Source organism: Haliotis rufescens, unplaced genomic scaffold (assembly GCF_023055435.1).
Source record: "Haliotis rufescens isolate VD_foot unplaced genomic scaffold, xgHalRufe1.0.p SCAF_14, whole genome shotgun sequence".
Lineage (NCBI taxonomy): Eukaryota > Metazoa > Mollusca > Gastropoda > Lepetellida > Haliotidae > Haliotis > Haliotis rufescens.
This window is the reverse complement of record NW_025963824.1, coordinates 21,410,329-21,697,381: the sequence shown is the minus strand read 5'-3', so window position 1 is coordinate 21,697,381 and position 287,053 is coordinate 21,410,329. Positions and strand designations below refer to the sequence as shown.

Here is a 287,053-nt window from a genome sequence, read left to right as displayed (position 1 = left end):
TTCTCTGAGGTGAACATAATAGTCACAGATTAAGACAGAGTGCTGGACCAAGTTTACATGCAGGATATGTTCGTAGTGATAACTCGTAGTGTTACGATGTTTCTTGTCTGAGATTACAGATAGATATTTTTTCAGGTTCTAAACAGTTTTGAACACTCTCAACAACAACTCTCAAGTATTGCTCAAGGTGCTATTTCAGGAGGGAAAATACATATTTAAATACCTGAAGGAAAGCTACTTTATCACCAGCTGATGAGATAGCCACACAAGACCAAATCCGCATGAAAACAACAAATATCGAATATGTGACACATAATTAGTATGTCCAGAATTATCATAATATAAAAGCATATTGTAAACCTTTTTCAGTATCCTACCACCATGCATCCTTATTATTTTCAGCCAATACTTAACAGATCTACATAGAGCGCTTCTGGTGGTCGGGTAGCCTGGTAGTTAAAGCGTTCGCCCGTCACGCCAAAGACCTGGGTTCGATTCCCGACATGGATACAATGTGTGAAGCCCATTTCTGGTGTCCCCCGCCGTGATATTTCTGGAATATTCCCAAAAGCGGCGTAAAACCATACTCCCTCACTCATCACACAGAGCGTTTACATTCAAAGGGTAACGTCCGCATTCATCATAGTCAATAACATTTGGTGTCTGGAGTCCAACATTTAGAAATTTCTTGCATGTTATTAAAGGTACATATTCTATCTTGTTATATCGTTGTAGACCCCCAACTCGTATAAGAACCGTATAGCATGTGTATCGACAAGGTCACGTCTGCTTAAATAGACAGTTACTGTCATTAGAGCTCATTTTCCTCTTGCAGCTAAGTCTTCAATGTATTTATTCTTTTTTAGAGTAATAGAGAAAATAATTTCTAAAGATGTTACAGATAACATTTGCTTCTTTTAATAAAACCACACTTATTTTGCCGATAAGCAACCACCTCTTCTAAATACAACAATTGTTGTCTTTTATAAATCGACTGCTAGACCCCACACGTCTGCTTTGATTCAAGAATGTGAAGTTGCTTCTGTAGTCCTGGTACTGCCAGAATGACGTCATCAGCAAACATAAACAAATGTCCGGAAACAACTGCACTCCATATTTGCCTTTTCTTAAAATTTCGTTTGATAATTCGACATGATAAATGAAAATAACAATGGACTTAGTTTGCTGCCTTGCCTTTGTCCAATTGGACATTGATCTGTACAATCATTATTACATCTTACACGTTTTTACTGATTTACTATGACGTTTGTCCTTTTAAACCAGCCGAATACAAGCACTGCCAAAGCTATGTGAATTAAACGAGATTTATTTCATAAAAATACAATGAAAGCAATATAAAGTTTCTGCATTCGTGCCCAGGTCGGGAATTAGAATACTGTTTTATAAGAGGGAAATACATCAGACTCAAATAACTTCGACTTTACAAGAAAAGGCATAGTAGTATTTACATATTGCTTTGACATACGAGTCAATCATCATATTATCCTTTCCATACGTTTTGCCGAGTGATACAATGCTAAATTAATTTCTGCTTCTGTTATACGTGATTCAAATATACACAGATAAACATAATCAAATAGCAAATGATCATGGACAATATCATCATTAATATTTACTTCACATGAGTATCACCGTTGGTAAATATATTCAGGAATCATTGTCGATATTCGACTGATTATCAGATCGTCTCGGTTCTTTCCAAAATCTACAGGAGTCTTTAACTGATAGATGAATCTTTGTTCTTTTCCTTCTCCGTTTAGCTTGTCTGCTAACAATTTATATACATTTCTTGTATGGCAGTAGATACGTTTATGTTCACCTCATCTATCAATCTGATTGGTCTCAGACAGTTTCTTGCTTCTTCCCTAACATGTTTACAATAAACCCACAGACACCGACTGTTCCTCGGGGTGCTTGCTGAGTAGGTGCCTGTGGCTTGTTCATGTGTCACGTGAGTTACACATGCGTTCAAGTTGCCGCAAATTACGACGTCAAAGTCCCTTTTTTCCTTTAAAACATTGTAATCTCTTGTGTCTAGATAGTTCAGGTTTGGTTTAACATGACAACTTATGTATGTAGCCATATTAATAATACCACAAGAACTTTTAAAAGTGAGAATTATATATTTCAATTTTCGTTTTAATGTAGGATTCATATTTTGTATATTTGTATCGCATGTTAAATGTTAAAGGTGTTATCCATAAATTGTGTCTACTTTGTCATCCGTCAACTTCTAAGTTACGCCTATCAAACAATTGTTGTGTTTGAACTAGCTGCAACATAAAACGTCGAACCATTGGGTAAGACATGCACACAAAACATAAATACTTGCTTATTCTGATACCGACATGAGGAATGTTTGAGGTGTTTAGTTAATTAATTCTCTACAAACAAGAACACACCACCAGATAATCTCCCTCCTTCAGCAAGCTAATGTGTATTAGCAATATCAACATCATAAGCTGAAAGCTGGGAATGGATGACGCTTGATCAAGAAAAGTTTCGACAAGGCATATAATTTCAATATTCCCACGTAAAACATGTTAAAATGACAAGGAGAGGTGGGTATCCCTGTAACTGCTACATGCTCTCGGTAAGGATCACGGGCCAGGCCGTATCCCTATTGCTCTCCATGTGGGTACCGGTAGTGGGGAAGTTGATGTTTCTGACGCAGGTGTGGGAGGAGACACATGATCGCTTCGATCAGCACTTGATCCGAGAACGTTGGATGCTTGATACAGTCATGGCACGGGCAAATTTATCTTTAGTCTTACGCCTATCTAACCACCAACATTATTTCCAGGCTTTGTTATTTTATTAACTGTCAATTTTTATTTAAGGCTATGCAACCTTTTGTCCTGAGGTCAGTTATCGTGTCTCTTTTCCGTTTAGTCAAATCGTTTGCAAAACCATTGTTACTGTTTCACAGTAATATTTTCGTCAGTAAAGGCAAACTTGGCAATTAATGGGCTAGGCTTATCCCATTCACATCCTTGCCGTCGATCCAATGCGCAAGGAAAATGTCATTATTTTACCAAAACTTTCTTTTGACATGATTATTGAGAATGTTGATTACTTACTGTTTCAGGCATACCATTAAACTCAACGTAGTCACAACTAAACGCTTCTAGTCTATGGATCTCTCTGCCTTGCTTGGATAACTCACTTATCACATCTTCAGGTTTCTGGGTGAGTACATCGATATCACTGTATATCGTCATTTGTTCATGACTAATTCTCACAACATCTGTACTCATACCAGAAACTTTTGTTTCTACCGATGAATATTTAGAAATACATTATTTTTCAATATAGCCTCCTTGCAGATCAATACACTTGTTCCATCTCTTCTCCAGGTCAGTGATCCCTGTTTGTAGAAGGTCAAATCCTGGTCTGTCAGCCAGCAATGCACAGCAGCAACCAATTCTTGATGGCAGTCACTGGAGGGCAGATCTGGTGAATAAATTGGATGGGGATGAGGCTCGTAGCCACATCCCAGTGCAGCAGCCATTGTAATAAAACCGGTGTCAAGTGGAACAGTGTCCTGATGGGGGAGAACGCCATGTAGACGTCTGCCTGGTGTCAAGTGGACCAGTGTCCTGATGGAGGCGAACACCATGTAGACGTCTGCCTGGTGTCAAGTGGATCAGTGTCCTGATGGAAGAGAACACCATGTAGACGTCTGCATTGTGTCAAGTGGAGTAGTGTCCTGATGGAAGAGAACACCATGTAGACGTCTGCCCGGTGTCAAGTGGATCAGTGTCCTGATAGAGGAGAACACCATGTAGACGTCTGCATTGTGTCAAGTGGAGTAGTGTCCTGATGGAAGAGAACACCATGTAGACGTCTGCCCGGTGTCAAGTGGATCAGTGTCCTGATGGAGGAGAACGCCATGTAGACGTCTGCCCGGTGTCAAGTGGTACAATGTCCTGATAGAGGAGAACACCATGTAGACGTCTGCCTGGTGTCAAGTGGAGTAGTGTCCTGATGGAGGAGAACGCCATGTAGACGTCTGCCTGGTGTCAAGTGGATCAGTGTCCTGATGGAGGAGAACGCCATGAAGACGTCTGCCTGGTGTCAAGTGGATCAGTGTCCTGATGGAGGAGAACACCATGTAGACGTCTGCCTGGTGTCAAGTGGATCAGTGTCCTGATGGAGGAGAACACCATGTAGACGTCTGTCTGGTGTCAGGTGGATCAGTGTCCTGATGGAGGAGAACACCATGTAGACATCTGCCTGGTGTCAAGTGGATCAGTGTCCTGATGGAAGAGAACACCATGTAGACGTCTGCCCGGTGTCAAGTGGATCAGTGTCCTGATGGAGGAGAACGCCATGTAGACGTCTGCCTGGTGTCAAGTGGTACAGTGTCCTGATAGAGGAGAACACCATGTAGACGTCTGCATTGTGTCAAGTGGAGTAGTGTCCTGATGGAGGAGAACGCCATGTAGACGTCTGCCTGGTGTCAAGTGGTACAGTGTCCTGATGGAGGAGAACGCCATGAAGACGTCTGCCTGGTGTCAAGTGGATCAGTGTCCTGATGGAGGAGAACACCATGTAGACGTCTGCCTGGTGTCAAGTGGATCAGTGTCCTGATGGAGGAGAACACCATGTAGACGTCTGTCTGGTGTCAGGTGGATCAGTGTCCTGATGGAGGAGAACACCATGAAGACGTCTGCCTGGTGTCAAGTGGATCAGTGTCCTGATGGAGGGAACGCCATGTAGACGTCTGCCTGGTGTCAAGTGGATCAGTGTCCTGATGGAGGAGAACACCATGTAGACGTCTGCATTGTGTCAAGTAGATCAGTGTCCTGATGGAGGAGAACGCCATGTAGACGTCTGCCTGGTGTCAAGTGGATCAGTGTCCTGATGGAGGAGAACACCATGTAGACGTCTGCATTGTGTCAAGTGGAGTAGTGTCCTGATGGAGGAGAACGCCATGTAGACGTCTGCCTGGTGTCAAGTGGATCAGTGTCCTGATGGAGGAGAACGCCATGTAGACGTCTGCCCGGTGTCAAGTGGATCAGTGTCCTGATGGAGGAGAACACCATGTAGACGTCTGCCCGGTGTCAAGTGGAGCAGTATCCTGATGAAGGAGAACTCCATGTAGACGTCTGCCCGGTGTCAAGTGGATCAGTGTCCTGATGGAGGAGAACACCATGTAGACGTCTGCCCGGTGTCAAGTGGAGCAGTGTCCTGATGGAGGAGAACACCATGTAGACGTCTGCCTGGTGTCAAGTGGATCAGTGTCCTGATGGAGGAGAACACCATGTAGACGTCTGCCTGGTGTCAAGTGGAGTAGTGTCCTGATGGAGGAGAACGCCATGTAGACGTCTGCCTGGTGTCAAGTGGTACAGTTCCCTGATGGAGGAGAACGCCATGTAGACGTCTGCCTGGTGTCAAGTGGTACAGTTCCCTGATGGAGGAGAACACCATGTAGACGTCTGCCTGGTGTCAAGTGGAGCAGTGTCCTGATGGAGGAGAACGCCATGTAGACGTCTGCCCGGTGTCAAGTGGAGTAGTGACCTGATGGAGGAGAACGCCATGTAGACGTCTGCCTGGTGTCAAGTGGAGCAGTGTCCTGATGGAGGAGAACACCATGTAGACGTCTGCCTGGTGTCAAGTGGTACAGTGTCCTGATGGAGGAGAACACCATGTAGACGTCTGTCTGGTGTCAAGTGGTACAGTTCCCTGATGGAGGAGAACGCCATGTAGACGTCTGCCTGGTGTCAAGTGGTACAGTTCCCTGATGGAGGAAAACGTCATGTAGACGTCTGCCTGGTGTCAAGTGGAGCAGTGTCCTGATGGAGGAGAACACCATGTAGACGTCTGCCTGGTGTCAAGTGGTACAGTGTCCTGATGGAGGAGAACACCATGTAGATGTCTGCCTGGTGTCAAGTGGAGCAGTGTCCTGATGGAGGAGAACGCCATGTATATGTCTGCCCGGATCTGGGGTTGCTTTGAACTTATTGGTTTGGGGAGATGATGGATCCAGGCCCTATCATGTTACTAGCCTAAGCTCCTGGCTTGATCGCACATATGGTTAGCAGTGCATCAGCCCTGGTGACCCACGTAGCCTTCTGTTCATTCGATAGCATTCTAGGAACCCTCCTTCAACAAAATAATTACGGAGAGGTTCATGAAGTATGTTCTACTGACCCCTACGAGAAGCCAGGTATTTTTCAGATATTTTATTATGTGTTTCACACTTAATTGAACAAAATGCACCCCCCAAATTTTAACATTTTTGGGGAAGGTATCTGGAAGGTATCCGGGCCGGATCCAAAGTGGGAAGGTATCCGGAAGGTTTCCGGAAATCGGAAACCTACACTTTTTTTGCTGCGCCTGTGGTCGCCGCTAACTCATGGAGTACAATTCGCCAATTGTTCAGTGCCAGGTTCGACGTCATCAATGTCTTTTTTTGGTGATGGCGATGGATCGACCAGAGCGATGGTCCTGTTCGTAACTTTCTCTACTATGCTGAAATTCCTTACCCAAATGTTTAATTGTGGCATGTAATTGGTGAACCTCCCCATAAACATTTCATCTTTCGTGCTTGGTATTTGACCTTCTTGGGTAAAAAAGTTGATGACTACTCAAACTCTGGTTTGTCGATTTAAATGCTCTAGAGTAGGGTACCTCAGACTTGAGGTCACAGGACCTGATCAAGTCACTGGACTTAAGCTCGCCACATCGTGGATGATGAATCAACAAACACAGATTAATAAACTAAGCGGCAAAAGAAAGTATAGGTTGGCAATTTGTAATTTTCCTAAAAACAGCGATAACTGGTGGAAAGTGGGTATTGGGAGTATGACTGCCCAGGAACAGGTACCAAAAAACACCTCACCCGAACGCGCCACCTTTGACGGCGCTCGTGCGGTGACAAAAAAAATGGTGAAAAAGGTTTCCCGCCTATGGCATAAACTGCACGTGCATGTTAGCTGTATAAATGCGTTTGTCTGAAGGGTATAACCACACGTGATGAAAACACACAAAAGAAATGCTACGACTGTCACAGGAGCAGAGAGAGAGCGCCATCGGTATTGGCGAAATGGGGGCAACACAGGTCCAAATTGCCAGAAGGTTTGGTTGTACACCATTGACAGTAGCCAGGCTGATTCAACGGTGCAGGCAGACAGGGAGGACATAGGACAGGCCTAGAACCGGACGACCCCGAGTGACAACACCACTGGAAGACGGTCAGGTACGGCTCATTCACCTGCGAAACAGATTCGTAACGGCGACGGCGACGGCGACGGCGACGGCGACGGCAGCAACGGCGTTGGGACATCCCATTAGCCAACAGTGCTACGACAACTTCGTGCTGCTGGAATCTGAGCGTATCGTCCTTTCCGAGGAATGGTACTGACTGCTCAACATCGACGCCTGAGACTGCGATGGGCGAGGCAGGTTCGACGCTGGCAGGTGAGAAATTGGCGTCGAGTGCTGTTTACTGATGAAAGTTGGTTTAACTTGTTTCGAAATGACGGCAGAGAGCGAGTTTATCGACGCAGAGGGGAACGTTTGGCTCCGGCGTGTATTCGAGAGGTCCATCCATTCGGCGGGGGAAGTGTCATGGTGTGGGGCGGTGTTTGTGGAGATCAGAAGACTGATTTGATGATTATACAGGGAAACCTGAACGCTGTGCAGTACAGAGACCAAGTGTTGCAGCCAGTTGTGCTTCCGTTCTTACAAAACCAACAGCAGAAGACATTGTTTCAACACGACAATGCCAGGCCCCATACTGCAAGACTGACTCGGAATTTGTAAACCAGCAGGACGTTGACGTTTTGCCCTGGTCTGCCCACTCACCCAATATGAATCCTATTGAACATCTGTTGACAGACAGATTAGAGCACGCCATCAGCCTCCCGTCAACAGACAAGTCAGTGAGTGAGTGAGTGAGTTTGGTTCAACGCCGCTTTTAACAGTATTCCAGTTATATCACGGCGTGTCATCTTAATGCGGGAGGAAAGCCCGAAGTGATGCACTTCGGTGAAACCCACGAGCACGCATAATCGGGGCGAACCGGGATTCGAACCCACAATCATAGGTTTCTGGCGTGCCCAAGGGACGCAACTCCGCACAGCGAATTGCGGCGCCTTAGACGACTGGGTCACCCGTGCGCCCAGCCCACCCCCCCCCCCCCCCCCCCCCCCCCCCAACAGACAAGAATTGCAGCAGGCCCTGAGAGACGAGTGGCAACGGATTCCAGTCCACGTCATCAGAAGACTGACGTCATCGAAGAGGCGGCGTATCACAGCATGCATTGAGGGAGGCAGCTGGAGGTCATACATTCTATAGAAATCAACTGTGTCGACAATGAAGTGTGTCTGACATTTTTTTGGTGACATTTCAGACAACTTTTGAAAATGAAATTTCTTACCCCACCATTGTTTACCTTGAGCTTACATTACCTGTGATTGCACAATTTCATTCAAACTGTGGTTGATCAGTCATTTGTTACCCCTCCCTAGATTATATTATAATTCACAACAAAACCTCTTCTTGTTATTTTTGTATCGATCATGGAACTCGACCTATACTTTCTGTTGCCGCCCAGTTTACTGTGTCACACGTCAGCCCACAACAGAATCGACACGGTCGCATTCAACCGTTTACTTATCCAGCACATTTATAAGGTAGGGTAGGACATGCGTATTCACTTCACGACTATCTGCGTCATCGCTGATTTTCAGTAATCTGTTTCTATAATTGTCAGGGCTATTTTGCCTTTTACGCCTAATGGAATCCGTGCCGGCAGATACTTGGAACTGGTGATCCTCTGTTCATTACCAACACGACCTTAAAGAGAAAAACTTGCACATGTGGTATTTAAAGCGGTATATGTCCTCGTTCGAGACGCACACACTGCTAAGTATCACCGCTCACAGTCACCAACACTTACCCGGATTGTAACCACGTGATCAAAACTCAATGATGTTTATCGATTGAAAAATGGAGATGTCTTGAAAAGCGCACTTACCAATTTTGTCATTACTGTAAGTAATAATCCTTACCACTGGCATGGCTTGTTTCCATTTTCTAAGTATAAGAACACATGCTTGGTGAGGACATAAAAGTCTCATCGGAATACTGAAATCAGCTTTCATTGTGATACATTTGTTATGTATCCCACTAAATGATTAATGGAAAGAAGTCAAGAACAGTAACATTCCGAAACGATAGTCAAATGAGATAGGTACACGTTTTTTCAACTTCACATGCCTATGGCACTTACCTAAGTTCTTCAGTGCGTGGTGTCAGTGTGCTCGCCAGGTTCAGGGAATCATCAAATGAAACAAATTCACACTTGTGCCTGACATACCTGATACATATCACCATGGTAACTGTGACACTGATTTCCCGAGCCAAACATTCACATGACTCACAGCAGTACAATGTGCAAATTGTCGACTGTTAACTAACTTATTGGTATCCTGAAGTAAGTCAGCATCTTAATCGGGTTATATGTGTGTGGGGGGGAGCAGGAGGAGGAGGAGGGGAGGGGAGGGGGTATGTGTGTGTGTCTCTCTCTTTCTCTCTTTCTCTCTCTCTCTCTCTCTCTCTCTCTCTCTCTCTCTCTCTCTCTCTCTCTCTCTCTCTCTCTCTCTCTCTCTCTTCTCTCTCTCTCTCTCTCTCTTCTCTCTCTGTATGTTTTAACTGTGACCAGAGAGGTGTGTCTGTATGTTTTAACTGTGACCAGCAGGGTATGGCTGTATGTTTTAACTGTTACCAGCTAGGTATGGTTGTATGTTTTAACTGTGACCAACAGGATATGGCTGTATGTTTTAACTGTGACCAGCTAGGTATGGTTGTATGTTTTAACTGTTACCAGCAAGGTATGGCTGTATGTTTTAACTGTTACCAGCTAGGTATGGTTGTATGTTTTAACTGTGACCAACAGGATATGGCTGTATGTTTTAACTGTGACCAGCAGGGTATGGCTGTATGTTTTAACTGTGACCAGCTAGGTATGGTTGTATGTTTTAACTGTTACCAGCAGGGTATGGCTGTATGTTTTAACTGTTACCAGCTAGGTATGGTTGTATGTTTTAACTGTGACCAACAGGATATGGCTGTATGTTTTAACTGTGACCAGCAGGGTATGGCTGTATGTTTTAACTGTGACCAGTAAGATATGGCTGTATGTTTTAACTGTTACCAGCAAGATATGGCTGTATGTTTTAACTGTTACCAGCAGGGTATGGCTGTATGTTTTAACTGTGACCAGCTAGGTATGGTTGTATGTTTTAACTGTGACCAACAGGATATGGCTGTATGTTTTAACTGTGACCAGCAGGGTATGGCTGTATGTTTTAACTGTGACCAACAGGATATGGCTGTATGTTTTAACTGTTACCAGCTAGGTATGGCTGTATGTTTTAACTGTTACCAGTACGGTATGGCTGCATGTTTTAACTGTTACCAGCAAGATATGGCTGTATGTTTTAACTGTTACCAGCAAGATATGGCTGTATGTTTTAACTGTTACCAGCTAGGTATGGCTGTATGTTTTAACTGTTACCAGCTAGGTATGGCTGTATGTTTTAACTGTTACCAGTACGGTATGGCTGCATGTTTTAACTGTTACCAGCAAGATATGGCTGTATGTTTTAACTGTGACCAGCAAGGTATGGCTGTATGTTTTAACTGTTACCAGCAAGATATGGCTGTATGTTTTAACTGTTACCAGCTAGGTATGGCTGTATGTTTTAACTGTTACCAGTACGGTATGGCTGCATGTTTTAACTGTTACCAGCAAGATATGGCTGTATGTTTTAACTGTTACCAGCAAGATATGGCTGTATGTTTTAACTGTTACCAGCTAGGTATGGCTGTATGTTTTAACTGTTACCAGCAGGATATGGCTGTGTGTTTTAACTGTGACCAGTAAGGTATGGCTGTATGTTTTAACTGTGACCAGCAAGGTATGGCTGTATGTTTTAACTGTTACCAGTACGGTATGGCTGTATGTTTTAACTGTTACCAGCAGGATATGGCTGTGTGTTTTAACTGTGACCAGTAAGGTATGGCTGCATGTTTTAACTGTGACCAGCAAGGTATGGCTGTATGTTTTAACTGTGACCAGTAAGATATGGCTGTATGTTTTAACTGTTACCAGTACGGTATGGCTGCATGTTTTAACTGTTACCAGCAAGATATGGCTGTATGTTTTAACTGTTACCAGCAAGATATGGCTGTATGTTTTAACTGTTACCAGCTAGGTATGGCTGTATGTTTTAACTGTGACCAGTAAGGTATGGTTGCATGTTTTAACTGTTACCAGCAGGGTATGGCTGTATGTTTTAACTGTGACCAGCAGGATATGGCTGTGTGTTTTAACTGTGACCAGCAGGGTATGTCTGTATGTTTTAACTGTGACCAGTAAGGTATGGCTGCATGTTTTAACTGTTACCAGTACGGTATGGCTGTATGTTTTAACTGTTACCAGTACGGTATGGCTGTATGTTTTAACTGTTACCAGTACGGTATGGCTGCATGTTTTAACTGTTACCAGTACGGTATGGCTGTATGTTTTAACTGTTACCAGTACGGTATGGCTGTATGTTTTAACTGTTACCAGTACGGTATGGCTGCATGTTTTAACTGTTACCAGCAAGGTATGGCTGTATGTTTTAAAGGGGCACTGATCTAACGCAATTCCCCGGACTGGTTGTTGCCTTTGTTATTGTTTTTTTCCCCGTGAGTACCCGGATGATACGCAACGCAACTGAGCGTGACCAGAGACTGGGATACCGTCTGCAAGGACAGTTAAATAAACTTGGAGGCTGGAGGCAATATTTGTTTTACGCATTTTTGCATAAACACTGATTGGTTAACTGTGATCTATAAAGATTTTGACAAAGGGCGCATGTTAATTAATTTCTTCAGCCTAAACAAACAGACAAAAAGAACGGCGGAGCTCATCGGATGTCGTCATTTGGAAATACCCCTGATGGTTATAGTTTAATACTAAAAAAAGTATCCATGAAGTGAAAGCATTTTCGTATTTCGGATTGCGTCGATAATACGATTACTATTCCCTTGTTGTCATCCACGTTTTCTCGTATAACCCTACACTTGTGTATTTGTCGTCATTCACTTGATGCTCAGTTAATGAATTTATTACAGGTACAATTAGTGGTAGCACCACTTAGATTACCTGACAAAGGTTCCCATTTGGCAATTATTGTGTCTGGTGTAATTATTCAATCTAAATCCAGGTTTGAAGTGAGGTGAAATGTGTGTTATGTAATATGCACGTGGCAGCCCAGCAAGAGATGAATGATCAGTTGATTTACTTTTTTTTGTAAATCAACGGATCGTTCCTTGTCATCAAAGGATTAACAGAAAATACGTTGATTGATTAATCACTGTTATCTTGCACAGTGGATATGTCAAAAGTGAGTGTTTACATGTCTAGGTTTACTAAAACTGAAAGGAATACACTCATGTCATGGCGTGAAGTGCCGATGTAAAAACAACATACTTTGTTCAAAGGGTTAACTGATAATACGTTGATTGATTGATCATTGTTATCTATCACTCAATGGATTTTTTAGGAACCGTGGACGTTATGAAAATAGTTGTCACGTGGGCTTTCTCAGCCGACCCTTGAGACTTGACACCTATGTGAAACACCTGAAACAATCCAAGTGATCAGTTGAGAAACGAACACGGGTTATAATATCCCGAAACGATATATATCTTTTAAAATATTTGATTGTTACAGAGACACGTGACATCGAATAAGTTTCTTTGTACAGCTGCAGACGAGTGGGATATTGTTCCTTTGTGTGGATATTCACGGATACATTCCTCGAACAAGGAAGCTGCCTAAAATTTATACACATAAATTTGGTAGGTTGTAATTATGGTATTTGCATTTTGTTTTCCTTCATTTGAACCGATAATTCGCTCTTGTTTCTCTACGTCTTGGTTGGGAAATTCTTCAATGCGCGACAGGTCTTTTCCTTTGTAAGCGTGTATATATTACCGTCAATTTGTAAAATGTGATTCTCTCAGGCAATTTATAAAATGTGTAAATATTTCAGTCATTTTGACTAAAAAATCTGCCCAGATTGATTAAGACTATCAAAAGGGCCTACAAACATCACAACAGATTATTATGTAGGATTAGAAGCCAAACAACATAGAAATGTACTTTTCAACGTAACATTTTCAGTCTCTTGGTGATGACATTAAACATCAAAATGTTTGGAATTCGTTATCATAATAATAGAGATGGAAATATTTTTCAGTCAATTTGTAAAATAACTGAATATTTAGACGTTTAATAAATATGTTACACATTTTGACAGTAAAATAATATGCACACTATAAAAAAGCAATGCTCAGGTGAAATATTTACTTTGTGTTGCAAGTCAAAATAGTGTAAACGAAAATCGCAAAATTACCAAGAAAGTGACTTATCAAAACTTCGTCACCATTACCGATGCTACCCACAAAGATACCTACATTTCCTTATTATCTCGAAAACTGTATTTCATTTTGTTGATCAATGTGACCATACGCCCTTATTACTACCGGTATCCATAAAAGTGACTAATGCGCTTACGAATGGCGCAGCAGAGGTCCCGAACTAGTCTAGATTTCTGCTATACATCCGGGTACTCACTGGGAAAAAACAATAACAAAGGCAACAACCAGTCCCGGGGAATTGCGTTAGATCAGTGCCCCTTTAACTGTTACCAGCAAGATATGGCTGTATGTTTTAACTGTGACCAGCTAGGTATGGCTGTATGTTTTAACTGTGACCAGTACGGTATGGCTGCATGTTTTAACTGTGACCAGCCAGGTATGGCTGTATGTTTTAACTGTGACCAGTACGGTATGGCTGCATGTTTTAACTGTGACCAGCTAGGTATGGCTGTATGTTTTAACTGTGACCAGCTAGGTATGGCTGTATGTTTTAACTGTTACCAGCAGGGTATGGCTGCATGTTTTAACTGTGACCAGTAAGGTATGGCTGCATGTTTTAACTGTTACCAACAAAGTATGGCTGTATGTTTTAACTGTTACCAGTACGGTATGGCTGTATGTTTTAACTGTTACCAACAAAGTATGGCTGTATGTTTTAACTGTTACCAGTAAGGTATGGCTGTATGTTTTAACTGTTACCAGCAAGGTATGGCTGTATGTTTTAACTGTTACCAACAAAGTATGGCTGTATGTTTTAACTGTTACCAGCAAGGTATGGCTGTATGTTTTAACTGTTACCAACAAAGTATGGCTGTATGTTTTAACTGTTACCAACAAAGTATGGCTGTATGTTTTAACTGTTACCAGTAAGGTATGGCTGTATGTTTTAACTGTTACCAACAAAGTATGGCTGTATGTTTTAACTGTTACCAGCAGGGTATGGCTGTATGTTTTAACTGTTACCAACAAAGTATGGCTGTATGTTTTAACTGTTACCAGTAAGGTATGGCTGCATGTTTTAACTGTTACCAACAAAGTATGGCTGTATGTTTTAACTGTTACCAGTAAGGTATGGCTGTATGTTTTAACTGTTACCAACAAAGTATGGCTGTATGTTTTAACTGTTACCAGCAGGGTATGGCTGTATGTTTTAACTGTTACCAACAAAGTATGGCTGTATGTTTTAACTGTTACCAGTAAGGTATGGCTGCATGTTTTAACTGTTACCAACAAAGTATGGCTGTATGTTTTAACTGTTACCAGTAAGGTATGGCTGTATGTTTTAACTGTTACCAACAAAGTATGGCTGTATGTTTTAACTGTGACCAGTACGGTATGGCTGTATGTTTTAACTGTTACCAACAAAGTATGGCTGCATGTTTTAACTGTGACCAGTACGGTATGGCTGTATGTTTTAACTGTGACCAGTACGGTATGGCTGTATGTTTTAACTGTTACCAACAAAGTATGGCTGCATGTTTTAACTGTGACCAGCAAGGTATGGCTGTATGTTTTAACTGTTACCAACAAAGTATGGCTGTATGTTTTAACTGTTACCAGTAAGGTATGGCTGCATGTTTTAACTGTTACCAACAAAGTATGGCTGTATGTTTTAACTGTTACCAGTAAGGTATGGCTGTATGTTTTAACTGTTACCAACAAAGTATGGCTGTATGTTTTAACTGTTACCAGCAGGGTATGGCTGTATGTTTTAACTGTTACCAACAAAGTATGGCTGTATGTTTTAACTGTGACCAGTACGGTATGGCTGTATGTTTTAACTGTTACCAACAAAGTATGGCTGCATGTTTTAACTGTGACCAGTACGGTATGGCTGTATGTTTTAACTGTGACCAGTACGGTATGGCTGTATGTTTTAACTGTTACCAACAAAGTATGGCTGCATGTTTTAACTGTGACCAGTACGGTATGGCTGTATGTTTTAACTGTGACCAGTAAGGTATGGCTGTATGTTTTAACTGTGACCAGCAAGGTATGGCTGTATGTTTTAACTGTGACCAGCTAGGTATGGCTGTATGTTTTAACTGTGACCAGTAAGGTATGGTTGCATGTTTTAACTGTTACCAGCAGGGTATGGCTGTATGTTTTAACTGTGACCAGCAAGGTATGGCTGCATGTTTTAACTGTTACCAACAAAGTATGGCTGTATGTTTTAACTGTGACCAGTACGGTATGGCTGTATGTTTTAACTGTTACCAACAAAGTATGGCTGCATGTTTTAACTGTGACCAGTACGGTATGGCTGTATGTTTTAACTGTGACCAGTACGGTATGGCTGTATGTTTTAACTGTTACCAACAAAGTATGGCTGCATGTTTTAACTGTGACCAGTACGGTATGGCTGTATGTTTTAACTGTGACCAGTAAGGTATGGCTGTATGTTTTAACTGTGACCAGCAGGGTATTGCTGTATGTTTTAACTGTTACCAGCAAGGTATGGCTGTATGTTTTAACTGTTACCAACAAAGTATGGCTGCATGTTTTAACTGTGACCAGTACGGTATGGCTGTATGTTTTAACTGTTACCAGCAAGGTATGGCTGTATGTTTTAACTGTGACCAGTACGGTATGGCTGTATGTTTTAACTGTTACCAACAAAGTATGGCTGTATGTTTTAACTGTGACCAGTAAGGTATGGCTGTATGTTTTAACTGTTACCAACAAAGTATGGCTGTATGTTTTAACTGTGACCAGTACGGTATGGCTGTATGTTTTAACTGTTACCAACAAAGTATGGCTGTATGTTTTAACTGTGACCAGCAGGGTATGGCTGTATGTTTTAACTGTTACCAACAAAGTATGGCTGTATGTTTTAACTGTGACCAGTACGGTATGGCTGTATGTTTTAACTGTTACCAACAAAGTATGGCTGTATGTTTTAACTGTTACCAACAAAGTATGGCTGTATGTTTTAACTGTTACCAACAAAGTATGGCTGTATGTTTTAACTGTTACCAACAAAGTATGGCTGTATGTTTTAACTGTGACCAGTAAGGTATGGCTGTATGTTTTAACTGTTACCAACAAAGTATGGCTGTATGTTTTAACTGTGACCAGTACGGTATGGCTGTATGTTTTAACTGTTACCAACAAAGTATGGCTGTATGTTTTAACTGTGACCAGCAGGGTATGGCTGTATGTTTTAACTGTTACCAACAAAGTATGGCTGTATGTTTTAACTGTGACCAGTACGGTATGGCTGTATGTTTTAACTGTTACCAACAAAGTATGGCTGTATGTTTTAACTGTTACCAACAAAGTATGGCTGTATGTTTTAACTGTTACCAACAAAGTATGGCTGTATGTTTTAACTGTGACCAGTACGGTATGGCTGTATGTTTTAACTGCTACCAACAAAGTATGGCTGTATGTTTTAACTGTGACCAGCAGGGTATGGCTGTATGTTTTAACTGTTACCAACAAAGTATGGCTGTATGTTTTAACTGTGACCAGCAGGGTATGGCTGTATGTTTTAACTGTGACCAGTACGGTATGGCTGTATGTTTTAACTGTTACCAACAAGATATGGCTGTATGTTTTAACTGTTACCAGCAAGATATGGCTGTATGTTTTAACTGTTACCAACAAAGTATGGCTGTATGTTTTAACTGTGACCAGTACGGTATGGCTGTATGTTTTAACTGTTACCAACAAAGTATGGCTGTATGTTTTAACTGTGACCAGTAAGGTATGGCTGTATGTTTTAACTGTGACCAGTAAGGTATGGCTGTATGTTTTAACTGTTACCAACAAGATATGGCTGTATGTTTTAACTGTTACCAACAAAGTATGGCTGTATGTTTTAACTGTGACCAGTACGGTATGGCTGTATGTTTTAACTGTTACCAACAAAGTATGGCTGCATGTTTTAACTGTGACCAGTACGGTATGGCTGTATGTTTTAACTGTGACCAGTAAGGTATGGCTGTATGTTTTAACTGTGACCAGCAGGGTATTGCTGTATGTTTTAACTGTTACCAGCAAGGTATGGCTGTATGTTTTAACTGTTACCAACAAAGTATGGCTGCATGTTTTAACTGTGACCAGTACGGTATGGCTGTATGTTTTAACTGTTACCAGCAAGGTATGGCTGTATGTTTTAACTGTGACCAGTACGGTATGGCTGTATGTTTTAACTGTTACCAACAAAGTATGGCTGTATGTTTTAACTGTGACCAGTAAGGTATGGCTGTATGTTTTAACTGTTACCAACAAAGTATGGCTGTATGTTTTAACTGTGACCAGTACGGTATGGCTGTATGTTTTAACTGTTACCAACAAAGTATGGCTGTATGTTTTAACTGTGACCAGCAGGGTATGGCTGTATGTTTTAACTGTTACCAACAAAGTATGGCTGTATGTTTTAACTGTGACCAGTACGGTATGGCTGTATGTTTTAACTGTTACCAACAAAGTATGGCTGTATGTTTTAACTGTTACCAACAAAGTATGGCTGTATGTTTTAACTGTTACCAACAAAGTATGGCTGTATGTTTTAACTGTTACCAACAAAGTATGGCTGTATGTTTTAACTGTGACCAGTAAGGTATGGCTGTATGTTTTAACTGTTACCAACAAAGTATGGCTGTATGTTTTAACTGTGACCAGTACGGTATGGCTGTATGTTTTAACTGTTACCAACAAAGTATGGCTGTATGTTTTAACTGTGACCAGCAGGGTATGGCTGTATGTTTTAACTGTTACCAACAAAGTATGGCTGTATGTTTTAACTGTGACCAGTACGGTATGGCTGTATGTTTTAACTGTTACCAACAAAGTATGGCTGTATGTTTTAACTGTTACCAACAAAGTATGGCTGTATGTTTTAACTGTTACCAACAAAGTATGGCTGTATGTTTTAACTGTGACCAGCAGGGTATGGCTGTATGTTTTAACTGTGACCAGTACGGTATGGCTGTATGTTTTAACTGTTACCAACAAGATATGGCTGTATGTTTTAACTGTTACCAGCAAGATATGGCTGTATGTTTTAACTGTTACCAACAAAGTATGGCTGTATGTTTTAACTGTGACCAGCAGGGTATGGCTGTATGTTTTAACTGTTACCAACAAAGTATGGCTGTATGTTTTAACTGTGACCAGTACGGTATGGCTGTATGTTTTAACTGTTACCAACAAAGTATGGCTGTATGTTTTAACTGTGACCAGTACGGTATGGCTGTATGTTTTAACTGTTACCAACAAAGTATGGCTGTATGTTTTAACTGTTACCAACAAAGTATGGCTGTATGTTTTAACTGTTACCAACAAAGTATGGCTGTATGTTTTAACTGTTACCAACAAAGTATGGCTGTATGTTTTAACTGTGACCAGTAAGGTATGGCTGTATGTTTTAACTGTTACCAACAAAGTATGGCTGTATGTTTTAACTGTGACCAGTACGGTATGGCTGTATGTTTTAACTGTTACCAACAAAGTATGGCTGTATGTTTTAACTGTGACCAGCAGGGTATGGCTGTATGTTTTAACTGTTACCAACAAAGTATGGCTGTATGTTTTAACTGTGACCAGTACGGTATGGCTGTATGTTTTAACTGTTACCAACAAAGTATGGCTGTATGTTTTAACTGTTACCAACAAAGTATGGCTGTATGTTTTAACTGTTACCAACAAAGTATGGCTGTATGTTTTAACTGTGACCAGTACGGTATGGCTGTATGTTTTAACTGTTACCAACAAAGTATGGCTGTATGTTTTAACTGTGACCAGCAGGGTATGGCTGTATGTTTTAACTGTTACCAACAAAGTATGGCTGTATGTTTTAACTGTGACCAGCAGGGTATGGCTGTATGTTTTAACTGTGACCAGTACGGTATGGCTGTATGTTTTAACTGTTACCAACAACATATGGCTGTATGTTTTAACTGTTACCAGCAAGATATGGCTGTATGTTTTAACTGTTACCAACAAAGTATGGCTGTATGTTTTAACTGTGACCAGTACGGTATGGCTGTATGTTTTAACTGTTACCAACAAAGTATGGCTGTATGTTTTAACTGTGACCAGTAAGGTATGGCTGTATGTTTTAACTGTGACCAGTAAGGTATGGCTGTATGTTTTAACCGTCTTATGTTTTCCTGTTACCATTTGTTTTGGTTTGCGTATTGGTTGTTTAATACCGCACTCAGCAATATTCCACCTGTATGAAGGTTGTTTGTAAATAATCGAATCTCGACCAGACAATCCAGTGATTAACATTATGAGCATCGATCTACGCAATTGGGATACGATGACAAGCGTCAACCAAGTCAGAGAGCCTCACCATCCTATCCAGTGCATACGACAAGCATAGTCGCCTTTTACGGCAAGTATGGGTTGCTGAAGAATTCTAGCCCGAATCCTAGCCCGGACTCTTCACGGGACACCTGTTAGCAACAGAGGTTTAGTAGTATGATGTAGATGTTCCCAATGGAGATATGATGGTATCAGCTGAATGTTTTCAGATTTGACGGCGCGGTGATACACACTACATATGTCGTGCGCCGCTGTTCTCCCGGACATATTTGTTCCGGCTCGTTATATTCCGACTGTTGCAGTTCTCCTCGCCTCTTGCCTTGCTTGACAGGTCCTGTGAACTTTGTTTTGATCCTACTCCCCGTTCGTTGATTGGCTACTGACTTTGTGGGCGTGTCAAGCTATGTGCATAAATTAAACAATCATCTGATTAATGTCACGCTACATTATGTATTCCTACACCTGGAATGTTTATCACTCTCGTCATTTTTGTCTGCTTTGATGTATGCATCTGTTTTGGGTAAAACTATTGTAGATAAAACATGTTTCGTCATTGAAATTCATTATAAGCATTGACTGTGGTTTTTTTCGGTTCATTGAGGTATGAATCGAAAAACCGATGTTCAAACTTTTGTAAGAATACTCGGATTCATACAGTTTGCACATTGCGTTTTCCATTCATACCTCAATGAACCAAAAATAAATACACAGTCAATCCTCAAGTAAAATAAAACTAATATTTATTCGTTTATATTGGTTACCAAGGTTACGTTAGCAATTGTCCGTCTGTTAGCGCCTCCGTGAGGCAGCTGCAGGTCTAAGGGAGAGGGAGGGCCAGTCACACCTGCTATCTACGTGGTGAGTGAGTCATGCCTGATGCCCTGAACCCACTGACGTGTGTTTCAAATTGTTCATACGTACACTGCAGATTGTGTGAGAAACAGAGTGGCGAACACTGCAATACAACTACCTATGACGAAAATAGACACGTTAAGGCACTACGTGGCATTTACGAAAATCCAGAATAACAACTCGTCACATCAGTACATCGATCAACACAATTGGGATATGATGACATGATTCAAATATGTAAGTAACAAGTAGAATATACAAGACAGAGGTGTACTGTGGTGTAAGTAATAAAACGTAGAATATACAAGACAGAGGTGTACTCTTGTGTGAGTACTTGGGGTAGAATATACAAGACAGCGGTGTACTGTGATGTAAGTAATAAGACGTAGAATATACAAGACAGAGGTGTACTCTGGTGTGAGTAACTGGGGTAAAATATACCAGACAGCGGTGTACTGTGGTGTAAGTAATTGGGGTAGAATATACAAGACAGAGGTGTACTGCTGTGTAAGTAATAAGACGTAGAATATACAAGACAGAGGTGTACTCTGGTGTAAGTAATAAGACGTAGAATATACAAGACAGAGGTGTACTGTGGTGTAAGTAATTGGGGTAGAATATACAAGACAGAGGTGTACTCTAGTGTAAGTAATAAGACGTAGAATATACAAGACAGAGGTGTACTGTGGTGTAAGTAATAAGACGTAGAATATACAAGACAGAGGTGTACTGTGGTGTAAGTAATAAGACGTAGAATATACAAGACAGAGGTGTACTGTGGTGTAAGTAATTGGGGTAGAATAAACAAGACAGAGGTGTACTCTAGTGTAAGTAATAAGACGTAGAATATACAAGACAGAGGTGAACTGTGGTGTAAGTAATAAGACGTAGTATATACAAGACAGAGGTGTACTCTGGTGTTAGTAATGAGACGTAGAATATACAAGACAGCGGTGTACTGTGGTGTAAGTAATTGGGGTAGAATATACAAGACAGAGGTGTACTGTGGTGTAAGTAATAAGACGAAGAATATACAAGACAGAGGTGTACTCTGATGTAAGTAATGACACGTAGAATATACAATACAGAGGTGTACTGTGATGTAAGTAATGAGACGTAGAATATACAAAACAGAGGTGTACTGTGGTGTAAGTAATGAGACGTAGAATATACAAAACAGAGGTGTACTGTGATATAAGTAATGAGACGTAGAATCTACAAGACAAAGGTGTACTGTAATGTAAGTAATGAGACGTGGAATATACAAGACAGAGGTGTACTGTGGTGTAAGTAATAAGACGTAGTATATACAAGACAGAGGTGGACTGTGGTGTAAGTAATAAGACGAAGAATATACAAGACAGAGGTGTACTGTGATGTAAGTAATGAGACGTAGAATATACAAGACAGAGGTGTACTGTTGTGTAAGTAATAAGACGTAGTATATACAACACAGAGGTGGACTCTGGTGTAAGTAATAAGACGAAGAATATACAAGACAGAAGTGTACTGTGATGTAAGTAATGAGACGTAGAATATACAAGACAAAGGTGTACTGTGATGTAAGTAATAAGTAGAATATACAAGACAGAGGTGTTCTCTGATGTAAGTAATGAGACGTAGAATATACAAGACAAAGGTGTACTATGATGTAAGTAATAAGTAGAATATACAAGACACAGGTGTTCTGTGATGTAAGTAATCAGTAGAATATACAAGACAGAGGTGTACTGTGATATAAGTAATGAGACGTAGAATATACAAGACAAAGGTATACTGTGATGTAAGTAATGAGACGTAGAATATACAAGACAGAGGTGTACTGTCATGTAAGTAATGAGACGTAGAATAAACAAGACAGAGGTGTACTGTGGTGTAAGTAATAAGTAGAATATACAAGACAGAGGTGTACTGTGGTGTAAGTAATAAGACCTATTATATACAAGACAGAGGTGGACTGTGGTCTAAGTAATAAGACGTAGAATATACAAGACAGAGGTGTTCTGTGATGTAAGTAATAAGACGTAGTATATACAAGACAGAGGTGTATTCTGGTGTAAGTAATAAGACGTAGAATATACAAGACAGCGGTGTACTGTAGTGTAAGTATTTGCGGTAAAATATACAAGATAGAGGTGTACTGTGATGATAGTAATGAGACGTAGAATATACAAGACAGAGGTGTACTCTGGTGTAAGTAATAAGACGTAGTATATACAATACAGAGGTGTACTGTGATGTAAGTAATGAGACGTAGACTATACAAGACAGAGGTGTACTGTGGTGTAAGTAATAAGACGTAGAATATACAAGACAGAGGTGTACTGTGATGTAAGTAATTGGGGTAGAATATACAACACAGAGGTGTACTGTGGTTTAAGTAATAAGACGTAGAATATATACGACAGAGGTGTACTTTGGTGTGAGTAATAACACGAAAAATATACAAGACAGAGGTGTACCGTGGTGTAAGTAATAAGACGAAGAATATACAAGACAGAGGTGTACTGTGGTGTAAGCAATAAGACGTAGAATATACAAGATAGAGGTGTACTGTGATGTAAGTAATGAGACGTAGAATATACAAAACAGAGGTGTACTGTGGTGTAAGTAATAAGACGTAGAATATACAAGACAGAGGTGTACTGTGGTGTAAGTAATAAGACGAAGACTATACAAGACAGAGGTGTACTGTGGTGTAAGTAATAAGACGTAGAATATACAAGACAGAGGTGTACTCTGGTGTAAGTAATAACACGTAGAATATACAAGACAGAGGTGTTCTCCGGTGTAAGTGATTGGGGTAGAATATACAAGACAGAGGTGTACTGTGGTTTAAGTAATAAGACGAAGAATATACACAACAGAGGTGTACTTTGGTGTGAGTAATAACACGAAGAATATACAAGACAGAGGTGTACTGTGGTGTAAGTAATACGACGAAGAATATACAAGACAGAGGTGTACTCTGGTGTAAGCAATAAGACGTAGAATATACAAGACAGAGGTGTACTGTGGTGTAAGTAATACGACGAAGAATATACAAGACAGAGGTGTACTGTGGTGTAAGTAATAAGACGAAGACTATACAAGACAGAGGTGTACTGTGGTGTTAGTAATAAGACGTAGAATATACAAGACAGAGGTGTACTGTGGTGTAAGTAATAAGACGAAGAATATACAAGACAGAGGTGTTCTGTGGTGTAACTAATAAGACGAAGAATATACAAGACAGAGGTGTACTCTGGTGTAAGTAATGAGTACAATATGCAGGACATAGGTGTACTGTGGTGTAAGTAATAAGACGTAGAATATACAAGACAGAGGTGTACTGTGGTGTTAGTAATAAGACGTAGAATATACAAGACAGAGGTGTACTGTGGTGTAAGTAATAAGACGAAGAATATACAAGACAGAGGTGTTCTGTGGTGTAACTAATAAGACGAAGAATATACAAGACAGAGGTGTACTGTGGTGTAAGTAATAACACGAAGAATATACAAGACAGAGGTGTACTGTCGTGTAAGTAATTGCGGTAGAATAAAAAAGACAGAGGTGTACTGTGGTGTTAGAAATAAGACGTAGAATATACAAGACAGTGGTGTACTGTGGTGTTAGTAATAAGACGTAGAATATACAAGACAGAGGTGTACTGTGGTGTTAGTAATAAGACGAAGAATATACAAGACAGAGGGGTTCTATGGTGTAAGTAATTGGGGTAGAATATACAAGACAGCGATGTACTGTGGTGTAAGTAATTGGGGTAGAATATACAAGACAGAGGTGTACTGTGGTGTAAGTATTAAGACGTAGAATATACAAGACAGAGGTGTACTCTGGTGTAAGTAATAAGACGAATAATATACAAGACAGAGGTGTTCTCTGGTGTAAGTAATAAGTAGAATATGCAGGACATAGGTGTACTGTGGTGTAAGTAATAAGACGTAGAATATACAAGACAGAGGTGTACTCTACTGTAAGTAATAAGACGTAGAATATACAAGACAGAGGTGTACTGTGGTGTAAGTAATTGGACGTAGAATATACAAGACAGAGGTGTACTGTGGTGTAAGTAATAAGACAAAGAATATACAAGACAGAGGTGTTCTGTGGTGTAAGTAATTGGGGTAGAATATACAAGACAGAGGTGTACTGTGCTGTAATTATTTGGGGTAGAATATACCAGACAGAGGTGTACTGTGGTGTAAGTATTAAGACGTAGAATATACAAGACAGAGGTGTACTGTGGTGTAAGTAATAAGACGAATAATATACAAGACAGAGGTGTACTCTGGTGTAAGTAATAAGACATAGAATACACAAGACAGAGATGAACTGTGGTGTAAGTAATAAGACGTAGAATATACATGACAGAGGTGTACTCTGGTGTTAGTAATAAGACGAAGAATATACAAGACAGAGGTGTACTCTGGTGTAAGTAATAAGACGTAGAATATACAAGACAGAGGTGTACTGTGGTGTTAGTAATAAGACGAAGAATATACATGACAGAGGTGTACTGTGGTGTTAGTAATAAGACGTAGAATATACAAGACAGAGGTGTACTGTGGTGTAAGTAATAAGACGAAGAATATACAAGACAGAGGTGTTCTGTGATGTAAGTAATAAGACGAAGAATATACAAGACAGAGGTGTACTCTGGTGTAAGTAATAACACGAAGAATATACAAGACAGAGGTGTACTGTGGTGTTAGTAATTTGGGTACAATATACAAGACAGAGGTGTTCTGTGGTGTAAGTAATTGGGGTAGAATATACACGACAGCGGTGTACTGTGATGTAAGTAATAAGACGTAGAATATACAAGACAAAGGTGTACTGTGGTGTAAGTAATAAGACGAATAATATACAAGACAGAGGTGTACTGTGGTGTAAGTAATGAGTACAATATGCAGGACATAGGTGTACTGTGGTGTAAGTAATAAGACGTAGAATATACAAGACAGAGGTGTACTGTGGTGTTAGTAATAAGACGTAGAATATACAAGACAGAGGTGTACTGTGGTGTTAGTAATAAGACGAAGAATATACAAGACAGAGGTGTACTGTGGTGTAAGTAATAACACGAAGAATATACAAGACAGAGGTGTACTGTGGTGTTAGTAATTGGGGTAGAATAAACAAGACAGAGGTGTACTGTGGTGTTAGAAATAAGACGTAGAATATATAAGACAGAGGTGTACTGTGGTGTAAGTAATAAGACGAAGAATATACAAGACAGAGGTGTAATCTGGTGTTAGTAATAAGACGTAGAATATACAAGACAGAGGTGTACTGTGGTGTTAGTAATAAGACGAAGAATATACAAGACAGAGGGGTTCTGTGGTGTAAGTAATTGGGGTAGAATATACAAGACAGCGATGTACTGTGGTGTAAGTAATTGGGGTAGAATATACAAGACAGAGGTGTACTGTGGTGTAAGTATTAAGACGTAGAATATACAAGACATAGGTGTACTGTGGTGTAAGTAATAAGACGAATAATATACAAGACAGAGGTGTTCTCTGGTGTAAGTAATAAGTAGAATATGCAGGACATAGGTGTACTGTGGTGTAAGTAATAAGACGTAGAATATACAAGACAGAGGTGTACTCTAGTGTAAGTAATAAGACGTAGAATATACAAGACAGACGTTTTCTGTGGTGTAAGTAATTGGGGTAGAATATACAAGACAGCGGTGTACTGTGCTGTAAGTATTTGGGGTAGAATATACCAGACAGAGGTGTACTGTGGTGTAAGTATTAAGACGTAGAATATACAAGACAGAGGTGTACTCTGGTGTAAGTAATAAGACATAGAATACACAAGACAGAGATGAACTGTGGTGTAAGTAATAAGACGTAGAATATACATGACAGAGGTGTACTCTGGTGTTAGTAATAAGACGAAGAATATACAAGACAGAGGTGTACTGTGGTGTAAGTAATAAGACGTAGAATATACAAGACAGAGGTGTACTCTGGTGTTAGTAATAAGACTAAGAATATACAAGACAGAGGTGTACTGTGGTGTAAGTAATAAGACGTAGAATATACAAGACAGAGGTGTACTGTGGTGTAAGTAATAAGACGAAGATTATACAAGACAAAGGTGTTCTGTGGTGAAAGTAATAACACGTAGAATATACAAGACAGAGGTGTACTCTGGTGTAAGTAATAAGACGTAGAATATACAAGACAGAGGTGTAATCTGGTGTAAGTAATTGGGGTAGAATATACAAGACAGAGGTGTTCTGTGGTGTAAGTAATAAGACGAAGAATATACAAGACAGAGGTTACTCTGGTGTAAGTAATAAGACGAAGAATGTACAAGACAGAGGTGTACTGTGGTGTAAGCAATAAGACGAAGAATATACAATACAGAGGTGTACTGTGGTGTAAGTAATAAGTAGAATATACAAGACAGAGGTGTACTCTGGTGTAAGTAATAAGACGAAGAATATACAAGACAGAGGTGTACTGTGGTGTAAGTAATAAGACGAAGAATATACAAGACAGCGGTGTACTGTGGTGTAAGTTATTGGGGTAGAATATACAAGACAGAGGTGTACTGTGGTGTAAGTTATAAGACGTAGAATATACAAGACAGAGGTGTACTGTGGTGTAAGTAATAAGACGTCGAATATACAAGACAGAGGTGTTCTGTGTTCTAAGTAATAAGACGTAGAATATACAAGACAGAGGTGTACTCTGGTGTAAGTAATAAGACATAGAATATACAAGACAGATATCTACTGTGGTGTAAGTAATAAGACATAGAATACACAAGACAGAGGTGTACTGTGGTGTAGGTAATAAGACATAGAATACACAAGACAGAGATGAATTGTGGTGTAAGTAATAAGACGTAGAATATACAAGACAGAGGTGTACTCTGTTGTTAGTAATAAGACGAAGAATATACAAGACAGAGGTGTACTGTGGTGTAAGTAATAAGACGTAGAATATACAAGACAGAGGTGTACTCTGGTGTTAGTAATAAGACTAAGAATATACAAGACAGAGGTGTAATCTGGTGTAAGTAATAAGACGTAGAATATACAAGACAGAGGTGTAATCTGGTGTAAGTAATTGGGGTAGAATATACAAGACAGAGGTGTAATCTGGTGTAAGTAATTGGGGTAGAATATACAAGAGAGAGGTGTTCTGTGGTGTAAGTAATAAGACGAAGAATATACAAGACATAGGTGTACTGTGGTGTAAGTAATAAGACGAAGAATGTACAAGACAGAGGTGTTCTGTAGTGAAAGTAATAACACGTAGAATATACAAGACAGAGGTGTACTGTGGTGTAAGTTATTGGGGTAGAATATACAAGACAGAGATGTACTGTGGTGTAAGTAATAAGACATAGAATATACAAGACAGAGGTGTACTGTGGTTTAAGTAATAAGACGTAGAATATACAAGACAGAGGTGTTCTGTGGTGTAAGTAATAAGACGAAGAATATACAAGACAGAGGTGTACTGTGGTGTAAGTAATAAGACGAAGAATGTACAAGACAGAGGTGTACTGTGGTGTAAGTAATAAGACGTAGAATATACAAGACAGAGGTGTACTGTGGTGTAAGTAATAAGACGTAGAATGTACAAGCCAGAGGGGTTCTTTGGTGTAAGTAATAAGACTAAGAGTGTACAAGACAGAGGTGTTCTGTAGTGTAAGTAATTGGGGTAGAATATACAAGACAGAGGTGTTCTGTGGTGTAAGTAATAAGACGTAGAATATACAACACAGAGGTGTTCTCTGGTGTAAGTAATAAGACGAAGAATATACAAGAAAGCGGTGTACTGTAGCGTAAGTAATTGGGGTAGAATATACAAGACAGAGGTGTACTGAGGTGTAAGTAATTGAGGTAGAATATACAAGACAGAGGTGTACTCTGGTGTAAGCAATAAGACGTAGAATATACAAGACAGAGGTGTACTCTGGTGTAACTAATAAGACGAAGAATATACAAGACAGAGGGGTTCTGTGGTGTAAGTAATAAGACGAAGAATATACAAGACAGAGGTGTACTGTGGTGTAAGTAATAACACGTAGAATATAAAAGACACAGGTGTTCTGTTGTGTAAGTAATAAGACGAAGAATATACAAGACACAGGTGTACTCTGGTGTAAGTAATAACACGAAGAATATACAAGACAGAGGTGTACTGTGGTGTTAGTAATTTGGGTACAATATACAAGACAGAGGTGTACTGTGGTGTTAGTCATAAGACGAAGAATATACAAGACAGAAGTGTTCTGTGGTGTAAGTAATTGGGGTAGAATATACAAGACAGCGATGTACTGTGGTGTAAGTAATTGGGGTAGAATATACAAGACAGAGGTGTACTGTGGTGTAAGTATTAAGACGTAGAATATAGAAGACAGAGGTGTACTCTGGTGTAAGTAATAAGACGTAGAATATACAAGACAGAGGTGTTCTCTGGTGTAAGTAATAAGTAGAATATGCAGGACATAGGTGTACTGTGGTGTAAGTAATAAGACGTAGAATATACAAAACAGAGGTGTACTCTAGTGTAAGTAATAAGACGTAGAATATACAAGACAGAGGTTTTCTGTGGTGTAAGTAATTGGACGTAGAATATACAAGACAGAGGTGTACTGTGGTGTAAGTAATAAGACAAAGAATATACAAGACAGAGGTGTTCTGTGGTGTAAGTAATTGGGGTAGAATATACAAGACAGAGGTGTACTGTGCTGTAAGTATTTGGGGTAGAATATACCAGACAAAGGTGTACTGTGGTGTAAGTATTAAGACGTAGAATATACAAGACAGAGGTGTACTGTGGTGTAAGTAATAATACGAATAATATACAAGACAGAGGTGTACTCTGGTGTAAGTAATAAGACATAGAATACACAAGACAGAGGTGTTCTGTGGTGTAAGTAATTGGGGTAGAATATACAAGACAGAGGTGTACTGTGCTGTAAGTAATTGGGGTAGAATATACACGACAGCGGTGTACTGTGATGTAAGTAATAAGACGTAGAATATACAAGACAGAGGTGTACTCTGGTGTAAGTGATGAGTACAATATGCAGGACATAGGTGTACTGTGGTGTAAGTAATAAGACGTAGAATATACAAGACAGAGGTGTACTGTAGTGTTAGTAATAAGACGTAGAATATACAAGACAGAGGTGTACTGTGGTGTAAGTAATAAGACGAAGAATATACCAGACAGAGGTGTACTGTGGTGTAAGTAATAACACGAAGAATATACAAGACAGAGGTGTACTGTGGTGTTAGTAATTGGGGTAGAATAAACAAGACAGAGGTGTACTGTGGTGTTAGAAATAAAACGTAGAATATACAAGACAGAGGTGTACTGTGGTGTTAGTAATAAGACGTAGAATATACAAGACAGAGGTGTACTGTGGTGTTAGTAATAAGACTAAGAATATACAAGACAGAGGGGTTCTGTGGTGTAAGTAATTGGGGTAGAATATACAAGACAGCGATGTACTGTGGTGTAAGTAATTGGGGTAGAATATACAAGACAGAGGTGTACTGTGGTGTAAGTATTAAGACGTAGAATATACAAGACAGAGGTGTACTGTGGTGTAAGTAATAAGACGAATAATATACAACACAGAGGTGTTCTGTTGTGTAAGTAATAAGTAGAATATGCAGGACATAGGTGTACTGTGGTGTAAGTAATAACACGTAGAATATACAAGACAGAGGTGTACTCTAGTGTAAGTAATAAGACGTAGAATATACAAGACAGAGGTTTTCTGTGGTGTAAGTAATTGACGTAGAATATACAAGACAGAGGTGTACTGTGGTGTAAGTAATAAGACGAAGAATATACAAGACAGAGGTGTTCTGTGGTGTAAGTAATTGGGGTAGAATATACAAGACAGCGGTGTACTGTGCTGTAAGTATTTGGGGTAGAATATACAAGACAGAGGTGTACTGTGGTGTAAGTATTAAGACATAGAATACACAAGACAGAGATGAACTGTGGTGTAAGTAATAAGACGTAGAATATACATGACAGAGGTGTACTCTGGTGTTAGTAATAGGACGAAGAATATACAAGACAGAGGTGTACTGTGGTGTAAGTAATAAGACGTAGAATATACAAGACAGAGGTGTACTGTGGTGTAAGTAATAAGACGTAGAATATACAAGACAGAGGTGTTCTGTGGTGTAAGTAATAAGACGAAGAATATACAAGACAGAGGTGTACTGTGGTGTAAGTAATAAGACGAAGAATATACAAGACAGAGGTGTACTGTGGTGTAAGTAATAAGACGTAGAATATACAAGACAGAGGTGTACTGTGGTGTAAGTAATAAGACGTAGAATATACAAGACAGAGGTGTACTGTGGTGTAAGTAATAAGACGTAGAATATACAAGCCAGAGGGGTTCTGTGGTGTAAGTAATAAGACTAAGAGTGTACAAGACAGAGGTGTTCTGTAGTGTAAGTAATTGGGGTAGAATATACAAGACAGAGGTGTTCTGTGGTGTAAGTAATAAGACGTAGAATATAAAACACAGAGGTGTTCTCTGTTGTAAGTAATAAGACGAAGAATATACAAGACAGCGGTGTACTGTGGCGTAAGTAATTGGGGTAGAATATACAAGACAGAGGTGTACTGAGGTGTAAGTAATTGGGGTAGAATATACAAGACAGCGGTGTACTCTGGTGTAAGCAATACGACGTAGAATATACAAGACAGAGGTGTTCTGTGGTGTAAGTAATAAGACGAAGAATATACAAGACAGAGGTGTACTGTGGTGTTAGTAATAAGACGTAGAATATACAAGACAGAGGTGTACTGTGGTGTAAGTAATAAGACGAAGAATATACAAGACAGAGGTGTTCTGTGATGTAAGTAATAAGACGAAGAATATGCAAAACAGAGGTGTTCTGTAGTGTAAGTAATAAGACGAAGAATATACAAGACAGAGGTGTACTGTGGTGTTAGTAATAAGACGTAGAATATACAAGACAGAGGTGTACTGTGGTGTAAGTAATAAGACGAAGAATATACAAGACAGAGGTGTTCTGTGATGTAAGTAATAAGACGAAGAATATACAAGACAGAGGTGTACTCTGGTGTAAGTAATAACACGAAGAATATACAAGACAGAGGTGTACTGTGGTGTTAGTAATTTGGGTACAATATACAAGACAGAGGTGTTCTGTGGTGTAAGTAATTGGGGTAGAATATACAAGACAGCGGTGTACTGTGATGTAAGTAATAAGACGTAGAATATACAAGACAAAGGTGTACTGTGGTGTAAGTAATAAGACGTAGAATATACAAGACAGAGGTGTACTCTGGTGTAAGTAATGAGTACAATATTCAGGACATAGGTGTACTGTGGTGTAAGTAATAAGACGTAGAATATACAAGACAGAGGTGTACTGTGGTGTTAGTAATAAGATGTAGAATATACAAGACAGAGGTGTACTGTGGTGTAAGTAATAAGACGAAGAATATACAAGACAGAGGTGTACTGTGGTGTAAGTAATAACACGAAGAATATACAAGACAGAGGTGAACTGTGGTGTTAGTAATTGGGGTAGAATAAACAAGACAGAGGTGTACTGTGGTGTTAGAAATAAGACGTAGAATATACAAGACAGAGGTGTACTGTGGTGTAAGTATTAAGACGTAGAATATACAAGACAGAGGTGTACTGTGGTGTAAGTAATAAGACGAATAATATACAAGACAGAGGTGTTCTCTGGTGTAAGTAATGAGTAGAATATGCAGGACATAGGTGTACTGTGGTGTAAGTAATAAGACGTAAAATATACAAGACAGAGGTGTACTCTAGTGTAAGTAATAAGACGTAGAATATACAAGACAGAGGTTTTCTGTGGTGTAAGTAATTGACGTAGAATATACAAGACAGAGGTGTAATCTGGTGTAAGTAATAAGACAAAGAATATACAAGACAGAGGTGTTCTGTGGTGTAAGTAATTGGGGTAGAATATACAAGACAGCGGTGTACTGTGCTGTCATTATTTGGGGTAGAATATACCAGACAGAGGTGTACTGTGGTGTAAGTATTAAGACGTAGAATATACAAGACAGAGGTGTACTGTGGTGTAAGTAATAAGACGAATAATATACAAGACAGAGGTGTTCTCTGGTGTAAGTAATAAGTAGAATATGCAGGACATAGGTGTACTGTGGTGTAAGTAATAAGACGTAAAATATACAAGACAGAGGTGTATTCTAGTGTAAGTAATAAGACGTAGAATATACAAGACAGAGGTTTTCTGTGGTGTAAGTAATTGACGTAGAATATACAAGACAGAGGTGTACTGTGGTGTAAGTAATAAGACAAAGAATATACAAGACAGAGGTGTTCTGTGGTGTAAGTAATTGGGGTAGAATATACAAGACAGCGGTGTACTGTGCTGTAAGTATTTAGGGTAGAATATACCAGACAGAGGTGTACTGTGGTGTAAGTATTAAGACGTAGAATATACAAGACAGAGGTGTACTCTGGTGTAAGTAATAAGACATAGAATACACAAGACAGAGATGAACTGTGGTGTAAGTAATAAGACGTAGAATATACATGATAGAGGTGTACTCTGGTGTTAGTAATAAGACGAAGAATATACAAGACAGAGGTGTACTGTGGTGTAAGTAATAAGACGTAGAATATACAAGACAGAGGTGTACTCTTGTGTTAGTAATAAGACTAAGAATATACAAGACAGAGGTGTACTGTGGTGTAAGTAATAAGACGTAGAATATACAAGACAGAGGTGTACTGTGGTGTAAGTAATAAGACGAAGATTATACAAGACAGAGGTGTTCTGTGGTGAAAGTAATAACACGTAGAATATACAAGACAGAGGTGTACTCTGGTGTAAGTAATAAGACGTAGAATATACAAGACAGAGGTGTAATCTGGTGTAAGTAATTGGGGTAGAATATACAAGACAGAGGTTTTCTGTGGTGTAAGTAATAAGACGAAGAATATACAAGACAGAGGTTACTGTGGTGTAAGTAATAAGACGAAGAATATACAAGACAGAGGTGTACTGTGGTGTAAGCAATAAGACGAAGAATATACAATACAGAGGTGTACTGTGGTGTAAGTAATCAGTAGAATATACAAGACAGAGGTGTACTCTGGTGTAAGTAATGAGACGAAGAATATACAAGACAGCGGTGTACTGTGGTGTAAGTTATTGGGGTAGAATATACAAGACAGAGGTGTACTGTGGTGTAAGTTATAAGACGAAGAATATACAAGACAGAGGTGTTCTGTGTTCTAAGTAATAAGACGTAGAATATACAAGACAGAGGTGTACTCTGGTGTAAGTAGTAAGACATAGAATACACAAGACAGAGATGTCCTGTGGTGTAAGTAATAAGACATAGAATACACAAGACAGAGGTGTACTGTGGTGTAAGTAATAAGACGTAGAATATACAAGACAGAGGTGTACTGTGGTGTAAGTAATAAGACATAGAATACACAAGACAGAGATGAACTGTAGTGTAAGTAATAAGACGTAGAATATACAAGACAGAGGTGTACTGTGCTGTAAGTATTTAGGGTAGAATATACCAGACAGAGGTGTACTGTGGTGTAAGTATTAAGACGTAGAATATACAAGACAGAGGTGTACTCTGGTGTAAGTAATAAGACATAGAATACACAAGACAGAGATGAACTGTGGTGTAATTAATAAGACGTAGAATATACATGACAGAGGTGTACTCTGGTGTTAGTAATAAGACGAAGAATATACAAGACAGAGGTGTACTGTGGTGTAAGTAATAAGACGTAGAATATACAAGACAGAGGTGTACTCTTGTGTTAGTAATAAGACTAAGAATATACAAGACAGAGGTGTACTGTGGTGTAAGTAATAAGACGTAGAATATAGAAGACAGAGGTGTACTGTGGTGTAAGTAATAAGACGAAGATTATACAAGATAGAGGTGTTCTGTGGTGAAAGTAATAACACGTAGAATATACAAGACAGAGGTGTACTCTGGTGTAAGTAATAAGACGTAGAATATACAAGACAGAGGTGTAATCTGGTGTAAGTAATTGGGGTAGAATATACAAGACAGAGGTGTTCTGTGGTGTAAGTAATAAGACGAAGAATATACAAGACAGAGGTTACTGTGGTGTAAGTAATAAGACGAAGAATATACAAGACAGAGGTGTACTGTGGTGTAAGCAATAAGACGAAGAATATACAATACAGAGGTGTACTGTGGTGTAAGTAATCAGTAGAATATACAAGACAGAGGTGTACTCTGGTGTAAGTAATGAGACGAAGAATATACAAGACAGCGGTGTACTGTGGTGTAAGTTATTGGGGTAGAATATACAAGACAGAGGTGTACTGTGGTGTAAGTTATAAGACGTAGAATATACAAGACAGAGGTGTTCTGTGTTCTAAGTAATAAGACGTAGAATATACAAGACAGAGGTGTACTCTGGTGTAAGTAATAAGACATAGAATACACAAGACAGAGATGTCCTGTGGTGTAAGTAATAAGACATAGAATACACAAGACAGAGGTGTACTGTGGTGTAAGTAATAAGACGTAGAATATACAAGACAGAGGTGTACTGTGGTGTAAGTAATAAGACATAGAATACACAAGACAGAGATGAACTGTAGTGTAAGTAATAAGACGTAGAATATACAAGACAGAGGTGTACTCTGGTGTTAGTAATAAGACGAAGAATATACATGACAGAGGTGTACTGTGGTGTAAGTTATTGGGGTAGAATATACAAGACAGAGGTGTACTGTGGTGTAAGTTATAAGACGTAGAATATACAAGACAGAGGTGTACTGTGGTGTAAGTAATAAGACGTAGAATATACAAGACAGAGGTGTTCTGTGTTTTAAGTAATAAGAAGAAGAATATACAATACAGAGGTGTACTGTGGTGTAAGTAATAAGTAGAATATACAAGACAGAGGTGTAATCTGGTGTAAGTAATGAGACGAAGAATATACAAGACAGCGGTGTACTGTGGTGTAAGTTATTGGGGTAGAATATACAAGACAGAGGTGTACTGTGGTGTAAGTTATAAGACGTAGAATATACAAGACAGAGGTGTACTGTGGTGTAAGTAATAAGACGTAGAATGTACAAGACAGAGGTGTACTGTGGTGTAAGCAATAAGACGAAGAATATACAAGACAGAGGTGTACTGTGGTAAGACAGAGGTTTACTGTGGTGTAAATAATTGGGGTAGAATATACAAGACAGAGGTGTACTGTGGTGTAAGTAAGAAGACGAAGAATATACAAGACAGAGGTGTACTGTGTTGTATGTAATTGGGGTAGAATATACAAGACAGAGGTGTACTGTGATGTAAGTAATAAGACGAAGAATATACAAGTCAGAGGTGTTCTGTGGTGTAAGTAATAAGACGAAGAATAAACAAGACAGAGGTGTACTCTGGTGTAAGTAATTGGGGTAGAATATACACAATAGAGGTGTACTTTGGTGTGAGTAATAACAGGAAGAATATACAAGACAGAGGTGTACTGTGGTGTACGTAATAAGACGAAGAATATACAAGACAGAGGTGTACTCTGGTGTAAGCAATAAGACGTAGAATATACAAGACAGAGGTGTTCTGTGGTGTAAGTAATTGGGGTATAATATACAAGACAGAGGTGTTCTGAGGTGTAAGTAATAAGACGAAGAATATATAAGACAGAGGTGTACTGTGGTGTAAGTAATAAGACGTAGAATATACAAGACAGCGGTGTACTGTGATGTAAGTAATTGGGGTAGAATATACAAGACAGCGGTGTACTGTGGTGTAAGTAATTGTGGTAGAATATACAAGACAGAGGTGTTCTGTGGTGTACTGACTGACTGACTGAGTATGGTTTTACGCCGCTTTAAGCAATATTCCAGCAATATTACGGCGGGGAACGCCAGAGATGGGCTTCACACATTGTACCCATGTCGGGAATTGAACCCGGGTCTTCGGCGTGACGAGCGAACGCTTTAACCACTGGGCTACCCGACCGCCCCGTTCTGTGGTGTAAGTAATAAGACGAAGAATGTACAAGACAGAGGTGTTCTGTGATGGAAGTAATAAGACGTAGAATATACAAGACAGAGCTGTACTGTGGTATAAGTAATAAGACGTAGAATATACAAGACAGAGGTGTACTGTGGTGTAAGTAATAAGACGTAGAGTATACAAGACAGAGGTGTACTCTGGTGTAAGTAATGAGACGTAGAATATACAAGACAGGGGTGTACTGTGGTGTAAGTAATAAGACGTAGAATATACAAGACAGCGGTGTACTGTGGTGTAAGTTATTGGGGTACAATATACAAGACAGAGGTGTACTGTGGTGTAAGTAATAAGACGTAGAATATACAAGACAGAGGTGTACTGTGGTGTAAGTAATAAGACGTAGAATATACAAGACAGAGGTGTTCTGTGTTCTAAGTAATAAGACGTAGAATATACAAGACAGAGGTGTACTCTGGTGTAAGTAATAAGACATAGAATACACAAGACAGAGATGTACTGTGGTGTAAGTAATAAGACATAGAATACACAAGACAGAGGTGTACTGTGGTGTAAGTAATAAGACATAGAATATACAAGACAGAGATGAACTGTGGTGTAAGTAATAAGACGTAGAATATACAAGACAGAGGTGTACTCTGGTGTTAGGAAAAAGACGAAGAATATACAAGACAGAGGTGTACTGTGGTGTAAGTAATAAGACGTAGAATATACAAGACATAAGTGTACTCTGGTGTTAGTAATAAGACTAAGAATATACAAGACAGAGGTGTACTGTGGTGTAAGTAATAAGACGTAGAATATACAAGACAGAGGTGTACTGTGGTGTAGGTAATAAGACGAAGATTATACAAGACAGAGGTGTTCTGAGGTGAAAGTAATCAGACGTAGAATATACAAGACAGAGGTGTACTGTGGTGTAAGTAATAAGACGAAGAATATACAAGACAGCGGTGTACTGTGGTGTAAGTTATTGGGGTAGAATATACAAGACAGAGGTGTACTGTGGTGTAAGTTATAAGACGTAGAATATACAAGACAGAGGTGTACTGTGGTGTAAGTAATAAGACAAAGAATATACAAGACAGAGGTGTTCTGTGTTTTAAGTAATAAGACGAAGAATATACAATACAGAGGTGTACTGTGGTGTAAGTAATAAGTAGAATATACAAGACAGAGGTGTAATCTGGTGTAAGTAATGAGACGAAGAATATACAAGACAGCGGTGTACTGTGGTGTAAGTTATTGGGGTAGAATATACAAGACAGAGGTGTACTGTGGTGTAAGTTATAAGACGTAGAATATACAAGACAGAGGTGTACTGTGGTGTAAGTAATAAGACGTAGAATGTACAAGACAGAGGTGTACTGTGGTGTAAGCAATAAGACGAAGAATATACAAGACAGAGGTGTACTCTGGTGTTAGTAATAAGACGAAGAATATACATGACAGAGGTGTACTGTGGTGTAAGTAATAAGACGTAGAATATACAAGACAGAGGTGTACTGTGGTGTAAGTAATAAGACGAAGAATATACAAGACAGCGGTGTACTGTGGTGTAAGTAATTGGGGTACAATATACAAGACAGAGGTGTACTGTGGTGTAAGTTATAAGACGTAGAATATACAAGACAGAGGTGTACTGTGGTGTAAGTAATGAGACGTAGAAGATACAAGACAGAGGTGTTCTGTGTTCTAAGTAATAAGACGTAGAATATACAAGACAGAGGTGTACTGTGGTGTAAGTAATAAGACATAGAATACACAAGACAGAGATGTACTGTGGTGTAAGTAATAAGACTTAGAATACACAAGACAGAGGTGTACTGTGGTGTAAGTAATAAGACATAGAATACACAAGACAGAGATCAACTGTGGTGTAAGTAATAAGACGTAGAATATACAAGACAGAGGTGTACTGTGGTGTTAGTAATAAGACGAAGAATATACAAGAAAGAGGTGCACTGTGGTGTAAGTAATAAGACGTAGAATATACAAGACAGAGGTGTACTCTGATGTTAGTAATAAGACTAAGAATATACAAGACAGAGATGTAATCTGGTGCAAGTAATAAGACGTAGAATATACAAGACAGAGGTGTAATCTGGTGTAAGTAATTGGGGTAGAATATACAAGACAGAGGTGTACTGTGGTGTAAGTAATAAGACGAAGAATGTACAAGACAGAGGTGTTCTGTAGTGAAAGTAATAACACGTAGAATATACAAGACAGAGGTGTACTGTGGTGTAAGTTATTGGGGTAGAATATACAAGACAGAGGTGTACTGTGGTGTAAGTAATAAGACGTAGAATATACAAGACAGAGGTGTACTGTGGTGTAAGTAATAAAACGTAGAATATACAAGACAGAGGTGTTCTGTGGTGTAAGTAATAACACGAAGAATATACAAGACAGAGGTGTACTGTGGTAAGACAGAGGTTTACTGTGGTGTAAATAATTGGGGTAGAATATACAAGACAGAGGTGTACTGTGGTGTAAGTAAGAAGACGAAGAATATACAAGACAGAGGTGTACTGTGGTGTATGTAATTGGGGTAGAATATACAAGACAGAGGTGTACTGTGATGTAAGTAATAAGACGAAGAATATACAAGACAGAGGTGTTCTGTGGTGTAAGTAATAAGACGAAGAATAAACAAGACAGAGGTGTACTCTGGTGTAAGTAATTGGGGTAGAATATACACAATAGAGGTGTACTTTGGTGTGAGTAATAACAGGAAGAATATACAAGACAGAGGTGTACTGTGGTGTACGTAATAAGACGAAGAATATACAAGACAGAGGTGTACTCTGGTGTAAGCAATAAGACGTAGAATATACAAGACAGAGGTGTTCTGTGGTGTAAGTAATTGGGGTATAATATACAAGACAGAGGTGTTCTGAGGTGTAAGTAATAAGACGAAGAATATATAAGACAGAGGTGTACTGTGGTGTAAGTAATAAGACGTAGAATATACAAGACAGCGGTGTACTGTGATGTAAGTAATTGGGGTAGAATATACAAGACAGCGGTGTACTGTGGTGTAAGTAATTGTGGTAGAATATACAAGTCAGAGGTGTTCTGTGGTGTACTGACTGACTGACTGAGTATGGTTTTAAGCCGCTTTGAGCAATATTCCAGCAATATTACGGCGGGGAACGCCAGAGATGGGCTTCACACATTGTACCCATGTCGGGAATTGAACCCGGGTCTTCGGCGTGACGAGCAAACGCTTTAACCACTGGGCTACCCGACCGCCCCGTTCTGTGGTGTAAGTAATAAGACGAAGAATGTACAAGACAGAGGTGTTCTGTGATGGAAGTAATAAGACGTAGAATATACAAGACAGAGCTGTACTGTGGTATAAGTAATAAGACGTAGAATATACAAGACAGAGGTGTACTGTGGTGTAAGTAATAAGACGTAGAGTATACAAGACAGATGTGTACTCTGGTGTAAGTAATGAGACGTAGAATATACAAGACAGGGGTGTACTGTGGTGTAAGTAATAAGACGTAGAATATACAAGACAGCGGTGTACTGTGGTGTAAGTTATTGGGGTACAATATACAAGACAGAGGTGTACTGTGGTGTAAGTAATAAGACGTAGAATATACAAGACAGAGGTGTACTGTGGTGTAAGTAATAAGACGTAGAATATACAAGACAGAGGTGTTCTGTGTTCTAAGTAATAAGACGTAGAATATACAAGACAGAGGTGTACTCTGGTGTAAGTAATAAGACATAGAATACACAAGACAGAGATGTACTGTGGTGTAAGTAATAAGACATAGAATACACAAGACAGAGGTGTACTGTGGTGTAAGTAATAAGACATAGAATATACAAGACAGAGATGAACTGTGGTGTAAGTAATAAGACGTAGAATAAACAAGACAGAGGTGTACTCTGGTGTTAGGAAAAAGACGAAGAATATACAAGACAGAGGTGTACTGTGGTGTAAGTAATAAGACGTAGAATATACAAGACATAAGTGTACTCTGGTGTTAGTAATAAGACTAAGAATATACAAGACAGAGGTGTACTGTGGTGTAAGTAATAAGACGTAGAATATACAAGACAGAGGTGTACTGTGGTGTAGGTAATAAGACGAAGATTATACAAGACAGAGGTGTTCTGAGGTGAAAGTAATCAGACGTAGAATATACAAGACAGAGGTGTACTGTGGTGTAAGTAATAAGACGTAGAATATACAAGACAGAGGTGTTCTGTGGTGTTAGTAATAAGACGAAGAATATACAAGACAGAGGTGTACTGTGGTGTAAGTAATTGGGGTAGAATATACAAGACAGAGGTGTACTCTGCTGTAAGTAATGAGACGTAGAATATACAAGACAGAGGTGTACTGTGGTGTAAGTAATAAGACGAAGAATGTACAAGACAGAGGTGTTCTGTGGTGAAAGTAATAAGACGTAGAATATACAAGACAGAGGTATACTGTGGTGTAAGTTATTGGGGTAGAATATACAAGACAGAGGTGTACTGTGATGTAAGTAATAAGACGTAGAATATACAAGACAGAGGTGTTCTGTGGTGTAAGTAATAAGACGAAGAATATACAAGACAGAGGTGTACTGTGGTGTAAGTAATAAGACGAAGAATGTACAAGACAGAGGTGTACTGTGTTGTAAGTAATAAGACGTAGAATATACAAGACAGAGGTGTAATCTGGTGTAAGTAATAGGACGTAGAATATACAAGCCAGAGGTGTTCTGTGGTGTAAGTAATAAGACTAAGAGTGTACAAGACAGAGGTGTTCTGTAGTGTAAGTAATTGGGGTAGAATATACGAGACAGAGGTGTTCTGTGGTGTAAGTAATAAGACGTAGAATATACAACACAGAGATGTTCTCTGGTGTAAGTAATAAGACGAAGAATATACAAGACAGCGGTGTACTGTGGCGTAAGTAATTGGGGTAGAATATACAAGACAGAGGTGTACTGAGGTGTAAGTAATTGGGGTAGAATATACAAGACAGAGGTGTACTCTGGTGTAAGCAATAAGACGTAGAATATACAAGACAGAGGTGTACTCTGGTGTAACTAATAAGACGTAGAATATACAAGACAGAGGTGTTCTGTGGTGTAAGTAATAAGACGAAGAATATACAAGACAGAGGTGTACTGTGGTGTAAGTAATAACACGTAGAATATAAAAGACACGGGTGTTCTGTTGTGTAAGTAATAAGACGAAGAATATACAAGACAGAGGTGTACTGTGGTGTAAGTATTAAGACGAAGAATATACAAGACAGAGGTGTACTCTGATGTAAGTAATGAGACGTAAAATATACAAGACAGAGGTGTACTGTGGTGTAAATAATTGGGGTAGAATATACAAGACAGAGGTGTACTGTTGTGTAAGTAATAAGACGAAGAATATACAAGACAGAGGTGTACTGTGGTGTATGTAATTGGGGTAGAATATACAAGACAGATGTGTACTGTGATGTAAGTAATAAGACGTAGAATATACAAGACAGAGGTGTACTGTGGTGTACGTAATAAGACGAAGATTATACAAGACAGAGGTGTTCTGTGGTGAAAGTAATAAGACGTAGAATATACAAGACAGAGGTGTTCTGTGGTTTAAGTAATTGGGGTATAATATACAAGACAGAGGTGTTCTGAGGTGTAAGTAATAAGACGAAGAATATATAAGACAGAGGTGTACTGTGGTGTAAGTAATAAGACGTAGAATATACAAGACAGAGGTGTACTGTGATGTAAGTAATTGGGGTAGAATATACAAGACAGAGGTGTTCTGTGGTGTACTGACTGACTGACTGAGTATGGTTTTACGCCGTTTTGAGCAATATTCCAGCAATATTACGGCAGGGAACGCCAGAAATGGGCTTCACACATTGTACCCATGTCGGGAATTGAACCCGGGTCTTCGGCGTGACGAGCGAACGCTTTAACCACTGGGCTACCCGACCGCCCCGTTCTGTGGTGTAAGTAATAAGACGAAGAATGTACAAGACAGAGGTGTTCTGTGATGGAAGTAATAAGACGTAGAATATACAAGACAGAGGTGTTCTGTGGTGTAAGTAATAAGGCGTAGAATATACAAGACAGAGGTGTACTATGGTGTAAGTAATAAGACGTAGAATATACAAGACAGAGGTGTTCTGTGGTGTAAGTAATAAGACGTAGAATATACAAGACAGAGGTGTACTGTGGTGTAAGTAATAAGACGAAGAATATACAAGACAGCGGTGTACTGTGGTGTAAGTTATTGGGGTACAATATACAAGACAGAGGTGTACTGTTGTGTAAGTAATAAGACGTAGAATATACAAGACAGAGGTGTTCTGTGTTCTAAGTAATAAGACGTAGAATATACAAGACAGAGGTGTACTCTGGTGTAAGTAATAACACATAGAATACACAAGACAGAGATGTACTGTGGTGTAAGTAATAAGACATAGAATACACAAGACAGAGGTGTACTGTGGTGTAAGTAATAAGACATAGAATATACAAGACAGAGATGAACTGTGGTGTAAGTAATAAGACGTAGAATATACAAGACAGAGGTGTACTCTGGTGTTAGTAATAAGACGAAGAATATACAAGACAGAGGTGTACTGTGGTGTAAGTAATAAGACGTAGAATATACAAGACAGAGGTGTACTCTGGTGTTAGTAATAAGACTAAGAATATACAAGACAGAGGTGTACTGTGGTGTAAGTAATAAGACGTAGAATATACAAGACAGAGGTGTACTGTGGTGTAAGTAATAAGACGAAGATTATACAAGACAGAGGTGTTCTGTGGTGAAAGTAATAAGACGTAGAATATACAAGACAGAGGTGTTCTGTGGTGTAAGTAATAAGACGTAGAATATACAAGACAGAGGTGTTCTGTGGTGTTAGTAATAAGACTAAAAATATACAAGACAGAGGTGTACTGTGGTGAAAGTAATACGACGTAGAATATACAAGACAGAGGTGTTCTGTGGTGAAAGTAATAAGACGTAGAATATACAAGACAGAGGTGTACTGTGGTGTAAGTAATAAGACGAAGAATATACAAGACAGAGGTGTAATCTGGTGTAAGTAATTGGGGTAGAATATACAAGACAGAGGTGTTCTGTGGTTTAAGTAATAAGACGAAGAATATACAAGACAGAGGTGTTCTGTGGTGTAAGTAATAAGACGAAGAATATACAAGACAGAGGTGTACTGTGGTGTAAGTAATAAGACGAAGAATATACAAGACAGCGGTGTACTGTGGTGTAAGTAATTGTGGTAGAATATACAAGACAGAGGTGTTCTGAGGTGTAAGTAATAAGACGAAGAATATACAAGACAGAGGTGTACTGTGGTGTAAGTAATAAGACGAAGAATATACAAGACAGCGGTGTACTGTGGTGTAAGTAATTGGGGTAGAATATACAAGACAGAGGTGTTCTCTGGTGTACTGACTGACTGACTGAGTATGGTTTTACGCCGCTTTTAGCAATATTCCAGCAATATCACGGCGGGGGACGCCAGAAATGGGCTTCACACATTGTACCCATGTCGGGAATCGAACCCGCGTCTTCGGCGTGACGAGCGAACGCTTTAACCACTGGGCTACCCGACCGCCCCGTTCTGTGGTGTAAGTAATAAGACGAAGAATGTACAAGACAGAGGTGTTCTGTGATGTTAGTAATAAGACGTAGAATATACAAGACAGAGGTTTACTGTGGTGTAAGTAATTGGGGTAGAATATACAAGACAGAGGTGTTCTGTGGTGTAAGTAATAAGACGTAGAATATACAAGACAGAGGTGTACTGTGGTGTAAGTAATAAGACGTAGAATATACAAGACAGAGGTGTACTGTGGTGTAAGTAATAAGACGTAGAATATACAAGACAGAGGTGTACTGTGGTGTAAGTAATAAGACGTAGAATATACAAGACAGAGGTGTTCTGTGGTGTAAGTAATAAGACGTAGAATATACAAGACAGAGGTGTACTGTGGTGTAAGTAATGATACGTAGAATATACAAGACGGAGGTGTACTGTTGTGTAAGTAATAAGTAGAATATACAAGACAGAGGTGTACTCTGGTGTAAGTAATGAGACGTAGAATATACAAGACAGAGGTGTACTGTGGTGTAAGTAATAAGACGTGGATTATACAAGACAGAGGTGTACTGTGATGTAAGTAATTGGGGTAGGATATACAAGACAGCGGTGTACTGTGGTGTAAGCAATTGTGGTAGAATATACAAGACAGACGTGTTCTGTGGTGTACTGACTGACTGACTGAGTATGGTTTTACGCCGTTTTGAGCAATATTCCAGCAATATTACGGCAGGGAACGCCAGAAATGGGCTTCACACATTGTACCCATGTCGGCAATTGAACCCGGGTCTTCGGCGTGACGAGCGAACGCTTTAACCACTGGGCTACCCGACCGCCCCGTTCTGTGGTGTAAGTAATAAGACGAAGAATGTACAAGACAGAGGTGTTCTGTGATGGAAGTAATAAGACGTAGAATATACAAGACAGAGGTTTACTGTGGTGTAAGTAATTGGGGTAGAATATACAAGACAGAGGTGTTCTGTGGTGTAAGTAATAAGGCGTAGAATATACAAGACAGAGGTGTACTATGGTGTAAGTAATAAGACGTAGAATATACAAGACAGAGGTGTTCTGTGGTGTAAGTAATAAGACGTAGAATATACAAGACAGAGGTGTACTGTGGTGTAAGTAATCAGACGAAGAATATACAAGACAGCGGTGTACTGTGGTGTATGTTATTGGGGTACAATATACAAGACAGAGGTGTACTGTGGTGTAAGTAATAAGACGTAGAATATACAAGACAGAGGTGTACTGTGGTGTAAGTAATAAGACGTAGAATATACAAGACAGAGGTGTTCTGTGTTCTAAGTAATAAGACGTAGAATATACAAGACAGAGGTGTACTGTGGTGTAAGTAATAAGACATAGAATACACAAGACAGAGATGTACTGTGGTGTAAGTAATAAGACATAGAATACACAAGACAGAGGTGTACTGTGGTGTAAGTAATAAGACATAGAATATACAAGACAGAGATGAACTGTGGTGTAAGTAATAAGACGTAGAATATACAAGACAGAGGTGTACTCTGGTGTTAGTAATAAGACGAAGAATATACAAGACAGAGGTGTACTGTGGTGTAAGTAATAAGACGTAGAATATACAAGACAGAGGTGTACTCTGGTGTTAGTAATAAGACTAAGAATATACAAGACAGAGGTGTACTGTGGTGTAAGTAATAAGACGTAGAATATACAAGACAGAGGTGTACTGTGGTGTAAGTAATAAGACGAAGATTATACAAGACAGAGGTGTTCTGTGGTGAAAGTAATAAGACGTAGAATATACAAGACAGAGGTGTACTGTGGTGAAAGTAATAAGACGTAGAATATACAAGACAGAGGTGTACTCTGGTGTAAGTAATAAGACGAAGAATATACAAGACAGAGCTGTAATCTTGTGTAAGTAATTGGGGTAGAATATACAAGACAGAGGTGTTTGTGGTTTAAGTAATAAGACGAAGAATATACAAGACAGAGGTGTACTGTGGTGTAAGTAATAAGACGAAGATTATACAAGACAGAGGTGTTCTGTGGTGAAAGTAATAAGACGAAGATTATACAAGACAGAGGTGTACTGTGGTGAAAGTAATAAGACGAAGAATATACAAGACAGAGGTGTACTGTGGTGTAAGTAATAAGACGAAGATTATACAAGACAGAGGTGTACTGTGGTGTAAGTTATTGGGGTAGAATATACAAGACAGAGGTGTACTCTGGTGTAAGTAATAAGACGTAGAATATACAAGACAGAGGTGTACTGTGGTGTAAGTAATAAGACGTAGAATATACAAGACAGAGGTGTTCTGTGGTGTAAGTAATAAGACGAAGAATATACAAGACAGAGGTGTACTCTGGTGTAAGTAATGAGACGTAGAATATACAAGACAGAGGTGTTCTGTGGTGTAAGTAATAAGACGTAGAATATACAAGACAGAGGTGTACTGTGGTGTAAGTAATTGGGGTAGAATATACATGACAGAGGTGTACTGTGGTGTAAGTAATAGGACGTAGAATATACAAGACAGAGGTGTTCTGTGGTGTAAGTAATAAGACGTAGAATATACAAGACAGAGGTGTACTGTGGTGTAAGTAATGAGACGTAGAATATACAAGACAGAGGTGTACTGTGGTGTAAGTAATAAGTAGAATATACAAGACAGAGGTGTACTGTGGTGTAAGTAATAAGACGAAGAATATACAAGACAGCGGTGTACTGTGGTGTAAGTAATTGTGGTAGAATATACAAGACAGAGGTGTTCTGTGGTGTAAGTAATAAGACGAAGAATATACAAGACAGAGGTGTAATGTGGTGTAAGTAATAAGACGAAGAATATACAAGACAGCGGTGTACTGTGGTGTAAGTTATTGGGGTAGAATATACAAGACAGAGGTGTTCTCTGGTGTACTGACTGACTGACTGAGTATGGTTTTACGCCGCTTTTAGCAATATTCCAGCAATATCACGGCGGGGGACGCCAGAAATGGGCTTCACACATTGTACCCATGTCGGGAATCGAACCCGCGTCTTCGGCGTGACGAGCGAACGCTTTAACCACTGGGCTACCCGACCGCCCCGTTCTGTGGTGTAAGTAATAAGACGAAGAATGTACAAGACAGAGGTGTTCTGTGATGTTAGTAATAAGACGTAGAATATACAAGACAGAGGTTTACTGTGGTGTAAGTAATTGGGGTAGAATATACAAGACAGAGGTGTTCTGTGGTGTAAGTAATAAGACGTAGAATATACAAGACAGAGGTGTACTGTGGTGTAAGTAATAAGACGTAGAATATACAAGACAGAGGTGTTCTGTGGTGTAAGTAATAAGACGTAGAATATACAAGACAGAGGTGTACTGTGGTGTAAGTAATAAGACGTAGAATATACAAGACAGAGGTGTACTGTGGTGTAAGTAATAAGACGTAGAATATACAAGACAGAGGTGTACTCTGGTGTAAGTAATGAGACGTAGAATATACAAGACAGAGGTGTTCTGTGGTGTAAGTAATAAGACGTAGAATATACAAGACAGAGGTGTACTGTGGTGTAAGTAATAAGACGTAGAATATACATGACAGAGGTGTACTGTGGTGTAAGTAATAGGACGTAGAATATACAAGACAGAGGTGTTCTGTGGTGTAAGTAATAAGACGTAGAATATACAAGACAGAGGTGTACTGTGGTGTAAGTAATGAGACGTAGAATATACAAGACAGAGGTGTACTGTGGTGTAAGTAATAAGTAGAATATACAAGACAGAGGTGTACTCTGGTGTAAGTAATGAGACGTAGAATATACAAGACAGAGGAGTTCTGTGGTGTAAGTAATAAGACGTAGAATATACAAGACAGAGGTGTACTGTGGTGTAAGTAATAAGACGTAGAATATACAAGACAGATGTGTACTGTGGTGTAAGTAATTGGGGTAGAATATACATGACAGAGGTTTACTGTGGTGTAAGTAATAGGACGTAGAATATACAAGAGAGAGGTGTACTGTGGTGTAAGTAATAAGACGTAGAATATACAAGACAGAGGTGTACTGTGGTGTTAGTAATAAGACGAAGAATATACAAGACAGAGGTGTACTCAGGTGTAAGTAATAAGACGAAGATTATACAAGACAGAGGTGTACTCTGGTGTAAGTAATAAGACGTAGAATATACAAGACAGAGGTGTACTCTGGTGTAAGTAATGAGACGTAGAATATACAAGACAGAGGTGTACTGTGGTGTAAGTAATAAGACGAAGAATATACAAGACAGAGGTGTACTCTGGTGTAAGTAATGAGACGTAGAGTATACAAGACAGAGGTGTTCTGTTGTGTAAGTAATTTGGGTAGAATATACAAGACAGAGGTGTACTGTGGTGTAAGTAATAAGACGTAGAATATACAAAACAGAGGTGTTCTGTTGTGTAAGTAATTAGGGTAGAATATACAAGACAGAGGTGTACTGTGGTGTAAGTAATTGTGGTAGAATATACAAGACAGAGGTGTTCTGTGTTGTAAGTAATAAGACGTAGAATATACAAGACAGAGGTGTACTCTGGTGTAAGTAATAAGACGTAGAATATACAAGACAGAGGTGTACTGTGGTGTAAGTAATAAGACGTAGAATATACAAGACAGAGGTGTACTGTGGTGTAAGTAATTGGGGTAGAATATACAAGACAGAGGTGTTCTGTGGTGTACTGACTGACTGACTGAGTATGGTTTTACGCCGCTTTTAGCAATATTCCAGCAATATCACGGCGGGGGACGCCAGAAATGGGCTTCACACATTGTACCCATGTCGGGAATCGAACCCGGGTCTTCGGCGTGACGAGCGAACGCTTTAACCACTGGGCTACCCGACCGCCCCGTTCTGTGGTGTAAGTAATAAGACGAAGAATGTACAAGACAGAGGTGTTCTGTGATGTAAGTAATAAGACGTAGAATATACAAGACAGAGGTTTACTGTGGTGTAAGTAATTGGGGTAGAATATACAAGACAGAGGTGTTCTGTGGTGTAAGTAATAAGACGTAGAATATACAAGACAGAGGTGTACTCTGGTGTAAGTAATAAGACGTAGAATATACAAGACAGAGGTGTTCTGTGGTGTAAGTAATAAGACGTAGAATATACAAGACAGAGGTGTACTGTGGTGTAAGTAATAAGACGTAGAATATACAAGACAGAGGTGTACTGTGGTGTAAGTAATAAGACGTAGAATATACAAGACAGAGGTGTACTCAGGTGTAAGTAATGAGACGTAGAATATACAAGACTGAGGTTTACTGTGGTGTAAGTAATTGGGGTAGAATATACAAGACAGAGGTGTACTGTGGTGTAAGTAATAAGTAGAATATACAAGACAGAGGTGTACTCTGGTGTAAGTAATGAGACGTAGAATATACAAGACAGAGGTGTTCTGTGGTGTAAGTAATAAGACGTAGAATATACAAGACAGAGGTGTACTGTGGTGTAAGTAATAAGACGTAGAATATACAAGACAGAGGTGTACTGTGGTGTAAGTAATTGGGGTAGAATATACAAGACAGGGGTGTACTGTGGTGTAAGTAATAAGACGTAGAATATACAAGACAGAGGTGTTCTGTGGTGTAAGTAATAAGACGTAGAATATACAAGACAGAGGTGTACTGTGGTGTAAGTAATAAGACGAAGAATATACAAGACAGAGGTGTACTCTGGTGTAAGTAATAAGTAGAATATACAAACAGAGGTGTACTGTGGTGTAAGTAATGAGACGTAGAATATACAAGACAGAGGTGTACTGTGGTGTAAGTAATTTGGGTAGAATATACAAGACAGAGGTGTACTGTGGTGTAAGTTATAAGACGTAGAATGTACAAGACAGAGGTGTACTCTGGTGTGAGTAATTAGACGTAGAATATACAAGACAGAGGTGTACTGTTGTGTAAGTAATTTGGGTAGAATATACAAGACAGAGGTGTACTGTGGTGTAAGTTATTAGACGTAGAATATACAAGACAGAGGTGTACTCTGGTGTGAGTAATAAGACGAAGAATATACAAGACAGAGGTGTACTCTGGTGTTAGTAATAAGACGAAGAATATACAAGACAGAGGTGTACTGTGGTGTAGGTAATAAGACGTAGAATATACAAGACAGAGGTGTACTGTGGTGTAAGTAATAAGACGAAGAATATACAAGACAGAGGTGTACTGTGGTGTAAGTAATAAGACGTAAAATATACAAGACAGAGGTGTACTGTCGTGTAAGTAATTGGAGTAGAATATACAAGACAGAGGTGTACTGTGATGTAAGTAATAAGCCGTAGAATATACAAGACAGAGGTGTACTGTGGTGTAAGTAATGAGACGTAGAATATACAAGACAGAGGTGTACTGTGGTGTAAGTAATAAGTAGAATATACAAGACAGAGGTGTACTCTGGTGTAAGTAATGAGACGTAGAATATACAAGACAGAGGTGTTCTGTGGTGTAAGTAATAAGACGTAGAATATACAAGACAGAGGTGTACTGTGGTGTCAGTAATAAGACGAAGAATATACAAGACAGAGGTGTACTCTGCTGTAAGTAATAAGACGTAGAATATACAAGACAGAGGTGTACTGTGGTGTAAGTAATAAGACGTAGAATATACAAGACAGAGGTGTTCTGTGGTGTAAGTTATAAGACGTAGAATATACAAGACAGAGGTGTACTGTGGTGTAAGTAATGAGACGTAGAATATACAAGACAGAGGTGTACTGTGGTGTAAGTAATAAGTAGAATATACAAGACAGAGGTGTACTCTGGTGTAAGTAATGAGACGTAGAATATACAAGACAGAGGTGTTCTGTGGTGTAAGTAATAAGACGTAGAATATACAAGACAGAGGTGTACTGTGGTGTCAGTAATAAGACGAAGAATATACAAGACAGAGGTGTACTCTGCTGTAAGTAATAAGACGTAGAATATACAAGACAGAGGTGTACTGTGGTGTAAGTAATAAGACGTAGAATATACAAGACAGAGGTGTTCTGTGGTGTAAGTTATAAGACGTAGAATATACAAGACAGAGGTGTACTGTAGTGTAAGTAATAAGACATAGAATATACGGTAAGACTTCTGCCCATATCCTCTCTCAAAAATATGTATAATTAAAAGGTTTGGGCGTCAATGCATACATATATAACTATTGGAGATGGAATTCGGGTGGAAGTCTTTCCTTTGTTTAAATGTCTTCCCTTGCAATCTGGCTTACATTCATTGTTAACCCTCCTATGAGGAGATACTCATACTTCTATACTTCTAAATTGATATTTGGTGTTTCAAACGCCTAATGTTCTAAGACCGAATACAAGAAATGAAAGTTTTTATTATGGATGACAGAAATCGAACCTGTAACTATGGAATACTACAAGGAACATTGTCGCGTTGTCGCATTGTCGCGCTGGTATAGATTACTGCATATTTTAATATTTTAACAAAGCGCGACAACGCAACAATGCGACAAACGGCAAAATGTCGCGTTGTCGCAATGTCGCGCTTTGGTTAATTTTGAGACTTTTCGCTTGTCCAATTTTACATGCCATGAATCCAGGTGGTCCACGCTGCACGCTTTGATCGAATTCCTTTTAAACCACGACACTTTTTTGTATTGTTTGACTATTATGTCGCGGATTCTTGCCGACATTATAATCAAGTGGACTGAGGCCGTGAAGATGGTTTAAAACGGTTTATTCTCTGTAAAAGATATAAATGGAATCAATATCAATTGATGTTCAGTCGAGGGAGCAAGAAGATCTTCCCTCGGCAGTGGTGTGACAAAAAGTGGCATTTGAAAGTGTCCAAGTCACACCCCAGGTATCTGCGCGAGATACTGCTGGTAAGACAGCCAGCAAGAAGTGTGAGAGATGAAGCCAAAGTAATTTTAAGGAAACAGGGATAACTCGTGTAATATTAAAATAACTTTAATAAGGCGCCATTAGGTATCTGTATGATTTCTTATCATTTATGTGGTGAGTCGCTTTACAAGTTAGACAAACCACTTCTCGGGATTACTCGAGATTGTACGGCACCCTCGATACGTTCCCTCCAGTCAGGGTTTACAATCTCGAGTAATCCCTGGGAGATTGGGAGAAGTGGTTTCTCCTTTATATAAACTGTCTGCCTGTTATACAAGCTCCAGCCGCACCCCCTTCAAGGGTTTCATTATTTCGAGCAAGAGCATCATCACACCCTTTTTGAAGTAGATATAAAGGGACATAAATACCACTAGCGGTGCTGTTGCCATGCTTATCGTGGAGCCACCGGGCTGTAACATATATACTGTAAGGCAAAGAGTAGCGTGGCCATGTCAGTGTTTGAAATAGACAACAGCCCGTAGGCCCGAGGCCGACAGATTTGTTTTCGGGCTTTTATATTCAGTATGTCCTTATTGCAGTTTATTGTAAGCTATAAACATGGTAAGTAAATCCTAGCACTGAGATTACTTCGTGAAACTTGGTGAAACAAAATAACCTGGGACACCTGCTTCGACAACGGGTCCATATGGGACATGTCAAAGAACAAAATAAAGACGTTTCAAGCAAATTGCAAATTAATTGAATAAAGTCATAAATAAAATCAACAAACATATTTCTAAAAATTATCAAACTTACATCTAAGGTAAATACTAGTTCCATCTTTTCGTGCGACCGTGTAATGTAAGTCGAACTGACATCTCGGCATTTGTCGCCTAAAGTGCTAGGCTCGGACACGATGCTTAATACCAAAATATATGCATGAATTTTTTTTTGTGACATGTCGTAAACTAGCACGATGTCCACAAAGTTCCATATTTTAAATAAAGGTCGCGATTTCCTGCTTAAAACGTTCACAATAACACAATTCAACCAAAGACTTTCGTCTTAATCTGCAATATTTCATACGGTCTCCATTGATGTAATTTTATTGGCTGCCTTAAGTCATGTGCCTGATTTTGAATATTCTTATATTAGATTATGGCAATAGCATCATTAGAATTTTCTATCCAATAAAATCGCATGTTACAACTGCGAAAATACTATTGGCGATGTTACTGTAATATTAGTGTTGACCAGAGATTTCTAACTATACCAAACATCGAACGAATCTTTGCACGTGTAATTTATGCAAAGTTTCCAACACGGAGTTTTTTCTCGGTATTTTCTCATGTCACCGAACGGAAAACCACCATTATCCGGAAATATGTGATGATAGACCGTACTTAAAATTCTTTTTATAATCATTTTCCGATTACTTTAACGATGGATATTAAACAGAACAAGCTGGTGGATAGCTCTATTATGGAATCTTGATATTGCCGAAAATCGCCCTAATTTTCACGGCCTTGGTGATTAATCTGGACGTTATGAATGTGTTAGCTTAAATTTTTATCAAAAGGGAACTTAATTATTATACTTAGTTATTAATGCTTTATTTAAATAATGTGATTAACACAACTTTCATATTTATAAACAGTAGGATTAGACCTTTCAAATGGTGTATGACATGTAGTAGAAAATATGTTTTACCAGCTGATAATTTCCTTGATAAATGTAGGCTTCATCTATCACCACATAGGGGGCACGGGTGGCCCAGTCGTCTAAGGCGCCGCTTTTCCCTGTGCAGAGTTGCGTCCCTTGGGCACGCCAGAAACCTATGATTGTTGGTTCTAATCCCGGTTCGCCCCGATTATTTTTCTAGATAAGTCAGCATCATACCCGTCCTCGTGGGTTTCACCGAACTGGTAAACGTCTGAGACCTGCATCACTTCGGGCTTTCCTCCCGCATTAAGCTGATGCCATGATATAATTGTAATGCTGTTAAAAGCGGCGTTAAACCCAACTCACTCACTATCACCACATAGTTTCTGGGAACTCGGTCTGATAGCAGTAAAAGCTTCTGGTTGACTGGTTGTGTTTCGTAATTAATAATGCAAGAGTGTGTCTCCTTGCTTCAGCTAAATGTTTGTGTCTACAGTTTTTCCATTGGGCCTACAGTTCTTTTTTAAATATGCTGGCCATTAAGGCTCTCAGTTTACTCTGCTAACTTACCAACACTGCATGTTATTGTGTGCCATGTCGTGCTATTTCAGAAACTCAAACCTTCTTTCCACGTGAAAAGAAGTAACGTGTGCTCCAACTGGTAGGACTGATGATGAAGATGGAGTGCTGGACTGGCGAACGTTATAAAATAATTACCATCTCGGCAAATACATTTCACAGTCAGTTTCTGCCTGGCAGTTTGTGTTCCCTCTAGTTCAGGTTAAATGTGTGGATGTTTTTGTTTACATGAGAGATATAAAGCTGTTTGAAAGGGAAGAACAATTTGAGGTGTGATTTCTTTTAAACATTAAAACCAGTCACCCTGATTTGTTGTCATGATATGTCTGCTGTGCACACAGTTGGAGGATTGATGTATCTGTAATCTGGTCCATTATTCAAACTCAGTTTCAGGTGCAGTTTTAAATACACGTATAAGGTCGCAGTAGACGTTCAGTACATATGGGAAGCCACAGTCCAGACGGAAGCCACAGGTAGCCGGTCATTTAGGGCGGGTATCCCACGTGCTGCTTTGTTGACACAGTGACGTGTGTTTATCCAACCACTGCCCCTGCCTAGCTGTGACGCCGTCTACCCGCTGATAAGCAACCACCGCGGCCCTACCTACCCGAGTCCCATATCTCGCCACCCGACCACCCGAAGCTGACAGCGTCTCTCTCCACTCCTTTCTCCGGACAAGCATCATGACGACGGTGACCTCGGTCGTGGCTGCTGTATTGGTACTGATGACCATCGCCCATGGGACACCTGTCCTGTCGAGGGGTATGTACACTGTGTGAAGGGTCTGACCACCGGTCAAAACATGTGTAATGATATTGAGAAACATCTGCCTAGGGGGGCAATAGGGTCGGAGACGTTGGTATTGTGTGTTAACGGAGTTGTTGTTGTACTATCTATTGCCTCAGCTGTGAAATACAGATTGTCCTCGCGATCAGTCAAGTGGGTTCAACTCTGCTATTGTGTATCTAACCGTTGTACCCATGTGAACGCTCCCCGCCGACGTGCAGTCCTCGACTGTGATATGGGATACCCGGGCTGTGCTACCACCAAAACCCAGCTAGCAACTGGTTATTATTGGGTTATGGATGCGCCTGCTTCTAGTTCTGAAAATGAAGGAAGATTGGAAATGAATATAACCTGTTTCTGCTGACCTTCTTCACACTTGTGGCTCGATACGGTGACGTTTGTCTCACTCTCTACAGATTAATGGTAGGACAAAGATGAACAGGGTGTTGGAGGGTTTGGGGTAAAAACTAAAGACATAAATATACTACCAACAAAAAATAAGGGAACTATTGATTTGAATTTCGCCATCGTTGAGGTGAGCATTTACTATACCACAGCGTTGCATCTAAACGCAACATCAAATCAACAATGAAATTTAACATCATGCATGAACGTGCACACAGAAGCCCAAGTCAGTGCGCCAAGAGGGGAACTCACAATCCGTAATTAAACTGAGCTGAGCACACGCTTAAAGAGTCTCGGAGATAGTTTGTTTATTTGTTGTTTAACGCCGCACTATTCCAGCTATATGACAGCGGTCTGTAAATAATCGAGTCTGGACCAGACAATCCAGTGATTGATGTCATGTGCATCGACCAAGTCAGCGAACCTGACCACCCGATCCCGTTAGTCGTCTCTTACGACAAGTATAGTCGCTCAGAGAAAGCATCTCAATGAACAGATAAAATGGTTAATTGTGGGTTCGATAAAGAGGGGGCGCTACGAGGACGTCAATATTCCCTGTTGCCCGAAAGTTGGCAAATCAAGAAGTGTAATTTCTCGACTGTGGGACAAGTACCGTCAAACGGTAGGGGTTGCAATAAGACAAGGACGTGGTAGGCTTAAAAACGACACCCAGACAGGATCGTCTCATTACATTACAATGCAAAAGATTCTAATCTGCCGCTGTTATCAATAGAGAATTCCGTACGATAACAGGAAGGCGAATTACAATGTTTACCGCTGAAAACCGGCTCTGTGCAGCCGGCCTGAAAGCAAGGCGTCCTGTGATGGGTGTGACTCTAACAGCTTACCATAGGCGGTAAAGATTGGGCTGGGCTGGGCAACACCAGGGACAGACTGTGCGCCAAGGGCGTTTCACACCATATTTACAGACGATTCAAGGTTTTGCCTCCGATTCACAGATGGCAGAACACGTTGTTGGCGACGTAGCGGCGAGCGGCATGCCCGGGCAACAATTCTTGACCATAATCGGTTTTGGGGCCGTAGTGCCATGGTGTAGGGCGGTATCAGACACACAGGCATCGGTAAACATGGTCTTGTCGTTGCTCAATTCGCTAAAATTATCGGCAGAAATTTTGAACTGCAAAATGGCAATGCCAGACCAATAGAGCATGTCCCCAATAAAGCATCTGTGGGATGTCCTCGGGCGAAGAGTGCAAGCAAGAGACCCAGCACCTGCCAACGTGGGTCAGCTTTGGGTAGGTCTTCAGGCGGAACATACCAAGGGCAACCATACGCAATTTAATCAACAGGAAATAGTAATAGAAAGTTAATTTGGTCTTACGGCTGATGAGTCGAGTGCTACCTAGTAACCGAGTAAAAAGGTAAACTAAACTTGGAAACATGTAAAATATACCAGGGTCCCAGGTACGGAATCGTCAGCATTTTACTTGGTGTCGTTATACCCGGTGTCGATACTAATCAACCGGACAGACGGAATATCTCCGCCTATGTGGCAGCGGTTGTGTATTCAGGTCTACAGCACCATCGGACGATAGTGTGGAACTTCATCCACACCGACCGTTTCCACTGTACTCGAAATCCGATCCTGGCACGATGCTGTACCGACTGATCACCCAGTGCACTGTACTCACTGATCACCCAATCCACTGTACCCACTCATCACCCAATCCACTGTACCGACTGATCACCCAGTCCACTGTACCCACTGATCAACCAGTCCACTGTACTCACTGATCACCCAATCCACTGTACCCACTGATCATCCAGTCCACTGTACCGACTGATCACCCAGTCCACTGTACCCACTGATCATCCAGTCCACTGTACCCACTGATCACCCAGTCCACTGTACCGACTGATCACCCAGTCCACTGTACCCACTGATCACCCAGTCCACTGTACACACTGATCACCCAGTCCACTGTACCGACTGATCAACGAGTCCACTGTACCCACTGATCACCCAGTCCACTGTACCCACTGATCACCCAGTCCACTGTACCCACTGATCATCCAGTCCACTGTACCGACTGATCATCCAGTCCACTGTAGCCACTGATCACCCAGTGCATTGTACCGACTGATCACCCAGTCCACTGTACCGACTGATCATCCAGTCCACTGTACCCACTGATCACCCAGTGCACTGTACCCACTCATCACCCAGTCCACTGTACCGACTGATCACCCAGTCCACTGTTCCGACTGATCAACAAGTCCACTGTACCAACTGATCACCCAGTCCACTGTACCCACTGATCAACCAGTCCACTGTACCCACTGATCAACCAGTCCACTGTACCCACTGATCACCCAGTCCACTGTACCCACTGATCATCCAGTCCACTGTACGCACTGATCACCCAATCCACTGTACCCACTGATCATCCAGTCCACTGTACCGACTGATCACCCAGTCCACTGTACCCACTGATCATCCAGTCCACTGTACCCACTGATCACCCAGTCCACTGTACCGACTGATCACCCAGTCCACTGTACCCACTGATCACCCAGTCCACTGTACACACTGATCACCCAGTCCACTGTACCGACTGATCAACGAGTCCACTGTACCCACTGATCACCCAGTCCACTGTACCCACTGATCACCCAGTCCACTGTACCCACTGATCATCCAGTCCACTGTACCGACTGATCATCCAGTCCACTGTAGCCACTGATCACCCAGTGCATTGTACCGACTGATCACCCAGTCCACTGTACCGACTGATCATCCAGTCCACTGTACCCACTGATCACCCAGTGCACTGTACCCACTCATCACCCAGTCCACTGTACCGACTGATCACCCAGTCCACTGTTCCGACTGATCAACAAGTCCACTGTACCAACTGATCACCCAGTCCACTGTACCCACTGATCAACCAGTCCACTGTACCCACTGATCAACCAGTCCACTGTACCCACTGATCACCCAGTCCACTGTACCCACTGATCATCCAGTCCACTGTACGCACTGATCACCCAGTCCACTGTACCCACTGATCATCCAGTCCACTGTACCGACTGATCAACCAGTCCACTGTACCGACTGATCACCCAGTCCACTGTACCGACTGATCACCCAGTCCACTGTACCGACTGATCAACCAGTCCACTGTACCCACTGATCATCCAGTCCACTGTACCGACTGATCATCCAGTCCACTGTACCCACTGATCATCCAGTCCAGTGTACCCACTGATCACCCAGTCCACTGTATCCACTGATCACCCAGTCCACTGTACCGACTGATCATCCAGTTCACTGTAGCCACTGATCACCCAGTGCACTGTACCGACTGATCACCCATTCCACTGTACCCACTGATCATCCAGTCCACTGTAGCCACTGATCACCCAGTGCACTGTCCCGACTGATCAACCAGTCAACTGTACCGCATGATCAACCAGTCCACTGTACCCATTGATCACCCAGTGCACTGTACCCACTGATCACCCAGTCCACTGTACCGACTGATCACTCAGTCCACTGTACACACTGATCATCCAGTCCACTGTAGCCACTGATCATCCAGTCCATTGTACCCACTGATCACCCAGTCCACGGTACCCACTGATCACCCAGTCCACTGTACCCACTGATCATCCAGTCCACTGTACCCACTGATCACCCAGTGCACTGTACCCACTGATCACCCAGTCCACTGTACCGACTGATCATCCAGTCCACTGTACCCACTGATCACCCAGTGCACTGTACCCACTGATCACCCAGCCCACTGTACCGACTGATCAACCAGTCCACTGTACCCACTGATCACCCAGTCCACTGTACCCACTGATCACCCAGTCCACTATACCCACTGATCACCCAGTCCACTGTACCCACTCATCACTCAGTCCACTGTACCGACTGATCATCCAGTCCACTGTACCGACTGATCATCCAGTCCACTGTACCCACTGATCACCCAGTCCAATGTACCCACTGATCATCCAGTCCACTGTATGCACTGATCACCCAGTCCACTGTACCGACTGATCAACCAGTCCACTGTACGCACTGATCACCCAGTCCACTGTACCGACTGATCACCCAGTCCACTGTACCCACTGATCAACCAGTCCACTGTACCCACTGATCACCCAGTCCACTGTACCCACTGATCATCCAGTCCACTGTACGCACTGATCACCCAGTCCACTGTACCCACTGATCATCCAGTCCACTGTACCGACTGATCAACCAGTCCACTGTACCGACTGATCACCCAGTCCACTGTACCGACTGATCACCCAGTCCACTGTACCGACTGATCAACCAGTCCACTGTACACACTGATCATCCAGTCCACTGTACCGACTGATCATCCAGTCCACTGTACCCACTGATCATCCAGTCCAGTGTACCCACTGATCACCCAGTCCACTGTATCCACTGATCACCCAGTCCACTGTACCCACTGATCATCCAGTCCACTGTACCCACTGATCACCCAGTGCACTGTACCCACTGATCACCCAGCCCACTGTACCGACTGATCAACCAGTCCACTGTACCCACTGATCACCCAGTCCACTGTACCCACTGATCACCCAGTCCACTATACCCACTGATCACCCAGTCCACTGTACCCACTCATCACTCAGTCCACTGTACCGACTGATCATCCAGTCCACTGTACCGACTGATCATCCAGTCCACTGTACCCACTGATCACCCAGTCCAATGTACCCACTGATCATCCAGTCCACTGTACGCACTGATCACCCAGTCCACTGTACCGACTGATCAACCAGTCCACTGTACGCACTGATCACCCAGTCCACTGTACCGACTGATCACCCAGTCCACTGTACCCACTGATCAACCAGTCCACTGTACCCACTGATCACCCAGTCCACTGTACCCACTGATCATCCAGTCCACTGTACGCACTGATCACCCAGTCCACTGTACCCACTGATCATCCAGTCCACTGTACCGACTGATCAACCAGTCCACTGTACCGACTGATCACCCAGTCCACTGTACCGACTGATCACCCAGTCCACTGTACCGACTGATCAACCAGTCCACTGTACACACTGATCATCCAGTCCACTGTACCGACTGATCATCCAGTCCACTGTACCCACTGATCATCCAGTCCAGTGTACCCACTGATCACCCAGTCCACTGTATCCACTGATCACCCAGTCCACTGTACCGACTGATCATCCAGTTCACTGTAGCCACTGATCACCCAGTGCACTGTACCGACTGATCACCCATTCCACTGTACCCACTGATCATCCAGTCCACTGTAGCCACTGATCACCCAGTGCACTGTCCCGACTGATCAACCAGTCAACTGTACCCACTGATCAACCAGTCCACTGTACCCATTGATCACCCAGTCCACTGTACCCACTGATCACCCAGTCCACTGTACCGACTGATCACTCAGTCCACTGTACACACTGATCATCCAGTCCACTGTAGCCACTGATCACCCAGTCCATTGTACCCACTGATCACCCAGTCCACTGTACCGACTGATCATCCAGTCCACTGTACCCACTGATCACCCAGTGCACTGTACCCACTGATCACCCAGTCCACTGTACCGACTGATCATCCAGTCCACTGTACCCACTGATCACCCAGTGCACTGTACCCACCGATCACCCAGCCCACTGTACCGACTGATCAACCAGTCCACTGTACCCACTGATCACCCAGTCCACTGTACCCACTGATCATCCAGTCCACTATACCCACTGATCACCCAGTCCACTGTACCCACTCATCACTCAGTCCACTGTACCGACTGATCATCCAGTCCACTGTACCGACTGATCATCCAGTCCACTGTACCCACTGATCACCCAGTCCACTGTACCCACTGATCATCCAGTCCACTGTACGCACTGATCATCCAGTGCACTGTACCGACTGATCACCCAGTCCACTGTACCGACTGATCAACCAGTCCACTGTACCCACTGATCATCCAGTCCACTGTACGCACTGATCACCCAGTCCACTGTACCCACTGATCACCCAGTCCACTGTATCCACTGATCACCCAGTCCACTGTACCGACTGATCACTCAGTCCACTGTACCCACTGATCATCCAGTCCACTGTACCCACTGATCACCCAGTCCACTGTACCCACTGATCACCCAGTCCACTGTATCCACTGATCACCCAGTCCACTGTACCGACTGATCACCCAGTCCACTGTACCGACTGATCATCCAGTTCACTGTAGCCACTGATCACCCAGTCCACTGTACCGATTGATCACTCAGTCCACTGTACCGACTGATCACCCAGTCCACTGCACCCACTGATCATCCAGTCCACTGTACCCACTGATTACCCAGTCCACTCTACCCACTGATCATCCAGTCCACTCTACGCACTGATCACCCAGTCCACTGTACCGACTGATCAACCAGTCCACTGTACCGACTGATCACCCAGTCCACTGTACCGACTGATCACCCAGTCCACTGTACCGACTGATCAACCAGTCCACTGTACCCACTGATCATCCAGTCCACTGTAGCCACTGATCGCCCAGTCCACTGTACCCACTGATCATCCAGTCCACTGTACCGACTGATCACTCAGTCCACTGTACACACTGATCATCCAGTCCACTGTAGCCACTGATCACCCAGTCCACTGTACCCACTGATCATCCAGTCCACTGTACCGACTGATCAACCAGTCCACTGTACCCACTGATCATCCAGTCCACTGTAGCCACTGATCACCCAGTGCACTGTACCGACTGATCACCCAGTCCACTGTACCGACTGATCAACCAGTCCACTGTACCCACTGATCATCCAGTCCACTGTAGCCACTGATCACCCAGTGCACTGTACCGACTGATCACCCAGCCCACTGTACCGACTGATCACCCAGTCCACTGTACCCACTGATCACCCAGCCCACTGTACCGACTGATCACCCAGTCCACTGTACCGACTGATCAACCAGTCCACTGTACCCACTGATCATCCAGTCCACTGTACGCACTGATCACCCAGTCCACTGTACCCACTGATCAACCAGTCCACTGTACCCATTGATCACCCAGTCCACTGTACCCACTGATCACCCAGTCCACTGTACCGACTGATCACTCAGTCCACTGTACACACTGATCATCCAGTCCACTGTAGCCACTGATCACCCAGTCCATTGTACCCACTGATCACCCAGTCCACTGTACCGACTGATCATCCAGTCCACTGTACCCACTGATCACCCAGTGCACTGTACCCACTGATCACCCAGTCCACTGTACCGACTGATCATCCAGTCCACTGTACCCACTGATCACCCAGTGCACTGTACCCACCGATCACCCAGCCCACTGTACCGACTGATCAACCAGTCCACTGTACCCACTGATCACCCAGTCCACTGTACCCACTGATCATCCAGTCCACTATACCCACTGATCACCCAGTCCACTGTACCCACTCATCACTCAGTCCACTGTACCGACTGATCATCCAGTCCACTGTACCGACTGATCATCCAGTCCACTGTACCCACTGATCACCCAGTCCACTGTACCCACTGATCATCCAGTCCACTGTACGCACTGATCATCCAGTGCACTGTACCGACTGATCACCCAGTCCACTGTACCGACTGATCAACCAGTCCACTGTACCCACTGATCATCCAGTCCACTGTACGCACTGATCACCCAGTCCACTGTACCCACTGATCACCCAGTCCACTGTATCCACTGATCACCCAGTCCACTGTACCGACTGATCACTCAGTCCACTGTACCCACTGATCATCCAGTCCACTGTACCCACTGATCACCCAGTCCACTGTACCCACTGATCACCCAGTCCACTGTATCCACTGATCACCCAGTCCACTGTACCGACTGATCACCCAGTCCACTGTACCGACTGATCATCCAGTTCACTGTAGCCACTGATCACCCAGTCCACTGTACCGATTGATCACTCAGTCCACTGTACCGACTGATCACCCAGTCCACTGCACCCACTGATCATCCAGTCCACTGTACCCACTGATTACCCAGTCCACTCTACCCACTGATCATCCAGTCCACTCTACGCACTGATCACCCAGTCCACTGTACCGACTGATCAACCAGTCCACTGTACCGACTGATCACCCAGTCCACTGTACCGACTGATCACCCAGTCCACTGTACCGACTGATCAACCAGTCCACTGTACCCACTGATCATCCAGTCCACTGTAGCCACTGATCGCCCAGTCCACTGTACCCACTGATCATCCAGTCCACTGTACCGACTGATCACTCAGTCCACTGTACACACTGATCATCCAGTCCACTGTAGCCACTGATCACCCAGTCCACTGTACCCACTGATCATCCAGTCCACTGTACCGACTGATCAACCAGTCCACTGTACCCACTGATCATCCAGTCCACTGTAGCCACTGATCACCCAGTGCACTGTACCGACTGATCACCCAGTCCACTGTACCGACTGATCAACCAGTCCACTGTACCCACTGATCATCCAGTCCACTGTAGCCACTGATCACCCAGTGCACTGTACCGACTGATCACCCAGCCCACTGTACCGACTGATCACTCAGTCCACTGTACCCACTGATCATCCAGTCCACTGTAGCCATTGATCAACCAGTCCACTGTATCCACTGATCACCCAGTCCACTGTACCGACTGATCACCCAGTGCACTGTACCGACTGATCACCCAGTCCACTGTACCCACTGATCACCCAGTCCACTGTACCCACTGATCACCCAGTCCACTGTACCTACTGATCACACAGTCCACTGTACCGACTGATCCACCAGTCCACTGTACCCACTGATCACCCAGTCCACTGTACCCACTGCTCATCCAGTCCACTGTACCCACTGATCACCCAGTGCACTGTACCGACTGATCACACAGTCCACTGTACCGACTGATCCACCAGTCCACTGTACCCACTGATCACCCAGTCCACTGTACCCACTGCTCATCCAGTCCACTGTACCCACTGATCACCCAGTGAACTGTACCGACTGATCACCCAATCCACTGTACCCACTGACCACCCAGTCCACTGTACCCACTGATCACCCAGTCCACTGTACCCACTGCTCACCCACTCACAACCAGACAGGTGACTTTACCCACTGATCACCCAGTCCCATCCAAAGTCGGGCAAAATGTGGTTATTTGGGGCAACAGAGCCAGTATTATGAACACCCTCGTTGACCCCGTCCCTGCCCTCAGACAATTACTGCCCCTGACTGTTATATGGGGAGACTTCCGCTAGATTCTACTAACGTGACAGACTGATAAATGGCTGAATCTACAAACCTTCACCTACAAAACGTGGTAGCGCACAGGCGAGGCGTAATCTGTTTAGGTGTGGGTGCGTTGTGTGAAGGTGTACTCCAGGCAGGTAGAGGTGCGTTGTGTGAAGGTGTGCTCTAGGCAGGTAGAGGTGCGTTGTGTGAAGGTGTGCTCTAGGCAGGTAGAGGTGCGTTGTGTGAAGGTGTGCTCTAGGCAAGTTAAGGGGTGCGTTGTGTGAAGGTGTGCTCCAAGCAGGTAGAGGTGCGGTGTGTGAAGGTGTGCTCCAAGCAGGTTGAAGGGTGCGGTGTGTGAAGGTGTGCTCAAGGCAGGTTGAGGGGTGCGTTGTGTGAAGGTGTGCTCTAGGCAGGTTGAGGGGTGCGTTGTGTGAAGGTGTGCTCTAGGCAGGTTGAGGGGTGCGTTGTGTGAAGGTGTGCTCTAGGCAGGTTGAGGGGTGCGTTGTGTAAAGGTGTGCTCTAGGCAGGTTGAGGTGCGGTGTGTGAAGGTGTGCTCTAGGCAGGTCCGGTTGCGTTATGTGAAGGTGTGCTCTAGGCAGGTCCGAGTGCGTTGCGTGAAGGTGTGCTCTAGGCAGGTCCGGGTGCGTTGTGTGAAGGTGTGCTCTAGGCAGGTTGAAGGGTGCGGTGTGTGAAGGTGTGCTCTAGGCAGGTCGGGGTGCGTTGTGTGTAGGTGTGCTCTAGGCAGGTCCGGTTGCGTTATGTGAAGGTGTGCTCTAGGCAGGTCCGAGTGCGTTGTGTGAAGGTGTGCTCTAGGCAGGTCCGGGTGCGTTGTGTGAAGGTGTGCTCTAGGCAGGTCCGGGTGCGTTATGTGAAGGTGTGCTCTAGGCAGGTCCGGGTGCGTTATGTGAAGGTGTGGTCTAGGCAGGTCCGGTGCGGTGTGTGAAGGTGTGCTCTGGGCAGGTCCGGGTGCGTTGTGTGAAGGTGTGCTCTAGGCAGGTCCGGGTGCGTTATGTGAAGGTGTGCTCTAGGCAGGTTGAGGGGTGCGTTATGTGAAGGTGTGCTCTAGGCAGGTCCGGGTGCGTTATGTGAAGGTGTGTTCTAGGCAGGCCCGGGTGCTTTATGAGAAGGTGTGCTCTAGGCAGGTTGAGGGGTGTGAGGGGTGCAGGAGTATTTTATAGGCAGGTAGAGGGGTGTGAGGTGTGCAGGTGTACTCCAAGCAGGTGATGAACAACAGTGCCTAAATTGCGACATCACAGCTAATTCTCCTGTTCCCGTATACTATTTCGTCATTCAAAGATATATCGGATATGACGATGTTTGGTCACACGGTCTACAAGCATCAAGTTCACTCAACTATTAAATATGCTCTGTTCGTGATAAGAATACGATTATACACACAAACATGCGTACACGTTGTATGTAGGGCATGCTCCACCCCGGAGAACAAACGTAAATCACTGTGCCACGCCCTCCTTTTGTGATCTCCGGCAGTCCATACACGGAGGTCACATCTCTTAAATGCTTCAGCACAGGTTACACGCTATATTTTACACATTCTTGTGTAATAGTTGTTTACTTCATGTTTGTATTTCCATAAGCATGTCGTTAATCCGATCCCCTTCCACGGTGAGCTCTCATCCCGTGAGACTTATTAACACGCCCAAGATTCTCTCACACTACTTACCTCCCTTTGTGAGCGTGACATTCAGCAAGAGATCTGTATCAACTGATGGCTGTTTACCTAACTCCCAGCTAAGTTGTGTTGTGGCTTCCTGAATGTATCGGCACTTCCACACACAGATTAAACACGGTTAACATCGTCATCACAGATACTTCATGCCATGCATCACAAACTCGGAGCACACGCATCACGATAGAGTCTCAGCAGCTCTTTAATATACTTGTATTGTCGGTCTCCTTGACTGAGCTTGGACTGGCAGTGACTGCCGACAGAGGTGAGGCACTACTTGGATAAGTTGGGTGAGGTGAAATGGGGCTTAACGTCGCGTTGGAGATATTTTTATTGGACTTGTATTGCGATATATAGGAGTGTGAGTGCGCGTGCGTGTGTTTGTGTCCACTAGACCACGCAGGTGGTCCCACGACTTGGTTAGCGACATGAATCATGTTATTATGCCTCAAAGTGAGATTGACCAATCAGAGAGCAGACCGTATACCGTCAGTAACAGCCATCTTTTGGATTTTCAAACGCACTCCTCACATATTTCACATGATAATTCTGGTACAAAAATTCGTTGAAATTCGTTCAACACTGTTTTGTGTATTTACTAGAATATCATTAATAGTGATGTGCATGACAGTAATTTAAAAATAATCACGTTCGTGGCTTTATTGATAAAGATTATAGTTAAAACTTTCCACAAGGTTTGGCCTCTAAACCGTAAATACGATGTCAAGTTAGGTTAGCAGAAAAAATGCTCTGAGGCGATCGGAACTCCAATACTTTAACAAAGACCAAAGACAGTCGTAGCGCTGAGATGATCGTAACTCCCATACTTTAAAATACGCCAAAGACAGTCGTAGCGCTGAGACGATCGTAACTCCGTGAAGGAGAATGTCCGAAAACTCGCCATTAGTTTCGCACGTGAAGCAGGTTGGAGGCCGTCCGAGTTTTCGGACATTCTCCTACTTAAAACAAACTTTAACATAGAGCTAAGACAGTCGTAGCGCTGAGACGATGGTAACTCCCATACTTTAACATAGAGCTAAGACAGTCGTAGCGCTGAGACGATCGTAACTCCCATACTTTAACACAGAGCTAAGACAGTCGTAGCGCTGAGACAATCATAACTCCCATACTTAACATAGAGCTAAGACAGTCGTAGCGCTGAGACGATGGTAACTCCCATGCTTTAACATAGAGCTAAGCCAGTCGTAGCGCTCATACGATCCTAACTCCCATACTTTAACATAGAGCTAAGACAGTCGTAGCGCTGAGACGATGGTAACTTTCATACTTTAACATAGAGCTAAGACAGTCGTAGCGCTGAGACGATGGTAACTCCCATACTTTAACATAGAGCTAAGACAGTCGTAGCGCTGAGACGATCGTAACTCCCATACTTTAACATAGACCTAAGACAGTCGTAGCGCTGAGACAATCATAACTCCCATACTTAACATAGAGCTAAGACAGTCGTAGCGCTGAGACGATGGTAACTCCCATACTTTAACATAGAGCTAAGCCAGTCGTAGCGCTCATACGATCCTAACTCCCATACTTTAACATAGAGCTAAGACAGTCGTAGCGCTGAGACGATGGTAACTCTCATACTTTAACATAGAGCTAAGACAGTCGTAGCGCTGAGACGATGGTAACTCCCATACTTTAACATAGAGCTAAGACAGTCGTAGCGCTGAGACGATCGTAACTCTCACACTTTAACATAGAGCTAAGACTGTCGTAGCGCTGAGACAATCATAACTCCCATACTTTAACATAGAGCTAAGACAGTCGTAGCGCTGAGACAATCATAACTCCCATACTTAACATAGAGCTAAGACAGTCGTAGCGCTGAGACGATGGTAACTCCCATGCTTTAACATAGAGCTAAGCCAGTCGTAGCGCTCATACGATCCTAACTCCCATACTTTAACATAGAGCTAAGACAGTCGTAGCGCTGAGACGATCGTAACTCTCATACTTTAACATAGAGCTAAGACAGTCGTAGCGCTGAGACGATGGTAACTCCCATACTTTAACATAGAGCTAAGACAGTCGTAGCGCTCATACGATCCTAACTCCCATACTTTAACATAGAGCTAAGCCAGTCGTAGCGCTGAGACGATGGTAACTCTCATACTTTAACATAGAGCTAAGACAGTCGTAGCGCTGAGACGATGGTAACTCCCATACTTTAACATAGAGCTAAGACAGTCGTAGCGCTGAGACGATGGTAACTCCCATACTTTAACATAGAGCTAAGACAGTCGTAGCGCTCATACGATCCTAACTCCCATACTTTAACATAGAGCTAAGACAGTCGTAGCGCTGAGACGATGGTAACTCCCATACTTTAACATAGAGCTAAGACAGTCGTAGCGCTCATACGATCCTAACTCCCATACTTTAACATAGAGCTAAGCCAGTCGTAGCGCTGAGACGATGGTAACTCTCATACTTTAACATAGAGCTAAGCCAGTCGTAGCGCTGAGACGATGGTAACTCCCATACTTTAACATAGAGCTAAGACAGTCGTAGCGCTGAGACGATGGTAACTCCCATACTTTAACATAGAGCTAAGACAGTCGTAGCGCTCATACGATCCTAACTCCCATACTTTAACATAGAGCTAAGACAGTCGTAGCGCTGAGACGATGGTAACTCCCATACTTTAACATAGAGCTAAGACAGTCGTAGCGCTGAGACGATCATAACTCCCATACTTAACATAGAGCTAAGACAGTCGTAGCGCTGAGACGATCGTAACTCTCATACTTTAACATAGAGCTAAGACAGTCGTAGCGCTGAGACGATCGTAACTCTCATACTTTAACATAGAGCTAAGACAGTCGTAGCGCTGAGACGATCGTAACTCTCATACTTTAACATAGAGCTAAGACAGTCGTAGCGCTGAGACGATGGTAACTCCCATACTTTAACATAGAGCTAAGACAGTCGTAGCGCTCATACGATCCTAACTCCCATACTTTAACATAGAGCTAAGCCAGTCGTAGCGCTGAGACGATGGTAACTCCCATACTTTAACATAGAGCTAAGACAGTCGTAGCGCTGAGACGATGGTAACTCCCATACTTTAACATAGAGCTAAGACAGTCGTAGCGCTGAGACGATGGTAACTCCCATACTTTAACATAGAGCTAAGACAGTCGTAGCGCTCATACGATCCTAACTCCCATACTTTAACATAGAGCTAAGACAGTCGTAGCGCTGAGACGATGGTAACTCCCATACTTTAACATAGAGCTAAGACAGTCGTAGCGCTCATACGATCCTAACTCCCATACTTTAACATAGAGCTAAGCCAGTCGTAGCGCTGAGACGATGGTAACTCTCATACTTTAACATAGAGCTAAGCCAGTCGTAGCGCTGAGACGATGGTAACTCCCATACTTTAACATAGAGCTAAGACAGTCGTAGCGCTGAGACGATCGTAACTCCCATACTTTAACATAGAGCTAAGACAGTCGTAGCGCTCATACGATCCTAACTCCCATACTTTAACATAGAGCTAAGACAGTCGTAGCGCTGAGACGATGGTAACTCCCATACTTTAACATAGAGCTAAGACAGTCGTAGCGCTGAGACGATCATAACTCCCATACTTAACATAGAGCTAAGACAGTCGTAGCGCTGAGACGATGGTAACTCCCATACTTAACATAGAGCTAAGACAGTCGTAGCGCTGAGACGATCGTAACTCTCATACTTTAACATAGAGCTAAGACAGTCGTAGCGCTGAGACGATCGTAACTCTCATACTTTAACATAGAGCTAAGACAGTCGTAGCGCTGAGACGATGGTAACTCCCATACTTTAACATAGAGCTAAGACAGTCGTAGCGCTGAGACGATGGTAACTCCCATACTTTAACATAGAGCTAAGACAGTCGTAGCGCTGAGACGATCGTAACTCCCATACTTTAACATAGAGCTAAGACAGTCGTAGCGCTCATACGATCCTAACTCCCATACTTTAACATAGAGCTAAGACAGTCGTAGCGCTGAGACGATGGTAACTCCCATACTTTAACATAGAGCTAAGCCAGTCGTAGCGCTGAGACGATGGTAACTCTCATACTTTAACATAGAGCTAAGACAGTCGTAGCGCTGAGACGATGGTAACTCCCATACTTTAACATAGAGCTAAGACAGTCGTAGCGCTGAGACGATGGTAACTCCCATACTTTAACATAGAGCTAAGACAGTCGTAGCGCTCATACGATCCTAACTCCCATACTTTAACATAGAGCTAAGACAGTCGTAGCGCTGAGACGATGGTAACTCCCATACTTTAACATAGAGCTAAGACAGTCGTAGCGCTCATACGATCCTAACTCCCATACTTTAACATAGAGCTAAGCCAGTCGTAGCGCTGAGACGATGGTAACTCTCATACTTTAACATAGAGCTAAGCCAGTCGTAGCGCTGAGACGATGGTAACTCCCATACTTTAACATAGAGCTAAGACAGTCGTAGCGCTGAGACGATCGTAACTCCCATACTTTAACATAGAGCTAAGACAGTCGTAGCGCTCATACGATCCTAACTCCCATACTTTAACATAGAGCTAAGACAGTCGTAGCGCTGAGACGATGGTAACTCCCATACTTTAACATAGAGCTAAGACAGTCGTAGCGCTGAGACGATCATAACTCCCATACTTAACATAGAGCTAAGACAGTCGTAGCGCTGAGACGATGGTAACTCCCATACTTAACATAGAGCTAAGACAGTCGTAGCGCTGAGACGATCGTAACTCTCATACTTTAACATAGAGCTAAGACAGTCGTAGCGCTGAGACGATCGTAACTCTCATACTTTAACATAGAGCTAAGACAGTCGTAGCGCTGAGACGATGGTAACTCCCATACTTTAACATAGAGCTAAGACAGTCGTAGCGCTGAGACGATGGTAACTCCCATACTTTAACATAGAGCTAAGACAGTCGTAGCGCTGAGACGATCGTAACTCCCATACTTTAACATAGAGCTAAGACAGTCGTAGCGCTCATACGATCCTAACTCCCATACTTTAACATAGAGCTAAGACAGTCGTAGCGCTGAGACGATGGTAACTCCCATACTTTAACATAGAGCTAAGACAGTCGTAGCGCTGAGACGATCGTAACTCTCATACTTTAACATAGAGCTAAGACAGTCGTAGCGCTGAGACGATCGTAACTCTCATACTTTAACATAGAGCTAAGACAGTCGTAGCGCTGAGACGATGGTAACTCCCATACTTTAACATAGAGCTAAGACAGTCGTAGCGCTGAGACGATGGTAACTCTCATACTTTAACATAGAGCTAAGCCAGTCGTAGCGCTGAGACGATCATAACTCTCATACTTTAACATAGAGATAAGGCAGTCGTAGCGCTGAGACGATCATAACTCTCATACTTAACATAGAGCTAAGACAGTCGTAGCGCTGAGACGATGGTAACTCTCATACTTAACATAGAGCTAAGACAGTCGTAGCGCTGAGACGATGGTAACTCTCATACTTTAACATAGACCTAAGACAGTCGTAGCGCTGAGACGATCGTAACTCTCATACTTAACATAGAGCTAAGACAGTCGTAGCGCTGAGACGATGGTAACTCTCATACTTTAACGTAGAGCTAAGCCAGTCGTAGCGCTGAGACGATGGTAACTCTCATACTTTAACATAGACCTAAGACAGTCGTAGCGCTGAGACGATCATAACTCTCATACTTTAACATAGAGCTAAGACAGTCGTAGCGCTGAGACGATGGTAACTCTCATACTTTAACATAGAGCTAAGCCAGTCGTAGCGCTGAGACGATCATAACTCTCATACTTTAACATAGAGCTAAGACAGTCGTAGCGCTGAGACGATGGTAACTCTCATACTTTAACATAGACCTAAGACAGTCGTAGCGCTGAGACGATCATAACTCCCATACTTTAACATAGACCTAAGACAGTCGTAGCGCTGAGACGATGGTAACTCTCATACTTTAACATAGACCTAAGACAGTCGTAGCGCTGAGACGATGGTAACTCTCATACTTTAACATAGAGCTAAGACAGTCGTAGCGCTGAGACGATGGTAACTCTCATACTTAACATAGAGCTAAGCCAGTCGTAGCGCTGAGACGATGGTAACTCTCATACTTTAACATAGAGCTAAGACAGTCGTAGCGCTGAGACGATGGTAACTCTCATACTTTAACATAGAGCTAAGACAGTCGTAGCGCTGAGACGATGGTAACTCTCATACTTTAACATAGAGCTAAGACAGTCGTAGCGCTGAGACGATGGTAACTCTCATACTTTAACATAGAGCTAAGACAGTCGTAGCGCTGAGACGATGGTAACTCTCATACTTTAACATAGAGCTAAGACAGTCGTAGCGCTGAGACGATGGTAACTCTCATACTTTAACATAGAGCTAAGACAGTCGTAGCGCTGAGACCCTTGTAGTTGTGTGTGAAATATTGTACCTATATGTGTAAGATAATCCTGATCTCCTGGATTGATACACGCTGACAGCGGCACGTGGCCGACTCAGTCAAACACTCTAGGGTCCATCAGGCTGTTTATGTTTGTTTGGGGTTCGAGGCTAGTTCCCAACAAATTGGCAAACATTTAAAAAATATAAGCATTGGCTAAATGTACGCATATATAAGTGTTTTAACTAAGAATTGTACATGAATAGACTATAAGGTTTCGTCGAGATTCACTACTGTTATCAATGTGAACTTAAGCGTCCGACAACGATGTTCATATTTTGTAAATGTGTTTTATATTTCTCCACACACACACTTGTCTCACCCAGGCAACGTAATATATGCTCATGTTAAATTTAGCATTACATGAATTATTTAAAGGAATATTTAGCTTAGATCTAGCCCGTTTTAGCATTGTTTACGTCAATATAACCACCTGTGTCTGTCACACATTTCATAACGGTTATCACTGTTTTTTCCGTAGTGAGGAGATATCGATTTTACTCTCCATAATTATCTTGCAAGTTTCAAGTTGGTGTTTATATTAGTTGGGTGAGTTCTCAACAACATGCTAGTGTGTGGGAATTAGTCATCGCTTGATTAGAGACATGAGATGCTTCTAGTCCACACACCCTGTGCGACTGGGGCCACATTCTCCCCACACAGAGCGACACGGCGTGCATCTGGCATGGCGGGGGCACACATCAATCCTGTAATCCGTAGAACGATCTATATACTTCTGTCACATATTGCAGCTGAAACTAGGTATCAGTCAGACCAACCCACCAGTGAAGCAATCTGACATGACTGGTGTTTGGGGGATGAAGCATAACAACCTCACATGACTGGTGTTTGGGGGATGAATCATGACAACCTCACATGACTGGTGTTTGGGGGATGAAGCATAACAACCTCACATGACTGGTGTTTGGGGGATGAAGCATAACAACCTCACATGACAGGTGTTTGGGGGATGAAGCATAACAACCTCACATGACTGGTGTTTGGGGGATGAATCATGACAACCTCACATGACTGGTGTTTGGGGGATGAATCATGACAACCTCACATGACTGGTGTTTGGGGGGATGAATCATGACAACGTCACATGACTGGTGTTTGGGGGATGAATCATGACAACGTCACATGACTGGTGTTTGGGGGCATGAATCATAACAACGTCACATGACTGGTGTTTGGGGGCATGAATCATGACAACGTCACATGACTGGTGTTTGGGGGCATGAATCATGACAACCTCACATGACTGGTGTTTAGGGGGGTTCAATCATGACAACCTCACATGACTGGTGTTTGGGGGATGAAGCATGATAACGTCACATGACTGGTGTTTGGGGGATGAATCATGACAACCTCACATGACTGGTGTTTGGGGGATGAAGCATGATAACCTCACATGACTGGTGTTTGGGGGATGAAGCATGATAACCTCACATGACTGGTGTTTGGGGGATGAATCATAACAACCTCACATGACTGGTGTTTGGGGGATGAATCATGACAACCTCACATGACTGGTGTTTGGGGGATGAAGCATGACAACTTTAAGCATTTTTTTCAGATTAAGTTTGGTCGATGGATCACGAATCTGAGCTTGTTTCATAATGAAAAAAGAAGCGCCGTAAAATATTCCATTTCCGCCAGTGAAACAAGACATTAATGCATCACAATTACTCCATGAATCCATAAAAAATATGTGTACTTGACCAGTATGGTACCCCCAGTACTTGACCAGCATATTACCCCATTACTTGACCAGTATGTTACTCCCAGAACTTGACCAGTATGCTACTCCCAGTACTTTACCAGTATATTACCCCAGTACTTGACCAGTATGTTACTCCCAGTACTTGACCAGTATGCTACTCCCAGTACTTGACCAGTATATTACCACAGTACTTGACCAGTATGTTACTCCCAGTACTTGACCAGTATGCTACTCCCAGTACTTGACCAGTATGTTACCCCCAGTACTTGAACAGTATGTTACCCCCAGTACTTGAACAGTATGTTACTCTCAGTACTTGAACAGTATGCTACTCCCAGTACTTGACCAGTATGCTACTCCCAGTACTTGACCAGTATATTGCCCCAGTACTTGACCAGTATGTTACTCCCAGTACTTGACCAGTATGCTACTCCTAGTACTTGACCAGTATATAACCCCAGTACTTGACCAGCATGTTACTCCCAGTACTTGACCAGTATGCTACTCCCAGTACTTGACCAGTATGTTACCCCCAGTACTTGAACAGTATGTTACCCCCAGTACTTGAACAGTATGTTACCTCCAGTACTTGAACAGTATGCTACTCCCAGTACTTGACCAGTATGCTACTCCCAGTACTTGACAAGTATGTTACCCCCAGTACTTGAACAGTATGTTACTCTCAGTACTTGAACAGTATGTTACCCCCAGTACTTGACCAGTATGTTACCCCCAGTACTTGAACAGTATGTTTTCCCCAGCACATGACCAGTATATTACCCCATTACATGACCAGTATGATACCCCTAGATCATGACCATTATGTTACCCCCAAGACATGACCAGTATGTTACCCCTAGGTCATGACCATTATGTTACCCCATTACATGACCAGTATGTTACCCCCAGGACATGACCAGTATATTACCCCTAGGTCATGACCAGTATGTTACCCCCAGTACTTGAACAGTATGTTACCCCCAGTACTTGAACAGTATGTTACTCTCAGTACTTGAACAGTATATTACTCCCAATACTTGACAAGTATGTTACTCTCAGTACTTGAACAGTATGTTACTCTCAGTACTTGAACAGTATGTTACCCCCAGTACTTGACCAGTATGTTACCCCCAGTACTTGAACAGTATGTTTTCCCCAGCACATGACCAGTATATTACCCCATTACATGACCAGTATGTTACCCCTAGGTCATGACCATTATGTTACCCCCAAGACATGACCAGTATGTTACCCCTAGGTCATGACCAGTATGTTACCCCATTACATGACCAGTATGTTACCCCCAGGACATGACCAGTATATTACCCCTAGGTCATGACCAGTATGTTACCCCCAGGACATGACCAGTATGTTACCCCTAGGTCATGACCAGTATGTTACCCCCAGGACATGACCAGTATGTTACCCCCAGGACATGACCAGTATGTTACCCCTTGGTCATGACCAGTATGTTTCCCCCAGGACATGACCAGTATGTTACCCCTAGGTCATGACCAGTATGTTACCCCCAGGAAATGACCAGTATGTTACCCCTAGGACATGACCAGTATGTTACCCCCAGGAAATGACCAGTATGTTATCCCCAGGACATGACCATTATATTACCCCCAGTACTTGAACATTATATTACCCCCAGGACATGACCAGTATGTTACCCCTAGGTCATGACCATTATGTTACCCCGAGGACATGACCAGTATGTTACCTCTAGGTCATGACAAGTATGTTACCCCCAGGACATGACCAGTATGTTACCCCCAGGACATGACCATTATATAACCCCCAGTACTTGAACATTATATTACCCCCAGGACATGACCAGTATATTACCCCCAGGACATGACAAGTATGTTACCCCCAGGACTTGACCATTATATTACCCCCAGTACTTGACCATTATATTACCCCAGTACTTGACCAGTATATTACCCCCAGTACTTGACCAATATATTACCCCCAGTACTTGACCCAAATATTACCCCCAGTACTTGACCATTATATTACCCCCAGTACTTGACCAGTATATTACCCCAAGGACATGACAAGTATATTACCCCCAGGACATGACCAGTATATTACCCCCAGCACATGGCCAGTATGGTACCCCCCAGTATTTGACAAGTATGTACCCCCAGGCCAGTACCCCCAGGACATCTCCAGTATATTATCCCCAATAATTGACCGATATATTTACCCCAGTACTTGACCGATATATTACCCCCAATACTTGACCATTATATTACCCCCAGTACTTGACCATTATATTACCCCCAGTATTTTGACCGGTATTTCTCTTTCAATTTCAGCAAAGCGAGTTGATACAGATGCAGGGAAGGTATGTGACAACAGTTTATTATCATAGACATGTAGTGCACTGTGACATTCATGTCATATTATCTGGATAATGTCTCGATGATTAAACAGACGATTTGTAATAACACATTACGTGTATACACTGAGAGTTGTTATAACACATTACATCTACACACTGAGAGTTGTAATAACACATTACGTGTACACACTGAGAGTTGTAATAACACATTACGTGTATATACTGAGAGTTGTAATAACACATTACGTGTATACACTGAGAGTTGTAATAACACATTACATCTACACACTGGGAGTTGTAATAACACATTACGTGTATATACTGAGAGTTGTAATAACACATTACGTGTATACACTGAGAGTTGTAATAACACATTACGTGTATATACTGAGAGTTGTAATAACACATTACATCTACACACTGAGAGGTGTAATAACACATTACGTGTATATACTGAGAGTTGTAATAACACATTACGTGTACACACTGAGAGTTGTAATAACACATTACGTGTACACACTGAGAGTTGTAATAACACATTACGTGTATATACTGAGAGTTGTAATAACACATTACGTGTATACACTGAGAGTTGTAATAACACATTACGTGTACACACTGAGAGTTGTAATAACACATTACATCTACACACTGAGAGTTGTAATAACACATTACATCTACACACTGAGAGTTGTAATAACACATTACATCTACACACTGAGAGTTGTAATAACACATTACGTGTACGCACTGAGAGTTATAATAACACATTACGTTTATATACTGAGAGTTGTAATAACACATTACATCTACACACTGAGAGTTGTAATAACACATTACATCTACACACTGAGAGTTGTAATAACACATTACATCTACACACTGAGAGTTGTTATAACACATTACATCTACACACTGAGAGTTGTAATAACACATTACATCTACACACTGAGAGTTGTAATAACGAATTACGTGTATACACTGAGAGTTGTAATAACACATTACATCTACACACTGAGAGTTGTAATAACACATTACGTGTACACACTGAGAGTTGTAATAACACATTACGTGTACACACTGAGAGTTGTAATAACACATTACGTGTATATACTGAGAGTTGTAATAACACATTACGTGTACACACTGAGAGTTGTAATAACACATTACGTGTATATACTGAGAGTTGTAATAACACATTACGTGTACACACTGAGAGTTGTAATAACACATTACATCTACACACTGAGAGTTGTAATAACACATTACATCTACACACTGAGAGTTGTAATAACACATTACGTGTACACACTGAGAGTTGTAATAACACATTACGTGTATACACTGAGAGTTGTAATAACACATTACGTGTACACACTGAGAGTTGTAATAACACATTACGTGTATACACTGAGAGTTGTAATAACACATTACGTGTATATACTGAGAGTTGTAATAACACATTGCATCTACACACTGAGAGTTGTAATAACACATTACGTGTATATACTGAGAGTTGTAATAACACATTACGTGTACACACTGAGAGTTGTAATAACACATTACGTGTATACACTGAGAGTTGTTATAACACATTGCATCTACACACTGAGAGTTGTTATAACACATTGCATCTACACACTGGGAGTTGTTATAACACATTACATCTACACACTGAGAGTTATAACACATTACATCTACACACTGAGAGTTGTAATAACACATTACATCTACACACTGTGAGTTGTAATAAGACATTACATGTACACACTGAGAGTAGTAATGATGATGATGATGATGATGATGATGATGATGTGACTCTTTTACTTGTTTCAGGTGAAAGAATTGAGACAAAAGGTACTTAACAGTGTTTTAATTGAAAATTTATAACATAAATTACACTTCTTTCTATCAGATGTATCAAATAATTGAAAATTTGATAATCTACCTATAAGAGATCAAAGCACTGTCTTAATTCCGAATTTACTTACTAAGCTTATTATCACCTTTATTTCAGTTGTTGCAGTTGCAAGAAATGGTAAGTGAGAGAATGAGAGAATGGTGTTTTATGCCGTATTTAATATATAAAAAAGTCACGACTTTCATTCAACAAATCAGGCAAACCAGTCCTTCACAGCGTCAGCAACGATCCACATTCGGGGCCCTTGGGCATAAACTCAGCCCGGTGCCCATCTTCTCCCCCTACGCAAGAGGGGACAGGAAGTGGCAAGAATGGGCAGGCGGTGTCAGGAAGGGGCAGGCAGGGACAGGAGGGCGCAGGAGGGGGCAGGAAGGAGCAGGAAGGGACAGGAGGGCACAGGAGGGGGCAGGAAGGAGCAGGCAGGGACAGGAGGGGGCAGGAAGGAGCAGGCAGGGACAGGAGGGCGCAGGAGGGGGCAGGAAGGGGCAGGAGGGCGCAGGAGGGGGCAGGAAGGGACAGGAGGGGACAGGAGGGCGCAGGAGGGGGCAGGACGGGACAGGAGGGGGCAGGAGGGGACAGGAAGGAGCAGGAGGGGGCAGGAAGGGACAGGAGGGGGCAGGAGGGGGCAGGAAGGAGCAGGAAGGGACAGGAGGGCGCAGGAAGGGACAGGAGGGCGCAGGAGGGGGCAGGAAGGAGCAGGAAGGGACAGGAGGGCACAGGAGGGGGCAGGAAAGGACAGGAGGGCGCAGGAAGGGGCAGGAAGGAGCAGGAAGGGACAGGAGGGCGCAGGAAGGGACAGGAGGGCGCAGGAGGGGGCAGGAAGGAGCAGGAAGGGACAGGAGGGCACAGGAGGGGGCAGGAAAGGACAGGAGGGCGCAGGAAGGGGCAGGAAGGGACAGGAGGGCGCAGGAAGGAGCAGGCAGGGACAGGAGGGCGCAGGAGGGGGCAGGAAGGGGCAGGAGGGGGCAGGAAGGGACAAGAGGGCGCAGGAAGGGGCAGGAAGCGACAGGAGGGGGCAGGAAGGAGCAGGCAGGGACAGGAGGGCGCACGAGGGCGCAGGAAGGGTCAGGAAGGGACAGGAGGGGGCAGGAAGGAGCAGGAAGGGACAGGAGGGGGCAGGAAGGGACAGGAGGGGGCAGGAAGGGGCAGGAAGGGACAGGAGGGCGCAGGAGGGCGCAGGAAGGGTCAGGAAGGGACAGGCGGGCGCAGGAGGGGGCAGGAAGGAGCAGGAAGGGGCAGGAGGGGGCAGGAGGGGACAGGAGGGGGCAGGAAGGGACAGGAGGGGGCAGGAAGGAGCAGGAAGGGACAGGAGGGGGCAGGAAGGGACAGGAGGGGGCAGGAAGGGGCAGGAAGGGACAGGAGGGCGCAGGAGGGGACAGGAAGGGACAGGAGGGCGCAGGAGGGGGCAGGAAGGAGCAGGAAGGGGCAGGAGGGCGCAGGAGGGGGCAGGAAGGAGCAGGAGGGCGCAGGAGGGGGCAGGAAGGGACAGGAGGGGGCAGGGGGGGACAGGAGGGGGCAGGAGGGCGCAGGAAGGAGCAGGAGGGCGCAGGAGGGGGCAAGAATGTGCAGGAAGGGGCAGGAAGGGACAGGAGGGGGCAGGAGGGCGCAGGAAGGAGCAGGAAGGGCAGGAAGGGACAGGAAGGGACAGGAGGGCGCAGGAGGGGGCAGGAGGGCGCAGGAGGGGGCAGGAAGGAGCAGGAAGGGGCAGGAAGGGACAGGAAGGAGCAGGAGGGCGCAGGAAGGGGCAGGAAGGGACAGGAAGGAGCAGGAAGGAGCAGGAGGGGGCAGTAAGGGACAGGAGGGGGCAGGAAGGAGCAGGAAGGGGCAGGAAGGAGCAGGAGGGGGCAGGAAGGAGCAGGAAGGGGCAGGAAGGGACAGGAAGGAGCAGGAAGGAGCAGGAGGGGCAGGAAGGAGCAGGAAGGGACAGGAAGGAGCAGGAGGGGGCAGGAGGGCACAGGAAGGGGCAGGAAGGGACAGGAAGGGACAGGAAGGGACAGGAAGGAGCAGCAGGGGACAGGAGGGGACAGGAGGGGGCAGGAGGGGGCAGGAAGGAGCAGGAAGGGGCAGGAAGGGACAGGAAGGAGCAGGAAGGAGCAGGCAGGGACAGGAGGGCGCAGGAGGGGGCAGGAAGGAGCAGTAAGGGGCAGGCGGTGAAAGGAAGGAGCGGGATGGGGCATGAGGTGCCAGGAAGGGGCAGGACGGACCAGGCGGGAGCAGGAGGGGCCAGGTTGGGGTTGGGGTGTCCAGGAAGGGGCAGGCGGGACCAGGAAGGGTCAGGAGGGGTCAGGAAGTGGCACCTGACTCTTTTACATGCAATCCGACTTGCGCTTACACTTTGTTGTATCATATCGATGTAAAAGGGTTGGCGTACATGTTGGTTGTTGCTGATTGTAGTTAGAAGATATCAACAACAGCAAAGAAAAGGACGACGGTGACAATACTTTAAAAACATCATCGCCTGTGGCAATTGGCTCAAAGATCGAGAGAAACAGTCGTGAACCAATGAGAAGCGAGTATGACGACGAGGCTCCAACCAGACAAGACAAAGTGAAGTTGCTTGCCACCAGATTGGTGGACGGGGACAGGAAAACACTGAAGGTGATTCATTTTTCTTTCAAATTATTCAAACATGATACATTGGAGGGGTACAATGGTACGTCAGACAAGAAGGGGGTGTTATACGGGTACAATGTTACGTCAGACAGGAAGGGGGTGTTACACAGGTACACTGTTACGTAAGACAGGAAGCGGTTGTTACACGGGTACAATGTTACGTCAGACAGGAAGGGGTCTTATTCGGGTACAATGATACGTCAGACAGGAAGAGGGTGTTACACGGGTACAATGTTACGTCAGACAAGAAGGGGGTGTTAAACGGGTACAATGTTACGTCAGACAGGAAGGGGGTGTTATACGGGTACAATGATACGTCAGACAGGAAGGGGGTGTTATACGGGTACAATGTTAAGTCAGACAGGAAGGGGTTGTTACATAGGTACAATGTTACGTCAGACAAGAAGCGGTTGTTACACGGGTACACTGTTACGTCAGACAGGAAGCGGTTGTTATACGGGTACAATGATACGTCAGACAGGAAGGGGGTTTATTCGGGTAAAATGATACGTCAGACAGGAAGAGGGTGTTACACGGGTACAATGATACGTCAGACAGGATCGAGATTATCAGACGGAGATAGGAAGTGTGTGTTGCACGGGGTAGAGATCATCAGACGGAGATAGGGCAGGTGTGTTACACGGGTACGTATCATCAGACAGAGACAGGAAGGGTGTGTTAAACGGGTATGTATCATCAGACAGAGACCGGAAGGGGTGTGTGACACGGGTAGAGGTCATCAGACGGAGACCGGAAGGGTGTGTTAAACGGGTACGTATCATCAGACAGGGACAGGAAGGGTGTGTTAAACGGGTACGTATCATCAGACAGAGACAGGAAGGAGTGTGTGACACGGGTAGAGGTCATCAGACGGAGACCGGAAGGGTGTGTTAAACGGGTACGTATCATCAGACAGGGACAGGAAGGGTGTGTTAAACGGGTACGTATCATCAGACAGAGACAGGAAGGGTGTGTTAAACGGGTACGTATTATCAGACAGAGACCGGAAGGGTGAGTTAAACGGGTACGTATCATCAGACAGAGACAGGAAGGGTGTGTTAAACGGGTACGTATCATCAGACAGAGACAGGAAGGGTGTGTTAAACCGGTACGTATCATCAGACAGAGACCGGAAGGGTGTGTTAAACGGGTACGTATCATCAGACAGAGACAGGAAGGGTGTGTTACACGGGTACATATCATCAGACAGAGACCGGAAGGGTGAGTTAAACGGGTACGTATCATCAGACAGAGACAGGAAGGGTGTGTTAAACGGGTACGTATCATCAGACAGAGACAGGAAGGGTGTGTTAAACGGGTACGTATCATCAGACAGAGACAGGAAGGGTGTGTTAAACGGGTACGTATCATCAGACAGAGACAGGAAGGGTGTGTTAAACGGGTACGTATCATCAGACAGAGACAGGAAGGGTGTGTTACACGGGTACATATCATCCGACAGAGACCGGAAGGGGGGTGTGACACGGGTAGAGGTCATCAGACGGAGAGAGGGAAGGTGTGTTACACGGGTACATAAAACGTTATCAGAGACATTTATTCATGTTTACTTTACCTTTGGTGTTGCTTGATTGTGTCCCAGATGCTGGAGAACACTTTGGCACACGTCCGATCTCAGGAGGAGGCGGGGGCACTGCAGGACGAGGACATTGCAGCAGGAGGTAGGACACCCGATATGAAGGGACTGGCCAGTTGCGGGGGGGGACCTATGTACGATTTCAGTTTTGGCTTAAGCCAATTGGCAAATTTGCAGTATTTATTTAGGAAATCAATATATTTGACACCACACACGCACACATTTTGCCTGATTCTTTTCACGTAATTCTTTAAAAGATGAGTTAGGGTTCCACGAGGAGGTAGTAGCCGACAACGTGGACACACGTCAAGGGGAAAGCGACACGGAAGCTGACACGGATGTTGAAAGTGACATCATGACTTTGTTAAGGCGGTACAAACAACGTGCATCACAAGACAGTAAGTGGTAACTTCCAAAACTGGCGTAAGTATCGTCGTTACTATCATTATGACGGTAGATGGATGCGGGTGGTAGAAAAGTTGGGGGAGAGGGGTACGTGTGGAAGGAAATGATGAATGTACAAGAGAGGTTAGGAAGGCGAGTGTTGCTGGTAGAATGTTGTGATCGGTAGGAGAGTCGGAAGGGGGGGGGGGGGGGGGGGGGGGGTGTGGAGGAGAGATGGTAGAGACCCGTGAAGATAAGATCCGGGTAAGCATAGATCATCATCATCCCATGCTTGTTGTAAAAGGCGACTATTCTTGTCGTTAGAGACGATAAACGGGATAAGGTGGTCAGACTCGCCTGTAACATATTCATGACACGTGGTGTGACACATGTAACAGTTTCATGACACATGGTGTGACACCTGTAACAGATTCATGACACATGGTGTGACATCTGTAACAGATTCATGACAATTGGTGTGACATCTGTAACAGATTCATGACACATGGTGTGACACCTGTAACATATTCATGACACATGGTGTGACATCTGTAACAGATTCATGACACATGGTGTGACACCTGTAACAGATTCATGACACATGGTGTGACACCTGCAACCGATTCATGACACATGGTGTGACACCTGTAACAGATTCATGACACATGGTGTGACACCTGTAACAGATTCATGACACATGGCGTGACACCTGTAACAGGATTTATAACACGTGTTGTGACACCTGTAACAGATTCATGACACATGGTGTGACACCTGTAACATATTCATGACACATGTTGTGACACCTGTAACAGATTCATGACACATGGTGTGACACCTGTAACATATTCATGACACATGGTGTGACACCTGTAACAGATTCATGACACGTAATTCCTGAAACGCGTTCTGTATTGCAGTATTGCCGAGGTCTCGCTCCCAGCAGGTGATCGAGGAGGGCCATTTTGGGGATTTCCGGCATGAAGGTAAAATGACTGACTGTGTTGCTTCGTACAGATATAGTGAATCGTTGATTAATACATCAAGTAATATTTCGTCTGGTCCAGACAATATTATATGTCGCCGTAGGATACATTGCCTTGATATTGTAACAGCTGATTTGTGAATTCGTTCACACAAACAAATTGGCTTAACTGTTTTCCCTGTTTGGGGCTGACCCTTACACATGTATTTTTTCTCACTTTGTCCAGTGAACAATTATTGTTTGTGTTAAACTTTCTCCGGTATCTTCTCAAACAAATTATTTTAATTTAAATGGTCGGTCCGTTACACACTGTGATAATTCAGAGCTCTGCACATTGCGATAATCAAGCATACTGCGATAATCAAGCATACTGCAATAATCAAGCATACTGCGATAATCAAGCATACTGCGATAATCAAGCATACTGCGATAATCAAGCATACTGCGATAATCAAGCATACTGCGATAGTCAAGCATACTGCGATAATCAAGCATACTGCAATAATCAAGCATACTGCGATAATCAAGCATACTGCGATAATCAAGCATACTGCGATAGTCAAGCATACTGGGATAATCAAGCATACTGCGATAGTCAAGCATACTGCGATAATCAAGCATACTGCAATAATCAACCATACTGCAATAATCAAGCATACTGCGATAATCAAGCATACTGCGATAATCAAGCATACTGCGATAGTCAAGCATACTGCGATAATCAAGCATACTGCGATAATCAAGCATACTGCAATAATCAAGCATACTGCGATAATCAAGCATACTGCGATAATCAAGCATACTGCAATAATCAAGCATACTGCAATAATCAAGCATACTGCGATAGTCAAGCATACTGCGATAGTCAAGCATACTGCGATAATCAAGCATACTGCAATAATCAAGCATACTGCAATAATCAAGCATACTGCGATAATCAAGCATACTGCGATAGTCAAGCATACTGCGATAATCAAGCATACTGCGATAGTCAAGCATACTGCGATAATTAAGCATACTGCGATAATCAAGCATACTGCGATAACCAAGCATACTGCAATAATCAAGCACACTTATTGGTACGTTTATGTACACAGATGTTTCTGACACACTGCTGAGTGCAGCATAAAACATCTGTCACTCAGTCGCTCCTCACTGTCGTATGGCTAAGTCTGTGTCGCAGTCCCTGAACCATATTATGTTCCCTTCCGCCCAGCCCTTTCCTCAATGCAAAAGCCCTCAATGAAGCAAGTCCAGACTAAGCATGAGTCTATGGCATGGCCTCTAATGTTCCAGTGCTACATGCGGTAGAGGACCGACTGTTGAAGGACATCCAGATGGCGCTGCACAGCGGCTTCACGGTCAAGGACATCATACAAGATCTGGAATCCCCAGGTTGGTACATGTGTTCCAGACTCTTCATACACCCAAGTCTTACCACATGCATCCAAGACCTTGTTCTTACATCCAAGTCGTGTAACACCAAGCAGACACATTGTTCATACACACAAGTCTTACCACATGTATCCAAGACCTTGTTCTTACATCCAAGTCGTGTAACACCAAGCAGACACATTGTTCATACACACAAGTCTTACCACATGCATCCAAGACCTTGTTCTTACATCCAAGTCGTGTAACACAAAGCAGACACATTGTTCATATACCCAAATCCTACAACACGCAACAGACATTTTGTTTTACACACAAGTCTTATAACACTCAGCGAACACATTGTATATACACACAAGTCTTGTGACACCAGTCGGGCACATTGTTCTTACACACAAGTCTTATAACACTCAGCGAACACATTGTATATACACACAAGTCTTGTGACACCAGTCGGGCACATTGTTCTTACACACAAGTCTTATAACACTCAGCGAACACATTGTATATACACACAAGTCTTGTGACACCAGTCGGGCACATTGTTCTTACACACAAGTCTTATAACACACAGCGAACACATTGTTTTACACACACGTCTTGTGACACTAGTCGGGCACATTGTTCTTACACACAAGTCTTATAACACTCAGCGAACACATTGTATATACACACAAGTCTTGTGACACCAGTCGGGCACATTGTTCTTACACACAAGTCTTATAACACTCAGCGAACACATTGTATATACACACAAGTCTTGTGACACTAGTCGGGCACATTGTTCTTACACACAAGTCTTATAACACTCAGCGAACACATTGTATATACACACAAGTCTTGTGACACCAGTCGGGCACATTGTTCTTACACACAAGTCTTATAACACTCAGCGAACACATTGTATATACACACAAGTCTTGTGACACCAGTCGGGCACATTGTTCTTACACACAAGTCTTATAACACACAGCGAACACATTGTTTTACACACACGTCTTGAACCACGCAGCAGACACATTGTTCTTACGCCCAAGTCTTTTAACACCAAGCAGACACATAGTTCCTACACACAAGTGTTATAGCACACAGCGAACACATTGTTCTTACACACAAGTCTTATAACACACAACGAACACATTGTTTTTACACACACGTCTTGAACCAAACACACAGCGAACACATTGCTTTTACACACACGTCTTGAACCACGCAACAGATACATTGTTCTTACGCCCAAGTCTTGTAAAACCAAGCAGACACATTGTTCTTACACACAAGTCTTATAACCCACAGCGAACATTTTGTTTTTACACACACGTCTTGAACCACGCATTGTATTGATCTTACGCCCAGGTCGTTTAACACCAAGCAGACACAAGTCTTATAACACGCAGAGAACACATTGTTCCTACACACAAGTTTTATAACAGGCAGCGAACACATTGTTCCTACACACAAGTCTTGTAACACCAGCCGGGCACATTGTTTCTTACACACAAGTCTTGTAACACCAGTTGGGTACATTGTTCTTACACACAAGTCTTGTAACACCAGTCGGGCACATTGTTCTTACATAAAAATCTTGTAACGCCAGTCGGGCACATTGTTCTTACACACAAGTATTATAACACTCAGCGAACATATTGTTCCTACACACAAGTCTTTAAACACCAGTCGGGCACATTGTTCTTACATACAAATCTTGTTACACGCAGAGAACACATTGTTACTACACACAAGTCTTGTAACACTCAGCGAACACATTGTATATACACACAAGTCTTGTAACACCAGTCGGGCACATTGTTCTTACACACAAGTATTATAACACTCAGCGAACACATTGTAAATACACACAAGTCTTTAAACACCAGTGGGGCACATTGTTCTTACATACAAGTCTTGTAACACGCAGAGAACACATTGTTACTACACACAAGTCTTTAAACACCAGTCGGGCACATTGTTCTTACATACAAGTCTTGCAACACGCAGAGAACACATTGTTACTACACACGAGTCTTTAAACACCAGTCGGGCACATTGTTCTTACATACAAGTCTTGTAACACGCAGAGAACACATTGTTACTACACACAAGTCTTTAAACACCAGTCGGGCACATTGTTCTTACATACAAGTCTTGTAACACGCAGAGAACACATTGTTACTACACACAAGTCTTTAAACACAGGTCGGGCACATTGTTCTTACATACAAGTCTCTTAACACGTAGAGAACACATTGTTCTTACACACAAGTCTTGTAACAACGGTCGAGCACATTGTTCTTACACACAAGTCTTACAACACGCAGCAGACACATTGTGAGTCTTTGTTTCTTCTTGAAATTATTTTGTTTTAATTCTTATTTTTTCAGATGAAGAGTGGGGCGACACCAAAAAACGTGAGATTGAACGAGAGTTGGACACGCTGAAGAGTTTGAGACGAACTGACTAAAGATACATCGATGAGATCAGAACTATGCATTTACTGTGCATCGCCACTCAACTAGCTCGCCTGTTACTTGTACTCGCCTGTTACTTGTACTCGCCTGTTACTTGTACTCGCCAGATACTTGTACTCGACTGTTACTTGTACTCGCCAGATACTTGTACTCGCCTGTTACTTGTACTCGCCTGTTACTTGTACTCGCCAGATACTTGTACTCGCCTGTTACTTGTACTCGCCAGATACTTGTACTCGACTGTTACTTGTACTCGCCTGTTACTTGTACTCGCCTGTTACTTGTACTCGCCAGATACTTGTACTCGCCTGTTACTTGTACTCGCCAAAAGCTTGTACTCGTCAGTTACTTGTACTCGTCAGTTACTTGTACTCGCCTGTTACTTGTACGCCATACTCTGCCTGATGACCTATCATTGCTCAGTTAAACTCGAATCAATCGTCGTGATTGTCATTCTTTTAGATACGAATTATTGTATCATTAGATCTCCGCTTAAATTTCTAGAAAATAGAAATATAATTATTGTTAATGGACCAAATATATTTACACATACTAACTGCGCTTAGTCTATTGAACAGGAGTATGTTACTGTCAAATACAATTGGTTATATGTGTATCAGTATTGACCATAAGAGGTACGCATCTGTTATTTGACTAGTAATACGGTGATACTTGGCCCAGCAATCATTCCTAAGTGGTTGATGAATATCTGTGTGTAAGACCAGTGTCCTCCAATGATGTTTCACTTCGGATGTACATAACAAAAACGTTCAGTTTTAGTTGAGACATGATATGCACATTCATCAAATAGGTGTCGTCATGGAAACATTCACGATAATGTTGCTAATTATTATCATCTTTTTTGTTTTTCATAGTTTCACTAAATTATCAATATTTATACGAACTCATAGAATGTGTATTTTGTTCATGCAAATTACGTTTGTTGTCGATTGCATTTGATTAAAACCAACTTTGTTTATACGTGTCTTCGATCTTCCTTGTATGTGTATGAAATAGAATCAGACTGCTTGATAGATTGAGTGTATTTTTATGACGCATAAGCCAGCAATGACACTTACGTAATTTGCGTAACTCACCACCGATCTTGACGTCATAGGGAGTCTTATTATGCCTCAAAGTGAGATTGACCAATCAGAGAGCAGATCTACTGACCCCCCTGATGTTGTGTGACAGATCTAGTGTGTACTGCATTACTGAGTTGTGTGACAGATCTAGTGTATACTGCATCATTGAATGTTGTGTGACTGATCAAGTGTGTACTGCATCACTGAATGTTGTGTGACAGATCTACTGCATACTGCATCATTAAATGTTGTGACAGATCTAGTGTGTACTGCATCACTGAATGTTGTGTGACAGATCTAGTGTATACTGCATCATTAAATGTTGTGTGACAGATCTAGTGTATACTGCATCACTGAATGTTGTGTGACAGATCTAGTGTATACTGCATCATTAAATGTTGTGTGACAGATCTAGTGTATACTGCATCACTGAATGTTGTGTGACAGATCTAGTTTATACTGCATCATTAAATGTTGTGTGACAGATCTAGTGTATACTGCATCACTGAATATTGTGTGACAGATCTAGTGTGTACTGCATCATTGAATGTTGTGTGACAGATCTAGTGTGTACTGCATCACTGAATGTTGTGTGACAGATCTAGTGTATACTGCATCATTAAATGTTGTGTGACAGATCTAGTGTATACTGCATCATTAAATGTTGTGTGACAGATCTAGTGTGTACTGCATCACAGAATGCTGTGTGACAGATCTAGTTTATACTGCATCATTAAATGTTGTGTGACAGATCTAGTGTATAGTGCATCATTAAATGTTGTGTGACAGATCTAGTGTGTACTGCATCATTAAATGTTGTGACAGATCTAGTGTGTACTGCATCACTGAATGTTGTGTGACAGATCTAGTGTATACTGCATCATTAAATGTTGTGTGACAGATCTAGTGTATACTGCATCATTAAATGTTGTGTGACAGATCTAGTGTGTACTGCATCATTAAATGTTGTGTGACAGATCTAGTTTATACTGCATCATTAAATGTTGTGTGACAGATCTAGTGTATAGTGCATCATTAAATGTTGTGTGACAGATCTAGTGTATACTGCATCACTGAATATTGTGTGACAGATCTAGTGTATACTGCATCATTGAATGTTGTGTGACAGATCTATTGTGTACTGCATCATTGAATGTTGTGTTGCAGATCTAGTGTAGACTGCATCATTGAATGTTGTGTGACAGATCTACTGTAGACTGCATCATTGAATGTTGTGTGACAGATCTACTGTAGACTGCATCATTGAATGTTGTGTGACAGATCTAGTGTAGACTGCATCATTGAATGTTGTGTGACAGATCTACTGTAGACTGCATCATTGAATGTTGTGTGTCAGATCTAGTGTAGACTGCATCATTGAATGTTGTGTGACAGATCTAGTGTAGACTGCATCATTGAATGTTGTGTGACAGATCTACTGTAGACTGCATCATTGAATGTTGTGTGACAGATCTACTGTAGACTGCATCATTGAATGTTGTGTGACAGATCTAGTGTAGACTGCATCATTGAATGTTGTGTGACAGATCTACTGTAGACTGCATCATTGAATGTTGTGTGTCAGATCTAGTGTATACTGCATCATTGAATGTTGTGTGGCAGATCTAGTGTAGACTGCATCATTGAATGTTGTGTGTCAGCACATGATGAAACAACGTCACGCACGTTTCCTACAACATTGCGAAACATTGTTCACGCAACACTCATGGACGTATTTTCTCAAATACACATTCTAACACATTTTAACACTGAAGCGTAAACGCATCCCTCGGCTTAGCATTCTCTTGTTTCGAATACACACGGATCTAAATGCATTGTATAGAAAAATCCTTTTTCCTCGCATACTTTTAGTTAAATGTCTTCGTTGGACCTATATTCCACAGCATGTTTCCTTGTCTTAGACACTAAGCGCCTTGCACACACGTTCTGTGCCCGGTGGTGGGAGGTCCACGTCTCCCTGTGTAAGTCCCTGTCTACTGGGGAGTGAGTTGTCGCCTTGGTGGGGGGTCCACGTCTCCCTGTGTCAGTCGCTGTCTACTTGGGAGTGAGGTGTCGCCTTGCACACAGGTTCAGTGCCCGGTGGTGGGAGGTCCACGTCTCCCTGTGTCAGTCGCTGTCTACTGGGGAGTGAGGTGTCGCCTTGCACACAGGTTCAGTGCCCGGTGGTGGGGGGTCCACGTCTCCCTGTGTCAGTCGCTGTCTACTGGGGAGTGAGCTGTCACCTTGTACACAGGTTCAGTGCCCGGTGGTGGGGGGTCCACGTCTCCCTGTGTCAGTCGCTGTCTACTGGGGAGTGAGCTGTCACCTTGCACACACGTTCTGGGCCCGGTGGTGGGGGGTCCGCGTCTCCCTGTGTCAGTCGCTGTCTACTGGGGAGTGAGTTGTCGCCTTGGTGGGGGGTCCACGTCTCCCTGTGTCAGTCGCTGTCTACTTGGGAGTGAGGTGTCGCCTTGGTGGGGGGTCCACGTCTCCCTGTGTCAGTCGCTGTCTACTGGGGAGTGAGTTGTCGCCTTGCACACACGTTCTGTGACCGGTGGTGGGGGGTCCGCGTCTCCCCGTGTCAGTCGCTGTCTACTTGGGAGTGAGGTGTCGCCTTGGTGGGGGGTCCACGTCTCCCTGTGTCAGTCGCTGTCTACTGGGGAGTGAGTTGTCGCCTTGGTGGGGGGTCCACGTCTCCCTGTGTCAGTCGCTGTCTACTTGGGAGTGAGGTGTCGCCTTGTACACAGGTTCTGTGCCCGGTGGTGGGAGGTCCACGTCTCCCTGTGTCAGTCGCTGTCTACTTGGGAGTGAGTTGTCGCCTTGCACACACGTTCTGTGCCCGGTGGTGGGGGGTCCACGTCTCCCTGTGTCAGTCGCTGTCTACTGGGGAGTGAGCTGTCACCTTGTACACAGGTTCTGTGCCCGGTGGTGGGGGGTCCACGTCTCCCTGTGCCAGTCGCTGTCTACTGTGGAGTGAGTTGTCACCTTGTACACAGGTTCTGTGCCCGGTGGTGGGAGGCCCACGTCTCCCTGTGTCAGTTGCCGTCTACTGGGGAGTGAGTTGTCACCTTGTACACAGGTTCTGTGCCCGGTGGTGGGAGGCCCACGTCTCCCTGTGTCAATCTGAGGCCTTCGCTAATGGCTTCCGGGAATATATGATATACCAAATCGCCTTATCAAACCTTCATTTAATCTGTTACATATAAACATTTACATGCCGAATGAACACTGATTTACAATTATATTGATAACGATGTGTGCTTCTACGAAAGCCTAATGGTGCCTAATTTGGTAGCATATTTTTTTTCAAATCGAAATTTGTTTTTATTTGAATTTTTCGTTTATGTTTTTCAAATATCGATTTTTTTCTCGTTACTTCCAGTTTTTTTCTCGTAATGTCGATTATTTTCTCGAATATTTTAGTTTTTTTCTCGTTGTCTTAGTTCTTTCTCGAAAGAACTCGAGTTTCGAGAAAATAATTGAAATAACGAGAATTTTTTATTTAAAAACAATAACATTATACTACCAAAGTGGCGCCAGGAGGCTTTCATGTGATTGTGGGCGAGGTGTCGCTCTCCTTTTACTTTCTCGACGCTTAAAGCAAGGATTGTACGTACGCATCCTTGTATTTGCATCGGGTGCAGCACTGAGACCTTATTGAGTGAGTTTAGAGGATTAGGACTTTCATATGACTTTGCAACCGCTACTTTAAGTCTGTTCCTTACCTCGCATATGTCTTTATTTATGTATATGTATTGTTTGATGGTAAAAATGGCATACACAATGTCAGTATTTCAAATCCGAACTTTGGATTGTAGTGATTCAACATTGTGATCAATATGTTCCATCTATACTGAACAAAAAAAAGTTAATGATCAAAAAATATTTTTGTAGTGAAGACTTTACAAAGTTTACACACGGCTTGATACACACATCCTCAAATTTCCATGATCCCTAACTTTTTTTGTTCAGTATACATGTACAGCTGCATCCCAAAAATTTGTTCACTTCACTTTCTTAAAGTTAAGTACTGTGTTTTGATACCTTGGATTATTTTATTTTCCAATCTATTGGTTTTTTTAGATATGCATACTAACCTTATATGCAAATGTGCCAAACTTAACCGAAATTTGCCAACTTTACATGTATATTAAGTTTTGTATCCACTTTCCCATGTGTCACCTATCAGACGTCAGAAGTACGGAGAAGACTGTTTGCAGCATCAAAGGGTAAGTTAACATCTATTCTATTCAGTAATCTTTGTAGCTAACCTTAGGCCTCTAATAATGTGTCTGACAAAATGATTTTGAGAAAAATGTTAACTGTAAATGCAGCTGAATTCGTTTTTCGATACAATCAAAATAATATCTGCCAAAATCAATGTTCTAGAGATAAGACTCTGCAAATCATTTCAACTTCTAGTTAATTATGTTATAATTTATTTGATTTAATTTGTAATGCAGGATGGCAGCGAGAAAGAGACGTAACCTGACTTTAGATGAGAGGAGGCAAATTGTAACCATGAGAGTTTTCGGGTTTCCATGGAAGACTGTGAAAAGAAGAATGAGAAGAGAATACGAATTTGGGTGTCAATTAGAGGAATGATAAAACTCTATCAAAAGTACAAGACAACAGGCAGCGTTAACGACCGTGTAAGATCTGGCAGACCGAAATGTACTTCTGTACGAGAAGACAGAATAATCCGCAAAGCATGTCTAAGAGATAGGTATGCAACGCTCGACATTCTTCATGGAAAATTAAAGCAATCACTGGGTAGAACAATCAGTAGGATGACAATCTCAAGACGACTTATGCTCTTTGGTCTAAAATGTTATGTGCCTTGCCGTAAACCCCTCTTGAATAAACGTCAACGTAAAAACAGATTTGTATGGGCAAAACAGGTTCGACGTTTTGGTCTGCCACGTTGGAAGAAGGTGTTATTTTCAGATGAATCCATCTTCAGGTGTTTCAGTAATCGCAGACGTATGAAGGTTCGAAGATTTATTCATGAAAGATTCAGTAAACAATGTGTTCAGTCCACCGTCAAACACCCACCCCAGGTTCATGTTTGGGGGGTTATTTCACAAAATGGTCCAGGAATCCTCAAGAAAGTCCCCGGGACATTGAATAGTGAACGTTATCAAAACTACATTATCAATGATATTGTAGAACATGGCAACTGCCTCATGTTTCCAGACAAGGGCTTCATATTTCAAAATGACAACGCTCCAGCACACAATTCAAGATCTACCCAACATTTCCTGGCAAGAAAGGGAGTACAAGTATTACCATGACCTGGGAACTCTCCAGACATGAATCCTATTGAAAATATCTGGGACTTGATCGGAAAACGTGTTGCCGAGGACATGCCAACATCGAGTGAGGAGCTCTGGAAGTCCGTCCAAAAACATTAGTTTTCTTTGCCAAAAGAGGGGTTCCAACGGTTATACTGATCCATGACCCAGAGAGTGAATGCAGTCGTCACTGCTAAAGGTGGACACACTCATTATTGAACGTACTTTCAGAATGAAATGATCAAATGATAAAAATGTTTGTTGTTTTCTCTGTATTTCACTCCAAAGTTGGTTGATTACAATGTCTTACTGAGGTGAACAAACTTTTGGGATGCAGCTGTATATCCCCGAGGCTCCTAATCGAGTGAGAGACTACAGTCTGGCCACAGCCAAACAACCCCCGGGTGGAGGACTGGCAGGCGTGGTTCACGTGGTTGTCCTGGATACCACAAGCAGGTGCTCATTCATCAGTGACCTCCGTATGTGCTGAGAGCTGTTTTAGGGTTTCGCATTTTCGCATAGATTACCGTGGACATGAAAGAATGACAAAACATAACACAGATTTCGCAGGAATTTTACATGTCGATCTTTTTAAAATATAAATATGGAAAAGACCGCGTGCAGCACAGAAACAGAGGGGGTGCATGGCCGGCCATTCCTGCGGTAAGTGAATGAGCGTTGGTATAGCAGTTTTGACCAGAGTGAATGAGTGAGTATGGTTTTATGCCGCTTTTAGCAATATTCCAGCAGTATCTCGTGGGGGACACCAGAAATGGGCTTCACACATTGTGCCCATGTCGGGAATCGAACCCGGGCCTTCGGCGTGACGAGCGAAAGCTTTAACCACTAGGCTACCCGACCGCCCCCAGTCTTGACCCGATAAACCAGTGGTTGATATCATGAACATCGTCCCACAATTAGCCAAGTCAGGGCACCTGAACACCCGATGGGGACCTATTCTGACCGGGTGTTTTCCATATCAAAATAATTGTACCGAATGTACTGTGAAAGAAGAGTAGGTCACATTAATGCAACATTTAGCAGGTTAGCTATTACCACAGTATAGTAGGTCACGTCATTGCAACAGTTGGCAAGTTAGCTATTACCCACAGTCAAGTATTTCACATCAATGCAACAGTTAGCAGGTTAGCTATTACCCACAGTTAAGTAGGTCATATCAATGCAACAGTTAGCAGGTTAGCTATTACCCACAGTTAAGTAGGTCATATCAATGCAACAGTTAGCAGGTTAGCTATTACCCACAGTTAAGTAGGTCATATCAATGCAGCCGTTAGCAGGTTAGCTATTACCCACAGTTAAGTAGGTCATATCAATGCAACAGTTAGCAGGTTAGCTATTACCCACAGTTAAGTAGGTCATATCAATGTAACAGTTAGCAGGTTAGCTATTACCCACATGATTTGAAACCTATAATTACCATCCATACTCCGAAGCTTGAAGACTGCGTGCTGTAAACCCTGCTGCATGATGCGGTGAGATGGACTGTGGACTGACCATCTATCTGACCAGGCTCCTTGGCTTAATGACCATGTCCAGCCAGCATCTGGACAGTATAATTAATGCCCTCTGTGAGATGTTGTAGCTATTGATCCGGGTGCCAGGCCATTGTTGTATTGAGCTGCTAGTACACTTGAGTTGGCACAGACCGACAGTGTTGTGTGAATGACGTCATTCCGACCTACTGGAACTGCGGTTTGGCGGACACAATGCATCATAACATGGAGGACACTGGGAAATCGAGACATTTTGACTATGGCTTGGCTCCATTGTATTGCATGACAACAAAATTAATTCGTCGTGAAAAAGAATACGATATTGATCTTGTTTGGTGTAATCATGCTACCAAATCTGTCCCAGACGACCCGTGAAGATTCGGGGTCTTCAGCAACTCATGCTTGCCGTAAAAGGAGACTATGCTTGTCGTAAAAGGCGACTAACGGGATCGGGTGGTCAGGCTCGCTGACTTGGTTGATGCATGTCATCGTATCCCAGTTGCGCGGATCGATGCTCAAAAGGCCAATCACTGGATTGCCTGGTCCAGGCTCGATTATTTACAGACGAAAATAATTTTCGTTCGAAACTCAGGTTTCGTTTGTAAGTGATTGTAGGGCACTTTTGATCTAGTACTGACTTACTCTGGTTGTATAAAGCTAAATGTAGTAACTAGGGATTCTAATATTCAGTTTTTTCTAGTAATCCGTGGATAACCAACTCTCCCATGATTGTCTAGCTTTTGGGGAATTTTAGAATTTCCTTGCTCAGTCTAAGTGGCTGAAGCATTAGTCTATGAGACCAGTTTCATTTTCAGACGTTCTCGTCTGTTTCATTGTCCAAGTGACATATTTTTGGAATAGGCCCCCTGTGTTTATTTCCCGAGGTTATTCACTCATAAGTTAAGTTAATTAACTCATGTGTTAATTGGTCGGAACCGACTTAATTGGCTGTCTAAGCATCTTGACTATATCTTGTCAAAAAGCTGTTTAAGCTACTCTCATTTTATTACTGTCTTACAGTTTATTACAGTTGCTTGTGTATTTGCTCTTGTGTGATTAATCAGTGGTCTTTGTCAGCGCAGATTGGGCTTATTTGATCCTTTTATTGTCATCTATTGGTACAGTTAGTTGTAAGTAATAAACCTGTGAACCTATAACCACGTTTTCATTATTACTTTTTTTCTTATTTAATGACACCCCTGATCCTTGGAGCACAGATCCATGACATCAAAACGTGGAAAGCTGTGCATAAATAATGTTTATTTGCACTTTTGCCCGTCTATCAATTTCAAAAGCTGAAACGTAAATAAAGTGGAGGCGGGGCTTTTCTATACAGAGGCTCCATATATGATCATCTTGGAAATTACCTCGAAAATAACACGCTTGATCGAACAACAAGCCTGCCCCTCCGTTCGCACTCTATAGCAGGCAAGCCTCCCTTCAAGGCCATGGACGTATACACATTCTCGCCAAAGCTAGCTTTTTATTCCCCATCCTTAACCCTTAGACATCCCCTAACCACAATTAATAATGAGCCATTTGTAAACTGTACTTTCCTGCGTATAAGTGGGATTAAAGGATTTAAATATAATCCACTTTCTTTCAACAATGGAAAAGTGACAAAGACAATTTACATCACAAATTGAGTTCACTATTCCTGGTGAAAACTATGTGAGAAACATGCTATTTCTTCATTTGCGTTTATTGTTCCGTTTCGGTACTCTCATTAATTTTGTTGTGAGACTTTTCTGTGTTTAAAATATTCGCTGATCTGTGTATAAAATTCTGAAGCGTTGATCGCACTTACATCGCTCCTTTTGCGACATCCTGGCCATAACCTGGTGATATGTCCAATACTTTCCGAGTTATCATGGAACGTGGATGTTTCTAGGAAGATAAATAAATTATTGGTGATTTCGGTCCAAGTCAACCCCTACAGGTGACCGACAATGGTGACGAAAATAATTAGGATGATCCCCGTCGAGGACGCATGGATTACAAGTGATTGCAAAACACATATTGGTTCGTTTGATTAGTTTAATTTCTCCAAATCACCATATCCTGCTGTAGTCTTGAAATAGCACTACAGCGATGAAGCAACATGTCATAGACTCTGTGAGTCGGTGTCACTTTCACATTAAGTGAAGGTTACTTCAGACACCCGTCCAGACATACTCGTGACTTACATGGAATCAATATGGGTATTATACATACAACTAATGAAACGATCGGGTATATCCTGTTCCCAGCTGGTGGTAATACCCAGGCAGCTTGCCAATAAAGCCACGCCTCCTCAGATTCGTTTGGGTTGTTACAGATGCGGACATCAAAATACATACTTTTAATTAAGCGTAACAGCGCTAATCATACGTTTTCACACTGATCTCATTCTACATCATACTGGCTACCTAATGATGTAAGATAAATATAGTACTATATTTCATGATACTTGCACTTTAAGTGGGAAGCATGAAACTTGGCACAGTTGCAGGTAATGACATTCCAAATATTTTCAGATATGGAGCAACCCAAAACAATCCAATTTGGCCGCCATAGAGGAATGCAATTCTAGTATATCTCATTGTGAACATCACCCACAACCTATTTGTATTATGAAAAATGAACATTTTGGAATTCATTTACCTAACACTACATCTGTAAAGCCAATTTTGTTTTATCACAGTAGACTATTTATGTTGATTTAGGTAATCTAAAGTGTGAAAAATTTCTTACTTTTTCGGCATATCTTTAAGTCATAGTTCATGAAGGCAAATTAAATATACCAATATTGTATACTCATATATATGGTGAATTCAATATGAAAACCCCAGAATATTTAAAGAACAAAGTTTGTTTTTATTAAAATATGCTGTAAATGGCTAATGGTTTTGGTTGGTAAGGGGCAATTAAGTGTAATCACAGCTGCCACCACATTTGCCAAGTGGCGTCCCAATTAAATGTGCCACATCACAGTCCCACCCTGCTCCGCAGCACCTCTCAGACTTACAGCTACATCAGCTACAAACTTCGCATGTTAATTAATTTCTTCAACCTAAACGGACAAAAAGAAGTTCATCGGATGCCGTTATTTGGAACTATCCCTGTTGGTTATTGTTTGATTAAAGTATAGACTCCCCGCAGTGAAAGCGTGTGATTGTGATTCTGATTGTGTGATGATAAGATGACTGGGAAAGATTTGGATCCCATTTCACTGTTTCATAGCTTAATGTGTATAATCATGCCATGTAGCAATGTCACGTCAATAGACCTATCATAGCAAAAATAAACACTGGATTAATTTGAGGCTGTAAGTGAACCCCCGTTTTGTCATTGCATGTTTTTGTATACCCTTGACTATCGGATCTATACTGACACTATGACAGATCAGCAAACTGCACAATGAAACCCTCATTTGAACCTAAGTCCATCTTGCTAACGTTTTCCTGTCTCTGAGGTTGTCTGGGATGTATGTAGCAATCAGTCCCCATTTGGCATTTCTTGCGTCTGGGGTAATTATTCAATCTAAGGTAGGGTTATAAATATAGTAATATGCACGTGGCAGAGCAGCAAGAGAGGAATGATCAGCAAAAAATATCGATCAAAGGATTAACCGATAATACGTTGATTGATTAATCACTGTTATCTTGAACGATGGATTTGTCAAAAGCAGTGGTTCCTATATGTAGGTTTACTAAAGCAGACGGAATGCACATAAATCTGAGCGTGAACTGCCTATGTAAAAACAACATACTTTATCAAAGGATAAGCCGGTAATTGAATAATTGATTGCCAAGTAAGTGGTTCATCTAAACGTCGTCGCCATTAATGGTGCGACCCCCGAAAATACCTATACATTTCCTTATTATTTCCAACACAAAACTTTATTTCATTTTTGTTGGTCAATGAGACGATACGCCCTTATACTATCAATAAAAGCGACAAATGCGCTTTCTGGTCGAGCATTATAGGTCGCCAACTAGACGAGAAAATCAGGCATATCATACAGGTATCCACGGGGAAAAAATCATAACAAAGGCAATATCCCGTCCCGGGGAATTACTCATGGATCAGAGCCCATTGAGCGTTAACGTTTTATACAGTTTAGTCTTTTGTCCTTGTATTTCAGATACTTGACCAAGAGGTCTCTGACGCTATCGGTACAAGTAAAATGTCCATGCATTGAATACTCTTATCCGACAGATGTATTCGCGGGCTGATAGTTTTAAATTTCAGCAGTTTATTTTAAGCTGTAAACTGGTAAATGAATCCTAACACTGACGTTGCAAGAGTATGTCTCCGTGCTTCAGCTAAAATGTTTTGGCCTACAGTTTTTTTCACTTGGCCTACAGTTTTTGAAACGTGCTGACCCTAAAGGCTCTCAGTTTACTCTGCTGAATTTCAGCAGATACCATATACCGATATATGCGTGGTCTCTGGTTTCAAACACTGATTGCGATACTTCAAAATGTCCTTAAATATGAAATATGACATTTCCTGCGGGCCAAAACGCGAGCAGGGACAGAACGTGATGCACGAACAGATACCCTGTACATACACTTAACGCTGTGACGTCAACCGCGCGATCACTGAAACAATGCCACAAGTTAAGGGTATGTCAGTAACTCTCCACAGCGTCGTTCGTGTGCTCTGGTTGAAGGTCGGCATTAATTGGTCACTCCTTGTATGGTTGCTAAATATACATATTGCCTAATATAAGCATGTAAACCCGAGGTGGACCAAGTCACCAGCACGTGCCACATTTTTTTGTTTGTCGTTAGAGGCGGCTAAATCTCTCTGGTTATGATCTGTTTGTTTGTTTGTTTATTGTATAACGTCGCACTCAGCAATATTCCAGCTATATGACGGCGGTCTGTAAATAATCGAATCTGGACCAGACGATCCAGTGATTGACATCCACGCAATTTGGATACGATGACATGCATCAACCAAGTCCGCGAGCTTGACGTAAATATTGGTATATTTGCGATACAGTGTGGATTGAGAGATGTGGTCAAATATATCAACACTTATGTTTTGTTGTGTTTTGATGTTAATACAACTGAAACAGTAATTTAATTGATGCACACACAATAAAAACGCATGTCATCTCCAATATCTTTTAAAGTTATAAAATATCCCGGTCAAAGAAATACATATGTTCTCTCCCTTTCTTACAAATACTTAAATTTCAGAATTGTGTATATTGTTTACAAATAAACAAGTAAAACTCATAAACAAGTTGGTCTTTGATGAAATATTGTTTCTGCGGTCACAGGTGACCCTGAGCTAAACCATTCATAACACGTACACTCTGGACCGTTCGAGTTGGTCAATCCATGCTTGTCATTTTGAGGCGACTAACGGGACAGGGTGGTCAAGCTCGCTGACGTGGTTGATGCATGTCATCGTATCCAATTTGCGTAAATCGATGCGGCCATCGGTGCTCATAATAATGTCAATCACTTGACTGCGTGGTCCAGACTTTGATTATTCACTAAACGCAGTCATTTAGCTGGTATATTGCTGATTGCTGATTGTGGCACAATAAACAATAAACACGCTTACCTAGCCCAAACCCCATTCTAAAGGCAAGTTTTTTAAAAACTAACAAAGCTCTGCTTCTGTTTCATCTAGGTACATGCAATAAGCAATATGCATTATGAATGCTTTTGTTTCTGGAACAATATTTCAATATGCGTAACCGTCCCCTCTCGGTAACAGCTTGTCAGGGATCGAGAGATCCCGTTGCTAGTAGGCCTAGATGCTCACGCCGAGTGCAGCGCTCAGTTGTGCGGCTAACAGTACAGGAGGTCACTTCCGGGTTTTGATTTGTTGTGTTCTGGGGAGAGTGTTGCATGTGGCATTTGACACCCCTTCATGCACCACACAACTGACAGATAGTCGCTTTTACTCGGAGTGCATAACATCAGAATGTAACTGCACATTTCACTGCCAACTGTACCATGAAACGTGTTGTTCAAACTACCAGGAACGTCTTTGTCTGAAGGGTCTCTAGGCTTACTTGTTTATCTACATTTCCGAGGAACTAATAGCAGGATATGCTGTCACTGTTGACGTGGGGATAGCCTAGTGGATTTTATCACAGAGATCTCAAAGAGACTGGCGTTATCGTACGGTAAGACATCAACACTCGTTAGTTCACTGTGAGTTGTATGTTGAACGTGTGGGGACATTTCATTGTTTAGTTCGCAATACCCACTACACAGCACATGAAAGGCTGTGAAAATCAATTGTTGAAGCCATTATAGACTATTCCACTAAAGCTGGTGATGGCAGCGTGTGGCCGCCTGCCGTCGTTGTTGGACGTAGCTTCAACACGGATGGAAACGCTTGTGTTGCATTTAGACCACAGCTACATTACGAGTGCATTTGTAAATGACTGATGGTTTATTTATGTCACTATAACGCCTTGATATTCCCAGGCAAAGTTCACACTTCTTTTGTACTGCCTTCAGATGGTACACGCTAGCATACAGCAACTACTGCCAAGGGAAAACAATGAAGCTTTATCTTTCTCTTCCTTTCTATCATTATATTCTTTTCACTAACAGTGGAGTTCTACAGAATTTAGTTTTAACTGGATATGTCAAAATCATGATAATGACTATTTAGATGCAATATTAAACTGATACATTTTGACAGAAAGGTGGAAACTAGTAGATGATAATAAAACGTAGGCTTTCAGACCTGTCAGATGAAACAGTAACAATACTAGTGTACTGATATATGCTTAAAGTTGTCTTTCTGGCTCTGTGTAATTCCGTATGCTGGTTGTTTTATAAAACATCATGCATTACATCCAGATTACATGAATATATTCCGGTGGTTTCACTACCCTGATTGTTTGTATAGCATCATCTATATTTGTGCCTTACAATTTTGCGGATATTGCTACATAAACAAGTACTTTAGGTCTTTAACATAGACATGCTAGGCACTGTTCCTAATATTGGTAATGTTTAGGTTTACTATTATCATGATTATAGGAACCTTGGCATATTCTACTGCTAAAACACTAACTAGTGAGTGAGTGAGTTAGGTTTAAGGCTGCTTTGAACAGTATTTCCGTTATATCACAGCGTGTCAGCTTGATGTGGGAGGAAAGCCCAAAATGATGGTGGTCTTCGTTGTTTACCACTTACTGGTGAAACCCATGAGAATGGGTATGGTGCTGAACTGAACAGGCTGACATTGAATGTCACTCAGCTGTAGGTGAACTCGTAGCCATGGAAAATTCATCATGATTCATAGACAACTTCCAACATGTAGACACAATTCAAGATGGAGTCGTAGACAAAACAAATAAATGGGACTTCAATTTGATTTATTGCGTATGTACACATTGAATTTGTTTTGTGGCAAATGTATCTCAAATCTTTAAAAAAATAAATGACAATAAACATGTGATGCATTATCAAGACAAGAGTTCGATAACCCCCAACTGCGCTCACCACTTACTGAAGGATCGTCTTGTCATTCTCAGCTGGGATATACTCCCAGGATTGTTAATTTCTCTAAGAGTACTTACAGAGGATCCTGCAAAATAAATACTACTACTTACCATATTTTGTATTTTAAGGGCAAGTAATGTGAAAAAAAATGTTTGCAATTTTGTTGTGAATATAAATGTTCCTGTATACCATGGTATACATTTAGTCATTTATTTAAATGTCCAAGTGAAAGTGCTTCGTAATCGGCTATCAAAACAAACCTATTTGGGGGTGTGGCCTAAAGCTACCAGCACAGCAGTAACAACTGTTTTCACTGGCTGATAGGTTTTCTGCATTTATCTATCTTGTGATTCTCAGCCGTTATTATGGCATTATACATACACTGTGTCTGCTATTTCTGTTAATCCTACAAAAATAACAGCATTGTAGACATCGTTCAATGTGTGAAACATTTGATCTTGACATAATTAAAATAACAATTAGCAATCTGCAATCTCATTAAAATCAGATCTTAGTTCTCGTTATCGCTAAACAAAGATCTGAGGACATCCCATTACGGGTCAAGTCAGAACGGGTCCCGTCAGAACACTGTTTGGGTAATAAGACGTCAGCTGCCCCGGGGTAAACATCTGTATTCAGTGTTGATACTAAGGTGACATCAGTTCTGGATATGGTAATCAAATGGATGAGCAGACAGAATAAGACATGTTTTAATAAATCTGAGGCAGAAGCAGGCAGACTGGGTAATCGACCCAAACTTCATGATCGTCCAAACTGCAGTGGGACAAACACTGGGACCCCGTCTTAACCTCCACTAAGTGGAATCCCCTCCTTGGTGGAATATTATATTTTGCCTGTCGTTTTTCATCATCTAATTTACTGCTATTTCCATTTTTCAAATATGATTATTATCATTCAATTTCAATATAGAAAAATGTGTCTACAATTTCACTCACTGTTTTTCTATGAATTCACTGTAAATTGTGTCTACGATTTGATGGTTTCCTACAAATTCACCTAATCTCATTGTCAAGTGCTGACAAAAACTGCTGTCCTTGGAAAAAGCCCTATGATAAACAACCTGGTAACTGAAGGCACTAAGGGATACGAAACTACATGGATACAAAATTTCTGGAATACGCAACTACTAGAATACGAAACTACTAGGATACAAAACTACTAGGATACAAAACTACTAGGATACAAAACTACTTAGATACAAAACTACTTGGATACGAAACAACTAGGATGCAAAACTACTAGGATACAAAACTACTAGGATACAAAACTTCTGGAACACGCAACTGCAAGAATACAAAACTACATGGATACAAAACTACTAGGATACAAAACTATTAGGATACGAAACTACTTGTATACAAAACTACTAGGATACAAAACTACTAGGATACAAAACTACTTGGATACGAAACTACTAGGATACAAAACTTCTGGAATACGCAACTACTAGAATACGAAACTACTTGGATACGAAACTACTTGGATACGAAACAACTAGGATACAAAACTTCTGGAATACGCAACTACTAGAATACGAAACTACTAGGATATGAAACTACTAGGATACAAAACTACTAGGATACGAAACTACTAGGATACAAAACTACTAGGATACGAAACTACTTGGATGCAAAACTACTAGGATGCAAAACTACTTGGATGCAAAACTACTGAAAACAAAACTACGAGGATACGAAACTACTAGGATATGAAACTACTTGGATGCAAAACTACTAGGATACAAAACTACTTGGATACAAAACTTCTGGAATACGCAACTACTAGGATACGAAACTACTAGGATACAAACGTACTAGGATATGAAACTACTTGGATGCAAAATTACTAGGATACAAAACTACTTGGATACAAAACTACTTGGATATGAAACTACTTGATACCTAACTACGTGGATACGAAACTACTAGGATACGAAACTACTAGGATATGAAACTACCAGGATACAAAACTACTAGGATACGAAACGACTAGGATACAAAACTACTTGGATACGAAACTATTTGGATACAAAACTACTTGGATGCAAAACTACTAGGATACAAAACTACTTGGATGCAAAACTACTAGGATACAAAACTTCTGTAATACGCAACTACTAGGATACGAAACTACTAGGATACAAAGCTACTAGGATATGAAACTTCTAGGATACAAAACTACTTGGATACGAAACTACTAGGATACGAAACTACTAGGATACGAAACTACTAGGATACAAAACTACTTGGATACAAAACTACTAGGATACGAAACTACTAGGATACGAAACTACTAGGATACAAAACTACTTGGATACAAAACTACTAGGATACAAAACTACTAGGATACGAAACTACTAGGATACGAAACTACTAGGATACGAAAATTACTTGGATCCGAAACTACTTGGATCCGAAACTACTTGGATGCTAAACTACTTGGATACGAAACTACTTGGATACCAAACTACTAGGATACGAAACTACATGGATACAAAACTACTAGGATACAAAACTATTAGGATACGAAACTACTTGTATACAAAACTACTAGGATACAAAACTACTAGGATACAAAACTACTTGGATACGAAACTACTAGGATACAAAACTTCTGGAATACGCAACTACTAGAATACGAAACTACTTGGATACGAAACTACTTGGATACGAAACTACTTGGATACGAAACTACTAGGATACGAAACTACTTGGATGCAAAACTACTTGGATACCAAACTACTTGGATACCAAACTACTTGGATACCAAACTACTAGGATATGAAACTACTAGGATATGAAAACATTGACCTGTTACCATCTTTGTGAACACCATCTGTTTCAATCTGTGAGATTACTTGCCTTAACTTGACTCTAAGCATCAGTTTCAGAATTTACATATGCCATTTATGTCTTGCATATAGTATTATATTTACTATTTTAGATGAGCTTACTAGACCAAGCAGATTTATAGTGAATAGTGGCTAAAGTGGCCGTTTGGCGTTTTGTTGATGTCTGTTTGCCAAAGGTTTCCCAGTAATATGTGATGTGCTACTGAATGAAGTGGTCCTGATGGTAGTCGGTAACATTAACCTTCCGACAGCATACACTCCAGCATGTTTTACCTTTGTGCAGTGGTAAGTGCACAACATGCATGAGGCCACACTGTGGACAAAGCCTTTATTTGGGGAAAATATTTGCATAATAGCTCTAACTAAAAAAAACCCTTCGCCATGTTTACTATATTAATGGTGTTATGAAAATGATCAAGAAGGTATCCACATGTCCCTCAGCTCAGCTATTATGATTTCATGATCTGGGGGAATCAAATCAACTTCAGCAACCCTGGGGATGCAAGCCAAACTGAACATTTATTAGCCTGAATAGTTGCATTCATATTAGACCATCCTTTGAATACAATAGTGCTGTCATATAGGAACACCTTGTGTATAGTGCCGTCATATAGGAACACCCTGTGTATAGTGCTGACATATAGGAACACCTTGTGTATAGTGCTGACATATAGGAACACCTTGTGTATAGTGCTGTCATATAGGAACACCTTGTGTATAGTGCCGTCATATAGGAACACCCTGTGTATAGTGCTGACATATAGGAACACCTTGTGTATAGTGCTGACATATAGGAACACCTTGTGTATAGTGCTGTCATGTAGGAACACCTTGTGTATAGTGCTGTCATATAGGAACACCCTGTGTATAGTGCTGCCATATAGGAACACCCTGTGTATAGTGCTGACATATAGGAACACCTTGTGTATAGTGCTGACATATAGGAACACCTTGTGTATAGTGCTGTCATGTAGGAACACCTTGTGTATAGTGCTGACATATAGGAACACCTTGTGTATAGTGCTGTCATATAGGAACACCTTGTGTATAGTGCCGTCATATAGGAACACCCTGTGTATAGTGCTGCCATATAGGAACACCTTGTGTATAGTGCTGTCATATAGGAACACCCTGTGTATAGTGCTGACATATAGGAACACCTTGTGTATAGTGCTGCCATATAGGAACACCTTGTGTATAGTGCTGTCATATAGAAACACCTTGTGTATAGTGGTGTCATATAAGAACACCCTTTGCATAGTGCTGTCATATAGGAACACCTTGTGTATAGTGGTGTCATATAAGAACACCCTGTGTATAGTGGTGTCATATAAGAACACCATGTGTATAGTGCTGTCATATAGGAACACCCTGTGTATAGTGCTGTCATATAGGAACACCTTGTGTATAGTGCTGTCATGTAGGAACACCTTGTGTATAGTGCTGTCATGTAGGAACACCTTGTGTATAGTGCTGTCATATAGGAACACCTTGTGTATAGTGCCGTCATATAGGAACACCCTGTGTATAGTGCTGCCATATAGGAACACCTTGTGTATAGTGCTGTCATATAGGAACACCCTGTGTATAGTGCTGACATATAGGAACACCTTGTGTATAGTGCTGCCATATAGGAACACCTTGTGTATAGTGCTGTCATATAGAAACACCTTGTGTATAGTGGTGTCATATAAGAACACCCTTTGCATAGTGCTGTCATATAGGAACACCTTGTGTATAGTGGTGTCATATAAGAACACCCTGTGTATAGTGGTGTCATATAAGAACACCATGTGTATAGTGCTGTCATATAGGAACACCCTGTGTATAGTGCTGTCATATAGGAACACCTTGTGTATAGTGCTGTCATGTAGGAACACCTTGTGTATAGTGCTGCCATATAGGAACACCTTGTGTATAGGGCTGTCATATAGGAACACCTTGTGTATAGTGGTGTCATATAGGAACACCCTGTGTATAGTGCTGTCATATAGGAACACCTTGTGTATAGTGCTGTCATATAGGAACACCTTGTGTATAGTGCTGTCATGTAGGAACACCCTGTGTATAGTGCTGACATATAGGAACACCTTGTGTATAGTGTCAACATATAGGAACACCCTGTGTATAGTGGTGTGATGTAGGAACACCTTGTGTATAGTGCTGTCATGTAGGAACACCCTGTGTATAGTGGTGTGATGTAGGAACACCTTGTGTATAGTGCTGTCATGTAGGAACACCCTGTGTATAGTGCTGTCATGTAGGAACACCTTGTGTATAGTGCTGTCATATAGGAACACCTTGTGTATAGTGCTGTCATGTAGGAACACCCTGTGTATAGTGCTGTCATGTAGGAACACCTTGTGTATAGTGTCAACATATAGGAACACCCTGTGTATAGTGCTGTCATGTAGGAACACCCTGTGTATAGTGCTGTCATATAGGAACACCTTGTGTATAGTGGTGTCATATAGGAACACCCTGTGTATAGTGGTGTGATGTAGGAACACCTTGTGTATAGTGCTGTCATATAGGAACACCCTGTGTATAGTGCTGTCATATAGGAACACCTTGTGTATAGTGCTGTCATGTAGGAACACCTTGTGTATAGTGCTGTCATATAGGAACACCCTGTGTATAGTGCTGTCATATAGGAACACCTTGTGTATAGTGCTGTCATGTAGGAACACCTTGTGTATAGTGCTGTCATATAGGAACACCCTGTGTATAGTGCTGTCATATAGGAACACCTTGTGTATAGTGCTGTCATATAGGAACACCTTGTGTATAGTGTCAACATATAGGAACACCCTGTGAATAGTGCTGTCATGTAGGAGCACCCTGTGCATAGTGCTGTCATATAGGAACACCTTGTGTATAGTGGTGTCATATAGGAACACCCTGTGTATAGTGCTGTCATGTAGGAACACCTTGTGTATAGTGCTGTTATATAGGAACACCTTGTGTATAGTGCTGTCATGTAGGAACACCCTGTGTATAGTGCTGTCATGTAGGAACACCCTGTGTATAGTACTGTCATATAGGAACACCATGTGTATAGTGCTGTCATGTAGGAACACCCTGTGTATAGATAGTGGTGTCATGTAGGAACACCCTGTGTATAGTGTCAACATATAGGAACACCCTGTGTATAGTGCTGTCATGTAGGAACACCCTGTGTATAGTGCTGTCATATAGGAACACCCTGTGTATAGTGCTGTCATATAGGAACACCTTGTGTATAGTGGTGTCATATAGGAACACCTTGTGTATAGTGCTGACATATAGGAACACCTTGTGTATAGTGGTGTCATATAGGAACACCCTGTGTATAGTGCTGTCATATAGGAACACCTTGTGTATAGTGGTGTCATATAGGAACACCCTGTGTATAGTGCTGTCATATAGGAACACCTTGTGTATAGTGCCGTCATATAGGAACACCTTGTGTATAGTGGTGTCATATAGGAACACCCTGTGTATAGTGCTGTCATATAAGAACACCATGTGTATAGTGCTGTCATATAGGAACACCCTGTGTATAGTGCTGTCATATAGAAACACCTTGTGTATAGTGCTGTCATATAGGAACACCCTGTGTATAGTGCTGTCATATAGGTACACCCTTTGCATAGTGCTTGTCATGTAGGAACACCTTGTGTATAGTGGTGTCATGTAGGAACACCCTGTGTATAGTGCTGTCATATAGGAACACCTTGTGTATAGTGGTGTCATGTAGGAACACCCTGTGTATAGTGCTGTCATATAGGAACACCCTGTGTTTAGTGTCAACATATAGGAACACCCTGTGTATAGTGCTGTCACGTAGGAACACCCTGTGTATAGTGCTGTCATGTAGGAACACCTTGTGTATAGTGCTGTCATAAAGGAACACCCTGTGTATAGTGCTGTCATGTAGGAACACCTTGTGTATAGTGCTGTCATATAGGAACACCCTGTGTATAGTGCTGTTATATCAGAACACCTTGTGTATAGTGCTGTCATATAGGAACACCTTGTGTATAGTGTCAACGTATAGGAACACTTTGTGTATAGTGCTGTCATGTAGGAACACCTTGTGTATAGTGCTGTCATATAGGAACACCCTGTGTATAGTGCTGTCATATAGGAACACCTTGTGTATAGTGCTGTCATATAGGAACACCTTGTGTATAGTGCTGTCATGTAGGAACACCTTGTGTATAGTGCTGTCATATAGGAACACCTTGTGTATAGTGTCAACATATAGGAACACCCTGTGTATAGTGCTGTCATATAAGAACACCCTGTGTATACCGCTGTCATATGGGAACACCTTGTGTATAGTGGTGTCATGTAGGACCACCCTGTGTATAGTGCTGTCATATAGGAACACTCTGTGTATAGTGCTGTCATATAGGAACACCCTGTGTATAGTGCTGTCATATATAGGAACACCCTGTGCATAGTGCTGTCATATAGGAACACCCTGTGTATAGTGCTGTCATATAGGAACACCCTGTGTATAGTGCTGACATATAGGAACACCCGTGAAGAGAATAGGTCTTCAGCAACGCATGCTCGTCATAAAAGGCGACTATGCTTGATTGGTCAAAAGTTGATTTTTTGCAGACCGCCGTCATATAGCTGGAATATTGCTGAATGCGGCGTTAAACAACAAACCAAACCAAAACCTCTGAATACTGCAGTCATATAAGAACACCCTCTGAAAACAATAGTGCTGACATATAAGACCACCCTTTGAATTACTAAGTGCTGACATATAAGACCACCCTCTAAATACAATAGTGCTGTCATATAAGACCATCCTCTGAATAGTGCTGACATATATAAGACCACCCTCTGAATACAATAGTGCTGTCATATAAGACCATCCTCTGAATAGTGCTGACATATAAGACCACCCTCTTAATACAATAGTGCTGTCATATAAGACCACCTTCTGAATAGTGCTGTCATATATAAGACCCCCCTCTGAATACAATAGTGCAGACATATAAGACCATCCTCTGAATAGTGCTGACATATAAGACCACCCTCTAAATACAATAGTGCTGTCATATAAGACCACCTTCTGAATAGTGCTGACATATAAGACCCCCCTCTAAACACACTAGTGCTGTCATATAAGACCATCCCCTGAATAGTGCTGACATATAAGACCACCCTCTAAATACAATAGTGCTGTCATATAAGACTACCTTCTGAATAGTGCTGACATATAAGACCACCCTCTTAATACAATAGTGCTGACATATAAGACCACCCTCTTAATACAATAGTGCTGTCATATAAGACCACCTTCTGAATAGTGCTGACATATAAGACCACCCTCTTAATACAATAGTGCTGACATATAAGTCCACCATCTGAATAGTGCTGACATATATAAGACCACCCTCTGAATACAATAGTGCTGACATATAAGACCACCTTCTGAATAGTGCTGACATATAAGACCACCCTCTTAATACAATAGTGCTGACATATAAGTCCACCATCTGAATAGTGCTGTCATATATAAGACCACCCTCTGAATACAATAGTGCTGTCATATAAGACCACCTTCTGAATAGTGCTGACATATAAGACCACCCTCTGAATACAATAGTGCTGACATATAAGTCCACCATCTGAATAGTGCTGTCATATATAAGACCACCCTCTGAATACAATAGTGCTGACATATAAGACCACCCCCTGAATAGTGCTGACATATAAGACCACCCTCTGAATACACTAGTGCTGACATATAAGACCACCCTCTGAATACACTAGTGCTGACATATAAGACTACCCACTGAATAGTGCTGACATATAAGACCACCCCCTGAATAGTGCTGACATAAAAGACCACCCTCTGAATACAATAGTGCTGACATATAAGACCACCCTCTGAATAGTCCTGACATATAAGACCACCCTCTGAATAGTGCCGACAGAAAAGAACATCCCCTGAATTGACTTTGAAACCATTGCTTCTATCATGTCAACTGGAATTAAGAAGATGCCTTACAAAAGGTAAACTGTCACATGGGTCTGTTTCTAGCCATCAACACAGTTTGTCCTGGTGTGTGCTTCCATACTTATTGGCATGATACATAATCATAGTTATCATGATAATTAAGGGGAGGCGAGGTGAAATGGGGTTTAACGTCGCATCCAAGATTATTGCCGTTATTAAAGTGATGTGCTTGCACCTTGTGTGGCTGCTTGTTCTAGTTGGGACTAATGGCATTTTATTGTGGTAGCCAACTGAGATACCATGCTGCAGTTTAACATGAATATCCGACTCAAACACAGTATACTGACTCTGAGCTGATCAGCTTGTTTTAGCCCCTTGATGCCGAGCGCCAGGCAAGGTAACAACAAGTACCTTCTTTTAAGATATTTCATTTTGGTATGGCATGGACAGGGTTCGAACCCTGGACCTTCCGCTCACTGGATGGACACTCTACCACTAGACTACTGAGGTGGTCCTGATAATTTACAACTATAGTGGACATTTGCATTTGCAAATATACTTGCTGGGTTTTTCCTAAAGAATTACCACGATACATGAAATATTCCTTAACATGCTTAAGTGTTGGTCTGTGTTAGTACAGTCTACAGTTCATAATCTATTGCCCTCAAAACTGACATTCACTGGTACATTTTTAGCTGATAACTTGATGCACTGTTCTAAGCATCATTTTGGGGAATCATAGCATATATACTTTTTATTATATATTATCTGTATTTAAATCATTTTAAAGTTGATGCATTGCGTGCTGGCAGAAAACATCAAGTAACTAACACTGACAAACAACTGACACATTTAATTGTTCATATGCAGAAGTAAACAACAACTTTCTATATATAGACTCGTATAGCGGCCATAAAATTTCCAAGTCCCGTGATGGGATTCGAACCACGGACCTTCTCATCAGAGGTCGGACGCCTTGTCCTCATGACCAAAGAGGTTACCACACGATCAAAGAGGTTAACCCCGTCAGCAAGCTGACAAGGTAAGGATGTCATCTGTGGGATGACTCCACGCCCTGCTACACTCGCATAGTGATTAGTCAACATGACACCACTGAGATTAAATGCAGTTTGACAGGCACATGAAGTGTTAGCTATCACTTCCCGACAGTATACTATACATATTGTGTTTCCGGCAATCCAGTGATAATCAATGTGTCATGTTTCAATGATCATTTGTGAAAGGTTCAATATATCCACAAAGTGGAAGGGTAATATAGGAATGGGTGCCGTCCGTCCTTCCATCCTTCCATCTGTCCGTCCATCCGTCATATTTCGTTTCTGGAGCAGAACACAAAAACCATGAGAGATATCTTAACCAAACTTGGCACATAGATAGGTCTAGTGGTGAACTGTTGCCTTTTGATACTTTGGGATTTAAAAAAAAATTATATTTTGAGTTTCCCTGGCAACGACTTTGACTTAGACTGAAAATGGCGGTAGTGCTTGTTTCCGGAGCAAGTGAATGTCACTTGAATGTTCGATCCCTCAGTGTTCATTTCAAAAATGTGAAGAAGGATAAGTTTGTTGGTGTACTTGATGTTTTGTGTTTCACAGAAACACACATCTATGATTACAGTGAAAGAGACCTGCCAGGATATCAAGTCTATCCAGGAGACACAACACATGGTGTTGCTGTGTATGTTTCAACAAGTTTCAAGAACAGTCTCCAGCTATGTGATGTATTGTCATCTCGCAGTATTGAATACATTTCCTTTCTTGTTGGCAAGTTCTGCATTGCTTGTGTGTATGTTCATCCAAAAGTGTCATGGACACGGTTGTCACATTCACTAACTTCATGCAGAAACTTCAGGATCTCTCCAAGCAGCATGAATGTGAACATGTCCTAGTTACTGGGGATTTCAACTGTGATCTGAGTGAAAACTGACTCAACTCATTCACTCTCCAACTCACTGTCTTTGAGCTACACTGGACTTACTGATCCTGCCAGTGCTCTAGCATTCAGACTCCAGTCTACTACTCAGATCATCAGATGATTGGTGCTGTACTTCTCAGTACACCTCATGGTGACCCCTGTTCTCATTGATCTCTCAGTAAAGTAGGAACTCCCTTACTTCTCTGATTATTGTTTAAGTAATAACACAACTCATTACAAATACAATAGTGTAACTGATCGTAAACCTACTCAACTGTTTAAAACACTGCTTCCTATCCTGTATATATTCTTGTCAACCATAGTCTGTACTTCAATTGCTTGATAATGGTGTTAGAACCTACACCGAAACGTTGCTCCTAATTGTAATAAAGAAGTTGTTCGTCCATATGTCTCATCCTTACTCATTACAAATACAGTTACCTATTCTATCATAAACTGCGCATGGCAAAACAACACCAGTAATAAGTTTTTTAGCGCTACAATTAGGCCATTTACAAAAAGGTCCAGTGAACGTAGTTCACAGGAGGTAATGCATTGCACAAAACATGGCATATTGGGGGGATAAGAGTATTTCATGCTTGTTCTTCGAAGGATCGTATAGACAGGCGAGACCAGTGAAGCGTCAAACAGGGCTTTGTGAGATGTTTAGCTCTATGGCAAGTCATTGTTAGTGCTATAGGCATGGTTGTGACACAGGAATTCATAATTATTGCTAGGTACTTTTATTTGTGTATAATTACGAATTCATGTGGACTGTCCAAGTTCTGGCCAGTAAACCAGGGTACTGCTGTCTTGACTTTCTCTTTTATTTCACATGATGCTCTAGAATTGGTTATACCTTTTAGCAGATCATTAATCGTTTTGATCTTCCTGATCGATCAGTTGACCGATTATTGGATCAATCACTCCAGCACTATATTTTAGGCGTTTGTAGAGCAATCAATGCATTTGGCGTTCAGTCATTGTGAGTCAGTGAATGTACTGTATGATGCCATGTATTAGGCAAGTTTTTCTTACCTAGAATTAGGGGGGTTTCAAAGGGGTTTCGTCCTATACACAGGGTGGAAGAGTTCATACTGAAATACACAAATAAGTCATGTAATTACACTGTCTGGTTATAGAAAATGTTCATTGTACATCTGGACTTATGTTTGTAACCTATTTTATTCAAAAGTTAATTCATTATTGTTTACATTAATTTCAACGAAATCGTGTGTCAAGTGATTGGGAGGTTGCGCAACTCACCGTTATTTACAGCAACCTTGGTAAAATTACCGCTATTGACACCTTGAAACTTACTTTAGTTGACAGAGAATGAATACATATATCATAAAGGCCATACCTTGACTTGTTAAAAGTTATATTTGTTGTAGTTTGACTGTTATCATGGTTATATGTCAACATAAAGTTTACGCGATTGAGAGCCTCGACAGTTATGGTCAAATTGTTTTCATAAATAAAAAATATCCGGCAATAGCAATCAGCTCTACCAAAGTGCTACGCTTATGGTTTATAATTATTTCAAATATATGTAGTAAAGCTGCAACTAAAATAACACGATATTGGAAAATGATATTCCTGATAACATAATCCTGTAATAGCTGATTGCTGTTTCAGGCTTATGTTACAAGAAAATATAGTAATCTTAATCTCTGCATAAAACAATGCCTAGCAGAGCAGGAAATACAATTTACCTGTTCCATCATTCGTTATCACCTGTTAGTTTACCTGATTTGGCTGAAGAGATATGATGTCATTTGTTTCTGCATATAATACTTGTTGAATTCGTATAAAAACACAACGGAAGACAAACACATTTTTATTGCAAATATAGGTATTGTGTATGCTATGGTGTTGTGCTTCATTCTGGATTACTTTATAGACCGGGTATATAAATTAGCATAGAGTTTGAAGTCTTTTACAGGGGGTCGTCTTATGGGCGGGCTGCTTTCTAGACAGCGACATACAGTATTGTGTTTAGGCATTCAACATGTTTGATGTTTTGTGTTTGTCCAAGTACAGTTTGGCGCAATGTCTCATTCAGATTGTTGTGATACATTCCAGACCTGCAATCTCTTCTGTAGTTTTTGTAAGACCCGAAATCTACATGATCTACAGTACTTGTGTCTGTTCACAGATCTGCACACTTGTGTCTGTTCACAGATCTGCACACTTGTGTCTGTTCGCAGATCTGCACACTTGTGTCTGTTCGCAGATCTGCACACTTGTGTCTGTTGGCAGATCTGCACACTTGTGTCTGTTCACAGATCTGCACACTTGTGTCTGTTCACAGATCTGCACACTTGTGTCTGTTCACGGATCTGCACACTTGTGTCTGTTCACGGATCTGCACACTTGTGTCTGTTCACGGATCTGCACACTTGTGTCTGTTCACAGATCTGCACACTTGTGTCTGTTCGCGGATCTGCACACTTTTGTCTGTTCGCAGATCTGCACACTTGTGTCTGTTCGCAGATCTGCACACTTGTGTCTGTTCGCAGATCTGCACACTTGTGTCTGTTCGCAGATCTGCACATTTGTGTCTGTTCGCAGATCTGCACATTTGTGTCTGTTCGCAGATCTGCACACTTGTGTCTGTTTGCAGATCTGCACACTTGTGTCGGTTCGCAGATATGCACACTTGTGTCTGTTCGCAGATATGCACACTTGTGTCTGTTCTCAGATCTGCATACTTATTCCTAGTCACAGATCTGCATACTTATTCCTAGTCACAGATCTGCATACTTGTTCCTAGTCAGAGATCTGCATACTTGTTCCTAGTCAGAAATCTGCATACTTGTTTCTAACCAGAGACCTGCATATTTGTTTCAAGCCAGAGATCTGCATACTTGTCCCTTATAAGTCAGAGATTTGCATACTTGTTCCTAGTCAGAGATCTGCATACTTGTGTCTGTTCGCAGATCTGCACACTTGTGTCTGTTCGCAGATATGCACACTTGTGTCTGTTCGCAGATATGCACACTTGTGTCTGTTCACAGATCTGCACACTTGTGTCTGTTCGCGGATCTGCACACTTTTGTCTGTTCGCAGATCTGCACACTTGTGTCTGTTCGCAGATCTGCACACTTGTGTCTGTTCGCAGATCTGCACACTTGTGTCTGTTCGCAGATCTGCACACTTGTGTCTGTTCGCAGATATGCACACTTGTGTCTGTTCGCAGATATGCACACTTGTGTCTGTTCACGGATCTGCATACTTATTCCTAGTCACAGATCTGCATACTTATTCCTAGTCACAGATCTGCATACTTGTTCCTAGTGAGAGATCTGCATACTTGTTCCTAGTCAGAAATCTGCATACTTGTTTCTAACCAGAGACCTGCATATTTGTTTCAAGCCAGAGATCTGCATACTTGTCCCTTATAAGTCAGAGATTTGCATACTTGTTCCTAGTCAGAGATCTGCATACTTGTGTCTGATCCGAGATCTGCATACGTGTGTCTGATCCGAGATCTGCATACTTGTTCCTAGTCAGAGATCTGCATACAAGTGTCTGATCCGAGATCTGCATACTTGTGTCTGATCCGAGATCTGCATACTTGTGTCTGATCAGAGATCTGCATACTGGTGTCTGATCAGAGATCTGCATACTGGTGTCTGATCAGAGATCTGCATACTGGTGTCTGATCAGAGATCTGCATACTGGTGTCTGATCAGAGATCTGCATACTTGTGTCTGATCCAAGATCTGCATACTTGTTTCTAGTCAGAGATCTGCATACTGGTGTCTGATCCGAGATCTGCATACTTGTTTCTAGTCAGAGATCTGCATACTTGTTTCCAGTCAGAGATCTGCATACTTGTTTCTAGTCAAAGATCACCAGTATACTGGTATAACAGATCCCCCGCAACCTCTATTGAATGTACAGACAAGCCATGGGTTGGCCTCTTGTTGGTTATCTTGTACTAATGTATAGGTGTAATGAAGGATGAAAACCACACAGCAGGCTGATAGCGGACATGAAATTAATGAGATGACCATGAGAGGAATGTGAGCAATGATACAACACTAATTACCAGTAGAGCAGTGTCCATTGCAGATGCCTGGAAATACAGTGCAGTCTGAGCCAGGCGATACCCATGTCACACTTGCTATCTCCCAGGACCAGAATACACACAGACACACTGTTCCTCCTGATGCTGGGATGGCCGGAGTGTCAGCTAATGAGGGGACACAGCGTACTTATCTCCTGCACACGTGTCACTGTCTGGGGCCGTGTGATAATGTGCTCCTGCACACTGGACGGAGGTGCCTGCTGCACCACGATGTGTTCACACCTGACTACATGCGCAATACACCCAGTACAGCTTGTGTCATCTTACCAGGCAGTCCTACTGGGCTGAACATCTATATATACTATCATGGGCATTAAATATGTACATAAGTTTTGTAATGATGCTATATACAAAAAAACAACTGTTAGAAAACCTTTAATGGCAGTTATTCATAAAATATACTTTAAAGGGGCACTGATCTAAAGCAATTTGCCGGGACTGGTTCTTGCCTTTGTAATTGTTTTTTCCCCGCCAGTACCCGGATGATATGCAATGCAACTGAGCGTAACAAGAGACTGGGCTACCATCTGCAAGGACGGCTAAAAAAACAGCAATATTTGTTTGACGCATTTTTGAACACTGATTGGTAAACCGTGATCTATAAAGATTTCAACAAAGGGCGCAGGTTAATAAATTTCTTCAGCCTAAACAGACAAAAAGAACAATGGAAGCTCATCGGATGTCGTCATTTGGAAATACCCCTGATGGTTATATTTTAACAATTAAAAAAAAATATCCATGCAGTGAAAGAATTTTCGGATTTCGGATGGCGTCGATAATACGATTACCTCTCCCTTGTGATCCACGTTTTCTGGTATAACCCTACACTTGTGTATTTGTCGTCATTCACTTGATGCTCAGATAATGAATTTATTACAGGTATAATTAGTGGTAGCACCACTCAGATTACCTGCCAAGGTTCCAATTTGGCATTTATTGTGTCTGGGGTAATTATTCAATCTAAATCCAGGTTTGAAGTGAGGTGAAATGTGTGTTATGTAATATGCACGTGGCAGCCCAGCAAGAGATGAATGATCAGTTGATTTACTTTTTTTGTAAATTAGCGGATCATTCCTAGCCATCAAAGGATCAACAGAAAATACGTTGATTGATTAATCACTGTTATCTTGCACAGTGGATATGTCAAAAGAAAGTGTTTACAGGTCTAGGTTTACTAAAACAAAGGGAATACGCTTATATCATGGCGTGAAGTGCCGATGTAAAAACAACATACTTTGTTCAAAGGGTTTACCGATAATACGTTGATTGATTGCTCATTGTTATCAAACTCAATGGATTTTTTTAGGAACCATGGACGTTATGAAAATAGTTGTCACGTGGGCTTTCTCAGCCGACCTTTGAGACTTGACACCTATGTGAAACACCTGAAACAATCTAAGTGATCAGTTGAGAAACGAACACGGGTTATAATATCCCAAAACGATATATATATTATAAAATATTTGATTGTTACAGAGAAACGTGACATGGAATAAGTACAGCTGCAGACGGGTGGGATATTGTTCCTTTGAGTGGATATTCACTGATACATTCCTCGAACAAGGAAGCTGCCTAAAATTATACACATAAATTTGGTAGGTTGTAATTATGATATTTGCACTTTGTTTTTATTCATTTGCTGTACAATGAACAGATTCATTTTTGTTCCTCTACGCATTGGTTGGGAAATTCTTTGATACGTGATAGACGTTGTTTTCACAAGTCTTTTCCTTTGTAAGCGTGTAAATATTACAGTCAATTTGAAAAATGTGTAAATATTTCAGTCATTATGACCGAAAAATCTGTTCATTTATTTAACAGATTGACTAAAAATGATTAAGACGATCAAAAGGGCCTAAAAACATCACAATACATTATTATGTAGGATTAGAAGCCAAACAATATAGAAATGTACTTTTCATCGTAACATTTTCAGTCTCTTGGTGAGGATATTAAACATAAAAATGTTTGGAATTCGTTGGACATATGGATACAGATGGACATATGTTTCACTCAATTTGTAAAATAACTGAATATTCAGGGGTTTAATAACTTTCCTCAGTGAAAATTTTGCACATTTTGACTGTAAAAATATAAACACGCTAAAGAAGCAATACTCTGGTGAAATATTTACTTTGTCTTGCAAGTCAAAATAGTGTAAACGAAAATCGCACAATTACCAAGCAAGTGACTTATCAAAACTTCGTCACCATTACCGATGCTACCCAAAAAGATACCTATACATTTCCTTATTATTTCCAAAACTGTATTTCATTTTGTTGATCAATGTGACCATACACCCTTATACTATCAATAAAAGTGACAAATGCGCTTACGAATTGCGCAGCACAGGTCGCGAACTAGTCTAGATTTCTGCTATATCATCCGGGTACTAACGGGGAAAAAACAATAACAAAGGCAACAACCAGTCCCGGGGAATTGCTTTAGATCAGTGCCCCTTTAATACATAAAATATCAAAATATAATATCATTGCAATGTTCTAAATCACCTAAATATTAAACCATAAATACTCTGTCACGTAAACCAAAACATTCAATAATTATCTCCATTGAAATAATGTTAATCTTAATGCCATGTTAGCTATGACTTAATTTGGGTGTCTAAGTAATCAATGTAAACAAATCTTAATCCCCATTATCCAACTAAATAAACATAACCCAAAAATAACATTGTCTCTACCACTTAATTACCTCTGTATTAAAGAAAAAGTATTTAAACCATGTGCATTTTATGAAAGGCATTTTTTCTTATATGGCCTGTCACGATGTGAAAGGTTTTTGGAAATATTTTAAAGATAAACCAGGCCCTAGCTCCAAGAATGTCTCATTTGATGAACTTTATAATTACTTTAAAGACATTAATAGTGCTACAGATGAAAGTGACTGTTTTGTAACACAGCCAAACGACATTGATAATGATCTCAACAAAAGCTTTGACACTAAAGAAATATAAGAAGCAATTAACATGATTAATAAACATAAAAATAAGAAAGCATCAGGTATAGACATGATTGAAAATGAATATATTATTTCAACCAAATCTATTCTTTTAAAATTGTATTGCGAACTATTTAATCTAATTTTACAGACAGGACATTTGCCTGAACCCTGGTTAATGGGAATGATCAAACAAATTTATAAGAAAACGGGGGATGTTTCCAAACCAGAAAACTATAGACCAATAACCATTTTATCCTGCCTAGGGAAATTGTTTACAAGTGTAATTAATCTGCGTTTAACACGTTATGTTGAAAGTAATGAAATACTATCTGAAGCTCAAGCCGGATTCCGTAAAGGATACTCTACTGTTGATAATGTCTACGTTTTGAATAGTATCATGGAACTATTGAAATATTCAGGTAAAAAATTATTTTGTGTTTTTGTCGATTTTCAAAAAGCCTTTGATAATGTGTGGAGGAACAGACTGTGGCTTAAACTTGTAAGCTATTGTATTTTAGGAAAATTATTTACTCTTATAAGGAATATGTACAATGATATTAAGTCATGTATTTGTCTAAATGGTCAAATATCTGTTTTTTTCAACTGTGATAATGGTGTCCGTCAAGGAGAAAATCTGTCGCCTTTGTTATTTGCTATTTTTTTTAACGACATAGAAACCTATTTGCAATCCCATAATTGTGATGGTATCAACATTGGTACACTTAAACTTTTCCTTCTTTTATACGCTGATGATATGGTGCTCTTTGCTGATGTCTACAGCACTGTTTAGATAATTTCGAGAAATACCGCACTGAATGGAAACTCAAGATAAGTATGTGAAAAACAAAGGTTATTATCTTTGGCACTTCTGCAATTATTCTGCGTAAGAAAAAGTATGTTTTAAAAATTCATAATGTTGAACAAGATAATTGCGATTGTTACACTTATCTAGGTATAAAGTTTCACATGAACCGAAAATTTAACCAAGCCATAATATCTCTTAAGGAACAAGGACTTAAAGCTATGTATTATTTGTTATCCAAAGCTAGAAACTTAAATCTACCATTAGATTGTCTATTTATTGCGTTCGACCACATGGTTGTACCAATTCTTCTATACTGTTGTAAAGTCTGGGGTATTACAGACTTTTCTATCATTGAAAATGTCCACAAGTTATTTTTAAAATTATGTTTAAGATTACGTAAGAGCACACCCACTTATATGCTATATGGCAAGACAGGTCGCCTACCACTTGATATTATTGTTAAAAAAACGAGTATTGGCATTTTGGTGCAACCTGATATTGTCACAAAATGTAAATAAGCTCTCTGTTGTCATGAATAAGACTTTATATCAAAAACACTGTTATAACATTTTTCATTCACCTTGGTTGTTATATGTCAAAAACATTCTGGATAGCTGTGGATTAAGTTATGTTTGGCACAATCAGACAGTAAACAGTAAAGAGTTATTATTAAATCTAGTGGAACACAGATTAAAGGACCATTTTCTTCAAAATTGGCACAGTGCCCAAACGGTATCATCAAAAGGTTTATTTTATAGTTGTATAAAACCCAACTTTAGTCTAGAACAATATTTATCTTATAGTGTAAATATCTCCATTCCCTTGCTAATATTTCGAACAACTAATCACTTTCTACCTGTAGAAACAGGGAGGTGGAAAAATATACCATTTGGAAAACGACTATGTCATTTATGCAATTCCTCTGTGGGAGATGAATACCACTACCTGCTCTAATGTCCATATTTTAATAATGAATGAGAACAATATCTTCAAGAATATTACTATACTTATCCAAACTACTATCAGCTTCAACAATTAATGACTTGCCCAAAGATTTCAACTGTAAGAAAATTAAGTAAATTTATCCATTGTATATTTAATGCTGAAAACATATATCAACAGCCTCTGTAAAATATTTGCTACATATTGTAACTGTACACCATGTACCGCTGTGAGCGGTCTTATTGGAATACAAGAGGATGATGAGATGATGATGAATAAGTCCAGACAGCACCCTAATTACCTGGAGCTAATCATCTAAAACAATAGATGTCACCTGCCAACTAGTTAGTGTCGAAGGATACACATCTTAATACTGAATACTCCGACACTCTTTATAAACCGGCATCTCAGTACTCTGCCTTTCTCTATAAACCAGTACCTAAGTACTCCGACACTCTCAATAAACCGGCACTTCAGTTTTCCGACACTCTTTATAAACCAGCATCTGAATACTCCGACACTCTCTATAAACTGGCACCTCAGTATTCCGACTCTTTCTGTATACCGACATCTCAGTACTCCGACACTCTCAATAAACCGGCATCTGAGTAATCCGACACTCTCAATAAACCGGCATCAGAGTACTCCGACACTCTCTTATAATAAACCGGCATCTAAGTACTCCGACACTCTCTATGAACCGGCATCTGAGTACTCCATTCTCTCTATAAACCGGCATCTGATTACTTTGACACTCTCTATAAACCAGTACCTCAGTACTGTGACGCTCTCTATAAACCGGTATCTCAGTACTGCGACACTCACTATAAACTGGCACCTCAGTACTCCGACACTCTCTATAACCCGGCATCTGAGTACTGTGACACTCTCTATAAACCAGTACCTCAGTACCGTGACGCTCTCTATAAACCGGTATCTCAGTACTGCGACACTCACTATAAACTGGCACCTCAGTACTCCGACACTCTCTATAAACCGGCATCTCAGTACTGTGACACTCTCTATAAACCGGTATCTCAGTACTGTGACACTCTTTATCAACCGGCATCTCAGTACTATGACACTCTCTATAAACTGGCATCTCAGTACTGTGACACTCTCTATAAACCGGTATCTCAGTACTGTGACACTCTCTATAAACCGGTATCTCAGTACTGTGACACTCTCTATAAACCGGCATCTCAGTACTATGACACTCTCTATAAACCGGCATCTGAGTACTGTGACACTCTCTATAAACCGGCATCTGAGTACTGTGACACTCTCTATAAACCGGCATCTCAGTACTGTGACACTCTCTATAAACCGGCATCTGAGTAGTCCGACTCTCCAAGAACCAGCACCTCAATACTCCGACGCTCTCTATAAACCCGCATCTCAGTACTGCGACACTCACTTTAAACTGGCATCTCAGTACTCTGACACTCTTTATAAACCGGCATTTGAATACTCCGACACTCTATAAACCGGCACCTCAGTACTCCGACGCTCTCTATAAACCAGTACCTCAGTACTCCGACACTCTCTTATAATAAACCGGCATCTCAGTACTCCGACACTCTCTATAAACCGGCATCTGAGTACTCCATTCTCTCTATAAACCGGCATCTGATTACTTTGACACTCTCTATAAACCAGTACCTCAGTACTGTGACGCTCTCTATAAACCGGTATCTCAGTACTGCGACACTCACTATAAACTGGCACCTCAGTACTCCGACACTCTCTATAAACCGGCATCTGAGTACTGTGACACTCTCTATAACCCGGCATCTGAGTACTGTGACACTCTCTATAAACCAGTACCTCAGTACCGTGACGCTCTCTATAAACCGGTATCTCAGTACTGCGACACTCACTATAAACTGGCACCTCAGTACTCCGACACTCTCTATAAACCGGCATCTCAGTACTGTGACACTCTCTATAAACCGGTATCTCAGTACTGTGACACTCTTTATCAACCGGCATCTCAGTACTATGACACTCTCTATAAACTGGCATCTCAGTACTGTGACACTCTCTATAAACCGGTATCTCAGTACTGTGACACTCTCTATAAACCGGCATCTCAGTACTGTGACACTCTCTATAAACCGGCATCTCAGTACTGTGACACTCTCTATAAACCGGCATCTGAGTACTGTGACACTCTCTATAAACCGGCATCTGAGTACTGTGACACTCTCTATAAACCGGCATCTCAGTACTGTGACACTCTCTATAAACCAGTACCTCAGTACTGTGACACTCTCTATAAACCGGCATCTGAGTAGTCCGACTCTCCAAGAACCAGCACCTCAATACTCCGACGCTCTCTATAAACCTGCATCTCAGTACTGTGACACTCACATTAAACTGGCATCTCAGTACTCTGACACTCTTTATAAACCGGCATTTGAATACTGTGACACTCTCTATAAACCGGTATCTCAGTACTGTGACACTCTCTATAAACCGGTATCTCAGTACTGTGACACTCTCTATAAACCGGTATCTCAGTACTGCGACACTCACATTAAACTGGCATCTCAGTACTCTGACACTCTTTATAAACCGGCATTTGAATACTCCGACATTCTATAAACCGGCACCTCAGTACTCCGACGCTCTCTATAAACCAGTACCTCAGTACTCCGACACTCTCTATAAACCGGCATCTGAGTACTCTGTTCTCTCTATAAACCGGCATCTGAGTACTCCATTCTCTCTATAAACCGGCATCTGATTACTTTGACACTCTCTATAAACCAGTACCTCAGTACTGTGACGCTCTCTATAAACCGGTATCTCAGTACTGCGACACTCACTATAAACTGGCACCTCAGTACTCCGACACTCTCTATAAACCGGCATCTGAGTACTGTGACACTCTCTATAACCCGGCATCTGAGTACTGTGACACTCTCTATAAACCAGTACCTCAGTACCGTGACGCTCTCTATAAACCGGTATCTCAGTACTGCGACACTCACTATAAACTGGCACCTCAGTACTCCGACACTCTCTATAAACCGGCATCTCAGTACTGTGACACTCTCTATAAACCGGTATCTCAGTACTGTGACACTCTTTATCAACCGGCATCTCAGTACTATGACACTCTCTATAAACTGGCATCTCAGTACTGTGACACTCTCTATAAACCGGTATCTCAGTACTGTGACACTCTCTATAAACCGGCATCTCAGTACTGTGACACTCTCTATAAACCGGCATCTCAGTACTGTGACACTCTCTATAAACCGGCATCTGAGTACTGTGACACTCTCTATAAACCGGCATCTGAGTACTGTGACACTCTCTATAAACCGGCATCTCAGTACTGTGACACTCTCTATAAACCAGTACCTCAGTACTGTGACACTCTCTATAAACCGGCATCTGAGTAGTCCGACTCTCCAAGAACCAGCACCTCAATACTCCGACGCTCTCTATAAACCTGCATCTCAGTACTGTGACACTCACATTAAACTGGCATCTCAGTACTCTGACACTCTTTATAAACCGGCATTTGAATACTGTGACACTCTCTATAAACCGGTATCTCAGTACTGTCACACTCTCTATAAACCGGTATCTCAGTACTGTGACACTCTCTATAAACCGGTATCTCAGTACTGCGACACTCACATTAAACTGGCATCTCAGTACTCTGACACTCTTTATAAACCGGCATTTGAATACTCCGACATTCTATAAACCGGCACCTCAGTACTCCGACGCTCTCTATAAACCAGTACCTCAGTACTCCGACACTCTCTATAAACCGGCATCTGAGTACTCTGTTCTCTCTATAAACCGGTATCTCAGTACTGTGACACTCTCTATAAACCTGCATCTCAGTACTGTGACACTCTCTATAAACCTGCATCTCACTACTGCGACACTCACTTTAAACTGGCATCTCAGTACTCTGACACTCTTTATAATCCGGCATTTGAATACTCCGACACTCTATAAACCGGCACCTCAGTACTCCGACGCTCTCTATAAACCAGTACCTCAGTACTCCGACACTCTCTATAAACCGGCATCTGAGTACTCCGTTCTCTCTATAAACCGGTATCTCAGTACTGTGACACTCTCTATAAACTGGCATCTCAGTACTGTGACACTCTCTATAAACCGGCATCTGAGTAGTCCGACTCTCCAAGAACCAGCACCTCAATACTCTGACGCTCTCTATAAACCCGCATCTTAGTACTGCGATACTCACTTTAAACTGGCATCTCAGTACTCTGACACTCTTTATAAACCGGCATCTGAGTACTGTGACACTCTCTATAAACCGGTATCTCAGTACTGTGACACTCTCTATAAACCGGTATCTCAGTACTGTGACACTCTCTATAAACTGGCATCTCAGTACTGTGACACTCTCTATAAACCGGCATCTCAGTACTGTGACACTCTCTATAAACCGGCATCTGAGTAGTCCGACTCTCCAAGAACCAGCACCTCAATACTCCGACGCTCTCTATAAACCTGCATCTCAGTACTGCGACACTCACTTTAATCTGGCATCTCAGTACTCTGACGCTCTTTATAAACCAGCATCTGAGTACTGTGACACTCTCTATAAACCGGTATCTCAGTACTGTGACACTCTCTATAAACCGGTATCTCAGTACTGTGACACTCTCTATAAACTGGCATCTCAGTACTGTGACACTCTCTATAAACCGGCATCTCAGTACTGTGACACTCTCTATAAACCGGCATCTGAGTAGTCCGACTCTCCAAGAACCAGCACCTCAATACTCCGACGCTCTCTATAAACCTGCATCTCAGTACTGCGACACTCACTTTAAACTGGCATCTCAGTACTCTGACACTCTTTATAAACCGGCATCTGAGTACTGTGACACTCTCTATAAACCGGTATCTCAGTACTGTGACACTCTCTATAAACCGGTATCTCAGTACTGTGACACTCTCTATAAACTGGCATCTCAGTACTGTAACACTCTCTATAAACTGGCATCTCAGTACTGTGACACTCTCTATAAACCGGCATCTGAGTAGCCCGACTCTCCAAGAACCAGCACCTCAATACTCCGACGCTCTCTATACACCTGCATCTCAGTACTGCGACACTCACTTTAAACTGGCATCTCAGTACTCTGACGCTCTTTATAAACCGGCATCTGAGTACTGTGACACTCTCTATAAACCGGTATCTCAGTACTGTGACACTCTCTATAAACCGGTATCTCAGTACTGTGACACTCTCTATAAACCGGTATCTCAGTACTGTGACACTCTCTATAAACTGGCATCTCAGTACTGTGACACTCTCTATAAACCGGCATCTCAGTACTGTGACACTCTCTATAAACCGGCATCTGAGTAGTCCGACTCTCCAAGAACCAGCACCTCAATACTCCGACGCTCTCTATAAACCTGCATCTCAGTACTGCGACACTCACTTTAAACTGGCATCTCAGTACTCTGACGCTCTTTATAAACCGGTATCTGAATACTCCGACACTCTATAAACCAGTACCTCAGTACTGTGACACTCTCTATAAACCGGCATCTGCATACTCCAACACTCTCTATAAACCAGCATCTAAGGTCTCTGGCAGTCTCTATTAATAAGCATCTGATGTAAGTTCTACCAAATGCATTTGTATTGACTGTTAGATATTGAAACATCACTCTAAACTTAATCTTTATTATCATGATTATAGTTCTATAACACACATGTATGGTAGTTCAAAGAAATAAAATCTATTCTTGAGGCCAATAGGAATACCTGCATTCTTCTATCACATATCTTGTCTACGCTTTGTCTGTCTAAGTACGGATCGAATCGAGCCAGTTGTTGGTGTTAAGAAGCGATCAAGTAAGGTATTGATTTTTAAATGATAGAACCTGAGCTGAGATTGTGTTCTCACAGGCAAGTACTCCTGACCATCCATGCTGTGTCCACAAGAATACCATGAACCCTACGTTGTGATTGACTAGGTATTCCACGTGACTGCTCTCACAACACAGGGCGTATATATGTCGTTCTGGTCCGACCGATTACCTTCTTGCAAGACTTTTTTACTTTTTCCGTAACATGAGAAACAGAACTTTCATGAAGGCTATTGGGTTTTGCCTTCCGCTGTCATGCCCATTGATGATTGAGCTTATTTTGGAGTACAGATTTTTAAGTTTGACAAACTTTGATGGAACTGACAGACCAGCTGATGTTAGGTGTTTTAGTACAAGGCTAGAGTATGTCCTGGCAGAGGCTGTAGTCAGCAGCAGATTATTACACTGTTTTTCAGGCATCAAAAATAATATTTCAACATATTGAACTTACACTGGTATTTTTTATTTTATTTTTATTTTATTTTTTTATTATTTTTTTTTTTGGGGGGGAATATGTCGTCTGTTACTGAGCATACATGTTTTTGGTTATATATTTGGTTTCCATTGGTTAGTCTTCTATAATGAGCATAGTTTGGATACTGCATGGTATCAAACACTAATATCAAGCCTCCATTCATGTCACTGGAAATCCTCACCTTTTACTAAATGTCCATTCTTCATGACCCTCCCAAACGACACCATAGAACTCCCCACTGGAATAAGTTTGACGGATAAAGACCTTTACAGCCAAAAGGGTTTCTGTTAAGGTGTCACAGTTTGATGGGCGTAATGACACAATAACTCTAGTTGTGTATCAGAGCCAAACCACCGTTAACCCACTGCTGCTTCAGTTGTGCTTTAATCACTGTGTTAAAGTTGTGTGTCAAACAGCATGTGAAAGTTGCTGTGTGTCAAAGAGCATGTTGAAGTTGTGTGTCAAACAGCATGTGAAAGTTGTGTGTCAAACAGCATGTGAAAGAATTGTGTCAAACAGCATGTGAAATTTGTTGTGTGTCAAGCAGCATGTGAAAGTTGTGTGTCAAACAGCATGTGAAAGTTGTGTGTCAAACAGCATGTGAAAGTATTGTGTCAAACATCATGTGAAAGTTGTGTGTCAAACAGCATGTGAAAGTATTGTGTCAAGCAGCATGTGGAAGTTGTGTGTCAAGCAGAAAATGAAAGTTGTGTGTCAAACAGCATGTGAAGGTTGTGTGTTAAGCAGAAAATGAAAGTTGTGTGTCAAACAGAATGTGAAAGCTGTGTGTCAAGCAGCATGTGAAAGTTGTGTGTCAAACAGCATGTGAAAGTTTTGTGTCAAACAGCATGTGATGGTTGTGTGTCAAGCAGCATGTGAAAGTTGTGTGTCAAACAGCATGTGAAAGTTTTGTGTCAAACAGCATGTGATGGTTGTGTGTCAAGCAGCATGTGAAAGTTGTGTGTCAAACAGCATGTGAAGGTTGTGTGTCAAGCAGCATGTGAAAGTTGTGTGTCAAACAGCATGTGAAAGTTGTGTGTCAAACAGCATGTGAAAGTTGTGTGTTAAGCAGAAAATGAAAGTTGTGTGTCAAACAGAATGTGAAAGCTGTGTGTCAAGCAGCATGTGATGGTTGTGTGTCAAGCAGCATGTGAAAGTTTTGTGTCAAACAGCATGTGAAGGTTGTGTGTCAAACAGCATGTGAAAGTTGTGTGTCAAGCAGCATGTGAAAGTTGTGTGTCAAACAGCATGTGAAAGTTGTGTCAAAGCAGAAAATGAAAGTTGTGTGTCAAACAGGATGTGAAGGTTGTGTGTCAAGCAGTATGTGAAAGTTGTGTGTCAAGCAGCATGTGAAACTTGTGTGTCAAACAGCATGTGGAGGCTGTGTATCAAGCAGTATGTGAAAGTTGTGTTTCAAACAGCATGTGGAGGCTGTGTGTCAAGCAGTATGTGAAAGTTGTGTGTCAAACAGCATGTGGAGGCTGTGTGTCAAGCAGTATGTGAAAGTTGTGTGTCAAACAGCATGTGGAGGCTGTGTGTCAAGCAGTATGTGAAAGTTGTGTGTCAAACAGCATGTGGAGGCTGTGTGTCAAGCAGTATGTGAAAGTTGTGTGTCAAACAGCATGTGGAGGCTGTGTGTCAAGCAGTATGTGAAAGTTGTGTGTCAAACAGCATGTGGAGGCTGTGTGTCAAGCAGTATGTGAAAGTTGTGTGTCAAACAGCATGTGGAGGCTGTGTGTCAAGCAGTATGTGAAAGTTGTGTGTCAAACAGCATGTGGAGGCTGTGTGTCAAGCAGTATGTGAAAGTTGTGTGTCAAAACAGCATGTGGAGGCTGTGTGTCATTGTCTCAATGTTGTTTGTCTGGTCTGTGAATGAAACTCAGGCGTTTGCCTCATCAAATCTTGTCAGTAACTGATATACACAGCTATATTAAAAATTGTTATTGGCAAGATGATAGAATTGAGTTTTGTGTGAGGTTTAATTTGAGATGGGAAGATGAGCCAGGGCAGAAACATGGTGGTCCTGTGTGTTGTGAGACTGGACTCGGTAGGCTGTGCAAGTGTACACTGTGCCTCTGTCCACAAGTTTGGCCCTGAATGGGATCGATTTCAAATCATGAACGCGTCTGCAATACATCTTGTGCTGTGCTGGGGAAATCCGATTATACTACCTTCCTTTCTACTGATGTTGTTTACTGAGATGCTAGCGTCTCTCTCGCCACCTACTCACACACAAACAAAAAATCACAAATAATTGAGGCAATTTTGCCATTTCAACCTAAAGCTCCTCATGAATCAGCTGAATTTGAAAGTAAGTCTCGGGAGATTCAGAAGTCGTATTGTTTAGGGGGTTAGTAGCCACTCATGTCAATATGACTGAATCATTGCATCATAGATCAGGTCTGGCCCAGGCAGGTTTTACTGTGCAATCAGGGAATCGGGGGACCCTATAAATAATATTCTCTTCAGACTTTATGTCAGACAAGTTTTAATGAAGGAAAAATGCTGTAATTGAATATAACATATTCCTGCTGTGTCATTTAATCAAGTTTTAGTTGCATTGAGTAGGGCTGTTACGATTCACTCGCGTATTCGATGAATTGTACAGTATACCTTCTTGAATTGAATTATTTATTCGTGGTCACTGGAATCGAATACGTACGATTTTTTGGTAAAGAGTGTTTTTTAACTCGTCAGTTATTTATCAAAGCGAGATATGCAAAATGGAATATAAACAAGCCAGCAGTAACATAACTTGTGTCAGTTTGTCAAGGCCCCTAATGGTGCTGTCAACCAAAACATGAGGCTATAGTATAAGCGTCATTGTTGCAATGTATTGCTTGTTTGCTTCACAAAAAATATCACAGAAATGATTCAACCTAAGCAATTACATGATGTACATTTACGTACATTTTTAATGAACTCAAGTTTTACACTGACACAATGTTTTTCCCCAATGGGGGCGGTCGGTTAGCCTAGTGGTTAAAGCGTTTGCTTGTCACAACGAAGACCCGGGTTCGATTCCTGACATGGGCACAATGCGTGAAGCCCATTTCTGGTGTCCCCCGCCGTGATATTGCTGGAATATTGCAAAAAGTGGTGTAAAACCATACTCACTCACTCACTTTTCCCCAATGCAAAGACAATACCTGAGCTGATTGACGTGAACACGTAACACCAGAAGTAACTTGTTATTGTATTCGTGAATAAATATTTGTATTCGTTACCCTATGTTCATGATACGTATCATACTCGCCTCATAGTGTATTCGTTGCAGCCCTAGTGTTGAGATATTTCATTATTTAATACACAAACCACTTAAAGCCAGCTGCGTGGAAGTGGCAGTATTCTCAGATGTAGGTTGCAAGTAAAGTTACAAATAAATATATATACTCTAAACATGCTAAATGTTGGCATAGATCCGTTTTGGAAACATTACCAAAAAAAGTATAGTTGAATTTTCTGTGTTGCAGGATTACCAGTAGTATGTGACATGGTTCCAGGGTGGCTCAGTCTTGTGATCTGACTGGGACATTATCATGACTGTGTATGGTAGTGAACACGGCCCGCCATGTTTATCACAACATCACAAGACTTACAGGCTTGATTCCGTAGTTTATTTACCAGGAAGAGAGGTAAATCTTTGAAGTTGTTTGTTTTCCGACCTGAAACTGAGTAGTTGATTATTGTCCCCCAGCCAAATATAGTTTTGCACTGGATACAGCAACAGGCTCCGTCTTCCATCCGTCAACTGTCCTTCCATCCGTCATGTTTGTTTTCCAGAGCATGATTCATAAACCTCTAAATATTTCATGAAACTTTATTTACACATAAGGTGTGCACTGAACATTTTGTTGTATGGGGTAGGGTTCATTTTCGGAGCATCGGGCAAATGCTATTGAGGAGTTTTATAAATGTTTAGATTTTGCATTTCTAAGACAAAAACAAGTTGGTCTTCATTTTGTAAGCACATCATATATCATACATTGTACAGCAACCTCATTGCTTGTTTTGAGAGGTGACAGATTGTGTGGTCAGGCTTGATTGATTGGTTGATTGGTTGATTGTGTGATGCCATACTCTGATAGTGTCTCATTATCTCATCATCTAAGAGGAGTGTTTATTTTAAAAAGCAAGAACAGCAACATACATCTTTCAAGGAATTGTTTGATTCTCTTTTTCTCTATTGTATGGAATAGTGATATAGATAAAACAGACATCTGGGTTATTTCATCCCATCCGCCTATTGTGAACTCATCAAGCAATAAAATTAGTTTCCCCAATTATCCCCCTAGGTATTTCAACTGGTTTAATTGGTTAATGGGCCTCCTGTTTAGTTGGCTTCATCCTCTTGTGTTACTCATGTTGTTACTATATTGTCCTTCTGCTGTTATTAATATTAGTAACCCCGGCCATCCACCACATGTTCAGCCCTCTACAAGTGATAGTTGTTGTTACTATATTGTCCTTCTGCTGTTATTAGTAACCCAGGCCACCCACTGCATGTTCAGCCCTCTACAAGTGATAGTTGTTGTTACTATATTGTCCTTCTGCTGTTATTAGTAACCCTGGCCACCCACCACATGTTCAGCCCTCTACAAGTGATAGTTGTTGTTACTATATTGTCCTTCTGCTGTTATTAATATTAGTAACCCCGGCCACCCACCACATGTTCAGCCCTCTACAAGTGATAGTTGTTGTTACTATATTGTCCTTCTGCTGTTATTAATATTAGTAACCCCGGCCATCCACCACATGTTCAGCCCTCTACAAGTGATAGTTGTTGTTACTATATTGTCCTTCTGCTGTTATTAATATTAGTAACCCCGGCCACCCACCACATGTTCAGCCCTCTACAAGTGATAGTTGTTGTTACTATATTGTCCTTCTGCTGTTATTAGTAACCCTGGCCACCCACCACATGTTCAGCCCTCTACAAGTGATAGTTGTTTTTACTATATTGTCCTTCTGCTGTTATTAGTAACCCAGGCCATCCACCACATGTTCAGCCCTTTACAAGTGATAGTTGTTGTTACTATATTGTCCTTCTGCTGTTATTAGTAACCCTGGCCACCCACCACATGTTCAGCCCTCTACAAGTGATAGTTGTTGTTACTATATTGTCCTTCTGCTGTTATTAATATTAGTAACCCAGGCCACCCACTGCATGTTCAGCCCTCTACAAGTGATAGTTGTTTTTACTATATTGTCCTTCTGCTGTTATTAGTAACCCCGGCCACCCACCACATGTTCAGCCCTCTACAAGTGATAGTTGTTGTTACTATATTGTCCTTCTGCTGTTATTAATATTAGTAACCCCGGCCATCCACCGCATGTTCAGCCCTCTACAAGTGATAGTTGTTGTTACTATATTGTCCTTCTGCTGTTATTAATATTAGTAACCCAGGCCATCCACCACATGTTCAGCCCTCTACAAGTGATAGTTGTTGTTACTATATTGTCCTTCTGCTGTTATTAATATTAGTAACCCCGGCCATCCACCGCATGTTCAGCCCTCTACAAGTGATAGTTGTTGTTACTATATTGTCCTTCTGCTGTTATTAATATTAGTAACCCAGGCCATCCACCACATGTTCAGCCCTCTACAAGTGATAGTTGTTGTTACTATATTGTCCTTCTGCTGTTATTAGTAACCCAGGCCATCCACCGCATGTTCAGCCCTCTACAAGTGATAGTTGTTGTTACTATATTGTCCTTCTGCTGTTATTAATATTAGTAACCCAGGCCACCCACCACATGTTCAGCCCTCTACAAGTGATAGTTGTTGTTACTATATTGTCCTTCTGCTGTTATTAATATTAGTAACCCAGGCCATCCACCACATGTTCAGCCCTCTACAAGTGATAGTTGTCGTTATGGTTAATCCTTTGCCCACCACATATAATTCTGTACCATGTTCAATATTCAGGCTAGCTTGTCCACAGAATGAGATGATGAGAATCTATACTGAAATGTCGCTATTACAGTATAATATAGAAGTTGTTATCAATAAATTTTGTCTACTTTGTCATCCATCAACTTCTTAGGAATGTCTATCAAACAACAGTGATTTAGAGTTTTGAAGATTTTATATATATTACATTGTTATCAAATGAAAAGTTCTTTCTATTTTTAAAGTACCACTAGTAATTCACATTCTTGGTACGTATTTAAATCATTTATGGACTTGTGGGAATGCTTTGGTTCAGAACCATCTATCTTAATGTCAGTTGTAGTCACAAGTTTTAGGAATAACCTTTTCTGGTATAATAGGTAATTGACATACTTTTTGTGATTTCATGCACCTACTTTAAATGGAGATGGATATCAAAGACTTTGTCTTCTTGTTTGTATGGTAGTTCTGACAGAATGACCTATATATTGGAGGCCATGTTTTCTGCAGTCAATGGTGCTGTCACACGTCCAGCTGGGCTGCAAGTCATTACTGTAGTACAGTCTGACTGGTCAGCGTTGCAGGCAAGGTCAAATTAGTTGTCGGTCAATAGGGCATCTGCTTCTCCGAATACAGCGCCACCTATTGGCTGTCAATGATACTGAGGAACTTCATCTATTGATTGCATCGCAGGCCAGAGGAACTTCCTTCACACCTCTGGACAAATAGTTCTGATGTCATTTGATGGGGAGACAACTCATGTTACTTATAATATCATTGAAGAAAAATGGGGAGATAACTCATGTTCATGATGTCAGAAGAATTGACCCGATTGATGATCATAATATCAATTACTGGCTTGTCTGATCCAGACTCAATTATTTACAGACCACAATCATATATCTGGAATATTGCTGAGTGCAGCATTAAAACAAACAAACCATAGCGTTGATAAACCTGATGGGGAGACAACTCATGTTACTTTTAATACCAATACCAATACCAATACCAATTAAATGACTGGGGAGGTATGCATGTCTCATATCAGCCCTGCACTGATTATCCTCTTCCTACAATATTTATTTTCTTCTTATCCAGCGTTTGCGATACATGTCACATTTTTTAAGAAAATTGATTTGAGAGTGTGACAGAGTGTGTTGTGTTTTGGATATTTCCATCATAACAGCATGTGTCAACAGTCTACATACGTTCGTTTCATTTGATGTTATAGTCATTAAATACATGTTGATAAATTCCACACTTTTTCTTTTTAGGGTCAGCAGATTGGACCTGTCAAGGATGGTGATATAAGTATCAGCTGAAGTCTGAGAGGAAAACAGGTGAGCTTACAGTGGTCCTACAACATTTGAGCATTCACTATGGTTTTCTTCTAAATGTATGCCTGGTACATCATCGACCCATACACTGGGATATATCAACAGTTGACTTGTGAGGTGTTCGACCCATACACCGTGATATATCAACGGTTGACTCCTGAGGTGTTCAACCCATACACCGTGATATATCAACGGTTGACTCCTGAGGTGTTCAACCCATACACCGTGATATATCAACGGTTGACTCCTGAGGTGTTCAACCCATACACCGTGATATATCAACGGTTGACTCCTGAGGTGTTCAACCCATACACCGTGATATATCAACGGTTGACTCCTGAGGTGTTTGATACGTTACCAGAGTTGACAGAGCTATACTGATACAGCGTAGAGGAATTGTTTATGTTTGTATGCAAATAAGCTATAACATCATTGCAATGTGATTGATAATGGCTCGTCATTTGGCAAAATGAAGGCATTATCAAGTTACAGTGGCCCTGCTTTTCCCGATAATTGCAGGCCAGTTTATGATCAGTTAGCTGTTAATATACTATAATATACATAACAAAACCTACAGCCCTATAAGATGTATTCTACAAGTTATGTTCCATATTGTACAGGTATATGGGTCATTCTCTTTAAAAGGTAACATTTCAGGCCAAGGAAAAACAACAAAACTAAATTCCCTTTTGAAATGTTTTTATTGAGCAGATAAACAATATAACAATTACTGAATATAAACGTAAAGTGTGAAGGCTTAATAAGCCTTATTTTCAATTTTACAGAAAATTAATTTTTGCATCAATGTACTAAATGTCTCGGCTGTTACCTTGCCTAAAGTTCAGTTTTTGTCACCGAAAATAGATCTTAAATTAATTAACTTTTTGGTATGGTTGTTGTGTTTAGGCATAGTTGAAAGATCAACAACAATTAATTTTCATACATTGGCATGACTAAATTATTAGACTGTAAATATGTGCATACTATGGAATTATATGCATAAAGATATATGATAAACCTGTCTACTGATTACATTCAAAGGGGACTATCATTATTCTATAAGGAAAAGATAGTTATCACACTTTAAACTTTATTTGTTGAAATGTCTATTAAAGTATATGTATGCTGTTGCCTAAAAATGTCTGCCCTGTCACATTTTTTAAGGTGACAGCAGAGACAGTGACAGGAGAGACAAACCTTGCCATAATGCCAGTGTAGGGCAATGACTTCTCCCTTGTACTCAAAAAAGCACACTGGTTGAGCTCCACTCTGAGAGCCAAATATACTGATTAAGTTTTAAGATTTGAACAATTTCGGAATCCAAAATGCAGGGTAACAGTACAGACACCCACAAAAAGTACATATCAAGAGACAACACTAACCAGTTATTTTTGAGAAACTTCAGCACGGTAAATTGCTTGAGGACATGGTGCCTTGATGGAACTGGAAGGAAGTGACCTGAGAAGACCTTAGCACTCCGAGATACCAAGGGAGTGATTATTATTTGTATTTGTGCTATCTTGTGACAGGACAGACACTATTACTTTGGACAAGATTACTGTTACCAAAAATAATGAATCCAGGTGGAAAATCAATAAGTTTTTTGGTGTTATATGCCATTCATTATGTCATGCAACATAAGTCATCAGGGCTTTGGGAATATTTGTTCCAACTTTAAACTTCCAAGAGACTTTAGCACTGTTTAGATAATTTGAAAAAGTTTGATTTTGTATTTATTGGAAAACCAATTTCTGCTCTTTTCTGCACACTTAACATATTGTACTGGCTAACATAAGGTTATAGCAGTAATTCTAGCAGAATATTGCATACAACCGACAAATATCTTTCATTGTCAAATAATGTGAAAACAGAATAATGAGTTATGTTCAAGAAAATATTACTTTTTTTTAGAGAATGACTGATATATTTCATGTTCATACCATGCCATTTGTCTGCCTCTATGCATGAGACCCGTGAAGATCCGGGGTAGAATATGTCTTCAGCAACCAATGCTTGCCGTAAAAGGCGACTTATATGATGCTTGTCGTAAGAGGCGACTAACGGGATCAGGTGGTCAGCCTTGCTGACTTGGTTGATGCATGTCATCGATTCCAATTGCGTGGATCGATGCTCATGATGTCAATCACTGGATTGTCTGTTCCAGACTCGATTATTTACAGACGGCCGTCATATAGCTAGAAAATTGCTGAGTGCGGCGATAAACAACAACCAAAAAAATCCCAAACAAACAAAGCATGTAACGTTGAGGACAGTATGAGAAACGTCCCACACCAATACCAAAGTCACACATTGTGACCAGACTGTGAGTTATTGCTGGTAACCAACAGTGTGACCTCCAATCCCATTGGGGACCCTACCCACTGTAGCATGTGTGGTGGACCCTTTACCTTGCGGTGCCTCCATCACTACCAAAATTTAGTCACGGAAATACAGTTATCTCATTTGAAGATATATGTCTACAAATTATGGAATAAAATCCAAATGGAGTCCCAGAAAGAATGCTTAATTTTACCTTTAACTGAGGCAATCTGGACTTGCCTAATCATTCTAGACTTGAGTTGGATTAATTTCTTAATTGATTCTGTAGGGTCTGGGAGACAGACGAGTGTGAATGGTTTAGAGACAAAGCCCTGCTGGAAACTGCCTACATGATAGTCATGTAGAACCCACAGTGTTGATTATATTGGGTCACACACTCAGTGGCCAATAATTCACAATAAACGGCCTCTGTACAGACGCACCAGCCTCATCTCCTTAGTCCTGCCTTACTGCACCTCACAGTACTGTGTCCTAGTTCTGGCAGCATCAGGAAATGTCCTGCCTTACTGCACCTCACAGGACTGTGTCCTAGTTCTGGCAGCATCAGGAAATGTCCTGCCTTACTGCACCTCACAGTACTGTGTCCTAGTTCTGGCAGCATCAGGAAATGTCCTGCCTTACTGCACCTCACAGTACTGTGTCCTAGGTCCGGCAGCATCAGGAAATGTCCTGTGTTACTGCACCTCACAGTACTGTGTCCTAGGTCCGGCAGCATCAGGAAATGTCCTGTGTTACTGCACCTCACAGTACTGTGTCCTAGTTCCGGCAGCATCAGGAAATGTCCTGTGTTACTGCACCTCACAGTACGGTGTCCTAGGTCCGGCAGAGTGAATGCTGTACAGCTAGAGGTGTACCTTCGTAACACTTCCACTGTAGGTTCAGCTCTTGTCCATAGTCTAGTGCTGGTACAATACATGTCCCTTTTGCCTTGAACCATGATGACAGAGCCGAATTTGTCAATTGGTGTTCAGGGAACAGATGCCCTGGACTGACCCTGGTGAGGCCTGCAGCTCTGGCTGTTTACCATGCACCACAGCAGCACTGTCACACGTGGTGGAGTGTCAGCGCACGATTGGCTGAAAGATGCATTGGCATTTATGGTTATTATGTCTTTGAATATCAAGATCTTTGTATCCAGGCAACACATTTTAACATTTTGATTTTTGATGAGATTGCAGGAGGACAAAGATTCATGATTGCATGTTTTAGCCAAAGACTTAGAGAAAATGCTGAGGTGGCAATATTCTGTGGGCCGTGTCATGCTTAGGACACTTGTGCTTTTTACGTATTCTTTTAGATTGTTGATTTCTCTCCATTTTTCTCAAAGGGGTACTTTAGGGGAAATTACACTAAATAATGGAGATACAAACTGGAATCAAGACAGGCCAACAATGGTGGTCAGGAATAGTCCCCACCTTTTTGAGTTCATCACTATGGGGCTGTCTGCGCTAGTGTCACATCGTACCCTCCCCACTTGATCCAGTGTCAGTGTGTCAGTATCAGACTGCCACGATGTGACAGACTGGCTGCACTAGTGTCACATCATACCCTCCCCAATTGATCCAGTGTCAGTGAGTCAGTATAAGACTGCCATGATGTGACAGACTGGCTGCACTAGTGTCAAATCGTACCCTCCCCACTTGATCCAGTGTCAGTGAGTCAGTATAAGACTGCCACGATGTGACAGATTTGCTGCACTAGTGTCACATCGTACCCTTCCCACTTCATCCAGTGTCAGTGTGTCAGTATCAGACTGCCACGATGTGATAGGCTGGCTGTACTAGTGTCACATCATACCCTCCCCACTTGATCCAATGTCAGTGAGTCAGTATCAGACTGCCACAATGTGATAGACTGGCTGTACTAGTGTCACATCATACCCTCCCCACTTGATCCAGTGTCAGTGTGTCAGTATCAGACTCTGATGTTGTGACAGACTGGCTGCACTAGTGTCACATCGTACCCTCCCCACTTGATCCAGTGTCAGTGTGTCAGTATCAGACTGCCAGGATGTGACAGACTGGCTGCACTAATGTCACTTCATACCCTCCCCACTTGATCCAGTGTCAGTGTGTCAGTATCAGACTGCCAGGATGTGATAGACTGGCTGCACTAGTGTCACATCATACCCTCCCCACTTGATCCAGTGTCAGTGTGTCAGTATCAGACTGCCAGGATGTGACAGACTGGCTGCACTAGTGTCACATCGTACCCTCCCCACTTGATCCAGTGTCAATGTGTCAGTATCAGACTGCCACGATGTGACAGACTGGCTGTACTAGTGTCACATCATACCCTCCCCACTCCATCCAGTCTCAGTGTGTCAGTATCAGACTGCCAGGATGTGACAGACTGGCTGCACTAGTGTCACATCGTACCCTCCCCACTTCATCCAGTGTCAGTGTGTCAGTATCAGACTGCCATGATGTGACAGACTGGCTGAACTAGTGTCACATCGTACCCTCCCCACTTCATCCAGTCTCAGTAAGTCAGTATCAGACTCCAATGTTGTGACAGACTGGCTGCACTACTGTCACATCGTACCCTCCCCACTTCATCCAGTCTCAGTAAGTCAGTATCAGACTCCAATGTTGTGACAGACTGGCTGCACTAGTGTCACATCGTACCCTCCCCACTTGATCCAGTGTCAGTAAGTCAGTATCAGACTGCCACGATGTGACAGACTGGCTGCACTAGTTTCACATCGTACCATCCCCACTTGATCCAGTGTCAGTGTGTCAGTATCAAACTGCCACGATGTGACAGACTTGCTGCACTAGTGTCACATCATACCCTCCCCACTTGATCCAGTGTCAGTGTGTCAGTATCAGACTGCCACGATGTGACAGACTGGCTGCACTAGTGTCACATCGTACCATCCCCACTTGATCCAGTGTTAGTGTGTCAGTATCAGACTGCCACGATGTGACAGACTGGCTGCACTAGTGTCACATCATACCCTCCCCACTTGATCCAGTGTCAGTGTGTCAGTATCAGACTGCCACAATGTGACAGACTGGCTGCACTAGTGTCACATCATACCCTCCCCACTTGATCCAGTGTCAGTGTGTCAGTATCAGACTGCCACGATGTGATAGACTGGCTGCACTAGTGTCACATCATACCCTCCCCACTCCATCCAGTCTCAGTGTGTCAGTATCAGACTCCGATGTTGTGACAGACTGGCTGCACTAGTGTCACATCGTACCCTCCCCACTTGATCCAGTGTCATTGAGTCAGTATCAGACTGCGATGTTGTGACCAATATCTACACTAGCATCACATCGTCCCCTCGCACAGCGCACATTTATACAAAGTTGTGTGCCTGACACATCTCTGTGGCTCTTATTTCAACACAATCACTGTATATTCAATTGAATGTTGATTGTGGGGAAATACGAGATATGTGAATGAAGAACTAATGGATTCCAGCTCATTTAATTAAATTTTGCTTGTGTAGTCACAAATTGAGAGTCCTTCATCGACAAACATTGATACCTCCCAGACTGCCCATCCACGTCAGCAGCACACCAACAGCACATCTATATACAGGACACGATTGTAGGAGCATTGATCTGGGGGGAGGTATTGGCAGCCATGTATAGATGTGGCACGAGATATAGAGCCCTGTCATCACTCCATTACAACGTGTGTATAGACACAACCCTGTATTGTGTAGCTGTTCCAGTTGACTTGTGTACATTGTCTGACATAGCTGTTCCAGTTGACTTGTGTACATTGTCTGACATAGCTGTTCCAGTTGACTTGTGTACATTGTATTGCATAGCTGTTTCAGGGTGGTATATGAACATTACACAACATTGTATTGCATAGCTGTTTCAGGGTGGTATATGAACATTACAAAACATTGTATTGCATAGCTGTTTCAGGGTGGTATGTGAACATTACACAACACTGTCTGACATAGCTGTTTCAGGGTGGTATGTGGACATTACACAACACTGTCTGACATAGCTGTTTCAGGGTGGTATGTGAAGATTACACAACATTGTCTGACATAGCTGTTTCAGGGCGGTATATGAACATTACACAACATTGTCTGACATAGCTGTTTCAGGGTGGTATGTGAACATTACACAACATTGTCTGACATAGCTGTTCCAGGGTGGTATGTGAACATTACACAACATTGTCTGACATAGCTGTTTCAGGGTGGTATATGAACATTACACAACATTGTCTGACATAGCTGTTCCAGGGTGGTATATGAACATTACACAACATTGTCTGACATAGCTGTTCCAGGGTGGTATATGAACATTACACAACATTGTCTGACATAGCTGTTCCAGGGTGGTATATGAACATTACACAACATTGTCTGACATAGCTGTTCCAGGGTGGTATATGAACATTACACAACATTGTCTGACATAGCTGTTTCAGGGTGGTATGTGAACATTACACAACATTGTCTGACATAGCTGTTCCAGGGTGGTATGTGAACATTACACAACATTGTCTGACATAGCTGTTTCAGGGGGGTATGTGAACATTACACAACATTGTCTGACATAGCTGTTTCAGGGGGGTATGTGAACATTACACAACATTGTCTGACATAGCTGTTTCAGGGGGGTATGTGAACATTACACAACATTGTCTGACATAGCTGTTTCAGGGGCGTATGTGAACATTACACAACACTGCGTGACGTAGCTGTTCCAGGTGGTATGTGGACATTACACAACACTGCGTGACGTAGCTGTTTCAGGGGGGTATGTGAACATTACACAACACTGCGTGACGTAGCTGTTCCAGGTGGTATGTGGACATTACACAACACTGCGTGACATAGCTGTTTCAGGGGGGTATGTGGACATTACACAACACTGCGTGACGTAGCTGTTCCAGGGTGGTATGTGGACATTACACAACACTGTCTGACGTAGCTGTTTCAGGGTGGTATGTGAACATTACATAACACTGCGTGACGTAGCTGTTCCAGGTGGTATGTGGACATTACATAACACTGCATGACGTAGCTGTTTCAGGGAGGTAAGTGAACATTACACAACACTGCGTGACGTAGCTGTTCCAGGGAGGTATGTGGACATTACACAACACTGCGTGACGTAGCTGTTTCAGGGTGGTATGTGAACATTACATAACACTGCGTGACGTAGCTGTTTCAGGGGGTATGTGGACATTAAACAACACTGCGTGACGTATCTGTTCCAGGGTGGTATGTGGACATTACACAACACTGCATGACGTAGCTGTTTCAGGGGGGTATGTGGACATTACACAACACTGCATGACGTAGCTGTTCCAGGTGGTATGTAGTCATTACACAACACTGCATGACGTAGCTGTTTCAGGGGGGTATGTGGACATTACACAACACTGCATGACGTATCTGTTTCAGGGTGGTATGTGAACATTACACAACACTGAGTGACGTAGCTGTTCCAGGTGGTATGTGGACATTACACAACACTGAGTGACGTAGCTGTTCCAGGGTGGTATGTGGACATTACACAACACTGCATGACGTAGCTGTTTCAGGGTGGTATGTGGACATAACACAACACTGCGTGACGTAGCTGTTCCAGGGTGGTATGTGGACATTACACAACACTGAGTGACGTAGCTGTTTCAGGGTGGTATGTGGACATTACACAACACTGCGTGACGTAGCTGTTTCAGGGTGGTATGTGGACATTACACAACACTGCGTGACGTAGCTGTTTCAGGTGGGTATGTGGACATTACACAACACTGCGTGACGTAGCTGTTTCAGGGTGGTATGTGGACATTACATAACACTGCGTGACGTAGCTGTTTCAGGGTGGTATGTGAACATTACATAACACTGCGTGACGTAGCTGTTTCAGGGGGTATGTGGACATTACACAACACTGCGTGACGTATCTGTTCCAGGGTGGTATGTGGACATTAAACAACACTGCGTGACGTAGCTGTTCCAGGTGGTATGTGGACATTACACAACACTGCATGACGTAGCTGTTTCAGGGGGGTATGTGGACATTACACAACACTGCGTGACGTAGCTGTTTCAGGGGGGTATGTGGACATTACACAACACTGCGTGACGTAGCTGTTTCAGGGTAGTATGTGAACATTACATAACAATGCGTGACGTAGCTGTTCCAGGGTGGTATGTGAACATTACACAACACTGCGTGACGAAGCTGTTCCAGGTGGTATGTGGACATTACACAACACTGCGTGGCATAGCTGTTCCAGGTGGTATGTGGACATTACACAACACTGCGTGACGTAGCTGTTTCAGGGTGGTATGTGAACATTACACAACACTGCGTGACGTAGCTGTTCCAGGTGGTATGTGGACATTACACAACACTGCGTGGCATAGCTGTTCCAGGTGGTATGTGAACATTACACAACACTGCGTGACGTAGCTGTTTCAGGGGGGTATGTGGACATTACACAACACTGCGTGGCATAGCTGTTTCAGGGTGGTATGTGAACATTACTCAGTGTATGTGTGTTTGTAAAGATCTGTTTAAGTGGTTCCTGCCATTTATACAACTTATATGGAAATCATTGCCAACAGTCACACATGGACAGTGCACCTATCAGTCAACAGTTCTGATGCAGGCCACAGCACCAGATGTGTGAACATGTGCAGTGCTGATAACTGATGCCAAGTGAGTGATGATGGGATGAGAGGTATTGAATGATGGCTGGCTGTCAGAGGTCGGAGCCAGACACCCAGTGGAACCCAGACAATAGGACATATAGACATATAGGATGGACTAATGAGGACGATGTGTGTTACTGTTTGGGACTCTTCTTAAAGAGACACTGTTGGTCGCTGCGTTTAAGACAGTTACAAGGTAAATCCTGGTCAATGTGAGCTTAATGTACAAATGTACTAAATTGAAGGAATTAACAAGATTTGGGCTTTCGACAAGTGGTTATAAATGTCACAGACAATCACCACCATCCTCTCTGACTGACAGTCACACCTCACCCTGTGATAGCCACACCTCAGCCTGCCTCTGTGACAGCCACACCTTCTCTCTTGACTCTGTGACAGCCACACCTCACCCTGACTTTGTGACAGTCACACCTCACCCTGACTCTGTTACAGTCTCACCCTGACTCTGTTACAGTCACACCTCACCCTGACTGGATGACAGTCACACCCTACACAATATTTTATTGTATAAATTATATAAATGTTTGATTGAAGTTACTGTTCCACAATCTGGTGACATGCCATAACATGGAGAGTTTGAGGATGTAAGCTATGATTTGATAACAGCCAATACAACCATACCAACAAAGCTATACTAATTGCTGGTGTGGTGTACGCCGCTGCTCACTGTGGGACCTACATCATCCCATCCTGGCCGGCTGTGAATGTGTTGGTGGTTTGATAAGGATGTATCTCCAGTGTGAGCCCCATTGCTGTAGAGGACATGATGCGTGTGGAGTCGTGCAAGCTCCAGATGTAGGTGCTGAAGACATGGGGGAATATTAACTAGTCAGCTCCTCCCACTGTGTGTGTGTGTGTCACCCTGCGTCTTACTGCAAGATCCCAGGTAGGCCTCACACCATGTGACAGTACACTGCAGTGTTCATGTACTGCCTGCCATATTGGGGGGACAGTATCGCAGTACTGGGTCACCAATATGGACATTTGGCTGTCACTTGTAAGATTCATTTTGAGATACACTTGTAGTAAAACAGTAACTAAGGGGAGGGACTCTTTCAGTAACCTGTGTACATCTATTTACTATTTACAGTCATTTGTATTTGGCGATTCATCGCAGTGCATCACAACGGTGGTACTGATTGTTGCTGTAATCGTGTATACATTGGGAGTATTAAAACACATGACCCTGCACACATCACAAACCTAAAACATGTACAACATGTACGAAGGATAGGATGTTTTTATCTATTTCAGTGGATGATGTTAAATAATAACCCCAGTTAAGATAAAGTAAGGATTCAGAACAACGATTATCACGAAGAATGTTCATTCTTAACAGTTCTTTCTTTGTACAGATGATGCGATGGTTAAGATTGTATTTCAAGTAAGTTTGTAGTTGTAGTAGTGTTTGACATCTTTTGTACATTACCTATAACCGTGGTCACTGAAACAAACCCTTCTATCCATGATACATCTTTGCCAAGAATGTTCTCCCATTTTTCATGTGTTGTTGTGAGGTTTACTGTAGTTTTTCATAATATTTTATAACTTCATCATTTAAAGTAAATCTGTGAGATGTTTTCTTTAATTCATCAATATGTGGTAATGGATGGTTTGCAGGAGAAGAGAATATACATGTATGTTATCCCAGCCCTGGTTTTGGCGACAGTAATTGTACCTGTCAGTGTCAATTGTCTTCCCATTCCCTGACATTTTATTGATGAATTCAAATGATTTTCCTGTGTTATTATCCACTGGTCATGTAAGTCAACTTTAAATGGCAGGAAGTTGACTTCTTTCAGTTTCTGTTTCTGCTGTTTCTCAAACAATGTTAGTTGTTTGTTTTTTTAAAAACTCCGAAGTCACTCATATTAAAACTATATCGACATGTCCAATATTGCCTAGAGAAACCTGTGGTTCAAACTTTGAGCAGATGGCACCAATCAGCCAAATCAGCCAAGTCATGTAAGTGGATGAACAGATCATGACTCTGTTTATAGAAACTGAAAATAGGTTTAACTCACACACCTTTCTGGTTGTGATGCTGGGGATGGTGGTAAGTGTGGGTTCATCTCTGTTACCATGGTGACATCATCTTGTGCCCTGACATTCTGTCATCCACCACCACCCTCTCTGCTGGTGGCTGGAGGGCTTCTCATCCATTGTGTTATAATGATACCCTAGTGACCACACCACTGACCCCACACTGCCCAGGTCAGCACTGGTCACTGGTAATGACCACCACTTTTAATTAAGGACACAGTTAATCATAGCCAGGGCAAGACTGTCTTCTTTCCGCATTTCCTGTGCAGACTAAGATGTCTGGTCCTGGAACAATGTGGAAGAGTGGAGATACTGCTGCTGTATCAGGCATGTCATACAGGGCCTGCTGATGTGTGTGTGGATGGCTCACCTCTACAGACCCCGGTGAGAAGCAAATATACCCAACACAGCCCATGCAAGGCTTTAATAGTGGGCAAGTCTAGATTCCTGCAGTTTCAGGAAATGAAGAGAGTGTCTGGCCTGACCTTTATTATACTTTATTAAGATAATTTACCAACTGTTTTTTCCTGAAAGTTATGTTCATTTCAGAGTGACTTGATCACCATGAAGATGTGATAGCATTACAGGGCAGTTCTCTTCATATCACTTGTTAGCATTACAGGGCAGCTCTCTTCATATCACTTGTTAGCATTACAGGGCAGCTCTCTTCATATCACTTGTTAGCATTACAGGGCAGCTCTCTTCATATCACTTGTTAGCATTACAGGGCAGCTCTCTTCATATCACTTGTTAGCATTACGGGGCAGCTCTCTTCATATCACTTGTTAGCATTACAGGGCAGCTCTCTTAATATCACTTGTGAGCATTACAGGGCAGCTCTCTTAATATCACTTGTTAGCATTACAGGGCAGCTCTCTTAATACTTTTTGTTAGCATTACAGGGCAGCTCTCTTAATATCACTTGTTAGCATTACAGGGCAGCTCTCTTAATATCACTTGTTAGCATTACAGGGCAGCTCTCTTAATATCACTTGTTAGCATTACAGGGCAGCTCTCTTAATATCACTTGTTAGCATTACAGGGCAGCTCTCTTAATATCACTTGTTAGCACTACAGGGCAGCTCTCTTAATATCACTTGTTAGCATTACAGGGTAGCTCTCCTAAAATCACTTGTTAGCATTACAGGGCAGCTCTCGTAATACTTCTCTGCTAACAATGACTATCGTCTATATCTGCAGGGGGCGGTGGGGTAGCCTAGTGGTGAAAGCGTTCGCCCATAACGCCGAAGATCCAGGTTCAATTCCCCACATGGGTACAGTTTATCATTTCTATTGTCGCTGCATGATATTGCTGAAATATTGCTAAAATCGGTGTAAACCTATACTCTTTCACTCACTCACTCCCTGTGTGTGGGGCACGGGTGGCCCAGTCGCCTAAGGTGCCGCAATTCTGAGTTGTGTCCCCTGGGAATGCCAGAAACCTATAATTGTGGGTTCGAATCCTGGTTCACCCCGATTATGTTTCTAGGTTTGTCAGCACCATACCCGTGCTCGTGGGTTTCACCGAAGTGGTAAACGTCTGAGACCTGCATCACTTACGGCTTTCCTCCCACATTAAGCTGACACGCCGTGATATAACTGGAATAATGTTGAAAGCGGCGTTAAACCAAACTCACTCACTCACTCCCTGTGTAGGTTTCCTGGTATGTGAGCCCTAGAGATATAGAGGATGATCAGTTGCAGAAGTAGCGTGTACATGAGGCGGCCTTAACTGTCGCTTGTATGCAAGATGGGTATAATACTCTGAAGTCAGTATACTGCTAGACACTAATTCATACATTTACTGTGACTGGGCCTACTCATGTGCAACCCCAGCAAGTGTGATTAAAGCGTCCTGTGTGATAAATATTGTCATTGTAAATAATGCGAAGGTTTCCCGATCACGGATTGGGCAATATCATCTTTTCTAAGGAAGCATCTTATAGTCTGCAAGCCGTTAAGTTTATATATTAATTCTAACAAAAGTGTAATTACCCTTTAGTCGGACAATGTGTGAAAAATGCCCCGACTTCGCCAGTGGCAATATAGGTTTCGGCGTTATGACTGCCAAGTCTAACCTGTTCACCTCTCTGATTTTCATGTATTTGCACTCATGAATATGGTATCACAATTCAGTGTCAACTGTACAATTATGTCTTGTTATTGGCTAGTTATAACATGTTGACAGACTCACACGGTTGATGGGAAATTAAGGCATATCATTTACAAACGTTACGACAGCACTTGCTCCCTCTGTCCCTGGGCCTGAGTTCATACCTCCAGCTTTGCAAATATGCTAATAGTTTAATTATTGATCATATGAAGTTACTCATGTGGAATGTTGAGAAATATTTCTTGATTTGAAGTCCTCATGCCTCATCATGTAAATAGTTAGCTTGGATTTAGAATTGATTGTCATCAGTTGCTGGGCAGCTTTGACAAACCAACTGTAGCCCACTTGTCTGTGTGATCATTGACGGTGTTCATTGGCCATTAGTATTTATACTTTGGATCAATTTTTTTTGTCAAAGTCAGAAGTTGGAGAAGGGAATAATTGTTTAAAAAAATTCTGACCCTGTTTCTTTTTTAAACTGGATCACAGAATGATTTTACAAATATTACCTGTAGGAGGGGGCAAAAAAAATAAAGAAATATACGAATTTGCCAATTTCTGCGCCATCATCTGCTAAAAGATTCATGTTTTGTTGTTTTTATTCAGAAGATGAAAGTAGTTAATTTTAGCAAAGTCTGTGTATCAAGGACAAGGGACATAACTCTATATTTATCATGCAAGAAAAATTATGCTATGATCTGTCGACTGATCGATTTGGCGAAATAATAATGTCAAATTGACCATCATACGTTTTATGGAGGATTTATAGTGTAATTTCAGAGTAAGTTTGTGTGTATGATGTGTCAGCTGAAAAAAATAAGTGTATAATTGGTTTATTTTATTTTTTTTAAATTTTACAGAAAAATGGGGTTTGTGGTTCCATGATCCTACAAATATAAAAATAAGGGCCTTAAAGTAGTGTACCTTGTCTGGTGACAGTGTGAAGTAAATGGCAGTCCAAATGTCAGCAGGGCGCAGTCAGCAGCAGTTCACCTCTACCAGGCCAGGAGTTGATGTACAAACAATATTCAGTTTTTATCTCTGGTAACCAAGTTTATATGCTGCTTGGGGTTAATTTGGTGGGTTAGGTCACCACTAGGGCTGCAATTTATACAGTATGAGGCGAATACGACTCGTATCACAATATAGGGTAACGAATACGAATACGAATGCTTATTCACGAATACAATAACAAGTCAGCAGCTGATTTATTATTTGTAATATTAAGTGAAGCGATAACAACATAAATTATTTTACATGGTTTGTGAATTATTAATATATTGTACATGTATATACTGCACTTATCCAGGTACTAGTATCTGCTCAAATGTGACAATGAGCAGTGACCACAATACTGTCACAAACTAAATAGTATAAGAGTGTTGTCTTTTGAAGAAATCTATGCATATAATATGTTCTTATGGGTATTTTTATGTAAATGCAAATGCTTTCATATTCATAAATATTCGATTCTAGTGGCCACGAATAACGAATTCAATTCATGAATGGATACTGTTCGATTCACCGAATACGCGAGTGAATCATAACAACCCTAGTCTACACCTAATCAATACTCTTGGGGAGGATTATCTACAGGTTCCTCCTAGCTGGTCTCAGTCACAGTGGTACATCACCCACCCTGGTGACACTGGTGGTACACAGTGGTACATTGCCCACCCTGATGACACTGGTGGTACACAGTGGTACATCGCCCACCCTGGTGACACTGGTGGTACACAGTGGTACATCGCCCACCCTGGTGACACTGGTGGTACACAGTGGTACATCGCCCACCCTGGTGACACTGGTGGTACACAGTGGTACATCACCCACCCTGGTGACACTGGTGGTACACAGTGGTACATCGCCCACCCTGGTGACACTGGTGGATCACAGTGGTACATTGCCCACCCTGGTGACACTGGTGGTACACAGTGGTACATCACCCACCCTGGTGACACTGGTGGTACACAGTGGTACATCGCCCAACCTGGTGACACTGGTGGTACACAGTGGTACATCACCCACCCTGGTGACACTGGTGGTACACAGTAGTACATTGCCCACCCTGGTGACACTGGTGGTACACAGTGGTACATTGCCCACCCTGGTGACACTGGTGGTACACAGTGGTACATTGCCCAACCTGGTGACACTGGTGGTACACAGTAGTACATCACCCACCCTGGTGACACTGGTGGTACACAGTGGTACATTGCCCACCCTGGTGACACTGGTGGTACACAGTGGTACATTGCCCACCCTGGTGACACTGGTGGTACACAGTGGTACATCGCCCACCCTGGTGACACTGGTGGTACACAGTGGTACATTGCCCACCCTGGTGACACTGGTGGATCACAGTGGTACATTGCCCACCCTGGTGACACTGCAGGTACACAGTGATACATTGCCCACCCTGGTGACACTGGTGGTACACAGTGGTACATCGCCCACCCTGGTGACAGTGGTGGTACACAGTGGTACATTGCCCAGCCTGGTGACACTGGTGGTACACAGTGGTACATCGCCCACCCTGGTGACACTGCAGGTACACAGTGGTACATCACCCACCCTGGTGACACTGGTGGTACACAGTGGTACATCACCCACCCTGGTGACACTGGTGGTACACAGTGGTACATCACCCACCCTGGTGACACTGGTGGTACACAGTGGTACATTGCCCACCCTGGTGACACTGGTGGATCACAGTGGTACATTGCCCACCCTGGTGACACTGGTGGTACACAGTGGTACATTGCCCACCCTGGTGACACTGGTGGATCACAGTGGTACATTGCCCACCCTGGTGACACTGGTGGTACACAGTGGTACATCACCCACCCTGGTGACACTGGTGGTACACAGTGGTACATCGCCCAACCTGGTGACACTGGTGGTACACAGTGGTACATCACCCACCCTGGTGACACTGGTGGTACACAGTAGTACATTGCCCACCCTGGTGACACTGGTGGTACACAGTGGTACATTGCCCACCCTGGTGACACTGGTGGTACACAGTGGTACATTGCCCAACCTGGTGACACTGGTGGTACAAAGTAGTACATCACCCACCCTGGTGACACTGGTGGTACACAGTGGTACATTGCCCACCCTGGTGACACTGGTGGTACACAGTGGTACATTGCCCACCCTGGTGACACTGGTGGTACACAGTGGTACATCGCCCACCCTGGTGACACTGGTGGTACACAGTGGTACATTGCCCACCCTGGTGACACTGGTGGATCACAGTGGTACATTGCCCACCCTGGTGACACTGCAGGTACACAGTGATACATTGCCCACCCTGGTGACACTGGTGGTACACAGTGGTACATCGCCCACCCTGGTGACAGTGGTGGTACACAGTGGTACATTGCCCAGCCTGGTGACACTGGTGGTACACAGTGGTACATCGCCCACCCTGGTGACACTGCAGGTACACAGTGGTACATCACCCACCCTGGTGACACTGGTGGTACACAGTGGTACATCACCCACCCTGGTGACACTGGTGGTACACAGTGGTACATCACCCACCCTGGTGACACTGGTGGTACACAGTGGTACATTGCCCACCCTGGTGACACTGGTGGATCACAGTGGTACATTGCCCACCCTGGTGACACTGGTGGTACACAGTGGTACATTGCCCACCCTGGTGACACTGGTGGATCACAGTGGTACATAGCTCACCCTGGTGACACTGGTGGATCACAGTGGTACATTGCCCAACCTGGTGACACTGGTGGTACACAGTGGTACATCGCCCAGCCTGGTGACACTGGTGGTACACAGTGGTACATTGCCCACCCTGGTGACACTGGTGGTACACAGTGGTACATAGCTCACCCTGGTGACACTGGTGGATCACAGTGGTACATCGCCCACCCTGGTGACACTGGTGGTACACAGTCGTACATCGCCCAGCCTGGTGACACTGGTAGTACATTGCCCAGCCTGGTGACACTGGCGGTACACAGTGGTACATCGCCCACCCTGGTGACACTGGTGGTACACAGTGGTACATCGCCCACCCTGGTGACACTGGTGGTACACAGTGGTACATTGCCCACCTTGGTGACACTGGTGGATCACAGTGGTACATTGCCCACCCTGGTGACACTGGTGGATCACAGTGGTACATTGCCCACCCTGGTGACACTGGTGGTACACAGTGGTACATTTCCCACCCTGGTGACACTGGTGGATCACAGTGGTACATAGCTCACCCTGGTGGGACTGGTGGTACATCGCCCACCCTGGTGACACTGGTGGATCACAGTGGTACATAGCTCACCCTAGTGGCCTTGGTGGTACATCGCCCACCCTGGTGACACTGGTGGATCACAGTGGTACATAGCTCACCCTGGTGGCACTGGTGGTACATCGCCCACCCTGGTGACCCTGGTGGTACACAGTGGTACATCGCTCACCCTGAGGACATTGGTGGATCACAGTGGTACATCGCTCACCCTGGTGACACTGGTGGTACACAGTGGTACATTGCCCTCCCTGGTGACACTGGTGGTACACAGTAGTACATTGCCCACCCTGGTGACCCTGGTGGTACACAGTGGTACATCGCTCACCCTGAGGACATTGGTTGATCACAGTGGTACATTGCTCACCCTGGTGACACTGGTGGTACACAGTGGTACATCACCCACCCTGAGGACACTGCTGATTGTTACTAAGATTTGAGTCTTTGAATCAAGATGATCATGATCCTTAGTTTATCAGCAGCATGATCCTGACTTTCAATCCATGGTTAGTTCTACAATCAGTGTCACTCTGTCCTCCCACATCGGAGCTGTCAGCTCCCAGATACAGCCTGTGTTGTGGATTGCCACTGGCCACTGCTAATTGTAGTGTGTGAAGGATTGGCATTATTGCTGCCGAGATTGTAACAACAGATGGAGGTTGTGAAGGGTTGACATTATTGCTGCCGAGATTGTAACATCAGATGGAGGTTGTGAAGGATTGGCATTATTGCTGCCGAGATTGTAACATCAGATGGAGGTTGTGAAGGATTGGCATTATTGCTGCCGAGATTGTAACATCAGATGGAGGTTGTGAAGGATTGGCATTATTGCTGCCGAGATTGTAACATCAGATGGAGGTTGTGAAGGATTGGCATTATTGCTGCCGAGATTGTAACATCAGATGGAGGTTGTGAAGGGTTGACATTATTGCTGCCGAGATTGTAACATCAGATGGAGGTTGTGGAGGATTGGCATTATTGCTGCCGGAATTGTAACATCAGATGGAGGTTGTGAAGGATTGGCATTATTGCTGCCGAGATTGTAACATCAGATGGAGATTGTGAAGGGTTGACATTATTGCTGCCGAGATTGTAACATCAGATGGAGGTTGTGAAGGGTTGACATTATTGCTGCCGAGATTGTAACATCAGATGGAGGTTGTGAAGGGTTGACATTATTGCTGCCGAGATTGTAACATCAGATGGAGGTTGTGAAGGGTTGACATTATTGCTGCCGAGATTGTAACAACAGATGGAGGTTGTGAAGGGTTGACATTATTGCTGCCGAGATTGTAACAAGTTCAACAGATGGAGGTTGTGAAGGATTGGCATTATTGCTGCCGAGATTGTAACATCAGATGGAGGTTGTGAAGGGTTGACATTATTGCTGCCGAGATTGTAACATCAGATGGAGGTTGTGAAGGGTTGACATTATTGCTGCCGAGATTGTAACATCAGATGGAGGTTGTGAAGGGTTGACATTATTGCTGCCGAGATTGTAACAACAGATGGAGGTTGTGAAGGGTTGACATTATTGCTGCCGAGATTGTAACATCAGATGGAGGTTGTGAAGGATTGGCATTATTGCTGCCGAGATTGTAACAACAGATGGAGGTTGTGAAGGGTTGACATTATTGCTGCCGAGATTGTAACATCAGATGGAGGTTGTGAAGGGTTGACATTATTGCTGCCGAGATTGTAACATCAGATGGAGGTTGTGAAGGGTTGACATTATTGCTGCCGAGATTGTAACATCAGATGGAGGTTGTGAAGGATTGGCATTATTGCTGCCGAGATTGTAACAACAGATGGAGGTTGTGAAGGGTTGACATTATTGCTGCCGAGATTGTAACATCAGATGGAGGTTGTGAAGGGTTGACATTATTGCTGCCGAGATTGTAACATCAGATGGAGGCTGTGAAGGGTTGACATTATTGCTGCCGTGATTGTAACATCAGAAGGAGGTTGTGAAGGGTACACATTATTGCTGCCGAGATTGTAACATCAGATGGAGGTTGTGAAGGGTTGACATTATTGCTGCCGAGATTGTAACATCAGATGGAGGTTGTGAAGGATTGGCATTATTGCTGCCGAGATTGTAACAACAGATGGAGGTTGTGAAGGGTTGACATTATTGCTGCCGAGATTGTAACATCAGATGGAGGTTGTGAAGGGTTGACATTATTGTTGCCGAGATTGTAACATCAGATGGAGGTTGTGAAGGGTTGACATTATTGCTGCCGAGATTGTAACATCAGATGGAGGTTGTGAAGGATTGGCATTATTGCTGCCGAGATTGTAACAACAGATAGAGGTTGTGAAGGGTTGACATTATTGCTGCCGAGATTGTAACATCAGATGGAGGTTGTGAAGGGTTGACATTATTGCTGCCGAGATTGTAACATCAGATGGAGGTTGTGAAGGGTTGACATTATTGCTGCCGTGATTGTAACATCAGAAGGAGGTTGTGAAGGGTACACATTATTGCTGCCGAGATTGTAACAACAGATGGAGGTTGTGAAGGGTTGACATTATTGCTGCTGAGATTCTAACAACAGATGGAGGTTGTGAAGGGTTGATATTATTGCTGCTGAGATTCTAACAACAGATGGAGGTTGTGAAGGGTTGACATTACTGCTGCCGAGATTGTAACAACAGATGGAGGTTGTGAAGGGTTGACATTATTGCTGCTGAGATTGTAACAACAGATGGGGGTTGTTTGTTGAAAACAATCTCTAATTGTTGTAATAATGAAAAAAGACAATTTGCTGCAAACACCACTCTGATCACAAGGGGGAATAAACTGGTGTATATAATAGGAGGAACAAGTCTCTTTCAAGAATGTGGTGGCGCCAGTTTTACTATCATAGTAGGATCTCCCTAGACATATTACACGCACTTCAACACAGAGCTTATTGTGTAATTGTGTGAGCTGTTGTCATCTCAACTCCCCAGGGAACATACTTCATGCCATGCATGACATCATACCGCCTCATCAAGTAGACACTTTGTTTTTGTGTAGGCTGCACTCCGGGGGAGACAGTGTGTAAGCTCAAACAGTCAAACACGGTTAATCTGGATTCAGGAGTACTTGTAAGGCTTAAAGAACATAACATTGCTTTTGGTTTTCGGGTTCACATCATGCCTGATTGTTGTTGGCCCAAGCTGCGATGAAGTTTTCTTTGTCACAACTCCGTCTATTTGAACACTTTGCCACCAACGTAAACACTGGTTGCTGAACATTCTGCATCCCATCCTTACACATTCACATATGTGGCAACACCAAGGTGTTGCACTGCTCACTGGAGAGATGTGCAGGCTTGGGTCGGGTGTGGTCACGGGAGGAATGCAGGGTTTGTCAACACACAGTTTGAAATAAAGGGGTCCAGGTGTCCTTAAGTTTGCTACTGTAGTATGTGATTCCATAGCCTCCTGAACCTCCACCCCTCAGTGACATACAACTTAGTTCTGAACACTGTACAATAATTAGCTGCAATCCAAGACAGAGACAACTAGTTGTAGGTGCAATGACATTTTGTACAACCTGATTACTGCTGTTAGACATCAATGAGCCTGAATTTACATAAAGGAGACGGAAGAGCAGGATGTTCCTGAGACTACATGCAGTCGCTCAGCAGATGACTGATCACGCCTGCAGAATCCATTCCCACAGAACAATCAACAGTCACAACTTCATTTCCTTAGGTGAAAAAGAAAAAAAAGTCTATGATATATGTGGTGTTTTGCAAGTTGTTATGACTGTCTGTGGGTGACAAGGCGGTGACAGGCCTTGTACTGACCGATAATGAAACAAGCACTGCCTGGTCCACACACTGACAGCTGGCTTCTGGTAGTCGGTGACAACAGCGCCATATACCCAGCTTCCACCTGCCAGTCCAGTCAAGGCTCCAGGCTTGTAACAAACAACCAATCATGTCATTGTCACACTGTGTGTTAAATATTTAAAAGCCCTGATGTTAAATTCCTTGAAGTTGCTGTCAGATTGACATGTTTACATTGCGAAAACACTGGCATTGATTTGTGTTGGGTACTTTTTGTGTGACTTGTATTGTTTGCCCTCTGCATGGTGCCTCTTCACCGAGGGGTGATTCAACGCACGTTCTGGCGACAGTTGGGTCCGCTGATTGCAACACACCAAAAACTTTACTGTAGTGGAGGTAGTGCTTTTTACTGGAATCACCATACTCCAGCACATTTCACTGGCAGGCTGTATCAGCAATGGCTAACTGAAAATCACTTTTGAGGTTAACGTTTAATTACACTAGGTTCAGGAATGATTAGTTGCATTTTGGTTTGAGGTTGTTTGGGGAGTTTCCTGATGAGGTGGTGAGGTGCCCACTGGATCATGCTGCTGTCAGAATGGGTCTTTACGAGCCTTGTCTGGATATGCTGACAATGACTAGGGTTGAATTGTTTGATGGGCATTACTTACAGTCCGTTTGACTCCAAATGAGAACGATGAATTGCAAAATAACTCGAAATCCAGAAAAGTGTATGAAACATCAATACGGTACTTGACCATGAATACCCTGTACCCAACAAAATCTGAATTTTGTTTATTTTAAGACCCATGACGGATGAAGTTCTTTAAGAAACTATCATGTAATTTTGTATAAAATGTGTATATGACACGTAGGGGGGACAAACCGTGGAAGGGACAGTAGGGTTTGGTGATTATTGCTTAATCAGTTCATAGTAGGCGGATGGGATGAAATAGCCTTGATCTCTGTTGATTGATGGCTTGTGGCAGTGAATGTGGACTGCTTCTGTTAGTTTTAGTGAAGTCATGGAGGTTCTTGCAGAGGATTTGGACGTTGTCCCAGTTGCTGATATGGTCCGAGGTGGCTGATTTTCTGTCTGATTTGATGGTGGAGGTTTTGTGCTCTTTGATTCTGGTGTTGATGGGTCTGGATATTTCACCTACATAGGATTGTCCAACGTTGCAGTCAATTTAATAAACCTCTACTGTTAATCCTACTAACTATATTCTGTTCAATGTTCCTCATTCAGTCTTGCTTGACAACGGTATAAGAATCTATACCGAAATGTTGCCTTTACAGTATTAAAGAAGTTGTTATCCATAAATTGTGTCTACTTTGTCAATGACTAGGGTTACCTGGCTCGCTGCTGGCTGAGACTTTGACAGGAAAATAGGAAACATTTCACTATTTATCAGCACTAATGAAACTGAAAGAATGGACAAGATATTATAATCCTAGTATTTGACAAGGAGGACCCTACTGCTTCACATGTTGCACATGTCAAGTGTCATGTTAGTTTTAGAAGTGTTATTGTAACCACTGTAACATATCACATGTAGACACATGTTGAAGGGGCTTTGTAATTGATTGCTGTTTAATTATGCCCTTTGTTGTTAAAAGATGCACTCTGTTGTTTAAGGATGCACTGTTGTTTAAGGATGCACTCTGTTGTTTAAGGATACACTCTGTTGTTTAAGGATGCACTCTGTTGTTTAAGGATACACTCTGTTGTTTAAGGATACACTCTGTTGTTTAAGGATGCACTTTGTTGTTTAAAGATACACTTTGTTGTTTAAGGATACACTTTGTTGTTTAAGGATACACTTTGTTGTTTAAGGATGCACTTTGTTGTTTAAGGATGCACTTTGTTGTTTAAGGATACACTTTGTTGTTTAAAGATACACTTTGTTGTTTAAGGATGAACTTAATTGTTTAAGGATACACTCTGTTGTTTAAGGATACACTTTGTTGTTTAAAGATACACTTTGTTGTTTAAGGATGCACTTTGTTGTTTAAGGATACACTTTGTTGTTTAAGGATACATTTTGTTGTTTAAGGATACACTTTGTTGTTTAAGGATACACTTTGTTGTTTAAGGATGCACTTTGTCGTTTAAGGATACACTCTGTTGTTTAAGGATGCACTCTGTTGTTTAAGGATACACTCTGCAGTATTCACGCTATTATGACAGAGGCTTGTAAATTTGTTAGTTATATCACAGCATAGAACTAGTCACTTGTTTCATAAAATTAGTATTACACAAGAGCTCGTTTAGTATTCGATATATGTAGGATGAAATGGAAAACTGTGCCCACGTCATGACACCTTATCAATGCAAGTGTTGTTAGTTCTACATACACAGTGATTCCTGTTGTTACTTAACACACTGGGGGTATGTCGTGTCAGGCTGGTGTGAGAGGCTGCAGTACCACATCACATGTCACTCATGCTGGTGATGAAGGCTGACTTCCTTCCTGCTTCACTGATGGCATGTAGTCCATGTTAACCCTTGCGCTATCATGGTACATCACACAACAGTCCTCAAGGTTAAGAGAGATTTCAAGGAAATAGTTTTCAAGAAATAGAGATTTCAAGAACTAAAGTTTTCAAGGAAATAGTAAGTTTACAAGGATATAGAGCGTCCTAGGATATGGTGTTTTCAGTGGTAAGTGTTACAGTCCTTGGTGTGTGATTGGTGAACATTGTTATAATAATGTCAGGCCATGATCCCACCTTGTCCAGGGGAGTACAAGCTTCTTGTGTAGTCTCCCCACCCTGTGTAGGGAAGTACAACCTTCATGTGTAGTCTCCCCACCCTGTGTAGGGGAGTACAACCCTTCATGTGTAGTCTCCCCACCCTGTGTAGGGAAGTACAACCCTTCATGTGTAGTCTCCCCACCCTGTGTAGGGAAGGACAACCCTTCATGTGTAGTCTCCCCACCCTGTGTAGGGAAGTACAACCCTTCATGTGCAGTCTCCCCACTCTGTGTAGGGAAGGACAACCCTTCATGTGTAGTCTCCCCACCCTGTGTAGGGGAGTACAACCCTTCATGTGTAGTCTCCCCACCCTGTGTAGGGAAGTACAACCCTTCATGTGTAGTCTCCCCACTCTGTGTAGGGGAGTACAACCCTTCATGTGTAGTCTCCCCACCCTGTGTAGGGAAGTACAACCCTTCATGTGTAGTCTCCCCACCCTGGGTAGGGAAGTACAACCCTTCATGTGTAGTTTCCCCACCCTGCGTAGGGGAGTACAACCCTTCATGTGTAGTCTCTCCAACCTGTGTAGGGAAGGAGAACCCTTCATGTGTAGTCTCCCCACTCTGTGTAGGGGAGTACAACCCTTCATGTGTAGTCTCCCCACCCTGTGTAGGGAAGTACAACCCTTCATGTGTAGTCTCCCCACCCTGGGTAGGGAAGTACAACCCTTCATGTGTAGTTTCCCCACCCTGCGTAGGGGAGTACAACCCTTCATGTGTAGTCTCCCCACCCTGTGTAGGGAAGTACAACCCTTCATGTGTAGTCTCCCCACCCTGGGTAGGGAAGTACAACCCTTCATGTGTAGTTTCCCCACCCTGCGTAGGGGAGTACAACCCTTCATGTGTAGTCTCTCCAACCTGTGTAGGGAAGGAGAACCCTTCATGTGTAGTCTCCCCACCCTGTGTAGGGAAGGACAACCCTTCATGTGCAGTCTCCCCACCCTGTGTAGGGAAGTACAACCTTCATGTGTAGTCTCCCCACCCTGTGTAGGGGAGTACAACCCTTCATGTGTAGTCTCCCCACCCTGTGTAGGGGAGTACAACCCTTCATGTGTAGTCTCCCCACCCTGTGTAGGGGAGTACAACCTTCATGTGTAGTCTCCCCACCCTGTGTAGGGGAGTACAACCTTCATGTGTAGTCTCCCCACCCTGTGTAGGGGAGTACAACCCTTCATGTGTAGTCTCTCCACCCTGTGTAGGGAAGGACAACCCTTCATGTGTAGTCTCCCCACCCTGTGTAGGGAAGGACAACCCTTCATGTGCAGTCTCCCCACCCTGTGTAGGGAAGTACAACCTTCATGTGTAGTCTCCCCACCCTGTGTAGGGGAGTACAACCCTTCATGTGTAGTCTCCCCACCCTGTGTAGGGGAGTACAACCCTTCATGTGTAGTCTCCCCACCCTGTGTAGGGGAGTACAACCTTCATGTGTAGTCTCCCCACCCTGTGTAGGGGAGTACAACCTTCATGTGTAGTCTCCCCACCCTGTGTAGGGGAGTACAACCTTCATGTGTAGTCTCCCCACCCTGTGTAGGGGAGTACAACCTTCATGTGTAGTCTCCCCACCCTGTGTAGGGAAGTACAACCTTCATGTGTAGTCTCCCCACCCTGTGTAGGGGAGTACAACCTTCATGTGTAGTCTCCCCACTCTGTGTAGGGAAGTACAACCCTTCATGTGTAGTCTCCCCACCCTGTGTAGGGGAGTACAACCTTCATGTGAAGTCTCCCCACTCTGTGTAGGGAAGTACAACCTTCATGTGAAGTCTCTCCACCCTGTGTAGGGAAGTACAACCTTCATGTGAAGTCTCTCCACCCTGTGTAGGGAAGATAGATAGATCTTCTTTATTTCCTCCATTTCATGAAGAGTACAAGGTATACAGTGAAAGGACAACATCTATAGTATAAATGTGCACACACACATACATATATATATTACATATATGTCAGAAGTAGTTCATAAAAAATATTATACATATGTATCGTATTGATTATTTGTGTTATTAGATGGACAATTAGCATGTGTTATTTACAAATGTACACTTGTTTACAATACATACATTGTTTAGTATAAGCAGCTTCGGATGACTTCATCCCACTTTTTTACTGCACCACCAATATTTATCATGCTCTCTGCCCATACATTGTAGTCTAATTCTACTTCAAGTTGTTCAGGTAAACCGCCAAGCAAAAAAGTCAGAAAGGTGTCATCGTCTGCCCAGATTCTCACAAATATTTTAACATCAAGCAAATCAATGATTTTATCAAATATGATATTTCTTTCTTCTAAATTCTTTTGACATGACATGAAAACGTGTTTCACTATATCATTCGCAACTGTTCCACAAATACATTCCTTTGATTCTATTGGCATTGAACCTAAGCGAACTAGTCTAGCTAAGGAAGTAAAATATTCTGGTCTATCGAGAGCAAGTTTCCATAATCTATGTTCTCTTCCAGATTGTATTGTTAGATATCTTGACAGAGATAATCTGCTCAGAAACGCATTGTTTAGTAATTGTTTTTCGTGTAGGTGAATCTTTTCTTTCACCAGTTTTGACCATAATCGTTTCTTGATGAAATTTGAACACATTATATAATCATTAACCTCGTCAGATAAATTATATTTGGAGACAAGATGTAGCATGCTAAAGATGGGTGATTTCGTGTCCCACTTGTTCTTATTAACTAGTGTTGTTTTATATCTAAACTGTCCAAATCGGGCTAGAAACATTTGTTTGAAAATATACATTAGGTTTGAATTACATAGCTTACCAAGGAGCAAAAGCTTTTGTTGATCAATGTATCCTTGTACTGATATAACACCAATTGTGTCCCTCTCTATTTCTTTAGGCATACGCTTATTAAAACCCTGGATTTTCTTACAGAAATAGCGTTGAGTGATTTCTAGCATTTCATGTTCCTTTAATGATAGTTTTCCCCACACATTACATCCATATAAGCCACAGGGTAATATCACTCGTTGCCAGATGCGCACGGCGGCTATAGGATTAAGTCCACCAAAGTACAGGCCAGAATCATGGTTTACATTTATCAATTTTCTCAGTTTTTCACATGCTAACCTCGTTCTTTCTACCGAAGTTTTAGCAGTACTTATGTACACTCCCGCATAGACAATTGCCTTTTGAACAGGTAATTTTATCTTACCAATGTAAAGATGTTCAGGCGACACTATTTTTTTACTACATCCAAAAGTTAGGACAGCACTTTTGAACACATTGTATTTTAACTGCCACTTGTTACCATAATTTTCTGCAACGTTTAGGAGCATTTGAAGACCTGTTGTGTTACAGCTGATCAAGGTCGTGTCATCTGCTAACAGTATTCCTGGGCATCGTCCCCATGGGAGACATAGTCCACAACCGGAATTGCTTAGTTCATGAAGCAAATCGTTTATATAAAGAGTAAAGAGCCATGCTGATATGACACGACCCTGGCCTACACCCTGTTTAACAGGGAAAACATCAGATTTGAAGCCGGCAAAGCTAACACATGAGTACATAGAATTGTAAGACAAACGTAGAATTCTCCATAATTTACCATTGATACCAAATTTATGTAATTTGTAGAAGAGACCGTCAAGCCAAACACGATCGAAGGCTTTCTCGTTATCGAGGAAGGCACAATAAACTGGTGAGTTTCTTTCGTTAAAGTATGAAATACTTTCTAGAAGAGTGAGAGCCGCCGTTTCAGCACCAGCATTTTTTCTAAATCCAAACTGTAGTGGGTGAGGGAAGGTTACATCGTCGCTTATCCATTTTTCGATTCTGTTGAGAAGCATTCTTTCGAAAAGCTTACTTAGGACTGAAGTTAGTGTTATGCCCCTGTAGTTAGATGGATCACTTTTACTTTTTCCTCGTCCCTTATGTACTGGTAAGATTTCGCCAATATGATACATTTTGGGTATATATTCATGTTTAATAATAGCATTGAATAAAACCATAATATGCTTTAATAAAGATCTTCCCGCATACTTAATATGTTCGTTTGTGAGCCCATCAGGTCCCGGAGATTTATTGTTTTTCAGTCCTTTAACTGTACTTACTACCTCTGCAATGGTGAATGGTCTCTTCAATGGATGGTTAGCAGTTACATCGGTATCAGCATCAGATGTTTCGTTGTTTTCAATATTTTTGACTGAGCATATTACTTCATCAGCAAAAGAGCAGTCAAAATGACTTTCCATGGTTGGGATTGATAAGTCTCGAAAGTATTTACCAAAGATTCCACAAATACCTTCCGCGTTACTACTTTGGTTACATTTATAAAGAAGTTTGTGTACTTGGTCCTTAGTTTTGTGATATCGTTTAGCAGTTTTAAAGTATTCATGTACATCTATTTCAGCTGCCTCATAAAGTTCTTTCAGTCTGCTATCTATGAGCGATTGTTTGGATCTGCGATGCTGTCTTCTAAAACTACGCTTTGCTTCTTTATATTTAGCAAAGTTCTCATCGTTCTTAGCATGTGACCTGCCATTCTCTTGCCAATGTCGTCTTTTACTGCGCATTTCATCATGTAATAACTTCAGGTTGTCTTTTTTCCAGTAGGGTTTGAGGTAGGATTTAAACTTTGTTGATGGGATACTTACTGCAGTAGATGCATGGAGGGCATCTGTAATGTACTTATTATACGTTTCAATATATTCATTGTGGGATGGGAATTGGGACAACTTGCATATGTCTTCACGAAAGTAATTTTCAGTTTCATAGCGATACAGCATAAGATCAGTATCACACGCTTTCTTCCAATTGAGCTTATATCCACCATATGTTTTTTTAGGACAGTCATTTGTTATACACAGAAGGATAGGCAGATGGTCTGAGACAGTATATGGTATATCAGTATCAATGGTATAACCAATAACGTTATTCAGATAATCAACACTCACAAACATATAGTCTATCATTGTTCTCACATCTTTACATTTGTTTGAGAACGTATACTTAGTAATATCGTCTAATGGTACAACTGAATATAGGGTTCATTCATTTAGTACCCTTTGAAGACAGCGAGATCTCATTCTTTGGACAGCAGATTGTCGTATATCTGCATTAAAATCTCCAGTAAGGATAGTAAGACCATATTGCGAGTATATGTCATACAGTTCCATCACATAATCCAGCTGTTCAAAGTATACACTGTCTAAGATGTTAGTGGAAGGTAATCTCGTTCCTATCACATATAATGTGTTACTACCTATTTGTAGACTTACTCCGATTACATTTTGGCTTTGTGATGTATTGATTACGGATACCCTACACCAATCGCCTTTACGTATGAAGGTTGCTATACCACCTGACCCACGCTGAGAAGTACTGGTACAGCTGCATTTATAGTAAACATCAAAATCATCATGTATAGTGTTCATAAGGGAGGCATTTTGTTCACTTAGCCAATGTTCAGTCACAAAGAATAGATCTGTGCTGTCTAGTCTGGTACATAACTGATGTGTACCGTGCATAATGCCTCGTATGTTCCAAGTTGCTATTCGAAGCATACCGAGTAGTAACAGTGCACTATGTATAATGTTTATTATTAGTATAGCTTTTCATTCTTGGCTCCTGAGTTGTCATATGCATACCAAGAACTTTTTGGTACCCATTCTCTGCAGTTAACATTTTCAGGCCAGAACGTTTCATCGGCCAATATTGCCTTTGCACATTGTGTTGGCATATTTACACGTATTGTGTAAGTTGGATTTCGGCCTTCCCAATGCTTAAGGAGCTTCATATAGCTAATTGTAACACCACGCTGTGTTGCATAGTCCTTGATCGCGTCTTGTACAATTTCAAAGGGCATGTCAGCTTTTACATAAGACAGAACAAGCCTCTTTTGTTTAAAGCGAGAGGCCCCAGAGAAGGCTTTTTTTCCACTGATCGTTCAGCTGGACTGTTCTTGATTGGCTTGCATGATTTTCTTCACTGGGGCTTTCGCATGTAATAGTAAGGGACGGTTCATTGTTCGTGTGGTCACGAGATGTTTCTTGTCGCGAGTGTTTCACATTGTTTGGCTTTTGTCTGTGGTCTCGGATTGTTGAGTTTGTTGATCCAGATGGGTCACCATCACTAATTGCTGGACAATGAGCTGCTGCTTGGGTTGTTGTTATATTTTCAAATGTCACACGCAGGTCATCAGGATTCGCACTTTTGACGGCTTCTGAGTACAATAGCTTACTTCTGGTGCTCATACAATCTATTTTCCCATCTATAGCAGACGTTCGTTTATCAATTGTTGATATTCTTGTAAGCAGAGTTTCTTGGAGCTCTTTAATATCTACATTCTTACGTTGTAGGTCTTCCTTCAGTGATAACACATCATGCTTAAGTTTTTCCTCGCGGGATTGACTCTCTTGAACTTTAGTTTTAAGGAAAACAAGTTCTTTGTTCTTTTCTTCTAATGCAGTAATCATGTGAAACATGTCCTCTTCATATTTAGACTGGAAATCGTTCATTTTATCATAGATAACTGTAAAGCGTTCATTCATCTCTTCATGCATACACATTAGTTTTGAGAGGAAACATCCAAGCACATCTTTGTCTTTATCATCCACAAGCTCAGTGTTTTCGTCAGATACTTCGTTACCGTGAGCACGTGATTTCTGTCGACTCATGACTTCCGATTGAATAACATGAGCAGGCACAGACCCAGTAATATAGCTATAGAGCAGGTACACATCTGATGCATATTTCATAAGCACACTTTTAGTCTGGCCGGCTCTTTTCACCCTCTTTATAAGGGCACCATCTGGAAAGTCAGGTTTTTCACTCTTTGCAATGTCATACAATGAGAAACGAATGTCATTTAGTTGGTTTTCCTCATCCCTGTATATCGTAGTCAACTTAGTTTCACATGTCTGTCTATCATACCCACTAAGTGTGTCGCGTAGCTCATTTAGGATACCATAGTCCAGAGAGTCAGGTTCCTGTGTAGAGTATCGTGGAGAACTGGTGTTGCTCATACTTTCAGCTAGTACGGACAATAGAAATAAAGTGAGTTACCTTCAGGTTGATGGATCCAAATGTAGTAAGGTCCACATCGTATATATCCAAGATCCAAATGAGAATAAATCACACACCCTCTGAAGGATTTGCAAACTTCATATTCTTTCCACTGTCCAGTGAAGATCATATATAACCTGTAGCTCCCTGTAAGCTTACAAGGACGCTCAGGTCGAGAGAGGCAACATAAGCACGTCCTCACTCCACGGTGGCTTGGGGTAGTACAACCTTCATGTGTAGTCTCCCCACCCTGTGTAGGGGAGTACAACCTTCATGTGTAGTCTCCCCACTCTGTGTAGGGGAGTACAACCTTCATGTGTAGTCTCCCCACCCTGTGTAGGGGAGTACAACCTTCATGTGTAGTCTCCCCACCCTGTGTAGGGGAGTACAACCTTCATGTGTAGTCTCCCCACCCTGTGTAGGGAAGTACAACCTTCATGTGTATTTTCCCCACCCTGTGTAGGGGAGTACAACCTTCATGTGTAGTCTCCCCACTCTGTGTAGGGAAGTACAACCCTTCATGTGTAGTCTCCCCACCCTGTGTAGGGGAGTACAACCTTCATGTGAAGTCTCCCCACTCTGTGTAGGGAAGTACAACCTTCATGTGAAGTCTCCCCACCCTGTGTAGGGAAGTACAACCTTCATGTGAAGTCTCCCCACCCTGTGTAGGGCAGTACAACCTTCATGTGAAGTCTCTCCACCCTGTGTAGGGAAGTACAACCTTCATGTGAAGTCTCCCCACCCTGTGTAGGGAAGTACAACCTTCATGTGAAGTCTCCCCACCCTGTGTAGGGAAGTACAACGTTCATGTGTAGTCTCTCCACCCTGTGTAGGGAAGTACAACCTTCATGTGAAGTCTCCCCACCTTGTGTAGGGAAGTACAACCTTCATGTGAAGTCTCTCCACCCTGTGTAGGGAAGTACAACCTTCATGTGAAGTCTCCCCACCTTGTGTAGGGAAGTACAACCTTCATGTGAAGTCTCTCCACCCTGTGTAGGGAAGTACAACCTTCATGTGTAGTCTCCCCACCCTGTGTAGGGGAGTACAACCCTTCGTGTGTTCTCTACCCACCCTGTGAAGGGAAGTACAACCTTCATGTGAAGTCTCTCCACCCTGTGTAGGGAAGTACAACCTTCATGTGTAATCTCCCCACCCTGAGTAGGGAAGTACAACCCTTCATGTGTAGTCTCTCCACCCTGTGTAGGGGAGTACAACCCTTCATGTGTAGTCTCCCCACCCTGTGTAGGGAAGTACAACCCTTCATGTGTAGTCTCCCCACCCTGTGTAGGGAAGGACAACCCTTCATGTGCAGTCTCCCCACTCTGTGTAGGGGAGTACAACCCTTCATGTGCAGTCTCCCCACCCTGTGTAGGGGAGTACAACCCTTCATGTGTAGTCTCCCCACCCTGTGTAGGGGAGTACAACCCTTCATGTGCAGTCTCCCCACCCTGTGTAGGGAAGTACAACCTTCATGTGTAGTCTCCCCACCCTGTGTAGGGAAGTACAACCTTCATGTGTAGTCTCCCCACCCTGTGTAGGGAAGTACAACCCTTCATGTGCAGTCTCCCCACCCTGTGTAGGGAAGTACAACCTTCATGTGTAGTCTCCCCACCCTGTGTAGGGAAGGACAACCTTCATGTGTAGTCTCCCCACCCTGTGTAGGGGAGTACAACCTTCATGTGTAGTCTCCCCACCCTATGTAGGGAAGTACAACCTTCATGTGAAGTCTCCCCACCCTGTGTAGGGAAGTACAACCCTTCATGTGTAGTCTCCCCACCCTGTGTAGGGGAGTACAACCCTTCATGTGTAGTCTCCCCACCCTGTGTAGGGAAGTACAACCCTTCATGTGTAGTCTCCCCACCCTGTGTAGGGGAGTACAACCTTCATGTGTAGTCTCCCCACCCTGTGTAGGGAAGTACAACCTTCATGTGTAGTCCCCCCACCCTGTGTAGGGGAGTACAACCTTCATGTGTAGTCTCCCCACCCTGTGTAGGGGAGTACAAGCTTCATGTGTAGTCTCCCCACCCTGTGTAGGGAAGGACAACCTTCATGTGTAGTCTCCCCACCCTGTGTAGGGGAGTACAACCCTTCATGTGTAGTCTCCCCACCCTGTGTAGGGGAGTACAACCTTCATGTGTAGTCTCCCCATTCTCTGTACAAGCTGGGTTGAGCCTTGTTTAGCTGTTGCATGTGAAGTATCAGATACTTCTATGTGGAATGCCAACATGACCAACAGCCAGTATAAGTTTCACATTGATTTTTTGTCCTTCTGAATAATATCTTCTTTTGAGGCCTGTCCTGTGAGACCTTCATGTTATAATGAGAAAATCCTACAAATCAACTTCTTCCCATTGACAATCTGGAATGTAGATATGTGATGAATGGTACTTCAACGACCAGGGCTAATGTTGTGGTGACACCTATCACATGTTCCTGTTTAGGAGATCCTCCGCTACAGTGACAATTGTTGTGTGTTTTCCTACAGAGGACATACAGTGGAGCCACTGCTTCTGCAATACTTGTAGACAGTTTGTTTGTTGGTTAACACAGCACTCTGCAATATTGCTATATATATGTGTGACAGAGGTCTGTAAATAACTGAATCTGGACCAGACAGTCAAGTGATTGACATCAAGATCTGCATTGGGATATGATGACATGCATCAACCATCTCAGTGAGCCTGACCATGATCCCAAGAGTAGCTTCTTACAACAAGAATGTATTGCTGCAGATCAATTCTAACCTGGATATACACAGCTGTCCTGTACACAGGTGCCATTTCTAAGCACAGGTTCACATTTGGGGCCAGAGTTTGGAAGGCTATACAACAACAACATGCGTACACTCCACTTGTCGTATTCTTAAATTCTTTTAAATTCTTGTGACTTTCAGAAATAATTGTGCCTATTTTTCACATCCCAAAACTTTCTTCACACTTATAATCCATGGCTTCTTGTTGCAGTTATGTTTGAGATGTCAGTGTGTTCTTGAGTTTAGACGATGTATGCCAGTGTTATCATGGCCTCTGACAGTGTGTTTATATGTTAATAGTGTTATCAGAGTGTATCATCATTCCAGAAGAATTTGGAGCTGTGGGTAATCGGCACTGAAGCTGTCAAATTCCATTTATCTGTTTGGAGGCAGATGGGAGGCAAGAAAAAAGATTATCTAAATATGAAATGCTGGCAGATAAACAAATAGAGCTTGGATTTTGGTTAAATATGGATATTGATTTCTACTAACTATTTTTCAAAGGAAAGAATCAGGTTATCAATAAGCCCATACACAAATTCATTTGAAACTCTATAGGTGAGCTGTTCTGATGTGAGGAGTGCCACACACACACACACACTGCTGGTGGTGTGGGAATGTCGTTGTGAACACACCAGCATGCATCCATGATCAAACCCCTTCAGCATGGATTGACTGGCATCATTGGGTGTTAAGACTGTTCTAGCATACAGAGAGAATATCTAGCAACATGGATTAGATATAATATAGACCAGATTATGATAAATCCAGGTCATAATGATCAAGTAGCTCCTGAAGAATCTCCCCACCCTACTATAACCCAACCTAGGGGTAGGGACTTAACACTTCCTTCTACACATCTCTCCTAGCTGGCAATATGCCAAGTGAGATGTGTTTGTTTTATCATGTTTTCGTCTTCTCAGATACAGATATCAAAATGATTTGCTTGTTGGCTTTTATGGTGGAACTGTTTGTGGTTCATTTGTCCACAGTTAAGGTACAGGAAATAAAAGCTATGTTGACACTTCCATTAAGGAACACAAAGGAGCGCATTTGATCCTCAACCAGAGATCTTGATCGATCGCTTGTTATGAACCAAATCATTGATTTTTTTTTATTTTAACCAAATCCCATGATGAGTTGTGGGGTGAGACATGAGAGACTATGTAATCAGAGACTGAGTTTGTTGATGCCTGTCATATACAGGCACAGGTTTCAGGGACAGATAATGTGAGGTGAGCATGCATCAGCTGGGGCATGGCGTGGCATCCTTGCCTTCTAACTTGTCATGCTAATCTCCTCTCCCAGCATGTAACACATTCTTCTCATTATGATAGGAATCAAACGCCAGGCTTGTATATTGCATGTTAATTGCAGTCTCAGTTGCTGTGTGCGCCGGTCTGCCAAGTATGCACCAGGCAAATGCCCACACATTTGAAATTGCTGATCATTAGTGATGATTAACAAGATTTTGATGCTGACATCTGCAACATCATGTGATATTTATCCTTCTGATTCAGGTAATTAGCGCTGGGTGGGGACTGTGAGGCCAAGCAGGGACAGCTGAGGCTTCTGAAGGGAAGTTTGCATTGTGAAGCAGTTGTATTGAATAGAGTATTTTAAGTATAATCATGCTATAGATGATTAAAATTGCCCATAATTGTTGCAAGTCAGGAATATTATGCATGTTCTTTTCCTGTAAATATAATGTAGTAATTGTTAGGGTCGTATGATAATAACTGGGAACATGGATGGGAAGTTATCATTGATATCAAGTACAGACTTCATTCAGCCAGATGCAAAGGTCAGCTTTAACCCAAACTATTGTATAAAGGTCAGAGTTCATTTTGGCTTTCCAAATCAGGTCTGTGGATGATGATGAGTTGTGAATTCTTCATGTTTTACCGTGCAGTTAATTGTTTAGACTGTTATCCCTGTACAGATGATTTTAGGAAAATGGATTGTCAAATTGTAAATTAAGCAATAATCAATTATAAATCAAACAAGAAATTTAATCTTTTTGGTCCTTGTTGATTATGATACATGATATATCAAATAATACTCTCAACTACTAAAGAAAAGCAGACAATACTTTCAACAAATTCCTGCAAAAGGTTTCTTAGTTTTTCTTTTTTTTAAATTACTTTTGGAAAGAATTTGCCAAATCTAAACTGGACTTGTCTGCAAAACAAAACAGTGTGTCCAACCTTATCACTGTGGTCATATGGAGCTGGGGCATTGTTGCTGTACAGAGCTCTCAAGAACTTGTTGAAAATTTTAATTCACCTTTGGACAAAATAGAGTTTGCAATAGACCTAATCAATAGCAGCTGCTATACAATAAATCAAGAAGAGAAACCTCCACATGTAATTGAATAAGCTGCTTGGTGTTAGGTGGGAAGACGATGCCCAATCAGCTCACCTCAGACATTACTGATTGCCTGGTCAGACTTGTAGCTCACCTCAGACAGTACTGATTGCCTGGTCAGCCTTGTAGCTCACCTCAGACAGTACTGATTGCCTGGTCAGCCTTGTAGCTCACCTCAGACAGTACTGATTGTCTGGTCAGCGTTGTAGCTCACCTCAGACAGTACCGATTGTCTGGTCAGCCTTGTAGCTCACCTCAGACAGTACTGATTGCCTGGTCAGCCTTGTAGCTCACCTCAGACAGTACTGATTGCCTGGTCAGCCTTGTAGCTCACCTCAGACAGTACTGATTGTCTGGTCAGCATTGTAGCTCGCCTCAGACAGTACCGATTGCCTGGTCAGCCTTGTAGCTCACCTCAGACAGTACTGATTGTCTGGTCAGCGTTGTAGCTCACCTCAGACAGTACCGATTGCCTGGTCAGCCTTGTAGCTCACCTCAGACAGTACTGATTGTCTGGTCAGCCTTGTAGCTCACCTCAGACAGTACCGATTGCCTGGTCAGCCTTGTAGCTCACCTCAGACAGCACTGATTGACTGGTAAGCCTTGTAGCTCACCTCAGACAGTACCGATTGCCTGGTCAGCCTTGTAGCTCACCTCAGACAGCACTGATTGACTGGTAAGCCTTGTAGCTCACCTCAGACAGCACTGATTGTCTGGTCAGCCTTGTAGCTCACCTCAGACAGTACTGATTGTCTGGTCAGCATTGTAGCTCGCCTCAGACAGTACTGATTGCCTGGTCAACCTTGTAGCTCACCTCAGACAGTTCTGGTTGTCTGGTCAGCATTGTAGATCACCTGGGCCAGTGGTAGTACCCAGTCAGCTGTGTAGCTCACCTAGACCTTTACTTGGGCCAGTGGTAGTACCCAGTCAGCCTTGTAGCTCACCTGGGCCAGTGGTAGTACCCAGTCAGCCTTGTAGCTCACCTAGACCTTTACTTGGGCCAGTGGTAGTACCCAGTCAGCCTTGTAGCTCACCTGGGCCAGTGGTAGGTTCCCAGTCAGCGAGTCTGGGTCTATGTGTTCTGTGTGGTTACATTGATACCTCTGTGTTGTATTGTTAAATTCTGGCAGTTTAAATGTGATACAATTGGCCACTCATGAATCTCTTGTGGAGCACTTTTCTCAAAAGTCAAATACTTGATGACTGCTTGGTGCTCATTCTTTTCCATTTCTCTGTCCATTTGGACCCCTATCATGTTCAACTGGCTGTCGTCACTAATATACAAACAGCCTCAACAGACCAAATACACTTGCAATGAACTACTTCAACAATGTTAAAGTTCACTTTGTTATGGCCCATAGTTAAAAGTTAGTCAGGCTTAGAACTTTTTTACCATCCCTGGTACCGTAGTTGTCTCAGATAGAGTCTAAGTGATGACTCCTTCATACCAAGCCGCCTCATACGGAATACCATCTGGTACATTGAGTGTTCTCTGTTGGTGAGAAGATAGCCAGAAGTTCCCATAGCTGTATTTACGTTGCTTGGCTTGAAGTCAAACCAAACATGTCACATATACACAGGAGTCAAGAGTAATACCATCAAAGTAATTTTTTTTCAAGACATCACGTAAAATACATACTGTGTGGTTGATTGAGAGTCAAGAATTTCATTGATTTTCTTGAATGTTGGATGTTTAATGTCAAATGAAGGAAAAGGATACTGAATGAGGCACTTCCTGGTTTGTTCTAAATCAATGTTGACACAAACTTTTGATGTTTTGTGAAATTATGAGTTGATGAATCTGTACATGTACAGTGGGCCCTTACAACATGTACAGTGGGCCCTTACAACATGTACAGTGGGCCCTTACAACATGTACAGTGGGCCTGACAGCATGTACAGCGAGCCTTACAGTACGTACAGCGAGCCTTACAGCATGTACAGCGGGCCTTACAACATGTACAGTGGGCCTTACAGCATGTACAGTGGGCCTTACAGCATGTACAGCGAGCCTTACAGCACGTACAGCGAGCCTTACAGCATGTACAGCGGGCCTTACAACATGTACAGTGGGCCTTACAACATGTACAGCGGGCCTTACAGCATGTACAGCAGGCCTTACAGCATGTACAGCGGGCCTTACAACATGTACAGCCGGCCCTAACATCATGTACAGCGAGCCTTACAGCATGTACAGCAGGCCCTTACAACATGTACAGCGGGCCTTACAACATGTACAGCGGGTCTTACAACATGTACAGCGGCCCTTACAGCATGTACAGCAGGCCCTTACAACATGTACAGCGGGCCTTACAACATGTACAGTGGGCCTGACAGCATGTACAGCGAGCCTTACAGCATGTACAGCGGGTCTTACAGCATGTACAGCGGGTCTTACAACATGTACAGCGGTCCTTACAGCATGTACAGCGAGCCTTACAGCATGTACAGCGGGTCTTACAACATGTACAGCGGTCCTTACAGCATGTACAGCGAGCCTTACAGCATGTACAGCGGGCCTTACAACATGTACAGCGAGCCTTACAGCATGTACAGCGGGCCTTACAACATGTACAGTTGGCCCTTACAACATGTACAGTGGGCCCTTACAACATGTACAGCAGGCCCTTACAGCATGTACAGCAGGCCCTTACAACATGTACAGTGGGCCCTTAGAACATGTACAGTGGGCCTTACAACATGTACAGCGGACCTTACAACATGTACAGCGAGCCTTACTACATGTACAGCGGCCCTTACAACATGTACAGCGGCCCTTACAGCATGTACAGCGGGTCTTACAACTTGTACAGCGAGCCTTACTACATGTACAGCGGGCCTTACAACATGTACAGCGGCCCTTACAACATGTACAGCCGCCCTTACAACATGTACAGTGGGCCCTTAGAACATGTACAGCAGGCCCTTACAGCATGTACAGTTGGCCCTTACAACATGTACAGCGGGCCTTACAACATGTACGGTGGGCCCTTACAACATGTACAGTTGGCCCTTACAGCATGTACAGTGGGCCCTTACAACATGTACAGCAGGCCCTTACAACATGTACAGCAGGCCCTTACAACATGTACAGCAGGCCCTTACAGCTTGTACAGTGGGCCCTTACAGCATGTACAGTGAGCCCTTACAGCATGTACAGCAGGCCCTTACAACATGTACAGTGGGCCCTTACAGCATGTACAGTTGGCCCTTACAGCATGTACAGCAGGCCCTTAGAACATGTACAGCAGGCCCTTAGAAAATGTACAGCGGGCCTTACAACATGTACAGCGGCCCTTACAGCATGTACAGCGGGTCTTACAACATGTACAGCGAGCCTTACTACATGTACAGCGGGCCTTACAACATGTACAGCGGCCCTTACAACATGTACAGCGGCCCTTACAACATGTACAGTGGGCCCTTAGAACATGTACAGCAGGCCCTTACAGCATGTACAGTTGGCTCTTACAACATGTACAGCAGGCCTTACAACATGTACGGTGGGCCCTTACAACATGTACAGTTGGCCCTTACAGCATGTACAGTGGGCCCTTACAACATGTACAGCAGGCCCTTACAACATGTACAGCAGGCCCTTACAGCTTGTACAGTGGGCCCTTACAGCATGTACAGTGAGCCCTTACAGCATTTACAGCAGGCCCTTACAACATGTACAGTGGGCCCTTACAGCATGTACAGTTGGCCCTTACAGCATGTACAGCAGGCCCTTACAACATGTACAGCAGGCCCTTAGAACATGTACAGCGGGCCTTACAGCATGTACAGTTGGCCCTTACAGCATGTACAGTGGGCCTTACAGCATGTACAGCGAGCCTTACAGCATGTACAGCGAGCCTTACAGCATGTACAGCGGGTCTTACAACATGTACAGCGGTCCTTACAGCATGTACAGCGGGCCTTACAACATGTACAGTGGGCCCTTACAACATGAACAGTGGGCCCTTACAACATGTACAGTTGGCCCTTACAACATGTACAGCAGGCCCTTACAGCATGTACAGCAGGCCCTTACAGCATGTACAGCAGGCCCTTACAACATGTACAGTGGGCCCTTACAACATGTACAGTGGGCCTTACAACATGTACAGCGGGCCTTACAACATGTACAACAAGCCTTACTACATGTACAGCGGCCCTTACAACATGTACAGCGGCCCTTACAGCATGTACAGCGGGCCTTACAACGTGTACAGCGGGCCTTACAACATGTATAGCGGCCCTTACAGCATGTACAGTGGGCCCTTAGAACATGTACAGCAGGCCCTTACAGCATGTACAGTGAGCCCTTACAGCATGTACAGTGAGCCCTTACAGCATGTACAGCAGGCCCTTACAGCATGTACAGTGAGCCCATACAGCATGTACAGTGAGCCCTTACAGCATGTACAGCAGGCCCTTACAACATGTACAGTGGGCCCTTAAAGCATGTACAGTTGGCCCTTACAGCATGTACAGCAGGCCCTTAGAACATGTACAGCAGGCCCTTAGAACATGTACAGCGGGCCTTACAGCATGTACAGCGAGCCTTACAGCATGTACAGCGGCCCATACGAAATGTACAGCAGGTCTTACAACATGTACAGCGGGCCTTACAACATGTACAGCAGGTCCTTACAACATGTACAGTGGGCCCTTACAGCATGTACAGTGGGCCCTTAGAACATGTACAGCAGGCCCTTACAACATGTACAGTGGGCCCTTAGAACATGTACAGTGGGCCCATACAGCATGTACAGTGGGCCCTTACAGCATGTACAGTGGGCCCTTACAGCATTTACAGCAGGCCCTTACAACATGTACAGCAGGCCCTTACAGCATGTACAGCAGGCCCTTACAGCATGTACAGTGGGCCCTTAGAACATGTACAGCAGGCCCTTACAGCATGTACAGCAGGCCCTTACAGCATGTACAGTGGGCCCATACAGCATGTACAGTGAGCCCTTACAGCATGTACAGCAGGCCCTTACAACATGTACAGTGGGCCCTTAAAGCATGTACAGTTGGCCCTTACAGCATGTACAGCAGGCCCTTAGAACATGTACAGCAGGCCCTTAGAACATGTACAGCAGGCCCTTAGAACATGTACAGCGGGCCTTACAGCATGTACAGTTGGCCCTTACAGCATGTACAGCGAGCCTTACAGCATGTACAGCGAGCCTTACAGCATGTACAGCGGCCCTTACGAAATGTACAGCGGGTCTTACAACATGTACAGCGGGCCTTACAACATGTACAGCAGGTCCTTACAACATGTACAGTGGGCCCTTACAGCATGTACAGTGGGCCCTTAGAACATGTACAGCAGGCCCTTACAGCATGTACAGCAGGCCCTTACAACATGTACAGCCGGCCCTTACAGCATGTACAGCTGGCCCCACGTACAGTCAGACTTACAGCATGTACAGCAGGCCCTTACAACATGTACAGCTGGCCCCACATACAGTGAGACTTACAGCATGTGCAGTGGGCCCTTACAACATGTACAGTGGGCCCTTACAGCATGTACAGTGGGCCCTTACAACATGTACAGTGGGCCCTTACAACATGTACAGTGGGCCCTTACAGCATGTACAGCAGGCCCTCACGTACATCGAGCCTTACAGCATGTGCAGGTTATGGGGGACGTGGCCTGAGTCTAGGATTGATTCACTGATGTGTGTACTACAGATCTGATCACGGATGCTCCCAGCCGATGGCGGTCTCAGTGAGAGGGCTGGGGGATCAGCTGGGACTGTGTCATAAGATTTGATGGTTGAAACTCTGGACTTGGCTAAGCTCTGTAGTCAGTGATCATGGTGATAGGAGGTTGTATGAGTCGGTGGAAACAGAAAAAGATTACTCCGTTTTATGCAAGTCAACTATTTGAATTATTATATTATTTTGTACCTTTGTGAAATTATTTTAGATGATTAAAGTGCAGAGAATTGTTTTTCTAGAGCTGCCCTTCCAACAAGGATGCTCAGAACAACACAATGCTTGAAAGCATCATCTTGCTGCATCAACATCGCAGTATCACGGGAATGTTTGACGCACAGACATTCCTGCTTGTGAGGAGTTTCCTGTGAGCTGAGATTGTCAGCTTGTTACATTAGAATACTGGGTGCATGTGTCCTCACTGGAGACACTGGCAAATTCATGTACACATGTGCAATATACTCCTATATGTACATACAGTCACACGTGCAATATACTCCTATATGTATAGTCACATGTGCAATATACTCCTATATGTATATAGTCACATGTGCAATATACTCCTATATGTATACAGTCACATGTGCAATATACTCCTATATGTATACAGTCACATGTGCAATATACTCCTATATGTATACAGTCACACCTGCAATATACTCCTATATGTATACAGTCACATGTGCAATATACTCCTATATGAATACAGTCACATGTGCAATATACTCCTATATGTATACAGTCACATGTGCAATATACTCCTATATGTATACAGTCACATGTGCAATATACTCCTATATGAATACAGTCACATGTGCAATATACTCCTGTATGTATAGTCACATGTGCAATATACTCCTATATGAATACAGTCACACGTGCAATATACTTCTATATGTATAGTCACATGTGCAATATACTCCTGTATGTATACAGTCACATGTGCAATATACTCCTGTATGTATACAGTCACATGTGCAATATACTCCTATATGTATACAGTCACATGTGCAATATACTCCTATATGTATACAGTCACATGTGCAATATACTCCTATATGTATACAGTCACATGTGCAATATACTCCTATATGTTTAGTCACATGTGCAATATACTCCTATATGTATACAGTCACACATGCAATATACTCCTATATGTATACAGTCACATGTGCAATATACTCCTGTATGTATACAGTCACATGTGCAATATACTCCTGTATGTATACAGTCACATGTGCAATATACTCCTATATGTATACAGTCACATGTGAATGGGGCCGGGTGTACACAAGTATTTCCCCTGGCCGCCGGAGTATATACTTACTTCGTCATGACATTCACCTGATGAAGGAGTAAGTATATACTCCGAAATGTTGTGTTCCTCATAATAAAGAAGTTGACATCCATAAATTTCCTTTCAGTCACTTCTAAATGCCTTTCAAACACTTCACAGATTTATCCATTTAATATTCTTGCCAAATGAAATATGAAAACTTTGGAAACAGAATTTTCTGTTGACATTTGTTTTCACCAGCAGTTTTAATAGCTAATCTGAATAACACGCTTGATCATAGCATGGGGACAGTTGGGCATTACTAGCGAACTGAGGTCAAGATGCTGAAGATGTTTTGCCTCTGGTTGCATGGCGTAATGACAAGGTAGACTGGGAAACTGTTTGATCTTTGTATTGTGGTAGTTTTTCTCTCAATGTAATGAATACATGCAGTACTTATTCTAACAAGCATTTCATGTTGTAAGGTTTCTTACGTTCAGTTGTTGCCTGGGGTGATGAAGTCCTGCCTGCACCCTGTGTCAGCGCTGTAGTTAATGTGAGGCTTCAACATGTCAGCTTTCATTACAGGTACCATCTATTCTAAAATTAGAAGAAGAAAATTAGTTTTCCGTGTCTTCCATTTTGCCTATTTCCATGTTTATTTATACATGTGATATTAAATACACACAGGCCTGAGAACCTCATTCTTTGATTCCTGGTGATTACGACCAGCAAAATAGATAACATATTACTTTTTATTTCAAAGGAAATTTGTTTTTCAATCATAAAACTTCTGAGGTGAATGCTGTAAGGATACAATGTAACACAGATTCAGCATTCCTCCACGGGACTCCAGCATCCTGTCAAGAGGGGAGCCGCTCATTCCCTGTTTAAGGCAGAGTTAACAAGAGGTGCACTTCATGCACACATGGACACTTCAGTCTCTGTATGCAGCAGCACGTCAGGAAAAAGAAAATGTCTCAAACTTCAGGCGATGTGGTCTCACTCAAAAAGTGGTTTTCTTTCCATTTGAAGTTTGCTGCTTAGAATGCACTAATGAAATATTTTCCATCTTTGTTAGAAAATAAAACAAATGGCGGCTGGTAATAATACCAGGGACGTAAGACAGTTTTAAGACATATCTTGTCTATTGAATGGATGTTCATGGGAAATTAACACAAATGTACAAGTGTTAGTTGTAGAATTTAGACTGTACAATACCGACTGTTGGCTGGAGATGTTTTGTTTCAAGTGTCATCAGCTAATCTTTAGTGAAAGTAGCTATTTCACCCGATACCTGTGGTCGACGAACATGTACGTGAAGAAGCAGAAGGCATCTGGCTCACCCAGGATCTGGAGAAATGACAAGTAAAACCCTAAACTTGTATTTATTTTATCAATTATTATTACTTTTTTCAGATCTCAACCATGGTTCATTCATGACACTAACAGTGCAGTTTAAATCGTGGGTGGAGTCATTACGAACACTGTGATTGGATACTGTAAGTGATTGACAGCTAAGGCCAACAAATCAGCATCATGGGAGAGATAGCCCCCTGGAATCCCATGCAGTTCATCTTCATATCGTTTTTCACATGCTACCTGTCATTCATGAGGCCCCCAGAAGGTAAGTCACGTGATCAGGTCATGTGACCCTGTAGTGATCTTACTCCTTTAATGCTTCTAAATAAAAAGTTGCGATCCCTACATTATTTACAGAGAGTGTAAAAGTTTAAAGGCCGAAAACTTGATGAACAAATACTTGGAGAGTGTACTGTAATATTCAGTAATATCAACACGTCTTGATTGTTACACTACTTGTGTACTGTCATGTCATGTCTAGCATGTCACAATGTCGTAATAGTGGTGTGCACTTAAGAATAAAACATCAAAGCATGCTTCATTTTCTCGAGGGAAGTCAGCTTGTCAGGATTGTCTGCTTATCAATACTTGGATGAATAGGCACAGAGGGTTGTGTCTACAGCATGTGATGTTGTTTCAGGGGGGATGTCGGTGATTGCGCTGTACCTGCTGACGTTCTTCATCTGCACCCCCGCCCTGTACATCCAGCTGAAGCTGGGCGGTTACCTGCAAAAGGGCATTGTGGGTATCTTCTCCATGTTCTTCCCAATCTGGAAAGGTAGGTGTATCCAACATGGACGCTCTACATCTCTGCCGTGTACCGTCCCTCTACATTTTTGCAGTGTACCGTCCCTCTACATCTCTGCCTTGTACCGTCCCTCTACATCTCTGCCTTGTACCGTCCCTCTACATCTCTGCCGTGTACCGTCCCTCTACATTTCTGCCGTGTACCGTCCATCTACATTTCTGCCGTGTACCGTCCCTCTACATTTCTGCCGCGTACCGTCCCTCTACATCTCTGCCTTGTACCGTCCCTCTACATCTCTGCCTTGTACCGTCCCTCTACAACTCTGCCGTGTACCGTCCCTCTACATCTCTGCCGTGTACCGTCCATCTACATTTCTGCCGTGTACCGTCCCTCTACATTTCTGCCGCGTACTGTCCCTCTACATCTCTGCCGTGTACTGTCCATCTACATTTCTGCCGTGTACCCTCCCTCTACATTTCTGCCGCGTACCGTCCCTCTACATCTCTGCCGTGTACCGTCCCTCTACATTTCTGCCGTGTACCGTCCCTCTACATTTCTGCCGTGTACCGTCCCTCTACATTTCTGCCATGTACCGTCCCTCTACATTTCTGCCTTGTACCATCCCTCTACAACTCTGCCGTGTACCGTCCATCTACATTTCTGCCGTATATCGTCCCTCTACATCTCTGCCGTGTACCGTCCCTGTAATCTCTGCCGTGTACCATCCCTCTACATTTCTGCCGTGTACCGTCCCTTTACATTTCTGCCGTGTACCGTCCCTCTGCATCTCTGCCCTGTATCTCTACATTTCTGCCGTGTACCGTCCCTCTACATCTCTGCCGTGTACCATCCCTCTACATTTCTGCCGTGTACCGTCCATCTACATTTCTGCCGTGTACCGTCCCTTTACATCTCTGCCCTGTATCTCTACATCTCTGCCGTGTACCGTCCCTCTACATTTCTGCATTGTACCGTCCCTCTACATCTCTGCCTTGTACCGTCCCTCTACATTTCTCCCTTGTACTGTCCCTCTACATCTCTGCCGTGTACCGTCCCTCTACATCTCTGCCGTGTACCGTCCCTCTACATTTCTGCCGTGTACCGTCCCTCTACATCTCTGCACTGTATCATCCCTCTACATCTCTGCCGTGTACCGTCCCTCTACATCTCAGCCGTGTATCTCTACATCTCTGCCGTGTACCGTCCCTCTACATCTCTGCCTTGTACCGTCCCTCTACATTTCTGCTGTATACCGTCCCTCTACATCTCTGCACTGTATCATCCCTCTACATCTCTGCCGTGTACCGTCCCTCTACATCTCAGCCGTGTACCGTCCCTCTACATCTCTGCCGTGTACCGTCCCTCTACATTTCTGCCGTGTACCGTCCCTCTACATTTCTGCCGTGTACCGTCCCTGTACATCTCTGCCGTGTACCGTCCCTCTACATTTCTGCCGTGTACCGTCCCTCTACATCTCTGCCGTGTACCGTCCCTCTACATTTCTGCCGTGTACCGTCCCTCTACATTTCTGCCGTGTACCGTCCCTGTACATCTCTGCCGTGTACCGTCCCTCTACATTTCTGCCGCGTACCGTCCCTGTACATCTCTGCCGTGTACCGTCCCTCTACATTTCTGCCGTGTACCGTCCCTCTACATTTCTGCCGTGTACCGTCCCTCTACATTTCTGCCATGTACCGTCCCTCTACATTTCTGCCTTGTACCATCCCTCTACAACTCTGCCGTGTACCGTCCATCTACATTTCTGCCGTATATCGTCCCTCTACATCTCTGCCGTGTACCGTCCCTGTAATCTCTGCCGTGTACCATCCCTCTACATTTCTGCCGTGTACCGTCCCTTTACATTTCTGCCGTGTACCGTCCCTCTACATCTCTGCCCTGTATCTCTACATTTCTGCCGTGTACCGTCCCTCTACATCTCTGCCGTGTACCATCCCTCTACATTTCTGCCGTGTACCGTCCATCTACATTTCTGCCGTGTACCGTCCCTTTACATCTCTGCCCTGTATCTCTACATCTCTGCCGTGTACCGTCCCTCTACATTTCTGCATTGTACCGTCCCTCTACATCTCTGCCTTGTACCGTCCCTCTACATTTCTCCCTTGTACTGTCCCTCTACATCTCTGCCGTGTACCGTCCCTCTACATCTCTGCCGTGTACCGTCCCTCTACATCTCAGCCGTGTATCTCTACATCTCTGCCGTGTACCGTCCCTCTACATCTCTGCCTTGTACCGTCCCTCTACATTTCTGCTGTATACCGTCCCTCTACATCTCTGCACTGTATCATCCCTCTACATCTCTGCCGTGTACCGTCCCTCTACATCTCAGCCGTGTACCGTCCCTCTACATCTCTGCCGTGTACCGTCCCTCTACATTTCTGCCGTGTACCGTCCCTCTACATTTCTGCCGTGTACCGTCCCTGTACATCTCTGCCGTGTACCGTCCCTCTACATTTCTGCCGTGTACCGTCCCTCTACATCTCTGCACTGTATCATCCCTCTACATTTCTGCCGTGTACCATCCCTCTACATTTCTGCCGTGTACCGTCCCTCTACATCTCTGCACTGTATCATCCCTCTACATCTCTGCTGTGTACCGTCCCTCTACATGTCTGCCGTGTACCGTCCCTCTACATCTCTGCCCTGTATCTCTACATCTCTGCCGTGTACCGTCCCTCTACATCTCTGCTCTGTATCTCTACATCTCTGCCGTGTATCGTCCCTCTACATCTCTGCCCTGTATCTCCACATCTCTGCCCTGTGTCTCCACATCTGTGCCCTGTCTCTCCACATCTGTGCCCTGTATCTCTACCTCTCTGCCCTGTATCTCTACCTCTCTGCCCTGTATCTCTACCTCTCTGCCCTGTCTCTCCACATCTGTGCCATGTCTCTCCACATCCCTACCCTGTCTCTCCACATCCCTGCCCTGTCTCTCCACATTCCTGCCCTGTGTCTTCACATCCCTGCCCTGTGTCTCCACATCTCTGCCCTGTCTCTCCACATCCCTGCCCTGTCTCTCCACATCTCTGCCCTGTCTCTCCACATCTGTGCCCTGTATCTCTACCTCTCTGCCCTGTATCTCTACCTCTCTGCCCTGTCTCTCCACATTCCTGCCCTGTGTCTTCACATCCCTGCCCTGTGTCTCCACATCTCTGCCCTGTCTCTCCACATCCCTGCCCTGTCTCTCCACATCTCTGCCCTGTCTCTCCACATCTGTGCCCTGTATCTCTACCTCTCTGCCCTGTATCTCTACCTCTCTGCCCTGTCTCTCCACATCTCTGCCCTGTCTCTCCACATCCCTGCCCTGTCTCTCCACATCTCTGCCCTGTATCTCCACATCTCTGCCCTGTCTCTCCACATCTCTGCCCTGTCTCTCCACATCTGTGCCCTGTGTCTCCACATCTGTGCCATGTCTCTCCACATCCCTACCCTGTCTCTCCACATCCCTGCCCTGTGTCTCCACATCTCTGCCCTGTCTCTCCACATCCCTGCCCTGTCTCTCCACATCCCTGCCCTGTGTCTCTACCTCTCTGCCCTGTATCTCTACCTCTCTGCCCTGTATCTCTACCTCTCTGCCCTGTCTCTCCACATCTGTGCCCTGTATCTCTACCTCTCTGCCCTGTATCTCTACCTCTCTGCCCTGTCTCTCCACATTCCTGCCCTGTGTCTTCACATCCCTGCCCTGTGTCTCCACATCTCTGCCCTGTCTCTCCACATCCCTGCCCTGTCTCTCCACATCTCTGCCCTGTCTCTCCACATCTGTGCCCTGTATCTCTACCTCTCTGCCCTGTATCTCTACCTCTCTGCCCTGTTTCTCCACATTCCTGCCCTGTGTCTTCACATCCCTGCCCTGTGTCTCCACATCTCTGCCCTGTCTCTCCACATCCCTGCCCTGTCTCTCCACATCTCTGCCCTGTCTCTCCACATCTGTGCCCTGTATCTCTACCTCTCTGCCCTGTATCTCTACCTCTCTGCCCTGTCTCTCCACATCTCTGCCCTGTCTCTCCACATCCCTGCCCTGTATCTCCACATCTCTGCCCTGTCTCTCCACATCTGTGCCCTGTATCTCTACCTCTCTGCGCTGTGTCTCCACATCTGTGCCCTGTCTCTCCACATCTGTGCCATGTCTCTCCACATCCCTACCCTGTCTCTCCACATCCCTGCCCTGTGTCTCCACATCTCTGCCCTGTCTCTCCACATCCCTGCCCTGTCTCTCCACATCTCTGCCCTGTCTCTCCACATCCCTGCCCTGTCTCTCCACATCTCTGCCCTGTCTCTCCACATCTGTGCCCTGTATCTCTACCTCTCTGCCCTGTATCTCCACATCTCTGCCCTGTCTCTCCACATCTCTGCCCTGTCTCTCCACATCTGTGCCCTGTGTCTCCACATCTGTGCCATGTCTCTCCACATCCCTACCCTGTCTCTCCACATCCCTGCCCTGTATCTCCACATCTCTGCCCTGTCTCTCCACATCCCTGCCCTGTCTCTCCACATCCCTGCCCTGTGTCTCCACATCTCTGCCCTGTATCTCTACCTCTCTGCCCTGTTTCTCAACATCTGTGCCCTGTCTCTCCACATCTCTGCCCTGTCTCTCCACATCCCTGCCCTGTCTCTCCACATCTCTGCCCTGTCTCTCCACATCTCTGCCCTGTATCTCTACCTCTCTGCCCTGTATCTCTACCTCTCTGCCCTGTCTCTCCACATTCCTGCCCTGTGTCTTCACATCCCTGCCCTGTGTCTCCACATCTCTGCCCTGTCTCTCCACATCCCTGCCCTGTCTCTCCACATCTCTGCCCTGTCTCTCCACATCTGTGCCCTGTATCTCTACCTCTCTGCCCTGTATCTCTACCTCTCTGCCCTGTCTCTCCACATCTCTGCCCTGTCTCTCCACATCCCTGCCCTGTCTCTCCACATCTCTGCCCTGTCTCTCCACATCTGTGCCCTGTATCTCTACCTCTTTGCCCTGTGTCTCCACATCTCTGCCCTGTGTCTCCACATCTCTGCCCTGTCTCTCCACATCTGTGCCCTGTCTCTCCACATCTGTGCCCTGTCTCTCCACATCCCTACCCTGTCTCTCCACATCCCTGCCCTGTGTCTCCACATCTCTGCCCTGTCTCTCCACATCCCTGCCCTGTCTCTCCACATCTCTGCCCTGTATCTCCACATCTCTGCCCTGTGTCTCCACATCTCTGCCCTGTCTCTCCACATCTGTGCCCTGTCTCTCCACATCTGTGCCATGTCTCTCCACATCCCTACCCTGTCTCTCCACATCCCTGCCCTGTGTCTCCACATCTCTGCCCTGTCTCTCCACATCCCTGCCCTGTCTCTCCACATCTCTGCCCTGTCTCTCCACATCCCTGCCCTGTCTCTCCACATCTCTGCCCTGTCTCTCCACATCTGTGCCCTGTATCTCTACCTCTCTGCCCTGTATCTCCACATCTCTGCCCTGTCTCTCCACATCTCTGCCCTGTCTCTCCACATCTGTGCCCTGTGTCTCCACATCTGTGCCATGTCTCTCCACATCCCTACCCTGTCTCTCCACATCCCTGCCCTGTGTCTCCACATCTCTGCCCTGTCTCTCCACATCCCTGCCCTGTGTCTCCACATCTCTGCCCTGTATCTCTACCTCTCTGCCCTGTTTCTCAACATCTGTGCCCTGTCTCTCCTCATTTGTGCCCTGTATTGTAGGTGTGGGTGTGGTGGCTGTGATAGATCTGCTGTTGAGACTCACCAACCTCGCCCCCATTGTTGCCCAGTTTGGCACCTATGCCTTCATCGCCATCTCGGAGCAGCCATACGTGTGGGGCAACTGTAAGACAATAATCGACCAACCTTTCTGCTATGATGGCCATTCAGAGGTGAAGTAAGTAACCGTGGTAACAGACACAAATACAACTCCAACAAACAGAGAATAACAGCTATGAGGAATTGTAAATTATCTGTAGTCAATGGTCATTTGAAGCTGGCACCTATTAGTAATTCCAAGGTTTATTTTTTAGAATGGAACGATGTTAATCCAGATTCTCAACAGTAAGATCACCCAAGTCCACATCAACAAATGATCCATATAGTGAATTTATTTGTGTGAACTGATCGTCAGTACAAACATTTGGTTTGGGATTCAGATTGAACCTTTTATGTCATACTTAGATTTCATCATGTCAAATATAATATCATGTCATAAGTTTAGTTTTCAGTTAAATGAGCATGTCAAATAATTTTCTAAACTATTTAAAAGACTTTTTAACTTATATATTTGTCATTTTCAGTGTGTTAAAAAGAGCTTGTACTTTTGCAGAATTTTAAACAACATGAAATCCTACCACAGAGCGGAGGAGTTGTTTTACAAGTAAGTCAGGTGCCACTGCAGGGGTGATACAACAGCCAAGGGGAGACAACTAATGGATTGTCTCCCTTGATGCTGCACTGAAGTATTATAGTTGATGGTTTGTTTAAATTCCCCTCAGACTGGGCACACATGTAGTTCATGAGTTTCTCACAGATTAAACAATTGCAAAATTTTAGGCCCAAGCTACTGGTTCTCTTGCAGTGAAAATATAGACCTTTTGAACAATGCAGGTATTGATGTTAATTTGAAAATATGTTCTGCCAAGTAATTGTTCCGTCTCTTTGTGGCAATGTGTCACTGAGGCCCTGAACACAACTATAACTTCACTATATTTTGCCCCTGTGATTAGAGTGCAGTATTTGTTTGCTGTTGTGATTAGAGTGCAGTATTTGTTTGCTGTTGTGATTAGAGTGCAGTATTTGTTTGCAACTGTGATTAGAGTGCAGTATTTGTTTGCTGTTGTGATTAGAGTGCAGTATTTGTTTGCTGTTGTGATTAGAGTGCAGTATTTGTTTGCAACTGTGATTAGAGTGCAGTATTTGTTTGCTGTTGTGATTAGAGTGCAGTATTTGTTTGCCCCTGTGATTAGAGTGCAGTATTTGTTTGCCCCTGTGATTAGAGTGCAGTATTTGTTTGCCCCTGTGATTAGAGTGCAGTATTTGTTTGCCCCTGTGATTAGAGTGCAGTATTTGTTTGCCCCTGTGAACAGAGTGCAATATTTGTTTGCCCCTGTGAACAGAGTGCAGTATTTGTTTGCCCCTGTGATTAGAGTGCAGTATTTGTTTGCCCCTGTGATTAGAGTGCAGTATTTGTTTGCTGTTGTGATTAGAGTGCAATATTTGTTTGCCCCTGTGATTAGAGTGCAGTATTTGTTTGCCCCTGTGATTAGAGTGCAGTATTTGTTTGCTGTTGTGATTAGAGTGCAGTATTTGTTTGCAACTGTGATTAGAGTGCAGTATTTGTTTGCTGTTGTGATTAGATTGCAGTATTTGTTTGCCCCTGTGATTAGAGTGCAGTATTTGTTTGCTGTTGTGATTAGAGTGCAATATTTGTTTGCCCCTGTGAACAGAGTGCAGTATTTGTTTGCCCCTGTGATTAGAGTGCAGTATTTGTTTGCCCCTGTGATTAGAGTGCAGTATTTGTTTGCTGTTGTGATTAGAGTGCAGTATTTGTTTGCAACTGTGATTAGAGTGCAGTATTTGTTTGCTGTTGTGATTAGAGTGCAATATTTGTTTGCCCCTGTGAACAGAGTGCAATATTTGTTTGCCCCTGTGAACAGAGTGCAGTATTTGTTTGCCCCTGTGATTAGAGTGCAGTATTTGTTTGCCCCTGTGATTAGAGTGCAGTATTTGTTTGCCCCTATGATTAGAGTGCAGTATTTGTTTGCCCCTGTGATTAGAGTGCAGTATTTGTTTGCCCTTGTGATTAGAGTGCAGTATTTGTTTGCCCCTGTGATTAGAGTGCAGTATTTGTTTGCCCTTGTGATTAGAGTGCAGTATTTGTTTGCCCCTGTGATTAGAGTGCAGTATTTGTTTGCCCCTGTGATTAGAGTGCAGTATTTGTTTGCCCTTGTGATTAGAGTGCAGTATTTGTTTGCAGACACGAGTTTCTTCAGATTTCCACTGGCGTGGATTCCATGGATGGCTTTCCTCAGTGGAAGTTCACAGAGATTGCACGGAAGGCGGAGGTCTCTCTAATGCCAGTGACTCTGGCTATCGTGTGGGTCATCATCTTCCTCCTCGTTGGCTTTGGAGGACGCTTCTGTGGATGGGTAAACTCTCGATGTAGTGCTGATAGCTACCTCACCTCAACCAAACACATGGGAATTTATGTACCGTATTTTTTTGAGTATAGTGCGCACCCATGTATAATGCGCACTCCCCTCTAGCGGGTTCAATATTTTGGAAAAAAAAGAAATTTGAATATTATGCGCAGAAAAAAATTACACCGTACCCTTTCAGCGAAGTCCGGCAAACCACGGACGTATATACGTCTTTGGGCAAACGAACGGGTGATGAGAAACTTCGTCAGTAAAAATTCGAAATTTGAGATAAAAAATTAACCAGACATGTTTATTTAACGTTTAAATAGTATTTATTGTTCTGCTAGGCATTGTTTTATATCCAGGGATTAAGATAACCTTGTGTATTTTCTCGTAAACTTAGCCGGAAACAGCAATCAGCTGTACACACGTTTTCTTGGAATCGACCGGTGATTCGGTCAAGACACACCCAATGATATAACTTTATAGGATTTTTAATGCAAGGATCGGCAAAAATTGTATCTGAAACTATTTTTTTTATCAGGAATAATATATTCCATTATTTTCTTAATTATATGCAGCCTTTACTAAACATATTTAAAATAATAATAACCCTAAGCGAAGCAGCTGATCGCTATTCCCGGGTATTATTTTTTACATGGAACCAGTGTGACCAGTCACCGTCAAGGCTCACGCGCACGTGATCGCGTGATCGCGAGAATTTCATGTTGACATAGAATCGTCAAACAAAAACAAATATGACTTTTAACGAGTCAAAGTATGTCATTTATGATATATGTATCCATTCTCTGTCAACTTAAGTTCGTTTCAAGGCGTCAATAGCGGTATTCTGACCGTGGTTGCTGTTAATAACGGTGAGTTGTGCGATCTTCCGATCGCTTCACACACGATTTCGCCGAAATTAATAAAAACAATATTAAAAGTAATTTTGAATAAAATTAATGAAATAAGTTACAAACATAAGTCAAGATATACAAAGAACACTTTTTATAGCCAGACAGTGTAATTACATGATTATTTTGCGTACTTCAGTATGGATTTGTTGACATGGTATTTCCGGTGTTTCGTGCTCACGGTAATGTCTTTCCATTGGGGGAAAAAAACATCCAAACTCATAATTCGTGTATAATGCGCACCCCCTTCCACACAGCTGTGTTTTTTGGAAATAAAGTGCGCACTATACTCAAGAAAATACGGTAACACTTGATTTAGTGCTGATACCTACCTCACCTCAACCAAACACATTGAAATTTATGTAAACACTTGATTTAGTGCTGATAGCTACCTCACCTCAGCCAAAAAGGTGGGAATTTATGTAAACACTTGATTTAGTGCTGATATCTACCTCACCAAACACATGGGAATTTATGTAAACACTAGATGTAGTGCTGATAGCTGCCTCACCTCAACCAAACACATGGGAATTTATGTAAACACTAGATGTAGTCTCATAGCTACCTCACCAAACACATGGGAATTTTTGGAAACACTCCATGTAGTGCTGATAGATACCTCACCATAACCAAACACATGGGAATTTATGTAAACACTAGATGTAGTCTGATAGCTACCTCACCAGACACATGGGAATTTATGTAGACCCTTGATTTAGTGCTGATAGATACCTCACCATAACCAAACACATGGGAATTTATGTAAACACTAGATGTAGTCTGATAGATACCTCATCTCAACCAAACACATGGGAATTTATGTAAACACTAGATGTAGTCTGATAGCTACCTCATCTCAACCAAACACATGGGAATTTATGGAAACACTCCATGTAGTGCTGATATTAGGTTTCAGTGACAAATTCTAAGCCTCACATAGAAGAAATTGCATAGAAGTGAAATCTTTTCCTGTGGACATTGCATGGTGTCATAGAGGCATAGCCAGCAAAACGTTTGGTGTTTGATGGCAGGAGGGCAGTCTGACTCTACAAGGTCCCTTTCCTTTGCCAGGTGTTGTTCGTGATGGGGCCAGCTGCTCTGTCCTGTCTGCTTGCTGTCCTGGGCTATGGCTACACCCATCTTGACCGCTCCGCTGCCCTCGCCTACCTCAAGCAGGTGTATGCCTACAACTCAGAATACAGTGCTTTACGTGTACGTATACACCACACCTACAACTCAGAATACAGTGCTTTACGTGTACGTATACACCACACCTACAACTCAGAATACAGTGCTTTACATGTACGTATACACCACACCTACATCTCAGAATACAGTGCTTTACGTGTACGTATACACCACACCTACAACTCAGAATACAGTGCTTTACGTGTACGTATACACCACACCTACAACTCAGAATACAGTGCTTTACGTGTACGTATACACCACACCTACATCTCAGAATACAGTACTTTACGTGTACGTATACACCACACCTACATCTCAGAATACAGTGCTTTACGTGTACGTATACATCACACCTATATCTCAGAATACAGTGCTTTATGTGTACGTATACATCACACCTACAACTCAGAATACAGTGCTTTACGTGTACGTATACACCACTCCTACATCTCAGAATACATAGAGGTTATCACGCGAGTGTGTTTGGGGATGGTAAATATCCGGCATTAGGAATAAACATTGTATTTAGCGAGCCTTTGGTGAGCTAAATACATAGTGTTTATTCCTAATACAGGATATTTACCATCCCCAAACACACAAGCGTGATAACCTCTTTATCATATAATGTCATTCTTTAATTCTATACTTCAAAATCGCTTTACCTCTCTCACAAACATTACCGAAACATTGCGAGTTTTCCTGGAATGTGCGCATTAATATTCATTACGTCACAGGATAAGTGATGTGTCAGTCGGACAGTGACAGTAGCCGATATAGCTCCAACTGAAATCTGTTTTTAATACAGTGGCGAAGCAACATATACGCAAAACAACAATTGTTTTTAATTGCCTTTCGCGGCAATCCATCGGTCTGTCCGCTAGAGTAACTGCCCTTTGTCAAAGGGAAGCTACCCTAACCCTAGTCTATGAGACGTCACGGCCACGGTCAGACGTTGTTGACAGTCGGTCTGTCCTGTCATAACGTCATAGCGACAAAACGAAACAAGGTAACAATTCAAACATATTTCGGCCAAATCCAACTATTTTAATTTGTGGAGAAGGTTTCAAGCCACAGAGGTCTACAGGCACAGATATGGCTACTGATCCCGCTTGGCTAGGCCTCGTGCCCTCGCAAAATTGTTTCAAAAATTTATATCTCCAAAGTTGCCAAAACTTATAAAATGCCTAAGCTACGTCACAGTTAGACACTGATTTTCAGTATATTAGACTGTTCTTTTGATAATGATAGCAATTATCCCTGTAGTTTATCAAGATTCCCGATGGTTAATTCTGACTCGATCGCCGAATGACGAGGGCGACGCCATGTTTGTTTATAAACAGTGAAAGTAGTCCCCACTTGACCTTTGATATTTGCATCTCTATCCGCATGTGACCCCAACGGATATCGTTTTTATCCGTTGGCTTTATCCTGCCGAGAAACCTACCCATTATATGATAAAGTGCTTTACGTGTACGTATACACCAACTTCTCTTGGATTGAATTATTACATTCTCTCAAAGCATATTTCATATACTCACCTATGATGTATGCACACACTGATGCGTGTTGTCCCTTGATAGAGCTGGCACCAGTCCCTTCTCGTGGTGATGAACTCGCTGCCCGTGTGGACGGTCATTGCTGCCACCATGGGCAAGATGTGTGGCAAGGGGAGGTCAATACGAAACATGTGAGTACCACTAAATAGCCCCATGGCTCCATGATAAAATGTCACAGCTACAGAGAGTACAGTTGTCATAGCCTGTGAACTCTTTGATGCTGTGTGCATCATCTTGAACCTCTCTCTCTGCAGCACTTGGGTTCTCATGATCGGGGTCTACGCACTCTTCAGCCAGCTCCCTCCAATTGCCATGGCACCATATCTGGGTGACATGATCTTCAAACAGCAGAGTCCTGGCATGCAGAGTAAGTTTTTTTGTGATTCATTCCATACACAGTAAGTATTCACTGCAACACCTTTTACGGGGTAATTAAATAGACACCGTCAGTCTGTCCATTTCGTGCAAGATGTTGTTTAACTGTACAATATTGTGAACTGGTGCCTTTTGATATTTGGGTATTTTCAACAAAAATATTTTTCTATTTTCCAAAGCAACAACTTTGACTTAGGTTGGAAATGTCAGTAGTGCTAGTTTACGGAGCAGATCTTGAAAACTGTACAATATTTCTTCACCAAATTTAGATAGATAGATAGGGCTAGTGCCTTTTGATAGTTGAAGCAGCTGAGTTATTATTACTTGTGTCTGACTGGTGACTTGACAGTGTTATGTGAGCAGCATTGATACAGACAGAGAGCAGCTGTGATGATCCTGGTGTGTACATCTGTGATGATCCCTGTGTGTACAGCTGTGATGATCCCTGTGTGTACAGCTGTGATGATCTCTGTGTGTACAGCTGTGATGATCCTGGTGTACAGCTGTGATGATCCTGGTGTGTACAGCTGTGATGATCCCTGTGTGTACAGCTGTGATGATCCTGGTGTACAGCTGTGATGATCCTGGTGTGTACAGCTGTGATGATCCCTGTGTGTACAGCTGTAATGATCCCTGTGTGTACAGCTGTGATGATCCTGGTTTACAGCTGTGATGATCCTGGTGTATACACCTGTGATGATCCCAGTGTGTACAGCTGTTATGATCCTGGTGTACAGCTGTGATGATCACTGTGTGTACAGCAGTCATAATCCCTAGTGTGTCCAGCTGTGATGATCCTGGTGTGTACAGCTGTGATGATCCCAGTGTGTACAGCTGTTATGATCCTCGCGTGTACAGCTGTGATGATCCCTGTGTGTACAGCTGTGATGATCCTCGTGTGTACAGCTGTGATGATCCCAGTGTGTACAGCTGTGATGATCCTGGTGTGTACAGCTTTGATGATCCCTGTGTGTACAGCTGTGATGATCCCTGTTTGTACAGCTGTGATGGTCCTGGTGTGTACAGCTATGATGATCCTGGTGTGTACAGCTGTGATGATCCCAGTGTGTACAGCTGTGATGACCCATTTTGTGTACAGCTGTGATGACCCTCGTGTGTACAGCTGTGATGATCCCAGTGTGTACAGCTGTGATGATCCTGGTGTACAGCTGTGATGATCCCTGTGTGTACAGCTGTGATGATCCTAGTGTGTACAGCTGTGATGACCCATTTTGTGTACAGCTGTGATGACCCTCGTGTGTACAGCTGTGATGATCCCAGTGTGTACAGCTGTGATGAACCCTGTGTGTACTGCTGCGATGATCCCCGTGTGTACAGCTGTGATGGTCCCTGTGTGTACAACTGTGATAGTCCCTGTGTGTACAGTTGTGATGATCCCGGTGAGTACAGCTGTGATGATCCCGGTGTGTACAGCTGTGATGATCCTGGTGTGTACAGCTGTGATGATCCTGGTGTGTACAGCTGTGATGATCCTGGTGTGTCCAGCTGTGATGATCCTGGTGTGTACAGTGTGATGATCCTGGTGTGTACAGCTGTGATGATCCTTATGTTTACAGTTGTGATGACCCTGGTGTGTACAGCTGTGATGATCCCAGTGTGTACAGCTGTGATGATCCCAGTGTGTACAGCTTTGATGATCCCAGTGTGTACAGAAGTGATAATCCCTGTGTTTACAGCTGTGGTGATCCTAGTCTGTACAGCTGTGATGACCCTGGTGTGTACAGCTGTGATGATCCCAGTGTGTACAGCTGTGATGATCCCAGTGTGTACAGCTGTGATGATCCCAGTGTGTACAGCAGTGATAATCCCTGTGTTTACAGCTGTGGTGATCCTAGTCTGTACAGCTGTGATGATCCTGGTGTGTACAGCTGTGATGATCCTGGTTTGTCCAGCTGTGATGATCCTGGTGTACAGCTGTGATGATCCCTGTGTGTACAGCTGTGATGATCCTAGTGTGTACAGCTGTGATGACCCATTTTGTGTACAGCTGTGATGACCCTGGTGTTTACAGCTGTGATGATCCTTGTGTGTACAGTTGTGATGACCCTCGTGTGTACAGCTGTGATGATCCTCGTGTGTACAGCTGTGATGATCCTGGTGTACAGCTGTGATGATCCCTGTGTGTACAGCTGTGATGATCCTAGTGTGTACAGCTGTGATGACCCATTTTGTGTACAGCTGTGATGACCCTCGTGTGTACAGCTGTGATGATCCCAGTGTGTACAGCTGTGATGATCCTGGTGTACAGCTGTGATGATCCCTGTGTGTACAGCTGTGATGATCCTAGTGTGTACAGCTGTGATGACCCATTTTGTGTACAGCTGTGATGACCCTGGTGTGTACAGCTGTGATGATCCCAGTGTGTACAGCTGTGATGATCCTGGTGTACAGCTGTGATGATCCCTGTGTGTACAGCTGTGATGATCCTAGTGTGTACAGCTGTGATAACCCTGGTGTGTGTTTGTGTGTTACAGAGGAGGTTGGGCCAGGGCTGGTGCTGTGGCAGATGCCGGCAGCCTTCACAGCTCTCAACATTCCACCCATATACGCTTTCCTCTTCCTTCTCTCCGCATTCCTCTTTGGTCTCATGTTCTTGGTGAGTAGGGGAGTTGTGCTTGACTAAACTATAGCTAATTACCAGCTGTAAAACTTACTGTATGAGAGATTTGTAGGGAGACAATGAATAAACTGTGATTTACTGAGTTAGCTGTAATGTAGTGATCAGACCTGTGTTTAACATGTATATTTTATGTCGTATGTTATTGGGGTGAAAAATTGTGCAGAACATCTTTACTGTGTATATCTTGGTCTGCAGTTTGTTTATCTATTTCAAACATGACTGCACGTGTAACTGTTAAATTGTGCAAATCTTTCATCATCATATTAACACGTTGATCAATATTAGCAGTAATTGGCTGTGTAAGTGAGTTGATCACCCAAATCAGATCTAATTCAACATACATAAAATAGCATTTTCTTCAAAAGATTATGTTTTGGGGGGAAGACATCCAAGTGAGTGTTGTTATGTATGTCCAGGTGGTGGGCTCCTTGACCATAGTGGACAACATCATGGACAGTCTGGAGGAGTGGATAGACAAGAAGTGCTGCAGCAAGATCGTCATCCACCTGCTCATGACCTTTGTCATCATGTGTGTTGCTAAAGGCATGGGGATCCTACAGACAACCAAGGTAGAGACAAGGTTTGGGGGATCCTACAGACAACCAAGGTAGAGACAAGGTTTGGGGGATCCTACAGACAACCAAGGTAGAGACAAGGTTTGGGGGGGATCCTACAGACAACCAAGGTAGAGACAAGGTTTGGGGGATCCTACAGACAACCAAGGTAGAGACAAGGTTTGGGGGGGGGGGGGGGGATCCTACAGACAACCAAGGTAGAGACAAGGTTTGGGGGGGATCCTACAGACAACCAAGGTAGAGACAAGGTTTGGGGGATCCTACAGACAACCAAGGTAGAGACAAGGTTTTGGGGGGGATCCTACAGACAACCAAGGTAGAGACAAGGTTTGGGGGATCCTACAGACAACCAAGGTAGAGACAAGGTTTGGGGGATCCTACAGACAACCAAGGTAGAGACAAGGTTTGGGGGGGATCCTACAGACAACCAAGGTAGAGACAAGGTTTGGGGGATCCTACAGACAACCAAGGTAGAGACAAGGTTTGGGGGGGGGGGGGGGGGGGGGGGATCCTACAGACAACCAAGGTAGAGACAAGGTTTTGGGGGGATCCTACAGACAACTAAGGTAGAGACAAGGTTTGGAGGGATCCTACAGACAAACAAGATAAGAGACAAGGTTTGGGGGATCCTACAGACAACCAAGGTAGCGACAAGGTTCGGGAGAATCCTACATGCCAGCTGACCCTTTGTGTACATGCCAGCTGACCCTGTGTGTGTACATGCCAGCTGATCCTGTGTGTGTGTGTACATGCCAGCTTACCCTTTGTGTGTGTACATGCCAGCTGATCCTGTGTGTGTACATGCCAGCTGACCCTTTGTGTGAACATGTCAGCTGACCCTCTGTTTGTGTGTGTGTGTGTGTATGTAAATGCCAGCTGACCCTGTGTGTGTACATGCCAGCTGACCCTGTGTGTCTGTACATGCCAGCTGACCCTGTGTGTGTGTACATGCCAGCTGTCCCTGCGTGTGTGTATACATGCCAGCTGACCCTGTGTGTGTGTACATGCCAGCTGTTCCTGTGTGAGTGTGTACATGCTAGCTGACCCTGTGTGTATGTACAAGCCAGCTGATACTGTCTCAGTGTGTACATGCCAGCTAACCCTGTGTGACTGTGTACATGCCAGGTGATCCTGTGATACTGTGTACGGGCCAGCTGACCCTTTCTTGTGTACATGCCAGCTGACCCTGTGTGTGTACATGCCAACTGTCCCTGTGTGTGTGTACATGCCAGCTGACCCTGTGTGTGTACATGCCAGCTGACCCAGTGCGTGTACATGCCAGCTGACCCTGTGTGTGTACATGCCAGCTGACCCTGTGTGTGTACATGCCAGCTGACCCTTCGTGTGTGTGTACATGCCAGCTGATCCTGTGTGTGTGTACATGCCAGCTGACCCTGTGTTCTGTTCTCCTTCAGGCAGGAATGTACTACTTCATCCTCATTGACCAGTCCATCTCCAAGCTTCAGTTTATCCTTGTCATACTGCTGGCATTCGGCTTGCTGGTTGTGTACAGTGAGTATACCATCTCCAGCCCCTACTATTCACACTGGAAATGTTTACCTTGTATACTTCAACATAACGATCTGTGCCAGGTTAGGAAAATATCTGGGAGTGTGACATTGTCAGCTATGATTGACGTGTGCATGTTCTTGATCCCACATAAAGCTGTAATATATATACTGGTAAAAACAACATTATGTAGGGATATGATAATTATACTGTAAAGATGTTTGTTTTGTGATGTTCATGTTATATCATGATAACAGCTCTTGGTCCTTACCATTAAGGGACTGTGATATAGCTGGGATGTTGGTAAAAGTAGTGTAAAACAGCACTTTACTGAGGAAAGGTGCAAACATTATCGGTGGGGGAGATTTTGCTGACATGTATAAAGTTTCAGATCTTTCTCAGTCATGTCAATAACTGGTCTCTTACTCATCTACACTTAAGTGTAACAGTTGGCAGACCAATGTTATTTGTAAGGACAAGCTCCATAAGTGTAACAGTTGGCAGACCAATGTTATTTGTAAGGACAAGCTCCATGAGTGTAACAGTTGGCAGACCAATGTTATTTGTAAGGACAAGCTCCATAAGTGTAACAGTTGGCAGACCAATGTTATTTGTAAGGACAAGCTCCATAAGTGTAACAGTTGGCAGAGTAATCTTATTAGTAAGGACAAGCTCCATGAGTGTAACAGTTGGCAGACCAATGTTATTTGTAAGGACACACTCCAGTCAGTGTAACAGTTGGCAGACCAATGTTATTTGTAAGGACAAGCTCTATGAGTGTAACAGTTGGCAGACCAATGTTATTTGTACGGACACGCTCCATGAGTGTAACAGTTGGCAGACCAATGTTATTTGTAAGGACAAGCTCCATGAATGACACAGTTGGCAGACCAATGTTATTCGTAAGGACGAGCTCCATGAATGACACAGTTGGCAGACCAATGTTATTTGTAAGGACAAGCTCCATGAGTGTAACAGTTGACAGACCAATGTTATTTGTAAGACACGCTTCATGAGTGTAACAGTTGGCAGACCAATGTTATTTGTAAGGACACGCTCCATGAGTGTAACAGTTGGCAGACCAATGTTATTTGTAAGGACAAGCTCCAGTCAGTGGAACAGTTGGCAGACTAATGTTATTTGTAAGGACAAGCTCCATGAGTGTAACAGTTGGCAGACCAATGTTATTTGTAAGGACAAGCTCCATGAGTGTAACAGTTGGCAGACCAATGTTATTTGTAAGGACAAGCTCCATGAGTGTAACAGTTGGCAGACCAATGTTATTTGTAAGGACAAGCTCCATGAGTGTAACAGTTGGCAGACCAATGTTATTTGTAAGGACACACTCCATGAGTGTAACAGTTGGCAGACCAATGTTATTTGTAAGGACAAGCTCCATGAGTGTAACAGTTGGCAGACCAATGTTATTTGTAAGGACACACTCCATGAGTGTAACAGTTGGCAGACCAATGTTATTTGTAAGGACAAGCTCCATGAGTGTAACAGTTGGCAGACCAATGTTATTCGTAAGGACAAGCTCCATGAGTGTAACAGTTGGCAGACCAATGTTATTTGTAAGGACAAGCTCCATGAGTGTAACAGTTGGCAGACCAATGTTATTTGTAAGGACAAGCTCCATGAATGACACAGTTGGCAGACCAATGTTATTTGTAAGGACACACTCCATGAGTGTAACAGTTGGCAGACCAATGTTATTTGTAAGGACAAGCTCCATGAGTGTAACAGTTGACAGACTAATGTTATTTGTAAGGACGCGCTCCAGTCAGTGGAACAGTTGGCAGACTAATGTTATTTGTAAGGACGAGCTCCAGTCAGTGGAACAGTTGGCAGACTAATGTTATTTGTAAGGACGAGCTCTCGACAGTGTAACAGTTGGCAGACTAACGTTTTTCGTAAGGACGAGCTCCATCCGTGTAACAGTTGGCAGACTAATGTTATTTGTAAGGACGAGCTCCATCAGTGTTACAGTTGGCAGACTAATGTTATTTGTACGGACACGCTCCAGTCAGTGTAACAGTTGGCACACTGATGTTATTTGTAAGGACAAGCTCCATGAGTGTAACAGTTGGCAGACCAATGTTATTTGTAAGGACACACTCCATGAGTGTAACAGTTGGCAGACCAATGTTATTTGTAAGGACAAGCTCCATGAGTGTAACAGTTGGCAGACCAATGTTATTTGTAAGGACACACTCCATGAGTGTAACAGTTGGCAGACCAATGTTATTTGTAAGGACAAGCTCCATGAGTGTAACAGTTGGCAGACCAATGTTATTCGTAAGGACAAGCTCCATGAGTGTAACAGTTGGCAGACCAATGTTATTTGTAAGGACAAGCTCCATGAGTGTAACAGTTGGCAGACCAATGTTATTTGTAAGGACAAGCTCCATGAATGACACAGTTGGCAGACCAATGTTATTTGTAAGGACACACTCCATGAGTGTAACAGTTGGCAGACCAATGTTATTTGTAAGGACAAGCTCCATGAGTGTAACAGTTGACAGACTAATGTTATTTGTAAGGACGCGCTCCAGTCAGTGGAACAGTTGGCAGACTAATGTTATTTGTAAGGACGAGCTCCAGTCAGTGGAACAGTTGGCAGACTAATGTTATTTGTAAGGACGAGCTCTCGACAGTGTAACAGTTGGCAGACTAACGTTTTTCGTAAGGACGAGCTCCATCCGTGTAACAGTTGGCAGACTAATGTTATTTGTAAGGACGAGCTCCATCAGTGTTACAGTTGGCAGACTAATGTTATTTGTACGGACACGCTCCAGTCAGTGTAACAGTTGGCACACTGATGTTATTTGTAAGGACAAGCTCCATGAGTGTAACAGTTGGCAGACCAATGTTATTTGTAAGGACAAGCTCCATCAGTGTAACAGCTGACAGACTGATGTTATTAGTAAGGACGAGCTCCAGTCAGTGTAACAGTTGGCACACTAATGTTATTTATAAGGACAAGCTCCATCAGTGTAACAGTTGGCACACTAATATTCTGTTTGTTTTTCAGTTAAGCAGAACTTTGCCCTGGCCGAGAGGATAATCATGGGTCTGTGGTTCATTGTCTCTGCAGTCTTCACAGCGGTGAGTTCACAACTGTCAGCTGATACACTGTAGCTCTTGTACTGATACCAATGTGGACATACAGACACATCATCTATAATCCACTGTAGCAGTTGCATTGACTGCTCCCCAAAAGGGTCTTTGGTTTATATGTTTCTCTACTCCTCACAGGGAATGTGGTTCACGCTGTTCCTGAAGACGAGGGACCGTGACCTGATCTACGAGGAAGACAACTACACGTTCCCCGAGCCCTGGAAAATTGTGAGCTGGTGCATCGCTGTCCTTCCCTACATCGGCATCCTGCTGGGGGCGCTGCACACACTGTTCACCACACATGGACCCGGGGTATGCCACAAACACACACAGTGCACACACACATCACAGGGGGGATGATGACGCCCAACTTTTGTCTGCAGTTGGGTACTGGTACTTTTGATTACGCCAAAGCTTTGTCAGCAGTTGGGCACTGGTATGGTTGATGACGCCCAACCTTAGTCTGCAGTTGGACACTGGTATGGTTGATGACGCCCAACCTTAGTCTGCAGTTGGACACTGGTTCGGTTGATGACGCCCAACCGTAGTCTGCAGTTGGGCACTGGTTCGCTTGATGATGCCCAACCTTAGTCTGCAGTTGGGAACTGGTACGGTTGATGACGCCCAACCGTAGTCTGCAGTTGGGCACTGGTACGGTTGATGATACCCAACCGTAGTCTGCAGTTGGGCACTGGTACGGTTGATGACGCCCAACCTTAGTCTGCAGTTGGGCACTGGTACGGTTGATGATACCCAACCTTAGTCTGCAGTTGGGCACTGGTACGGTTGATGATACCCAACCTTAGTCTGCAGTTGGGCACTGGTATGGTTGATGACGCCCAACCTTAGTCTGCAGTTGGGCACTGGTACGGTTGATGATACCCAACCTTAGTCTGCAGTTGGGCACTGGTACGGTTGATGATACCCAAGCTGTTTCTCATACAGCTGGTGACTACTACAACGAAAGTGTAACCATGTTAGTGCAGACACTTCTTACTCTAGGCATGGCTGACATTATTGTAGGAGCAGAGAACAGGAACAGTCAGCAATACCAGCGCAACAATAGTTTCCTTGCAGCAAGCACCGAGTCTGTCATTTTCAGTTAAATGTTTACTTTTTGCATTGCAATTATTTAAAATTTATGCTTTGAAAGCATTCTTGTTGGAAAAATATAATTTTGGATTTCAGTCCGTTTCTTACCAACTGAATAAGGATGATGGTATTATGATGATTATATTTACATATATAATGTCCAGGTTTTGTAGAGTGCTGGACTTAAAGTAACATATTTCAAGATTACGTGAGATGTGATGCGTGGTACTGAAACAGACGGGGATGAAAACCATGTACCAAGTACTTCCTTATGGCCTTGTGCTGCAGTTGGGATATTGTACCTCCATTAACCACATGATCAACTGACATAGTTTAAGGCCTCTGTTTTCCTTGTCTAAGTTTTGCCTTCCGACATATACTTGCAGTTCTTCACTAAGTGTTGCTGTGGCGTCACAGAGCGGGTGCGTGAACATGAGGATACTGAACATGAGGAGACCCTGATGGCGTATCACCCCCCGCCCCCCGAGCCCACTGCGCCCCCCTATATGCAGACATACATGGAACACAGCTACCCCATGGATGACCTGGGTTATAACCCCAAGTACGACTATGACCCCCCAGAGACGGAGCCATTGACAGCTTCCAATCACTGTACACGCATCTGATACTGCATCAACAGCTGGCCTGGGCACACACGTCTGGCTGCCTGTGTCACAGGTCATCATCACACTGATGCGACTGTTCCTCACAAGTCTCCCGAATCTCTAAATGCTTATGTTGACAGTATGTGTTACTTCATGTCACCGGTTATATCACAGTGTGTTGTTGCCAGCCGTCAGGATCGTGGGTACATTGAGCAGAGGGATCTGATGCAGCTGGTTAATGATGTGCAGGGGGAGACAACTCAGTTCCATGTGTTCAAGAATGTGTTCTGTCCCGGGTGCACTGTACAACACTGTGGTGATAGAGACACCACATCGCCAACATGGCTGGTGACGAATAGTTGTTTTGATTCCACTTTTCATCAATTGTATGAGAAACATGTTTAATGTGGAAGTGAAACTTCACACAAGGACAGGACCTACTTTCTACTTTTGGCTACAAAGACAGCAGTGTCTCTTATTTCTTATTTAAGTCCTCGAGATTCCATCGCTCTCAATGTGAATATGTCATCAACATCCAACTCCAGAAGCAATGGCCGACCTGTGCCGACCTGTGCCAACATGCTTGTGATGTGTGAGGTTGTTGTCATCAGCATCATGTGACAATGGGAGCTGCCTGCCTGGTCACACTCAGACACTCAGCAGATGCTGTCAATTCACCTTTTTGATATTACATGCAATTCTTTTACAAAAACCTCCTCATGCTATTTTGTCCATCTGTCTCAGTACTTACTGTTGTGTGTTCGTGATCAACACTGATTCTACCTGGGCCTTTAAGACAAGTTGTACCATAGAACTATTTAAAATTTTTACTATAGAACTATTTAATTTTGTACTAGAGAACTATTTAAGGTTCTACTATAGAACTATTTAAGGTTCTACTATAGAACTATTTAAGGTTCTACTATAGAACTATTTAAAGTTCTACTATAGAACTATTTAAGGTTCTACTATAGAACTATTTAAGGTTCTACTATAGAACTTTGTGTTTCGTGTCTAGATTCCCTTTCACATTGATACCACAGACTTCACAATCATACACAGATGTGTGTATCACATACCACTGTACGGAAGAACATCTACAGGGGGCGGAAGTGTTTGTTTTGTTAAGGACTGGCTAATTTCTTGCCCCATGGTCTGATTATTATTTTGGGAAGGAACTATGCTGGCCATTGGTGAGTCAGGTACACCCCCACTCACTCACTCACTCACCCACTCACTCACTTACTCACTCACTCACTCACTCACACTGGCAGCATTACATTTGTACTAAATACTTATACACTTAATATTTCTGTTTTTGATAAGCTATTTGTGACCATATTTACTAGGGGTGAAACAATACAGCAAGGTCATGATACAAAACGTATCACGATACATAGGTAACAATATGATACATATCGTGATACACATATTTACGTCAAATTGCATGGAAACTTCTCGACTATAAATATTTCTGAGCATGTTCTTAATTATATGGAAAAGCTAGCTGAAGACACATGTTCGTAGCTGCTATTTTTAGCAGTGGACTTGGAATGCTAATTACAACACATTTTGCGATATTTGACGAACAAAATCGCTGGGGGTCTTTGAACGAGTAGTTAATAATATATTTTAGCAAGTGTATAGACTTGTATCAGTACAGAAGAAAACGTGTCATGTATTGTATTATTGCATGAAAACTTATGATGCATGGTGCACTGATGTATTGTTTCACCCCTAATATTAACAAGCAAAGTGAAGTAGTTTGAGGGAATGTGGCAGTGGAGCTGGAGCTGCAGGGGTCAGTATGAGAAGTCTTCGGGAGTCTTGATGCATGGCTGTGTTTTCATGAGCACAATTTAAGAGAGTCATGCAACATTTTCAAGTAAAGGTGGTTTTGTTTTCGCCCTTAACCGTTTAGAAATGCAAGTCACATTAAATAACATTCTATCAATTAAAACACATGGTAAAGATACTGTAAATTATTTCTTTTACCATGGCAACAGTCTCCTGGATATTTTGTAAGGAACTAGAACAGACTGTTACAGATATGTTGCAATAAATATAACTCATGTTTTGAATGGTGTGTCGACCTGCCTGCAGCAGTTGATGGTGACCTCTCAGTGGATGACCACCAGGTTACATGCAAACATGACACAAGAGGCTGACCTCTCAGTGGATGACCACCAGGTTACATGCCAACATGACACAAGAGGCTGACCTCTCAGTGGATGACCACCAGGTTACATGCCAACATGACAGGAGGCTGACCTCTCAGTGGATGACCACCAGGTTACATGCCAACATGACACAAGAGGCTGACCTCTCAGTGGATGACCACCAGGTTACATGCCAACATGACACAAGAGGCTGACCTCTCAGTGGATGACCACCAGGTTACATGCCAACATGACACAAGAGGCTGACCTCTCAGTGGATGACCACCAGGTTACATGCCAACATGACAGGAGGCTGACCTCTCAGTGGATGACCACCAGGTTACATGCCAACATGACACAAGAGGCTGACCTCTCAGTGGATGACCACCAGGTTACATGCCAACATGACACAAGAGGCTGACCTCTCAGTGGATGACCACCAGGTTACATGCCAACATGACACAAGAGGCTCACCTCTCAGTGGATGACCACCAGGTTACATGCCAACATGACACAAGAGGCTGACCTCTCAGTGGATGACCACCAGGTTACATGCCAACATGACACAAGTGGCTCACCTCTCATTGGATGACCACCAGGTTACATGCCAACATGACAGGAGGCTGACCTCTCATTGGATGACCACCAGGTTACATGCCAACATGACACAAGAGGCTGACCTCTCAGTGGATGACCACCAGGTTACATGCCAACATGACACAAGAGGCTGACCTCTCAGTGGATGACCACCAGGTTACATGCCAACATGACAGGAGGCTGACCTCTCAGTGGATGACCACCAGGTTACATGCCAACCATGACACAAGAGGCCGACCTCTCACTGGATGACCACCAGGTTACATGCCAACATGACACAGGAGGCTGACCTCTCAGTGGATGACCACCAGGTTACATGCCAACATGACACAAGAGGCTGACCTCTCAGTGGATGACCACCAGGTTACATGCCAACATGACACAAGAGGCTGACCTCTCAGTGGATGACCACCAGGTTACATGCCAACATGACACAAGAGGCTGACCTCTCAGTGGATGACCACCAGGTTACATGCCAACATGACACAAGAGGCTGACCTCTCAGTGGATGACCACCAGGTTACATGCCAACATGACACAAGAGGCTGACCTCTCAGTGGATGACCACCAGGTTACATGCCAACATGACACAAGAGGCTGACCTCTCAGTGGATGACCACCAGGTTACATGCCAACATGACACAAGAGGCTGACCTCTCAGTGGATGACCACCAGGTTACATGCCAACATGACAGGAGGCTGACCTCTCAGTGGATGACCACCAGGTTACATGCCAACATGACACAAGAGGCTGACCTCTCAGTGGATGACCACCAGGTTACATGCCAACATGACACAAGAGGCTGACCTCTCATTGGATGACCACCAGGTTACATGCCAACATGACAGGAGGCTGACCTCTCATTGGATGACCACCAGGTTACATGCCAACCATGACACAAGAGGCTGACCTCTCATTGGATGACCACCAGGTTACATGCCAACATGACACAGGAGGCTGACCTCTCATTGGATGACCACCAGGTTACATGCCAACATGACACAAGAGGCTGACCTCTCAGTGGATGACCACCAGGTTACATGCCAACATGACACAAGAGGCTGACCTCTCAGTGGATGACCACCAGGTTACACGCCATCATGACACAAGAGGCTGACCTCTCAGTGGATGACCACCAGGTTACATGCCAACATGACACAAGAGGCTGACCTCTCAGTGGATGACCACCAGGTTACACGCCATCATGACACAAGAGGCTGACCTCTCAGTGGATGACCACCAGGTTACACGCCATCATGACAGGAGAGGCAACTGCCTGAGCCAGATATAATACCAAAGAAGTTAGTTTTTTCTCTCCTGACTCACTTAATGATGATGGTTAACAAACGTCAACCTATAATTATGCCATATTTCATATTTCATACCTTATAATTCCAATACTTTTCTGCCATAAGTTACTTTCATGTGAACAAACTCATCACACAGCGACACTTTGTCATACATTATTGCAGTAGGATTTCTTTTTCCATTTTTAGACTGGACAAGCTGGGTATGTTTACACCTTGTCTTGTCATCATGTACTCACAGCTAGATTTTTTTTATCTTTATTTGCATGTGGAATAGTAGTACTAGTCCTGTAGACATGTAGACGTGACTAGTCCTTCAGTAGTTGGACAACGTCCACATCCTGACCTGGGACCCATGCATGTTCTCTATGTACATATGGAGGCACAGATTAACAATTGTTTTGTACAAATGTTCATGTCCGTTTTTATACATAATACATATTTTGTATAGCACATTTTACATGTGACGTCGTCTCCTGTTTCTGTGAGGGGCTGTCAGTGTGTTTGCCTGGTCTGTACATACATGTGTATTGTCTGTTGGGGTAAATTGACGGCGACACTCTCCGCTCGGTCCACAACTACACTTAATCAGTCAGGACAGTTTTATCAGTTATACACCTGGAAAACAGCACTGCTTACAACATAGTTCCACAGGAAACAGACATGGTTTACTTATTCACATTCTGTGTTAATGTTCTGAAAAAACACGTTTTGTATACGTTGTGAAACATTCAAACTGAAATACAAAAATCAATGATCTGTTTACCTGATTGCCTGATTATCTGATTATCTGTTTACCTGATTGCCTGATTATCTGATTATCTGTTTACCTGATTGCCTGATTATCTACTTACAGTTTAGGGACCGACCGTTTCCTATTCTGTGGGGGGGTGGCAGGGCGGGGTGGCAGGGCGGGGTGGCAGGGCAGGCTGGCAGGGCGGGGTGGCAGGGGGGGTGGCAAGTATCCAGATTAGATAGTTTTTTCAGCTACAGCTACAAAACCAGATGTTCTTTTTTTTAAACTATGAGCCCGAATTGTTTTTTAAGTAAAACACCTTGAATCAATGTCCTATTTGTGGCAGTCAATCTCTTATTTTTGACAAGTATAAAGCATAATTTTTGTTTTTCAAGAATTTTTGGGGACATGTTATTTTTTCTGTCCCTTATCTCAATATCTCATTATCTGATGTCCTTTTTACCTGATTACCGATAACCTGATTATCTATTTACCTGTTTATCCGATGACCTGTCGTGTTACTGTTCCATGACAGTAGCTGGTTGTGAGGACCCTCTACTTGCTACTTCTCAAAATGACATTACTCCTGGCCACACCTGGGACAGTCAGACAGCAGACAGTAGTCTTTACAAACAATGAAGCTGGTAGTTCCATCGTAGACCTCGGGCTAAATGAGATGTCATGTATGTTTCCATGGACAATATGGATGTTCAGGATCAGTGACAACAGAGAAGGGTTGGTGCCCTCTTTCTTCCAGGTGTATATAGTACTCTTTTAAAATAACAAATTGCTTAAAAGAATGCATGTGTATTTTATTCTGCACAAAGTACCTTTCATCAGAAGTTATTATCAGGTTATTCCTGTATACAGATATACCAATGATTGGTCAATGTTTCTATTTCAGCCTGCTGCCACAAGAAACATTAGAATTGTCAAACTTGTTCAAATATTCACAAATTGTATTATTTTTAATAATGAAAGTAGTATTATGTCAATCTTTTATAATTTTTTGCGCATATTATGTTCTATAGTTAGAATATTGCATTCCGTTATTATTTTGTTGTATTATGTATTATTTTCAAGAGTGCCATAAAACATGTTTGTATTCCACCTGGAACAGCATGTTGTGTGAAGCAGGTGTGTTGAGGTGTGCAGGGCTCCATGTAAGGCCACACCTTGTTTCTCCACTTGCCTCACGGATCTGCATCTGTAAATTTTGTTAAAAAGGAAAGAGAAGAATTCAGAATTTCCTCTCGATAATTTCCCGATAAGCTCATAGCATATTGTGCTAAAACAATTTTTTTAGAAACAATGACCCCCTGAAGTTAACATATATCATTATTATAGTATATATGGGAGTCAAAATAAAGTTTGTTGTTCCTGAAATTGATGGGATCCCTAGAAGCACACCAGTAATATGCTTGATTCAACAGGTATGCCATGGCTTACAGCAACAGCTGTTGTGCAGGCTCTCCTCTCTCATTAAACCATTTAGAATTTGTTTTATCCAGCTGACCTGTAGTGGAGCAGAAAACAAATAATTAATTAGATTGCTTTTTCTGTTTCCCCACCTACTGACAGGTATTTTCCTCTCAGACATCTGTGAAGCAAGTAAAAAACAAAGTGTGGCCTAGCTGAGAAGGAGAACGTGTTACTATTTCTTAACTCACTAACTGTCTCTGTTATTGGTACATTGTATTTTAGATGAAAGAGATAAGCCAAGATTTCCTTTTTATTTGGTTTACTGAATCCTCCGTCCCTCAAAAAATGACAAGTTGAAAATAGCTGATGTGAAAAACATTATTGTTTGTTATTCCATTGAACTTGTAAACTTACGCATTCGCCACAAGAGAAGTGTACATGCAATAGGTTTGACTTTATGACTGATACGACAAGTCGACTAACGCTGCTCTCATGGCACCATTTTCAGACAACATTTGGAAGAATTAAAAATATCTGAATCTTATTTATGTTTATTTTGTTGCCCACTACCTACTAAGATTTTTTTTAAAGTGTTATTAAAGAAATGTAAAATATTTGCCAATGGCTTAATTAAATTAGAATCCCATTTTGCTTTACTAAGAGATTGTTTTGGTTTCAGTACATGTTAGCTATGTAATGTTCACTCACCATTCAGCTTGGTGATGCAAGAGACAAAGTCTAGCTTCTTTGTTTCTTCTGTTGCAACATGAAAGACAGACTGAGCATCATCTACACGGGGCACAAAGGCTGGGACAGATTTACTGTTTTGTAACAAGAGGATCAGTAAAATATCAGTTTTCACACCACTGGGTTTGTTGTTTGTGTTGGTGGACTGTGCAGCACTGAACTGTCACACATTGTCTCCATCTAGTTAGGGTGTGTTGGTGGACTGTGCAGCGCTGAACTGTCACACATTGTCTCCATCTAGTTAGGGTGTGTTGGTGGACTGTGCAGCACTGTTCTATCACACATTGTCTCCATCTAGTTAGGGTGTGTTGGTGGACTGTGCAGCGCTGAACTGTCACACATTGTCTCCATCTAGTTAGGGTGTGTTGGTGGACTGTGCAGCACTGTTCTATCACACATTGTCTCCATCTAGTAAGGGTGTGTTGGTGGACTGTGCAGCACTGAACTGTCACACATTGTCTCCATCTAGTTAGGGTGTGTTGATGGACTGTGCAGCACTGTTCTGTCACACATTGTCTCCATCTAGTTAGGGTGTGTTGATGGACTGTGCAGCACTGTTCTGTCACACATTGTTTCCATCTAGTTAGGGTGTGTTGGTGGACTGTGCAGCACTGAACTGTCACACATTGTCTCCATCTAGTTAGGGTGTGTTGGTGGACTGTGCAGCACTGAACTGTCACACATTGTCTCCATCTAGTTAGGGTGTGTTGGTGGACTGTGCAGCACTGTTCCGTCACACATTGTCTCCATCTAGTTAGGGTGTGTGGTGGACTGTGCAGCACTGTTTTACCACACATTGTCTCCATCTAGTTAGGGTGTGTTGGTGGACTGTGCAGCACTAAACTGTCACACATTGTCTCCATCTAGTTAGGGTGTGTTGGTGGACTGTGCAGCACTGAACTGTCACACATTGTCTCCATCTAGTTAGGGTGTGTTGGTGGACTGTGCAGCACTGAACTGTCACACATTGTCTCCATCTAGTTAGGGTGTGTTGGTGGACTGTGCAGCACTGAACTGTCACACATTGTCTCCATCTAGTTAGGGTGTGTTGGTGGACTGTGCAGCACTGTTCTGTCACACATTGTCTCCATCTAGTTAGGGTGTGTTGGTGGACTGTGCAGCACTGTTCTGTCACACATTGTCTCCATCTAGTTAGGGTGTGTTGATGGACTGTGCAGCACTGAACTGTCACACATTGTCTCCATCTAGTTAAGGTGTGTTGGTGGACTGTGCAGCACGGTTCTGTCACACAGTGTCTCCATCTAGTTAGGGTGTGTTGATGGACTGTGCAGCACTAAACTGTCACACATTGTCTCCATCTAGTTAGGGTGTGTTGGTGGACTGTGCAGCACTGAACTGTCACACATTGTCTCCATCTAGTTAGGGTGTGTTGGTGGACTGTGCAGCACTGTTCTACCACACATTGTCTCCATCTAGTTAGGGTGTGTTGGTGGACTGTGCAGCACTAAACTGTCACACATTGTCTCCATCTAGTTAGGGTGTGTTGGTGGACTGTGCAGCACTGAACTGTCACACATTGTCTCCATCTAGTTAGGGTGTGTTGGTGGACTGTGCAGCACTGAACTGTCACACATTGTCTCCATCTAGTTAGGGTGTGTTGGTGGACTGTGCAGCACTGTTTTACCACACATTGTCTCCATCTAGTTAGGGTGTGTTGGTGGACTGTGCAGCACTAAACTGTCACACATTGTCTCCATCTAGTTAGGGTGTGTTGGTGGACTGTGCAGCACTGAACTGTCACACATTGTCTCCATCTAGTTAGGGTGTGTTGGTGGACTGTGCAGCACTGAACTGTCACACATTGTCTCCATCTAGTTAGGGTGTGTTGGTGGACTCTGCAGCACTGAACTGTCACACATTGTCTCCCCTTTAGTTAGGGTGTGTTGGTGGACTGTGCAGCACTGTTCTGTCACACATTGTCTCCATCTAGTTAGGGTGTGTTGGTGGACTGTGCAGCACTGTTCTGTCACACATTGTCTCCATCTAGTTAGGGTGTGTTGATGGACTGTGCAGCACTGAACTGTCACACATTGTCTCCATCTAGTTAAGGTGTGTTGGTGGACTGTGCAGCACGGTTCTGTCACACAGTGTCTCCATCTAGTTAGGGTGTGTTGATGGACTGTGCAGCACTAAACTGTCACACATTGTCTCCATCTAGTTAGGGTGTGTTGGTGGACTGTGCAGCACTGAACTGTCACACATTGTCTCCATCTAGTTAGGGTGTGTTGGTGGACTGTGCAGCACTGTTCTACCACACATTGTCTCCATCTAGTTAGGGTGTGTTGGTGGACTGTGCAGCACTGAACTGTCACACATTGTCTCCATCTAGTTAGGGTGTGTTGATGGACTGTGCAGCACTGTTCTACCACACATTGTCTCCATCTTGTTAGGGTGTGTTGATGGACTGTGCAGCACTGAACTGTCACACATTGTCTCCATCTAGTTAGGATGTGTTGGTGGACTGTGCAGCACTGAACTGTCACACATTGTCTCCATCTAGTTAGGGTGTGTTGGTGGACTGTGCAGCACTGAACTGTCACACATTGTCTCCATCTAGTTAGGGTGTGTTGGTGGACTGTGCAGCACTGTTCTGTCACACATTGTCTCCATCTAGTTAGGGTGTGTTGGTGGACTGTGCAGCACTGAACTGTCACACATTGTCTCCATCTAGTTAGGGTGTGTTGGTGGACTGTGCAGCACTGAACTGTCACACAGTGTCTCCATCTAGTTAGGGTGTGTTGGTGGACTGTGCAGCACTGAACTGTCATACATTGTCTCCATCTAGTTAGGGTGTGTTGATGGACTGTGCAGCACTGTTCTGTCACACATTGTCTCCATCTAGTTAGGGTGTGTTGGTGGACTGTGCAGCACTGTTCTGTCACACATTGTCTCCATCTAGTTAGGGTGTGTTGGTGGACTGTGAAGCACTGAACTACCACACATTGTCTCCATCTAGTTAGGGTGTGTTGGTGGACTGTGCAGCACTGAAATGTCACACATTGTCTCCATCTAGTGAGGGTGTGTTGATGGACTTTGCAGCACGGTTCTGTCACACAGTGTCTCCATCTAGTTAGGGTGTGTTGGTCGACCATGCAGCACTGTTCTGTCACATATTGTTTCCATCCAACTACTCTCCGAGACTAACGGTGCTTCACTTCAACTGATTTGCGACCTGCGACCTGCGCGCTGTGCACAGGACCACATGCCACCACGTCAGTTTAGTCACATTACATTCATATTAATTAAGTGGACCCTGCCGTATATGATTAGCTCGGCGTTAGCTAAAGATAGCTATGAACACATAGTGGATAGCACTTTAATCGCATTCGTCAGAAATGCAAGTATCTATGATATCTGCAAAAAGGTAAAATTTGTTTTAAAAAAAAAGGAATAAAATAGAAGAAGAAGAATGATATTTTATCAAAGTGTCACATGTTGTACATTAGCAGATAAATTACATTTTATTCATATTAAAAAACATACAACATCTGGCCAGAGAGGCCTACGAGACAAGCGTGTCACTAAAATAACAATACAAATGCACAACATGTAGTAAAGTAATTGATAAAATATTTAACATTTTAAAACCTCACAAGCTTGCATTAAATAAATAAACTGGTCAAATGGTGGAAGCTGTATAAATAGTGGATCAATGTTCAAAATATATTTCCTATCTTAAATCGGAATACAAGTCACATGTGGTCAAAAAGTGATCTTCATCTTCAACCATATTACTTTTACAGTATTTACAGATACGGTTTTGTAAAGGGACTTTTGAAAATCTACCGGTTTCTATTTCTAACGGCAGAGTGTCACCACGTAGTTTACTTAGGATGCTTCTATGTTTTCTTACTAATGGAGCAGAAACATAACTCTCTACATTAAGTGCAAAGTTTATTTCCATTTATTTGACCTTTATCATTCCAAATTTGGTTAAGCCAGTTTTGCAAATCTAAATTTTCCAACCATAGTTTACAGTTAACAAAATCTGAAGTTGATATATTGCAAATGTCTGCCACCGGTAATTGCCATGAGTTAAAAGCTGTACAGACATTATCATACCAGGATTTTCTAAATTTGGGTGACCATTTACTAATAGAACGAACAATTTTACAGGAATTTTCACGGTGAAGGCGACGTCAAAAGCGTAAGATTTCAATATTTTGTTTACAGCGTGTTGAAGACCAACCCTATTTTGTACAGCATTAATGCAACTAAATTCTTTAGACCCCAAATAGCGGAACCAAAGTCAAAATAGGTTGCACTTAATTTTGAATAAAGTGTGTTAAAAACGTCATATGAAAACCACCCCCTACAACTTTGGACTTACATATTATAAGAGCCCGGCTATCAGATTTAGCAATCTCACTTGCTGTAAACTTTAAATCTAAATTCTCATGAAACCATAATCCAAGATATTTATAGGATATGTACAGTATCATTTCCCATCATAAACACAGAATCTTGTCTTGTCGATTATTGGTTACGCGTTGCCTGCCACTCCGAGGATGGTCTCTGACTGCATTCATCCGTTGCCAACGTTGCCATAAACACCAAATGGTGTTTCTGTGGACGTTAAATTGTCTTGCAACATCACGTTGACTCGATCCTGCTTCAAGCATACCAATGGCTCGCATACGCTCATTTTCGGCTTGGTGAGGTGAGGTGAAATTGGGTTTAACGTCGCGTCCAAGATTATTGCACTTATATAGCGACGTTTTTCGGCTTGGCATTTCGTAATGTCGAACAATTGCCTAATTTTGTTGTTTTTCTGAGTGGTTGTTGTCAGCACGATGCAAAACAATACATATGGAATCCCGTTAACGCACATGTTTTTATACCCATTCTTGGGTAGTGAAATGCATTGAGCTTGTGTAGCAGTTTAGTGAATGTCTTTTACGAGTCAACAAACACATACTACGGGGTTAAGGTCTTTATTGCGATGCAATGAGTGTGATCAAGGATCTAGATATCATACACCCTGAAACACATAATTACACAATAAATAATAAGTAAAACATTATCATTAATGCTATATACATAGCATATGCTTATTACAAGTAAGTATTTACATATATCAGTCATCCATTAAACACAAGATAGACTGAACCTTAAACGATTATACTAGAACATATACAGTAATATACATGATCCACAATACCGACATTCAAGGGAGATAACTCCTTGACTTTCTTTTGACTATAATATATACACAATATATATACATAACGCTTACACATTCTGTATAAACATATACAATACTTTCAGACAGAAATTAATGATATGATCTTACATTAAATGTGGTCATCACAATTAGATTACATTGTAAGTCTTAGACAAATATAAATAACACAATGCATACCCTGTGGGTGATACAAGGGTGTGGATCCCAACTGCCACACGTATGGCAACACGATAGATTATCTGAATAAACAATACATAGACTAAAACACTATTTAACATTAAATATATTGAACAAAGTAATACACACATTTTATTTACAATGATTTGCATGTGTCACATCATAATCTCTACATTACAAAGCTTTTTAAAACACTCTTGAAGTAAAACACTTTCACACATATTTCATTGAAGTGATACATTTTGGTGATAAAGTATGGGTGTTTAGCTTATCTTTAAGCAGATTTAAATATTTAGACATAATCAACATTTATGTTAGATTACATACATTTAGTTTACTTCATATAACACTTTGAACACACTGTATTATTTAAATACAACACAAGATTATAACCATTTAACTCACCTGATTTAATATTATATCTTTATCCTTTGCTGGTCTGAGCAGTTCTGTCAGTTTATGTGCTGAGAGAGTATGCAGTGTAATCAAAGCATGCAGTTTAACAATAGCTGTTAGCTTGGCCAATCAGCAAATGAAGCTTCTGGCCATGGGGCAGTTAGTAGGTAAGACAGGTCAGATACACTTTGTTATAGCTGACTGAAACTGACAACTAGTTATATATAATAAATATACGTAAAAACCTAAAATGAAATTAAAACAAATATATACAAAAACTACATCGGCCACACTTGCATAAAAGTCATTTTTTGCATGAAATTCATGCTTTTCTGTAGCAGTTGCGTTTTTGTGAATTGATTCCATACATGTCCTACAATATTGAATATTTGGGATAACGCTTTCTGGGTAAAGTACAGATTCTCGTGCTTTTTGGTTTGAGTCCCGTCACTGACTGACAAACTTTACTTGTTTGAAATATACACTAAAATATTGGTGTCACAGGAACTTTTGTTGTTGAGTATATAAAAGACAGAAAAAGGAGGAGGGAGGAGGAGGACTAATCACCCTTGTCAGCGACAGCTGTACCTCCAAAAATATCGAATCAAACGTAGGAAACCTTAAAACCCAAGTAATCTCACTAAACTGGCAAATGGCAAAGAATTACGCATAGCTAATGGAGGCTGCGTTCACATAGTGCCGATTATGGCTTCCGTTTGAGATCAGACAGCACTACGACACGAAAAGTGAAAAAGTCGGATTACTATCCTCAATGATCTGGCAGTCGTTGAGTTCGTAACAGTCCCTACGGATCGGGAAAGGTCCAGAGAGATCGGTCAAGCAAACCCGACACTATGATGCATCCCGTAACATTCGGAAAACTCAGTCCATTGTGTCTAGTCGGATTACAATCTAACATAGCTTGTGAGTGTGTTTTTTAATAGATTTATGATTAATTGCGTGTTTTTTGTTTTGTTTGTTGTTGTTTTTAATGGGGATTTTTGTTGTTGTTTTGTTTGGGGTGGGGTGGTGGGGTGGGATGGGTGGGGGGTGGGGTGTCTGTGGGGGGGGGGGGGGGGGGGGGGGTTGTAAATGCGGCCGAGTAGGACTCTTTTGATTAGATAAATGCCCAGTGCTTTTTATAGGTTTGTGAGTTATTTAAGGAGTTTAGTAGGGTTGCTAGTATCATTTGGTTGTTTAGTGTGGATTTTAGTGTTGTTGGTATTACTGTTCGGGAGTTTCTACTTGGTTGCAATGTGGACATTCACCGGTTTGATGTTGTTGTTTTTTCATTTGGTAAAGGGTGTGAGTTTAGTTTAGCCTGTTTGCAATTTGGTTATTGCCCTGTCGATGTTGGGTTTCTAGTGTAGCAGGAGTTTTAGTTTGCAGTTTGATATCTGATAGTTGTTTTACCACTTTTGGAAGATCATTTCCTTACTGCAATGATATGGCACGCATTGTCTCCATCTAAATAGGGTGTGTTGGTGGACGGTGCCCCACTGATCTGTCACACCATGGGTTTACTCAACACTGAGCTCAATGTTCCTACATCGGCTTATTCGTTTGTTAGCTTGAACATGCTAAACACAACAACCATGTATATTTTATTAGATTATGACATAAACACTGAGGTATCTTGAAATATATGTCACATTCACATTTATTAATGATTAATGTATCCAAATGAAGTTTAGAAAGGCGTATAAACATACCGCTCGGCGTTAGTTAAGGAAAGCTATGAGCACTTAGTGGATAGTAATTTACTCCGCATTCGGCAATACAACAACGTTGGCATGTAATTAATCGAGGGGCCGCTTCAGAAACAATAAATTGAATGATAGTTCAAACAGGGATGTGATGACAATTTGGTGTACCCTGGATCGTCTAGGTCGTCTAGCTCGACTGGGTGGCACAGGGTGTCGGTTTAGTCATTCAATAAACGTTATGGTAGAAACGAGAACATTTCCAAATTTGTCGTATCAGTGACAAAAAATATGTCTGGTGCAATTCCCTATTTTGACTTTTACCATATGTCCCCGTGTTTTCTTCAACGAATGACCTGCCTTTGCACTGATTTACCCACCTGAGTTAGAAATATGAGACCAGTTGAACAGCCTTATCATACTTCCATGTCAGAATGATGAGATCCGATTGGTCCACGTGATCTTTCTAAAATACTATGTATCCCGCTTTGGTGGGAATTACATTTCTCAGTGGGAGAATAAATCCCTTATACCCCGCCACGAACAAGACAGACTGCAAGTGGATTTCTGAGAGGTAGAATAAAAACCTTATATCCCGCTTCGAAGCAAGACGCCGCACGCTTTTTTCCCGAGTCAATGAAAGTCACGTTACAAAACACAGGTTAACCTCAGCTCAATAGAACAGCTGTTTTCCGTCAATTTTGAATTTGTTATAATATTCTTTTACAATGTCGTATTAAAACATGTCGTATGATAAATGCGTTGTAGCAGGATCACTCGGGGTACATGCGGTTTATGCGTCCCTCGTTAGGTTTTATACGGGACATATTTGGATCTATGCATAAAGATTCAGAGTGACGAAAACTATACACAAGACTGTATGAAAAGAGGGATGACTTCAACTTTCCAATAATCATCTTTCCTTTATGTCGAACAATATTCCTGCAGCTCCAGCCTTTGGTGTCTACAGTTCAGGTTCGAAGTACAATCGAGCATGCTGTTTCTACGATTCTTGTTCAAAAGTTGTTTGATGAAGGTTACAACAGTCAAGGCATATGTAAAGCTTTCACATGTTTTATGGTCGACATGTGGAGGGCATTTCCAAGTTGACCCATCAGTGGCCAAAATGGTGCCCGATGCAATTCCTTATTATACCTTGTACCATGTGTTCCAGTGTTGTTGTTTTAAGTGAACAATTGATTTACCTTTGCATGTGTTTGTGAAAGATGCCACCGATGGGGAAGGATACGATCCCCTTTTCGCGAACGCCTGGTATCATCTCTGTTTGATAGAGATCAATAAACACATGCCAATGATATAGTCGGAATCATACAATGGACTTCGCTTGCAGAATAATTCTTATGGCTATGGGGAGGGTTTTGTCACTTCTATTTTGGATGGTTGTCAGATTTCTTGTTAGTAGTCTTGACAAGCATTTGGTGGCACACTTTCTGTACCCTGCAATATACATGTATATCTCATATGGATTTTTATAAAGCTTAGAAATCCAGAATAACGCTGGAAATGATTGATTGTCAGATGTTACAGAACATCCTCCAGCAGTAGAAATAATTCATATTTGTCACATAATTACTTGTCAGACAATGACTGGCAATTGCATGTTGGAATAGTATACCCCATCAATGTCAAGTTGCTTGTGTAGACAGATCACAGAGTGATCTCTACAAATAAACGTGGTCTTGTTTGATGCTTTGTCCGTTGAAACAGTGACAAGTTTCTCACGCAATTCAGTAAGACGTGTAAGGACTGAACTTTGTACACCACAGTGGCCTTTTCTACAGATAGGAATTTGTGTTTGTGTTAAGCATCCGGTCTTCAGCCTGACCACCACACGAGTCATAATTATCTTGAAAATGTAATGTATGTTTGTAGAAGATGGGCTCAGCAGATACCCGACATCTTAAAGTTTGACCTAGACTGACCTTTACACTTCGACCATGCTCTTAAACTCTCAAAATGCATTTCCTTGCACACTGTAAACATCACCTCTGAAACTGTCCGACAGAGAAAGCTGAACTTGTGCACGTGTTTCTTCATTTGTTGACACTGTCTTTTGTGTAAATCTATAGAATCGAGTTTTCGTTTCAAGTCCTCAGTATATATCCTGGTCAGCTACGGTCGAACTATGTTTAAAGTGATACGAGATTGTTCATGAAAACCTAGTCGCTAGATCAGAACAAGGGTGCCATCTGTCTTCCCGTCCACTGTTCGGCTGACGCTTACACGTTGATGTCACAAGGTAAAGGCTGTCAAACAATGGGGGCACCTCTACTCGGGTGATGTTTACACACAAGTAGCTCCGCTTTACCTGGGCCATGTCCCACAAACAGATCTTGGCGCTGTCATGATCGTGACTTCCATCCTTTAACATACACTCTTCAAAAAAAGAAACGCACAGCTAGATTTTTAGTAAATTCATTGTACCTAATAAAGTCGATATATTAATTTAATATCATAGATACAAATGGAGCTCGAAAGTCACATGTTGTCGTTGTACAAGGCACTGAAAACTTTTCATTGTCATGTCACAAGGCCACAAGGTTGCGCTGAACTCAGTATCTCGTGTGACAGCAGCAATCACGGCTCTGCACCTACCCGGCACTGACTGGATAGGTGTACGAATTCTGTCCTGTCGAATTCTGCGCCATTCTGCTTGTAACGCGTTGGCCAGTTGTGGGAGGGACTGTGGCGTGTTCTGACGTTGACGTACACGTCGATCGATTTCTTTCCAGAGGTGTTCAATTGGGTTGATGTCTGGAGATCTCGACAGCCAGGGCAAGACGTTGATGTTGGCATTATGAATGTAGTCTACCATGACACGAGCTGTGTGCGGTGGGGCGTTGTCCTGTTGAAACAACTCCCTCTGGAAGTCAATAATTGGAAGAAGAATTTGATTCATGTAGTGATATGCTGTCAAATTTCCCTGAACCACAACCAAGTCAGATCTCATGATACTACTGCCACCGAATTTATCGAATTCATGTACACAATGTGGGGCAAAACGCTCATTTCGACGATGATAAACACGTTGTCTTCCATCTCGCCGGTGAAGCAGAAACCGTGATTCATAGCGAAACCACACTCATCTCCAGTTTCTCAAATTCCAAAGCTGTCAGGTATGGCACCAACGCAAGAGTCGGTGTCCATGGATCTGTTGCAAAACAGGGATGGTAACTGGTCTTCTTGCTCGGATTCCAGCCTCGCGCATCTTCCCGAGGCAAGTGAGTTAACTGACTATAAAAGTCCAGTTTCCACCCTTGCCGAACTATTATGGAGTTACATTTTGGCTGGACTAATGAGTCTATGCATAGTCCAATCAAAATCGCGCACCGAAATCGAAATCCGATCCGTAAACTGTCGTGCAGATTTCGACCGACTGCAGTATTTGCAAAGCATGTGCACCGCCACCTCGTTGTCAACAGATATAATTCCAAATCTTTTCATGTTTTTTAATCAAGGTGCTCATGTGATTTGATGCATTTCGGGATGTAAGACCCGTTTTATCACAATATAGATCTTGATAATCGATCAGATCGTCCTGACTGGGCGCCACCATTTTGTGTGAAGCAAACGCAAGTGATACGAGAGTTGGAATCTGATTGGTCCATAGGATAGGCGTTAGAAGGGACATAACTGGAAATAGCCACTGGTGGCGCTACGATCGAGCCCAGTAATTCCAGCCTAGTTCGGCAAGGGTGGAAACTGGACTTTTAAGTCAGTTAACTCTCTTGCCTCGGGAAGATGAGCCTCGCGAGGATGGTTCCTGACAGTCTGGTCCGATATCCTCCTCAAACCGGGGATGCATCCTGCAGTCTCTGTAGCTGTGACATTGCGTTGTCGTAGGTGGAACAGTCGAATGTAGCGATCTTGTGCAGGGGTAGTAACTCTTGGTCGGCCGGTTCTCAGATGGTCTGCAGTGGAATTGAACAGTGTGTATCGGTCCCAAAGGCGGCAAATAGTGCTCTGGTGGACGTTGGAGTGGCGTGCAACAGAAGACTGCGATTACCCTCTTTGGATACGTCCTGTGGCGATGTTCTGATCTGCAGCACTGAGTCTCGGCATTTTCGAACTTGAAAAATGTTGACAATTGAATGACAAATTATTGGCTTATGCTTGCCTTTTTATTGCCACTACCACGAGTTACGAATGCAATAACTTGCACATGCATTTTGCTTTACTGTTTTAATCCATGACATTTTTTAACAAGTGTGAAAACAATGCTGTTTAGGACATTTCAAATCGAATATGGCTGTGTTTTGACGCACCTACAGTATGCCCGGTGGAGTTCCAGCACCAACAGGGAGGAGAGAGTAGTGTCCTATGAGAACGGAGGTGGGTGAGAAGAAATGGGGTTTAACAACAAAGTAACAGCCAACATTTCTGATCAGCACATTTTATTGACAATATTTTAATATCAGTTTAGTAGAAGAATAAACGAAACTATATAGACAAAAGTTTAAATGACTTTAGACTTTCATGTTGGCAGTGGATTTTTTCATTCATTTTGATAAAAAAAAACTTAAATATTGTCATGCAATCCCCTCTTGGGCAGTCTCCCCACCAGTAACTGTTTTCATTGGCATTCCAGAAGTTAGAGAGTAAATAAGAAAATGTATAACTCTATGGATAATAACTTGTAAATGGTGTAAGAATCTGCATGGAACCATCACTAATGCAATAAACAAGAAGTATCTTATCCCCACCACTGATAAGTTAATGTTGTTGCTGTCTGTACTGTGCTGATGTTGCAACTGCACCAGGTGTCCAACACTGTCAACAACAAACATTAATAGTTATCAACTGATGATGTTGACTGGTTGCAAATCATTAATTCAGTTTTAAAACCCAAATATGAACACACTTTGAAAGTTAGACTAATCTTGGAAAATGTAATAACTGATCAATGCTGGTCTGGGTTGTTTTATACGAGGGCTGGCTGAAAAGTTCTAAGCCTAACTGTGAAAGACCCGTACCAAGTCGATGGTTTTCATTTATTTCTCCACATAGTCCCCTTCCAGGTTAAACACTTTTGCCAGCGATGCTGCAAGGCCTGGATGCTGGTCAAGAGGAAATGTTTTTCAGCCACCCTAAAAGAGTCATTCACAGCGGAAATGACATCATCATTACTAGGAAAATGGCGACCGGCTAGTTCCTTTTTCATTTTGGGAAACAGGTGGAAGTCTGACGGGGCCAAATCGGGTGAATAAGGGGTATGGTCAATGAGTGAAGCCACAATCATGGATCACTGACATGGCAACCACCGATTTGTGAACAGGAGCATTGTCTTGGTGGAACAGGGCTCCTTTAGTGAGCATTCCCCGTCACTTAGCTTTGATAGCTTCACGCAACTGTCTCACTAGGTCAGCATAATATCTTCCATTGATAGTCTGGCCTTTTTCAAGATAGTCAATCGGCACAATATCATTGGAATCCCAAAAGACTGAAGCCATCACCTTTCCAGCAGAAGGAACCGACTTGGCTTTTTGGAGGGCTGGTGATTCCGGATGCTTCCATTGTTTAGACTGAATTTTGGTTTCTGGTTGAAAGTGAAGAATCCAGGTCTCATCCATGGTTACAAATCGGAACAAAAAATCATCGGGATCTGCTTCAAAACGGCATAAATTGTCACGGGACATCAGGAATCTGACACGTTTCTGATCCGCTGTCAAGAGCTTTGGCACCCAACTTGCAGAAACTTTTGTCATTCCCAACTCGTTGGTGATAATGTGCTCAACCCTCTCATGAGAGATGCCCACAACACTGGCAATATGTCGAGTGGTCAATCGTCGATCAGCCATCACCATGTCATGCACCCGGGTAATGTTTTCCGGAATGGTTGCTGTTGAAGGCCTTCCTCGACGCGGGTCATCATCAAAGCTCTCTCTGCCACGCTTGAATTCCGCAGCCCACTTCTTTACAGCGGAAAAGGAAAGGGCATCATCCCCTAAAGTGGAGTTAGCCCTTTTAGTTGCAGGTACTTGATGACTGCCCTATAGCCAGTTTTGTCCATTTCTGGTGATTTCAATGGGTAGGTTCACAAGATGGTCTGGTACAAAGACAATAATAACACTAGAGTTGCGGTTCTTATGTCTATGATTCATTAAATGATTGTACTTGTTGGTGGCAAAAGTTTGTTTCAATCCGATTGAGATATCCCACTTAGGATTAGAACTTTTCAGCCAGCCCTCGTATTTAACATTTCAAAAGAGATCCAAAACATAGGACACATGTAAACATGTGGTAGATAAACATTATCTGAATAACTGTTTTCAGGTTCCAGGGTATTCCCCTCCCAGAAACATCAGAGCTTTCACATTTACAGATCATGTTTGCTGTAATGTGACTAATCATGCTAATAACAACAAGGACGCTTGGACAATTGACAAAGAGGCTCTTATCAAATCAATACACAAGCTATATGTATTTCTGGGACTAAATGTTCAGGACCCATAAACAGTACAGATTCAATAGTCTAGATGGAGTGTGGAGATTAGCATGCTTAACATGGCAAATATGTATAATATAATAGCACATCATTACTGAACATGCTCAATAACAGATAAATTGGAAAACACAAAAAGTTTAACATGGTTAATACAAATATGGACATGATACTCATAAAAAATGTATTCTCCATGTGTGTATGCCATGTGTATATGCCGTGTGTATGCAGTGAAAAGTCCAAAAGGATTGCAGCACACACACACCTCGTGTTACAAATATGGATGATCCAGGTGAACTAAAGTATGATTGGAAATGCTATAAAAATGCTTTTCTGGCATCATTAATTAAATACAAATCATAGGGCTATGAAAATAGCATATATCAAAGTAACACAAATTGACCTAATCTAGCCTAACTAAATGACACTGTGATTACCCTTAAAATGTACTTTTACAGGTAAAATGATGATAAACTTAGAAAATATTCGAGTGTTGTCATGTACATGTATGAGACGGCCATGAACCTGAGGTAATTTACCTAACACCTGTCCTGGGGTGATGACCTCACACGGCCCTGTGCATTCTTACAGGTCACCTGAATTCGGGGTCTCAAAATATTTCTGTTGTTGAACTTAATGGACATGTGCGTTGATAAAATAGCAATTAAGGATATGTACTGGATTATATTTCTTTGGAAAAATGATGAAATAGTTTAAAGCTATGAAACAGGATGAGTATTGGAAGATTGCGGTTTGGGAATCAAGAAGTATTTGTTGTTCTACAGATGATTTCTTGAGGTAGCATCTATCTCCCCTGATGACGAATATGAACAATTCTAACCATGTTAACATCCAAAGGTATGATTACTGGTTCAACAAGGCTGATATCTAGCAAAGACTGAGTTTGACATGTGTGAGTTGGAATGTTGTTTAAGGTCTTGCCACAAACCCTTTACAGTTAGACAAGATAGGCACAATAGGTTTGAGCTCACAATGCCTGACTGGTGTACATAAGACAGCGTGACTGTGTTGCGCCGCTTTACTGGTTGCTTATTTAGCCAAATTTTCTCCATAAGTTGAACTTTCGTTTCAGATGGTCTGAAGTTGACAATGACATATATTCCTGCATGCTTGCCTCATGGTTTGGGCAATACTATCTTATTCCCAGACGTTATATTAAATGCCACTTGGGTTGTTTAAAATCGGCAATAGCTGATGTTCCAACCAGTCAAAGAACACATCACCTAATATAATTTCCTTATGAAAATCACCAGTTTTCTTTTTGGCCTCGAAAACTAGCACACATCTATCAATACGCCCCGGATCACGGGTTGCGGCATGTAAAACAATGACATGATTACCTTAACCTGATGGTACCATGGGGGCTTTTTGTCCTTCTGCCGATAGCCACATGTAGTCAGTGGAATGATTCATCAAAGTAAATGATCTGGAAGCCCTGACTGCGATGAATGGTGCTGAGATAATGTGACCTCATCGACAAAAAGGAATATTTTCCCCTGAAAATTGCCCGGTCATCGGACGCTCAGTGTATCGAAATTGGCAATATTTAGTGCAGTCCGGGAAACATTAATTGTATCTTTAATTTCCTCCCAAATTTTACAAGTCAGGGGTACCTTCTGCTCATAAAGTTTTTACACTATATCCTTTTACGTCCCGGTTTCGTTTTTGAGACCGCCCTTAAACCTTTTTGTTTTATTTATCAATCCATAGACTTGATGGTATGAATTGAAAAAACCCTAGGCTTGGGCAGTTCTGACCTATCTAAACTTATAAATGGTTACCCTCTATCTCTCTAAAAAGTGAAAGAACTTTCCCTATACAGATTCCATGTCGTGTACCATGGCTATGGCTATGCAAGTTTCCCAATACAGATTCCATGTCGTGTACCATGGCTATGGCTATGCAAGTTTCCCAATACAGATTCCATGTCGTGTACCATGGCTATGGCTATGCAAGTTTCCCAATACAGATTCCATGTCGTGTACCATGGCTATGGCTATGCAAGTTTCCCAATACAGATTCCATGTCGTGTACCATGGCTATGGCTATGCAAGTGTAAACATGGTAAAGTAACATACATCATGGGAGCAGTGCTGACAAAACAAACACAGCATCATTTTTTTTTATTTAAGAAGATGCACATGTAGAATTTTCTCCATATGATTTCTTTTGTGTAGACTAGATGTTTTATGAAGACTACATTGTTATCATTATAACGGAGTCACGTGCGCATATTTCTATAGTCTGTTTGAGACTACCATCATTGCGCTTAGAATAAATGTGAACTTATTGTTTTCGTTCGAATTTTTCCTTTAAACTTGTCGATAGGACTCCTTTTGATTGAAATACTTCCAACCACAGGAAAGTCGATCGATAGTTACTTGATATTACAATAGCAACAGTCTGTGACAAACTTACGGACAAAAAGCATTTTTCTAGCATTTCCGACAGTATTTTAAGATTTATAATCATATCACAACAAACCACAGTTCACAACAGCCATTACAAGAAGCGCGTGGAGCAAACTACTCAATCTGCTGTCAGTGATGACTCCTCCTCACTCCCCACCATGAACACACCTTTGTCACTGTCATCAGGATTATGCAACTGTTGGTGGTTAGTTAGCAGGTGTGACTTCACCTGTGATGACTGACTGAATGTTTTACCACACACCTCACACCTGAAGGGCTTCTCACCAGTGTGTGTGCGCAGGTGTATGCGCAGGTTGTTCTTGAGGCTGCACACCTTGCTGCAGTACTGGCACTTGAACCCTGTTTGTTCAGTATGCATGGCCTTCACATGCTTCTTCAAGTAATCCAGCTTAGTGAACAGCTTATCACAGATTTCACATATAGCCACTTTCTCCCCGGCATGCCACCTCAAATGGAGATCCAGTCTCTCTGTGGAGAGAAATCGTTTGTCACATTTGTCACAAGTATAGACTTCACATGATGCATGTACTTTCATATGCTTCTCTAGGTTTTCTGAGCGTGTATACATTTTGTCACATAAACCACACTTGAATGGTTTCTCTGTTGTGTGAGTCATCATGTGACGTTTGAGGTGGCCTGAGTGGGTAAAGCATTTCCCACACAAATCACATTTGTCCGGACGCTCACCCGTGTGTGTTTTGCGGTGGTTTTGTAGACTCTTAGACTCAGAAAACCTCTTGTTACATACATCACAGGAGAAAGGTTTCTCACCAGTGTGAGAACGCATGTGTGTTGTGAGATGCTGTGAGCGAGAAAATGTTTTATTACACACCACACACAAGTATGGCTTCTCATTGGTATGAACACGCATGTGAATCTTCAAATTGTCACTTCTGTTGAACACCTTCTCGCATATGTCACAAATATAAGATTTCTTTTTCTTCACTTTGATGCCAGCCTTACCTTTGACCTGCCCGTCACTACACACATCTTGGGTGACCATGGTAACATTATCTGTGAAGGAACCATGGTTGTAGCTGTTCTGTATAAAACCCACTTGTAAAGTGGTTGAGAGGTCCTCATTACAGTCTGTGCCTAACTCAGTATCAACTGTTTCTTGTTCTCCATCATCAAGCCTATCTTTAGTGATGAAGCCTTCCCAAAGACGCTCTCTGCGTTCGGTTATTTGATTGAAATCTGACTGAGCTTGTCTATGTTTGCAGTCATCTGAAGACACGTCTGGGGAGACGCCCAACCCCGGATCACAAGTCATTGATAAGTCTGATTCCATAGTCTCAGGTAAGTATCTGTGATGTCTCTAGGCACAAATAGTACTTTCTCTCATTCAACTCTTGAACGTGTGTACTAGCTTTGACAGAATCGAGTACGGAGTAGAGGTCGTTCACAAAAACAAAACTGTATCGAAACCAAGTGTCCTCAGTTTATGCAATACTCTGCTATGTAGATCATGGTTTAGATGTACCTAAACCACACGTATGGCATACTGTATGGCATGTTGTGTACACTGCTAAGCCTACGAATCCTGAATAAAATAGTAGTGTGATGATCAAGAACAACTAAGCCGATCTATCCTCGAACATGGTGTCTGTAAATATACATTACGTAGGTAAGATCATCATTTGTTCAGGTCCACTTTGCCAACAGGACGACAGACGCATCTGCCATCCGAATATGTGCATTGTGTTGAATATATCGCCGTATTGTTGTGGTACATTCAATGTTCCTACAAGTATGCGAGTCCATTTCCTCTGATGGACGCCATACTGTTTTCAAGGTTTGTATGAAAGCTGGCATGTGGCAAGAACGAAATCGGAATCGTCCCTAAGGAGGGTTACAATGATAATATAATTGAAAGAGATTACCCGACGATACATTAACAATATAAAAAATAACAAAAACATTGTGTGTGTTTATGTGTGTGTGAAAATACAGAAATTCATAGCTGCACACATACAAATAATCTTTTTTAGGATCATGTATTCTTTGAGGCCTCATAAAAATAAATATTTTAATTTGGGTACAGTGACAAATTCCCATGATGCATGATATCTTACTGTAACAAGTCATCAGGAGAGGACATATCCCCTGAGTCAGGTGCAATTCAAAACTGGAGTTTGTTACTTATATCCCAGTTTTGGTTCATTTCCATTAAATATTTCTTCAGTTCAAGAAAGAAAAATATAATACTGTTCAGTATTTTTCAAAATTCCAAATAATCAAGACACAATTTCACCACAGGACTGATGTGTATAGCAAGTTGCATCTAGAAATATTGGACAATTGTGGAGTTCTGCTCTGGAAACAGGTACTTCCATCATTTTCAGTATAAGTCAAACTTGTCGTCGTAAAAAATATCTCAAATCATCAAAAGGCACCAGTTCACCAATGGACTGATCTGTAAAGAAGATTTCAACAAGAAATACTCAACCGTTTAGGACTTCTGCTCCAGAAATGGAAAGGGGATGGTGGACAGACAGGCGGACGGACGGACATGCTGATCGCTATATCAGGATAACATATCAAGCTAATTAAGACAGATGAAGTTTTGATCTGAATGCTAATTTACAATCTAAGTGTGGCAGTGTTGTATATATGTATATTTTCTGTATTTTATATATTTGTATACATATAATGTTTTGTAATGAAATGGTGTTTTAACCTTTTATTATGTTGAATTGAATTAAATAAACCTGTAAGGCTGCTGTATTCTACAGCTCTGCATAACGACTTGTTCTCTGCGTGGAGTTCTACTGGTTGTGGGGTAGAGTAGGTAGCTTGGGTCAGTCCTTTGTTTAGTACAGCTTGCGCCTGATTGGCCTTGTTTCAAATACCAACACCCAGCATTTAACCAGCACACCAGCCACTACACCTTGACCACGCAGACAACAAATATCTGCTCTGTGTAGTATTTTCATCTGAGACCGTCCAAATAGGTTAGTAATGTTTCTGTACGTATTGTTATAATGTACTTGCATCTATTTGTGTAATCAGCTGTAGTATTACAGTCTTAATATTTAGATAGGTCATTACATATAGTCATATAATTGCAGCCATGTAAATGTTTTAACTAGGTTAGCACTGTATATCTTCACCTTTCCTAAATGTTTCATTTGAGAATGAATGAGCGAGTGGGTATGTATTTATGATGTATGTGTTTGCTTATGACAATGTTATTTATGTATAATGTAAAACATTCATTGGTATGTTATGTGTAACACATAATTCATGTTTTCTAAGGTAACCCGTTTTACCTAAGTAAGTATATTTGTCTTTGTATTTGTATTTAGATGCAGGCACCATAAGTCCTGTCAGTTGCGTTGGTGAACGCAGTTCCAGCCCCAGTTTCACCTACAGGGTATGCTTGTGTTTTCGTGTGTATTAATGAAATTAATTAATTGTATTTATCATGTTATTACACATGTATAGGGATACAAATGTATATATAGTTATTGTAAGTTATAACACATCCTTCAATGTATTTGTTGAAAGCAAGAGTTCTATCTATTTCTATGATGTCGTCGGTGTGACGATGTGAATGAATATAATGTGATGTGCTCTTATATATCTATGTTTGTGTATATTAACATACATATATATTTACGTGTATATTTATCTTTGAGTTTAATATGTTTCAGGGCGTTTGTTCTGAAAAAAAATCCTCAAGACAAATAACGACCTGTGTTATTCATGAACACCCCCGGTTACATAAGGGTAACATGTTTATTGATCAGTATTACTTCCTCCTTTTTTAAATGTGATAATAACATGCATCAGCAACCAGCAACCATCTTGTAGGAAGTATATGATCTATGAGATCAGCCAGGGTAGTCATGATAGTACAACAATTGTGAAAGTGGTTGTATTTGGCTTGTTGGAAATGGGGATGTTGAGGACTTGATACCAACATATATACACCTGGAACATAATCAGGCACTACTGGCTGTGTATGTCCACATATAATGGTCAAGAATGTATCCTGTAATAATGTTCTGGGGGAATAATCTGCTTGTGCACCATATGATTCAGTATTTGTGACCATCTGGCAACACATGCAGTGTTCTTGTACGCACATGTAGCAGTGGTAGATACGTACATATATCAGCGCTGAATACATCACACAAACAGTAATGTTTCTGCCAGGAGTATTTCCCTGAAGAGTAATTTCATGCACCTCCCAGCGGCTACCAACTGACAGTAAGAAAAGACAACAACTCAACAGCAGTAGTATTTAATCAGGATTTCATCACAGAGTGGTGCATGTGACACAGACATACTGGCAGTGGAGGGAGTCACACACCACTCACATCAGCAGCACATCCTGCACACACATCACACATCAGGAAACTGCGATTACAACTGCATCAATACAATGTCAACAATACAAGTGATACAATTGTATGCACATGTAGAAAACAATAAATGAAGACTAATGTCACATATTTGATATTTTTCTGGAATATTACAAACCATTTCTGGAAATAATAGTGTGTGTGCTTAATTTTGATTCTGATTAACATCATTAGAAGTATTTTGCTAATAACAGAAGGCGAGTTAGGATAACAGCCTGTTTAGAAGGAGGTGAGCAACTGTACACTTGTTGGTTAAAAGTCTGTACCCTGAGTAAGAATTCTGTGGCAAGGTAAGATGCGCCATCACTGTGTGGACATGGTGACCCAAGGTCAGTCCCTACACTAGGGGTCAGGGTCAAGTGACCAAATACAGCAGCACAATCTCTTTAGCTCACCTGACTTTCATGGTAATACAACACTTGAGATTAAATGAGACTTTAACTGGAGGTTTAACAAGCAGACATCCATAAACACAATCATCAATGTTTTTACACAAATCAATAAATTAAAGTGGCATCATTATGAACATGAAAATTACATTAATTAGCACAAGCAGTTTCATGTCAAAGATGACACACATAAAATTCCTTCATACTAAATCACACCAAGACAACTAAAGTGATTGTGTTTAAGATGGCTACCTGTGTAAGGATAGGATCAAGTCTCAGACAAATCAGAGGTTAATAGCATTTGATAGTTATTAACGGCTACTCAATATGACTCAGTTCATAGTACTCACATAACACACAGTCAAACTTTATATATGTTCTGATACATACTTACTAAATATCCAATACACACCAATACATGTACAGAGGTTGAATAAGGAAGCACTATCTCAGTATGACTGTCATCTGAGAGTTTCAATATCAGATTTCATTGCAAAGATCATGCTTGAGGACAAAACATAACCCAAGTTTCATCTGGTACAAACAGCATACACCACATACAGGTCCTCATTCCTTACTCCAGACGTAACAAAATCACAAAACGCAATCCAACATTGTTTCAATGTCTTAGTATTGTAACCTTTACAGATCCAAGATACAAGCTCTCAATACAATGCGGTACTGAAAATTGATTAGGAACTTCCTACTTTTGAATGCAGGGTCCCATTCCACATAGCCATCAGCTATCATAAGTCTATGTTAGACATGGGAGTTGGCATTATCTTACTGCTGTGATAGCCTTTCTGGAACAGGGACCTAGTATGGCCACAGTGTGTACAGAGTTGTCTCCCCTCCATCTATGACTTGCTGTACTTCAACAGGGATATCATGCATAGCATGGTGAGATCTTTGTTGGTTTGTTGTTTAACGCCGCACTCAGCAATATTCCAACTATATGATGGCGGTCTGTAAAAAATCGAGTCTTGACCAGACAATCCAGTGATTGACATCAGGAGCATCGATCTACGCAATTGTGATACAATGAAATGCATCAACCAAGTCAGTGAGCCTGACCACCCGATCCAATTAGTTGCCTCTTACGACAAGCGTAGTCGTCTTTTACGGCAAGTATGGGATGCATTGGTGATCATATGAAGTTCCCCTGGCAGGACTGGATGAAGCAACAAGTTCTACATATAATATACAGACTAATGCCACTCAGCAATACTGAACATGATATAACAAGTGATGCCACACAGCAGTGTGTCACCTACTGGCACACATTGCACCATCTACCTCGCTGCCTCACAGGAAGTCCAACTTCAACAAGGATCTACACAGGTTGGCAGTAAATATAGCTGTGTATTTTGATTGGTTGGACTGACTGACTGCACTACTGACTGATGAGTCTGGTGCTGGACTGGGGTATGTGGTCTAACAGTGCAACATCTACATATCACAGCACTCTGATACACAGAAACAAACAACTCTCTAACTGGGTAAATATCCTCTTGCCATGGTAAAACAAAAATGTAAACACTGAACTGCTATGGAGGAAGTTATCAAGAGATGACAAGTGTTCCCACCTTCTTGCTGCGCGGCCTAGAGAGGTGGGTTTGAGGTGAGTTCTGAAACAGACTCAACCCTTAATGAAAGAAAATGACAAATATTAAATATACAAAACAAAAAGCATACATAGTAAAAGTTCCCAATATACAGTACAAGGTTAGTTGAGTGTATTGTGAAGAAGTATTCAGCTGATTGCAGCTCTGCCCAGACTACATACTGATCACCATGAGGCCCCCATCACACACGGCTGGACACAACTGGATGGATGAGAAGTACAGAGTGAGTCGGGCACATCAACACTGCCCCTCACTCAGGGAATGCCATCCAACAAACACACAGGGAGAGCTGCCTGTGTAGCTTTCTAAAAGTCTACAGCTATGTTTGGACGGACCGAACATTGAAAACGGTGGTAGAATCTGCTATGTGTCATCATATCCTACATTCACTAATGCTCTGCAGAATGTAGGTATACCCATATCTGTCCTGGTGCAGACACACCTGAACAGCTCCTTATCACTATACCGCAGAGTTGAACCTACAGACGTATTAGCTTCACAAAGATGTCTACAGTGTTGTAGGATTGAAGCAACATAGTGATGCATCAATATCAGATGGGAATCACTGAGTCAATGTTATGCATTTTACCATACAACCTTCCTGATGGGGTTACTATTGTCTTAAATATGCACATCTAAACTTATTCATTTAGATAAGTTACCAGTTTTTGCTCCAACTACAGCCTTGGACATAGCTGATTTATGCAATGCTGGTATTATGAAAACACCGCAGTGTCCTGCCAGGCCTGCATCATCACTCTTCTCACAGTACTTACGTCCAACAGCCAGGCGTACAACAACATGCAGCATGACATACTCCACAAGCAATCACTCCTAGTGTATCAGTAACCCCGATATTGTTTTGATTCATACACCTATTCAGATTGTTTTGATTCATACACTTATCTTGCAATTAATCAGTAGGTAAAGGTAAACCAAGAGATTGTTTTGATTCATACACTTGTCTTGTATCTAATCAGTACGTAAAGGTAAACCCAGAGATTGTTTTGATACATACACTTATCTTGTAATTAATCAGTACGTAAAGATAAACCCAGAGATTGTTTTGATTCATACACTTATCTTGTAATTAATCAGTACATAAAGGTTAACCCAGAGATTGTTTTGATACATACACTTATCTTGTAATTAATCAGTACGTAAAGGTAAACCCAGAGACTGTTTTGATACATACACTTATCTTGTAATTAATCAGTACGTAAAGTTAAACCCAGAGATTGTTTTGATTCATACATTTTTCTTGTATTTAATCAGTACGTAAAGTTAAACCCAGAGATTGTTCAGTTGTACACAGACTTGTGTCAGGCTGACTGAGTGTCGCCAGCCCTCGGTAGTGGAGATTTACAAGGGAGCTGGCGCCAACAGCCCCTCTGTATATTATATTGTGTTGCAGACGTCTCTCTGCCAAGAGATGACACTTCATGTGGAAGCTGCTGGATGTGTGTGTCAGGAAGTACAAGGAGAAGCCATGAAGACAGAACAGGACTTGTGTTCAGTGTAAATCCATCTTCATACATTGGGTCATGGCTAACACGACAGCCGTACTCAGTCATGTAAACAGACTAGTTTAATCCACAGTATCTGTCAACAAGAAAATACACTTGAAATGTACTTGCCCCAGTTTAGGAGAAACTTGAATATGAATTTCTCTATGTTTTTGACTACAGATGACCTGCCACTTTTACCCTAGCTCAAATCCACTCCTTAGGCACCATGTTATTAATTTCTTGATTTACAGATTTTCAAAATAAGACTCCAGGTCAGGGATTAACATAAAACGTAATTTTCATGCTTCAACAAGGACAGAAAAGACAGTTTTCAAAAGTTAATTTTACCTATCCTTGTGAAAACTGTTGTCAACAGATGCTTATAGAAAGGAACTAAACACAAAACACCTCACAACTCCAAGTTGGGTACACACCTGACAACAACCTAAGTCACATAGAGCACCTACCTACCTAGCTGTAGTCAGATGCCCTGCACCACATACATTCACACACACTCATTTCCCTGGATTATCACACTCACAATGCAGTGTCATGCTGTTAGGACAACATTTCAATCATTTCAACACTAACACAACACAAATATTTCATCAAGAGAAACAGATCTCAATCATTCATTGTTTGCTAACATAATGGTGCATTAAGATGTTGAAGATGGTGAATCAACTTGATTTGTGCCTCTGACCCTTTTCTATCTTACACTGAGATCAGAACCTGATCCTTGTATTATTATCTTAATGTCTAAAAGCTGTGTTTAATGTCACGTATGCATATTTGTCAATTTATTTCAAAGTCCTACTTGTGAATGATTCCATAATTAATTGAATGCAAGACCATTACCCCTAGAATATGTATCTTAAAAACAATACTTGTGTTATCAATTTCAATTTTTGTTATTTCCTCCTGACATTATTTTGTGCCTCACACATCTTTGCAACAAAAAGCTTGGTAACAAAAAATAAAACTGGTCCGGTCTTGTAAATCAAGTCATTTCTTACAGTAAATTAGAATTTTCGGTGGTACTCAAGTCAACCTAGTCCAGACACACATGCCCAGACACACATGCCCTGACACACATGCCCAGACACACAGGTCCAGACACACATGCCCTGACACACATGCCCTGACACAAAGGTCCAGACACACATGCCCTGACACACAGGTCCAGACACACATGCCCTGACACACATGCCCAGACACACATGCCCTGACACACAGGTCCAGACACACATGCCCTGACACACATACCCAGACACACAGGTCCAGACACACAGGTCCAGATACACATGCCCTGACACACATGCCCTGACACACATGCCCTGACACACATGCCCAGACACACAGGTCCAGACACACATGCCCTGGCACACAGGTCCAGACACACATGCCCTGGCACACAGGTCCAGACACACAGATCCTGCACTACATCACAGGTGGTCATATCACAGCTAACAGATAGCACCTTACAGTTGTAACAGCTAAGTTTCATCGTCTATGTGGAAAAACTCAAATGTGCGCAACCATCTGACGGAGATGTCAAACGTGGTGAAGCTGATGCCGACAGCAATGGGTCCTTTGATCCAGTTCATGCTGAGTCCCTTGTACATGCCCCTGATGAAGCCCTCCTCCCTGATCACCTGTGTGGCTGTCCCCACGATGCTGGTGTAGTCCTTGGAGTGACCGGTCACACCTGCAACACCACAGTCTCACATACACCAATGTTTAGTCTAGGGCTGGGACAGGGGGATCCTGAGTAGGACTTGGCTACCCAAGTAGGCGTATACACCAATGTTTAGTCTAGGGCTGGGACAGCGGGATCCTGAGTAGGACCTGGCTGCCCAAGTAGGCATATACACCAATGTTTAGTCTAGGGCTAGGATGAGTAGGACCTGGCTACTCACAGTCTCACATACACCAATGTTTAGTCAAGGGTTTGGATGAGGAACTCGAGTAACTAGATCCTGAGTAGGACCTGGCTACCAATGGTCTCACATACACCAATGTTTAGTCTAGGGCTGGGATGAGTAGGACCAGGCTACCCACAGTCTCACATACACCAATGTTTAGTCTAGGGCTGGGATGAGTAGGACCAGGCTACCCACGGTCTCACATACACCAATGTTTAGTCTAGGGCTGGGATGAGTAGGACCAGGCTACCCACGGTCTCACATACACCAATGTTTAGTCTAGGGCTGGGATGAGTAGGACCAGGCTACCAACAGTCTCACATACACCAATGTTTAGTCTAGGGCTGGGATGAGTAGGACCAGGCTACCCACGGTCTCACATACACCAATGTTTAGTCTAGGGCTGGGATGAGTAGGACCAGGCTACCCACGGTCTCACATACACCAATGTTTAGTCTAGGGCTGGGATGAGTAGGACCAGGCTACCCACAGTCTCACATACACCAATGTTTAGTCTAGGGCTGGGATGAGTAGGACCAGGCTACCCACAGTCTCACATACACCAATGTTTAGTCTAGGGCTGGGATGAGTAGGACCAGGCTACCCACGGTCTCACATACACCAATGTTTAGTCTAGGGCTGGGATGAGTAGGACCAGGCTACCCACGGTCTCACATACACCAATGTTTAGTCTAGGGCTGAGACAGGGGGATCCTGAGTAGGACCTGGGTGAGCACAGTCTCACACACACCAATGTTTAGTCTAGGGCTGAGACACGGGGATCCCGAGCAGGACCTGGGTGAGCACAGTCTCACACACACCAATGTTTAGTCTAGGGCTGAGACAGGGGGATCCTGAGTAGGACCTGGGTGAGCACAGTCTCACACACACCAATGTTTAGTCTAGGGCTGAGACACGGGGATCCCGAGCAGGACCTGGGTGAGCACAGTCTCACACACACCAATGTTTAGTCTAGGGCTGAGACAGGGGGATCCTGAGTAGGACCTGGGTGAGCACAGTCTCACACACACCAATGTTTAGTCTAGGGCTGAGACAGGGGGATCCTGAGTAGGACCTGGGTGAGCACAGTCTCACACACACCAATGTTTAGTCTAGGGCTGAGACAGGGGGATCCTGAGTAGGACCTGGGTGAGCACAGTCTCACATACACCAATGTTTAGTCTAGGGCTGAGACAGGGGGATCCTGAGTAGGACCTGGGTGAGCACAGTCTCACACACACCAATGTTTAGTCTAGGGCTGAGACACGGGGATCCCGAGCAGGACCTGGGTGAGCACAGTCTCACACACACCAATGTTTAGTCTAGGGCTGAGACAGGGGGATCCTGAGTAGGACCTGGGTGAGCACAGTCTCACACACACCAATGTTTAGTCTAGGGCTGAGACAGGGGGATCCTGAGTAGGACCTGGGTGAGCACAGTCTCACACACACCAATGTTTAGTCTAGGGCTGAGACAGGGGGATCCTGAGTAGGACCTGGGTGAGCAGTCTCACATACACCAATGTTTAGTCTAGGGCTGAGACAGGGGGATCCTGAGTAGGACCTGGGTGAGCACAGTCTCACACACACCAATGTTTAGTCTAGGGCTGAGACAGGGGGATCCTGAGTAGGACCTGGGTGAGCACAGTCTCACATACACCCATGTTTAGTCTAGGGCTGAGACAGGGGGATCCTGAGTAGGACCTGGGTGAGCACAGTCTCACACACACCAATGTTTAGTCTAGGGCTGAGACACGGGGATCCCGAGCAGGACCTGGGTGAGCACAGTCTCACACACACCAATGTTTAGTCTAGGGCTGAGACAGGGGGATCCTGAGTAGGACCTGGGTGAGCACAGTCTCACACACACCAATGTTTAGTCAAGGGTTTGGATGAGGAACTCGAGTACCTAGATCCTGAGTAGGACCTGGGTGAGCACAGTCTCACACACACCAATGTTTAGTCTAGGGCTGAGACAGGGGGATCCCAAGCAGGACCTGGGTGAGCACAGTCTCACACACACCAATGTTTAGTCTAGGGCTGAGACAGGGGGATCCTGAGTAGGACCTGGGTGAGCACAGTCTCACACACACCAATGTTTAGTCAAGGGTTTGGATGAGGAACTCGAGTACCTAGATCCTGAGTAGGACCTGGGTGAGCACAGTCTCACACACACCAATGTTTAGTCTAGGGCTGAGACAGGGGGATCCCAAGCAGGACCTGGGTGAGCACAGTCTCACACACACCAATGTTTAGTCTAGGGCTGAGACAGGGGGATCCTGAGTAGGACCTGGGTGAGCACAGTCTCACATACACCCATGTTTAGTCTAGGGCTGAGACAGGGGGATCCTGAGTAGGACCTGGGTGAGCACAGTCTCACACACACCAATGTTTAGTCTAGGGCTGAGACACGGGGATCCCGAGCAGGACCTGGGTGAGCACAGTCTCACACACACCAATGTTTAGTCTAGGGCTGAGACAGGGGGATCCTGAGTAGGACCTGGGTGAGCACAGTCTCACACACACCAATGTTTAGTCAAGGGTTTGGATGAGGAACTCGAGTACCTAGATCCTGAGTAGGACCTGGGTGAGCACAGTCTCACACACACCAATGTTTAGTCTAGGGCTGAGACAGGGGGATCCCAAGCAGGACCTGGGTGAGCACAGTCTCACACACACCAATGTTTAGTCTAGGGCTGAGACAGGGGGATCCTGAGTAGGACCTGGGTGAGCACAGTCTCACACACACCAATGTTTAGTCAAGGGTTTGGATGAGGAACTCGAGTACCTAGATCCTGAGTAGGACCTGGGTGAGCACAGTCTCACACACACCAATGTTTAGTCTAGGGCTGAGACAGGGGGATCCCAAGCAGGACCTGGGTGAGCACAGTCTCACACACACCAATGTTTAGTCTAGGGCTGAGACAGGGGGATCCTGAGTAGGACCTGGGTGAGCACAGTCTCACACACACCAATGTTTAGTCTAGGGCTGAGACAGGGGGATCCTGAGTAGGACCTGGGTGAGCACAGTCTCACACACACCAATGTTTAGTCTAGGGCTGAGACAGGGGGATCCTGAGTAGGACCTGGGTGAGCACAGTCTCACACACACCAATGTTTAGTCTAGGGCTGAGACAGGGGGATCCTGAGTAGGACCTGGGTGAGCACAGTCTCACACACACCAATGTTTAGTCTAGGGCTGAGACAGGGGGATCCTGAGTAGGACCTGGGTGAGCACAGTCTCACACACACCAATGTTTAGTCTAGGGCTGAGACAGGGGGATCCTGAGTAGGACCTGGGTGAGCACAGTCTCACACACACCAATGTTTAGTCTAGGGCTGAGACAGGGGGGTCCTGAGTAGGACCTGGGTGAGCACAGTCTCACACACACCAATGTTTAGTCTAGGGCTGAGACAGGGGGATCCTGAGTAGGACCTGGGTGAGCACAGTCTCACATACACCAATGTTTAGTCTAGGGCTGAGACAGGGGGTTCCTGAGTAGGACCTGGCTACCCACAGGACTACATGGGCTCATGGTTAGTCATGTGATATATTGCATAATGGCTGTAACAGTAAAAAGTCATTTCTTTCTGATGAAGCACACATTCCTCATGCTTGAATAAAGATAACGGCTCTGTAGGTATGGGCAAGATAACAGTGTTTTATCTGTGGTTTTACCTAGTTTTTGACTGGACATTTTGTACGCAAGACAATTTGTAGACCTACCTTACATGTCATCAATCACACAAAGCATTATATCTGAAACTATATTTGAACCAGATAAAATATTCTTATATCATGTTATTTTACCTGTCGTGGTTATGCTTTTACTTTTTATATTTGAAATCACTATAAGGGTAGCACTTTTGTATATTACAGGTTATTCTTAACGTATGGTATAGTTTTGGCGGGTCACCCTTTGAGGTCAACCAATCAGCGATGACAACATGAAGGTTTCACAAGTTTTGATCAAGATAACAACACATTGACATAAAATAACAACAAATACAAATACAAGTCAGAGTATAGCATTTATGATGTATGTATACATTCTGTGGCAACTGTGGTTTGTCAATGGTTGTAGCCTGATCAGGTTTGCTATAAGTAATCTTCCGATCAGTTCACCCACAATTTCGCCAAAATTTAAGACCATATATTGAATGGAATGTTGATTAAAGTTAATAAAATAGATTGAACACATGAAGCCAGATATAGAATTAGCACTTTTCAAAACTAGAGAGAGTACCTTATTCGACATAATAAGCGCCCCGCTCTAATAAGCGCCCAAGGAGATATTTGCTAATATATTGGCTAGTGAACAATCCCAATTAGCACCCCTTCCGATTGATCAATGTTTACAAGACTTATTTATTCACGTATAATATGCACTCGTGTATTATATGCACACTTAATTATGGGCAATAAAATTCTGGAAAAATATTTCTGTCGTACATAAACATTTCAGGCTGTGAGCATAAACCAAATAATTTATCTTTCAACTTCTTTTTTCACCAAAATAATATTCTAATTTTGAGAGCGCCCTGGGCGCTTATTACGTCGAATACGGTAATAACAGGACTAATTTGCAGAGCACTTTAATATACATGGAATATATCTGATAGGCAAAAAAGTTGAGGTTAAGACAAAGAAACAGTATAAGAACACTCCAGCATCAACATGATCTAGTCCTTCTCCCTTACTGTCTGCATGGACCCCTACCTACTACTGCCTGCCCTTTCGTATCTGCTGTCTGCCCTCTCCACCTGTCTGCCCTCCCCCACCTGCTATCTTCCCTCCTCACCAACAGTCTGCCCTCCCTGTCTGCTGTCTGCCCTCCCTGCCTGCTCTCTGCCCTCCCCATCTGCTGTCTGCCCTCCCTCACCTGCTATCTTCCCTCCCCATCTGCTGTCTGCCCTCCCCACCTGCTATCTTCCCTCCTCACCAACAGTCTGCCCTCCCTGTCTGCTGTCTGCCCTCCCTGCCTGCTCTCTGCCCTCCCCATCTGCTGTCTGCCCTCCCTCACCTGCTATCTTCCCTCCCCATCTGCTGTCTGCCCTCCCCATCTGCTGTCTGCCCTCCCTCACCTGCTATCTTCCCTCCTCACCAACAGTCTGCCCTCCCTGTCTGCTGTCTGCCCTCCCTCACCTGCTATCTTCCCTCCTCACCAACAGTCTGCCCTCCCTGCCTGCTGCCTGCCCTACCCACCTGCTATCTTCCCTCCTCGCCAACAGTCTGCCCTCCCTGCCTGCTGTCTGCCCTCCCTGCCTGCTGCCTGCCCTCCCCACCTGCTGCCTGCCCTCCCCATCTGCTGTCTGCCCTCCCTCACCTGCTATCTTCCCTCCTCACCAACAGTCTGCCCTCCCCGCCTGCTGTCTGCACTCCCTGCCTGCTGCCTGCCCTCCCCACCTGCTGTCTGCCCTCCCCTTCTGCTGTCTGCCCTCCCCACCTGCTGTCTGCCCTCCCCTTCTGCTGCCTGCCCTCCCTGCCTGCTGTCTGCCCTCCCTGCCTGCTGCCTGCCCTCCCCACCTGCTGCCTGCCCTCCCCATCTGCTGTCTGCCCTCCCTCTCCTGCTATCTTCCCTCCTCACCAACAGTCTGCCCTCCCTGCCTGCTGTCTGCACTCCCTGCCTGCTGCCTGCCCTCCCCACCTGCTGTCTGCCCTCCCCTTCTGCTGCCTGCCCTCCCTGCCTGCTGTCTGCCCTCCCCATCTGCTGTCTGATCTCCCCACCTGCTGTCCGCCCTCCCCATCTGCCATCTGCCCTCCCCGCCTGCTGTCTGCCCTCCCCACCTGCTGTCTGCCCTCCCCACCTGCTGTCTGCCCTCCCCATCTGCTGTCTGCCCTCCCTCACCTGCTATCTTCCCTCCCCACCAACAGTCTGCCCTCCCCACCTGCTATCTTCCCTCCCCACCAACAGTCTGCCCTCCCCCACCTGCTATCTTCCCTCCTCACCATCAATCTGCCCTCCCTGTCTGCTGTCTGCCCTCCCTGCCTGCTCTCTGCCCTCCCTCACCTGCTATCTTCCCTCCTCACCAACAGTCTGTCCTCCCTGTCTGCTGTCTGCCCTCCCCACCTGCTGCCTGCCCTCCCCACCTGCTATCTTCTCTCCTCACCAACAGACTGCCCTCCCTGTCTGCTGTCTACCCTCCCTGCCTGCTCTCTGCCCTCCCCACCTGCTGTCTGCCCTCCCCACCTGCTGTCTGCCCGCCCCATCTGCTGTCTGCCCTCCCCACCTGCTGCCTGCCCTTCCCACCTGCTGTCTGCCCTCCCCATCTGCTGTCTGCCCTCCCTCACCTGCTGTCTGCCCTCCCCTTCTGCTGTCTGCCCTCCCTGCCTGCTGTCTGCCCTCCCCTTCTGCTGTCTGCCCTCCCCACCTGCTGTCTGCCCTCCCCATCTGCTGTCTGCCCTCCCCTTCTGCTGTCTGCCCTCCCCTTCTGCTGTCTGCCCTCCCCACCTGCTGTCTGCCCTCCCCTTCTGCTGTCTGCCCTCCCCACCTGCTGCCTGCCCTCCCCATCTGCTGTCTGCCCTCCCCATCTGCTGTCTGCCCTCCCTCACCTGCTATCTTCCTTCCCCCACCAACAGTCACCCCTTTGTGTTTGCCTTCCTCACTGCCTGCCGTGCCTACCTGCTGTCTGCATCCTGCGGCGCACAATGTCCAGGGGGTAGGAGGCCGACTGGCCCAGCAGCCCCGCCACAGCACCAAAGGACAGACGCTCCACTGGAGAGGGATCTTTCCCCATTGCATACTCTACACAAAATACACTGACATAAAACCATGGCCAGGAGTATATGCAAAATAAACTTGTACAGAATGAGCAAATGAATAATACTGGATGACATATCAGTTCAAGCTAAATACAATGTTCACGGACTGTAATCATCATAAGTCATCTTCCAATGGCAAGGGCATTTATTGACTATAAAAGTCCAGTTTCCACACGTGCCCAACTATGTTGGAATTTCTGTGCTCAATTGTAGCGCCATAAGTGGCTATTAAAAGTTATGTCCCTTCCATGTCCATCCCACTGACCAATCAGATTCCACTTCTTCTATCACTTGCAATTGCTTCAAACAAAATGGCGGTGCCCAGTCAAGACCATCTGATTGATATTCAAGATGCATATAGTAATAAAATGGGCCTTACCTCACGAAATGCATTAAATCACTTGAGCACCTTGATTAAAAACATGAAAAGATTGGCAAAATATCTGTTGACGTCCAGTTGGCGGTAAACATGCTTTGCAAATACTTTAGTCGACAGAAATCTGCACGTTGAAATCCATGTTGTTTATGAACCGGATGTCTAGTTCGTTACATGATTTTGATTGAACTATGCATGGACTCGTTTGTCCAGCCAAAATGTAACTCCGGAATTCCAGCCTAGTTCGGCAAGGGTGGAAACAGGACTTTCATAGTCAGTTAACTCACTTGCCTCCGCAAGATGTCATTCGTGAGTGAGTCGGGTTTAACAACTCTTTCAACAGTATTCCAGTTATATAACGGTGTGTCAGCTTAATGTGCGAGGAAAACCCAAAGTGATGCAGGTCTTAGATGTTTACCACTTTGGTGCTGACAGAACTAGAAACATAATCTCGGCAAACTAGGATTTGTTTCCATCATGCGCAAAGGGACACAACTTTGCACAACAAAATGCAGCACCTTAGGAGTGCCAACATGCCCCCTATTCAACATTAAGGTGTCCAAGATAGAAAGTGTTCACCAGAGATTGTAAGGCAAGGCAAGTAATCATACCAGCATGTAATTTCTTAAGACTCTCATAAGTGAAGAAGCTTGTCCCTGAGTATGGAATGGAGCCGAGTATCGTGGGAGTGAATCCTCTGTACAGAGTGCGTACACCCTCCTCTTTATATGTCTTCATGATCACCTCCTTCAGGTTCTGATACCTACAACAAAAGATTGTCTTTCATCATACCCTACCCCTAGCAAACACCAACATATCGGTTGTCATGAATCATACTGACTTGATCACATCAGTTGACAGTTGACAAAGTACAGTGGTTGCTACCTTTAATAACAAAGTTACAAGCATTTCTGGTTTAATAACACCACTTCCAGTTTGAAAAACACATGCCCAATGCAGCACAACTTTGAAATAGAACGTCCTCAGCCACAAGGAACCTTATTAACATAATTACAAACACTTTAGGTTTATGACTTGACCTTACATCTCAGTTATGAGTGAGTGAACGAGTATGGTTTTACGCCGCTTTTAGCAATATTCCAGCAATATCACAGTGGGGGACACCAGAAATGGGCTTCACACATTGTACCCATGTCGGGAATCGAACCCGGGCCTTTGGCGTGATGAGCAAACGCTTTAACCACTAGGCTACCCGACCGCCCCTCTCAGTTATGAACTGCCAAGAGATCATGTGTATAAAATTTCAGTGAATTCCAATCATGAACGCTCAAGAAATTGTGTACGACATTACCAGTCACATGCAAGGAGCCTCCATACTACATTGAGAATATTTCCTGAATGAAACTTCATGATTAAATGACCTTAAAGCAACTTTGACATTGAACACATTCATGACATATGATAGGTGTTGAGTTAGTTACTTTGAATTCATCTTAACAAAAACCTTTGATTTTTTATTTGAAATTTCATGACATTTTAATCATGTTTCATAATTTGACCTCATGTGACCTTGACCTTATGGAGGACACCCAAAACTTGACGCAATGAAAACCCAATATTCCAATCATTAATACACAAGTTGTCTTGTACCCAAGCTTTCACACAAAGTTGCATTAAGCACCACATATGGGTGGTGATTACAGTCTGTAGTTGATGTATGTATAGCATCATATGTGAACTCTAGTTGTGTGTTAATCACCGCCATTGTGTGGTGATTACAGTCTGTAGTTGATGTATGTATAGCATCATATGTGTTATATCCGTCAGTCCGTCATAAGTGTGTTCCTTATAAATGTAGCAGTCTTCAATACAAACACCATTTCAGATTTGTTCAATAGAATAAAAAAAATGGAAAACAGAAATGATTAAACATTGATATGATACAGTTCCTCCAATTTTCAAACCCTATTTTGAACATTTCCTGCGCCAGACTAGACATTAATGAACCAATCACATCCACATGCTGTCCCAGGTTTCAAGTACATGTACTTCAACACCAGAACTCTGAATTAGTCACTTACTTTTCCTTAGCTGTGACTGCCATTCTAGCCCGCACCATGTCAAGGGGGTAGGTGCAGGCCACAGAGGTGGTCCCAGCCAGAGCACCTGCCAGGAACCTTCTCCCAGGGGGCAGATGTCTGCAACAACATTGGATACATATTGTCAGATGTTCACTGTGATTCAGGTAGCATCTTTTCACACACAAACATCAAACCATCTGATAATTCTAATCATCATGGAGGTAGAATCTTGGTTTACCAGGAATATATGTTCAAAAGCAACCGGCTCTGGTGTGGGCAAAGGTTGTGAAAGGGTTAGTCTGTGTGTGTGTGAAAAAGTTGAGTGTAGCTCAGTAATGTTATTGACATAATTTTGTTATTCTAGCTTTCTGATTGCAATGTATCAAAATACAATTTGTAGTTATGTAGTACACAAAAAATCCTTCTCACTTTTTCCTCTTGTCCTTGAGGAGGAGCCACTTGTACTGCTCATGAGCAGCGTACTGGATAGCAGCGTATGGCACAATTCTGGCCATGGTTGCCGAGTTGCCACGCCACAAGCGCAGGAAGCCCTCATCCTTGAATGTCAGGTGCAGAAAACGGATAGCTTGACGAAACGAGAATCGGGTGTTGCTGACTGCAAGTACAAAGTTTCATTATTTGTAGTATGACCTGTTTTTCAGATGTGCCCAAGGGTACTGGACCTGTTTTTCAGGTGTGCCCAAGGGTACTGGACCTGTTTTTCAGATGTGCCTAAGGGTACTGGACCTGTTATTCAGGCGTGCCCAAGGGTACTGGACCTGTTATTCAGGCGTGCCCAAGGGTACTGGACCTGTTATTCAGGTGTGCCCAAGGGTACTGGACCTGTTATTCAGGTGTGCCCAAGGGTACTGGACCTGTTTTTCAGATGTGCCCAAGGGTACTGGACCTGTTATTCAGGTGTGCCCAAGGGTACTGGACCTGTTATTCAGATGTGCCCAAGGGTACTGGACCTGTTTTTCAGGTGTGCCCAAGGGTACTGGACCTGTTATTCAGGTGTGCCCACGGGTACTGGACCTGTTTTTCAGATGTGCCCAAGGGTACTGGACCTATTATTTAGGCGTGCCCAAGGGTACTGGACCTGTTATTCAGGCGTGCCCATAGGTACTGGACCTGTTATTCAGGTGTGCCCAAGGGTACTGGACCTGTTATTTAGATTTGCCCAAGGGTACTGGACCTGTTATTCAGGTGTGCCCAAGGGTACTGGACCTGTTTTTCAGATGTGCCCAAGGGTACTGGACCTGTTTTTCAGGTTTGCCCAAGGGTACTGGACCTGTTATTCAGGTGTGCCCAAGGATACTGGACCTGTTTTTCAGGTGTGCCATTTTAGATTTAGTTGTGCCATGTTTATATTTCCCAATAATTAAAACAAAAGGCTGCTAATCCATTAGATCAAAATATTTAATGACATATTAAGTCAGTTACACCTTTTTCCAACTGTGATTCACTTGCTTGTTAAAAGTGCATATTGAACACCTTTAAATATTCACTGGATTGTAAATGTGTTTTAAAGTTAATGGTTCTGAAATCCCTTGTACCATTGAAGAAAAACATTATTTTCCCATTTTTTCCAACTGGTTGACCATAGACTCTACATACTCTTTGCAAATTTTGCATTATATTCAATTTTCAGCCCCGCCACATATTTACCACAACTTGTAGTTTGTAAGCGTCCAGTTACTGTGAATACCTCAGGCTGATTACATCTGTACTATCACACATGTCAGTCGTGTCTACAATCAATATTTGCTTCTCAGGGATTTGTTTCAATTTCAAAGTTTGCACTAGCACTCGGCGGAGGCGGCGGTGGCAGCGGTATAGACTGTTTTTCTTGCAGTAACTTTTCTGCTATAGTGGAATTTTTCTTTTCAGATTCTTCCATATTGCCAAATAGTGATTGTTTGGCATTTCACAACAGTCAATGTGAATAACCACTGCCTTTGAAATGCAATACCTACTTAATATTCGTGATATTCTGTCAAAATATGGAAAGAAGTACATTCAAATGTATTTTGTGCAATCTTGAACATCTCATCAAATGTCTACAAGATAGAGTCTACGTGAATCACAGGAAGTGAATTACAACAGGATGTTGATTAGCCCTACTGGAACATGCAACTAATGGGGAAGCTGGGAAACTAGCACATAAACTTAAAGTAGATATTATATTTCTTTTATGTGTGCCAAGGGCACGGCAGCACTGAGTAGTTTCAAGCCACTGAATTACCATTTTAAACAACAAACAAATGACCAACAATGGACAACTAGCTATGGCAGAAGTCCCCGACGATGATGGGATCAAGTAGGATAAAACTAGAATGAAGGACAGTTACTCTGAAAATTTATTTTTGTTCTATCCAGTGGAGCTATGGTGGTCTTGGCCACAGCTCCAGCCAGGGCTCCAGCAATGAGTGAAGTGATGAACTTGTTGTGCTGCGGCACCTGCAACAGACATGGGTATTTATCAAATGCTAATTAATCCCAATAGCTCTGACCAAAGACACATATATTGCTGTATGACCTGTATGTCAAAAGCATTTGTTTGGGAGCTATATATATTACATACATTACAATACATAACATTACGTTAGGTTTACGTTACGTTACGTTACGTTACATAACGCAACGCAATGCAATGCAACGCAACGCAACATAAAACTACATTACATTACACAATATGACACGCTACGACACAACACAACACACATTACACAACACGACATACATAACACAATATGAGACAGCATGACACTACACTACACACATTACACAACACACATTACACAACACGACATACATAACACAATATGACACGCTACGACACAACACAACACACATTACACAACACAACATACATAACACAATATGACACGGCATGACACTACGCTACACACATTACACAACACGACATACATAACACAATATGACACGGCATGACACTACACTACACACATTACACAGCACGTTATACATAACACAATATGACACAGCATGACACTACACTACACACATTACACAACACAACATACACAACACAATATGACACGCTACGACACAACACAACACACATTACACAGCACGACATACATAACACAATATGACACGGCATGACACTACGCTACACACATTACACAACACGACATACATAACACAATATGACACGGCATGACACTACACTACACACATTACACAACACGTTATACATAACACAATATGACACAGCATGACACTACACTACACACATTACACAACACAACATACATAACACAATATGACACGCTACGACACAACACAACACACATTACACAACACGACATACATAACACAATATGACACGGCATGACACTACACTACACACATTACACAACACGACATACATAACACAATATGACATGCTACGACACAACACAACACACATTACACTACACACATTACACTACACCCATTACACAACACGACATACATAACACAATATGACACGCTACGACACAACACAACACACATTACACAACACAACATACATAACACAATATGACACGGCATGACACTACACTACACACATTACACAACACGACATACATAACACAATATGACACAGCATGACACTACACTACACACATTACACAACACGACATACATAACACAATATGACATGCTACGACACAACACAACACACATTACACAACACGACTTACATAACACAATATGACACAGCATGACACTACACTACACACATTACACAACACGACATACATAACACAATATGACATGCTACGACACAACACAACACACATTACACTACACACATTACACTACACCCATTACACAACACGACATACATAACACAATATGACACGCTACGACACAACACAACACACATTACACAACACAACATACATAACACAATATGACACGGCATGACACTACACTACACACATTACACAACACGACATACATAACACAATATGACACAGCATGACACTACACTACACACATTACACAACACGACATACATAACACAATATGACATGCTACGACACAACACAACACACATTACACAACACGACTTACATAACACAATATGACACAGCATGACACTACACTACACACATTACACAACACACATTACACAACATGACATACATAACACAATATGACATGCCACGACACAACACAACACACATTACACAACACGACATACATAACACAATATGACACAGCATGACACTACACTACACACATTACACAACACGACATACATAACACAATATGACATGCTACGACACAACACAACACACATTACACACCACGACTTACATAACACAATATGACACAGCATGACACTACACTACACACATTACACAACACACATTACACAACACGACATACATAACACAATATGACATGCCACGACACAACACAACACACATTACACAACACGACATACATAACACAATATGACACAGCATGACACTACACTACACACATTACACAACACGACATACATAACACAATATGACATGCTACGACACAACACAACACACATTACACAACACGACATACATAACACAATATGACACGCTACGACACAACACAACACACATTACACAACACGACATACATAACACAATATGACACAGCATGACACTACACTACACACATTACACAACACGACATACATAACACAATATGACACAGCATGACACTACACTACACACATTACACAACACGACATACATAACACAATATGACACAGCATGACACTACACTACACTACAGACCAGTGAAGATCCGGGGTAGAACAGATCTTCGGCAACCCATGCTCGCCATAAAAGGCGACTATGCTTGTCGTAAAGGCGACTAATGGGATCGGGTGGTCAGGTTCGCTGACTTGGTTGATGCTTGTCATCGATCCAAATTGCATGGATCAATGCTCATGATGTCAATCACTGGATTGTCTGGTTCAGACTCGATTTCTTTCAGACCGCTGTCAGATAGCTGGAATATTGCTAAGTGCGGCGTTAAACAACAAACAAAATGCGACATTACATACACTACACTACACTACACTACATGACATTACACACTACACTAGACTACACTACACACTACGCTACACTACATACAAAGCTGTGCCTTTAACTGCCCTTAAATCACTTGTAAAATATCAACTACCAATGAAACTCAAGCTGTGACATTCAACTAACAAGCATTTCTTTCATGAAGCTTAATAATGCATCTGCAGTCATTTTCGTCGGCTTTTTATAAATTCTCTATATCATGTTTGGGCATGGTAAAGTGAATTCACATATCTGCATTTCAGAAAACAGTCAAATTCCTGAAGATTTTAAGTAATAGTGGGAGGGATTCTTTGCCCCATTGTCCATGATATTGGAACATACTGGTCAAGCTGCATATGTGTTAGCTGAATGTGAGAGGAAAGCTCCAAATGATGCAGGTCTCAGTACCACTTGGTGAAACCCAAGAGCATGGGTATAGTGCTGACAAACCCAAACAGAGCCAATCGGGATTCAAACCCAGGTATCTAGGTTGCTGGCATGCCTAGGGATACAACTCTGGGAACCACGGCACCTTAGATGATATTCCAGTCACCTTGGAAGATGATATTCCAGTCACCTTGGAAGATGATATTCCAGTCACCTTGGAAGATGATATGCACAACTCTTGAGGGTCATGGGCATGAGGGTTGGCAGGCAGTTTCAAATAGTCTTGGAAGAACTTGTAGGTCACTAAATGCCAAATTGTGCTCCATAGGATAATATAAGTAGGTGTGGCAACAAATTTTGGTCAGAACACGTAACAGTGGCATCTCATTAATAGCATCCAAATGCTAATGTCCCCTACCCTGTCTGTAGAATGTTGTGGCAAGTGGTGTGAAATTAACAAATATCTCTTGAAGAGATTGTGTTGCCAAACTATAATGCTACCAAACAATGTTCACCCAAACCACACAGCTCCCACCTTTGTCATCATGACAACCAGCCTCCTACCACCCAGGTCTTCATGACCACCCTGCTCCCACCCAGGTTGTCATGACCACCCTGCTCCCACCCAGGTCTTCATGACATCCAGCCTCCTACCACCCAGGTCTTCAGGACCACCCTGCTCCCACCCAGGTCTTCAGGACCACCCTGCTCCCACCCAGGTTGTCATGACCACCCTGCTCCCACCCAGGTCTTCATGACATCCAGCCTCCTACCACCCAGGTCTTCAGGACCACCCTGCTCCCACCCAGGTCTTCAGGACCAACCTGCTCCCACCCAGGTCTTCATGAATCCCCTGCTCCCACTCAGGTCTTTATGACAACCTGCCAACTACCATCCAGGTCTTCATGACAACCAGTCTCCAACCACCCAGGTCTTCAGGACAAACAGCCACCTACCACCCAGGTCTTCATGACCATCCTGCTACCTCCCCTTTTCCCAAACTTTACTGCTACCAATGGATGTTTATGGAACACCATGACAACCACCTGCTACCACCCACATGAACATGAAAACAACTCCCAGCCTGCGTAAATGGCAGCAACCCTGCTACCCCGGACAAACACGTTGAGTTACAAATACAGAGCAAGCAACGATTATTTACCTTGGCATTGATTCTGTGTTCTTCATGGTGAAAGTGTTCCACATCATTCCTGTTGTTGGAGCTGCCTCTGACAGCCATAGAGGGAATGTGCACCACCGTACCGGAGCTACCAGACAACTCCTTCACTTCTGTCACCATACTCCCAGCATACTGGCTGCAAAAACACAGACACTCATACACTACAAAGGCAAACATAGGGGCACCATTGTCGTACCTGGCTACCATATTTTCAACATCTTGTGATAACCTGATGGACTGATGTTTGGGCTAGAGTTGGTTAAATAACTTGTCATGAAACAAAACAACATGTTTCAATGAAAAGAAAACAATCACCTTTGGTTACACCTTCATAATGAGGCCCAGTGGTTTCACCTGCATCATGAAGCCCAGTGGTTTCACCTTCATCATGAGGCCCAGTGGTTTCACCTTCATCATGAAGCCCATTGGTTTCACCTTCATCATGAAGCCCAGTGGTTTCACCTTCATCATGAGGCCCAGTGGTTTTACCTTCATCATGAAGCCCATTGGTTTAACCTTAATCACGAGGCCCAGTGGTTTCACCTTCATCATGAAGCCCATTGGTTTCACCTTCATCATGAGGCCCCTTTGTTTCACCTTCATCATGAGGCCCAGTGGTTTCACCTGCATCATGAAGCCCAGTGGTTTCACCTTAATCACGAGGCCCAGTGGTTTCACCTTCATCATGAAGCCCATTGGTTTCACCTTCATCATGAGGCCCCTTTGTTTCACCCTCATCATGAGGCCCGGTGGTTTCACCTGCATCATGAAGCCCAGTGGTTTCACCTTCATCATGAAGCCCAGTGGTTTCACCTTCACCATGAGTGGTTTCACCTTCATCATGAAGCCCAGGGTTTCACCTTCATCATGAGGCCCAGTGGTTTCACCTTTATCATAAGCCCCAGTGGTTTCACCTGCATCATGAAGCCCAGTGGTTTCACCTTCATCATGAGGCCCAGTGGTTTTACCTTCATCATGAGGCCCATTGGTTTCACCTTCATCATGAGGCCCAGTGGTTTCACCTGCATCATGAAGCCCAGTGGTTTCACCTTCATCATGAGGCCTAGTGGTTTCACCTTCATCATGAGTGGTTTCACCTACATCATGAGGCCCAAGGGTTTCACCTTCATCATGAAACCCAGTGGTTACACCTTCATCATGAAGCCCAGTGATTTCACCTTCATCATGAAGCCCAGTGGTTTCACCTTCATCATGAGGCCCAGTGGTTTCACCTGCATCATGAGGCCCAGTGGTTTTACCTTCATCATGAGGCATAGTGGTTTCACCTGCATCATGAGGCCCAGTGGTTTCACCTTCATCATGAGGCTTAGTGGTTTCACCTTCATCATGAAGCCCAGTGGTTTCACCTTCATCATGAGGCCCATTGGTTTCACCTTCATCATGAGGCCCAGTGGTTTCACCAGCATCATGAAGCCCAGTGGTTTCACCTTCATCATGAGGCCTAGCGGTTTCATCTTTATCTTGAGTGGTTTCACCTTCATCATGAAGCCCAGTGGTTTCACCTTCATCATAAGGCCCAGTGGTTTCATCTTCATCATGAAGCCCAGTGGTTTCACCTTCATCATGAAGCCCAGTGGTTTCACCTTCATCATAAGGCCCAGTGGTTTCAATTCATCATAAGGCCCAGTGGCTCCACATTTATGTTGAGGCCGCTGTTAAGGTGCACTAGTAAAAACCATGCTTATGTGTGTTTGTGTTAACAATTCTAAAATAGTAAGTAGTGGTATACATATGTAGCTTGGCGCAGTTCATGCCGTACATACATAGCAACAGATGGGTGTACAAATGATGTGAGCTGCATATATTTCCCTACCATTACACACATAAAGTGTTTTTAATTACGTCTACATGTGCCAAACTAATTGAACATAATTTTAGAAAAGACCTGAAATAATCTTCCATATCAACATGTTCAAATTCCCTCTTTACTGCAACTAAGGAACTGTCTACTCACCAATCACATACATGCCTTTCTAATTTCTTGTCATTATGTAAGAGTATACCATGAGCCATTTCACCATTGGATGACAGGCTTAAGATGTGCAAAACACATTGTGCTTGTCAGTACAATTTAGGACAAGAGGACTTCTATAAGGCCTAGTCACTTAATGTTATCTACCCATATCAACACGAGTGTACTAGCCACACCTAATGAAAACATTCTATACATTCTGCTCCCTCAAAACCCAAGGAAATATTTATTAAAGTCCAACCCTTAATTTGTCAATAAAACTATCTCAAATTATATCTGAATTGACTGTTACTATTTTAAGCTGCCATTCAATGTTGAAGTGTCTTTGGATAGCAGGTTTTAACACTGAACCTGTAACTAAAATAACAGTGTTAATCAGCATGGTCAGGCTGGCAATACACAAGCTAACTCCAAGACTGTATTCCTGATGATAACTGACAATTGGCTTTATTCATATTATTTATTGATACTTTCTGATCACAATGTTCATTCCACATGGAGCAATTTCCACTTCCATTTTAATTGGGAGGCCATACATATCAAATCCTACAAACCAGGGTTAGAAACTAACAGTTTTCAGTCCACTAGTCCTTATATTGATAACATATAGCAAAACCCTTAAAAAGGGCCAATTTCTACTAGTCCTTATGATACCTTAACTATTAGGCAGTTTGGTAAGGACTACAGGACTAGTGCGAATTTCTAACGCTGCAAGCGGCACTCAGAATAATTGCATAGCATAAACATTACATGCACTTAAGCATGTTCCACTGGAAATGTTTTCTATGTCACACATCTGCATATTACAGGTTACGAATGAAGCTCCATGGACTGACCCTGAAGAAACTTATCCCACTTTGATACCATGAAGCATTTAGCAGGTTAATCATTGGCTGGATCAACAGCTATACAGGTACTGACAAGAAATAAAGAATTTATGCCAGCATAAAGACTTTCATGAAAACCACCCTGCCCCAACTCAGTCTTCATGACCACCCTGCTCCCACCTACTCTATGACAACCACACAGCTCCTACCTAGGTCTTCATGACCACCCTGCTCCCACCTAAGTCTCCTTGACAACCACACAGCTCCCACCTAGGTCTTCATCATCACCCTGCTCCCACCTAGGTCTCCATGACAACCACACAGCTCCCACCTAGGTCTTCATGACCTCCTGCTCCCACCTAGCAGGCCTCAAAGTTTTATTTTTTAACTAGTAGCCATATGGCCACCAGTAGTAGTATAGGTAATGATGGTTCTGGCTCACTTCCACTGGAGCCAGATTCATATACCTATACCACCACTACATAGGGAATTTTTTATGCGTAAATGATGATGTGATTCAACGATAGTCATTAGATTAAGTTAAATTGACTCCAGCTCACCACCACCTGGAGTCTATGATACAAATGTTTTATAGGTAATGGGGGTTCTGGCTCACTTCCACTGGAGCCAGATTTATTACCTATACTGCTACTACAGGGGGGATTTTTTATGCCAAAATGATTATGCGATTTAACGATAGTCATGAGTTTAAGATAAATTGGCTCTAGCTCGCCAATACCTGGGGCAAATCATTGCTTTAGATGAGCCTAAATGGTAATAAAAATATTCTTCATTATTTTTATCTATAAAGCGATATTCAACATTTTTATTAAGTTCTTCGTTCATTTTACTAGAAGACCAGACTATATAACTACACTCTTCTTGTAAATTGATAAGAAACAATTGATAACCGTATTTGGTTGGTTTGACATTACTGATATAATAAAAACCTTGTGGTAATTCTCTCCATTTAATAGCTTTTTCGATCTCCACTATTATATATATTTATGTAAGCATTTGTCTCAATGTAATCACACGATAGTAAACAATCTATTTTTAATCTCCAACCAGTTCTTTGGTTTTGGCACGGAAAATTGACGCGCTTGTTGCCTCCCCTGTTCTATGAACTTTTTTTTCTCGTCTTCGCTAATACCATTGGTCTTATGAGATTTTGATCGAATCTCCTGCTTCATTTTATTGTATTTGGAGAGTTCCGACAGCACTAAACGAAACTCATCCTCGGATATCTTACAATCAGCCATTGCTGTCGAAATATGATCCTCAATGCTGTTCAACTTTGCTTCGGCGAGTATCCGAATACTATCGTGTTTTAATGCTTTCTTTTGCAACCTACGAGAAATGAATTTTATAGCTATTCCTGCCAGTCCCGAGACTCCAGCGGTTATTTCCATACCGAGCACGATAGGCGCGGCGATTATAGTTGATAGTTAACCGATACCCGCTACACCGAGTCCCATGCCAGATACTACAAGCGCGGTGTCAACTCCGTCCAGAGCATTCACGGCTCTGCGATACTTTTTATACAATCCAAGTCTCAACTCCCTATCCTTCTCTATTCGATGTTTTATGTCGCTTATTTGATGTAATCGAAATCCATCAACAGTATCCATCTTTTCAAATGCTTCATCGAGCGCTGGATATAAACTCATAGTGTATATTACGATCATATAATAGTCTTTAATTGGTCTTGCTTAAATGTTTTGAGACTATACATCAACCTTATCAAATGTATATTATACGGCAAGAATATCTTAGAAAGAGAAATACTGTCACAATACGATACAATGGTGGACGACTGGTTTAACCGTCCGATGCAATTTTGGCAGAATCAGTTAAACTTTGCCATATGGTGTGCCACAACGGGATGTGGTGTATCTGTTAATGCCCCAGGATTTAAACTATATAAGTCTGTTATATTATTTCACGTTTACTATCAGATTAGACGTATACTTAAAGAAATTAGTGCTCCATTACCGCTGGATCCAGCATGGAATCACGCAAATAATCATTATAATAAGAGGGCCTTCGAACGTATTTGTAATGAATTTAATGTTTCTACTAGTAAAGATTGGCGCATTAAAGGACCTAGCCATGGTCTAGGTATTCCGTACAATGGACAAAGAACTATTAAAGATAAAAGCGATTATTTAATTAAAGAGGGTGTGATCCCTTCAGGCTTTGCTCTCTCGAGTAAACAGTTTAGAGCAGATCATATGAACTTTGAGAGTGGCATTCCTTATACAAACAAAGTTTGTGCATCCAAACGATACAACAGACGCTTGGAATGAATTTCTTAATGATAAAACGGAAAATAATTTTACTAACCCAGGATTTGAAAGAGTTAATGAATCGATAAGAACTTATGTATGGGCAATTCTCGGTGCGCAATCGCAAACACGAACGTCCAGTACTGGGACGGCGTTCGATGCGCAAAAACAGTTTGTCTCAAACGTGGAGGGCGCCATTAATTCACCAGTTGACATACCATCGTCCATAAAGCGTTTTCAAGATGCATTACAGTACGCTCAATCCAAAGTGGACTACGTTTATGCGCCGGGACTATACATGTCTCCGAGTAATATGGAACTTAAGATCTGTCAAGTGATAGGCTATAATAATAAAATTGTTATCGCTACCGATCAACAAAAACCAGGTATAAATTCAGATATTAACGTCGAATTAATAACGCAAACGATCACGAGCGAAAAGGGAATAGTCAAGCCGCAGTTATCTACTAAAACATCTTTTAATGCACAAACATCTACTAATGCTCAACCACAAGTGCCACCACATATTGAGGCTAAAAATCAGCAATATATCGATGAAAAAACAGCGCTTGTAGTGGGTGAAGTCACGGTTGGTTTACTCATGATTTGGTGGTTAAATAGTTCTTAGTGAATACGTACAACAGCCCTGCAATTGCTACGATCAGCCCCCACAAGTTTTGACTAAGCCAAGTGGTGGTCTTAGCTAATAAGTTCAATAGCCAGGAAACAACACTCCCTATTATACCGGGAAGTGCGGCCGCGGCTTTCTCAGCGAGCTTTCCCAGTGCTGAACCTAATGCTTTTAAATGCTTTTTTATCCACTCTTTTATACCATTTTTATCGTTAGACGGTGTACCACTACCTGTACTGCCGCCTGTTAACGAGAGAGTCAAAGTCGATATAATAAATCCAAACGCGGTGAAAATACTGGCAATGGTTATTCCCTGTTCTCTGAACAATGTTTTAATTTTATCCAGTGTATCATCGTTGAGGACTTGATCGATAGTTTCTCGAATACGACTGATTTGCGAACGAAGTGCCTTTCTATTACTGGAAGCTGCTTCAAGACGGGCCGATCTTTCATCTTCTAAGTTACGCAATCTTTCCGCTACGCGGCGTCTACTGAACTCATCGCCCGTTTTGTTTTCTCTTGAGCTATATGCTTGTCGATTTCGGATATCTTGGCTGTATTATTGATGAGTTCTCCCCGCATTGTTCGCATTGCCTTGTCAAGACCTCGTAATTCCCTAATACTGGACTCCGATACCTGTAACGTGGAATTATCGTAATAGGTATCTAAGATTTCTCCGAGTCCGTTCGTGGCCACCATCGATGCTGCTTCCAAATCATCTGTATTACCAAGTTCAGTACGCACGGTTCGAATAACCTTAGTAGTCTTCGCGGAAAGCCGCGAGTAGTCTACAAAACCTAATTTATCACGAACAAACACGGCGCCGTGTTTACCGGCTATAGTAGACAAGGCTAGGGGCTTACGAGTACGAGAATTCATAAGATCAATATCCGGAGAGTCACGCAGTAGCAATATTCCTTTACTATCTATCGTAAACTTTGAATAGTCACGGCCTATTGGGTTAACATAATTTTTATCTTCTTTTAAGGCATCGTAATAATCATTGACGTTTGATTGTAAAAGTTCATCGTTAAGACTACTAAACCTGGTTTCATCAGTACCCTCTTCGGTTCGATTCTGATCATCAAAGGTACTTAGATCAAAGTCATTAATATCAAAATCAGTCATTTTTATATTAAACATAGGGTACATGTTTTCAATATAACAATGTCTTCGCAATACGGACGCAAGTTAAACCCACAACGTAGACTTCGAGATCCATTAGGGGTCAAAGCAATTCGTCAGTCTGTAACTATAACTAATAACCCTAGTACCATCGATCAGAATCAAACGCTTCTGGTTCGCTTTCCTAATCTCGGCGCACACGATGTGTTAGTTCCGGGAACTGTCCGACTAGCATTTACAATTAGTTTGACTTCTACCGACGTTAACAGGGAGCCCGTTCAGAACATAGGTCGTGCTATCGTTAAGAAAATCGCCATTAAAATTAGCGGTAATGAGGTTTTGAGTATCGACGATAGCGATGTATACTATTGCTACATGGATCTCTGGAGAACGGATAAAGAGCGGGAAAACTTACAGTACCAAGGTATTTGTAATAAGAACACATTGAGACTGCGCGTAGGTGCTGAAAATGGTGTTGATACCAACGAAAAAGATAAGGCCGTTGCCGACGCATTAGGTAACAGATTCTATGTTCCCCTAGACTTTGAATTACTAGATTCCCACATGCCCTTTTATCAAGCATCCCTAGGCGATAGGTTAGAATACGAACTCACTTTTAATGACTACGGTAGAGTAATCAGAACCGGGGGTGAAGATGCTAGCTATTCCATTGACAATATCTCTTTGGAGTACGATATGATAATGGATCCCGAATTAGCCAGACAAATTCGTAACCATTATTCAGGAAGTTTAGCCATTTTGTACGATCGCGTGCTGCGACATGGAAAGATCATGAGGGACAGAAAAGATACGATGTGGAATATCAATCTAAACGTCCCCACGAGGTCGTTGAAGGGTATTTTAAAGTTGTTCGAGGACCCCTCCGATGTGTTTAAAAGAAATACCGAGAAGTTCTACAATCCCAAGATTTCAAAAGTAGAATTGACTATCGAAGGCGTTCCTAATCAACTATATAGCCAAGGAATGCTAGCGTATCACCAGTGGGATGAGATTAAAAAACTTCCTTCTATAAAACAATCCCCGGAAGTTATCGCGGTCGTGAAAGATCTGTCTCTCGGGAGTGTATCGATGGGTGAATACCTCACCACGAAGTACGCGCCATGGCTCGACATGCGAACAACGGACGATGACCAACTACACGGCAGTGGGAGGAAAATAGAAAATGCCAGCGAGGGTGCCACCATACAGATAACGAAGCTCCAGGAATCGGCTGGTAAATTAAACATATATTTGTACGTGATTATGGATGCGCAACTTAATATACAGAATGGGAGATTCGTGCAAGCAATCTATTGATAATCTTTTACCTAAAGATTCGCACTGCGCTATCATATGCGGGCAAACGGGCTGCAGAAAAATAGCTTTTATTCTAGATATTTTAGAAAGTCATTATCGGGACGTTTTCGATCATATTATTATTCTGTGCCCGACTATAAGCGTTAATAAAACATACCTATCGAGAGATTGGGTAATGAATGACGACGGGGTACACAGATTCGATCCGGGCAATCTAATACAAGACTGCCTCCGAGTATGTCACGAAAAATACAAAGGAGAATCAACCCTTTTCGTAATAGACGACTGCAGCGCGAGTAAAAAACTCACCAAAAAGAAAGATATGCTTTCGTATTTAGCATTCTCCGGTCGGCATACTCAGCATAGCGTTTGGGTACTTACTCAAAAATACAACTCTGACCTGAAAGATCTCAGAAAGCAGACCAAATGGGTAGCCCTCTTTCATTGCAAAGATCGAGATTCATTCGAGGAATGTTTACGCGAAAATGATGTTATTTATACCAAGATTGAATGAGATAAAGTGAGAAAAGTGTTAGCGGCAACGAAGCACTGTAAACTCGTATTAAAAACCGATCAACCAGCTGCTTATGCAATTGCTTAGCAAAATGTAGCAAAATTATAGCAAAATGTAGCAAAATATAGCAAAATGTAGCAAATTGAACATTAGCAGTTAATATGACATAATGTGGTTTGAAATCCTCATTCTTTCGCAACAGTTCATTATTACGGGGCACTAGAAGGAGTTGCTGGTTAGCGGCTGTATGGTTCTTTTATAAGAACAGAGAAGAGAAAACGTCACCCCCGCCGCAACAACAAGTTCAATTAGAGGTTAGCCTGCATATAATGCTATAAGAAGCATGACTACTCCAGTTACAGACGGTAAAATGTTGGTAAACGCGACGTATTATTCAGCGGTGGTCACCGGCTTGGCCATTGGCTATGCTCGTATGGCTAAAATGATTACTAAAGCCGCACCTCCCAAGCTAGATTTTAATGGATTTGATATAGGTATGATGGTTCTGGATATTGGATTAGCAATGGCAACGAAGGGTATGCTCATCAAACAAGGACTTATCCTGGAAGACATAATGAAGTAATTAAACATTTGAATATTTATATTCATATACTATGGCAACAATTGCGATGATGGTCGGTGGAGCTGTTGTTAATGCTCTAGCTTTTTTGGGGAGTAATTATTTATTTTCTAGTATGAGAGAATCAAACGCTAAAGAAGTTGAAGAGGAGCGTAAACGACATAACGAAGCTTTAGAACAATACCAAGCAGCCCAGTTACAATATACACAGCAGAGAATGAAGAGATTAGACTTTATTCATGAAAAACTGCTTAAGGAAGGACATTCAATTCAAACGTTTAAGGATGTCGAATATGCCATGCACGAATACTACCTCGTTTTGGGGAAAAAACTAGACCCAATACCGATACCAACAATGAGTCAGTTTTATACACCGTCAGAGGCTCAGAAAGACCGAGAGGTCACATTTGTGATTATGGGGTTATCTGCTCTATTGATTTTCAGCTATTCCCTAGTGTAGATGTGATTTGCATTTAGACAAATGATATGATGGATGTATATACCATGAATAATTGCAAATTTACACTCATGGGGAAGACTACTCTATGTAACCGACGCTGTGTTGATATTTACTGCGGTATACACAATTATTACATCAGGCGCGGACACATAAACTATACGTGTTCTTTCTGAATGCGGGATAGGGGTCAAAGGTCGTTATTGTTTATGCAAGAAACACGGTGCTGATAGGGTCAGAAACCAGATTATTTATGCTAGGAAGAGAGATTACATCAATGAGAGGAATAGGTTGGGGAGAATACGTATTTAGATATATGAAAACAACCAATTAGACATTTGTCTCATGTTGCATATACCATTCAACCAAAATGGTTTTTGGCAGAGAGTTAAAAGCTATGGCAAAGCAAAGTGGCCTACGTGGATATTCTCGTATGAGAAAAGCTGAATTGATTACCTTACTCGGTTTGGAATACAACAAACCCCAGAGTGTTAGAGAACTCAAAGCTCGAGCGAGAAACAGTGGGCTGAGAGGTTATTCTCGAATGAGAAGAGCTGAATTGATTGCTTTACTAGATAATAATGATGTTCAACCTAATGATGATGATGATGATATTCAACAACAACAACAAGAATTAATATTTGTACCCATATCCGCCGGCGTTGGTAAATATCTAAGAGGTTGGAAGATGGATATTAATTCCAACATGGATGTTAACGATATTAAGCCCATCATATCGAGTAAAATTAACAAGGAGTTAGATGATTTACATAGTATAAAATACCAGCTGACGATTAAAATCTCATTGAGTAAAAGTAACACAGACGATAGCGTCGAATATACCGAACCATATTTCCGAAGCAATCAAGAAGTTATAACCGAATCCGATACTATAAACGCATCATTAGATACTTCAATTCAGAGGATACAGGAAACTTTAGAACGCTGGACTAATAGAGGTTCTGGTTGGGGTGTGGATAAAATCGATAGTTTATATTTAGATATAGCGAATTATATGCCTTTCAAAGGTGGATCTTATGTAGATTTACCCCCGTATTATAAGAAGAAAAAAGCCATAATTAACGTAAAAAATAAATGCGATGACTGTTTAAGAATGATGATAAGATCTGCATTGTTCCCCGTAGACAAAAATCCGGATAGACCTTCTAGCTATCCCCAAAACGATGGACTCAACTTCGATGGTAAAGACAAACCTACACCAATATCACAAATTGATCAGGTGGAAAAGCAAAATAATTTAGCTATAAATGTTTTCGGACATTCTAAAGGAATTGTTGTACACAGGATAAGCTCCGCTCCGGAACATATTCCCAGAATCAATTCATTTCTGATCGAAAAAGATGGTAAATATCATTATACGTGGATAAAGAGTTTAAACAGGCTATTATACGATCAAACAAAACATGCTAGAAAGAAATATTTCTGTGAAAGATGCCTACATGGGTACAGCAGACAAGATCTATTAGAAGCGCATAAAGAAGACTGTAGAGGTGTTGGACAGACCGCTATCAGGATCGATATGCCTAAAGAGGGAAAAAATATATTAAAATTTGAACATTATTGTAATCCAATGCCATTACAGTACGTTATTTACGCAGACTTCGAAGCGCTTATCAAACTCATAGAAAATACCAACCATAATAATCAAGATAGTAGTTTTACGTACAAAACTCAAGAACATATTCCTTGTGGGTTTGGATATATTGTTGTAAGGTATGATGGGAAAACAAACCCGCTCGTGATTTACAGAGGACCCGATGCAGCGGGAAAGTTCCTAGAATATCTACAAAATGAAGAGAGAATAATCAGGGAAAAATTATCGTGTAAGAAACCCATGCGTATGACGAGGGATGATTGGAGGGCCCATAAGATGTAAACGAGTTGTCACGTTTGTAATAAACCCCTGGATGGGGATTCCGTAAGAGATCATTGTCACGTCACTGGTAATTATCGGGGAGCCACGCATAACGAGTGTAACTTGAAACTAAAAATGAATTCTCAAACAATACCCATCCCCGTTGTGTTTCATAACCTTAGGGGATACGATTCACATCTCATTATGCAAGCTATCTCAAAGACCGACGGCGGTTTAACATGCATTCCTAACAATATGGAAAAATACATATCGTTCTCGTTGACTAAACCTATACATTATAGGGACAAGGATGGGAAATCTAGAATAAAGCAAAGTAATGGGCTTAGATTCATAGACTCCGTACAGTTTCTGTTGTCTTCCCTGGACAATTTAGCTAATGCGAACAATCACGATGACTTTGCGATAACAAATCAATATACCGATAAGATAACTCGTCATTTGTTGCTGAGAAAAGGTGTATATCCTTACGAATATATGGATGATTGGTCTAGATTCGAAGAAACTGAATTACCACCCCTCGAATCATTCTATAGTAACTTAACAGAATCTAGAATAACCCATGCCGATTATGAACACGCTCTGACGGTCTGGGATAAATTAGGTTGTAAGAATTTAGGCAATTATCACGATCTGTACTTAAAAACCGACGTACTGTTACTCGCCGATATATTCGAGATATTTAGAAAGACATGTTTAAAACAATACGGCTTGGACCCGGCATGGTACTATTCCAGTCCCGGACTATCGTGGGATGCATTGTTGAAGAAGACCAGCGTAGAACTAAAACTACTCACAGATTACGATATGCACTTGTTTTTTGAGAAAGGATTAAGAGGTGGTATATCGATGGCAGCGAAAAGGTATTCTAAGGCTAATAATAAATTAGTGGAAGGATACGATCCGAGTAAACCCGACACGCACAATTTGTACGGATGGGCTATGAGTCAACCTTTACCCACGGGTGGTTTTGAGTGGGTCAATGATATCAATGTGAATGATATCCATAATATCAATGTGAATGATGCGAATAAAGGGTACATACTAGAAGTTGACTTGGAATATCCAAGTTCGTTACATAAAGATCATAACAGTTATCCGCTAGCTCCTGAAAGATTAATGGTTAATAAAGATTGGATGTTGGAATATCAACACTCCTTGATGGGTAATAGTAGGTTAGCTAACGTAGAAAAACTCGTACCAAATTTGATGGATAAGACAAAATATATAGTTCACTACAGAAATCTCCAGTTGTATCTATCGTTAGGTATGAAACTTAAGAAAATACATAGAGTTCTAAAGTTCGATCAAAGCCCTTGGATGGAGCCCTATATAAGGTTGAACACAGATTTAAAAAAGATAGCTACCAGCGATTTCGAAAAGAATCTGTATAAGCTCATGAATAACTCAGTATTTGGTAAAACTATGGAGAATCTAAGGAAGCGTGTTGATGTTAATTAGTCAGATCTAATGAGGAAGAAAGACTCAGGAAACTTATAGCCAGTCCGGCTTTTAACAGAAGCAAGATATTCGATAACGACTTAGCCGCGTTGCATATGCAGAAGAGTAATATAAAATTCAACAGACCGGTGTACGTCGGTATGAGTATTCTTGACTTGTCAAAACACTTAATGTATGACTTTTATTACAACGAACTTAAGAAGCAATACGGCGATAGATGCGAGGTGTTATATACCGACACAGATTCTTTGTTGATGGAAATACAAACCGAGGATGTGTATAAAGATATGGCAGACAAAAATAGATATGTACGACACGAGCGATTACCCAAAAGATAATCCACTGCACAGCGTAGTAAATAAAAAGGTGTTAGGTAAGATGAAGGATGAATGTGCTGGAACCCCTATAGCGGAGTATGTAGGATTAAGACCTAAGATGTATTCTATAAAGAAGTCTGATAATGGGGAGATAAGAAAAGCCAAGGGCGTTAAGAAGTATGTTGTAAAAAAGCATATCAAACACGAACAGTATAAAGAATCATTATTCAACGGTAGAACGTTCAAACACGAGATGAACTCTTTAAGAAGTTACAATCATAGGATATATGGATTAAGAATGAACAAGACATCATTATCCCCCTTAGATACAAAGAGATGGATTGATAATGATGGTGTAACTACCTATGCTTATGGTTATGGTGGTAATACCGTACCGTCGGGAACTATGAACAACTCTTCTCATACAAATGCCCTACCCGGTCCATCTTGAAGATAATAAAGAATAGGCTCTCCTTCTTTCGTAACCAATCGACTAATGTTATACGTCTTAAGAGACCAAATCGTTCGGTTGCACGACGTAGGCCTCCTTCGAGTTCACCGGCCTGGTATAAATATCTTACCCTTACTCTATCCGGAAGTTTTCGTTCTTTGCCTCTCCTCGGTGCTGAAGATTCGGAAGTCACGGATTTAATTTTAATAGCATCGGATGGTTTCTTCCCTATTAATCTCGTTACTTCATTATTCAGCTCTGATACAACGGCTGATAATCGTGTCACCCATTCGGTTGATCTCAATCGCTCGATCCCATACTGATAGCCAAACAAACGTTCCACTAATGTCCTGTTAAATCTTTCGATGATAGCTTGACTGCGGTGGGCCTCTCTTTCACCATGGACGATTTCGACATCGTGCTTTGTTAACAGTTTAGTTACCGATCCCATAAACTCGCGACCGGGATCTACTTGAAATAGCTTAGACCATTTTAGCGGTCCGCGTTTATATATGCGGCTCAGTGCATTAGCTACTTCTGTTGAATCTTTCGAGGTTAATGGCTCAGCCTCTTTGTATCGACTAGCCACATCCACTACTGTTAAAGCGTATTTATACATTTTGCGTTTTACCTTATCGTGGGGAAGAAACAAGAGGTCAGCCTGATGAACTTCATTCGTTGTAAAAATATCAAACTTCTTCCTCGGTATATAACGCGGTGCCGGTAAATATATTTGCCACATCGCTTGTTTCTTTAACCAATCCTTGGTCACATCTTTAGATACCTTAGCCGCGGTGGCTAATTTTTTTATTGCTCCTACACCTTTCGAATATCCTCGTGGGCTTTAGTAAATTTTATCCATTATTAATTAATATTGATGTTTCGTTTAATACAACTCATGACTATCGTTGAATCGCATAATCATTTTGGCATAAAAAATCCCCCCTGTAGTAGCAGTATAGGTAATAAATCTGGCTCCAGTGGAAGTGAGCCAGAACCATCATTACCTATAAAAAATTTGTATCATAGACTCCAGGGGGTGGTGAGCTGGAGTCAATTTAACTTAATCTTATGACTATCGTTGAATCACATCATCATTTACACATAAAAAATTCCCTCTGTAGTGGTGGTATAGGTATATGAATCTGGCTCCAGTGGAAGTGAGCCAGAACCATCATTACCTATACTACTCCAGTACTTTTTTCCAGGGAGCAAATCAACAAGACGAGCCAAAATTTTAGGTAGCCAAAAACATTTCAAATTATCATTTATCAAATACATGTAACTATTATAATATGTATACAAGTCATAGCACTAGGCTTGAAATTGTATATTAGTGGAAACTGTACTTGGTTTTTGTTGTTTGTGTTATTTGTGACTCGAACAATGATGCATCTTATTACATCATACTATTATACATAGGTATATCCTTGCTTATCCAATGAGCATTGTCGACTAAAATAAAATAGTATAACAATCTGCCATTAACAGATTTCTATAGGTCTTCGACAATGTGTGTTTGGATCTTAACTGAATATATTCAAAGTGATAAGACATTGAAAGCAAATACCGGTGTTGTAAATGGTGTTATTTATTTCCCACAAAAGGCACCAAGTAACATGAATAAATACCTCCGTTTTCGAAGCTTCAAATGAATAACACGTTCGTTGAAGACCGTCACATGACACACCGCTAGAAAGCTTGTTTTTTCATCTACACAATCGTAACATACTATTTCATTGGATAAAATTTGGTTTCTAATGATGCTTTCTTGTCGAAATATGCTACAAGGTTTGTGATTGGTCAAATTTGAGCATGTGACCTAAGGCAGCCAATCAAATTACAGCTATGATACTGTCTGCGTGTGTGACGAATTTCAGATTTTGACGAAAGATTTCTGTTAAATCTTGTTATTCATAACCTTTTTAGGCAGAAAATCGCGATCTATATTAAAAATATGGAACTTCATGGATGTATCATGCTAGGTTACGAGCTGTGACAGAAAGTTTTTATGCATATATTTTGGCATTAAACATCGTATCTGAGCTGAGAAATCGAGGCGACGAAAGCTGAGGTGTCATTTGACTTGCATTATACGTGATCGCAAGATGGAAATATTAACTTAGATGTAAGTTTGACAACTTTTAGAAATATTTTTTGCTGATTGTTTCATTACTTAGTAGAATATATTTAAAGATTTGCTTCAAACGTCTTTATTTTGCTCTTTGACATGTTTGATGTCGACCCCGTTGTTGAAGTGAACTGTGTGTCCGAGAATTTTATTTTCAATAACATTGTGGGAAATTGTGGACATTTGTTTAATCTATCGATAAAAAATTATAAATTGAAATGGAATACACATTTCAGACCTTGTGAAATGTGACAGATTTAATAAATGCATAATATGACAGGTAGGTTCATTAAATTATATATACTATTTTGACGTGACTACGGCTTGGCCAGTTTCCCGGCCAACAGTGTCCGGGGACTCGAGGCTTCGGCATTGAAAGAGTTTACAAAACTGAATCCCTCGTAATGCTGCAGTGTGCTATGGGAATATTAATGAAACAAACGATGAGTACGGTAAATGCATTCCATTGCGACTGTGACAGCACTGGCGATCGAGAAAATGGTGTGTCTGAAAATTTGTGTCTACGCAGATCTATGTGAGCAATAGAATTTAGTTGCCACAAGATATTTTCCAAGGTAGCCATTTGGCGACCTCTGAATTTTAGTCAAATTTTAGACAAATTGAAATTAAGGTCGCACTGGCAACCGTTTTAGTCGCAACTTTGAGGCCTGCCTAGGACTTCATGACCACCCTGCTCCCACCTAGGTCTCCAAGACAACCACACAGCTCCCACCTAGGTCTTCATGACCACCCTGCTCCCACAGAGGTCTCCTTGACAACCACACAGTTCCCACCTTGGTCTTCATGACCACCCTGCTCCACCTAGGTCTTCATAACAACCATCCTGATACACCCAGGTCTTCATGTTCCAGGCTTGTGAGGTTTGTCCTTGAACCACTCTTTAGGCTGACCCGTAAAGATCAGGGGTAGAATAGGTCTTCAGCAACCCATGCATGCCGTAAAAGGCGACTATGCTTGTCGTAAGAAGTGACTAATGAGATCGGGTGGTCAGATTCGCTGACTTGGTTGATGCATGTCATTGTATCCTAATTGCATGGATCGATGCTCATGATGTCAATCACTGCACTGTCTTGTCCAGACTCGATTATTTGCAGACCGCCGTTATATAGCTGGTATATTGCTGAGTGCGGCGTTTAACAACAAATGGGAAATGTTGTGAGGTTATGTTGCAGCCACCAGGACCATGGACTTGGGGCATAAACCAGACATCACATAGTCTCACACAGACAAGAAACAAATCTGACATAAGGACAGAACCACAACCCACTGAAGCTCACTTGATCATGTTGAATCCTCGCCAATATTTGCAATATTTACATGACTACGGGACACTTTTACAATATCATAATAGACAAAGAACCTTTGTACATGTCGTAGTCACTGTATTATGTATTTCACATTGATACATACCAGCTGATGTACTCACATTGCTCTTTATGGTTCAAAATGTCATTTCCACACAGTCAACAAGTTCAGTTGCTGTGGTCATAATATAAATCACATCTGAATTGTGCTCTCACTGTATGTGATATGTTGACAGTGTACACAAATTACAGCTTCAATATCAAGAATAAATGTTGTATATTATATGTTGTGAAATATCTGCAATACCTGACTGAGATTGCATGGTCATCATATCCCGGGAATGAAGACCAAACGTAACAGAGTAAACCACCTACACAGCATAACTTAGACATACACACCCGCCAGGTTGAGGCAATAGAGGTTTCTACTTTAACCATGTCTCCTTGGTAGTTGTCCATGAAGGTCACAGATAAGTTAAACATGGTAAAATCCTGGCAAAACTTCAAATACACAACACAAATGAAACCCATATTACCGAGCTTGGTTTTAGGACTATATCATATTTTGATGACCAGTTCCTATATAAACCTTTCATTTGTTAGAATAAGATTTGTGTCATTTTTTCACACACAAACCCTCTCCCATCCAAATCTCTCCCATACACCAAATGACCAGTCCCTTATTGAAAACTCTGACTTGCACACCATGCCTTGTGACTTACCAACAATAATAACTGCAAGTCACTATGTCCACTGACACAGAAAAGAATGATCCACCTCTGTAGTTAGAATATTATACAAATTTCAGCTTCATAAACATGGTAAACCAAGACATCATATCTCAAAGGAGATTTCCAAAAAGCAGTACACCTAGATCATGTAGCTAAAGGGGCATGCAAGGATGAACATCGGATGATCTTAAAATTCAAAACATGCAAAAATTAGGGCTAGCAAAAAAGATTGATAATCAGAATTATAGTCTATTGGAAGAAATATTAACAATTATCAATATGTTTCTTTGTTTGTTGTTCAATGCCGCACAGACAGGGGTCTGCAAATAATCAAGTCTGGACCAGATAATCCTGTGATTGACATCATGAGCATTGATCCATGCAATTGGGATACAATGACATGCACCAACCAAGTCAAGCGAGTCTGACCACCCGATCCCGTTAGTCGCCTCTTACGACAAGCATAGTCACCTTTTACGGCAAGCATAGTTGCCTTTCACGGCAAGCATGGGTTGCTGAAGACCTATTCTACCCCGGTTATTCATGGGTCAATTATTAATATGAAAATTGTGTCATTGATAATATCTTACATAATCTATTGTGATGAAATAAAGTTTAGATTTACCAAAACAGACTTGTTATTGTCACTAATGTCATAAATGTGCCACCACTCACCAGTGGAGTGAAATATCATTTTTTTTGCTGTTGCTCAGTTACTTCTCCGATTTTTATCAATAATTGATCGATATTTAGTTAACAATTATAATATATTTTCATTATAATGTATTAAGAAATGGCGGAGTAAGGTAATTTATGTTTAGCTAGTTGGTTTACAAAAGAGACCAACATAATAAAATGAGTTGTTTTTATCGTGTTTATTAAAAAATTGACCACCTGACTTTGCCCAGAGGTAACAGAGCTGGGGAGGCAGTACCCAGACACATATCCGTCCTCGCGATACAACTCACAAACTTATCGTCAGAGTTGATTGGGAAGTTGCTGATACCAAGCGAGACAATTGCTCGTGGTTTCAAAATTTACCAACAGACAAAGAACGTCTTGCTCAGCCTAATCTGGATACTATTAGCCTAACAACAGCTTCAGTAGGACCCGGACACAGTCAGCTGTTCCCAAACAGCAGAGAGGCAGTAGTCAGACACTTCACATGTTTTTTTTAAAATTGCAAAATACATGGAAACAGATTAGAATGTAATGGAGACATTGAAACATACAGTTCATTGTGAACATGACCTGTCATAATTGACTGGATATATTTCAGATGCTTACTTTGATGCAGCTGGCTCAGACAGATTCATCAAATGAACAGATGCAGTAAACAATAAATCTGAACAATAATATCACATGTAACTCACGGTAAAGATGTGTTAATCTCATTATAAATTAATATCATAGAATTAACACCAACTGTTATCTCAATCAACCCTGGCATTCAGCAGAAATTTAATATGCTCTTGGATTATATGCCTCTCAGCCAAAATGCAAAGACAATAAAAACAGTCCAGCTTTGGACACTGCCTCCAGTTCACTGAGGCCATCATCCTCTCGGTGTAAAATGGGGTTATACTGATAATTATGTTGTCCCTAAACATCAGGCTAAAATAGTCAGTAACTGTCTTGTTAAATAAACAACCATAGCGCCAGCAATATCTGAAACTACTTGTCATTTCATGACATCATATCTGTGTGTATCCACTAAATCTGTCATCATGAATGGAAGTGGTATCACGTGACAAATGTGATACCTATCGAGAGAAAGAAACTATACAAGTATATTAAGTTTACAATAACGAGAAGTGTTTCAGCTGTATCTCGTACACATCATACATATGCTGCAATATAATCGTGTTCAGGTAACTTATATCGATGTAAGATGCAACTTTGTAATAGTTTTCTATAAATCATAGATACTTGTATACAGGTATATGTGTATTGATATATCTGACATATGACCAACACTATAATGCCTTTATATTAGCACGACTGTACCCAATCTTTGAAATTTGCATAACCCACTGGGCTATTTGATCCTCCTAATCGTTTTCATATTCCATTGTCACTGTTTGTTTTATTTTATGACAGAGTTACTTTGGTGAACAACACAGGATTCAGCTGATTTCTTTACACACAATTCGCGAGCAGTGACTGCTTCAACTGACGTTTTTAAATTTTCAAGGTCAAATGAAGGTTTATGTGGGCTCACTTCCTACATGTTATTGTAAACTACATCAGTAGATCTCAAAAATAGGAATGGATTCTATAGATTTTAAAAACAATCCGAAAAATTAAAATGCACTCTTAAATAATTACACCCAGACTATTACATGTATTAGAACATTTTTGAAGAAAATCCACTTTAATATATTAGTAAGTAGTATGTAGACATCTGAGTATCTATTATGATATATATGCAGATAAAGATTTCATTGTTATCTTGCTGTAACAGGATATTGTGTACACAGGTTTTAGGAATATAGTTTTAGCTTTTTCATTTCAAGTAGTTTTATATCTTTATTAGTTGTGGCATAAGATGTATATGCTTGGGTTAAGAGTCCAAGCAGTTGGTCCATTTTATTGAAGGGTGGATAGGTTAGTCTATTCCTGTTCCTTTGTCACAAACTCTCTTGCTTGTCAATACAATAGCTTTCACCACCCTAGCTGATTAACATTATCTACCTACAGCTTTCTTCCCTAGCATTTACACACTTATAGTCACTCTGCTTATAACCCTGCACAGACAAGACATGGACTACAAGTAGCTCAGGTTTGTTATTTACATTATCTTTTCCTAAAAAGAATTCTACTATATCTATAAATATTTTATCAATAATGTAAAGTATAGTAAATGCTTATCTATTATTTATATCAAATAATCAAGATATCTTCTATTTTATCAGTATAAAGTGTTTAACATGCATGTATGTGTAAGAGCATGATTTGATTGGTAGTTTTGAATATAAGGATTGAAGTACAAGTTGGTTTTCTATAACTTAAAATAATGGTCGCCATGATTGATAAGTATGTATATATTCAAGTATGATAGTCATTTACTTTTTATAAGAATGACATAATCCTACACTCATGATGTAGGTTAATAGACACATCCCGGTGTCACACATCCTTTAATTATCACTCACTTATGTATGAATTTATATGTATTATCTATGTGTTATAATGAAACACAACGTGGCAGCATTTTATATATATTCCTATTCTTGGTATTAATAGGTATATATATTAATGACTGGTATTCTTCTAACTATATAGTGTGTATCTGATATATATTCAGTTATGATAAGAGACAATTAATATATGTATTACTGATTTGAAAGTCCTGCAAATTGAATATAAGTTATCTACAATGAACTAGTGATATGTAACTGTATGTGTTACATGAATGGATTATGTGACTGCTTTAAGTATGATATAATCAATATGCAGTCGTGTCTTTGAATGTTATAGTATGTATTGTATATCATTTTATATATTTGTTACAGGGTGATTGATTGATTGACTGACTCAACAAATAAATTGATTTAATAAATGTCACCTCAATACACAACCACAGCTTAAATATTGTTTTAGTTTCCATGGCAACAAGTTTCACATATTTATTCACGACAAGTATTTACCATTGTGGGGGATATTGACGACTTTGTCTTCTTCTTTAAAAAAATTCTGTGTACTCCCTTACAACTGTTTTTCATCAAGGTAGTATCCAGACACAGCTTTAATACATGTAGTACTATTTAGTGTTTTTTGAGGGATCGTCTTTCGTGGAATGCTGTTACATTCACTTAAAGTCCTATCATACACCAAAGGTCGTCTAAAATGAGTCGTGTGGAATACACTTGCCTAAAACCTGAAACAATATTGCTTAGCAATAATGTAAGAAAGGTGGATCCCGGACGGTTTGTATAGAAAGTTATCTCTGGCAGACGTATGTTTAAATGGTCTTTGCAGGAAGAGGATTATGCAGGCCTGTTAATTTTGGATATTATTGGTTTACCTAATTAGCTATAAATAAATGTTTGGTGAGTGTCTGGCTACTGCCGCTGGACGGGTACTGCCGCTGCCACTCTATAATTGTAAACCACACTTTTTTCAAAAGCAAAGAAAACAGGTCCCAGCATGCTTATGGGCCAAATTGACATTTTCAATATGGATGCTGAAGCAGCCATGTTTGAAGCGAGAAAGGAATCCTGTGAGCACTGCTGCTAGGATTATCTAGTGTTTCAGCTTCATGGGATATGTCAAACAAGATACAACAGATGTATGGCAGGACAGGGGATGGACAATGCTTCACAACAGTTAATGTGTGCTATAACAAAGAGACACCATTAGTCATTGTTAATATGGTCGCTATATGGCTCATATTGACAGTCTATAATGGTCACAGGATAACAGGCTGATAACTGTTTTGAACATTGCTGTCAGTGTAGCAAAATTAATTTTCAAGGTTTCTTCCAATCTCCTTAAAATCATATCTAAGTTCTCGCTGCCACAAAACAAAGATCTAAGGACATCTCATTACGGATCACGTCAAAATGCCCTTTCGCGAACTTTGACTGACCACTGAAATGACTAACAAGAAGTTGACATCAGCCAATTAGAAAGCAGCTTTCGTTTCAACCTGACGATTTCACAGTTCTCGATTAAAATCGATTAAAACTTTTGGGCCATAATTGTCGTTTGGAATTCCCCATGTTAACGTTTTCCAGGTTGCATGATTAGAAAACACATTCCAACTGTCACTTTCATGATCTGGTAAGCGACGCTTTGATTGGTCGGATGAAAGGTCGTTCTGATGTAACCCGTAAATGTGATGTCCTCAGATCTTTGTTTACAATAGCGAGAACTAAGATCAGATTTCAATGAGATAGGGTTTCTTCCAAACAAAATTTAGTTACATTGATACATTACATGCATTTGGGTAACATTTATCAACCCCTTTTATCTGTAAAACGTAAGATAAAATAGCTGAAGCATAATTATAAAATACCTATATTTGTCCACAAAAGGGCAGTATAGTGGCTAAAGCTTTGATTCTCCATATGGGTGCAATGTGTAAAGAACATTCCTGATGCACCACAGATGTCAAATGGAACCAGCACACAAAAATATAACATATTTTGTGTGTCAATATAAGTGTTGTGATAATGTTTGCAAAGTAGTAATTATAATCATGATTAATCTGCATTGTGGGTAAATGTTTTTCAATTAGTCAATGAAATCATGCAAATTAGTACAGGAATGAAAATTATTGGAGTACCTCCAGAATTCAGCACTGCAACTTCTCATCTTAATGATCTTTAACATGGATCATAGTACTGGGGAAGGCATATGCATGGCTACTGATGCCGTGAGGGTGAGTGGACTTTGGAGTCATATCTGAGCAATGTAGCAAGTGAACCTGCTGTAGACACTTCATCTTGTGCTATTGCTGTTATTGTGTACAGAAAATATACAGCTAAAATTTGAATCATTAGTTATCTAAATATAATCCCTTCAGCTGCATGAATTACCGTATTCGACGTAATAAGCGCCCCGCTCTTATAAGCGCCCAGGGCAGAATTTGCAAATATATTGGAAAGTGAACAATCCCAATTAGCACCCCTTCCGATTGATCAATGTTCACAAGACTTATTTATTCATGTACAATACGCACTCGTGTTATATGCACCCTTAATTATGGGCAATTAAATTGTAGAAAAATATATCTGTCGTTCATAATCATTTCAGGCTGTCAACATAAACCACAAAATTTATCTTTCAACTCTTTTTTTTTTCACCAAAATAATATTCTAATAAGAGACCCTTATTTCTAATTTTGAGAGCGCCATGGGCGCTTATTATGTCAAATATGGTAAGTTGAAACAAAATATGAAGAAAATAAAATAATTTCCTAAACTGGTACCCGCTATAAGATTTAGATACACTGCCGGAGGTGATATTTAGTTTTTAAATTATTGAAAACTCTCAACATCGCCAGGTTTGTTCAATGACATTGGCATTGCATGTAGCAATGATAGATCACTGAAAGGAGCCACTTGAAGACCCCAGCAACCCTGTTGCCATGCTGACATTACAGGTACCATGGTGTACCTTGCAACAACATTTCACAAATGGTACCATAGGGTATAGCAACATATGTGGTGCTCAATTCTAAAGGTAGGCCAAGTTATGTTTTAACACCATCAAATGCAAATGGAGAACTACAATTTGAGAACAAACAAGTATGTCAGAATTTAAGGATTATTGTAATCATGGAGATGGTGTCCTTATCATGATCCTAATGAAAACCGAGACATCTAATGGGCCTCAGATATAAAAAACCTGAGCTCCTCTATTATGAAACATGTTAATTTATAACAATGTAAACTAACTTATAGCCAGTGACATTAAATGCATTTTTAGAAGAACCCTTTCACATGAAAACATAACCTCCAATGTAAACTACAGGAGTTACTAAAATACATCAATAAAGATTTAATCAGTGATACAAATTTATATTTTTTTGTGCAAGTTTTTCAGGCTGTTTCTGCATTTTCAGGCTATGGTACTCACCTTAAAGAACTATTTTCACCAATGCATAAATGGGATAGTTGGAAAAATCAACATAAAACCATAAGTGGACATGATTACTCATTGTAAACAAGATAACATGTTTGTTAAATATCAGGCCTTGGTAAGGGATCTTGTCTGAATTTCAGGCTACTTCAAGACCTGTGTAAAACATGGAAATTCAGTCTGAATCAGATTATGGTTTCAAGTCATCTGTTAAATCTACTCATAACCTTTCAACGGGCAATAATGGCTGCACACACCAACTCAATGATTCTGAATTCAGGTCAAATCATGCATATGAACACCTGTGTAGTGTACGTGTTTGACGGGAACTTATGGATAGGTCGGTCTCTCCATTCATCATCATGCCTTGACATCCGTGACCAAACAATCAGACGTAGTCCCACTAACTTTCTTTCCGCGATTGGACCTTGTACCAAGCACACGCTAGGCCTGTAGTCCTATAGATCAATGTCTGCATTTCACTTGTTTAAAACACGTAAATTCCAGCAAGAGCTGCATTAAATCCACGTCATCAGATGCATTTAACAGTTCATTACAACACCTGTTTTGCAAGTTGAGACCGCCGACCAATATAAGTGTTTCATTTGATAAATTTACTCTTGTTATAAGTCGACTTACCTATATATCACTATCAGCCTAGGCTACATATTCAGCCGATATTTACCATTCTCAGCGTAACTTCTTTCTTATTTCGTCCTAATGTGAAAAAAAGATATCCTACTTAATCATATAGCTAGCCAATAAAAATAATCATAGGACATTACTTTTTGGATTGTATCTTCGATGCCTTCAGTGAATCCAAGCCTGGAGGTCGTAGATATCAAATCTCCGTATAGTCACTTCTTCCAGCCATAAACAAACACGAGTAATTGATAGTTACCTCCCTTGGTTAACTTAAAAAATCGCAATGTGGAAATGAAACGTAAAAGGTTATTGAAGATGTATGACAACTTTTTAAGAAAGCGCAACCATTATTAAATAAGACAATTACGAATTATAGATAAACGTACTGTTTTTGTCAATTGTATTTCATTTAAGAGGTTTTAAACACAAAATAGACACCTGTATATTTTTATTCCAAAGTGCTGACAGGAATACAGTTTACAGGTAAACATTTTATGTTCACAACAGACATGTATCTAGCCACTTTCATGCGACCCTTGAGTACAGTTGCACTTTGGAGACAAGAACACCTAGCGTTTAGTACAGGTTCACTTCAGAGTATAGAACACATACAGCGCTTGGTACAGGGTCACTTCAGGGACGATAACACCAGGTGTTTGGTACAGAGTAACTTCAGAGTCGATTGCAAACTAATTGCGGCGCCTTAGTCGACCACCTCACCATGTTGCCCCATCTGCAAGTCCTGTCATACACTTATGGCTAGGAATTCAAGCGCGAAAATATGTTTACCTACCTGTGTGGTTCTCCTAACCCTGTATCCTAGTAATGTTCTGTAGCGTCCCTGCGACCACGAGTAATGTATTTAAATGTAGTTATTGTACTTGAGGCAATCAGATCTAACATCTGTCGCTACTAAATGTGCTCATGACAAATACAAGGGTTCACGTGTGGCGTTCCTTCAATTAATGTGCAGATGGAAAACGACAGGTGCATGGGGATGGTATGGAATCATATGACATGATATTGATAAGTACATGGCAGTTTGGGGCACAATGCTGTGTTAATGTGTGGAAGTATATGTCCTCTCGTTTCTTTGTTCCACTTGAGTGGTAGTAGAATGTGAACTATGTTTGATTAGTGTTTTACAGTTGTTCATGTAAGTAGACAAAGTATGATAAAGGACCAGGGCCCACTGACATTGCCAAATGCAAGAAACGATCCACCCGTTTGAAACCTTTAAGAATATGAACAGGAGTGTCCATGCGACCAAGATGTTCGGCATACAACACCACATGCAGAGGTAAGGCCCTAGTAGTAGAAAAGGCTCATTTAATGGGGTTTCAGAAAAAATCATCGTATTCCATCTTTAGTCTTCCCCATGAAGGTAATCAGTTCCTCTCGTCACAAATGTCAGTAGTCTTGTGCTTGATCGTGTTATAATCTTGCAACAGTGTGTTCCCTACCGGCCTACATCCCATGTCGCCAACAGTCTTAAACACGTCGGGGTCTAGTGGTTCTAGTCGCCACTTAGTAACCTCTTATACAAATGAACTGGACCAGGTATAGACAGATTATATATTTTAATAACATATATAGAATAACAACAATTGGTGTGTGAAACACATATTATCATATAGTCTGGGGATATAGTCTTTCTTTTCTTGAGTTTATCAAAACATTTGGATTTAGAGTTCAGTTTGATATAGTCCTCATTTTCTTGTTTTAATGTTCAGTTCAATTCCCCTTGAAAAGTCGACTAGCAGCATCCTGGAACTCAAGTGGGGTTTTCTGTCCGCAGTGGAGGTGATCCTTAGTCGCATGATGCATGGTCCTGTTCACTGAGTTGATAGAGGCTGAGTCATGGGCGAGATGTGACAGTATGATCCATCCGCAGCCACTTGGCTCTGTCTGCAGCCTCAACCTTTTTTTATTTGCATCGGGAACTCGTAGATGCTGTTTTATTTTTCAGACGTCCATGAAAGTCTTTAAGTTAGTTGTTGGTCCGAGGACCAACAATGAGATGATGGTTCCAGATCCGAGCAGGGAAGCGGGCGTGTTAGTCTACCATAGTGGTTGTCAGCTTCGACGTCCGTCTAAATGCAGTCTGGGGTTGGCTCTACACCGACTGTTCACGGAGGGACACCTTTCAAGAGATGAACAGGCGCATATGGGTGGTTCTGGATTTGTTGGGCAACAGTCAGTAGCAAACAGGATGTGGCCACGCAACAAAGTAATGAAGCACGCTGTAGCCACAAGATTGGACACTGATAAAAATACCATCCATGTAGAGAGTGTAGGGGTCTGTGAGAAGGTCAAGCAGTATCAGGAGCACCGTCATCAACACCAAGGAACTGGCGACCGTTCTTGCTCTGTGTCGCCAGAAACCTATGATTGTGGGTTCGAATCCCGGTTCGCCCCAATTATGTTTCTAGGTTTGTCAGCACCATACCCGTGCTCGTGGGTTTCACCGAAGTGGTAAACGTCTGAGACCTGCATCACTTCGGGCTTTCCCCCCACATTAAGCTGACACGCCGTGATATAACTGGAATAATGTTAAAAGCGGCGTTAAACCCAACTCACTCACTCACTCACTCTTGCTCTGTGTCCATGAACCTTCCCAATATGCATCCGAGAGAATCTGCTGTAGTGGTGACAGTGTCTTTCTGTGGTATAGTCCAGACTTGATCTGGTGAAGAAACCCACAATAGCAACAAATATCGTCTTCATTAAGAACTTTCATAGCCATACTACAAAACATGTGAGTAGTGTAAGCGTGCTCTTTGGCCGCCAAGCCAGCCGGAGTCATCTTCCCCTACCGAAAGTGGGTTCTCTCCCCCTAGTGTATGCAGGTTCCAGGAGGCGTGCGCCTCAAAGATGCCGGCACGTCCGGTTCCGGGAGGGCGTGCGCCTTCAAGATCACGGCACGTTCGGTTCCGGGAAGGCGTGCGCCTCCAAGATGGCGAGGAGGAGGAGGATATAAAAAGCGCACGTAAAATCCTCAACTTAAGTAAGTAAGGCTATCATTGGGTTGGCAGGGTTGGCAAGCAGAGTGAGGAGGAGGAGGAGGGTTCTTTTTTGTGTTTTTTGGCAAAGCAATGATGAAAGTGTTCTTTCGGGAGAGTTGGGTGGCCCTGAAAAGGGCCGTTTGGAGAAGAAAAACCACCAACACTGGAACGGGAACGGGAACGGAAACGGAATCTGGAACTTCATCCTGGGGGAAAGCTTCCTCGTTCGTGCTGCTCTGATTCGCATTCTCGCACAGATAGTGCCAGAAAGTAGTTGTCTCCACGTTCTTCTTGTGTCTCACCATTCCGGTCATCTTGAGGTAGGCACAGTGGGGTGACTACTTGAGGTGTTCATCCCAAGGATCGTCGTGGGGCGCCCATCTTCTCAGCCGCACGCCGCATTGAAAGCAGCACACGCTATCGGTATGCTTTGTGTACACGAAGAACACATGGGCCAACCCTTCAGCGGGCTGACTCATCTGCATCGGCCACGCCTCAAACGAGACTAGTCTTCTATCAAAAGTTTGATGGGGTGGCGTCGGCGGCTTACTGGGCCCACAAGCATCCGTACCATCACTCCTGGGTCCACAAGAATCCGTACCATCAGTCACTGCCATTCTCGATGCGATGATTTTTCACAAGTGAAACTGAATCCTCTCGATGTATGTATGTGGGTCGAGCGGTGGAAGGCACGCGTCGGCTGGCGAGCTTGTGTAGTGACTGGTCCCGTTGCTTTCTATTGGCGATGCCTTCCCAGGAGCCTCCTGGCTAGGCTATGTTCCTCTAGAGAGAGACCTTGGTAGAGGTCGGGTGTGCTTGGTGCTGTTACAGGATGAGGTCTGCTTACCGGTTAAGTTCAAGACGGAGGTCTACCTCAACTTCTGGTTCCTGGACCGGGTCGGTCTGGACTTGGCTGTTGTTGAGGGTGGGGATTGGTGTTGTAGCGGTCAGGTTCTCCGTAGACTTGGCGTTGGGGTCGGGCGTAGGGGAGTGTCGGGAGAGGAGATCCCTCTCCTCTTCCTCTTCTTCTTTCCATGCCCTGTGGCCCCCGGCGAGCGGAAAGGCTCCTCCCCTCTGGATTCAAGGGGAGCAAGGTCTTTTGCTGCGGCGGAGGGCTGTGGGGTCGGGGGAAGGGTCTCCTCAATCTCCATGGTGGGGACTGGTGGGGACTGCTTCCTCCTGGGCGGCCTGACTTTCATGACCAGACGTGGTGTAGAAGGGGTCGGAGCCGGGGTCGGGGTCGGGGTCGGGGTCGGGGTCGGGGTTTGTTTCTCATTCTGCTTGGACTTGGCCGGAGCCTTGTCCAGAGGCTTCTATTTCTGGTTTAGGTCGAAAAATCTCTGCACGGTGATGGGTCCAACACGCTGCGCTCTGATGGGTCCAAAACGCAGCGCCGATTGGACCGTTCCGGTGCTTGGTCTGAGCCTAGGTTTTCCAAACCGGCCCGACCCTTGTGTTTCTTTTCCATAGGAAAAGGCCTGTTCCATGGGAGAGAAAGCACGACCCGCTGTTCGGCCAATCAGAGCGCCTCTGATTGGTCGAAAACCCTAGATTCTGATTGGTTGCATTTCGATCCTCTTTATCGGGGAGACATGTCCACCACCACCATTTCCTCTTGGGTATGGTGACGTGATTATATACGTACGTGGTGTTTTACTCGTGTATCCATGCAAACGTGTTGTCACTCGTGACTACAAACATACGTTTAGACAGACATTCGTGGTGTTGCTCGCCCATCCATGCATAGGTGTTTGCACTCGTGTATACATACAGGGGTGTTGTCACTCGTGTATCCATGCAAACGTGTTGTCACTCGTGACTACAAACATACGTTTAGACAGACATTCGTGGTGTCGCTCGCCCATCCATGCATAGGTGTTTGCACTCGTGTATACATACATGGGTGTTGTCACTCGTGTATACATGCAAACGTGGTGTCACTCGTGACTACAAACATACGTTTAGACAGACATTCGTGGTGTCGCTCGCCCATCCATGCATAGGTGTTTGCACTCGTGTATACATACATGGGTGTTGTCACTCGTGTATACATGCAAACGTGGTGTCACTCGTGACTACAAACATACGTTTAGACAGACATTCGTGGTGTCGCTCGCTAATCCATGCATAGGTGTTGTCACTCGTGTATACATGCAAACGTGTAGTCACTCGTGACTACAAACATACGTTTAGTTAGACATACGTGGTGTTTTACTCGTGTATCCCTGTGCACGGGTGGCCCAGTCGTCTAAAGCGCCGCGATTCGCTGTGCAGAGTTGCGTCCCTTTGACACGCCAGAAATCTATGATCGTAGGTTCGAATCCCGGTGCGCCCCGATTATGTTTCTAGGTTTGTCAGCACCATACCCGTGCTCGTGGGTTTTACCGAAGTGGTAAACGTCTGATACCTGCGACACTTCGGGCTTTCCTCCCATATAAAAGCTGACACGCCGTGATATAACTGGAATACTGTTAAAAGCGGCGTTTAACCCAACTCACTCACTCACTCCTCCTCGGAATGATGACGTCGCCGGAGCTTTGAAGGGGGATTTCTTGAGGGGCTTCTGTCGTTTTTTCTTTTGCCTCGGCTTGCTGTAACATCCGCATAGAGATGTGTGATGTTTTTTCTTTTAGGGTACGGACATTGTTATGCATGTCTTCTATGAGATGGAGCACTTGTGTCAGTTGTGTCGACATTCTTATGGGGTTCTGGGCAATCTGCAGCGAAATGGCCAACGGCTTGACTGTTCTGCTGTTCTGACCTGATCTGCTGACTGTTGTCCTTGGTTTACCTTGACCTTGACTGTTTGTCTTCGTCTCAGACATAGTGGCGGTGACCTTGAGTGTGACACTCGGTACATGTCACTTCAGGACAGTACCATCTTCCCGAGGCAAGAGAGTTAACTGACGACAAAAGTCCAGTTTCCATCCTTGCCGAACTAGACTGGTATTATGTCGTTACATTTTGGCTGGACTAACGAGTCTATGCATAGTCCAATCAAAATCGCGCACCGAAATCGAAATCAAGTTCGTGAACAGTCGTGCAGATTTCGGTCGATTGCCGGATTTGCAAAGCATATGCACCGCCAACTCGTTGTCAGCAGATATTTTCCAAATCTTTTCATGTTTTTAATCAAGGTGCTCACGTGATTTGATGCATTTCGCGATGTAAGACCCGTTTTATCACAATATAGATCTTGATTATCGATCAGATCGTCCTGACTGGGCGCCACCATTTTGTGTGACGCAAACGCAAGTGATACGAGAGGTGGAATCTGATTGGTCCATAGGAGAGGCTCAGGGGGGAACATAACTAGTAACAGCCACTGCCCAGTAATTCCAGCCTAGTTCAGCAAGGGTGGAAACTGGACTTTTAAGGTCAGTTAACTCTCTTGCCTGGGGAAGATGGGACAGTACAGGTAACTGTGACTGTCGGTCTGACACCTCAGACAGTTGTATCGAGACGACATGATGTTGCTTCTTGGACAGCAGCAGAAAAGTGAAGACAAGAGAACGTCTGTGGTATTTAAGGAACTGAAACCCTGCTTCCTGATTGGATAAAACCCCAAGCTTCTCATTGGTGAAGAACCCGACCTTCGCATTGGTTGGTTTCTGGCCCACACACAACCCAGTTTGGCACAGACGTTGTGTTTCTTTTCCACAGGAAAAGGCCTGTTCCATGGGAGAGAAAGCACAACCACTGTTCGACCAATCAGAGACCCGTACAGGGTGTGTGCGGGCCTCTGATTGGTCGAAAACCCTAGCTTCTCATTGGTTGCATTTTTTTTCGTTCCACTATTCTGACCGTTGTTGATTTCTTCCATGGCTTCACGGATTGAAGTGAACAGTGCATGGCACTCTCTCCGAACACGCATGTCTTCAAGATAAAACGCCAACAGCTAACACAACGTTGAGAAAATCATAAAAATTGTTTAGTCTCTGTACCCAAAGGGCACCGTGTCTACAGGCAGACCGTGATTGTAATGTAGAGGATGCGGCGCTTGGTGTAGACGATGCGGTCTTTTGTGGTAGCTTGGGTCAGGAGTCCTCCACCATGATCCGATGAGGGTTACGCACCCTGATTTTATCCCCAGACCGTTGTCCAAAAATCAGGTCTTTATACATGACAACACTCACACATAACGCTTCATTCATCCTAACAACGGCCACCATAGTGTGTCGATGTATATATGACAAAACTCACACATAACGCTTCATTCATCTTATCAACGGCCACCATAGTGTGGCGTATATGACAACACTCACACATAACGCTTCATTCATCCTATCACCGGCCACCATAGTGTGGCGGTGTATATATGACAACACTCACACATAACGCTTCATTCATCCTATCAACGGCCACCATAGTGTGGGGTGTATATATGACAACGCTCGCACATAACGCTTCATTCATCCTATCAGCGGCCACCATAGTGTGGCGATGTATATATGACAAAACTCACACATAACGCTTCATTCATCATATCAACGGCCACCATAGTGTGGGGTGTATATATGACAACGCTCGCACATAACGCTTCATTCATCCTATCAGCGGCCACCATAGTGTGGCGATGTATATATGACAAAACTCACACATAACACTTCATTCATCCTATCAACGGCCACCATAGTGTGGCGATGTATATATGACAAGACACACATAACGCTTCATTCATCCTATCACCGGCCACCATAGTGTGGCGTATATGACAACACTCACACATAACGCTTCATTCATCTTATCAACGGCCACCATAGTATGGCGGTGTATATATGACAACACTCGCACATAACGCTTCATTCATCCTATCAGCGGCCACCATAGTGTGGCGATGTATATATGACAAAACTCACACATAACGCTTCATTCATCCTATCAACGGCCACCATAGTGTGGCGATGTATATATGACAAGACTCTCACATAACGCTTCATTCATCCTATCAGCGGCCACCATAGCGTGGCGTATATGACAACACTCACACATAACGCTTCATTCATCCTATCAGCGGCCACCATAGTGTGGCGATGTATATATGACAAAACTCACACATAACGCTTCATTCATCTTATCAACGGCCACCATAGTATTGCGTATATGACAAGACTCACACATAACGCTTCATTCATCCTATCACCGGCCACCATAGTGTGTCGATGTATATATGACAACACTCGCACATAACGCTTCATTCATCCTATCAGCGGCCACCATAGTGTGGCGATGTATATATGACAAAACTCACACATAACGCTTCATTCATCCTATCAGCGGCCACCATAGTCTGGCAATGTATATATGACAACACTCGCACATAACGCTTCATTCATCCTATCAACGGCCACCATAGTGTGGCGATGTATATATGACAAAACTCACACATAACGCTTCATTCATCCTATCAGCGGCCACCATAGCGTGGCGTATATGACAAAACTCACACATAACGCTTCATTCATCCTATCAACGGCCACCAAAGTGTGGCGATGTATATATGACAAAACTCACACATAACGCTTCATTCATCCTATCAGCGGCCACCATAGCGTGGCGTATATGACAAGACTCACACATAACGCTTCATTCATCCTATCAGCGGCAACCATAGTGTGGCGATGTATATATGACAACACTCACACATAACGCTTCATTCATCCTATCAGCGGCCACCATAGTGTGGCGGTGTATATATGACAACTCTCACACATAACGCTTCATTCATCCTATCAGCGGCCACCATAGTGTGGCGATGTATATATGACAAAACTCGCACATAACGCTTCATTCATCCTATCAACGGCCACCATAGTGTGGCGATGTATATATGACAAAACTCACACATAACGCTTCATTCATCCTATCAACGGCCACCATAGTGTGGCGATGTATATATGACAAGACTCACACATAACGCTTCAT

The 287,053-nt window shown here is 42.5% G+C and overlaps 4 protein-coding genes and 1 long non-coding RNA gene across 13 annotated transcripts; 2 read left to right on the top strand and 3 right to left on the bottom strand.

Moving 5' to 3' along the window:
* The first annotated feature begins 54,858 nt into the window (after window positions 1–54,858).
* On the top strand, window positions 54,859–89,373 carry LOC125379147. Its single transcript, XM_048395145.1, has 10 exons — window positions 54,859–55,059; window positions 77,005–77,033; window positions 78,867–78,887; window positions 79,048–79,068; window positions 81,346–81,549; window positions 83,165–83,243; window positions 83,416–83,556; window positions 84,463–84,528; window positions 85,824–85,922; window positions 88,301–89,373. Exons 1-10 carry the CDS (start codon window positions 54,981–54,983, stop codon window positions 88,378–88,380), a joined length of 819 nt encoding a protein of 272 aa, XP_048251102.1. The 5' UTR covers window positions 54,859–54,980; the 3' UTR covers window positions 88,381–89,373.
* Window positions 89,374–102,080: 12,707 nt separating this feature from the next.
* On the top strand, window positions 102,081–207,858 carry LOC124116684 (sodium-dependent proline transporter-like). 9 transcript variants are annotated; one of them, XM_048395143.1, is made up of 18 exons: window positions 102,081–102,416; window positions 136,857–136,922; window positions 181,442–181,649; window positions 182,025–182,162; window positions 187,839–188,013; window positions 188,449–188,499; window positions 190,099–190,270; window positions 192,247–192,387; window positions 193,947–194,053; window positions 194,177–194,289; window positions 196,793–196,914; window positions 197,355–197,507; window positions 198,929–199,025; window positions 202,057–202,130; window positions 202,281–202,454; window positions 203,621–206,287; window positions 206,338–206,567; window positions 206,618–207,858. In XM_048395143.1, the coding sequence occupies exons 3-16, from the start codon at window positions 181,562–181,564 to the stop codon at window positions 203,858–203,860; spliced, it is 1,845 nt and encodes a 614-aa protein (XP_048251100.1). In that variant the 5' UTR covers window positions 102,081–102,416; window positions 136,857–136,922; window positions 181,442–181,561; the 3' UTR covers window positions 203,861–206,287; window positions 206,338–206,567; window positions 206,618–207,858. The 9 variants fall into 9 exon arrangements, with proteins under 9 accessions (XP_048251100.1, XP_048251099.1, XP_048251101.1 ...); XM_048395142.1 differs by having other exon boundaries at window positions 203,621–206,081; window positions 206,132–206,567; window positions 206,618–207,289; XM_048395144.1 differs by having other exon boundaries at window positions 203,621–206,567; window positions 206,618–206,751; window positions 206,907–207,289.
* Window positions 207,859–208,619: 761 nt separating this feature from the next.
* On the bottom strand, window positions 208,620–209,152 carry LOC125379146. The gene is made up of 2 exons (XR_007220604.1): window positions 209,118–209,152; window positions 208,620–208,749 (listed from the first exon to the last, which is right to left on the bottom strand). It is a non-coding gene; the product is annotated as an uncharacterized LOC125379146 (long non-coding RNA).
* Window positions 209,153–224,392: 15,240 nt separating this feature from the next.
* Window positions 224,393–229,018, bottom strand: LOC124116683 (zinc finger protein 225-like). The gene is made up of 2 exons (XM_046478123.2): window positions 228,170–229,018; window positions 224,393–227,674 (listed from the first exon to the last, which is right to left on the bottom strand). The coding sequence occupies exons 1-2, from the start codon at window positions 228,495–228,497 to the stop codon at window positions 227,304–227,306; spliced, it is 699 nt and encodes a 232-aa protein (XP_046334079.2). The 5' UTR covers window positions 228,498–229,018; the 3' UTR covers window positions 224,393–227,303.
* A 2,421-nt stretch (window positions 229,019–231,439) lies between these two features.
* On the bottom strand, window positions 231,440–278,390 carry LOC124116682 (mitochondrial coenzyme A transporter SLC25A42-like). Its single transcript, XM_046478122.2, has 8 exons — window positions 278,264–278,390; window positions 252,831–252,984; window positions 248,555–248,663; window positions 246,633–246,819; window positions 246,204–246,320; window positions 244,773–244,924; window positions 243,646–243,768; window positions 231,440–236,806 (listed from the first exon to the last, which is right to left on the bottom strand). Exons 2-8 carry the CDS (start codon window positions 252,966–252,968, stop codon window positions 236,595–236,597), a joined length of 1,038 nt encoding a protein of 345 aa, XP_046334078.1. The 5' UTR covers window positions 252,969–252,984; window positions 278,264–278,390; the 3' UTR covers window positions 231,440–236,594.
* Between the last annotated feature and the right edge of the window lie 8,663 nt (window positions 278,391–287,053).

Coding starts and splice junctions, on each gene's coding strand:
- LOC125379147 (XM_048395145.1), top strand. CDS start 54,981: ATGACGACGGTGACCTCGGTCGTGGCTGCTGTATTGGTACTGATGACC. Junction 55,060..77,004: donor GACACCTGTCCTGTCGAGGG/GTATGTACACTG, acceptor TTTCAATTTCAG/CAAAGCGAGTTGATACAGAT. Junction 85,923..88,300: donor ACAAGATCTGGAATCCCCAG/GTTGGTACATGT, acceptor TTATTTTTTCAG/ATGAAGAGTGGGGCGACACC.
- LOC124116684 (XM_048395143.1), top strand. CDS start 181,562: ATGGGAGAGATAGCCCCCTGGAATCCCATGCAGTTCATCTTCATATCG. Junction 188,500..190,098: donor GCGGAGGAGTTGTTTTACAA/GTAAGTCAGGTG, acceptor ATTTGTTTGCAG/ACACGAGTTTCTTCAGATTT. Junction 196,915..197,354: donor TCTTTGGTCTCATGTTCTTG/GTGAGTAGGGGA, acceptor ATGTATGTCCAG/GTGGTGGGCTCCTTGACCAT.
- LOC124116683 (XM_046478123.2), bottom strand. CDS start 228,497: ATGGAATCAGACTTATCAATGACTTGTGATCCGGGGTTGGGCGTCTCC. Junction 227,675..228,169: donor TAGTGACGGGCAGGTCAAAG/GTAAGGCTGGCA, acceptor TTCTCTCCACAG/AGAGACTGGATCTCCATTTG.
- LOC124116682 (XM_046478122.2), bottom strand. CDS start 252,968: ATGGTGACAGAAGTGAAGGAGTTGTCTGGTAGCTCCGGTACGGTGGTG. Junction 246,820..248,554: donor AACAAAAATAAATTTTCAGA/GTAACTGTCCTT, acceptor TTGTACTTGCAG/TCAGCAACACCCGATTCTCG. Junction 244,925..246,203: donor GCAGTCACAGCTAAGGAAAA/GTAAGTGACTAA, acceptor CTTTTGTTGTAG/GTATCAGAACCTGAAGGAGG.